The 280,728-nt window shown below is 48.2% G+C and overlaps 9 protein-coding genes, 2 long non-coding RNA genes and 1 pseudogene across 22 annotated transcripts; 6 read left to right on the top strand and 6 right to left on the bottom strand.

Moving 5' to 3' along the window:
- The first annotated feature begins 13,294 nt into the window (after nt 1-13,294).
- Nucleotides 13,295-22,427, top strand: HIGD1A (HIG1 hypoxia inducible domain family member 1A). 2 transcript variants are annotated; one of them, XM_045776125.2, is made up of 4 exons: nt 13,295-13,684; nt 19,646-19,760; nt 20,406-20,540; nt 21,427-22,427. In XM_045776125.2, exons 2-4 carry the CDS (start codon nt 19,664-19,666, stop codon nt 21,474-21,476), a joined length of 282 nt encoding a protein of 93 aa, XP_045632081.1. In that variant the 5' UTR covers nt 13,295-13,684; nt 19,646-19,663; the 3' UTR covers nt 21,477-22,427. The 2 variants fall into 2 exon arrangements, with proteins under 2 accessions (XP_045632081.1, XP_045632082.1); XM_045776126.2 differs by lacking the exon at nt 13,295-13,684 and adding an exon at nt 14,132-14,254.
- A 20,859-nt stretch (nt 22,428-43,286) lies between these two features.
- Nucleotides 43,287-86,404, top strand: CCDC13 (coiled-coil domain containing 13). Its single transcript, XM_045776135.2, has 15 exons — nt 43,287-43,507; nt 45,550-45,698; nt 49,202-49,344; nt 50,729-50,818; nt 54,801-54,917; nt 56,122-56,226; nt 58,367-58,528; nt 61,359-61,535; nt 63,037-63,243; nt 65,345-65,484; nt 65,990-66,073; nt 68,349-68,471; nt 77,126-77,280; nt 80,165-80,279; nt 80,835-86,404. Exons 1-15 carry the CDS (start codon nt 43,287-43,289, stop codon nt 81,034-81,036), a joined length of 2,190 nt encoding a protein of 729 aa, XP_045632091.2. The 3' UTR covers nt 81,037-86,404.
- LOC148108370 (uncharacterized) lies at nt 69,899-87,193 on the bottom strand. Its single transcript, XR_015727838.1, has 3 exons — nt 87,110-87,193; nt 74,000-74,167; nt 69,899-73,894 (listed from the first exon to the last, which is right to left on the bottom strand). It is a non-coding gene; the product is annotated as an uncharacterized LOC148108370 (long non-coding RNA).
- On the top strand, nt 87,137-96,596 carry HHATL (hedgehog acyltransferase like). Of its 3 annotated transcripts, none has more exons than XM_045776129.2 (13): nt 87,137-87,261; nt 88,595-88,708; nt 88,995-89,113; nt 89,518-89,585; nt 90,131-90,244; nt 90,361-90,555; nt 90,920-91,129; nt 91,476-91,647; nt 92,127-92,271; nt 92,391-92,426; nt 95,406-95,607; nt 96,021-96,162; nt 96,364-96,596. In XM_045776129.2, exons 2-13 carry the CDS (start codon nt 88,701-88,703, stop codon nt 96,483-96,485), a joined length of 1,533 nt encoding a protein of 510 aa, XP_045632085.2. In that variant the 5' UTR covers nt 87,137-87,261; nt 88,595-88,700; the 3' UTR covers nt 96,486-96,596. The 3 variants fall into 3 exon arrangements, with proteins under 3 accessions (XP_045632085.2, XP_087726252.1, XP_087726253.1); XM_087870126.1 differs by having other exon boundaries at nt 92,103-92,271; XM_087870127.1 differs by lacking the exon at nt 90,131-90,244 and having other exon boundaries at nt 92,103-92,271.
- Nucleotides 96,597-96,836: 240 nt separating this feature from the next.
- On the bottom strand, nt 96,837-103,573 carry KLHL40 (kelch like family member 40). The gene is made up of 6 exons (XM_045776127.2): nt 102,317-103,573; nt 100,839-100,999; nt 100,437-100,544; nt 100,070-100,255; nt 98,145-98,291; nt 96,837-97,358 (listed from the first exon to the last, which is right to left on the bottom strand). The coding sequence occupies exons 1-6, from the start codon at nt 103,475-103,477 to the stop codon at nt 97,247-97,249; spliced, it is 1,875 nt and encodes a 624-aa protein (XP_045632083.1). The 5' UTR covers nt 103,478-103,573; the 3' UTR covers nt 96,837-97,246.
- Nucleotides 103,574-113,590: 10,017 nt separating this feature from the next.
- Nucleotides 113,591-127,029, bottom strand: ZBTB47 (zinc finger and BTB domain containing 47). Of its 2 annotated transcripts, none has more exons than XM_045798142.2 (6): nt 126,886-127,029; nt 120,988-122,553; nt 119,258-119,405; nt 118,016-118,131; nt 117,278-117,422; nt 113,591-117,003 (listed from the first exon to the last, which is right to left on the bottom strand). In XM_045798142.2, the coding sequence occupies exons 2-6, from the start codon at nt 122,470-122,472 to the stop codon at nt 116,642-116,644; spliced, it is 2,256 nt and encodes a 751-aa protein (XP_045654098.1). In that variant the 5' UTR covers nt 122,473-122,553; nt 126,886-127,029; the 3' UTR covers nt 113,591-116,641. The 2 variants fall into 2 exon arrangements, with proteins under 2 accessions (XP_045654098.1, XP_045654097.1); XM_045798141.2 differs by lacking the exon at nt 126,886-127,029 and adding an exon at nt 126,109-126,335.
- Nucleotides 126,374-162,634, top strand: LOC148108369 (uncharacterized). 2 transcript variants are annotated; one of them, XR_015727836.1, is made up of 4 exons: nt 126,374-126,791; nt 131,319-131,420; nt 136,678-136,805; nt 162,292-162,634. It is a non-coding gene; the product is annotated as an uncharacterized LOC148108369 (long non-coding RNA). The 2 variants fall into 2 exon arrangements; XR_015727837.1 differs by lacking the exon at nt 162,292-162,634 and adding an exon at nt 147,482-147,705.
- Nucleotides 131,758-186,407, bottom strand: NKTR (natural killer cell triggering receptor). 4 transcript variants are annotated; one of them, XM_087870123.1, is made up of 17 exons: nt 186,252-186,407; nt 185,987-186,067; nt 163,695-163,769; nt 162,848-162,955; nt 162,078-162,122; nt 160,245-160,332; nt 151,464-151,493; nt 150,791-150,936; nt 149,573-149,795; nt 148,966-149,121; nt 144,086-144,173; nt 143,510-143,655; nt 139,352-142,237; nt 137,488-137,583; nt 136,703-136,759; nt 136,064-136,162; nt 131,758-134,570 (listed from the first exon to the last, which is right to left on the bottom strand). In XM_087870123.1, exons 2-17 carry the CDS (start codon nt 186,042-186,044, stop codon nt 134,483-134,485), a joined length of 4,389 nt encoding a protein of 1,462 aa, XP_087726249.1. In that variant the 5' UTR covers nt 186,045-186,067; nt 186,252-186,407; the 3' UTR covers nt 131,758-134,482. The 4 variants fall into 4 exon arrangements, with proteins under 4 accessions (XP_087726249.1, XP_045654096.2, XP_087726250.1 ...); XM_045798140.2 differs by having other exon boundaries at nt 136,064-136,159; XM_087870124.1 differs by lacking the exons at nt 163,695-163,769; nt 185,987-186,067; nt 186,252-186,407 and adding an exon at nt 161,743-161,770 and having other exon boundaries at nt 162,848-162,943.
- Nucleotides 186,408-186,507: 100 nt separating this feature from the next.
- Nucleotides 186,508-237,103, top strand: SEC22C (SEC22 homolog C, vesicle trafficking protein). 4 transcript variants are annotated; one of them, XM_087870130.1, is made up of 8 exons: nt 186,508-186,629; nt 220,496-220,704; nt 224,527-224,690; nt 226,581-226,760; nt 228,914-229,032; nt 230,192-230,257; nt 231,883-232,054; nt 232,158-237,103. In XM_087870130.1, exons 2-8 carry the CDS (start codon nt 220,523-220,525, stop codon nt 232,343-232,345), a joined length of 1,071 nt encoding a protein of 356 aa, XP_087726256.1. In that variant the 5' UTR covers nt 186,508-186,629; nt 220,496-220,522; the 3' UTR covers nt 232,346-237,103. The 4 variants fall into 4 exon arrangements, with proteins under 4 accessions (XP_087726256.1, XP_087726255.1, XP_087726254.1 ...); XM_087870129.1 differs by lacking the exon at nt 186,508-186,629 and adding an exon at nt 205,741-205,851; XM_087870128.1 differs by lacking the exon at nt 186,508-186,629 and adding an exon at nt 206,059-206,202.
- On the top strand, nt 191,053-192,791 carry LOC123792768 (Y-box-binding protein 1 pseudogene; annotated as a pseudogene).
- Nucleotides 197,549-200,532, bottom strand: SS18L2 (SS18 like 2). Its single transcript, XM_045798143.2, has 3 exons — nt 200,349-200,532; nt 200,011-200,087; nt 197,549-198,098 (listed from the first exon to the last, which is right to left on the bottom strand). The coding sequence occupies exons 1-3, from the start codon at nt 200,415-200,417 to the stop codon at nt 198,011-198,013; spliced, it is 234 nt and encodes a 77-aa protein (XP_045654099.1). The 5' UTR covers nt 200,418-200,532; the 3' UTR covers nt 197,549-198,010.
- An 11,015-nt stretch (nt 237,104-248,118) lies between the features above and the next one.
- Nucleotides 248,119-280,077, bottom strand: VIPR1 (vasoactive intestinal peptide receptor 1). Its single transcript, XM_045798148.2, has 13 exons — nt 279,881-280,077; nt 269,346-269,457; nt 264,662-264,769; nt 258,588-258,694; nt 257,305-257,411; nt 256,755-256,887; nt 254,264-254,417; nt 253,672-253,732; nt 253,405-253,471; nt 252,943-253,034; nt 250,440-250,569; nt 250,158-250,199; nt 248,119-249,487 (listed from the first exon to the last, which is right to left on the bottom strand). The coding sequence occupies exons 1-13, from the start codon at nt 279,956-279,958 to the stop codon at nt 249,296-249,298; spliced, it is 1,383 nt and encodes a 460-aa protein (XP_045654104.2). The 5' UTR covers nt 279,959-280,077; the 3' UTR covers nt 248,119-249,295.
- Between the last annotated feature and the right edge of the window lie 651 nt (nt 280,078-280,728).

Raw genomic sequence — 280,728 nt, 5'->3', positions numbered from 1 at the left:
CTGTTTATTTGTACCTAATACAAGAAAATGGTTTAAAATATAATATTAATATGATCAATAAACCTACAGAATAAAGTCCAATATTTTTTATGAAATTTCTTTTTTTCTTTTTTAATCTTTTTTGAGACAGAGAGAGAGTGTGCAAGAGCGGGGGGTGGGGACAGAGGGATTGGGAGAGAGAGAATCCTCAACACTCAGCAAGAAGCCCTACGCAGGGCTGAATCTCAAGACCTTGAGATCATGACCTGAGCTGAAATCAATAGTCCCACACTTACTTAACCAACTGAGCCACCCAGGAAATCCTTTAAAAAAAAAAAAAACAAAACTATGTCCCAAACAGTTGCTCCCATGAAGTTGCTCCCATGACCTCCCATGATGGTCAAACCATGTTCTGGAGCCACACTGTCCAAGAGTGGCCACTAGCCATATGTGGTTATTGAGTCCTTGAAATTTGACTAGTCTACACTGAGAAGTGCTGCCAGTATAAAGCACACACCAGATTTCAAAGACTTGGTACAAATAAAAGAATGTCAATATCTTATTAACAATTTAATATTAATTAATAATTTAATAATGATTAATATCTTGACAATATTTGGGTTAAATTAAATATATTATTAAAGTTAATTTCACCTGTTTCTTTTTTTTAATGTGACCATTAGACAATTTTAATTTTTTTTTTTTTTTGAGAGAGCAAGAGAGGAAACACAAGCACAGGGAGCTGGAGAGGGAGAAGCAAGCTCCCCGCTGAGCCTGATGCGGGGCCTGATGCCAGGACGCTGGGATCATGACCTAAGCCGGAGGCAGACACTTAACCGACTGAGCCCCCCAGATGCCCCGACCATTAGAAAAATTTAAATTACATTTGTGGTCCACCATCTATTTCCATTGGACAGTATTGGTCTAGAGTCACTCATACACGTTCTGCGTGTAGCAATGGAATTCCTTTATCTGACAGATGGACTGGTGAGGTTTTTTTTTCCCAATTTAACGGCACTGGGTATCTAACAGTTAATTGTCCTAAGGTCTTAAAAGATGGAGGCTTTCTGCTATTTGAATGTTCTGGGTGCGATGCTACCCAAGGAAAAGGGAGAATCTGCTCTCTTATTCCAGAAATCTTCACCTCCAAAGTTTTGGAAGAGCTTTATTTCACTACCATTAAACCACACAATGATTTAATACTAATTCTAAGTGTAATACTCATAGATATGATTTCTGGCTGAACAAAACTCGTTCTGACCCATTTTGTGTAGTTTCTAGTAATATTAAGACCTATGTATTTTCACATGTTCAGTTAATTTTGAATTAATCAAAATCTTGACCTAAGTGGGTACTGTTGTTTTACTAGTAATTATATTTTCAGCATCAACGCCCATGCAAGGACATTCAGGAGACAATAACCACAGTAACTTGAGCAGGGACCATTTAATATAAAGAATTATGAACTATTTAAAGGGGAACTAACTGCTAGGAGGGAATAAAAGAGAACTCCAAAGAACACCCTAAAGCAGAGTGAGGGTAACCAAAGGAACCAACTTGGAAGGGGAGGGAGCCCCGCCCTAAGGCTGGGACACAGACCTCATGGAGAGGGTGTGACTGGGGCCACTGGCCACCCCAAGGCAGAGAAGTTCACTGGATTGCCAGGGCCAGAGCTGGTACGCAGTCAGCAGCTGAGGCCAACGGACAGGAAACAGTGGGCCTTGCCTGGCAAGCAGACACCCACACAGCTAGGAGGCAGAAGCTAGAGGGCAAGAAACCCCCTGCTTCTGTGGATGAAATTTGCCCTCCAGCAACCCCCTACTGAAAAAGCTCATTGAGCCTCCTGGGAAAGAAATGTCCTAGTATTCAAAGCAAGGCAATGAAGGATGGCTCTAGAACGAGGGGGTATTAAGTGACAACTGGCACACCTCCTCTAAAGGTAAGAGGGCTTGATCTTTTGCTCTCACTTTGTACAGGTACCTAAAAGACTTTCCAGAAAAGAATTTTACCAATATCCTTAATGAGGTGTTGCAACTTTGGGTGGCAATTAAGGATTTAGGCTTTTACTTTTTTTTTTAAATTTTTTTTTTAATTTATATATTTGACAGAGATAGACAGCCAGCGAGAGAGGGAACACAAGCAGGGGCAGCGGGAGAGGAAGAAGCAGACTCCCAGTGGAGGAGCCTGATGTGGGGCTCGATCCCGGGACAGCCGGGATCACGCCCTGAGCCGAAGGCAGACGCCTAACGACTGCGCTACCCAGGCGCCCCTAGGCTTTTACTTTTTAAGCCTCCTTTTCTCACAGATAGATCTCTGACTCAATTTGGCCATGATGAGAATATCTTTTTTTTTTCCTTAGAAATTTCAGGAAATTATGGTCCCAGGATCAATCTTGGAAGTTTTGGGTCATCTCTGGGACACCAATCCTTAATGATACATAAGAGGAACCAAAGTGTTTAAAATTATCTGCTATGGGGGAAGTTGGAGTTCCTTTCCCGACCCAGACAAGAGCATCCATAGAACAATTATGTAGCCTCAGGAGAAATCGGTACACCTGATTTTGAGGAGTCTGAGAGCTGAAGGGTACAACAAAGGCCACACAGATAGTCAAACAGATGCATAGTCAGGTTGAGCTTATGATGCTTGCCTGAAACAACAATGCCTTTCTGAAAAGAACCCAGCCCAGAGATGGAACTTAGATGCAGTATCCCCAGGACTGCAAGGCTCCGAGAGGCCCAGAGGAGGACATGACAGTAAGACATGAAGGGGTCTCTCTAGTGGGTACTTGCTTCATCCTGCCTGACACCTCTGCTCCTTTTGGAGTTTGTGTTGCTCCATACCTTGTTGACTGTGCCAGATTGTTGGGGGAAAGGGGTAGAGAAAGGATTTAAAAGCAAGATTTTGTAGGTACCACGCTGCAAAAAGGAGGAGGAGTGCTGGTCTTACTCCGGCTGAGTGAGACCAGCACCTCCAATTCTTTACGTATGGAAATTACATGCTTCCTCTGATACTGGATTCAACCTAAGGCCCCTCCAGGGTTGCTCTGTGGTCACTGAAGGAAGAGGCCTTGGGACATTCAGGCAGGAAAGATGACATTTATCAGGGGAGAGAAATACAGACCTTGTTGTGAGATACCAAACTTCTAAAAACTTGAATACTTAGAATGGGTGGTTGCCAGAGGGGAGAGGGGTGGCAGGATGGATGAAACAGGTGAAGGGGATTAAGAGCACACTTATCATGATGAGCAGTTAGTACAGAAGCGTTGAATCACTATATTGTGCACCTGAAGCTAATATAACACTATATGTTAATTATACCTGAATAAAAAATTATTTTTTAAAAATGTTATTTAAAAAGAGGGAGTGCTGAAAACAAAAATTTGAAAAGAGATCCCAAGAGTTCAGAAAAATATTAGAGATCAATGAAAGCATCAGTTTTTAGCTCAGAGTTTACATTTTATTTTTTTATTTTTCGTTTATTTATTTTTTTTCCAGAGTTTACATTTTAGAAAATGTGACTTGCAACCAGCTTTTTTCGAGAATAGGGTCACGGAAGATGAGCCTCTGCTCCCAAACTCCTCCTGTTCCATGGGGCACTTTATGGTTGAGGGATAACCCCTTCAAGTTTCTGCCATGTCCTGTGTCCTTTTTGCCCCTCAGTTGGCACAATGGGGAAAAGCCTCAAAGAGGAAAGTCACGTGGTGGCGGACAGAGTGCAAGGGGCTGGTAGTCAGGAGGCCCTCTACTCTCAACTCTGAAATCCGTGTGCTATGGGAATTAGGGCAAATCCCTTCTTTCCCGGCCTCAGCGTCCCTATCTATAAAGTTAGAGCTGTTCCAGCTCCAGGGCCGTATCAGAAGAGTTGACAGGGTCAGGATTTGGGGAAAAGGTAAAGAGAATGAGCAGCAGAGGCAAAAGCCTTTGGCCTGATGGCTGGTATTAGCACTGGGGAAGGTGACTCACTCTGGCCCACCCAGAATTGCCCATCATTCCTGGCTCACCACACCCATTTTCTCCCCTGACCTCCTTGGGAAGAGAATTTCATAAGTCACAGACGGATTGCCTTAGTCATCAGTCCAATAGGAGCTATTGCCTGGAGCACAAGGAGTCATGCGGGTGATTTATTTGCACCTAGTGAGCTAATCTGTTTGAAAGCTGTAAAGAGTCCTGACACACCTAGGCGGACACAGAGACAGCAGTTTTCCTGTGTGTTGGCCTACCAAAGCCCAGGTTCACAGCTTTCTGGGTACTTTGCGTTGATCAAGTAGCGTATCTTTTACATCCAACCTCCATGGCCCTCTCACTGACCTCATCTCTTCTCTTCCGTCCTGTCCACATCTGTTACCCTGCTCTGTCCCTTCTCTAACTCTCCAACATCAGATGGTTCAGGGGCTGTCAATCAATGGGACCATGACTGTGATAAAAAATACCATTCATTTTGTCCACTATTATATACAACTGTAGGCCAGCCCTTGTATTATCCTTCTGCTTTATTCAACTTGCTCCACTAAAATTGCAAGTATTATACTTCATAATATACTTTTATCTCCTAATAGAATTCTATTTTCAAATATTACTAGAGAAGAGTTTTACATTCTGGCTTGAAAACCTTCTTTATCACACTGCATTCCTGACAAGAAACCTCCAGGAATATCAGCTTAGCCACAGAAATTAGCAGTCTTTATCCTGAATTAGATAGAATAAAATGTCTAACTGGTATGTGGAATGAATCCACCTCTCCAAATCTCATACCCCCAGACCTTCCCAGAACATTCACATACATACGGGCTCTAGGAGGATAACAGGCCTCAAAATAATTCATTTTGGGGCACCTGGGTGGCTCAGTCATTAAGCGTCTGCCTTCGGCTCAGGGCATGATCCCGGAGTCCTGGGATCCAGCCCCCTATCAGGCTCCCTGCTCTGCTGGGAGCCTGCTTCTTCCTCTCCCACTCCCCCTGCTTGTGTTCCTCTCGCACTGGCTGTCTCTCCCTCTGTCAAATAAATAAAATCGTTAAAAAAAAAAATTCATTTTGCTCCCCCTAGAAGTAATCCTCTCAGGATGAACTTGATCTGACTTTCCTTAGCTAAATCAGCATGTAAGTATCCTCCCACTGGGATTCAACTCTCGACTAGAGCTCTTTCCTTTCCTTGTTGACTTTACATGCATTCTTTCAGACTTGCAGTTTCTTTTATGCCAAAGATTGAAAGATGCATACACCTAGCTAAAAACCAATCTGATTTTCTCTCACTGCCCAAAGTTGGCAAATAACCGTCATCAAGCCCTGAATGGAGAGTGTAGGGGCCTCTCCCTGTGGATGAGAGTATCTAAGTGGAGGCACGTCTAAGTTGGATGACCAGCTACCAGAGGATTCCACACTGACCGACGGCTGGAAATCAGCAGTCCTGATGGTTGTTCCAATCTCAAAACTCTATGAGACTCTTTCCCATGTGTGGAGAGAGACAAAGAGCCTAGAGCCCTCGTCTCAGCATTTGGTCAGATCCTGTGTTAAAGGTTTCTCGTGTAGATGCAATCTTCTTAACTAAGCTTCAGGTTCTCCAGAGGCAGAGCACGCTGCATTTCTTCTGCTCTAATCTCTATAGTATATAGCCTAGAGCTCGGCATTTAACAGTTTAGTAGCCACCATATTGTTTAATCCTTTCAATGGCATGCTTTAAAGTTACTATTAGAAGTAAGGTTTCAGGGATAGGAAGATACAGTTAAGACATGGTCCCTACACACACACACACACACACACACACACACACACACACAATCAAAAACACCCAAACATCAGAGTTTAGCAAGATTGACTTGTAATAACAGAATATACAACACTGTTATGGGTGTTGGCCTACCCATATACCACGGTTATGGGTGACGGAAGTTCAAACAAGGAAACTGTGCATTTTTAGCTGGTTGGAGGTATTAAGGAACACTTGACAGATGAGATCCTTTGGATCTGGGACTCAAAGGATGATTTGTGTTTTAACAGGTGAAAAGCGAATAACTAAAAATTCAGGTAAGTAGAACACTCCACTCAATGACCGCGGAATGCACATTCTTCTCAAGTGCACGTGGAGCATTCTCCAGGACAGACCATGTTAGGTCATAAAACAAGTCTCAAGAGATTTAAAAGAAACCAGATATAGTCCCATCGAGAAACAACTATTAGCTGTCTATCCTGCACCACAACACAGCGAAGGACTGACTGCTGACCTGCTGGTGGTGATATGAACCTCTCTGCTGATAGGAGGAGGGATTAAGGACATGTTCAGCAAACATGAGATTGCCTGTGCCCAGGTAAGCCCCTTACAAAAATGGCACACTTACCCACAGCACAGGAGCGCTTACAATACCAGCCCACTATGTCATGAACTGCACTTATTACAAGGGCCGGTCACTTATGTCAACTCAGCCCAACTTCCAGAAGTTGCTGACATTATGCCTCCCCTCCCCCAAACAAAGGAAGCGGTAGGCTCACCTACAGAGGACACATGGTATACTGATGGCAGATGCCAAGGAAACCTGCCTATTAGGCGTTCCTCTGCCATCCAACTAGATTCTAACGTACTTTGGTTTGAAAAAGAACTAAACAAAGTAGTCAGTGGGCAGAGTTGAGAGTGTTACAGATTGCATTGACACATCAACCCATGCCCACTGTTTTGCAATTTGGCTACTGACAGCTGGGCAGTGTGGAAAGGATTGACAACGTGGATGCTGCAATGGCACAAAGGAAGCTGGGCTATATTAAATAGAGCCCTGTGGGGAGCAGACCTCAGCAAAGGTATTTGGGATGTATGCACTAAACCTGATGCAGCTGTCCAAGTATGGCACGTGTCTGCTCACTTTCCACCCACATTGCCAGGCAATCATGAAGCAGACACACTTGCCCGGGCAAGAGCCCTTCTGCTGGAGGGAAAGTTGACTCTGTCTGATGCAGTAGGATGGGTCCAATGTAAATCAGGGCATTGAGGTCCCCAAACTACTTGGGAAAGAATAAAAAGATTACATTTGCCTTTTAAATATTCCTACTTACAAGGTGTTGACAAATGGGCCGCAATGACACTTCAGGCAAGGGCTGTTGCGCCAATATCCCCGGGCATACTGGGAAGATTACGTGCCCTGTGTCTCACTGGCAAATAGATTACATAGGCCTTTTGCTGGTATGGGAAGGGCACAAATTATCAGTATCAATCTGGAGGATACTTTACGTTCCTCTCCTACCTTCTAACACATGAGAAAAACATGCAGTAAACTAGATAGACATTTCCCCCCCAAAATATCAAATGACCAATGAACACACGAAAAGAAACTCAACACTATTAGCCATCAGGGAAATGCAAATCAAAACCACAATGAGATACCACTTCATACCCACTGGGATAATTATAATCAAAAGATGGACGATAACATGTGTTGGTATAGATGTGGAGAAACTGGAACCCTCATTGCTTCTGGGAACGTAAAATGATGCACGTACTTTAGAAAACAATTTGGTAGTTCCTTAAAAAGTTAAACATAAAGTTACCATATGATCCATCTAGGCATATACCCCCCAAAATTCAAATCATATGTCCCAAGGAAAAAACATGTACATGAGTGTTCCCAATAACTTTATAATAGCCAGAAAGAAGAAACAACACAAATGTTCATCAGTTGATGAATGGATAAACAAAAATGTGGAATATCCATGCAGTGGAATATTATTTAGCCATTAAAAAGTAATGAAACACCTATTCATGCTACGACATGTATGAACCTTGAAAACACTGTGCTAAGTGAAAGAAACCAGACACAAAAGTCCACATGTCCTAGGATTCCATTTTTATAAAATGTCCAGAACAGGCAAATCTATAGAGAAAGAAAATAGACTGGTGGTTATTGGAGAGGTCTAGGGTAGAAAAGGTAACAGGGAGTGATAAAGAATGTCACCCATATTTGGCATGACGGAATGTTGTTCTGGAATCAGATAGCAGTGATGTGATGACGGTTATACAACTCTGTGACTATATGAGAAACCACTAAACTGCAAACTTTAAAGGGGTGAATTTTGGAGTGTGTGAATTATACCTCAATGTTTTAAAACTCAAATAAGTCACAGAATCAGAATCAGTGTGATATGCTTAATATAGAACAAAGTACGACTAATCACCCTTATTTGTTTGCTGTGATAATAAACGAGAAAAGCAGAGCACAAAATTCAATAGACTTCAGTAATTCATCCACAAGAGTTAATGGAGCTCTTGCCATCCTATGCAACCATGCTAGCTGCTTCAGAGTGTACAAGGTTGAACGGTCCTCGGCTCCTCTCTAAGGGTCTTAGAAGCTAACTGAGAGGCTTAGGAGAAGACACAGTGGACTGACAGCCCAAGCAGGGTTGGTTGTGCTCGTCTGCCCAAGCAGGGCTCGTCAGAGCAGGCCACCAGCTTCTAGTCCTGGGAGCCGCAGCCAGGCCCGCCTAGGAAGGGAGAGACTTGAATAAATTATAGAATGAAATCACACCCTGATTTCCCAGACAAGAGAGAGCAGTCGTGCACCCTTCTGTCTGGAGCCCCTGACTGAGAGGGAAGGATTGGGCCAGGTTACTCTGACCCCTGACCTAATCCTAGTGCGAGTTCTTATAAGCAAGGGGACAGAGGAGGGGGTACGTTAAAAAGCAGGAAAACATGAGTCGTCATGCAACAGGTTTTATCAGAGATTAGGAAAATGAGGGGAAGGGGGATAACTTAAAAAGTACAACCTGGGTGGGAAGAGACGATCCCACTTTAGCAAAGGGATGGAGAGTAAAGGCATAGCCAGGCCCATGTGAGGCATGATGGAATAATGGGGCCTAGCCTGGTACTGACGGATAGGAGAGGGGACAGCATCACACACAAACAGCAGAGTGAGCATGATGGCTGACTCATGCCATAGGAACAGCAGTGTGGAGGAGACATGGCCAAGATCGCAGGGATGGGAAGAGACCAAAGTCTGGGACATGATGGATACAGCAGGAAGATTCAAGCTTTCATGATGGGTGCAGACTAGAACAACAACTACTCTGTTAATCACCATTTTTATCATTAGCTGTGCCTCCCTGACTCTTCCCCTCTATGAGTTTGTGGGCCTTGGGAAACTGAGGTTACACAGAATAAGCAAAATGCTAGAAATGCCCCCAAGACAATTCAAATTGCTGAGGAAACGGAGTGTGTTTCAAAAGAGGAAGAAGTAGCATCAGCCTGGAGACTGGGAAAGATTTTACTCATAAAGGCAGCAAGCATATGAACTCGAAAGGATATGAAAGATTAAAAAAACTGCTTCCTGCTCACAGTAATATTTACTTTGAGAAGCACAGAAAAACATGAAGAAAAAAATGAAAATCACAATTTTACTACTCAGATAAAATGACGATTAACATTTGAGGGGTTTATCTTTCCTCATTTTGTTTATTTATATCTATATATTTGTATCTATATCTTCTATAAATACCTATATCTAATTATATAGACATATAGATATGAAAACACGTTGTGTTTGTGTACATATAAACACACACACACACATATATATAATTTAAAGATTTTATTTATTTATTTATTTATTTGAGAGAGAGCACAGAGGGAGAGTGAGAGGGAGAAGCAGACTCCCTACTGAAGAGAGAGCCCAACTCAGGGCTCCATCCCAGGACCCTAAGATCACGACCTAAGCTGAAGGCAGACGCTCAACCGACTGAGCCACCCAGGCGCGCACACACATATATTTTTCTATTCCAAAAAACTCTTGTGATTGATAATGATTCTGACAGGGAAACAGAAGGTGAGACAGAGAATAAGAACAGGCAGGGGGAAAAAAGCATTGGAAGGCAATGGAGCATTCCAGAAAGAGCATGAGCTAAACAGGACTGGGTTCAAATCCTGCCTCTTCCCCAGTGGAAACTCTAGAAAGTTACTTAATTATGCTGATCCTCAGGTTCCTCATGTGTAAAATGGGTATAACAATATTCACGTGATAGAGCCGTCTTCATGATCAGAGACATGAATGTGCCCAGTGTACACTGTGTCAAGAGTGCCTAGAGAACGGTAGGCACTGAGCATGTGTCAGGGTACAGCAGGCCCTCTGGGCAGCTGCATGTGGCTCTGCTTGCTTCTGATGTGAGATACTTGCAGGTAATGCAAAGGTCAGAGACAATTCACTCACTGTAGCCATGGATCACAAGGATTCCAGATCTCAGCTCACTATAAGAACAAATTAGCCAGAAGTGGTAATAAATCTTTTAAAACCTACTTAACAGGCCACTCAATTTCTAGAGAAATCACTGCATTGTACACATGCCAAAATCAGCTGTCTCACTGCAAGCGATTTCACTCTGATCAGCCGTATTACACTAAGCAAAAGGCCAAGGTTACTAGCTCACGTTTTTAATGGTTATTTTAATATTCTTCATGTTTGAAAAATTCTTCTGACCCTTATAAACCAAAGTAGCAAAAGGACTATGATGGCTAGCACTTGACTGCTGATTCAGAGTGAACCTGGGTCAGACAGATAATCTTTCTTTTCCTGTGTCTCCTGAAACAGGGCAGGCAGGTTCCTGTCCCTGAGCAAAAGCATCAGCATAGGGAGAGTAATTCAGGGCCAGCAATGTGGGTGAAGTGTCTGTTTGCATATCCATTTTTCTGCAAAGCTATAAAAGTAATTGTCCATCCACCTCTGATGAAGGAGACCATTAACCTGTCCTCACTGTGATTTGGATCATTTCAGGTATCAGCTACATTTATGAGCCCTTGATTCATTAAGCCATCGAGGCAAACAGATGGTGCCTTGTAATCAGGGTGAGGGTGAAATGACTTGGAGAGCCTGGAGATCAGTCAACAAAAACCTATTTGCAGTGCCACTGAGGATGGCAGTGCCTCCCAGAAGAGGCACCTCATTCTCGGAGAACTAGCAGACTGTAAAAATAGCCCTAAATCATTGTCTAGATCGAGACAGACAGAGTGAGGGGAAGCAGAGAGGCAATCAGCATCCAAGGCAGAGTGGGGAAGAAGCGAGGGGGGCTGTGACAGGATGACTGTGTAAAGGGTGGGTGACCAAGAAAATTAAGAAGCCACAGGAGCCCACAGGCCCCACCGCCTGGCTACTGCAGCCCCAGTAGCTGAAATGAAGCCCGTGTCACTGAACTCAGGTACTCACCTCTGCCAAGAGACAACCTTGAGTCATTCAGCCAGTACTTACTGGAGGCCTCCTATGTGCAGGACACCACTAGGCTAGCGCTGTGGGCGATACAAAGATCCCTGTAACAGAGGCTCTGCTGCCACGGTGCTGGCAACCCAATGTTCACATATAACCATGGTACTCAACATTGTATCAAGTGCCAGGAAGCAGCTAGGGAGGGAGCCCAGGGAGAAAATCATGTTTATCCTTTCTGATGGAAAGAGCTATTTGCTTATGATAAACAGAAAGATTTTGCTTCCTGTAATCAATTGTTTTTTTATAGCCTAGTTCCATATCTGCGCAAATACAGATCATAAAAATAAGGCAATCTTTTCAGTTATATAGATTATATAAGATTATAAATTGACAGCTGGGATGAAGGAGCACATGGGTACTGACTACCAGCCCTGCTTCCAACTACCTAAAAAGGCTTAAAACTAAGGGGTGCCTTCATGGCTCACTAGGTTAAGCATCTGCCTTTGGCTCCGGTCATGATCCCAGGGTCCTGGGATCGAGCCCCACGTCAGGCTCCCTGCTCAGCGGAGAGCCTGCTTCTCCTCTCCCTCTGTCCCTCCCCCTGCTTCTGTGTTCTCTCTGCCAAATAAATAAAATTAAAAAAAAAATTAAGAATCTTCTACATGATCTGATTGTTTCAGATATTTATCATTATCATTTGCCAAGATTTTGATTTCTATATACCGATCAGAAAGACATAATTTCTCACACAAATAGGGCGGGGCCTGCCTCTTTCCATACAATTCACAGCACCGTAATTTTTTTAAAGCAATAGCACTTTTATTTTTTTTTTTAAGTTTTTTTATTTATTTATTTGACAGAGATAGAGACAGCCAGCTAGAGAGGGAACACAAGCAGGAGGAGTGGGAGAGGAAGAAGCAGGCTCATAGCAGAGGAGCCTGATGTGGGGCTCTATCCCATAACGCTGGGATCATGCCCTGAGCCGAAGGCAGACGCTTAACCGCTGTGCCACCCAGGCGCCCCTAAAGCAATAGCACTTTTAAATCACTTTTCATGCCAGACACTGTGTTAACACTCCACGTGTATTTCCTCATTAACCAGCACCACTTTTATCTCCATTTTACAAATGAAGATATTGAAGTTTTGAGAAGTAAAGCCCTCCCTCATGACTACTAGGTGGCCACCGTGGTTTAACACTCAAGTTTCCCTGATCCCAAATCTCATTCTCTGGAAATGAGCAAATTAGCTAACGTTATTTTGATTTATATAAATCCCCTTCAGGAATGAATATGCTCCCTACTGCTGTCAGCCTTTGTATTTCCAGAATCACAGGACTTAATGACTTGCCTTCATAGTCAAGTCTCTCCAGCTCTTTTGTCGTTTTAATGATCCTAAATAAGTCCCTGATTATCCCTACTTATTTTTGCAGCCCTCCAATTACTGCATCGGTTATGTCTTCTCATTTGACCTCACTGGGTTCCTACTGAGCTCAAAGACAGTGTTCTGGGAGAAATGGGCACGAACCAGACAAAATATGGGCCTTCAAGTAGCTGAAAGCATACCATATAATCAAGGTATGGGGTTTTAAACTCATCATCCATAGCATGAATATTTCCTACGTGTGTCTTAATTATGAGACAAAAGATTTTCAAAATCCGAAGCCCATGGCACTTAGTTCCTACCTGTGTGATACAGTATCGGCAATATGCCTCGGTTCGCGGTTCTACTAAGGGATTCTAATTTGGTCGCACATATTCCCTACGGCACAGTCGTTGATGCTTTGCATCAGTTCGCCATGCTGATTATCTATCATACGAACAAGCTAGGGGCTCTGTCTCCGGAAGTTCACTGTCACCAGGGGCCGCTGACACTGCTTTCCTCAAAGAAACCTCCCCCGTTCTGGGTGAGGTCTTCTCTAGCGACTCCATGCTTGCGACCAATGGCCGCCCCTCACCACAATGTAAACTCCCAAGAAAGGCTCCGGGAGAGGCCCGACAGCACACGTTCGTGGCAGCACGTCACCACCAGGGGGGGCGGAACGGAACGAGCGCCCCGTCGCCGCACCGCCGCCGGCGCCCCTGAAGGCAGGAACGTCCTCCCCCGAGCCTCCCAAGGACTGGCTGCGGCCGAAACCCCTCACGCTCGGCCCCGCCCGCGCACGGAACACAACGTTCGCGATGCTAGCCGCCGCTGCACGGGGGGAAAAGGCGAGAGAAATTCGAGGTTCCGCCCGGCTAGGAGCCAGGAGCGCTGAAGAGCGCTAGCGCGAGGCCCGGACGGTGAACTCTTACCCATGACGAGATCCCTACGCGAGCGCCGGGTATTGCGGCAGCCACCGCCCGCGCGCGTCTTCCCAGCCAATCCAGAACCCGCCCTACCCACCGCGCGCACGCAAGCACGGATCCACCGGGACCCTCGCCTGCCGGCCGCTGGTTTCTGATTGGCTAGGGCCGGGTGTGGGCGGGACAAAGAAGAAGCCGGCTGGACGGCGAGCGTGGGCGAGAGCCAGAAACCAGTTGGAGCCTAAGTCTTGTCTTTGTAGGTAAGTGAAGCTTGAGGGAGTCGTGGGAGCGGAGGACACCTGACCGTGGGGCGGGAAGAAGTGGGGCAGCGCTTGGCTGGGCCGAGAGCGCCTTGGGAGTGGTGGGGCCACGGGGCTGGGAGGAGGGGGGCGATGCCCGGGTTGAAGGGGCGAGGTGGAATTGGCGGGCCTCGGGCCCGACCTCGTGGGTTCAGGGAAAGCTGGGGGCGTCTGATGGCCTGTCGGGTGAGGGGATGAGGTGGAAGCTTGTGGAGTAAATCGTGGCCGTGAGGGAAGACTCGCGGAGGGGGCAGTAATGAGAGAGCCATGGAGGGGTCTGGAGCCGACCTCAGGGAGCCGGCAGCGCACATAATACCTGGAGCAGGGAGCTTTCGGGAGAGCCGGCCCGCGCCGTGGGTGAGGAGGGGTTGGGAGGGCGAGCGCTCCGGCCTTGGAGCCCGGACAAGGTCACGGGAGGAGAGGGTGTGGGGGAGGTTCGAAAGGTTGAGGGCGTAAAACCACACGACCTTACTCTCCTCCACGACCTGGTGTTTCCTCCCACCCTGGGCGACACTCTCCTACCCTAAGAAGGTAAGAAGGCCTCAGGCCCTGTATAAAGCATCTGCGACGGAATTTAAATTTCTTCCTGAAAGCTAAGCCCGCCAGTTAGAGATGAGAAAATAGAGCGCGGGTTTAGAATTGGGGGAAGGTGAAATGATTCGGCAGTGTTACTCACCTTTCTCGCTTAATATCACGGGTGTGGGCCGCAGCTAGTTCCCTCTGCGGGGTAATCCCCAGCGCAGGATTTATGCTTCCAGAAGTACCCAGGCACTTTCGAGTTTGACCGGTTTGGATGGGACAGTTCAGACAGATTGAAGTGGCACCAGGCCCCAGCATGACACACATGTTCGAGTCCCGGATACCAGAGCATCTCTTCCTTGTGCCCCAGAATCAATCGAAGGGGGCTTCTTGAAATACAGATACCTTGGGCCCTGCCCCTTACCCTCTGAATCAGAATCTCCAGGGTGGGGCCTTTGCAGCCATTTTAAACAACCTGACAGGTGACTGATGGAAAATCAAAATATGAAGCCCTTGTTGTTAGTAGTCCTGTGACCAAAATGACAGGCTGTGAAGATACCTTCAGTCTGTTACATCACCTCATGCTGGGCAGCTCATCTTCCCTGACCTCTTTTCTAGGTTCCCATACATTTGGAAAGGTCTGCAGTAGTGTCTTACTAAGTTTAGAGAATAATTAGTGTTTTCAAACTGGCTTTGAATATCATCTGGTCACTGGTGCCTCTTTTTGTACATGTTCAACTTTTTGACAGAGATCTGGGTCAATTGCTATGGAAAGATGAAAAAATTAAAGGAAAATCTAGAAGTGGTCCTAGTGAAAAAGATCTATTCAAAGCATAGTTGAAATTGGTGGATGAGTTAAGTCACTGGGGAAGAAAGTTCCATTTAACTTTAGGCATGACTTGCATATTTTTTACAATTGAAAGAAATGCAGGCTTCTGTTAAGGACTGGATTTTAATATCTCTCAGATTAAACATATTAACAGCATCATAAACTTGATGCTTTGGCAGTATACTGTCAAGCAGAAGAACTCTGGACTGTGTATCAGGAGATCTGGGTTCTAATCCTCCCCTGTCAGAGATATATTCTTGATGTTGAACAATTCATATAACCCTTTTTCCATCTGTAAAATTAGGCTACTAGCATGGATTAATTGTCTGGGTTGTTATTCTCAGATTATATGATTCATAGTTATTGATCCTGATGCTTTAAAAGTTAGCCATTTTCAGTTTGTGTGGCTGTAAATCATGAATACTTGGGAAATTTTCGGATGGTAATTAGGAAGAGAATTGTCAAAAATTTTATATGCAAGGGGTGTTACAAATATATAGTATATTAGGTATAAAAATATAATTTGAAGTATAGTATAATAAATCTGTGATGTGAGTGTGGGACTTTTTATTTTCTTCTTTATTAATTTTACCTTTAAATGTGCCACAAGGTATTCTTGAACAGAGACAGGTTATCATTAGTCACTGAAAGCAAACAATGACTACATGGTTTCCCCTACACCTTTATTCTTTTTTTTTTTTTTTTTTTAAGATTTTTTTTTATTTATTTGACAGAGAGAGACAGCCAGCTAGAGAGGGAACACAAGCAGGTGGAGTGAGGGAGGAAGAAGCAGGCTCCCAGCGGAAGAGCCTGATGTGGGGCTCGATCCCGTAACGCCAGGATCACGCCCTGAGCCGAAGGCAGACGCTTAACGACTGAGCCACCCAGGCGCCCCTGCACCTTTATTCTTATCCTAAGGATTAACTTTCTGAAAACCAGATCAAATGTCCTACCCATACAAACTTCAGAGTCTGTATCCTAGGTGAGGAATGGAGATGAGTGGATTTTCTTCTTTTATATATAGTAGAGAGACTGACATCCCCTTCCTTCCTGAAGGAGGGAGAAAAAACTCTTGCTCCATTGACCTGTTGAATAATTATACTGATCCAGATGTGAGAGATTAGATGAAAGACCACTGACTTTCTTGTTTTTAAAGATAATTCCCAAATGACTTCTTAGTTTAGAATAATTAAGGCAAAGGAAGAAAACATGCATATATCTGCAAAAGAAGGTGCTAGTTTTTAAAAGTGGATTGTGTTATATAATAGTTTTGTCTCCTGTGGTTGCAGGGAACCAAGACCTCAAGTTATCATTTCTTCTTTCATAAATATAAGAATTAAATAAGCACTTAGGTACATACAGTTTGGCATTTTTCTTAGTGACCAATTAAACTCTACAAATGTGTATCCTTGTTATTGTTTTCACTAAATTTTCCTAAATTAACTGAGAATAATTTTAATTGTTGAAATATATTATTTTCAAATTTATTCAATAAATGTTTTGTGGTACGCTTACTACATGCAAAATATCATGCCAGGCAATGGAGATAGATACAAGCAGGGCATGTATAGCCTGCTAACTTCAAGGATTCTAGCAAGAGAAACAATTCAACAGGCATTTATAAGACAGAATTATTTTAGAGAAAGCATGGGGTCCTATAGGACTGCATAATCAAAGCAATGATCATAAACTGAGAAAGTCAAAGGAGACTTCTAGTGAAAGTTAATGAAGATAAGAACCTGAAAAATGAGAGGAGTTAGCTAGGAAAAAGAGTATCTGAAGGAGATGAAAAGGGAGGAAAAGTGTTAGGCAGAGAAATCAGCTAGTACAAAGGCTCTGAAGTATAGAGAACATCTTTAAGAAATTTAATGTGATAGGATTGCGGGGTTCATTGGCAAGAAAGGTGGGAGGAGGATCTGTGATAAACCCTCATGACTTTGAAAAGTTTATGTTATGGTTAGTTTTGAAAGCAGCAAATAAGCATATACTAGCCTAAAATATAATGTTTAATCTCTCCATCTAGTCCATTTTTGTGGTTTCTTGAAGGCCGGTCTCAAATATTTCTCTGTGAAAGTTCCCAAACCTACTTTAGCTAAAAGATACCACACTCTAAATTCAGTTGTCATTCTCTGTTAGGCTCTTGCAAGTAATCATACTCTATCCATCCTGTCCCTTTTTTAAAAAAGATCGAATTTTTAACCATTAATTATTTCAGTGTTTGTTTTAACTCTTCACATATATAATGAGCGTCCTAAACTTAAAGCTTGTTGAACCTTGTGTTTAATAAAAGTTACTAAACTTTTAGTTTAGTAGGGGTTTATTCAGTTAACAAGTAATGGAGTGCAAAAAAAGAAGAGAAAGACTAGTTCTAGTCTGAGTTTCCTCTTACTGAGCTGTGCGATGCTGCACAACTCCTCTGGATTAAGGTTTTCCTTGTCAGATGACAGAATTGGATTCTTCCCAATGGGGATGGGGGCTCGGAAGGATGATTTCAATTTTCAAACTAAGCACTACGCCTCCCTCTAGAGTTGAATTTACTTTGAGGGTCTTACCTACTACTAACAACCCTGGAATAGCAGAGTGTTGAATGAGAGTTGTTATTGAAGGGAGTATGACGCATGATGTGCATGAAAAACCCAGAAGTGAAGGTAAGATGTTATATGGGTGGTGGGATGGGCAGTTGACTTTTGAATTTATTGTAACTGACACTAATCAGACTCGTACACTTAACATACTATGTTTGACTCCCTTCTTTTATCTCTGGGTAACATTTACGGGCGGTTTAAATCAGCTCAGTGAAGAAAGAAGTATATACATATTTATTGTGATTAAGGTGAAACTGAATTTGTTATTTTTTCATTGTGATGAAACACCTATTAAATAGTTTCCTGTGTAAAGGGAGATGACTGAAAAAGGGAGAATGAAGCCTTTGTTCTCTATAAAAGAATGTAGAGAATTTTAAGAGGGAGGTCCAGGGAATGTAATGTATGTAAGGGAAAGTAGAGCGGAAGCTTAGGAGATATTCATTAAGAAGACCCTGAGGGTTGTTCAGATTTTTTTTTTGCTGCAGTGATGTTAAAAATGGTAACCCTAAGTAAAAGAAAAAGAAACCTAAAAGGCTATATTATGTTCAACTGAATGTAAATTATGCTTAAAAAGAGGCATTTCTAGCAATAGTATTTAAAATAAACACTTTTGGGGGCGCCTGGGTGGCACAGCAGTTAAGCGTCTGCCTTCAGCTCAGGGCGTGATCCCGGCGTTATGGGATCGAGCCCCACATCAGGCTCCTGCTATGAGCCTTCTTCTTCTTCTCCCACTCCCCCTGCCTGTGTTCCCTCTCTCGCTGGCTGTCTCTATCTCTGTCGAATAAATAAATAAAATCTTAAAAAAATAAATAAAATAAAATAAACACTTTTTCTTTTTCTTTTTTTTTTAAGATTTTATTTATTTGAGAGAAAGCGAGAGAGATCACAGAGGGAGAGGGAGAAGCAGGCTTGCTGCTGACTGAGCAGAGAGCCCAATATGGGGCTCAGTCTCAGGACCTTGAGATCATGACCTGAGCCACCTAGGTGCCCCTATAAAAGCTTTATTATCCTTATAAAGAAGTAAATAATGAGCTAAGTAGAAATTTTGGTTATTCAGGACAGCTGTAGTCTTTTCCCAAAATAGCCACCATCAATAATAGAAATTCGTGTAATATAGGTTGGAAACTGTTCAGAGGTGAGAACTGAAGCCATGAGCACGTTGGAGTCAATAAGTCAGTCTCAGTTGTAACCAGTAAAAACTACACTTAGATTCAGTGTGTTTTGAAGAGGCAGTAAGGAATATTGGTTTGGTTTGAGTGAAATTGTTAAATTAAATTGATTAAGGGTGAAAATAGCCAGAAAATCAACAGCTACTATTTTAATTGACAACAGTTATTTCAGTTAGGGGCGCCTGGGTGGCTCAGTCGTTAAGCGTCTGCCTTCGGCTCAGGGCGTGATCCCAGATCCTGGGATCGAGTCCCACATCAGGCTCCTCCGCTGGGAGCCTGCTTCTTCCTCTCCCACTTGCCCTGCCTGTGTTCCCTCTCTCGCTGGCTGTCTCTCTCTGTCAAAAAAATAAATAAAATCTTTAAAAAGCAAAAAAAACATGGTTTCGTGGGGGGGAAGTTATTTCAATCAAAAAAAAAAAAAAAAACTTTTGCTGTTATCAGCGATGTGGTGCTAAAAAGGAATTGGTTGGGGTGCCCCAGTAGATCAGTTGGTTAAGCTCAGGTCTTGATCTCAGGGTTGTGAGTTCAAGCCCCATGTTAGGGTCCATGCTGGGTGTGGAGCCTACTTAAACATAAATAAATTAAAAAAAAAGGAATTGGTTGTATGGGATAAACATCAAAATAATAGGGGGGAATAAATACAACTCTTCCTAAAGGTAGCGATGGGTTAAAAATACAGTTAATTTCTAAAAAATACTTCTTAAACTTCATGGACAACATACCAGGGTTTTATGTGGAAACCAGGAGTATTTTAAGTACATCTAACCATTCAGTGTTCTAGATGCTTTAATTGTAGAACCTCCTGGAAATTCTCTTTCAGGAGGATTCTTCAGCCACTATGTCAACCAGCACAGATGTTTCTCTTTCTTCATATGATGAAGATCAGGGATCTAAACTTATCCGAAAAGCTAAAGAGGCTCCATTTGTTCCCATTGGTAAGTTTGACTTTGATGTCCTAATAATCAGTCTGTTGTAAGCTTTAAATCAGTAGAAGTGTGGTCAACTCGTTTATTAAGCACATCCTGAAAGCATTTGTTTCATATATTTTGTTCATGTGTTGTTGAAATATGTAAGATTTGCTTGATACAACTCTATATAAAAATTCTTCTGTCTTCAGCCTTTGTTTATTGACTCTTATTTCAGTGAATGTGTTGGGGAACCCCACAACCACCCTCAGTCTCAGTGATTTGCTAGAAGGACTCAACAAGACTCAAAAAAAAAAAAAAAAAGCTCACACTCACAGTTATGGTTAATATAGTCTCTGCTATGTTAACTGATTCCCTTCAGGGAAGGAAGTAGGACTGAGGAAGAGTTCCCTTGACACTCTCAAAGCACCCTACTGGCTCCACAGCCCACGTTTTGAAGATGATCTTAACTTTCTGAATCTGCTACTGTTTGCTGTCGATTATGGATTTTGGGTTTTGAGGGGGAAAATTAAAAACTCAATTCGTATGTTAGTTAATTAATGGTCTCAATAAATCATCTTTGTAAAAATAGTAGAAGTACATTGACTGATAGTAAAGTCATCTTGGTTCCCTGACCCCATGCATATGACATACTTGTGACTATTTGTTTTACAGGAATGGCAGGGTTTGCAGCAATCGTTGCATATGGATTATATAAATTGAAGAGCAGGGGAAATACTAAAATGTCTATTCACCTGATTCACATGCGTGTGGCCGCCCAAGGCTTTGTTGTGGGAGCAATGACTCTCGGTAGGTTCTTCGAGGAAATTTTCAAGTTTGTAATTCCCATTAATAGATTTTATAAATCAAGGTAGATTCTTTTAGCTGACTTTGAAGTCGTTTGAAATGTCACTTATATTTATTTTCACGTAAAAATTGGATTAATAAAAATAAGTTCAATTAGTGACATAGTTTTACTGTCTGTGATACATCTTATTAATGTTTTAAAGAAAGAATAGGCAATTCTGTCCATCACAGAGTTTATAATTTCATTGAAGTCTAGATATGTAACAAGGTTGGTAGTAAGATCCAATATCTGGGAGAGACATATGACTGCTATTTTATTGAATTTTTGAAAGTGGAAAAATTTGTTTTTTTAGAGAGAGCTGGAAGGGGTGGGACAGGCTGAGGGAGAGGGAGAGAATCTTAAGCAGCCTCCACACTCAGTGCAGAGCCCAACATGGGGCTTGATCTCACAACCCTGAGGTCATGACCTGAGCCAAAACCAAAGAGTCGGATGCTTAACTGACTAAGCCACCCAGGTGCCCCGGAAAAGATTTTTTAAATGTAGATATTACACTCTTTTATTGGCTTTGTAATTCATTGATTTTACTTATTGTTACATAGCAAGAGTGACTTCTTTTAAAATTGTAAGATAAATATTGATCGTTCTTTAAAACAAATATTTCAATAGTCTGAACTAGTCATACTAGCCTTGAGCTACGTATATATAAAAAGAATTTCAGAAATGTAAGTAGTTTGGGAAGGCAAGAGTATAAGCAGCCTAAGGTCTAGTTCCCCTTGTAAATATTGCATGCTAGCAAGGTGCTACTTTTAGCTACTTTATGAACTGTTTTCAGTTTTCTTAATATTGTGGAAAATATCAAATGCTTAACTAATATTTTTTTTTCTTTAGGTATGGGCTATTCCATGTATAAGGAATTCTGGGCAAAGCCTAAACCTTAGAAGAAGAGAAGCTGTCTTGGTTTTGTTGGTGGTGCTTGCTTTAGTTAGGCATCTCATATTGAGTTTATATGTTTATGTTGAAAATAAATCATTTGAATGGGTCAGACAATAACATGGTAATTTAAATACTGGCTTCCTTACTTGCAGGCTTGATTTGCCTAGTGACCAGTTAACTAGCTAGGTCATTCAGGGGAGTCAAATTAGCACAAAAGAAACATGTCACTTTTAAATGTACTTCATAGTGGTAAAATATGCTCCTTCTTAAACTCTTCTGATAAAATCAGTTATAAAGAGGACAATTTGCCAATCCTGAAGTACTCCCAGTTGCTGCAGAACATCACATGCTTTTGATGTTATCCCGTTTACCTTTTTTCTGCCTGTTTTGCAGACTGATTGAGTACTTCAGTTTTTAGGGCTAGTTGGCTCTTAACCCTTTCGGAACAGTGCATGGAATATAATAATTATAAGCTTCCCCACAACTGAAAATACGTGTATTTAAACCAAACCTAAAAAGCCGATAACAGCTGCTTAGAAGTAGTATTTATTTCAAGAATCATAATTGTAAACATGAGAATAACTTAACTGTGGGTCCCAGTTTAGTTTTTTTTTTGTAATTGCAGAGTTATATTTATGCTTCTATTGTATTAGAATAATTTTTAAATGTTATCTTGAAATAGAAATGTGTATTTTAAATACTAATGCAAAGGTTAAATGAAAAACACTTTTTAAATGTATGAAGTTTGTTTATTTTCTCTGTAAGAATCATAAATGTTAACAAATTACCTATAGTTGAAGTGATTATCAGCAAGGTGGTTTGGTCAGACATTATACACAAATTTTGGTGTACTCCAGAATGCTTTATTACACTTGTGAAATTTTCTTGTCTAATCTGAATTTACATTCCATGGTGGTAACACAGTAAATGTAGTGTTAGTAAAGCAAGTGAACACATCAGTTGCCTTGTATTTATTTCAGTTTGGAAAAAATCATTCCTCAAAGTAACACAAGAATTAAGTTCCAGGAAAAGAGAGAATGTTTTGTACCTTTGGTAGGAACTAAGGTTAAAGAATATTTATCAAATAGGAATAATAGTTAATAGCAATTGAGTGTTTACTGTGTGCCACTGAGTATTCTAAGTGCTTTTCATGTATAATGTCATTTAGATTTCCTAACAACCCTAAGAGGTGGGAACTATGATCCTTATTTAACAGAGGAGGAGACTGAGGCATGAAGATGTAAATATCTAACCCAGGATCACAGAGCTAGAGAGGGTTATAGGTTTGGGACTGGAACCCGGGCAGTCAAGTTGTAGATACCAACAGGTATTAGAAATGTTGGCTTTTGTGAAATTAATGCTGGAGTGGTTACAGCATGGTCTTGACTCATCACTGACTGTATAACTTGGATCAAATCCAAGTTTTCTCAATCTTAGCTGTATGAGAGATTGAGCTAGGTAATTTCTACAGTCCTATATAGCTTATAGGTCATTATATGAGTCTGTGAAAAGTGCTTTAAAAATAAAAGCTATTACTAGAAACTATTTTCTCAGGTTCCAGTAGACCTAATAGGAGATCCTGGAAGGCAGTCCTAACAGTTGCTTCATGAAGGATAAGCCTTCTGTAGAACAAATTTGGGAACAATTTTCAGAAAATTGTTGTTCTAATAGGTGAGTACATAATTAATTTGTTAAACTAAATAAATACTCATTTGAAAAAAGCTGATCTAGACCAATGCCAGAGGATAGGGCAAACACAAGTGAAGTGTTGAAAGGGTAGTGAGCATTTTGTAATTAAGGGTGGGGTTGCTCATCCAAGGAAGAGAGTGGTAAATTAGCTGGATGAATAGCTTGGCATGAAATAATGGAAGTTCTTAAAAGTGGCTCAGGCGGATGTGCTATTACATGTTATTAAGTCAGTCCTGGGATCACAGTTCTACCACCTACTAGCTAAGTAGCCATGGTTTCCTCATCTGTAAGATGGGGACAGTGTCTGTGGCCGAGGTTCATTAGGAAGATGAAATGCAGTGGTGACTGTAAGGAGCCTAGCGTAGCACCTGATGCAGAAGTAAACTCAGCGAATGACTGCTACTGCCGTCAGTACTGTGCTAAGCTTGGGAAAGCAGCAGGGCTGATGTGTGGGCTCTGTCCTCACAACTGACAAGTCCATAAGGGAAGGCTGCCATTAAGTGATTACAAAAAGCATGTGGAGTGCTAGATATAGGTAGCAGCAGTAACATCCAGCGGGGGGACTTAACCCAGGGTTGGAGTCAGAGAAAGTATCCCTCAGGAAGCTGTGTTGTACCTTAAAGAGATGGTATGTTGATTTTCACTGAGAGTTTGATTCTTTGGCTTAATGTTACATGTTGTTGGGGCATTGATGTGTGATTTCTTCTAGTCTCTTTGAGGGCATGATGATCTTTTTCATCAGAAGCACGTGGCATTAGTGCCTGGCTCATATAGATGTAGATGAAGATGCAGATTTATTTAAACAATAAATATTTGTTTAATTAATTGGAATAAGTAGGTTTTGTTTTTTTACATTTATGATTCTGTCCCCAGAAGTCCCCTATGTCTGATGAGCAACAGTGACATCTGGTGGTAAGAGTTGGAACTGAAATTTTCAAAGTACACAGGATTTTGGAGTCAAGGATTGGTCAGGTAGGGCAAGCCTCTTGCCTCACAGATGAGGAAATGCTACTTGGAGAGTTTCAGGAACTTGAATTTAGGCTCTATCTCCATGTAAATCTACAGACCATTGTAGCATACCTACTAGGCCAGAACAAAGCTGAATGAATATAAGGTATTTTAAAGTTTTCCTGTGTCAAGTAATAGAGCTACCAATTACTATTTGTATACCTGATCCTGTTTGAAATAAAGGTAAACATTAGAAAATTTTTAGCAAGGTAAACATTAGAAAATTTTTTAGCAAGGTAAACATTAGAAAGTTTTTTCCTAAATTCAGCAGTGATAAATGGTTCTAGGTTGGAGGTCAGTGTCCACTTGGTCCCCTCAGAGGAACCCAGTAACAGGTCCCCTCTGTAGTATTCTGAGCTTTTTTATAATGGTGTTTGGTTTTTTTCCTGTCTCCAGTGTAACTGAAGTGTCACAGACTTAAAATTTTACAATGTGAGGAGGAAATGCCACCCTGCCTTTCATGCCAATTACCTAAACTCAGCCCACACATAATTGTACTCACTGTCTTCCCCAGGGGTGCCCCTTCGTTGCTCACCCATCTCTGTCACTGACACCCTCCATCTCCCTCTGCCGCGCTCTGGGCTCAAACTCTTAGGAATGTGTTTCCTTCTTCCTGTGTTGTTATCACTGGTAATCCACTCCATGAATCTGCCAGAAACAGTCTCTCTTAATTTGGCCTTTTCCACCTGTTGCTACTACTTTAAATGTAGGCCCTTTATCTCCTGTTCTGCAACCTAGTCCAGCAGTGCCAAAGCCCTGTGCTCACCACTGCCCCCAACACCTTTGCTCATGCTCCACTGGTTTCCTGAATGTTCCCTTTCCCCATTCCCGGACAATTCAAGTGCACACCATAAAGACCCACCCCAAATTCTACTTTCAGTAAAGCTTCTCTGAACTCTTGTAGGCCACAGTGAACTTTCCCTTTTCTCACATCTTCCCATAATGAGTTGTAAATGCATGCTCCACCATGACAATACTGCTTTGCTGTATAGTAAATGCTTCAGTACTCTTTTCTACTAGTTTTTCACAAAAACGCTGAAATATGTATTACCCTGTATCAACAAGGAAAGCTGTAATTTCCTCGAGGCCGTACAATTGAAAAGTGGCAGAGCACAAACCGAGAGTCTTGGTCACATGGAGAGACTGCATGACGGAAGGGAAGGCGGGTACGTAAAGTAATACCTGTTCAAGAAATACTTGTTCTTACCTTCATTTCCACCTTCCATCACACACATACACGCACTCATTCCCCATTCAGGTCCCAAGTCCAGTGTTTTTTTTCCAATGTACCATAGCTGGTTTGTCCTCGGATTTCTTCATTTATGAAAATTCTCAGTACTTGTTTTGGCCTTAATGAGAAGAAAGATGAAGGAATTCCCTCAGATAAACGGTCTTGACTGTGAAGGTGGTAAATCAAAAACTAGTAGGTACACGAGGCACTGGGGACCTAAGCAGGGAGAAGCCAATAATTCCTGAGACCAGGTGACTCATCCAAGTGGTTTTGAAAGACCATGATATGAGCCAAGAGTGAAATTGAGAAATTTGAGGTAAACTATAAAATATATGACCAGTCCATTGTGCTGAATCCTTGGAGGAGAGCCAGGGTAGATCTCATCCATCAGAGAGGTCCCTTGGAACTAAGGACTACTGAATCTTGGCAGAACATTGAGTTTTCTAATTAAGATGAACATGAGTGAGATCAGCATATCTACAAACACATTTTAGATGAAATAGCACCATGGATAAAATAAGACGACTGTAGCCAAAATGTTGTTACACTAAAACACAAAGTGTACTGGGAGGGGTCTATGAGAGGCTGATGGCCAGCAAAGAAAGCCCAAACCCATGGTGAGTTAAGAGGCAGAACTGACAGGTGTATTCAGCACTTTCCAGCAAGAAGGATCTTGCCCCTGAAGAAAATGAACAGTTTTTAATCTATGGGAGAAGGGGCTTCCTGATTGTGATGAGGAATACTTTTATAAGGCTTAACACTGGGTCAAAAATATCTCAAGGCAGTTTGCCTCTGTTTGCTCTGAATCCATGCTCAGAATATCTTTCTGATGACTCTTCTAGCTTTGGGGGTGTTTGATTCTGGGAAGGGAGGGGCTCTGGGTATGGGTCACAATTCCCTAATGTAAACTAGTGGCTTAGTGTTCTGGTTTACATGTCAGTCATGTAATACCATGACTGCTGTTAAGTCTAGCCCAGAGAGACATTTATGGTATAATGACCAAATTAGATTTTGGACCTGCAAAGCTGAAGTCCATAAGCGGAGAGGTCTGAAATATGTAGAGCCAAATGGAGCCTTAGTTTTAAGCTGCAGCAAAGCTTGCTTCTATTTTGAGGCAAAACAGCAAAATATGTAATAATACGCCTGAAGAGCATTTCACAGCTTACAAAACACTTTCATGACCTATTTGATTATCAGGGTAATAAGAGTACTACTGTTACTTTAAGAAGAAAGTTGAGGTTTGTGACTTGACTAATGTCAGAGAGTTAAAACCCAGGTATTCTTTCTTCTGATCGTTTATTCGGTTTTGTTTCTCATAGTAAGAATGGAATCACTGACCGCTTGTGTTATATTTATTTGTGGGAGACTGCATATAATTTCAGTGAGGGAAAATCTATTTGGTGACCTTACAATCATCTTTTAAAAAATAAATAAGCATGAATAAAGGTCCCACTTTAAAGCTGGAGCTACGGAAGGACCTAATTAAGGGATTCGGAAGAAGAGCAGTTAGGTCCACACAAATCCGTGCAACTGATGTTTTTATTGTATTATAAAATATACATAACAAAATATACCATTTTAACCATTCTTAAGTGTACAGTTCAGTGGCACTAAGTACACTTAACAACACTGCAACTGTTACCACCATCTGCCTCCAGAACTTTGTCATCATCCCAAAGAGAAACTTAATACCCTTCAATAAATCCCATTTCCCTCTTCCCCTGCCCCCTGGCAACCTCTCTTCTACTTTCTATGAATTTGCCTATATACATTTGTCCTTTTATGTCTGGCTCATTTCACTTTTGCATAATGTTTGCAAGTTTCATCCATATTGTAGCATGTCAGAATTCCTTTTTACGGCTGTATAATACTCCAGTGTATGGCTAGAGCACATTTTGTTTATCCGTTCATCCGTTGGTGGACATTCATCAGTTGTTTCCGCCTTTGGACTATTGTGAGTAGTGCTGCTATGAACACTGGTGTACGAATATCTGTCTGAGTTCTTGCTTTCGTATTTTGGGTCTATACTGAATCATACAGTAATTCTATGTGTAAGTTCTTGAGGAACTGCCAGACTTTTCTATAGCAGCTGCACCATTTTAAATTCCCATTAACAAAGCATAAGGGTTCCAGTTTTTCCACATCCTGATCAATACTTGTTATTTTCCATTTTTCTGATAGTCATCCTAATGGATATGGAGTGGTATCTCATTGTGGCTTTGATTTGTATTCCCCTAATGGGTAGTGATGTTGAGCATCTTTCTATGTGCCTATTGGCCATCTGTGTATCTTTTTGGGAGGAATCCATTCAAGTCCTTTCCCTATTTTCAAATTAGGCTGTTTGTTTTGTTGTTGAGTTTGCTCAACTGATTTTTGATGAAGGTTCAAAAGCAATTCAGTGGAGGAAGGATACCTTTCAACAATGCTGCTGTAGCAATTGGACATCCATAAGCCAAAGGGTTGGGGGGGGAACCTCAACCTAAACTTTACATTTCATACAAAGATTATGTCAAAGTAAATCATGACATAAAACTCTAACACTTTTAGAAAATCAGAGGGAAAATCTTTGGGACCCAGGGCGAGGCAAGGAGTTCTTATAAAAGCACAATCCATAAAAGATTGATAAAATGGACTTCATCAAAACCAAAACCTTTTGTTCTGTGAAAGCCCATGTGAAGAAAATGAAAAGACAAGCTACAGATTGGAAGGAAATATTTTACAGGCTACATATCCAACAAAAGACTGGTATCTAGAATATACAAAGAATTCTCAAAACTCAACAGATATGGGGCAAAAGACATGAATACCAAAGAGGATAGACAACAAATAAGCACATGAAAAAATGCTCTATATCATTACCCATCATGCACATTAGAACCGCAATGAGATGTCACTACATACCTATTGGAATGGCTAACACAAAATAGTAATTACATCAAATACTGGCAAGGATGTGGAGAAACTGGATCACCCAATGTACAATTGCTGGTGGAAATGTAAAGTGGTACAGCCACTCTAGAAAACAGGTTGGCTGTGTCTTACAGAACTAAACATGCAGTTGCCATACAACTGCACTCTTCAGCGTTTATCCCAGGGAAATGGGAGTTAAGTTCACACAAAAAACTGTACATAAATGTTCATATCAGTTTTATTCATAATATCCCCAAACTGGAAACAACCCAGAAGTCTTTGAATGGGTAAATGGTTGAACAAACTGGCATACCCAGCAATAAAAAGGAACAAATTATTGATACACAACAATTTGGATGAATTTTCAGAGACTTCCTCTAAGCTAAAAAAAAAAAAAAATCGATCCCCAAAAGTTAGATATTGCATATTTATATAAAATTTTTGAAATGACATCAATTTTTAGAAAAGGAAAACAGATGAGCGGTTACCAAGGTTTAGGGGCTGGGAGATGGGGGAGGAATGTGGGTGTGGTTATAAAAGCTCAAGAGAGGGATCTTCCTGGTGAATGAAGTATTCAGTGTCCTGACTGTGGTGGTAGGTACGAAAACCTACACCTTCTGTAAAATTGAACAGGACAAAATACATCACAAACATGAATATAAATAAAACACGAATAAGGTAGGTGTATCAGTGTCAATATTTTGATTGATATTGCAAAATGTGGTTTGGTGCCACATCTTCGTGAATGTCTATGGAGTGAATGCCTTATGAGGAAAAAAGAAAGAAAAGCAATTATGAGATGTCTGGACATTTTCAAATTATAAAGACCTGGATAAATATTTGGAAAGCTTCCTTGGATCTCCTTTCATAGAAATTTGCCTCCCACTTCCATATAGCCCTGAATATAGTAGTGACTTAAGTTGGGCAGTGTCTTAAAACAAAACAAAACAAAACAAAACAAAAAACAAGTGTTTTCCATGATGAAAATAAACCACATTAATTATTTTTAAAATCCCCTAAAATGCAAAAATAAAAACAGCACTGTAATTCCACCACCCAAATATAATTATTTTCTAATATTTCTATGTATTCCTCACAGTCTTGTTTGTTTTAAAAAACATAACTTTATTTAGCAATTACTATTTTGTGTCCTGCTTTTTTTCACTCACCGTCACAACACAATTTTCCCCACTTTTCTTTTCCGTATGTATTTTTAAAGATTTTATTTATTTGAGAGAGAGACAGCATGAGCAGTGGGGAGGAGACAGAGGGAGTGCGAGAAGCAGGCTCTCCGATGGATGAGCAAGGAGCATGATGTGGGACCGGATCCCAGGACCCTGAGATCATGACCTGAGCCTAAGGCAGAGGCTTAACCCACTGAGCCACCCAGGCACCCGCCCCCACATTTTTCAAAGACATTCTGAATGCGTTAAATTTCGTGGTGGGATGATTCATTTTTCAGGTCCCTTAGAGGACAACTGAATGTGCATCTCTGCGCAGAATGTTTGGCCCACGAAACTTTTAAGATATATGTTCCAGACTCGGATGACTGGACCAACTTTACAGTCTCAGGCACACGACGCCTTTTTCCACCCAGCCCACCACTCCCATTCCCACACCTCAACCTGGGCCACGATTGCTACCTCCACTTTTCCAGCTCCAGGAGCCCCCTCAGCCACCGTAGTCACATGGTGACGTCACGCATACAGCGTTGCTGGTTTCCCTGGTGACGGTTGCTGGGGCAGCGCGTGCAAGCGTCCGGAAGAGGAGACAGAGCTGCTCTGGCCTTAGAAGTGAGGAGCCGAGTGACTGCTGTAAGTGCGGGGACGGGCGGAAGGTCCCAGCTGAAGCCGGGGGAACCCGCAGCTGCTGGGGGGGCCTGGACCTGAGTCGGAGCACGCAAGCTCGCCCGGGCGCCCTGCCCTGCCGCTGGCCCGATGCTCGATGCTCGTTGCCTGCCTGGCGAGCGAGGTCTCTCCCCACTTCATTCTGTGAATCTCCGCTTACAGCCCCCTCGCCTCTCCAAACAGACACTTCATTTCCGTAGGGTACAGGAGTTAGTGAGGTGCGGAGAGTGGGTCACCTGCCCAAAGTCACACAGTAGGTGGCATGGTCAGAACTCAGACCCAGGTCCGTCGGACCAGCACCCTCTTCTGGTTCTCGGCTACAGAGCCCTGCTGCACAGTACGGAGAGGCGGAGCGGGAACTAAGCGACTTGTTGGTATCCACTTCCCGCATATTCCCGATTCAGGGCCAGCCCCCACGGGACCGAGACCCGGACGAGCGAGTCCCCTCAGAGCGGGACTCCCGTCCGGCCAACCAGACATTTGCGCCCCAGCCCCACCCCCAAACTGGTCCCTACGTTGATGCGGGCCTGACAGGCAGTCCGTGCGCAGGGCTCCCAACTAGGAATCTCTTGAGCTTCTCCTCTACACCCCTCCAGGACCCCAGACTGTTGCTGGGAATACTCTAGGAGAACATAAAGAAAAGAGAGAGGGAGAAGGAAGAGGGAGGCTTGTGGGGGCAGAGGAGGCACATGCCTGGAAGGGGCCTCAGCTCTTCCTTCCTGGTCTCTGTCTCCAGTGCTCAATTGCCTCTGAGACTTTGCTTTGCTGCAGGAAGCAGCCTGGTGGGTGGGTGCCACTCTCCCCATCCCTTGGCTCCAAGTCTTTCCTGAGTGGAGAGTTCCTTCCATGCAGACTTAGCTTTAACTTTTTTTAAAAAATTAACTAATAGGCTTTATTTCTTAGAGCAGTTTTGGATTTACAGAAACATTGAACAGAAAATACAAAGAGTTCCTATATACTCCTCCCTTTTCCTCATTATTAACCTCTTGCATTGGTGTGGACCATTGTTACTACCGATACATCTATATGTCATTAACTTAAAAAGTCCATAGTTTACATTAGGGGTTGTGTCAATGTGTGTGTTGTACAGTTCTGTGGGTTTTGCCAAATGCATAATGTCAAGTATCCACCATTAAAGTATCTTACCAAAGAGTTTCACTGCCCTAAGAACCCCCTGTGCTCCACTGTTCATCCCTCTTTCCCTCTTCCCAAACCCTGGCAACCACTGATCTTTTTACTTCTCTGTAGTTTTGCCCTTTCCCGAATGTCATATAGTTGGAATCATACAGAATGTAGCCTTTTCAGACTGGCTTCTTCACATAGCCATATGCTTTTAACTTTCCTTCACAGCTAACATTTTTTTCATGGCTTAATAACTCATTTCTTTTCATCACTGAACAATAGTCCCTTGTATAGTTGTACCAGTTTGTTTATCTTTTCACGTATTGAAGGATATCTTGGTTGCTTCTCATTTTAGGTAATTATGCATAAAGCTGCTATAAATATTCGCTTACAGGTTTTTGTGTAGACATAACTTTTCAACATATTTGGGTAAATATGATTGTTGGATCATTTGGTAAGACTATGGTAAGCTTTGCAAGAAACTGCCAAACTGTCTTCCAAAGTGGCTGTACCATTGTGCATTCCCACCAGCAATGAATAAAATTTCCTGTTGCTTCAAATCCTTGTCAGCATTTGGTGTTGTCAGTATTTTGGATTTTAGCCATTCTAGTAGGTGTGCAGTGGTATCTCATTGTTGTTTTAATTTGCTATTCCTAACGACATACGATGTTGAACATCTTTTCATATGATTTTTTGCCATCTATATATCTTCTTTGGTAAGATGTGTATTCAGATCTTTTGCTCACTTTTTAATTGGGTTGTTTTCATATTGTTAAGTTTTAAGAGTTCTTTTGTATATTTTGCATGCAGTCCTTTATCAGATATGTGTCCTGCAGTCAAAGTTTTCTTCCAGACTGCAGCTGAGCTTTTCATTCTCTTAACAATGGCTTTTGAAGAGCAGACGTTTTTAATTTTAATGAAGTCCAACTAATCCATTTTTTCTTTCATGGATCATGCTTTTGGTGTTGTATCTTAAAACTCATGGCCAAACCCAAGACCATCTAGATTTTTTCCCAGATTATCTTCGAGTAGTTTTATAGTTTTTCATTTTACATTTAGGTCTATGACCCATTTTGAGTTAAGTTTTTGAAAGATTTAAGGTCTGTGTCTAGATTCATTTCATTATATGTGATGACCAGTTGTTCCAGCACCATTTGTCAAAAAGACTATTGAATTGCCTTTGCTTCTTTTCAAAGATCAGTTGACTCTATTTGTGTGGGTCTGATTTCTGGGTTCTCTCAGTTCTGTTCCATTGATCAATTTGTTCTTTCCCCAGTACTACACTGTTTTAATTTCTTTAGCTTTATAGGGAGTCTTAAAGTTGGGTAGCATCAGTCCTTCAATTTTGTTCTTCTCCTTCAAAATTGTGTTGGCTATTCTAGGTCTTATGCCTTTTCATATAAACTTTAGTATCAGTTTGTTAGTAGCCACAAAGTAACTTGCTGGGAGTTTGACTGGGATTGTGTTGAAACTATAGATCAAGTTGGGAAGAACCGACATCTTTGTTTGTTTGTTTGGGGGAAGAACTGACATCTTAACTGTAGTGAAGCCTTCCTATCCATGAACATGGAATATTTATTTAGTTCTTCTTTGATTTCTTTCATCAGAGTTTTATAGTTTTCCCCATACAGATCTTTTACGTATCTTGTTAGATGTATCCTAAAGTATTTCCATTTTTTGTGTCGATGTAAATGGTGTTACATTTAAATTTCAATTTCTAGTTGTTCTTTGCCGGTATGTAGGAAAATAATTGACTGTTGTTTATTAACCTTGTGTCCTGCAACCTTGCTATAGTTGCTTGCTAGTTTCAGGATTTTTTTGTTGTTGTTGTTGTTCTTTTTGTTGATTCTTTGGGATTTCCTACATAAACAATCATGTCATCTGAGAATAAGACCGTTTTATTTTTTTTTCTTTCTGGCCTATAATGGTTACTTTTCCTCTCCTACTGCCAGAAGCAGGAACAGATTTTCCTCCGATTTTTACAGTGAGAATCTGGTAGGATTCCTGGGAGTAAAAATCATAAAAGTATGAGGGTCCCCAAAGAACTAGACTCCTTGGAGTTTTAAAACTGCCAGCTAGTCCACAGGAAGCCCCCAGCAATTCATCAATTACAGGTCAGCGTGTCTACTGATATTGACTCTAGCTGCAGGCTTCTGCTCCCAGTAAACTGTGATTCTCTATATTCACCTAACTCTCCAGTTTTCAGGGAGCACTTTGCCTTGTGACCTGTATTGTCTAATGATTCTGAGTTCCATTGATTTCCAGTTGTTAATTTTTAGTTTAGATTTTTTCTTATTGTGAGGATAAGAATGACAGCTTCTAAACTCTTCACATGTCAGAAGTTCTGTTCAGCTTTAACTTTTGAAACTCTCTGCACCTCCACTTCTACTACTTAAGTCCAGAGCAAGTAACAAGACCCTGGGCATGCCCCAGAGCACCACGTGTAGAAGACAGAAATGTTATTAAGATGGATTTTAAAAGATAATGCTGTCTAAGCACTCGTTACAATTAGTTATGAATAGCATGTTCACAGATACAGCTGGTTACCAAAGATGGTTGGACTAAGAAAGGCCAAATTCTGTCATTTTTCCAGAAATATTTACTGAACACCTACTGTGTGCTAAATACTGTTGCAGGTCTACAATACGGCAATGAACAAAACAGATTAAAATGTGCCCGCTCAGGTAGCTTACATACTGGTTGGAGAACATAGATGATAAGCAAGTAGAATGATCTGTATATAAGATGGTGAAAAGTGTGATAAAGAAAAATAAACATGGGCAGGGGAGAGGGAGTTCAAGGGGCGGAAGGAGGGGAAGGGAATGCAGTATTAGGTAGGGTGGGCAGGGGAGGTGTCCCTAAGAAGATACCCTTTGAATAGACATCTGTCTACCTGTCTGGTAGTGGAAGAAGAAAAATAACCATTACAGGTTGGAAAGGAAGAAAGAAAACTGTCTTATACTCAGACGACCTCATTGTCTATGTAGAAAACCCCAAAGAATCAACAATAACAACAAAAATCCTGGAACTAAATGTAAGCACCTGGAGAAGAACATTCCAGCAGAGGAACAGCCAGCAGAAAAGTCTGTGAGTTTGATGTGTCCTTGCTAATGAAAGATGGGTTGGCAGAGGAACCAGATTACACCGGGCCCTATTTTTATGCTGAGGTGGGCATGGTCTGACCTACGTTTTAGCAGGGTCACTCTGGCCAATGTGTCGAGAAGAGACCGTGCGGTTGGGGGCAAGGGCAGATGTAGGGACAGGAATTAGGAGGCTACAGTAAGGATCAGGAGGTGAGACGTGCTCAGGTTCTGGGTATATTTTGAATGTAGACCAAGAGAATTTGCTGATGGATTAGATGTGCAGGGGGAGTAGAGGGCACTGATCATTTTCATTTTGCCACAGACCCTTTGCACCTGCTATCCCTCTGCCCCAAATGCTCTTCCTCTACTTAACTCTTACTCGTACCTCAGGTCTCAGCTCACTTCCTTGACATTGCTCTCCTGGATTCCCCAGACTATGTCAAACTCCCTGATAGAGACTCTCAACCCTATGTATCTCCTTCAGAGCATCCCAATTATCATTTAATGCTTTTTTATGTGATCATTTGATCAGTGTCTGTCTCCTCCACCAGACTATAAGCTCCATAGGAAGAGATCTATCGTAGCTCTCTGTGCAATGCCAACACATACGTGCTGAGTGACTCTAACCTACATTCTACAGGACCAAATGAAATCAAGTTGAGTGTCTTTAGTGCTGTTTGCTCTAAGGCCTAAATTGCTGCTGTGGTTCCTTTATTCATTCATGGCACACATGTTAATTTAGCACCCACTGCATACCCATGCTGGCTTATATTGCAGAGACAAGATTCAGAGATGAGCATAACAGCTTCTATGTTGAGGGTAGGTAGAAGGTGACAGAAAGTCTTCCACTCTTTCATCTGGACTCCCCAAGATATAAAGAACAGGCATATTTTTGCTCCTGCTTTTAATGTACACCAACCACATTGTCATGAAGTAGTCAGGAATCAGGCAGGGCCAAGGGGTGTTTTGAAAAATTTAGCCTGAGCATTACTGTTATTTGCTTTTAAAAAGTACAGGTTTTCCTTTCTGCTTCCTGGGAATCAGCACCCCCACTGAGATCCGTGTTGTCTTTGGTCAAGGGTCTACCTTGATTTGTAATTAAGTTGTTTAGGAAGAGGAGGAAGAACGTGGTCTGGGGCCCATCTCAGGAGGTCCCTGGCATCCACCCTTCAACTGTCCCTAACTACAGCTTCCTGACCCCACAGCCTCTGCCCTGATCAGCCCACCTTGCCTCTTCTTTGCTCAGATTTACCCATCCGTCCCCATCTCTAGCTGGTGATGTCTGCTCACCTCTATCTGCTCCTGGCCATCTCTTCTTCCTCCATCGTCCCCTTCCCTCTCTCCCACCTCCTTCCCAGCCTCCTACTCACTTTTCCCCCACAGTATTTTGTCCGCACCCCAGTCTTGAACTCTTGAGGCTCCAGGTCAGGCTGCCCCTCTGAGCCACAGATCCAGCATCTCCATGTGGAAAGCCCAGGGAGTCTCAAACTCAGCAGTGCCTGGCACCAGGCTTGCCTGCAGCTTGGAAAAGTCCTCTGCCTGCACCCACATCTCCCCAGCCACTCAAACCCAAACCCGCTAGACTCTTCTCTCCTTCCAGGCTGCACCCTTGCCTCCCATCTCTTCCATTTGGCACCATCACTGTTCCCCATCCTCCATCCCCACTGCCACAGCCTTGATTCAGGACCACGTTACTTGTTCCTTCCTGGAAACGTCCTCCCAGCAAGGCTCCTTTGCCTCCAGCTTCACAAAATGCAAGTGTGATCCTGTCTGCGCCCTCTGAACATCCCCAGTGTCCTCAGGATGAAGTTCAGGCTCCTTAGTTGGGCCAGAGAAAGCCTTCTTTCCAGTCCCTCCCCAAACCTCTGCCCTGCCCTCTGGCCATCCTGAGCCTTTCTCGGTTCCCCACACTCATCCCATTCTTCTGCAAATGCTCATCTTCTGGCAGGACAGCCCTCTCCCCCCAACCCCATTCCCCAAGCTAAGCCCGTTTCTTTAGCACTCAGCTTCAGGCTGACTGGGATGCCGCCTCTCCTGCAGGTCTCCCCAGCCTCTCAGACCACTTACCTCCCTTCATTCTCAGGCCTAGCTCGTCATTAGACTCACCTGAGAAACGTTAAAAATAGATGCAATAAGTAAACAAAATTTTAAAAAAATGAAAATAGACAGATGCCCAGGCCACAGCCCAGACCAAGGACATCCAAATCTCCACTGGTTGCCGGCACAGCACAGAGCAGGTGCCAATGGCCTGGGGGCTGATGTAGACCAAAGGTGCCCTGTCAGTGCAGACATGCTGTCTGTCTCCCACAGGCTTGATTGGGTCGAGGACACCCCATTTCATAAGAGGAGAAAAATAATAAGAGCTAAACTGTCAGGAGTGCTTTGTGCCAAGCCCTGTAGCACACACTTTCCACGCGTTCTCTTGTTTGTTCCTCACGGCCACCCTGTGATGTATATAAGGACTATCATCCCATTTTACAGATGAGGAAACTGAAGCACAGAGATTAATTTGCCCAGGAAACAGTGTGCATCCAAGAAGAACCTGTTCCCAGTGACTTCAAGTGCACATCAGGAATAGAAGAAAGGCTTCACATGTTACTCTTCATTCATTTATTTACTCAGTCATTCATTTTTTAAGTTTTTTTAAAATTGAAGTATAGTTGACACAATGTTACATTAGTTTCAGGTGATGGGTATATATCAAATATAGTGATCGGACATCTCTGTGTGTTATACTGTGCTCACCACAGTAAGTGTAGCCAGCTTCGGTCACCATACAGTGCTCTTACAGTACCATTGACTCTACTCTCTGTGCTGTACCTTTCATCCCGTGACTTATTCATTCCATACCTGCAAGTCTGTACCACTCCTCTTCACCCATTTTGCCCGTCTCCCACCACCACCTCTCTGGCAACCACCAGTTTGTTCTCTATCTCATTCATTCATTTTTTCCCCCTTCATCCTTGAGCACCTGCTACATTCATTCAATGACAATTCTATACATAATTGAAGGCCCATTCTGGGCAAGATGCTGAGAATTAAAAAATAAGACATAAGACCTCTGCCCTTAAGAGTCCTCTTAGTAAAAGGAAGGAATAGAAACAAAGCCATAGATAATTATAATACATTGAGGTACGTTTAGTGATTAAGGGGTGCCCAGGGGGTTCTAGGAGTCCGCCGAGTTCCCCCAGGGGAATCCTCAAGGCTAAACAGGAGTTTATGGGAAGGAGAAAGGGACAGGGGGGGAAAGCCTGGGGAGGAACACATCCCAGGAAGGTGGAGTGGCTGAAGCAGGCTTCTGAGATGCCTCTAGGCTTGAGCATCGGGAGGAGTCACAAACCCAAACATCTGCTGGGGCTGCTGGGAAACGAAAGTGGGTGAATCCAGCAGGTGTAAGAGAAAGAACAGCATTCACGAGCAGTGATGTGCCAGCTGCAGCGTCTGGGAGTGGTAGGGATGGTGTTGAACGGAAGAAGATAGCCTGCCCAGAGGGAGCTCCTTCTGCTCAGCCGCTGCTATCCGTGCAGGGCTATGGACCCAGCATGGCCAGACCTCTAAACTTTTAAAAGAAGCTGGAAATCTGGATTTACTTAAAATCTACAGATCTTTGAGTGTTGGTAACAAATTCAAATCCTCACAGAGCGTTCTGTGAAAATTAAATAAAAATGCGGGATGGATGCCGCCCTCGGGCCAGCCAGAGTACCCTCCATGAGTCCTGGCAGGGTGTTGGAGAGATAGGAGCCACTTAGATCTGGTTTTAGAAAGGTCCCAAATGGTCATATGCAGTATAGATTAGAGGTACCAGGGAGCTAAGGTGGGAAGCAGTCAGCCAGAGAGATGGGGAGGCACTAGGAGGATACTGGGGTGAGCAGGCAGGAGATAAGGTGCAGAGGAGGTGACCTTGTGATGTGAAGGAGTGGCTGTGGAGGCTAAAAGCAGCCATGTCATGGGGGTGGGTCACTGCAGGCCCAGCAGCCAGGGAAGGCTTTCTGCTGATGGGTCACAAGCATCACTGTGAGGGACAGGAAGCATCTGGGTGTGGGACAGGAGGAAGAGGAAGGGAGTCCCCAAGAGAGACCACCAGGAAGGGAGAAAAAAATAATGTTTTGTTCCTACCAATGCATAGCTGACAAAGTATCTTCACACACACACATCCCACCCCCGCTTTGCATTTGCCTCTCACAGCATATCTGTGGCCTCCCTGTCATCATCTCCTGCTTACTGAAGAGGGATTGAGGCCCAAAGAGGTCTAGGACCACTCCAGACTCACACAGAGCCAAGTTCACCCTGAACCCTTGGCTCTGTCCCAGCTTGGGCCAGGCTACGTGTCCAGTAGCCCAGACCGGCATGTCCAACACCCAGGCTGCGCCCTGACCAGTGACATCAGGAGTCCTGGGTATGTGACCCAGGCACCCTATCTTTAAAGCCCCCCCAGGTGGTTGCAGTGTGCAGGAGGGGTGGGAACTTCTGCTTTATATCCTGGGCACAGCCTCCAAGTTGCTTCTCCAAGTTGCTGTTGACCCAGAATGATTATTAATAGCTCTTCCTTTCACTCTCCAAGGTGACCCAATTTGGAAAATGAAGTACATGAATGTCCCTTCTTGCAATCTACAGAAATAGGGAATCACAGGATACACTTATTTTTAAACTCTTAAGTTACATCTTCAAATAATAGGCTCAGTAGGGTTTTCTTCAATCTCTAGACACCTTTTCAGGTGAAATTCCCCTAAATTGGGTTGGCAAGCTAAGGCCCACAGTCCAAATCCAGCCCACTACCTGTTTTTGTAGTAAAGTTTTATTGGAACACAACCACACCCACCCATCTCCGGCTTTGCCAGTGCTACTTTCTGCTGCAACAGCAGAGTGCAATACTTGGAACTGAGACCGTATGACTCACAGAGCCCAAAATGTTTACTATCTGGCCCTTTACAGAAAAAGTCTGATTTGCCTGTTTATAACATTGAGTCCAATTGTTAAGTTACATTATATCCCTGGGTGTCCCAAAAGATGGAGTGGGAAATTGAATGACTAAAGTCAACCACACAGGCCATCAGCCACGCCTATGTGACTGACCCCCAGTAAAAACCCTTTTGTTTGTAGTCTGCTTGTTTAGTAAAGTCTGAGTGGAGACTTACCTATGGCTGTAGCACATTCGGCAGAGGTATCCAGGGCTTCCTGTAGTTTGAGGCTCCCCAAGACGATCCACAACTCGATAGAAGCACTCACAGAACTCAGAAAGGCTGTTATACAGTTAATTAAGACAAAAGGGTACAGATTAAAATCAGCAAAGGAAAAAGGCACATTGGGCAGAGGCCAGGAGACATGAGGCACGAGGTTCCGGTTGTCCTCTCCCAGTGGGGTCTCAGGGTCAGGGCTTACTTCTCCCAGCAACAGTGCATGACAACGTGCATGGAGCACTGCCAGCCAGGGAAGCTCACCCAAGCCTTGGGGTCCAGGGTTTTTACTGTGGGTCAGTCACACAGGCATGGCTGACTGCCTGAATGGCTGACCTTAGTCATTCAATTTCCTACCCCTCTAGAGGTCAAGCTGATACTGGTGTGGCCCAAGGCCCCCATCATAAAATCACATTGTTAGCACAGACCATCTGGAGTGGCCCAAGTCCCCCAGGTAAAGAAGGGCATTGTTTGTGTGTGTGTGTGTGTGTGTGTGTGTGTGTGTGTGTGTGTGTGTGTTTAAGATTTTTTATTTATTTATTTGACAGAGATAGACAGCCAGCGAGAGAGGGAACACAGCAGGGGGAGTGGGAGAGGAAGAAGCAGGCTCCCAGCGGAGGAGCCCGATGTGAGACTCGATCCCGGATCGCCGGGATCACGCCCTGAGCCGAAAGCAGACACGTAATGACTGCGCTACCCAGGTGCCCAAGAAGGGCATTGTTGCCAGGCAGGATATACAAAGACTTAGAGGTTACCTCCTGGGAACAGGTCAAGGGTCCAACCTTTCTTTGGAATGGGTGGGGTGTGGACAACCCAGATGCGATGAGTTAACTCTTTACTGTACAATTCCTCTAATGGGCTGAGCAACCTGGTAAGGAATTTCAAGGTAACACCAGCGCCTCTTTTACTGTAACAGGCTCAAGGGTCAGACTGCAGGCTCAGTCCTCAGCACATCCCAGCCACCCAGGCAGTGTTAACACAGCCCCATGCCCGGTCTCCACTCCGGACTCATTAGATTGAATCCTCCAGGGCTGGGGCCTAGACATCAGTCCTTGTAGATTGTATCCCCAGAGATTCGATATTGAGACGGGTTTAAGAAGCCCTTGGTACAGGCTCTGGGACTGCCCTGGTGGACAGGGTGGAGATAAGCACAGTGGAGAGGTGTAGACAGAGGGAGCATGTTCTTTTTGGAGGGTCAGGAAAGGATGTGCTATTTGTGCTGGGCCTGGGGGAACCAGCAAGGATTAAGCCTAGGGGAGGGGGAAATGTAAGATAGAGGAGCAAGGGGACACTAGAGGGGACAATAGGCTGGAAGGAGAAACAGAGGCTTAATCCCCCAAAGCCTTTAATGCCTTTGGACTTGGTTTTGTGGCTAGTGGGCATCTAGTGAGGCTCTTTGGTGCTGGGTGTGTCAGGCTCAGAGCTGTGCTTTAACGAAAGTAGTCTCTTGGCCAATGCAGGCTAGCCTATAAGTAAGGTGGGAAGAGGGAGAGGACAGCCAGGGAGTAGGGACCTGCTGAGCAGTCCTGGGAACAGAATCACCCATCATTAGTTCACCAAATACTCATTTCATGCCTGCTACACACCAGGCCCCATTCTAGGCACTGAGAGCCCAACAGTGCCCATCACACAGTGCCTGCCATTGTTGGGCTAGCAGACAGGGAGAGAAACAATCAACAAACATACAGTGTGTCAGGTGAAGCCAAGTGCTGGGGAGGAAGATACCATGGGGTAAGGAGTGTGGGGAGTGAGAGTAAGAAAGCTTCCTACAAGAGAAGAGTGCAGAGGCCTCTCTGATAAGATGACATTTGAGAGAAGTGAGTAAAGTGGACGTTGGCCAGGGGAGGGGTGGGAGAACCTTCCAGGGAGAGAGAACCGCAAGTGCAAAGGCCCTGAGGTGGCCATGAGCATGATCGTGAGAGTGGTGTCTGGGGGGCTGGAAATATGGGGGCAGATGTGAAGATACTTATGGAGAATGAACAAAGTTTATGACTAGTTAGACGGTGGGTGGATGATATGACTTCAGTTTGGCTTAAGGCAGGGGTGCTTAACCCTTGCTACGCTTTAAAATCATGTGGGGACTGTTTAAAAACTCCAGTTCCGTGCTCTGATTATTCTGCCTATCTGAAGTTCAAGTAACAAAACCACCCAGAATCTATAAGGAACTCTGACCACTCAATACTAAGCAGACCGCACAATTTAAAACTGGGCCAAAAAAATATAAAGAAACATGTCACAAAAGAAGATATATGGAAATGGCCAGTAAGCCCATGATAAGATAATCAATATAATTGGACATGAGGGAAATGCAAATTGAAAGCACGCTGAGATCCTACTGCATACCCACTAGAAAGACTAAAATTGAGACTGACCATATTAAATGCTGGCAAGGATGGGGAGCAACGGGAACTCTCATACCCTGCTGGTGGGGATGGAAATTGTTACAGTCACTCTAGGAAACAAGTTAGCAGTTTCTGATAAAGCTAACATAAATTTACCATACAACATGGCATTTCCACTTCTGTGTCTTTACCCAAGGGAAATTAAAAAAAAAAAAAAAAACCTACGTTCACACACAGACTTTCCTGTATATGAATGTTCATAGCAGCTTTATTCATAATAGCTGACAATGGAAACAGCTCTGGTGTCCAATAACAGGTGAGTGTGGGAACAAACTGGGATATATCTACACAGTGGGATACTACCTAACCGTAAATAGGAACGAACTAATGACGCATGCAACAGCATGGATGAGTCTCTAGAAGATAGTACTAAGCACACACGCACACAAAACAGCAAAACTAAACACAGAACAAAACAAAAACAAACCACAGACCTACCAGGGGATTCCAATTATATGAGATTCTAGAAAAAGCAAAACCATAAGTGACCAAAAGCAGACTGGAATTTGCCTGGGGTTGGGCCTGGCAGGGAGACTGACTGCAAAGCGGCACAAAGGAACTTCTTCGATGTGAAAGAAATGTTCTACAGCGATGATGGTCGTGGTTTACACAAGTATATGTATTTGTCAAGACTCGTTTGCACACATAAAATGGTCTATTTTATTGTCAATGAATTATACTTCAATAGAACTAATTAAAAAGAAAACAAAACTCATCTTTAATAGCAGAGGTCAGAATAGTGGTTACTTGGGGAAGGGGGGACACCTGCCTGGAGAGGGCACACGATGGCCTGTTTGGGGGGACAGGAAGTACTCTATATCTTGATCTAGGTAGTCACCATAGGAATGTATACTTCTATTAAGATTCATTGAGCTGTACACTCAGGACCTATGCAATTTACCATCTGTAAATTATACTTAAAATTTAAAAAGTAATGATGTCTGGACCCTAGTCGCAGAAATTGGGATTTAATTGGTGCAAGGATGCTGTGCCCAAGCTGTGCTATATTTTAGGGGCTCCTAGGAGAGTCTAATATCCAGCCAGAGTTGAGAGCCACTGTTTTTAGACACAGGAAGGAGAACAGTGTTGAGTCTGAGCGGTGGCGGGGAGTATTCTGACACCACTCGCGGTCTGGGGGCACATTCAGTGCCGGGGAGGATGCTTGGCTCAGCTTTGGCTTTCAGGGGATTTGAGGTCAGGGTGGGTCTCCTGAGCTTCTATATGGACCCACACAAGGCTAAACAGGGTCCTCCAGACTTGCAAGCTGTAGACAGAGCTGACTGTGTGCGGAGCACTCTCGGGAAATGTGTACTTGGAGGGGTTGCGTCTTTTCCTACTCCTAGGACAAGATGGCAGCAGATGAAGGTGCACAGGACACCTTACGGCTCCAGTTCAAGGCCATGCAGGAGATGCAGCACAAAAGGCTGCAGAAGCAGATGGAGAAACAGAAGGAAAAGGAACTGAGCCTCGGAATCAAAGTCGATGACCAAAAAGAGCTCTTGGAGATCTCCGACGGCCTCAGCCTTCTCCAAGCTGGGGAGCAAAACTCGAAAAACAGCTTTGAGCAGAGGTAAAGGCAAGTTTGAACTCTCTCAGGAACACTGGAGGGAGGTAGGGAGGGTGGGGGCGAACTGGTCACAGACCACCGGGCCATCAGGTTGACTAGATGTGTCTTTATAAGTTGAGCCACAGAGGATTTGACACAGGTTGTTACTGAAGACTTGGGTCTGATAGATCTGTGCTCCTGTGGTTATAACTTAATATGAACTATATTTAAAAATCTTTTAAAGTCAAATGGAAAGTTTGAAGCTCAGCAGGGTGTAGCTTATTCACTCGAATTTTCTTATTCAGTCTCTCATGAAAACCATGTTTAGGTTTCTGAGGAGCTGGTTGGCTAACTCTGATGGTTCATAAATGATCATTGCTCCAAATTCTCATCTGGGATCGTTCTCCTATGCCAGTTTCCCTTTCCTGACACATAACAACCCATAAACATACCTGTGTAAAAAAGCTCTTGTGGGTTCCTTGGTTCTTCATTTGAAAGGAGTCCAGAATCTTCTCATTTTGCTCTAAATTCAACAATATCACAGATGCATGTTGATTTTTACTTGCTATTAGAAGCAGAAGGCTATGTTGATACAAAATTTTCTGCTAGCGAAAAAAAAAAGAAAGAAAGAAAAAAGAAAAGAAAAGAAAAAAGAAAAGAAAAGAGAAGAGAAGAAAAGAAAAGAAAAGAAAAAGAAACCACAATAATTGTTGAGTTGACTCTTTGCTTCTGGTTTGGCCCAGAATCTATCTTCTCCATTTTCAGATTCTTACTTTTCATGGCTTCTCAATTTTCAAAATATTCTGCTAAAAAATGCTAATTGGGAAAAACATACAGGTTGCTCAATAATTAACAAAGTTCCTGTGGCTCCTGAATATGAGCTCTAAGTTCACCCGAGACCTATTTCCCGATGATCTTTCCCCAAATCAGAGAAACTGGAATTGGTGGAGACTTGAGCTATTGCTAGAGTAACAACACTAATGATAGTATCAGGGGTGCCTGGGTAGCTCAGTCGGTTAAACGTCCAACTTTTGATTTTGGCTCAGGTCTTGATTTCAGGGTTGTGAGTTCAAGCCCTGTGTTGGGCTCCATGCTGGGTGCGGAGCCTACTTTAAAAATAGTAATAATGATCATGATCATGATAATATCAGTTGTTACCTATTAATTACTGTTCCCTCTAACTTATCTAACTTCCTTGCTTCCCACACACCTGTTCCTAGGGAGCCCGTTCCACGCCTCACAGTAGACGTGATCCCAGACCCATCAGCCACGCATTTCTCATGTTTTAAAGTGCTGAAGAGAGCCTGGCAAGGCGACTCATGATAAACAAAACCAGCCACCTGCTCTGACTTTCTGCCCGGTTTGCCCGCAATTGCTATTTGGTCTCCTAATGTGTGTGTATATATACATACGTGCAGTCACGACCTTCAGTGTCCTTCCGGGTATCACTTATGTGCATGTCACAAGCTTTGATGCTGCTACGGTCAGTCTGTTCTAAATGCTTTATGACACACATTACAATTTCTTCTCAACCCATTTGTAATTTAGGAGTGTGTGTGTGTTTTTTAGTTCCAAACAGATGATGGGTTTTGGGGCTTGCTCTTTCTTTTAATTTTTGCCACCTTTTTTACTATTGATTTCTAATTTTAGTCAATTGCCATTAAAGAAAATGGCCTGTATGATGTCCACTATGTGGAATTTGCCAAGATTGCCTTTGTGGCCTGTTATATAATACATTTTTATCCACATTCCATGGGTGCTTGAAGGAGTATGGATTCTTGGAGAGGGGCAGTCAGTTATATAGCCCTCCCTCTAATCCATGGTGAACGATGTTATTCAAACCTTGTCTCTCCTTTCGTGTGTGTATGTGTGTGTGTGCGCGCAAGCATGTGCGTGTGTAATCACTCTGTTGTGAGAACAGTGTGTTAAAATCTGCCCATTGACGTTTTCCATTTCATACAGACCAGTCTTATCACCACCTAGTGTCCGACCAGATACAACACACCTGGGCGGTGGAGGCCTATCTCCCGCCCACCCGTCCCTATAATTCTGCCCTTGCCCTGTAGGATGCTTGAAGATGAGATCGCACACCTTCGAGAGCAGCTCAGGGAGACGGTGGATGAAAACGGGCGATTGTACAAGCTGCTGAAAGAAAGGGACTTTGAAATCAAACATCTCAAAAAGAAAATAGAAGAGGACAGATTTGCCTTCACAGGTAGCTCGGGCATGGCTGTAACAGTCCCTGCCCAGAAGTCCCAGTAGCCGGCCCAGCCACCGAGGAGCCCCCTGGGCAGGGCAACCAGCAGGTTCCAGAGGGCAGGTTCTCGAGAGAGAGTGCCAAGGGTCAGCTGTGGTCAGGCTTGTCCAGATGAGTCCCGGAAATGAAGGAGAGGGTAGAGGAAGAGAGCAGGCGCAGGGCGCCAGCGTGCCAGGAAACAGGAGCGCAGGAACAGCAGGGACAGTCGGCAGGCATTCTGGGTAGTGTCGGTGGCCCAGCTAGGACTCACGACAGGGACTCCCCATGGATGCTCGCTGCACGCGGTGGGCCAGCAGGGTCCATTTGGTCTTGCTCTCTGGCTCAGACACTGTGTTATGGGTGGGAAAAAGCCCCGGTGAAGTAGGCATTTACTCCACAGCACTTGCTCTTCCAGAAAAGCAGATGGGACAGCGAAGGTAGCTGTTCTGAGGGGATTTCCTAGGACCCAGTAGGGTCTAGAGTGGGCCCAGCCCTTCAGGTCTGGGCTGGACTTTGGCTCTGTTGGTAAGGATGTTGGCCTCTGGGCCTGGAGATGACCTTAGCTCTGTGGGTGTGGGCTGGACATTGGCTCTGTGGTTATGAGCTAAACCTTGGCCCTGCAGATCTGGTAGGGACCTTGGTCCTGACTGTTCTCTGTTCCATATATACCCATTGAGCAATTCCCACATAGCTGACTAAACCAGAAAGTTGGTGTAACCAATCACAGATAACAGCGGGCCTCCGCCGACATCTACCAGGGCATCCCTCCCTACCTTTGAGAGCCAGTCTCTTTAAGGTTAGATGCATGCAAAGCACCAGTACTGAATTAAAAAGCAAAGGGAATTTGGTATCCTGAAGGCCCTTGGTAGCCTATTGTGTCTCCCTCCATTCTTTGGCCTTTTCTGTCTAAAACAAAAACCACACTAAGGAGAAGGACTTGTGAGACACAGAAACACACCCATCCTGGCTCGGGTTCACATGCAAAGGGGCAGCTTGCCCTTCGGCAAGGCTGTAGAGAAACCAATGAGCTCCAGGGAGAAGCAGAAGATGCTTCCTTGCCCCAGGAGACTGGGGACCCAGGGACTCCTCCCTCTCGCCCAGCCTGTCCCATGCTCTCTCTTTGTTGTCTCTGCCCGGTTGCTCATAGCCTCATCCGATTGCAGCCCTAATCTTCCCCAAGACCTCTTGAATCCAGTCCTCACTGTGTAGTCCCCATTTCTGACTTCCAACGTCAAGTTTGGAAGAGAAAAGTCTGCCGGGCCCGGCACATGTTTTTAGACCAGGCCGCAAGCGACGGGCTGCTGACAGCTGGTGGACTGGTTTTCCTTTGTCTGGATTTTTAGTTATCGCTTTTATTCTGTTTTTTAAAAACTATATTTCTTTGTACGAGTTTTTAGTGATTGCTCAGGTGATCACAAAATACATACTTTTTCCCAGTCTACTTAGAATGAGTGTTTTACCACTTCAAGCAGAATGAAGAAACTACCACCCTGTGGGTCCCTTTACCCTCCCCCATGTAGCGCTGCTTGGATATGTATTCTATCTCTATATAGCGAAAATCCCAACAGACAGTGTTGTAATATTTGCTGTCAGTCATTACACATAAGGAGCCTAAGGGGAAAAAATATTATATTTACCTACATATTTAGCATTTTTGTGCTTGTCCCTTCACTGCTGCCCCCTTACCCTGTGGCTGCAGCCTCAAGAGTGGGGCTTGGGAAAGCAAACTAACAAAAAAACTCAGATTTTTCTTGTTTTCTCTGAGTCCCCCTTCCCGCCCTTTAGACTAGAGAGGGCCTCTCTTGGACCTCTTCATGGCCTCTAGTTCCAGGATTTTTGAGTCCTGGAAGGAAAACATAACCCAGAAAACTCACTGCCGGGCCATGTGCACTTCTAGGTCTGGCTTCCATCCCCAGGTTCTGAGCCCTTTCTCTTGAAGCGTCCCCAGCCTCTTCAGCAGATAGGAGGTGGCCAAGGGCAGCTGCTCCTAGTTGCCCTACTCAATGCCCGGCCCAGGCCAGCAGCAACAAGCCTGGGCTGAGTCGCTTTGAAAACCATCCAGCATGCTTGTTTACCTCCCATCAGTTGTCACTCTCAGGCTGTTCTGGGGCTCAGGATGGTTGTATTAAAAAGCAGGCCTAGGAAGGTGTCCCTGCCATTGCTGGGGGGTCAGAAGCAGTCAGAGAACCTGCAGACCATCTGAGGGGACCTGCTGTTGCACAGCTGGCCTGGGGGTTCCAAGGCTACCCAGTCAGTCAGTGGCCACGCTGGGCTAGCTCCCATTGCCTGCCATCTGCACAGCCCCACACCGTTTAACTTCCCACACTCACACCCTTCCAGCTACCTCTTCCCCAGCCTCCTGCCCTTGCCCGCTGTGTTCCAGCTACTCCGCCTTGCCTGATGGTCCTCTGATACTCCAAACATATTCCTGCCTCTGGACCTTTGCACTTGCTGTGCCCTCTTCTTAGAATACTCCTCCTAGTTGAAAACACTCTTCTTGATGGCTTGACCCCTCACTTCATTCATCCAGGTCTCTGTTCACACAGACCTCCTCAGGCAGGCCTTTCCTGACCACTCCGTCTGAAATAGCATCACCCCTCCCTCTCACCCTCTTGCCCAGCTTCGCTTTGTTTCATAGTATGTAGTCCTCCCCGACATCAGAATCCATATTTATTTGTTTTTATCATCTGTCTCCCCGGCTAGAATGTAAACTCCATAAGCCTTTTTTATTCACCATTGAATCCCTAGTACAGACAGTGCCCAGTACTTGGTGTAACCCAATCAACATCTGCAAAGGGAAGCGTGCATTTGTACCGGTCAGGTGTCACCACAAAACTCTGGGTAAGAAACCACCACATAACGTCAGCAGCATTCAGCAAGAAGCACGTATTGAGCTCAAACATCTGGGGTTAATTGGGGCTCCACAGATCTAGGCCAGGCCTGCTAGGGTGGTTCAGCCTTGTTCCACGTGTCTCTTCCTCTTCCTGGGACCTGCCAGCTGGGCTGGCTGTGTGCCCGTGGAGATGGCACGAACAAAAGAGGGGGAATTAACTGCACAAGTGCTTTTCAAGTCTCTACGTGTGCGTTATCTGCTAACAAGCCATTAGCCAAACAAGTCATTGGCTGAGCCAGAGTCAGGGGGCCGTAGAAGGGTCGAGGGGGTCCAGCGTATTGGCTGGAGGGCACGGCAGAGTCACAGAGCCTGAGGTGTGGAGGTGTAACCCTGTCACGGAGGAGGGCATGAAGAATTGGGGCAATAAACTTATATCCCATAGAAGTAAAATTTATACTTTTCTGAGTGGCTGCATTTCTTCTCATTGGAGTTGGGTTTCAGGGTTCCGAGGTATGCGGTCACTCCCCTGAGCCTCTGCCCTTTGGTGAGTGTTCTAGCTTTGAACACCCTGGGGCCGTCGGTAGCGTGGCCGGAGTTTGATGTGTGGGCCTGCGTGTTTCACTCACCTCGCTGTTCTCCTTCATGACAGGGACAGCCGGTGTGGCCGGGGATGTGATCGCCACCAAAATCGTCGAGCTGTCCAAAAAGAACCGGGTGCTGACGGCAGAGTCCGAGGGCGCGAAAACCCGAGTGAAACAGCTGAGCAATCGCGTCCAGGCGCTGGAGCGGGAAGTGAGGGGCCTTGGTCATTCCTGCCTCTAGAGGGGACTCCCAGGACCCGGGGCCACTCCTCCAGAGAGGCAGCCACACTTAGATGCTTTGGGCCTTCTGAAGGGCTTGTGGGTCAGTGTTTGCGAAGAGCTCCTCAGTCTTTGTCATGTCCTGAGGGGGGAAAGTGTGTCAGGAAGCAAGGGGGCACAGGGCACAAGAAGGCAGCTGTCAGAGTGGTGAGGACACTGACCCGGAGCCTGACCACCCGGGTGTGAATCTCAGCTCCGTCACTGACCGGCTTTGTGACTTCGAGTAGGTTATAAACTCACTGTGCCTCAGTTTCCTCCAGCTGACACACAGTAGTCCTAAGAGTCCTCACCCTGAGGTGTTTCTGACGATGAAGAGACGGAACAACAGAAGATGCTTCGGCCGGCGCCCGGCACGTAGCAAGCACCGGATAAATGTTTGTTGCCTAAACTAACAGGGATCCTCGCTAGTGCGAAGCTAGAGCCAGGAGCACTCCAGCAGCCCGTCTCACTTGTGCCCGTTTTCCTCTTTCCGCTGCCCCCTGCCCTCCCACAGCTAGGCACAGGCCCCCTCCGGCCTTGCCAGGACACAGCCCAAGCAGTTCATGGTCCTGAACCACCTCAAGCTCTGTGCCAGGCCCTGCAGGGGGGAACGAAATAGGCATGGGCCTTGCCCTCCTCAGAGGCAGACCCAGCACCGAGGGCCTCTTAGAGCAGGGGACGCGCACAGTGGGTCCCTGGAGGGTGGAAAGGGGCCACACTGGGAAAGGTGGGACCTGCCCCCCGCCCCCGCCACCGAGAACCAAGGCCCCGAGTGGGGAAGAAGGTCTGAGAAGAAACTCGGGTGGCCAAGAGTGGAGGAAGATGAGGTCACAGGGGTAGGAGGGCAGGCCACCCCCGGCCTTATCAGACATGGTCTGGTCTTTGTGTGAACAGTCGGGAAAGTTTTAAAGGGGCAGTTGGCTGGCTGTATGGAGCGCTGGGCTTGGCTGGCTCCAGGCCGTGAGCCCGTGGGGCAGGTTTCTTAGCATTTCTGACCCTGTCTTCTTGTCTACCACATGAAGTCCATAATCCCTTTACGCTGCGCCTCCCAGATTGTGGACAGAGCTCCAGGATACAGACCACGGCTGCAGCATTACGTATGAAGCTGTTAGTGAATCCCAGTGTGTGACCGGGGAGTGGGGCGGACCATCAGTTAAACCCTTTCGCATCGCAGAGCAGTTTGTAGGGGCGAGCTCTTCTGTTAATGGTCCTGAAGCGAGCTGAGAGGTGAGCCAGTGAGATCAGTGACCACACACCCGCCGCGGCACGGAGCACCGCACTCAGACATCACAGTTGCCAAGCAGAATCCAGTATTAAATGCAAGGTTTGCTTTTCAGCTGCAGGCGGCCCTGGCCAGGCTACCAGCCAAGGCAGCCACCGACGTGGGAGCCAAGGCGTCGAGGACTCAGATGGGAGACAGAGCCTTGGTATGAATTCTCTTCTGTGCTGGGGAGTCTGCGAGGCTGCCGTGGGCCTGGGCCTCCTGTCCCCTATGGGAGTGTGGGCGCCTCCGTCCGGGGTCCACCCCATGGCTGAGCCCATGCCCACCAGGGCAGCATCCTCAGCGCCATCATCAGGGAACAGCAACCTAGTCTGTGGCCTGAGGCCAGGAATGCCCCAGGGCAGGCCAGTGAAGGTCTAACTCTGATTCAGTCCCCAGAGAGGGAGAATAGGAAGGGCCTGAGGAGCATGGAACCCTTGAATTTCAGGACGAGCAGGGAAGGCCTTGTCCAACTGGCCTCCCACTCTCAGCCCAGCTGCATCCTTTACAGTATCCTCACTGGGGAGACATCCAGCCCCTTACTTACCCCCAGGGACAGGGAGCTCACTACTGCGCAATAGAGCCCTGTTGGGGGTGGGGGGCATTCATATCGTGAGAAGTCTTCCCTTTGTGGAGCTCCAAGTCTACAAAGTCAAAGTGACTATTGGGAACAGCAGCTTGTTCCCCAGATTCCATTCTACTTAGCCAGTGAGTAGGGCCCGGAACCAAGGAAATGGGAATTGCAGCTCCATGAAAGGAAGGCAGTCTGACCCTGTGGGCGACAAGGGAGGGGCAAGGAACCCACGCCAGATAATAAGTAGCCTCAGAGTCTTAAGAACAACCCAGGAGGCCTCCCCAGGGGTGTTCTTGGAGACACAGGGAGTCAAGCCTTAGGGCTCCCTGTTCAGTGCTCCTTTTCTTGCTCCACCTCCCTTTGCCTACAACTCAGGGGCAAGCCACCTCATGCCTGTCTTGGGGAGAATTCAGCCGTCAGTCTAGAGTGATAGGCCTCTAGGGTTCCAGGAGGGAGCCTAGTGGGGTGAAAGCTAGTCTTGTGTAACCCTGTCTCACCGCTGGGGAAGTGATAGAGGGGCTCTGCCCTTGGCAGGGGCTGTTCTGTAGGGCCTCTCCTGGCTCCAGGGGACACAGCTAAGCTGTTCCCACTTTATCTAGAACACTGAGCATCGCCGTGTCCCTGACTAGGCTGCCAGTGGTGGGAGACTGCTTGTTCAGTCACTTGTTGAGCGTGATAGGATTTTCTGAGCCCTGTGACACAGGGAATCCAAGACAGGGCCTTCGTCCATAGGGGAGCCCAAGAGGGGAGACGAGCAGCCACACTGAAGGAAGGAGGGGGACAGGGCCTTCAGAAAGGGCCCCAGGGCCTCAAAGTTCACAGAGGGAGCACACCCTCCATGTGAGGCGGCTAGGAGGTGGGCTGGAGGAGGGGGTCCTGAGGTGGGCCTTGCTGGAGAGGGGGAGTAGGGGAGGGCACTCCAGCAGGTGCGGTACCAGCCAAGGCTGAGAGGCCGGGGAGCCTGAGTACTCCTATTCTGTTTGCTAGCTGGGTGTCGGCTGGACAATGTTTGGCCGCAGCCTAGGGCCCACGAGGGGAAAGGGCAATGTAAGCCGAACGAGGCTAGGGTGGGGTCACCACGGAGGGTGGCCTTGACTGGCAGCTGGAGCGGGCGTGCTCAGCTTTGCTCAGTGGCCGCAGGGAGCCTGGTAGGCTTCTGACAGAGGAGTGGGTGACAGGCGGTGAGCCTCAGTTCAGCAGCACCCTGTGTTTTCCAGGGCACTTCTGATCGGAGAGAGAGCAAAAGCAACGTTGCCCCTCACTACACGGTTCAGGGTAGCACAAGCCTGAACCGCCCTTCGGAGGCCTGCGCTCACTGCATGTTCTGGCCGCCATGTGCCGGAGAGCGTTCTGGAGCGGAGCTGAATGCCCTGCCTCCACTTGGCATGGTCGGCGTGGGGCTCCCAGGGGCTGTGCTGCGAGCAGCATTGGCATTGTCTGTTCCCCTCGGACTGCCTTCCAGTTATTCCCTCAAAGAAAATAGCCCAGGGAAGGGGAGGGCTAGGCCCATGCTCAAGTCCCCCACAAAGCCTGTGGAATTTCGCTCTGGGCAGAGGCAGCTCTGAGATGGCAGCGACGGGCTGGCCCAGCCGTCCAGGAGGGGAGGACTGGGGGCTTGGCGGAGCAGTGGGGAGAGGGCTGCCACGCATGTGGGCCCAGCCCTCACTAGGACACTGGCTAGCCCTCAGCCCCCTTTGGCAGCGACCCCACGCCAAGCAAGGCCCCCCGCATTGCCCTCTGTCGGAATCTGCCCCAGACAGCAGCCTTCATACGCATCTCCTCTCAACACTCCCAGGCCCCCCGGACGCTGGTGTTAATACACCCCTATTTTACAGAAGAGGAAACCAGGCTTGGAGAGGGGCGTCATTGCCTGCATTCTAGCTCCGGTCCAAGATGCGTGCTCTCCCCGTGCTTTGAGCAGGGTCACGGCCATCATGTGGGACGCTCCTAAACACAGCTCCAGCACCACCGCCTGTCGGGGCCAGCGGGCCTCGTGGCACCGAGGACCCGACAGGCAGGGGGCGCTGCTTCCCAGCCCGGGGCACGTGCAGAGTAGCGCCTTAGCTGGGGAAGGACAGGCATCCAACAGCAGGGAGAAGGAATGGCAAGCAGCCAGGCGGGGGAAGGGGGACACACACACACACACACACACACACACACACACACACACACACTTTTTTTTAAAGATACATTTGTGTTTTATGTAAGTTCCCAGTTTATACTCTGTTCACGCTGGGTATTCTGTTTAGCCTCATGGTGGTGCTGTGAAGAAGCAGGACAGAGAAGGATTCTTCTACCCATTCCATCAGTGAGGAAACCAGATGAGGTCAGGCTTCTTGGACTGGGTGTCCGGTTCCCATTTCCTTCCCCAGTGGTTTTCACCTGGGCTGTCCACAACTTCTGGGGACCCAGGAACTTCCTAGACCCGATCTCCGTGGATCTGCCTTCCGCACTAGTGGCCCCAGGGGATTCTGTGCGCCTGCTGAGGAAAGCTCAGAAAGCCACCGCAGCACCTGCCCTGCTTCCCAGAAGTTCAGCCCACCTGGTCTGTTGGGGCAGGAGCAGATGGTTTTGGTATCATTGCCTGATGGAATGTTCAGCCCACCCACGATGCCTGGGGTCCTGAAACAGCTTCAAGTGGGAGAATCAGCCAGGTCAGGGGAAGGACCTGGCTTCTTCTAATCTGACCGTGTCACCCTCAACCGGCTGTGTGCCCTAGGGCAAGTGACTCCCCGTCTTTGGGCCTTATTTTCATCACTTATGGAAGGGGTTCCAGTGGGCTGACTGTGAAATTCCTTTAATGTCAGCCTTCTGTGAGTCGCAGAAACTTCTACTGAAGACCGTGAAATGGGCAGCACATTTGAGAAAAATTTACATCCCAGTAATTTAAATCAAACATTATTAAAAAAAAAAATTGCTCAGAGTTCCAGCAGGCAGAGTTCTCGTGGTTGCAGCAGTCCTTCAAGCCACAGAAATGGAGCATTTGGCGATGAAACTGGGTCCTGATTTCTGTTGCGTGAGCTCATTGCCAGGAAAGGGGGCCCAAGGCCCAAGCTGATGGTTTCGGAAGAAGGAGGCCCCAAGTTAGGATGGTCGTTGGGGGTTGCCTTCTGTGATGGAGTTAGCCCCCTCTTTATTCTGAGTGGAGATGGTTTAGCCACGGTGCCAGCCTCCGGAGCACAGCAGAGTGCCCACGTCTAGGAAGTTTCTGGAGCCTGCGGGCCTCCTGCAGGGGCTCCCCGTCTGTGGCCACCGCCTGCGTCCCTGGATGTGCAATGCTCTGAGCGAAGGGCTTACCCCCAGAGGTGTGCTGCCAGGATTCACGTCCTTGCTCCCCCTTTCCCAGCCAGGTCCCCCCCAGCCAAGGGCACTCCCCCTCCGCCAGCCTCAGCTTTGCCTCTGGAAGGGACTGACAACAGAACCCACGTCACAGAGGTTCGAGAGGATTCAGTGAGTTGCTCCACGTGGAGCACCGAGCGCGGGGCCTGGCACAGCCCTGGCTGAACGGAGCTATGATTATCGTTACTACTTCGGCAACAAGTGACCCGTTCTCTCCTCTGTCCTGCCCAACTAGCCAGAGACCCCAGAGGTGAAGGTCTTGCAGGACAGACTGGCAGCCACAAACCTGAAAATGAGCGACCTCCGCAACCAGATCCAGTCCGTGAAGCAGGAGCTCCGGATGGCCCAGAAGGTATTCCAGAGCCAGGGGTCAGGGGTTCTCGTCTGGCTGAGCTTGGGAAGAGCGGGGCCAGGACAATAGGTTCCATTCGGGAGCAGCAAGTGCTTGGCCCCGTGAGCAACATGCGCCGGGCAGGCTCCAGCTCCAGGAGCTTCCTTCTGTCCGCCCTTCCTACAGACCGGCGGAGAGAGGGGTTCCTGGCTGCCTGCGCGGCCCTCGTGGTGCCTTCCCCGCCCTGGACAGAGGAGGACAGTGCCCTTTACCCAGCGAGAATCCTGTAGACTTTCTTTGTGCTCCGTGCACCCTAGTAGGTCCCGAGTCTCTCCTTAATGAGCCACCTTGGACTTGGAAGCCGGCCAAGACTTGCCTCCTGCCCTTTGCTGTCTGTAATATTAGAAAATGAATAGGTTGTTTGTGTATTAAAGGCCCCTTTCAAAGGAAAATACTCAGACTTGGGATGCAGGCCCAGCTGGTTCATTATTTATTTTTATTTACATAGTGAATTCTCTGGCATTTGTCTTCCCTGCTGGAACCACTCAGACTAGCCAAGATTTCCAAAACAGTGTTTTATTGTGGAAACAAGCGCCAGAGACTCCATGCGCTAGATTGCCTCCTGTGACAGGCTTCGGAGGGGCCCGGGGCACCAGCTGGAGTGTTTTGTTTCCACCTGGAAGCCTTGAGGTAGGGCCTGCACCCCACCCTTCAACAGCCACAATTTCTGGGCCTTTCTGGAGTCAAACATCCCCACCTGACGTTTGCTGGTCCTCCTTCTTGGGGCACTCACACGCGGCCCCCAGTCAGTGGCTTTTCACAGAGGTGGAGGCCTGTGGCAGTGTACTTCCTGTAGCCATCCAGAATGATCTCGGGTCTAAGTGGCAGGTGAACAAATTGAGGAAGCAGATTTTGGTCAACTTTGTGGTTCACGCATCCCAGAATATGTCAAGAGCAGAGGGCCCCATCTGAGCCCTATTGGCAGTTCCTCGCCTGCTGGAAGCATCACCAAGAAATGCAGGGGACGAGGGGGGTCACTACTTTCCCAGGGACTGCTGCTCTGAGAGCACGGTCAGCCGGCCTTGGAGGCAGGAAGAAGGCGTGCAGGCGGGGGCCAGGCCCTCTGGGAGCCCCACGCGCCAGCACCGCTTCTGAGGGGGCAGCAGTTTGGGGGCTCTGGTGGGACTCTCTCTCCTGGCCTCGCTGAAGACCCTGCCTTTTTCAGGTTTTGACCAGCGAGGTCGGGGAAGATGTGAATGTCCAGCAGCTCCTGTCCTCCCCGGGGACCTGGAGGGGCCGGGCTCAGCAGATTCTCGTGCTGCAAAGCAAGGTGAGTGAACTTCTGGCCCTGAACAGACGGCTTGAAACGCCCCGGAAAGGTCGCCCCACCCCACATGAGAGATGCGGAACCCTAAAAAGGCCCTCAGGCCCGGCAGAGCATACTTGCAGGACTGTTGTTTGATATTCTCCCCCACCGGCCTGATTTTAATTGTTATTTGATGAACAAACATTTATATAACACCACGTGCCAGGCACTGGCACTTAGCGAATGCCAAAACCTTTGATTTATTTTACCCTAGGCATATTTTTTCCCCTAGTTCATGTAAATTTGCGTGACTGTTGTACTCGCCGGCTTTTTCCAGTTTCATCCAGATGCTTGTAGACTTTTGAAAGTTTGAATTACCCTATAAAGATGTAGCCTTGTCTCCCTCTTTATGTTCTAAATATTTTGGAGCATTCTAGAGGCTAGAAGCTGGGGCTCCGGAGTCAGGCTGCTTGGATTCAAACCTCAGCTCTTGACTCAGCAGCTGTACGACCTGGGGCAAGTTCCTTCACCTCTCTGGGCCTCAGTTTCATTCTCCTATGCCGTGGATAATGGTAGCAGCTAGCCCACAGGGCTGATGGGAAGACTCAATGAGTCAATACACGTAAAATGGCCAACACAGTGCCTGGCGTGGAGCGAACACTGTACAGAGGTTAGCTGTGGCTATTTTCCTCTTTTGCCTTCAAACCAAGAAGTGCAAGAGTAGGTGTGCAACTTCCCCTCTTGGCCAAGCACATGGCCTCATCCCCAGGGACCTCAAGTTCACAGTTCCTGGGTAGCTTTTATCCTCGGGACCTCCTGTGGGATCCTTGAAGCCAACACGAAGGGGGGATGGTGTCCAAAACACTGTGACTCGTGACCAATGTGTGGCCTTGGGGTTCAGGGGACCCCAGTTTGAGTCTGGCCTCAGTCGCTGGTCTACAGTTTCGGTGACTTTAGGCAAGTCACTTTGTCCCTCTGCACCTCAGTCTCCTCACCTGAAAAATGGAAAGTGTTGTGGGTTAAATGAAATAACATCTGTAAAACCACCAGCTCAGTGCCCGGCCATAATAAGCACTCGACGCATTAGTTGTTATTGTTGTTTAGCTGCGTACATAAGTGAGTGAAAATTTCATACTGTGTTCTCTAGAGCTTAAGTGCAATTACCGCACAGTGCCACGCGAGGGCGCTGATGTGTGCTTTCAAAACCACGCCGCTGCCCTTTACAGGGGATCCTGGTGAATTTTCCCCTGGCACAGGTTTACCCAACTGTGTTCCATCATTTATGTTGTATCAACATGGAAACCAGGGTTAGAAGGACTCTAGGAGTTACTCACTTCAATAAAGTGCAATAAAGCCATCGTTCTGTGGGATGACATCTACCTGCCACTTGCCGAGAGCCTTTGAGCGCTGGACGGTGCACTGAGGGCTTCACCTGGGCCATCTTGGGGTTTCTCAAAGTTGTCTAATCCTAAAAAGCACTCATAGGACTTGTTTAAAATGCAGATTCCCCGTCCTTTCCCTGGAGCTCTGACTTGTTGGTCTGGAGTGGGCCCCAAGATTTGTCATTCCAAGAAGCATCTTGGGGGTTCCCAGACTCAGACAAGTTCAGTATACTGAATCCTTATAACATTGTGCAGAGTGTACCCTTAGGCCCATTTCACAGATGAGGGACCCGAGATTCAGAGAGGTTCAGTAAGCTGTGCACAGTCACACAGCTAGTGAGGCTTGGAGCTGGTCTCTGAGCTTTTAAACCCCACCCTCCCTCAGCAGCGTCTCCTGCAAGCGTCCAGGAGCCCATGGTCTCCCAAGGAGCGCACCCAGACTTGCGTTAGAGAGTTTGTCCTTGTACTGACGTCCTCCATCCATTCCCTCCCAGGTTCCTGGAGTCACGCATCTGCTTCTTGGTCTCACATAGCCCCTCAGCGAGGGGGTGATTTTTCTCATTCTCAAGCTAAAACTTCCTCCTGTCCTCCCCCCGCTTGGCTCGAGAGGCCACCTCAGCTTCCGCCCCCACCTCAGTGCCCCTGACACAGGACTCCCGCGTCCATCTCCAAGAGCAGCGTCCTCTGTGTAGCGGGGCTTCCCGTCGCCCCTGGGGACAGCCCGAGTGGCTGAGTCTGGGGGAGCAGACCCCCTGCAGAATGACGAGTTTCACCACCCTCAGGTCCGCGAGCTTGAGAAGCAGTTGGCACAGACCCGCAGCCCGTCTGCAGGAACATCCAGGGACGAGCTGTCTGTCTGTCCAGACCCAAGGAAGCTGTCGGCACAGGAGAGAAACCTGCTGAGGATCCGCAGCCTGGAGAGGGAGAGACAGGATGGCTGGGAGGTAACGCACGTCCAGGGAGGAGGCCAGCTGGGCACGTGGCACCGGGAGACGGCGACCACCCTGAGGCCCATGTGGTCACGAGCTCTGAGCCACCCGTTAGAGGCAGGAGACACCTGGGGTCTGGGGTCGCCTCAGTGCCTGTTCCTCACGTCCTGTCCCTCCAGCTGGAATTGCCTGACTGTGTCGTCAGCCCATTTCATGAGCTTAGGGTGGCCCCATCCTGGCTGTTCTGGATGCTAGACCTGAAATTGCCCCTGTAGAAGGAGAGGAGATGGTCACAGCCCAGAGCGATGGCCCAGGGACAGGGTTGGGGGGCCTGATGGAGAAGAGTGGGCGCTGCGTCTCGCTGGCTGCACCTCGCAGCGCTGTGCCGGCAGTGGCAGAAGCCGAGCTCTACCAGGCTTATGGGACAAACAGAAGTGATAGGCCCATGTAGACGAATGGTCTAGAGGTGGCCTAGTGTTTGGCACAGCTGGATCCAGGGATCTGGGGACTCGGTCTTGGTGTCCCTTTTTCCGGACCGGCTTCCCTCTCTCCCGTGGGGACTCCTGGTTGTCCCAGCTTCTATCTTCCAGCCCAGCCCCGCAAACAAAGGGCTTCTCTTTCCCGTAATTCCAACAAAGTCCCAGAATGAAGCGTCACCCAGGTCTCTCAGGCCGTGAGCCCATACCTCAGCCAGTCACTGCAGCTGAGGGTCCCGACTGCTCTGACTGGCCGGGCTTCCAATCCCCACCCCTAGGTCTGGGAGATGAGTCAGCCTCTCAGAAGTTGGCGTGAGGATGGGGAGCACAGCTTTCTCAAAGGAAGTAGAGGAAGAAGCAGGATGGGGTGCTGGCAGGCCGAGCAGACCCACTTCAGTGGCCCTGGCAGTGGGCTTCCTAACAGCGAGGCCTTACTTTTTCATTAGGAGACTTCCATTTGCAAGTGCTGATTCAGGACTAGACCCCGTGCTAGAAACATTGTGACCGTCGCTATATTGCACCCCCAGCGTCCTAGATCATCGGGTGTGAGGAAGGAACAGTGGGGCTGGAGAGGCGGGCTGGGCCAGGGCCTCCTGGACCTTGTATGCCAGCCAGGGGTTTTGGGCTTTTATCTTGAAGGAAGTGGAGAACCACCAAAGGGTTTTAAGTCATGGAGGGACATGGACCGCTGTGCAGGTTGGGAAGGTCACATGGTCAGGAAGGGGGGGCTAGGTCGGAGGAGGCGTGGGAGGCAGAGGCAATAATCCACTTGAGACATGACCAAGGACCTGAGCTAAGGCAGTAGGACTATCGCCAAAGGCCAGACACCTGCAACATTTGAGGGTCGACTTTACAGGGCTCAATGACGGGATGGAAGGGAGAGAAGCGGAAGGGTTTTGAAGGACTTCCAGTGAGTGTAGCAGGTGGGTAGGGGAGACAGGGAGGGGGCTCAAGGGAGATGGGGGGAGCTGAGATTTGAAAATGTTGGCTTTGAGGTGCCCCTAGCTCAGACTTACACGCTCACACAGAACAGAATATGTCGCAGTCGTTGAACCAATTGTAAGCCACAACGCGGGTGGAAGGAAGCTGTTCCCTGTGCGGCCTTCCTCTGCCAGGCGCCTGCTAGAGCCTCGAGTGTGCAGCCAGCAGAGCAACTGGTAAACAATGGCTGCCCGCCCGCAGAGATCGGCGGTCTTCCGGATTCATCATCTCCTACTTTTCGTTTCTATAATTCACTTCCACAGGGATCTGAAAACACTTTTCCAGTGATAATTAACCCTCAAGACCAAAGCAGATTATGTCAGCCATTGCCCAAAACCCTCAGGGTCTCAGGCTTGGCTCTTGATGGTTTACCTAACCTGGACTCTGCCCCCTCCAACCTTGCTCCTGACCTGTCCCCTCTCTCACTCCGCTCTACCACACATGTCCTATCCCAGGGCCTTTGCTCCTCCTCTCGCCTCCTTTAGTCTCTTCTCAGATGTCGCCTTTCCGAGAGGCCTTCCTGACCATGCCATTGTCCCTCCCACCGCATTCCCTTCCCCAGTTTTCAATAAGCGCTTGTCACCATTTAACATCTGTCTCCCCAGCTAGGATGTTAGCTTCTTGGGGACAAACACTCTGTTTTGTTCTCTACTGTCTCCCCAGCACCTGTAACAGTTTTAAGTACAACGTAGGCCCTCAGGACATATTTGAGAAGGAAGGTGGGAAGGAGAGAAGGAGGGAAGGAAGGAAGGAAGGAAGGAAGGAAGGAAGGAAGGAAGGAAGGAAGGAAGGGCTGAGGGATGGAGGGAAGGAAGGAGGGAGCCTCCGAAGGCGTGCACAGCACTTGAGTCGCCAGTCAGTAGCTGGCCCGAGCACAAGTGGGGCGCAGTCTGGGCTGACGTGCTGGATGTGCGCGGAGGCGGGAGGCAATGCAGCGGGGTGGCACCTCCCTCTCATTCTGGCTCTTGGTGGGGTGAGCCACTTCTGTTTGAACCCTAGGGTTAGTGCTGTTCACGACAGCGTGGCTCTACTCTTTCCCCAGCTCAGGCTGGGACTGAGAGACAGCCATGTTCTCTGGAGGACACGCCCATGGTTGGCAAGTGTGACTCCTCTCATGTCTGACCCTGGCAGAGCAAAGGCGGCTGCCTGGACGCCTGTGTTCTCAGGCTGACGGAGGAGTACCATCATCTATTAGTGACGTCCATCACGTGCAAGGGCAGGGCCCCACCTGACACCTCTGAGACATGGGGGCTGGGAGCCAGGGCCCTGGCTCTGCTGCCTTGCTCTCCGGCCTTCAGAAGTCCCCTCCTGTCACTGGGCCTCACCTGTGAGCGGGACCCCGGGACCCATGCAGCCCCACTGCCCTGGACTGTACTTCCTGATTACAGAAACTTGTGGGTGAGCGGGATGCCCTCCAGAGAGAGCTTGAAGAACTGAAAAAGAAGTTGGAGGGTGTCAAGTCCCGGAATAAGGTGCTGTCAAGCGAAGTGAAGACCCTCAGGAATCAGATGGGGACCCTGGTGGAGAAAGGCCGGCATGACGACGAGCTCATCGACGCCCTTATGGTATGGCCCAGCCACTCACGTCCCACGAGAGCCAGGGCCCAGTCCCTCCAACATGGGCCTCCACCCTGCCCGGGAGCCCATGACCCAGCTCCAGTCAGAGTGAGCCCTCACTTACCCCAGAGGCCACCTGCATCATCCAGAAGCCCATGGTCTCACCTGGGCACCAGCCCCAAAGCCACACCTCAGGGACAGGAGCAGCTCAGAGGCTGCCTGAGCACGCGTACACGTCCGTTGTGTGGTGTTGGTGCTGGCTGTGACGTGTTAGAGCCACTGGTCCTGTGGACCTCAGAGGAGGAAGAAGTGGTTGCGGGGGAAGGAGATGGGTTTACACCCTTTCTCATTTTTCCATCAGGGAATGGAAGGGACAACTGAGGGGCCAGTATAAATTCTCGTCTGTGTGACAGCCTGCAGCCCCTTCCGGGAACTTGGGGTGCATGTGGTTCATAACGGTCAGTCACCAAAACAGCCCCTAGGGTCGTGTGTCATAATCCCATTTCACACATGGGGAAACGAAGACTCCAATAAGTTAGCTACATTGTCCAAGACTGTACATCTGAGTTCAAACCGGGTTGCTCTGACCATAAGGCCTGCCTTGATGATCGAGGCCACACCGCTTTCTGACCCTAGACTGGCCTTTTCTCTCTGGGACCTGTGGTGCCCCAGGGTTTTGGTCTCTAAATCCCAAATTGTGTCCCAGGCCCCTGGGGTGGCCATACCTGGCTTGGCTGGGGGACGTGGGGTGGTAGGCGGAGCTCAGAAGACCTGAGCTCTAAGCCTGCCTCTGTTGACCTCCTTGGGTGGCCCTGGGGGGTACGTAAGGCCAGTGCAGTGGCACCCCCTCTCTGAGCCTCAGCTTCCGGTTTTTAAATAAGGTGTGGAGCTGGCTATCCTCGGAGGTCGCTCTGTGCCACCATTCTGTGTTACTGCAGATGGCATGATGAAAGGGCAGAGAAGCCCCAGCCTGGCCATCCACCAGCACTGTGCCCTTGGGCTCTCTGGGCCTCAGTTCCCTCCCTGTTCCCAGTCAGTGAGTTCAGATGAAGCCTCCGGCCCGCTAGTCTCCTGGGGGCATCTGCAAGGAATGGGGCCTCTGTCAAGTGCTGAAAGATCCCTGGCGAGGGGTCCAGGTACTGCCTCCAAGGCCATCTCCCAGCAGAGGGATAGGATTTCTCTTTCTCCAAATATCTTCCCCACTGGCTGAGGGCCCACTGTCTGAGCTGCTTTCTGTCGTCCCGAGAGCCCCTTCAATGTCCTTCTTGGCCCAATCTCAGAGAAGGACTTTGAGGACAGGAAAAGGGCGTGGCCCCCACCTGCTGGCGATCCCCCCAAGGGCAGGCGAGGGAAGTGCCCCCCCCTACTCCTCAAGGGAACAGGCCGGGTCCCACTGCTAGGTTCCTGCAGCCACAGGGAGTGGGTGCGGGAAGGCAGCCGTCCCTGTCCTGCCTTGCCCAGGGCTCATGGCTGACTGGCGTGTTATCTGCCCTCCTGCTTGGCTCCGCAGGACCAGCTGAAGCAGCTACAGGAGATCCTGGGCAGCCTGAGTCTGCAGGAGGAGAAGACCCGGGCTTCGCAGCTCCGCCTGGACCAGCGGGTCCACAGTGAGGCTCAGCAGAGCAGCGGCCTCATCACCGAGCTGCGGGCCATGGTGGCTGAGCGGGAGGCCAAGGTGCAGCAGCTGGAGCTGGAGATTGGCCAACTTAGCATGCAGGTGAGTAGGGCACTGGCCTGGCCCGACGGCCAGTTCCAAGCCCCAGTAAGCCTGTCTACCGTCCAGAGAAATCTCAGCAACTTCCAGGCTTTCCACCTGCTTTCACTCAGGCCACGCCATGTCCTCCCTGGCTCCACTCTGGTCCCCTGCTTCCATCTGGCTTCCCACGCATTCTCACATACCTTTCCTCTCGTCCCTGATTGTCTCCCGTCTCTGCACAAAAACTGTCTGTGGCTCCCTGTCACCGTTGGCCTCACCCAATCCTCAAGGGTCCAGGCTCCTTCCAGCTCTTCCTCACCCACCCCCTCTGTGGCCCTCATGCTAACGATCCAAGATGGTGGCTACAGTGCCAGGCTTTATGTTCACATTCCAGGCGGCGGGATGGCGGAAAGGAAGCTGTGCTCCATCCAGCTGGCAGGGCCCCACGTAACAAGCTCCTGCTGCCACCCCTCCTGCTTCTCCTCTTCACCCCTCCCTTTCCTCCACACTCTGGCCACATGGCCACCATTTAGCTCCTCACATAGCCCTGCTTTCTCCTCACTCCAGGCTTGTGCGCACACCTGCAGCAGGTGCCTTCCCTTTCCTCCCCCACTGCCGCTACGTGGCCGGGGCCCCCAGCCTTTAGGTCTTACTAGGTCATGAGTTCCTCCAGGGAGCCCCAGGGCCCAGGCTGTGTCCCATGCCCCTCCTGGGCACTCTTCTAACTCCCTGTGCATCCCCAAGACAAGCTTGTGTCACCCTGTGTGATCATTTTCCTGCCCCCCAATTCCTCTTCTCTTCAGGGGCGCATACCTTGGTGCCTCATTGCCTGGCACAGGGCGGAGCAGCCAGGTGCTCATAAATGCTCCTCTAATGAGGGAGCCCCTGAAGACAGATGCCATACCAGCACAGCCTGGGCTGCTGGGGGTCAGGCCCCGTGGGCTCTCTGTGGCTCCCTCCTGTGGTGGTGGTGCTCAGCGGGGAGGGGACTTGGTGACCTTGACAGGCACACAAGTCTCCCAGTGACAGAGAAGCCTCATAGCCAGGTTGACTGGTATAGCCTAAGGCATGTCGCAGAGCAGCCCTGCCCTTTATTCCCAGGGATCCATGGTCCTGTCAAAAGCATGGGACCCCGGGAGCCCCTTAGCCCCAGCCGCAGGCTGGTGTTGGCTGGGGTTGGTGGTTTATCTTGGAGCCATCCATCCCCAGAGGCCAGGGCAGCATGGGACCCCTGAGGGCTGAGGGGGAGCCCAGGGTTATGACAAAGGCCTGGGGACAGGGTGTGTGTGGCAGTGAGTAGCCTTGCAGTCCTAGCCCTGCTTCCCACTGAGAAGTGAAATCTGAAGGAACACATGGGAACATTCACCTCACCATTGTCCTGGCTCCAGGCACACAAAAGGGAACCGATTCTTACCTCAGAGATCATCAGCCGACTGGGGGACAAGCGTTACCCACCAGACAGTTGACGCATGCACCTCAGGATGGGTGGGGCTGGGGGACATGCCAGGTTGTCTGGGGCTCACATCAACTGTCCACCCCCGATGGCCTGACGCCCTGCTGAGGGTCCTCCAGGGCTCCTTCTTCAATCTGGCCTCACCAGCTATCCAGAAGAAGGAGGCGGGAGGAGGGGAGGTGGTCTGGTAAGCCCAGCCTCCCCCCAAGTCTGCTGGCCCTTGCTGAGGCCCAGCCAACCTCTATGGCTCCGGGTGTCTGCAAAGTCCAAGTGTCTCCAGCTGACAAAGGCAGCTGGCCTCAAGTCACACCTGGCAGTCACCCTGTGTGGGTGGGGCTGCCCCCGAGAGGTGGGTCCACTCAAAGACATCAGCCTCTGATCTGGCCTGAATCAAAGGCCATGCACTCCCCTTTGGGACCTGACTGTAGAACAGCTTCCTGGCCCCATCAGCACCTCGAGCCCTGTAGCTCCCTTTCTGAAGAGAGGCATTATTAGCTGTCATTATCATGCAAGGAGTGCCTTCACCAAACAGGCCTCGCTTTTCACTCCTGAAAAGAAGCCTCTTTCAAATCCCCTAAAAGCCCCGAACTCAAGCCAAGGCCCCCTCCTGCCTTCTCCAGGCCTCTGAGCCAAAGCGCTGAGAATCGAACCCACATCTGTTCCCTGCAGTATCTTCAGAATAAAGGAGTGGGCAAAGGGTCCGGTGGGACTGAGGGCAACCCCGCCTACGCCAAGTTCCTGGAGGACCCGGGCCGGACCAAGCCCCCGGCCTCAGCAGGCGATCACGTTGGCAGGCTTGGATCTTCTCGGTAAGAAAAAAAAAATGGGAGACAGGGGTTGGAAAGTGAATATTAATTATTCAGAAGAAAGGTTGCCTCTGCTGGGAAGCCACGGGTGCAATTTTAAGATGACTGTGTCCTTCCAATATGTGGGCCTCTCGTATTCCATTAGCCCTGCATCTGCATGGAGGAGCCGGTCCGACCCAGATATTGTTACTGTAAGACGTCTGGTTGCAGCTCCCTGTAATATCCTCTCTGAGCTGGTCTTGAAACGCACCTGTTTCTAGGACTCTCAGACAGACCTGTGTTGGATTGCTCGAGGCTCTGATGTCTCCTGATTCTGTCTCGTTTTGAGCCAGCAAGAGTTCTAGAAAGAAGGGCAGCAAATCTACAGGACTGCCCGGCCAGGGTTGCCGCGAGGGTCAGCGCTGGCCACCTCTTCGGGCTCCCCAGATCTCTGCTGGCCTCTGCTCTCCTCCCAGGCGGGGCCCAGCCTGCCTTCCTGTGGTGATGAGCCCCTTTTGCATTCACACAGCTCCGTGACCAGCCTGGGCCACACGCTGGTGGAATCTGCTCTCACGTGGCCTTCTCTGCCCAGTCCTCACGGGGCCTCTCCCAGGTATGAACCCAGGACCTCAGGGCCCTCACAGTCCCTCCCACCCTTGATCGTTCAGCCAGTAATGCCATCCCACTAAAAGGAGGGGAAACTGGGGCCAGGCCAAGTCCAGGGACTCTTCCAAGTTTACATAAGGACATGGAGGGTCAGGGAGGGCCAGAGCCTTATCCGAGTTGGTAGAGCAAGTGGCTACTGAACCAGAGTCTTGGCCTCTGGCTTGCAGTCTAGTGTCCCTTCCTGCTTCCACAGATTTAACAGTTCCAGGAGCCCAGCTCCTTTCCTTGTCTTCTCTTCCCCACTGAGAATCAGTCTCTAGGGGGAGAATTTCATGTCATATGGGTTCCCACTTTAAGTCACTGATATCCCCTTAGCTCTCTAGCCCCTTCTTTGTTGTTAGAATCAAGCCTAGGGCTTAAATGGGCCTTTTGTTCTTCCTGCCAGCTCACAGACAAATGGTGGCTTTGTCCTGCCTCCCAGCCCTGTCCTGAGCCCTGCCCACTGTCTGTGGAGCCATGCTCCTGCTGTCGGCCCCCATCCCCACCCCTCAGGCAGGTCAGCCCAGGTTCCAGGCCAGGCCTCGGAGGGGCTCGAGTCCGAGTCCGTGTTCGACTTGCTCCGTGGCTCCAGGCATTGGTCCTCTCAGGGATGCTGTTTCCCAAGAATTCTGGCCTGACATTTGGCAGCACGTGGGACCTCCGTGGGCGAAGGCCAGCCCTGCAGCTGTCCCACCCATCAGCCTGGGGTCACAAGGGCACTTGGGGGTGAGTGGGTTGCTCCGAGCCACAAGGGCACACGCCACGCTTCTGAGAGTGGGTGGCCTCCTGGTGCCCCAGGGAGAATGTCCTGGGAGACAGGCTCTATCTCTCCGAGGTTTTAGTCACAGTAGTGGGAGCAGGAAGAAGGACAAGATGGTCCTCAAGGTCCCTTCCAGGTGTGTGTGGCTGTGGCCTTTGCACTGCACAGGGAGGCGGGAGCAGATGTGCTGCTCAGCTGTCCAGACTGCTGGTTCTCAAGCTTCTGGGCCAACAGATGCTTACTGAACCCAACCACGTGTGGGCCTTACCCCCAAGGAGTGTACAGTCCTCTTCCATCAGCGACAGGACAGGCGGGAGCGACCCCAGACAGGGTGTGTACTGGGGCTGGCGTGGTGACTGTGATGGGGTGTCTGAGTGGAGAGCCCCTTTCTCCTGCAGCTGCCCCTACTCCCCCCCACCGCAGCCCCCCCATCACCCCCCAAAATCGTGGTCAGAGCTTTTCCGAAGTGCAGGGTGCACACTGATCAGCCGGGTACCTGCCGGGTTAGACGCAGGCTCTGACTCGGCAGGTCTGGATCCGTAGCCGCCGACTCGGAGACTGTACTTTGAGCAGCAAGGCCTTCAGGTATATTCAGGAGTCAGGACACGGAGGGGTCTGCAGTCCTCACGCCCATCTCAGCCAACCCCCTCAGTGTTCAGAGGGAGGACCGGGCCCAGAGATGGAAAGAGATCTGCCCAAGACCCCAGACCCAGTTAGCCTCTGGTCTCGCCCACCCGAGCCCAGCTCTCCATGTGTCCTGTGATGCTAGAAGAGCAAACCCAGGGCCGCCAGGGTCTCAGGGGGAAAGGTGAGGGCAAAGCACAGAGTAGCTTGGGACTCACGTGCAGGCTGGTGGGGGAGGGTTGGGTGGGAGGCAGAGCTCCTGTCTGGGCTCCAGCCAGCAGGTCAGGGGCTAGTGGGCAGGCCCAGGGGTGAGGAGGGAAGCAGTGACCAGCTAGATCAGCACTGAAGAAAACTGACCAAGTCACAAAGCCAAGCGTCTAGGAAAGTGGGCTGGGCTTGGGGCCAAGCCAGGAGATGTAGGAGGGTGGGGCAGGCTGACAGGGGACAGAGGCTGGGCCCACCTAGAAATGGGCAGGGTGGCCAGGCCCCCGACCACACAGGCACCCAGGGCACCCTAGGCCCTCAAGGGCCAAATTCCATAGCAGCCAGCCTAATTCCCGGCCCCTACAGGGACTGGATGGACAGAGGGACTGACACAGCTCCAGCCCCGGTGGGGTCGGCTGTGCAGCCAGCTTAGTGAGGTCTAGAGACTTCAGCAGGCACAGGAATGGTGGGCTGAGAAGAAGCCAGAGCAGGAGGACGAGCAGGGCCAGGAAGGACTGGGTTGGCTTCCTTCTCTGTGGCTGTCTCTGAGGATCCCTGAATGTTCTTCCAATCCCTCCCACCATCACAGGTAAGTGTATGTCTTCAGATAACCCCTCAAATGACCTCTGTCCTCTGCCCCCACCCTGGTCCCCAGGTTCTCAGACTCCCCCGAACAAAAAGGCTGGCAGGCACAGGTGACAGAGCTCAAGGCCCTCTGGCAGGCCACGGAAGTGGAGCGTGACCGGCTCACCGAGTTTGTCACTGTCCTGCAGAAACGGTAACACATGGCACCCAGGGACATGTTCTCTTGGGCCTATGTGGGCTGGGGGTGTGACAGCCTGGCACAAGGGCATCCTTCTTGGACAGGGACCCGGTCTCACCTATGACTGGGTCCACCTTCCTGCGGAGTTTGGCCTCCACGGTGTTGGTCTAGGGTATTCCCAGTTACCACCTGTGTGCTCACCTAGGTGTCCCACAGCCTTGGGGCCCTATTGTCACACTTGTGGTTTACCCTGTCCTACGTGTATTCAATGGGACTGTTGCATGCACGTGGACAGGAGGTGGGAGTCTCAGGGGAGAGGCCCTCGGCAGTAGTTAAATCAGTCAAATCAGTCCACAAATAATTAAAATCTCTAATGAACAGTCCACCTTCCTCAGGGCACTGGGGCATTTGGTGGGAAGACAAAGTCTAGACGGACATCCGAGTTACAAAGAACAAGAGAGTTGCTCGGAGATGGCAGCTGAGACTTCTCTGGGGAGGGGGAGGGAAGCATGTGGCCCAAGGCAGTGGACCAGGAGGCATAGTTTTCTCCAAGGGGCTGTTGACAGACTCCCATTCAGATAAATCAGTGCTCCTCGCTCAAGTGACCCTTTTGGCAAGGATTGCAGGTACTCAGGCCAACGCATGGCCCAACCATGTGACCTCCACACTGAAAAACATAAAGGACACTACTGAGTTCCTGCCCTACCAGGGCATACGGCCAGGCTCTTTGGTGACAGGCAGCAGAAACCAATTCTGGCTAGGTTAAAGGAAAGGCAGATTTTGGAAGGTGCTGGCAGACTTCAAGGGGTGGGGCAGGAGAGGAGCCCAAGGAAGTCTGGGAATCTTGGGGGCTGGATGCAGTAGCAGGAACCCTTGGCGGTCTCTCCTGGGGCCCTGGAACAACACAGGCCCGATGGCTTCCGGTTCTTGTGCCAGCAGGTTCTGGGACAGAAGGTCTGGCTGGCCTGGGTTGCTCACAGATCCATCCCTGGACGTAGGCCAGGAACCTTGACTGGAAGCACCTGCTGGTGCTCATAGAATAGAGGAGGGGCAGCTTGCCAAAGGGAAAAACAGAGTACCATTACCAAAGAAGGAGTGAGGGGTGCTGGGAAGTGGTCAATGGATGGCCAGTACCTAAGCCGTGAGACGTGACCGGCTTTAGTGGTTTTTTTTTTCCATGTAATCCATGAAGAGGATATGAATTTCAGACATACTCAGGGATAAGAGAAAAGTAACATTAATTCTTTTTCTGTAACTGAAATGTGATAGATAGTACAAGCCTCTAGTCTATCACACGGAAGATACATACTCCCATTTCCCTCGAGTGGCACCTGAGTTTTGGGGAGTATTGTGAATCAGGGTGACTCAGTTACGTATTGCTATGTAACAAACCATTCCAAACTCCATGGCTTCGAACACGATGGTTTATTCTTTCTCGTGGTTCCGTGGGTCACCTAGGGGATTCTACTCCACACAACCCCCGCATCACCCACATGGCCTGGTTCTGCTGGAAGCTCAGCAGAGGTGCCTCACTTCTCCTTTCCTGACTTTTCTCTCCACGTGCTATTTCCTCTTCCAGGGTCTCCCCATGCAGAGCTGGGATTTGCGTGAGGCCAGCAAGGCACTCAGGGCACAAAATTTAAGGGGGCACTCACTATGAGTCATGTGTGTGTGATTTTCTCTTAGCTTGACCTTCTTGGGTTCACTCTGCTGCTCTGTGTCATTTTGGGGTGTGGGGGAGCTAGCTTTCTGAGGCTGTCCCAGGCCCACTGGCCAAGACACATGGCCTTTTCTGCTCTAGGGCATTGCTGTCTCCCAGCACTCTAACAAGGAAAGCATTCGGATGCCCCCAAACCTGTTTGGATTTCTCACCCCAAGTATAGGACCTGCCCTTCTCAGAGATCCCCAGTATCTACTCCCTTCTTTTTCTGGGGAGTCTCTTCCAGTCTTGCATCAGAGAGGCAGAGCTTCCCCCTCTCACACTCTGCCCTACCACTTCCAGCGGCCTCAGGCTCCCTGCAAGTCTCCAGCCCTGTGTCCTTATCCCAGTGAGACCGCTGTGCTCTGCTTGGGGTCCCCTTACTCCCTCACCCGGTGCAGTCAGACTAAAAACCACAATAGAGCTCGTCCTTGTTTCCCTTCTCGCAAGTCTTGTGTCCAGTGTTCTGTGCCTCTTGTCCTGTTGTCCAGTGTCTGTGAACATTGCTATTTCTTATTTCTTATATTTTACCCACTTTTCTATTTGTTAACGATAGGAGGGGCTAGTCTGCTTAGTCTGCCATGACAGAGGTCACTTAACATGTTTCTTTTTGAAAAGCGTATAATCGGCTTTGTTTTTATTTTTATTTTTTTAAGATCTCATATATTTATTTGAGAGAGAGAGAGAACATGTGGGTGAGAGAAGCAGGAGGGACAGAGGCGGAAGGAGAGAGAGAATCCCAAGCCGACTCCCTGCTAAGTGTGGAGCCCCACATGGAACTGGATGCAGGGCTTGATCCCATAACCCTGAGATCATGAGCTGAAACCAAGTGGGACACTTAACCGACCAAGCCACCCAGACACCCCTTGGCTTTGTTTTGAAATTCAGTCCGAGAATTGATGTTTGAGGAGGAGAGTTTAATCCATTTTCATTTTTGTAATATTTGGAAATATTTTGATCATCTCAGTTAGTATTTTCTATTTGCCATGATTTTTCTGCTCCTTTTTCTCTGTTCTCCTTTCTGTTGGATAGGTCAGGTTTTATTTCCCTCTCTTCCATGCAAGTTTGGAAGTTATACATCCTATCTCTATTCTTTTAGTGGTTACCTGTGACTTTTAACATAGAATTCAGCAAGTCTAAAGTCAGTAGATTTCTATGTTATCCCTTTGAGCAATAGCATAACTTTATAGGTGTTGGTTTTGTTTTAGTAATCTCTACCGCCAACGTGGGGCTTGAACTCACAACCCCGAGATCAAGAATCACATGCTTCTCTGACTGAGCCAGCCAGGCGCCCCGATAAGTTTACAGTGTTTAACTCTGATTCCCCTACTTGTGTCTTTCATGTTACTGGTTTCTAATATTTCTCTAATATTGCATTCTTCTTTGTAAACCCTCTAAAATTTACCCTCCAAATTCATCTTTAAAAAAATTAGTCAGTGTTCATTGACTTTGGCCAACACACTTAAAAATGTCTTCCCTCACTCTTTCTTCTTGCATCCCAATCTCCCTTCTGGGTTCAGCTTCTTTCTTATTGAAGTGCATCCTTCAGTTCAGTGAGACCTCATGGATGGTAGACTTCCTGCATCTTTGCTTACTTTGGAATCTTCATTCTTGAAGGAGAATTTCATTTGGTGTAGAATTCTATATGGTTGGGTACTTTCTGTCAGCACCAGAAGACTATGATAGCTCATTGTCTTTGAGCGTCCGCGATCTCCAAAAAGAAATCTGCTGTCAGTTTGGTTGCTGTTCCTTTGTAGTTATGTCCTCTCTCTCTAGATGTTTTTTCAGATATTCCTTTTGTCTTTGGTATTTTGAGGTCTCACTGTGATGGGTCTAGGTACTCTATTTCATTTTATTTCTCCCACTTAGGAGTTGGTGTGCTTTTTCATTCCGAGGACTTCAATCTATATATTGCCAAGGACATCTCTCCATATGTTGCCTCTCCCCATTGTTTCTGTTCTTTTCATCTGAAATGCCTAGTCAGCCCCTGTTAGACCTTCTTTTTTCCTCCTCAGTACTTAAAACTTCGTGATATTTTGGGCTGATAACTGCGTAGTTTCTTCAAATCTGCCTTTCAGCTCCCTAAATCTCTTCAGTTGGACTTCATCTGCCACAAAACCTATTTTAATAACTGTATTTTTTCATTTCTAGCAGTTCTTTTTTGTGTAAAAGAAGTCTTCTTCATGAAGACTTCTTGCTTTGCTCCTTCATCCCTTTAGAGTTGCTCTATCTCATCTTCATTACTTAGGATCCTGAGTAATGGCTGTTGACTTCTCCCCACAGTGAATAATTTCTCTATGTGGTTTGTACTTCTGTGTTATCTCTGTGAGCTTGTCTTCAGTGTTGTTGGTTTTTTGAGGTTTTTTCTTGTGGGAGTTCTGGGGTTATGAAAGTGCTCCTATAGAATGATTCTGCTCTTGTCTCTGTGGGACTTTGGGGGTTTCAGTGGGCTCTGATTGGTACTTCTGCTAATTTATTGGTTTAGGATTTCCTGAGCACATGAGCGCTGGCCTTGTGTTTCAATTTTCCCATCATCTCCCACACTTAAGGTCCTGGTAGACTACAAGCTTCCTTACCACTTTCCTGGCTTACAGATGTCTCAGTCTTTTATCGCAAACAAGGCACTCTTGAGGCTTCCAGAATCATGCAGAGAGCTTCCTTGCAGCTTGCTGCCTTATAGGAGCCCAGTTTTACAGCTTCTGCCCTCACATTGGCATCAAAATCCCTGCTCTATGTGATTGGAAGTTTAATTAGTTTTTCTATTACAAACATATACTTATTTATTGTAAAAAGCCTCCTTTTCCGACCTGCAATTCTCCATTCCTCATAGAAAAGAACTGTCAGTACTTCTAAAATGTTTTCTTTGCACATCCAAGAAGGTACCTGCAACTATATGTGTATAATGTGCATATACATATGTGCACGTATATGCACTGACATTTTTATTACAAGATAGACTGACACTAAACACATCTTCACATTTTTACAAGAGTATATCACTAAATTTCTGAATGTGAAATCACTGGATCAAAGAATGTGTCCATTTAAATGTTCACAAATAATGGTAAACTGCCCTTTTAACACGAATCCATTTGCATTCCCATTAATAATGTGAACTATCTACCATTTCCCCATACCCTCTCCTCTACAAAGTTTTATCAATGCATAACATTTTTGCCAAACTAGTAAAGAAACACTATTATCTCAGTCGTTTTTATCTACTTTGCTGTAACCAAAAGTGGGGGTGAGCATATTTTTCTCATGTGTGTAGCCTTTTATATGCTCTTTCCTGTTAAATATCTATTCATACTCTTGCACATTTTTTAGGGAGTCATTTATATTTTTTCTTTACGTCCATAGAGAGCTCTTTATGAATTATGTATATAGTATTATGTATGTAGTATAGTATTAGGTATGTTTGTTTTGTATCATTTACATTGAATTAATACCTGGGTAGGGGGTCCTCCTTATCTGAGTATCCTTTATCCGTATCCCCACACTTGCAGTCCTCACGAAAGCAAAATTTTTACATGAAAACATTCTCTAATGACTTGCCTTACTTAATATTGTTCACTTTAGGGGCGCCTGGGTGGTACAGCGGTTAAGCGTCTGCCTTCGGCTCAGGGCGTGATCCCGGCGTTCTGGGATTGAGCCCCACATCAGGCTCTTCCGCTATGAGCCTGCTTCTTTCTCTCCCACTCCCCCTGCTTGTGTTCCCTCTCTCGCTGGCTGTCTCTCTCTGTCAAATAAATAAATAAAATCTTTAAAAAAAAAATATTGTTCACTTTACACTGCCATTGGGTCAATGTGGTCAGACTCTTGAAATATAATAAAAATCAATTACCAAGGGGCGCCTGAGTGGCTCAGTCATTAAGCGTCTGTCTGCCTTCGGCTCAGGGCGTGATACCGGCGTTCTGGGATCGAGCCCCACATCAGGCTCCTCTGCTGGAAGCCTGCTTCTTCCTCTCCCACTCCCCCTGCTTGTGTTCCCTCTCTCGCTGGCTGTCTCTCTCTGTTGAATAAATAAATAAAAATCTTAAAAAAAAAATCAATTCCAAAGTCAAAAAAAATCTGGTCAGGAGGTTGATGCACGTGGTGTGAGAGAGCTGTGAGAGTCACCCCCAGAGCCATGACAAACACGCATGGAGCCGAATTAGCCCAGTTAATGATTGAAGAAGAAACAAATCTGTGAGAATGAAGACTGTCAAAGAAGAATCCTCAGAATCCCAATGGGCAGTGTTGAGTAGAAAGGGAAAGGGTGGGGAGGTCGGTGGAGGAGGGAGGAGCGGCCCCGGACCAGGCCTCCCAGGGGAAGGAGGGAGAAGGAGCTGGCTCTGGCGTGTGTTTAGAGGAAAACAGCAGGGCCTGCTGGTAAATTGGAAGCTGAAAGCAGCCAGGAAGAGAGAGCAGGCAAGAAGGACACCAGGCTGTGTAGGCCAGGCAACTGCATGTCTGGTGGTGACATTTCTCACGATGAGGAAGGCACGTTCTGGGAGGAGAAACCAAAAGTTTGGTTGTTCCTAAATTTTGTTGGAATTCATAAAGTGCTTTAGCGTTGATAGGGTGTTTGCTGTTAGTTTCTGATTTCCCCTAGCACACACAATACAAACCTCAACAAAATGCAAACGTTGCTGAAATACACGACGGAGAAAAGAAAGCCCCTCACCCCCCGCTGAGTAGTCGGTGACCGCCGCGCACCCCTGTTGTCAGCTCGCCGGCTGACTTTCAGTAGCACTGCTATCTGTTTGTTTTTAAATTTTTAATCTGTTATGAAATTTTTAATTAGGTCATATATTATGCATCATCTCCTGCTACTTAGCTCACTCAATAATACATCTCAGACATCCTCTTCAGGTCCGTACATAGTCTTTTTCTGGTTAAGGAGTGTGTTCATTGTGTTAATCCACTACGATTTATTTGTCCTGTGTTTACATAAATGGCGTCCTGTTGTATGCCTTTTTGTGGCGCTTGTTTTTCTTCTCCAGCCCCGTGATTCGGAGATCTGTGTTTGTACATGGAGCTCTACCTCATTCTTTCTCCTTGCCAGAGCGGTGCTGTCCCGCAGAACTTTCTGTGATGCTGCAGCTGTTCCTTCACTCTGCTGTCCAACGCAGTGGCCGTTAGCCACATGTGGCTTGGATCACTTGAAATGTGGCTGGTGTGACTGAAGAACTGAATTTTTAATTATATTTCATTTTCATTCATTTTAATTGAAATAGCTACCTGTGGACATGAGGCTGGCAGCCACTGTGTTGAAGCCTGTTGTATTCTATCACATTCCGTGGTATGACTATTTACCACTTATTCTGTATTTCCTCTGTTGAGGGACCTGTAGACTTTTTTTTTTTTTTTTTGCTTTCGCAAATGAAGTTTCAAGGAACATGCTTGAACGAGTCATGTTAGTAGCTGTATAACTGTGTCAGTATACAGCTTTGTGTTAATAGTTGTATGTTGTTCAAAATTGTCACCATTCTGCTCCTTCTTGACTCTTCACCAAAGTGGAAGACCACTTCTTCCAACACTGTAAATTTCCAGACCTCCACACTGATTTGCATGTGTGTATGCAACCCTTTGCTTAGGTTAAATTTCAGGGAGTCCTGGCCTTCCAGCTGAGCCTTTTGTATCACAGAAGTCTGGAATGCCATACCTAGCCACAGGAAAGACCTTAGCCCCAGCCCCAGTGAGATTGGACAAATCCTTTATGTGAAATGCCTGAATGGCAATTTCTTCAAGCCCCGTGAATTCATGATGGGCTTTTACAAAATAATAATAAGTAATAAAAATAAATAATAATAAACAGCAATCACTCCGAGAAAAGCAAAAAATTAAATAAGAAAGAAAATGTGATCATTACCATGCTCCATGTCTGAATAATTAATTGTTCTAATGTGACTCCCTGTGCTAGACAGGAATTTGTCCCCCATGCCCTTCACTGTCGTGCCTGTGAATATTTTATGATATACAGCAAAAGGGACTTTGCAGACGTAATTATAGTTATGGGCCCTAAAATAGGAAGATTATCCTGGATTACCAGGTGGGCCCAGTCTAGTCACTTGAGCCCTTAAAAGCAGAGAAATTTCTCCAGCTGGGGTCAGTCAGAGAGATACTGTGGAAGAAATGAGAGAGATTCAAAGCATGCTAAGGGTGTTTGGTTGGCCTTGAAGATGGAGAGGGCCAAGTGACCTCTAAAAGATGAAAATGACCCAGCCATTTGGGGACAGGGACCCTAGTCCAGCAGGGGACAGGGACCTTAGTCCTTCAGATGGGACTGAATTCTCTCAATAACCTGAGTGAGCCTGGAAGTGGATTCTCCCCCAGAACCTCCAGGTAAGCGCCCAGCTCAGCCAACACCTTGATTTTGCCTTGTGGAACCTGGAGCAGACAAACCAACAGAGCCTGCTGGATTTCTGACTTCCAGAACTTTGAGATAATAAACGTGTGTTGTTTTAAGCTGCTAAGTGTGTGGTAATTAGTTAGAGCAGCGATAGAAAACTAATATACCCCCTACTATTAATTCAGCTGACAAATGGTATGTAACTACATTGGGAGGTGGAGGGGTGATTCTGTTTGGTAAGGGGAGAGGGCTAAACTAAAACTAAATTCTCATGTTGCATGACAGGAAGTCGAAAGATTATATTTAAACCTTAAAAAATAGCAGTATGGGCATCTGTAGAAATATGGCAGTAAATATTCAAAGAAACAGCTAAAAGTGTTCTAAGTGATTGCTTCTGGAGAGCCGGAAATGAGAGTGGGGAGGAGTGTGAGCGGCTGGCAAGCTTTTCATTTTAAGCCTTGGAGAGAACTATATGATTTTTAAACACATGTTCCTATGTTCCTGCAGTAAAAATAAAGAACAAGTCACACCATCACAGTGTAAGATGTGCCTGCCTCTCTGAGAGCCAGAGCCACTGGGGTGGGGGCTGCCCCTGCCTACCCTGGGGTATGGCAGCCCCTCCTGTCTAATCACCAGGGTGGAGGAGAGCAACAGCAAGCTTCTGGAATCAGAGAAGAAGCTGCAGGAGGAGCGGCAACGCAGCGTGGTGCTGGAGCAACATCTGGAGAAGATGCGCTTGGAAACTGGGAGGACGTCAGCTGGTCAGAGAGCAGCCCCCAGGAGCAAAACAGGTAGGGGCTGGATCAGGGGCCCCAGTGGCAGGGGGGCGGCCTTGCTGCTAATGGAGGAACCGGTCAGCAGCACCACTTCAGTCCCTTCGAGAAGCATGTGGGAAGCAGAGGCCTCCATCACGGTGGAGCTCTGCCTGCCCATGCTACTGGGGGTCCTCTTTCCTTGGCCTCCTAGTCAGAACCAGGAGCCCCAAAGGGCTTGCGGGTGGCCCTGACCCAGACACCTACAAACCCTTCTATGAGGTGGCAGTGGCTCCGCTAAGTGCCCTCAGCTACCACCCCCACGGTCACCCCTACCCCAGCCCTTAACCCTCTGTCCCGAGCTGACTCTGTTTAGAGTTGGTCCTGGGGCAAAGTTGGCCTGCTGAGGAGGCCAGGATGGCAGTGCCTGACCGGGAGAAGAGTCAGCTGCTTCCCAGCAGTTGAGCAGGGATGAAGTGGCCTCTCCTTAGGCTTGGGGACCAGGCTTCTCTGTCTTGGGTTCCACCATGCTCAACATACAGCCACCGTGGCCCAAGATGGCTGCTTTAGCTTCCCCATCAGCTGTGGGAAGGGGAAGGGGGACGGGGACAACCTGTTCCTCCCCTTTTAAGGGCATGATCCTAAGGTTGCTTGTGTGACTTCCGCCTTCATCCCCTGGGCAGATCCTAGTCACGTGACCATGCCTAGCTGCAGAGGGAGATTTTGTTGTCCTAAACTAAAAGATCTATTGCTCCAACACAGTGATTCTTTTTTTTTTTTTTTTTTTTTTGAGAGAGAGAGCACAAGAGTGGGGTGAGGGGCAGAGGGAGAGGGAGAAACAGACTCCCCACTGAGTCAGAAGCCCGATGCCGGGCTCCATGTGAGGCTCGATCCCAGGAACCCGGAATCGTGACTTGAGCTGAAGGCAGACGCTTAACCGACTGAGCCACCCAGTCGCCCCTAACCCAGTGATTCTTAAGTTGTGGTCCCTGGACCAGCAGAGTCAGCATCTTGTGTGGCTGGGGCCAGCTGGGGGCATAGGGTGCCAGAGCCAGAAGCCAAGGAAGGAAGAGCCTTTAGTGTGGAGGGACTAGACCTGCCTCCCTCTGATGTCCCCAGCCCAACCCCCTACAGGCCCTGCAGTGAAGGTGCTACCCCCCTGCCCTGCCTCTCCACACCCCAGTATCTCCCCCACCCCCTGCCCTAGCAAGGACACGCAGACCTTTGTCTCCAGGCCAGATGAGATCAGAACATTTCAGAAGGATGTGCCAGGAGTGAGGCACAGAGCAGGAGTTGGGCCCTTTTCCCTTCCCCCACCAGCAGGGCCCAGCACTCAAGGGCCCTTCCAGTTGCCTCTGAGAGTCCAGGCTGAGGACAGTCCCTCTAGCTTAGCCCTGCGGGGCCCTCAAGAATAGGTCCTCTAGGAGTGTGGTGTCTCTAGGCATTGGGCTTATGTCCTGAGTGACCCACCCAGGGGGTGCTCAGCCACGGCAGGAAAAACCATTTTGGTTCTGCCTAGACAGCACAGAGCGGCTGCCTGAGAGAAAGCGTCCATGTGGCCTTTGTCCCCTGCTGACCTGCGACGTGGGCAGAGCACCACCGCTTCAGGGAGTAGAGCCCCCCCCCCATCTGTAGAATGAGGAGACCTGATTCTGGAATTTGGTCCCTGCATGGCAGTTCCAGTCCAGTGGGGAAGATGGATAATTACCCAAACACCAGTAAAAAACATGCTAACTGAGATGGAGGCAGGTGCTGGGGCTTGAAGCAGAGGAGGGAGGGGAGGGGAGAGGAGGTGCTAAGAGAGCAGCTGGTTTCCAGGAGGCCAGTGAAGGCCTCACCGAGGAGTTGACATCTGCACAGAGACAGTGGGAGGGGCAGGAGTGAGGCATATGGATGCATGAGGGAAGAGCAAGTGCAAAGGCACTGTGGTGAGAGCTTGGCTGGAGGCTTGAAGGAACAACAAGGAGGAGCAAGTGAGGCTGGCATGGGGGAAGGGAGGGGAGTGTGAGGCAAGGTCAGAGAAGTGACAGAATACTGAGGAGGTGGTCCGATCACACAAGGCCTTGAGGTATAAATGTGAATTCACCCAGACCTCACAAAGCTCTAGAGGCAAGAACTATTATCCTCATTTTACAGATGAGAAAACGAGCTCAGAGAGGTTGATGGTTTACCCGAGGCCACACAGCAGGGGGTGAAAGCCAAGTCTCCTGATGCCAGGTGATTTTCCCTGGGCCACTCCATCCCTGAGAACCACACCACCTCTGAAGGCCTTTTCAGCACAGGTTTTCTGACGCTGGATTGGGCCCAAATTCCCACCAGTTGCCTTTGATTTCTTCTTCCGAGTATTCTGTGACCTCTGGCCCTGGCCACCCTGGACACCTTGTATGTATGTAGGGAGCTGCTGGTCAGGGTAGGCTTTGGAGGCAGGGGGGACCCAGTGGTGTGAGGGCATCAGAGGCGGGGATGATCTAGACTCAGGCTCAACAGGCAGAGCAGACTTCAGGCCTGGCTGCCTTCCAGAAACTTGTGAAGTGCAAAGATGGAGATAGTAACAAGAGGAACCACCTTGGTATAAAGCAAACACAATCAGGGCTGTAGCAGAGACCAAAGTGTGAGTCCAAGGCAATGCAAAGCAGGCATCAGGGAGGGCTTCTGGAGGGAGGCAGCCCTTGTCCTGCATCTTAAAAAACAATTTTTTTTAATTGACGTAAGTAGTTGACACACAGTGTTAGTTTCAGGTGTACAGCGCAGTGATTTGACAACTTAATATGTTATGCTATGCCTTGTCCTCCAACTTGAAGGAAGTATAATGTTCCAGTGAGTGGAAAAGCAGAACATAGGCAGTGGGGTGGAGAGGCGAGAAGGAAAGCATTTACACAGGGCCACGGCCTCATCACACAAAGTGGCTGCTACTGCTCCACAGGTCTGCCCACCTTCAACACCAGACACAACCCGAACGGGAGTGAAAGGAAGGACCCATCCTTCACCCAGCTCTCCAATGTGCCCATGGAATCACAGATGGAGGAGCTGACCACCAGGTGCTCTCCTGCCCCGTCTTCCTGAGGGTGGCATTGTCTGGGTGGAGGTACTTTCATGGGCAGAAGGATCCCTCCCCATCTGACTTCTGTTTGCCCAGAGGGCTGCCTGCTGGGTCCTGGGTTCTAAGCCCGCAATTCAGCAGCTGGCCATCAGAGGGCAGAGAGACCCAGCCGTGTCTCTGATGACCTCAAAGTTCCAAGAGCTTGACTAAGCTGGGGTTGCTGAAGCCACTTTTCTCAGTTAAACTTTCAGGGTCAAAGGCAGTGATGTTCAAGGAAGGATGGGGGGACCCCTACAGATTAGTACTCATCCTTGAGGCAGCCAACATTTGGGGGAGCTACTGGGTGCCAGGCCCAGGGCTGTGGGTAGGTCCAGAGAAGAATCCCACATGGTATTCCCCCAGCGTCTGTGGGAGGAGGGGACGGGTCAGAGAGAACCCCAAGCCTTGAGAGCAGCCACGCTGGCAGCCCTGTCCCCAGCACCCTTGGACACACGCGTGCTCGTGTACATATGCCAGCGTGGGCCACACTGAGCCTTTTCTTCGTGTGGCCCAGGCTGGCCATCCAGGTGGAGGAGAATGAAATGCTGAAGGCTGCCCTGGGCAGTGCCCTGCGTGGAAAGGAGGAGGATTTCCGAATGTACCACGAGACCCTGGGCCAGGTGAAAGGGGTCTTTCTGCAGGCCCTGCGGCAACAGAAGGCGGACAGTACTAGGATGGTGGCCCAGTGTCAGCCTGGCGGGATGGGGCAGTCTTAGGCCCGGAGAGGACTCCATGTGCTCCCAGAAGCCAGCTTGGGGCAATCAGCTCAGCCCTTTCTCCCAGAAGAGGTTCCCCAAGGGTGAGCAAAGCCAACACCTCAGACCAGGAGGGCAAAGGAGAAGCCCTGGCAGAGCCCTGGAGGCGACCCCGGACAGGCTGGGCAATGGCAGCGGAGGAGGCCGGGTGATCTGCTCAGCACCAGCGAGAGCTCCAGGACAAGCCGGCCGTGGACAGAGAGATGCAGCCCCCAGGGCAGGTGCTTGTCGCCCTTGGCCTTGGGCCTAGCTGGGCCCTGTGTGCCCACAGGGCTCCATCCATCCGCACAGGACCCCTCTCAGGGCTCCAGCTGCAAGCCTCCCCCAGCCCCACCCACCCTCCTCACCAGGGCCTACACCTGCCGTCACCCAGCTCCCTCTGCACGGCTCCATCTGTGGCCACCCCCAACCTTCGCAGACTTGGGGGCACATGCTCGCAGCCACTTTGTCAGCCCACTCTTCAGGGCTCTTCCTTAGCCGCAGCCCCTCGGATTTATAATAATAATGATTATTTTCACAATCGCCACAGGTCCCAGTGAATGAGCATCTACCGTGGAAACTGACCCCGTCTAGTCCTCTAGTAACCCCGGGATTGAGGCTTATAGAAAGAAGCGGGGCTGACATTTAACCCTGGGCCTCCTGGCTGCGAAAGCAAGGTCCTCCAAGTTGAGCGATTCCCAGGATGGGGGTGCCCACCCCCGGCAGCTCTTCCCGAGTCCCCTCCATTTGCTTGCACAAGGCTGCAGGGGGAGGGGCAGGGGCTGGGCAGGAGCTCCGGGCAGGAGAGTTCTAAGTCAGAGAGTCCAGGCCAAGGCCTGGTGCTCCTCCCTCATGGCCACATAGGGTTGAGCCCCCCACATCCCTCTGTAACGGTCACAGCGTCACCCCTGCCTCACTGCACTCACAGCTCTGGCGAAGGGTGGCCCTAAGGAAAGTCACCCACAGCCACACATTCTGACCAGACCTCTTGGCCACACCAGTGTCCACACAGCACCCCCCCCCACCCCCCGCAAAGCAGCAGGTGCACAGAAATACCTAGACTCAGAAGCACACAGCTGCATGGTGCATACATGCGCCCCCAGCTAGCGCCGGCTCCGCACTCACAGGCCCTCCACATGCGCATGCGCTCACACTCCCACACAGGAAGCCCAGTCACTACCACAGTGACTCACAGGTGCGGGCGCACGTGCCGGTGCCGGGCGGAGACCCCCCGCAGGGAAGCCACCTGGGGCTCCAGGGACCCATCTGCTCAGGCCCTTGCTCAGGGGTGGGGCTGTGGAGGAACTATGTGCTGCCCCTGTCCCCAGGATGCCCCTGACCCTGCCTGGTATGACTCAGGTCTAGAGGTCCCCTGGCAATGTGCAGTGAAGGCCATGAGGATGAAGCAGCAAAGCTGACGGGGTCCTAGGGGCCCCAGGAAAGGAAGAGTTTTTCTCTGATTCCTTGTGAAAGGAGATGGCCAGGCAGAGCCGGGGGGACTGAGAGGCCCCGTGCCAGGAGGGAACGGTGTGTGACGGTGAGGAGTGGGCCCCACGCAGAGTTGGGGCACCAGACCGAGTAGCCCGTACCTTCCCCTGCAGGCATGGGGGAGCCCCCCGGGGGGGATCTGAGTGTGCGCGGGTGCGGGCTCTGGCCCTCAGTGGAGTCCCTAGGAGGGAGAAGCAGGCAGAGGACCAGCTACCCTTCCTCAGGGATGGGCAGAGTGGCAGGGGTCACCTCAGGAAAGTGCAGGGTGGCATAAGCCACACTCTAACCACTCGAGGGTGGTTTGGCCACCCTTCCTGGCTCAGGCTGCATCTGAGAGAGGCAATAGCATCAAGTCACAGGGTCTCAATAGGTGCGCCTGGGGCACATCCCTTTCTCCCCATTCAACAGCTGTGTGGCTTTGGGCGGGTTGCTTAACCTCCCTGAGCCTCCATGTCCTCATCTGTAAAATGGGCACAAGAACAGAAACCTCCTTCAGGGGCTGTTGTTGTATGTGTCAGAGAATAGCTCAAAGACATGTAGCTAATTATTAGGTTGCCTTTCACTTCTGTACAAGGGACATGTATCAATAGATTGATTTCATTCCACAAAGATAAAACACGATTTTCAAGAGAGAGAGCGGGCAGAAAAACGGCAGTCAGGCACAGTAAATCTTGTTTGCTCATTTGGGGTCCACTGATTAACTGGCATCTTGCAGAGGTCAGTCTGGGCGTCCAGTCCTTGCTTAGGCCAACTGTGGGCATAAAGACAACTGTCTCAACTTACAGGTTCTGCGGGCAGCCTTGCGAGCTTTGCTGTGGAGCTGCCAGCCAGGAGTCCCTGTCACATCTGCTGGCACCTGCCATCAGCACCCCAGCTTAGCAAGACCAAGGCTGCTCCGGCCGCCATCACATCCCTCTGCAGGAGTCGCTGCGTGAAAAAGTGTCGAGTGCTAGAGCAGCGGCTGGCACACAGAAAACACTCGATAAATGTTGGCCCTCAGCACTACCTCGGTTAGTCCAGCAGGCAGCAGTTGAGCAGCCCCCCACCCCAGGGACGGCGGTGTCCGGTGAGCTCTAGGAAGTCCCCTGCCGGCTGGGCAGACAGACTTACAGGACATCACACACTCAGCCGGCCAGCCACCAGCTTGCCAGCCTCTTCAGGCCTGTGAGGGGCCCAGAGGTGAATCTGACTTGCTGTTTTCAGGGTCAGGTCAGAGAGGCTCGGGAAATCGGGCCATGATGGAGCAGGACGGTGGGGGGTGGGGGGTTGGGATGCAGAGACAGAACACAACCCCTCAGAGCCTCTCACCGCCTGTGCTGAGGCTTCCAGGTTCATCGCCCAGATCTGGGTGGGCAGGGGGCTGTCCATATTTCCCTAAGGAGAGGGGGATGGCAGGTGAAGGGGAAGGCCCAGGAGAGCTGGGGAGCAGAACTTTTTAAGGAAGGGAGACATTATCAAAGGGGCCAAGGACTGGAGCCCTAAGGATCTAATGCAAGTGGGCCCAGTGGGGAGTGGGCAGCCTGGTCTGTCCAGCTTAGTGCCTGTGGCCCCTCCTGAGCAGCACCATCTGTCCCTGGGACCCTGAGGAGGACCTCCCCAGCCCTCAGGCAGGTGGGCGGCCGGTACGCAGCAGGTGAGCTGGACTTGCCTTTCACAGATGAGAACACTGAGGTCCCTGCCCAGAACCAAAGGTGGTAGGAGGAGGAGAGAGGGGCAAGGACAAGAGGCTGGGCTGGGGAGAGGCCTCACGTGAGGACTGTCCCTGGCTGCACCCCAGGCCTGGTGCTCAGGTTCCCACACTGACAGGTGAGACCTGGCGGAGCTGTGGGTGTGGCTTGGCCACCATCCCAATGAAGGCCTCTCGGGCACTGCAGCTGAGCTGGACAAGGTCACAGCCTGGCTCAGGCTGATGTGAGCCCCAAATATATTCCATCACCACAGGCCCCCTCCATGCTTTCGGAGCTCAGGACAGGATGGCTTACAGTGGGGGTCCTCCTCAGAGCCCCCATTTGCAGTGGCCAGAACCAGCCTCGCCTCTCCCTCTCCACCACCAGCGAGCCCACAGTCCCACTACCCCCTCTCCACAGGCACTGCCTACAGTCTCTGAGCCTTGCATAGACCCACAAACACAGTACACACATCACATACATACAGACTCAACACGTGCACACACAAAGTGCACGCAGCACACGCATATACAGCAAACCTGCCATAAACAACATGCAATGCAAAGCATACACACAGACCCCACATACAACTGACACAAAAACACAATTACAGGCACACAGGATACTCTCTGTGCATTTTGACTTTACAACAACACACCGAGAAATGAAAAGGGATGCTGAGACTTGAGAGAATTGTCCCCCTGCCCATTGCATCTTTCTCAGTGGCCCTGGCAGCACTCGGGAAGCTGACCCCAGGCCTTTGTGCTGGTCGAAGCCCGGTCAGCTTCCTGCCCTTGTTTTGTGGGCTGGTCATGCCAGGCACCCTCCCTTGACACCACCCTCATACAGCGTACAGCTGGCTTTGGACTGTCCAGCGCCAGGTCCAAGAGGCCTCCTTAGCCCTCTATCCAGCCTGCCATCCCCAAATGCCAGGCTCCCTGCAGACCCCGCTGCGTGGGGTCACCTGGTACACAGGTCCTGCTATGTGAGCCCTGCCTCTCTGGGCTTCTGGAATGCGGCATCTGTGGCTCTCTGTATGAGCAATTCAGTGAGCCACGCCCTTCGTGGAGCGAGTCATGGAATCCCCCCAAAAGCCCAACAAGGTCAGAGCAGGCCCATTTACAAATGAGGATCTGAGGCTCTGGGAAGAGGATCCCACCAGCGAGGCAGATCTCGGGCTCAGGCGCAAGTCAGCCAACTGAACCGGCACTCTGAACTGCAGAGCCGAAGCCCCCACCTGCTTCTCTGAGTCCGTCTCTTTGAGCCTCATGGGGGCACCAACTGGACGGATGGCCCACGCTGGTCTCAGCCTGCACCCAGGGTGGATGAGTGGGGTTCTTGCCCCTGTGGGGTGACAGCTCCAGGAGCTTACGGGGCTGAACTCCTTGTGTGTCAGGATCCCCTTCTATCAACTGGGGAAAATGGGAACACCTTCCCTAGGGGTTGTGACATTGAAAAGAGTCCACGTAAAGCCTTAGAACTGCGCCCAGCTACTGTGGTGAACTTACTGTCCGTCTAACAACCATTGACTCCACCTCAGGACTCTGCTCAGGTGTACCCTCACCCCCACCCCTGTCCAGGAAGCCCTCCCTAACCCCTGCAGCCTGGCTCAGGCATCCATCCCCGACGCTGGCCCACTCTAGTGCCCATGAACCCAACGGCGGCCCTCACCCAGCACCTACACTGTGCAGTAATCCTGGTGTATACTTCTTGGGGCCGGGCACGAGAGACGAAGGCCTCTGTGTCGTTCTGTGCTATGTATTCTGGGGTCTCCTTGCTTCTTCCTCTGGGCCAGTTTGTCTGCCTGGGAGGAAGCTCATTGCCTAAGGGCATCGCGGGAGGGTAGGAGACTCTCCCCTTCTCAGACTTTGGTCAGGCCCTGGAAGTTACCCTGCTAGGGGGTGGGGGAGGGACAGAGAGCACAGCCCCTTCCTCCGCTGAGCCCATGGCTGGAGTAAGGGATCAGCAGGAGCTCCAGGACCCGTCCTGTGACTTGTTACAGTTACACAGCTCCTTCAACCCCACAGACCGCAGGTCCTGCTCACTGCACTTTCATGAGCTGGCCCCCCCAGAGGTGGCACAAGTACATCCAACTCCTCTAGACTCTGAGGTCCTCCTCCTAAAGGGAGACTCTCAGATGTTCCTGTCCTCTTGGCAAGTTCTTCAGGATACCTTTCCGCATTGGGAAGGCTGGGCTGAGGCTTTGGCTGCCCCTTTCACGAGTCAGGGCCATGTCCCTCTGCTCCCAGAGGGCTCCTGGTTGGTTAGGGAGATTCAAGAGAGGCCAGCCACTCCAGGAACCTATTTAAGCCTTGCCAGGTGAACCTGCTAGCACCCCTCCACCTGGGCAACTGCGTATGGGAGAGGGCTGGGGTATGGTACCCCCTCTGCCACATGTCTCATACCAGTTCCAATCCGACTAGTCAAGCCAGTCCTCCCCCAAGCGTGCGTAATACCTGGCCAGCTAGGACTCTTGGCATAATGAAATGAACCAGGGCAGGGGACTAGATGGATCTGCCCTGGGACAGCCGTTGGGAGTTCTCATGTAAAGGTGCAGGCTAGAGTATGGAGCTGAGCATGAAGTGTGCATGCGTGTGCGTGCAATGGGGGCAGGGCTCACAAGAGGTCAGTGGGGGCTGCCCGAAGGCTTCCTGGAAGAGGGGAGTCCTGGCCAGCAGTGAGAGGGAGGCACAGGCTCTACAGACCAGGAAAGGCAGGCTGAAGTGAGGCCCAGGATGCCACTGGCCACCCCTTCCCCCCCACCCCCACGATCCTCCCTGCGGCTCCCTGTGGCCAGCAGCTCTGCAGCGCTCGGCTCTGCTCCACTCTGCTCAGCTCCGCTCCAGGAAGGCCACCTCCTCCCTGCCCTCCTCCACCCTCCTCCTGCTGTCACCACTCACCGCTCGTAGCCTTGAGGGGGTGGGGACCCCAGGGCTGGACACACCCCACTGTGGCCCCAGAGCCTAGCTGGTCGGACGGACGCACGGTCGGACGCAGGACCCCGGAGCCCTGAGGTGGGCAGCTTGCCAGGGTCTCTCACAGCCTCCTCAAGGTCAGTGCCAGCCGGGAATTCAGCCACTCTGGGGTCCTTGAGACCTGTGGAGCCCATCTCAAGCCCCTCATCTCAGACTTCAGGCCCCAAAGTAGTCTTTATCTCAGGTGTACCTGAGGCAGGCAGGACCTGGGGGCAGGGGGGACTGCTGTATCCAATGGGGGCCCAGGTCCGGGGGTCTATCGGAAGAGGTCCCAGGCCGGGGGCCAGACCTGGCCCTGCTCACGGAGGCCTCACTGGGGACACCCCACACCGGCCATGGGGAGCTAAAATTGGAAAGTGGCAAGTGGGAGGCAGCTGACAAAGCTATTTCGCGGGCTCTTCACCGTGCTCCGGTTTCAAGCTCCTGCTCCATTAACCCGATCTTCTAGGCCTCCCTCCCCCACCTGGCCGATGAGGAGGCACTCAGCCCTCAGGCCAGCAGTGCAGAAGTCAGTCTGGGAAGTCCCCCGGTATGGGCAGGGGCAGCAATGCTCTTCTCTTATCTGGGATTCCAGACGGCTCACCGAGAACACACAATCCTGTCCCAGGCTCACTGTGTGACCTTGACAGTTCCCTGCCCCTTTCTGGTCCATGATCCCTCTGTCTATGTAGTGAGGAGAATGCTGACTATGGGGGCCCTGGGAGAGCTGGTTGCAGTGCTGGTAAGGGAGATTTGGGGGAGCGTCAGGGGTGGCAGACGGGGCCACGCCAGCCACCTCTTGGCCCAGCCCAGTCCAAGAAAGTGCCTAGACATGTTCCTCCTTTAATTTGGCCCTGGGTCTGCTAACCATGGCACCCTTGGGAAAGCCCAAGGCCAGGCTGGAGCATAGGAGGGGCATAGGAGGGGGTGGCCCAGCCGGACTCCTGGGGATGAACTAGGCGCTGGAAGAAGGGAGTGGCTAGGCTCACCCTGAGCCTGATACCTGTCAGCACCTTGGACAGAGGCCAGCACTGTCCCGGGGCCTGTCTGGCCCTGCCTGGCCCCACACCCACTACCCTAGGGCACCTCTTCAAATAGCACCGCCTTTAGCCAGCATCCAGGGCCTGAATACACAAGCACTGAGAGATTGGGCTGGTGTGGCCACAGACACAAGGCAGGGACAAGGGAAGTGGCAGGCTGGGTCTCAGGGGCTGACTGGGGCAATGGGAATCAGTGAGAGGCTGGAGGCTGAATGAGAGGTAAGGAAGCTTAATGCTGGGGAGAGGACCTGGGAGGCCAGGAGATCTTAGGGAAGTAAAGGCCGCTCGGGAGGGGTGTGGGAATCAGAGAATGGGGCATTGAGGTGGGGGTGGGGGCATTTTCAGGAACTGAAGGAGGTTTACTGACGGGGGTGGGGACCCTGGGGGCCAGGAACATGATTGAGGTACCATAGATGGAGTCCCTCCACATGAAGGTTATCTGAGGCCTCGGCAGGAGCAGTTCGGGCAAAGGGTGGGGACCAGTCCACCTGAAAGGTATGAAGGGGTAAGTGAAGGTGGGGCAGGCAGGCTGAGAGAGAAGATTATGCTTTCAAGAGCCTTCAAAGGGAAGGTGAGAGCTAGAGCAGCAGCTAGGAATTGGCCCTGGATGTTATGGCATCTGGGAGGAGTGGGGAACGGGGGAGGGTAGGATAATAGCATGCGATCCCTAAAGGGCAGGGGGGGCAATCTCTCTTCAGAATGGGATCCCCATCACCTCTGTGGGGGACCATCAGGTGGGGCTAGGCAGGGCTGGGGGGCAGCAGTGCTCTCACCCCATCTGTCTCCCCCAGCGCCATCCAGGCTATGGGCATCAAGACAGCACTGCCCGCGGCGGAGCTGGGCTTATACTCCCTGGTGCTGAGTGGGGCTCTGGCCTATGCTGGTCGGGGCCTCCTTGAAGCTTCTCAAGGTAACAGCCGGGCTCTGGAGCAGGGGGTGGGACCCTCCTTCCCCTGCGGCCCTCAGGGTTCCACCCATCAAGGCCATAAACTTAAAGGCTCCAGACCCATGATATTCCCTAAGCCCAGGGGTTTGGTTTGAGCTAGGTGCAGTCACAGGGAGAGACAGATGCCGAGGCGGTGACAGGACCTACACACAGAGCCACGGAGAGACAGAGACTCAGACACTCGGGGGTACAGTCAGAGACCTGGCCCGAGACACACAATGAGACCCAGAGAGAAGCAGAGGCAGAGAGAGAGAGACCTAGACCCATTCCCATCCCCTTAGGGTGGGGGTCGGCCTGGCTGTAGGGGCAGGTGTGGGTATGGGTGTGAAGTCCCCCCAGCCCCCACTGAGGTCGCACTCTGTTCTCAGATGGGGCCCACAGGAAGGCCTTCCGGGAGTCTGTGCGACCTGGCTGGGAGTACATTGGCCGGAAGATGGTAGGTCCCCCACACCCCAGTGTCCCTGACTGAGGTCCCCGATCCCTGACATGGCTCCCGCATCCCAGACCCTTTCTGACCCCCCCCCCCCCCATTCCACATGTTCCCATGTAACAGAGGGCTCACAGTGAGGAGGGTCTCTGGCTTGAGCTTCAGAGCCTTCCACTTCTCCACCGGCCCATCCTGTGTCCTCCTGGGGCCACATCCAGCCTGCCCCCAGACGCTGCTCATTTAGGAATTAAATTGAGACATGTTTCGGCAGGGGCCTCCAGCACCATCCTTCCCAGGAACAGTGCCATTAATGAAATGTCAGGCAATATGGTGAACAGAGGGGGAGCTCTGAGAGCCAGGGCAGCTCACATGGTGCCCCTTGTTTCTCTCACATGGGCTGGTACTTCCCCCAGAGGGGAAGGCAAGAGCCTCCAGCCATGGCTGTCCTCTAATGCATAAGAATATGGGGGCTGGGGAGGTGATGGGACTCTGCTCAGCCGAAAGCCAGCCCATCCTGCCCCCTGCCCCTCCTTAATCTGCCCGGCCTGCCCCAGGACGTGGCTGACTTCGAGTGGGTGATGTGGTTCACCTCCTTCCGCAACATCATCGTCTTCGCCCTCTCTGGACATGTGCTGTTTGCTAAACTCTGCACGATGGTTGCCCCCCAGGTGAGCTGGACCTGAGCCACCCCAGCCTCCCCTGCCAGCTCTCCCTGAGCTACAAGGGTTGGGGTCCCACCTCCACTTGTATGGATAGATAAACCTTTCCTTCTCCCTGTCCGCAGTTCCGCTCCTGGATGTATGCTGTGTATGGGGCCCTGGCTGTGCTGGGCACAATGGGCCCTTGGTACCTGCTGCTGCTGCTTGGCCACTGTGTCAGCCTCTATGTGGCCTCACTCTTGGGCCAGCCCTGGCTCTGTCTTGGCCTCGGCCTGGCCAGCCTTGCCTCCTTCAAGCTGGATCCCCTAATCTCCTGGCAGGTGTGCACTGGGGAGGGGCAAGGGTGGAGGGTGCAGGAATAGGACCCCAAACTTCTCACCCTATCCAAAGCCCTTGCTTCCGAGTCTCCCCAAGCATTTCCTTCACTTTCCCACCTGTCTCCAAGCCTTTGACTATGGCACATATCTGCCCACAAAGTGGTCCCCTCCACTGCAACAGGGACGTGTCCAGTTCGTTCCCTGCTCTATCTAAGCACTCAGCATGGATTAGCCCTCAGTGGCCAGTGCTGACTGACTCCACAAGAGAGGAAGGGGCAGGACAAGGCTGGGCCCCTGTGGGAAGCTGGGTGGGCTTCCCAGAGACAGGGGCACCTGGTGAGCTGGCGGCTTGTTCTCTCCCATCCAGAGCGGGTTTGTAACAGGCACTTTTGATCTTCAAGAGGTGCTGTTTCACGGGGGAAGTGGTTTCACGGTGCTGCGTTGTACCAGCTTTGCGCTGGAGAGCTGTGCCCACCCTGACCGCCGCTACTCCCTAGCTGATCTGCTCAAGTACAACTTCTACCTGCCTTTCTTCTTCTTCGGGCCCATCATGACCTTTGATCGCTTCCACGCCCAGGTGAGCGGCCACCCTGTGGGCTTCCAGAACAGGGCTGGGTCCCTCTCTTCAGACAGGGACTCCCATCTCAGCTAAGGCTCCCAGGGCAGGCTGTGTCCTCACCCTCAGGCATGACTCCAGGATGAAGCCATAATAGGCCACCTCCTCCAACCCAGGGATGGGGCCACATTCCCTGCTCAGACAGGGAGCACAGGCTGGAGAAGTGACTCCACTCTCAGGCAGGGCCACCAGGATGAAGGTGTGTGTCCCCTTACCCTTGGATCCCCGGGCAGTTGGTGACCCCCCATTCAGACAGGATTCCTCCGGCAGGGCTTGCCTCCCCACTCAGACACTTCGCATCCCCCAGATGAGCCAGGTGGAGCCAGTGAGGCGCGAGGGCGAGCTGTGGCGCATCCGGACCCAGGCCGGCCTCAGCGTCGTGGCCATCATGGCCGTGGACATCTTCTTCCACTTCTTCTACATCCTCACCATCCCCAGTGACCTGAAGTTTGCCAACCGCCTCCCGGACAGTGCTCTCGGTGGGTGCACGTCCGGGCCAGAACAGGGACTGGGAAAGACAGAAAGACAGACCCTCTGCACCCCATGGCCTCACTGCTGGGAGCTGACACCCTGCAAGGGCACAGCACCTAGGGTGCTCCCAGGTCCTAGGGTGGGGGAGCCGGATTTACTCTTGGAAATACCTGGGAGTTGGAGTTACCTTTGTTCTGTGAGGCCAGAGTCGTATGGGCAGAGCCCACCTCACAAGGGCCTCGGGTTGATCTCCACAGCCCTGGTGGGGTCTCCCTGGGCTGGACAGGGCCCAGCTCCTCCCCCAGGAACTGGGGGGTGGGTCTCCGTGGGGCGGTGGGCCAGCTGCCAGCACCTCCCCTAAGACCTGCGGAGAGAGGTCCCGGGTAGGGAAGTGCCCGGCTCTGCGCCTCCCCACCATGATTTGGAAGATTCAGGGAGCGGAGACACGTGCGACGCCCCCCAGGCAGTGACGACAACCTGTCCCCAGCTGGCCTAGCCTACTCAAACCTGGTGTACGACTGGGTGAAGGCGGCCGTCCTCTTCGGCGTGGTCAACACCGTGGCGCGCCTTGACCACTTGGACCCGCCCCAGCCTCCCAAGTGCATCACCACGCTCTATGTCTTCGCTGAAACGTGAGTGCGAGGTTCGGGGGACACGCTGCTGGGATCCCCACTTTCCCGTAGCCTCTTTCCCCCATTCCGCCAGAGCGCTGCTCCTGGCTGATTCACACCCATCCGCTCTAATCCCTCAGGCACTTTGACCGTGGCATCAACGACTGGCTTTGCAAGTGAGTTGGGGTGGGGTGGGGCAATGGTCACAGTCATCCCACCAGGCGTCTGAGCAGGGCAGTGCAGAGATGGGTCCGCATTTTAAAAGATCAGCCCTGGGCCAGAGGAAGCACGAAGGAGGTCGTCACAGAGGTCTAGGTGAAAGAGAGAGGTTAGGACATGGGTGGGGGCGCTGGAGGTGAGAGAAATGGTAGGAGTGGAGACACACAGCAGGGAGTCTGGACAGGACTTGGCCACGGATTGAGGGGATCAAGAAGGAGAGGGAAATGACTCCCAGATTCCTATTTGCCTGGGGAGATGGAGGGGTGGTGTCCAAAGAGGGTTTCTGTGTAAGAAATGGTTGGAATCTGGGAGATATCCTTGTGGAGATTCAGGGAGGTGGTTGGGTCTGAGGGTCTGGGGTTCAGAGAAGTCTGGAGGACCTATGCAGCTCTGAGCATTAGGAGTGTGGGAGGGTGGTCTTTAGTGCTTGGGAGTGCGTAAGTCCCAAGGTGAGAGAGTAAAGAAGAGAAGAAAATGTATGCCTGAGATTGGAGCTGGGAGGACTCCCACTGGGGGAGACGGAGAGTGACAGAAGGGACTGAAAGGTGTTGTCAGAGGAGCACAACAGTCAAGACCACATGACAGTCTGGAAACAAGGAAGACCATTCAGGCATGGTGGGGGCAGTTGCGTCAGATGCTGCTGGGGAAGCTAGCTACTGAGCGGGAGACAGAGGAGTTGCTGAGGGGAGAAGTGAGGTGTCTTTTTTTTTTTTTTTAAGATTTTATTTATTTATTTGACAGAGAAAGGGAACACAAGCAGGGGGAGCGGGAGAGGGAGAAGCAGGCTTCCCGCTGAGCAGGGAGCCCCACGTGGGGCTCCATCCCAGAACCCTGGGATCATGAACCAAGCTGAAGGCAGATGCCCAACGACTGAGCCACCCAGGCGCCCCAGAAGTGAGGTTTCTTAAGACAGCAAATCGTGGGGCATGCTTAGTTGCTAAGAAGAAGCCTAAGTTTGGGAGGCAGGATAGAGGGGTAATTAATAGAGTGAGGTCCCCAAGGAGGGAGGAGGCGATGGAACCAGTGCGAGGCAGAGGCTTGGCTTCAGGCCAGGGAGGAGGAAGAGAAGCCAGCTTGGATGCAGGGTGGCAGGTTAGTGTCAAGAAGTAAGGAATCCACCTGAAGCCTTCCATTTTCTCCAGGAAGTAGGAGGCAAGGTCACCAGCTGAGAGTGGCAGGGTTGGGCATGGAGGGAGGCAGCATCTTCGTGCCTGCTTTCCTCTTGCCTAGCTCACCACACCCACTCACAGTCTGGGGAGAGTTAAGGTGGAGTAGCCATGGCAGAGCACGGCGGAAGAAGCTGACTAGAGGAACCTAGGCATTGAGAGCCCAGGTGGGGCTGGAGGTAGTGGATTTACGGGCTCTGATATGTGAAGCTGTGAGATTTTCCTTATCAGGGCTTAGCTTCTTGGGTGCAGGTGAGGAGAACACGGGTGATGGGGCTCGCCCAGATGGGTGAGAAGGAAGAAGTGAAGGATAAGGGGTTTTAGTTTATTTATAATGATGACTCATTGAATTTAAGCCAGTTAAAGAGGGTGGTAAAGATAGAGTCTCAAAGGTGAGGAAGAGGGGGAGGGGTCAATGAGATTGAAGAACTGGAGCTGGGGGGCCACGTCAGGAGGGTCTGGGTGGAGAATGGTAACTAGGAAAGAATGAAATTTCAAGTGGTGACAAAGTTGGAGTATGACCATGAGAGTGGGTGGCTGAGATGGTGTGGAGAAGAAACCATCGGAAACAAAGAGGTCAAGGCATGAAGAGACCAGTAACTCAATGGGTCTTCTACTGAATTTATTTAACAAATATTTATTGAGTACCTACTATGTGCCAGGCACTGTTCTAGGCACTGGGGATACAGCAGCAAATATGGCAAAGACCCTGAACTCATGGAGCTTACAGTCTAGTGGGGAGAAACAGACCATGAACAGGTAAACAAACACATAAATAAGATAATTTCAGAGAGTGGTAAGCATTATGAAAAAAATAAAGCAAGTGTAATGGGATAGAAACTGGCCACAGGACAGAAGCTTCTACAGTTGTGGTCTGGGCAGGCCTCTGTGCGATGATATTTGAATTTAGACTTGAGTGATAAGGAAATCTAGGGAAGAGAATTCCAGGGAGAAGGAACAAGGGCATAGGCTTGAGGCAGGAACCAGCTGTGTTTGTCTGAGGGACAAGAAGGCCAGTAAAGCAAGAATGAGGGAGAAATGGTGGGTGATGTGGTCAGAGAGGGAGGCAGAAACCAGACATCGTGGGATCTCCTAGTCTTAGTAGGGAAGTGGTTTATTCTCATTGTAATGGGGAGCCATTGGGGAAGGTTTGATTGTGGAAGTCATGTGATCTGACTCTGGCTGCTGTGTGGAGTCCAAAGACAGAGGCAGGGAAATGACTAAAGAGACTCTTGTAATAATCTATGAGAAGAGAAGACCTGCTGGCCAAGGGTGGTGATAGTGGGGGTGGCAAGCAGCAGTCAGGACTGTGTGGAGCCCATTGAATTTGCTGGCGTGGATGTGGAGAGGGGAGCCGATAGTCCAAGATGGCACCAAGGCTTCTGGATGCTACTGAATGGATGGAAGTGTCATTATCTGAGATGAGGATGCAGAGGGTTTGGACCGGGATGGGGGACTCAGTCATTCAAGTGAGACGTCTGGTGACAGTTGGACTTGTGAGTCCAGAGAGCGGGCTAGAGACACAATGTTCGAAGTCTTGGGTCTGGATGAGATCGCTTGGGGCATGGAGGAGGCGATACCGAAGTTCAAAGCTGAGCCTTCCACATTCTGAAGTCGGTTAGGGGAGGAGCAGCCATCTGAGGTCAGGAATGTTGGACGTGCCTGGGATGACGGTGTTGAGGAGGGCTGCCCCTGTCGTATATCCTTTGCCCGTCTCCCAGCTGCCCTCTCCCACACCCCCGCTGGTCCTTTCTCCTGCCTTTCTTGCAGGTATGTGTATGACCACATTGGTGGGGAGCACTCTGAGGTGATCCCAGAGCTGGGGGCCACTGTAGCCACATTTGCCATCACTACCCTGTGGCTTGGACCTTGTGATATTGTTTACCTATGGTCATTCCTTAACTGCTTTGGCCTCAACTTTGAGCTCTGGGTGCAGAAGCTGGCAGAGTGGGGGCCTCTAGCACAAATTGAGGTGAGTGGGGAAGGTCTGGGACAGGGGTTGGCTGGGTCACTGGAGGGGGTGGCACTGCTGCTCTCTGGAATCTTCCAGCCACACCTGGAGTTGCTGAAGAACCCCCAGTCCAGAACTTTCTCACCACAACTTTCTGGCTGTGAGGACAATGGCTCCCCCTGTGGGTATCTAGCACTCCTTTCTGCGGGGTGTGGACACCTGGGCCAGGCTGTGTTGGTCGTCAGGCCCTCCCTTCTCTCTGGTCCTCAGTATTTCCATCTTTAACAATGAGGGAGGGCTGCCCTGGGGACTCTCAGAGACCCACGCACATCCCCAGGACCTGGGGTAGCCATGTAGGCAGGGCCTCTAACCAACCGTGTCCTCTTTCCCCTGGCCCTCTTGCCCCACTGCCAATGCTTTCCTGGACTGGGCAGGCCTCTCTGTCGGAGCAGATGTCTCGCAGGGTCCGGGCCCTCTTTGGAGCCATGAACTTCTGGGCCATCATCATGTACAACCTTGTAAGCCTGAACAGCCTTGAGTTCACAGAGCTGGTTGCCAGGCGCCTGCTACTCACAGGTGAGGGACAGGGGGGTGTGGATACAGAAAATGCCAGGCATCAACCTTGAGGACTGTGACCTCCTGAAATGCCCCCACCCCGGCCCAACACCCTGGGGACTCAGCGGGGCAGGCCAGTCAAGTAGGGAGAGGCATGAGAAGAAAAGAGGCACTGAGGCTGGGGTCCTGCGCCCAGGCATCGATGACCTTGTCCCCACACAGGGTTCCCCCGGAACACTCTGGCCGTCCTGTTTGTCACCTACTGTGGTGTCCAGCTGGTGAAGGAGCGAGAGCGGACCCTGGCAATGGAGGAGGGGCAGCAGGACAAAGAGAAGCTGGAGTAGATGGAGGAGGGAGAGGAGAGAGGGATGGGCTCTGCTCAGCTCTTCCCAGGCCCGGGCCAAGGCCAGCCCGGATGGGGCCTGACCACTAGAATAAAAGACTTTTCTACCACAGTTCGGCTGTTCCCTGTCCCTTCCGCCAGCATTCTCCTGGCTCCCTGTCCATGCTGTATGAGGAGGTGGGGGTTCTGGGCCCCGGGAGGGGGGTCAGGCTCTCCATGCGCACAGAACACGGAGGAGATACCCACATGGAGTGCGGAGGCCACTGACCTGGGCAACCCGGCAGCTGAACACCGAAGCCTGGAATCTTCCACCTGGTCACTGACTCTTGGAGGACCTGACCAGACCCTGAGCCACTTGCTCAGAAGGCACTTTATTCCTCTCAAGGAAGGAAGGTGACTTATCCAGGCTGCAGAGTGTGCTTGAGAGGGACACTCTCCATCTGACAGGCGAGGAGATGGAGTCCTGTGGGTACAATCACCTGTGCACAGGCAGGCTGGGACTGGCCCAGAATGCAGCTTGGAACACCTCCCTGGGGTTCGGGCTCATGCAACAAGAAGACTGGGGATATGGGGACACCGGAGAGCCCTAAAGTTTCTGGTCCCTGCCGGCAAGGCTAGGACAGGGCAGCGATTTCCCTCCCCTGCTGAAGAGCACCCCAGGGGGCTCTGGCCTCTCCCAGCCTCCTCTCGGGAGCCCCCGGAAGTCCAGGCCTGTGTAGCCGCGGGACAGGCGGGGTGCTTAGTTCAGGCCCTTGGGGCTGGTCACATCTTGGTCAGGCGTAGCACGTTGAGCCGCACAGGTAGGAAGGTGGCTCCGGCTGCGTAGGCTATCTCCCGCAGGACGCCCTCCCACTTCTTCTCCTCCTCATTATATCTGGGGGTGGGAGGGAAGAGTGGGACAGGGACACAGAGCAGGGTCAGCCGAGTACAGAGTGGGCCCCAGTAGGCCTACCCCTGGGGAGTTTTCCCCAAAGCCCCAGGCCCATCTCCAGAAAGGTCTGGTTCTAGAGAATTCTCATGCCCTGGGAGAGGGGGGCCCCCTACAAGACCCACCCTCACAGAACAGCCACCCCACATTCCAGGGAGGGTCACCTCTCAAGGAGTGCCATACTCCTCCAGGAAGCCCCACATCTCCGCAGCCCCTCCTCTGGAGACTTCTGTATTCAGCACTCCAGAAGTCCCCCCAAGACCCACCCGCCCCCACGCCTGCAGCAGCGGGAATAACTGAAGGTTCAGCGGGTGCCCCAGGCTCTGCAACCTCTTCCCTCCACTCCCAGAAAGGGCCAGCATGGAAAGTGATTGCTCTGAGAAGTTGGGGTCCAACTTCTTCTCAATCCTGGCCTCCAGCCAGAGTCCCCAGGACGGAGCGGGGAGGAAAGGCCTGGCTGCTTCTTTAGGGCCCCCTCTACTCTCCGGGGCCTGTTTCCATGGGTCTGGGCCCTAAGCTTGGGCAGCTCCTGAGAGGGGCAGGCTTGAGACTCCACAGTGGGGTGTGGAGCCCTGTGAGCAAACCGGGACCTTGCCAGGCAAACCAGAAAGAACTGAGCTGTGCAGGGCCAGTCTACTGTCCCTTCCCCACAGGACTCCCTAGAAGAGGGATCACCCCAGCCCCAGATGAGTTTGCTTGGGTTTTCCCTCACCTCCCTGGGCCCGGGCTCACCTCCAGATGTCGTTGAGCTCTGTGGGGACCAACTCTCCAGACTCGGTCTCCAGTGTGGCAAAGCCACCGATGGCATACAGGGTGCCCGCCAGGCTGACCAGGCTGAGCGAGCTGCGTTCCTGTGGGAAGGCCTCAAAGGGTGCCCACCTGGCGGGGAGGAGGGGGTGTGAAGAAGTGTGTCACCCAGGGGCCTCAGCAGCCCCAGGGCCCATAGCTTCAGCTACACTCCTTGGAAACCTGAATCCCGGGCACCCATGCTCCCAGCTCCCAGCACAGCTTCCTGTGTCCTGAGCCTCCCAGCACCACCCTCCCATCTTCCGTGTTCTCCTGCCCCTCCCATTTCCCTTCGTGGTCCCCTGGTCATTGCATCCAGCCTGCTCCGTGCAATCCACCATGGATCTCCCCAGTGGCCCTCCTTTGCTCCCGAACTAATTCTCCCTTGCTGGCTACCTCAGTGGCCACTGAGCTGCCCTCCCCTGGCACCCCTGCCCCATCCTTCTTCCCCCTTTCACTGCCCAATTATTCTCAGGGTATCTTCACTCCCCTCCTCTGGCCCTGAAGTTGGGCCTTCATCCCTACCCTCCAAAACAGCTCTCGGGTCCCCAGCCACCACAGAGCATAAAATCCAGGCATAGCACACGTCTCTGCTGATGCGATGTTCTCACCTCCCACCTGCCCAGCCTCTCATGTCCTCAGCCTCCTTCCTGGATAATGCATCTGCCCCCACAATCCCTCAGGGCTTGGGCCTCAGTTTCCCTCCCTCCTGAGGGAGCACGTCCCCTCCATTTACTGTTGGCCCCAGATCTCTCCAGCTCAGCATTCTCTCTGCCCTGGTAGGCTCCTCCTGGACACTCCCTGGTCCCTCAAATCCACATGTCCTAACTGGACCTTCACATTTCCGATTTAACCCCAGTGGTTTTCCAGTAAATGACCTCCCACCCTCTCTCAAAAGCATCCACTTCTCCCTCTTATCCCCATCACCCAATCAATCTCTAAATCTTATTTCTTCTATCTCCTAAACTCTTGCTACTCTATGTGTGGCCCGTGGACCAGCAGCATCAGCATCGCCTTGGGGGTGGCTAGAAATACACACTCAGGCCCTTCCCCAGGCCCGAGAGTGAGAATCCGCATTTTAACATGACCCCCAGGAGATTCCTGTGCACATCACAGTGTGAGAAGCCCTGGCCTACGTCTTTATCCCCTGCGTCCCCTCTGCCCCATCTCTGCTGTGCCCCCATTTGCAGGCCACCACCCCCTCTTGCTATTGGGCTGCACCCCTGCCTCCTGGGAAATCTCTAATCTGTCCTCTACATCAGCTGTCCCCTAATAAAACACAGATGTGAGCCTAAAACCCATCATAGGCATTGCACCACCCTCGGGATTAAGTCCCTCAGCGCTGCTTGCCACCTCTCCAGCTGCAGTGCTCCCTCCCCACCCCTCCACCCCACATCCAACCTTTCCTCCAACAGGCCTGCCTTTTTTCTCCTTACTGCCTTGGTACCAACTTTCCTTGGCCCGGGGCATCCTTCTCCCACCATCCCTTTTGCTGGCAAAGCGCAAGTGGACTGCCAGCTCAGTTGTCTCCTGACCTCCCAGGGCAGAGCAGCTTCTGTCTCCATCACCACTGTATCCGGAACACCAGACCACTGCCCGGTATGACTCTCTGAATGAGGAGCCTGGCCTCTCCCGCCCCACTCCTGGGAGCTCTCTCCTGCCAACCAGGCAGGCCCTAACCCTGGCCCCACATTGTGGGGGAAGCTGTGCGGATGTCCAAGCTGGGCAGCAGACACCCAGGGGCAGCGACTGTGGCTCCTGGCAGGGCCGTCACTGAGAGAACCAGCAGGTCCAAAGCCTCACAGCCAGGCAGTCACAGTGGGGCCCTTGGTCCCCGGCTGGCCAGCGGAAGGAGCGGGAAACGGGCATACTTGTTGTCTGCGATGCTATACACTTCAGCTGAACTGGTCAGCCCGGTGTCTGTGACCCCAGCGGCTACGAAAATGCGGCCATCGTGGATGGTGGCCCCGAAGAGGGACCGGGCAGTCTGCATGGGCGCCAGCTCCTTCCACTCGAACTTCTTAGGGTCGTAGACACACATCTTCTTCAGGCACTTCCTGAGGAGTGGGGGACAGTGAGTGCGAGGGCGGAAGTCTGAGCACCGCGCCCCTCGTCTGCTTCAGGGGCGGCGGACGCCTTGCCAGGCAGCCCGCACGAATCCCCGACAGCCTGGGGAGCCTGTGCTCCCGCTCGACCCTACAACCCTGTTGCCGCATTCGCTCCAGGCCCGAGCCTCACCTGTCACTGCCTTTGCCGCCAATGACGTAGACCAGGTCCATATGGGAGAGCACCGCGTGGCCATACACGGCGTAAGGCAGCGGATCCGATTCGCCCCATTTGAACGACCTGGAGGAGACCGGAGTAGGGCGAGCGCCCGGTTCAGGAGTGCGCTGGGTCCCTGTCCCTGCATTCACCCACCCCTCCCAACACATGCTCGGGGTGCACCCGATGTATGACCCGCACCTCTCGGGTCCCGGCTCCCACCCCGCTGCCCACCGCTCCGCCCCTACCCGAGCCCGCCTCCGCCCACCCGCGGCCCAGGGCTCTGGCCCTGGCTCCCGCCGCGCCCCTCAACCCCGCCCCCTGGCCCCGCCCCGCCCCGCCCCCGGCCCCGCAACCCCGCCCCCGGCCCCCACTCACTGCCGGTCGTAGCACATGACCGAGTCTAGGCTGCGCTCGCCGTCCTTGAGCTCTCGGCCGCCGACCACGTAGATGGAGTTGAGAGCCTCTCCCAGGCCGAAGAGGCAGCGCGGCGAGGGCAGCGGCGGCATCCCCAGCCACTCGGAGTCCAGGTGGTCAAACTGCCAGCGGGGAGCCCAGTCAGCCACCGGCCCCCACGTCCCCACTCCCCCAGCCCAGCCCGGCCACCCCCAGGTCACAGAAGAGGCCAGGTCTCCAGGTAGGGCCAGCACAGCCTGGAGGCCATCTCCGGAGACAGTGCCCTCTCCTCCTACCAGGCTGAGAACAACCGAGGCCCTCCAGAGGTAGGCACCCCGAGACCACATAACAACAGCACCACAATGGGGCACCCCACGCAGAGCCCTGTCCCTTCCCCAGTACAACTCCGAATCTGAGGCCTGCCTGCCCTCCCTTTTCCACCCCATCCCACTGCACAGAAAACCTCCAAATATAGTTCTGCCACTCGTCCCTTAAAATCTAGTGTAAGTCTGCGGCCCTGTCCCACCTCCACAGTCTTACAACGATATTTGTGGCTCATCTTTCTGGAAAGTTTTCTGAAGGCTGAGCAATGTGCGGATGAACACTTTATAACCGCCTGTAACCTTCAAACAACCTTAACAAGCAGGAAGAATAATATCCCCAGTTACAAACGGAGACCCAGAGAAAATAAAGAATGCCCATGATATGACTTGGCTGGTAACTGGTGGAGCTGCCCCCTCCCTCCCTGCCGGGATTTAACCCTGGTACCTCCTTGCCCCTCACCCTTCTCCACACCTGGTCAGGCCTCACTGAGCACACCACTCACTAGGCTCATTCTAGTCTCTGCCCCTTGCTCACCATTCCTCAGGCAGAGACACCCTAACTTCCCCTTCATGTGTCCAAATTCCACCCAAATGGCAAGACTCAAACCTACATGGCCAGTCACCAGGAAACCATCTCTGCCTCTGAGATCCCACAGTAAACTACAGATTGGACTGGTCGCCCCACTCTACTGGTCCTTTCTGGGCCTCAGTTTTCTCATCTGTACAGTGAGAACACTAGGCAGGATGGTCTCTGTATTTGGGACACTCTGTTCTATACTCCAGTCCTGGCCTCATGCAAAGGTCCTGCCCCAGACCCCTACACTGACTTGCTCCTCCTTCTCACTGTGCCTGGCCCCAATCCCTGTGCAGAAATAGGGCCTCCAACGTATCAGACCTTCCTGGGGCTCACATCCCTCTGAGACATCAGAGTTAGGCAGCTAATTGTCAATTGCCTATAACTGTCTTCAACCTTCAGGCAAGTGGCTGTCAGTCAACCTCCCTGGTCTACATCTCATCCTAAACCCAATGGCACCCCCAACAAGTAGAGACAAGCCCCTCGTGGGCCCCAAAGCTAACTCCCCCACCCCCGTTAGCAGAACCCAGCACTGGCTGCCCCTCCCAGGGCTGGGCAGGCACCTGCAAGAAGTAAGCACTCATGGGGTCCTCTTTGTTGTCCTCGTTGTAGAAGAGGCCCCCAGCCACAAAGACCTGGTTCTCCTTGGTCACGAGGCTGACATGGTTCTTAGGGATCTGGGTGGACAGGGAGGCACAGTAGCACTCGTTGGCCGCTGGATCATAGGCCACGGCCCCCTCCTCACTGATCATGAAGATGAGGTCCTGCAGAAACATGCCAAAGCGCAGAGTGTCATTGAGGATCCCTGGTAGGATACGTTCAGCCTCTTCCTCGTCGTCCTCCGCCTTGGCTTCGCCCGCGCCCTTGTCAGCAGCCTTGGCCCCGGCCGCCTCCTTCCCCTTGTCCTTCTTCTTCTTGCGCAGCACGGTGAGGCGGCCCTCGTGGGCGTCCTTCACCATCTGCACCTTGCGCAGCAGCTCGGGCTGGGCACGCACGAGAGGGTGTTTCTCCACGCGGCTCTCCAGGAAGGCCCGCGGCAGCAGGCGGCAGCGCACGCTCTCGAAGACGGTGGGCAGCGCGCGCTGGCGCTCCTCCTGCGCCTTGGCGTCGCCGCTTGCCGCCCAGCGCATCACCGCCTCGAACACCGCCTCCTCCTTCTCCACATTGAGGCCGTCACTGGAGATGATGGCGATGAGCTCGTCGGCCGAGAGCCCAAGGAAGTCGGTGTCGCGTGCCACGAGCGAGAAGCGTGCGCAGATGAAGTCGCGGGCGGCCACGGCCAGGCGCGCGCAGTCGAGCAGGAGGCCGAGGCGGAAGACGGCCAGGCAGTTGGCGAGACACAGGCGCTTCTGGAGGAAGGACACGCAGATGGTGAAGATGGACGGGATCTGGAAGCGGTGCGCCGCGGCGAACAAGTCCTGCACGCTCGCCTCGTCCAGCGCGATCTCCGACGTGTACAGGTAGTGCAGCACCTGGGCCACCACGTCCGGGGACACGTCCTCCAGGCGCAGCTCGCCCGCGCGCTCGGGCTCGGCTAGGAAGCGCGCCCGGAAGTAGGGGCTGCAGGCGGCCAGCACCAGCCGGTGGCATGGGAACTCGCGCTCCCCCACCCGCACCACGCAGTCCAGGAACTTGCCGTGGTCCAGCATGTCCTTGAGCCCGTCCTGCAGGAGCGTCTGCTGGTACAGGCGCTGCTCCTCCGCCTGCTCCAAGCCTAGCGTCATAGTGGGAGGCTTGGGGTGCCGCTGCCTGGCCAGGGGCCTCCTCTTTCTAGTCCCCTGCTTTCCTTCTGGGTCACTCTCGGTCTACGCAGCTGTCTTTTCGGGGCTATATATAGAGGTGGACAGGGCTCTGTAAGGCGAGCTGCCTGGCTTCCTGCACATGACGCAGAGGGGACAGCTGGGCAGAGGCCCCCTCCCAGAGCAGCCTTGACTCAGCCCCAGGGGCTCATGGGACAGGGGTGGGGTATTTGGGACTCTGAGGGCCTTGATGCCTCATTTCTAAATGGAGCACAGCAAGGCCTTGACTACATTCCTTGGTCAGGCAATGCCCCTGAGGGGAGGGGATGACCCAAGCTCTGCCCCTCAGTCCAGGAAGGGAGAAGCATTGGTGTCCCTCCTCCAGGAACTCCCGTCGTTCATGCCTTCTGGGCCTTTCTGGGTGCTTCTCTCTTCCTCCCTGGAGTATGTCTCACCGCAGCCATCCCTGGATACAGTGTGCTTGGGTTTCCTGTTCAATGAACTTGGAAAGGCACTCACTCATTGGGGACCTTGTTGCCCTACCTTTAAAATGGGAAGACTTTTACTGCTTTCTACTCCAGATCAGAGAACCTTCTTAGACTGTGCAAGAAAGCAAGAAGGTACCTTAGGGTAAACACTGTCCCCACTTTTCTGAAGGGCCTGCACAGGTCACATGGCTCTGTTGAGCCTCCGTTTCCCTTTCCCCCTTTCTACAACGGGGAATTGGATGAGTTAGATTCTAAGGGCCTCAGTTACAGTTCTGCTGAGGTTCAGAAGCACTGAGGTTCAGTGCTCCTGGGAGTACACCGTCACGGAGTTTTAACATTGTAAGGTGTCAGACGTGCTAGAAAAGTAATTTCCTAGGATTCAATTATTCTAGGTATTTAAATTCCCAGGGTTTTAACATTCTAGAGGAGTGACAGTCTGAAGTCTAGTGTTCAGAAAGTAACACTCTAAGAGTTTAATATTCCAGGATAGCTGTCTGTGCTCACTGTTCTTGGTCCATACGAAGATTGACCAGAGCCTATCTTGGCCTTGGGGCCCTTGCACCCTGTCTACCATCTAACGGGTGTCAGGATAGAGGCCCAGGATAGCCAGTCCTGATGCCCAGACTTCTCTGGACTCCTTACCATCCTCCCCCCCCCGCCCCCACACACACCAGCCTCAGCCACCAAGATTAACTTGTTCCCAAAGTGCCAGAAGCTGCAGCTGTGGGTTAAATTTAGCCCCCAGGACGCTAGTGTGAACTGTTATGGGGCATTCTCCCATCATTCCTCTGAGTCACTTGTTTATAACCTCAGGCTTGAGGGGCAGAGGGATTGGAGAGGGGACCTCAGGATGGGTCAGGGCTGAGTTATCCCCCTTTTTTATGATCTCAGAGATGTCACTCCCTCTGCCTCCTGAGTAGTGCCTTCAACCATCATTTGCTCACCCCACCAGCAGGTCTCAGAGAGGCACAGCAGTGGGCAGGTTCTGGAGGTGGTCCTGTCCCTCTTGCGGAAAGAGTTAAGTCTCACCCCAGGGCTTCCAGCCCATTCCTGGACTGCAGGGCATTTCCAACAGGCGCCATCAGTGAGGACATCAGGCTCTGAGAGGCTGAGCAACTGGTCTAGGTCACAGAGCTGGCAAGTGGCCGAGGCAGGATTCAAAGCAGATCTGCTCACCTCCGAAGACTGTGGGAATCCCTCCCTACCATACTGCTTCCCACAAATTAACAACAAAAAAATTAGTGGTAGCTTCATTTTCCAAAGACCGGGACAGAAAGTACATACGGAACAATTAACTTATGCTTATCAAATGACTCAATGACGTATTTTTAGGTTATGATGAATCCCATAGAGCTTACTCCCTCCCAGGCATTCTGCTAGCATATTTATATGTGGCTCATTCATTCATCGAGAACCCACTGTGCACTCTTCTCATGTTGAGGATTCGACAGTGAACACATCAGGCAGGAATTCCTGTCTTTATGGAGCTTATGTTCAGCCAAAGTGGTGGGGGGGGAGTCAGCAACAAGTAGTTATACAGGATGTCAGATGATAATAACTGCTAAGTGACAAGTAGCAGAGAAGAGAGCATGGAAAGGGACAGGTGGTAGTAGTCATAATTTCAGTGGAACAGTCAGGATGGAGTCACTGAGAGGACTCCATTTGAGCAGGTTCAAGCCATGGGATAGGAGGATTCCAGGTGGGGGGTGGGGTGTACAGCTTGAGAAAAAGCCCTGAGGCAGGAGCGCACCTGGCCGGTTCCAGAAACAGCAAGGAAGCTAGAAGACGGTGGGGCTGGAACAATGAATGAGGAGATGAGTAGGGGGAGATAAGGGCAGAGGCCTAAGAGTGAGGGAATCAATCACGTAGGGCCCTGCAGACCAGTTTTTCCCTTCAGTGAAATGGGGAACCACTATTTATTGTTTGATTAGAATTATGGAAATGCAAATATATCCACAAGTAGAGAGAATAATATGCCAATTTCCCATATACCCATCTCCCCATTTCAGCAACTATCTAGTCACCAGCTCATGGCCGATCCTGTTTCACTTCTGCTCTCAGCCACTCTGATAGTCACCCAGGGAAAGTGCTCTCCTTCCATACCTGGCCTGAGACCCACCTCCCCTGCCGAGGGACCCTGGGCAACCTGGCCTGGGGAAGCTCCTTCTGCTCTCTCTGGCAGCAGCAGCAGCAGGAACAGGTGGGAGCCCCAGCAGCACCAGATAAACCAAGCAGGTGAAAATAACACCGCAAAGGCTCTGAAAATTAAATTGTCGTTGGAACCTCAGCCCACAAAAGTAGGCCAGCACCTACATGCCAAACTTAAACAGGACAACTGCCTGTTATTAAAAAAGAACCAAATAGAACCTAAAGTCTTCTAAACATAAAGCCAAAGTCCAGGGTACAGTAAAAAAAAAAAATTTTTTTTAAATCACCCGTCATAATAATAACCAGGAAAATCACTACTTAAATGCAAAAAGAATCAGCTGATGCCAACAGTGACATTAATCAGATATTGAAATTATCTGGCAAGGATTTTAAAGCAGCTATCATAAAAATGCTTCAACAATCAATACAGTGCCCTTGAAATAAATTTGGAAAAGAGAAAATGTCAGTAAAGAAATAGAAGTTATACAGAAGAGCCAAATGGAAATAATAGAACTGAAAAATACAATAACAGAAATAAAGACTTGCTGGATGACCTCAAGTCTAAGGAGGAGATGACAGAGATTAAAAATCAGGGCACGTGAGGACAGGTGAATAGCATTTATCCCATCTGAAGAACAGAGCGAGAGTGAGGTGAAGGGAAAAAAACCCAAAAACAACAGTTGGCATCTTGGGCCCATGAGACAGTAACCAAAGATCCACCATTTGTTTCATGACAGTCTCAGAAGGAGAAGAGAAAGAGAGGGACTGGAAGAGTAACTGGCTGAAGAAAACTGGCTGAAAACTTCCAAAATTTGATGAAAGACACAAACCTGCAAATTCAAAAAGCTGAGCAAACCCTAAACAGGGATAAACCCAATGAAATCCATGCTGAAACACATCATAATTAAACTTCCAAACACTAAAGACAAAGAAAAAAATTGTGGAAGCAGCCAGAAAGAAAAAAACACATGACCTAGAGGGAAACACGAATTCAAATGATGGTGAATTTCTTATCAGATACCACGGAGGCCAAAAGTGGCACAACAGTCTTCAAGAACTGAAAGATTGTCAATGGTGAATTCTATATCCAGTGATAGTTTCACTCCAAAGAAATTGAAATATTTATGACTATTCCTAACAAAACACGTACAGGATCCATGCTGAAAAAACAGATTGGACTATATCAAAATTAAAACTTCTGTATATGGGAGAACACAGTTGACAGAAAAGGCAACCCATGGGATAGTAGAAGATATTTGCAAATCATATGAAGGGTTAATATCAAAAAAATATAAAGAATGCCTAAGGGTCAACAATAACAATGAAACAGACAACCTGATTTAAAAATGGGCAAATAGGGGCACCTGGCTTGCTCAGTTGGTAGAGTGTGAGACTCTTGATCTCAGGGTTCTGAGTTCAAGCCCCATGTTCAGTGCAGAGATTACTTAAAAATAAAATCTTTTTTAAAAAGTGGGCAAAGGACTTGACTCAACATTTTTCCAAAAAGGTGTACAAATGGCCCATAAGCACATGAACAGATATTCAACATCACTAATCACTAGGGAAATGTAAACCCAAACAACAAGATGCCACCTCACCCATTAGAATGGCTACTATTTATTTTTATTTTTTATTTTATTTTTTTGAGATTTTATTTATTTGAAAGAGGGCACGAGCAGGGGGGAGGGGCAGAGGGAGAGGGAGAAGCGGACTCCCCGCTGAACAGGAGCCTGCCATGGGACTTGATCCCAGGACCCTGGGATCATGACCTGTGTCGAAGGCAGATGCTTAATTGAGCCACCCAGGCGCCCCTGGAATGGCTACTATTTAAAAACAAACAAATAAACAAATAGGCGTTGATGAGGATGTGCAGAAATTGGAACTCTGTGTACTGCTGGTGGGAATGTAAAATGGTACAGACACCGACACTATGAAAAACAGTATGGTCGTTCATCAAAAAATTAAAAATACAATTACCATGTGATCTAGTAATCCACTTCTGGTTATACACCCAAAGGTATTAAAAACAGGTATACCTGTGTTCGTTGTGGCATGAGTCACAATAACCAAAAGATGGAAGCAACCCACATGTCCATCAACGGATGAGCGGATAAATAAAATGTGGTTTATACACACAATGGAACATTATTCAGCCTTACAAACGAAGGACATTCTGACACATGCCACAACACAGGTGAACCTCGAGGACATTATAGTAAGTGAAATAAACCAGTCACAAAAAGACAAATACTGTCTGATTCCACTCATACGAGGTACCCACAATAGTCAAATTCAAAGAGGCAGAAAATAGAATGGTGGTTGTCAGGGCTTGGGGGTGGCCAGGGCGGGCATAGGGAGCTAGTGTTTAATGGGTACAGAGTTTCAGTTTTGCGAGATGAAAAGAGTTCTATGGATGGTTGGTGGTGATGGTCATACAACAGTGTGAATGTACTCAGTGCCGGTGACTGTACACTTAAAAATGGTTAAGACAGTGACCTTTATGTTATGTGTATTTTACCATAAGTAAAAAAAAACAACATAGCGAGCGCTGTTGGTCCCACGACTGGAGTTGGAGTTCCTAAAGAATAAGGTAAGTGAGCATCTTTTTTCAAAAAAATGTGAAACAAAACTAAGTAACTTTTAGGGAAAACAACAACAATAGAACAGCTTTGGCATTTGGCTAGGCAAAGAGTTCTTAGACCCAACACTGAAAGCATGATCCTTTTATGAAAGGAGAATTTGATAAGTTAGACCTCATCAAAATACAGAACTTTCAATCTGCAAAAGCCCATGTGAAGAGGCTGGAAGGACACGCTGAAGACTGGGAGAAAATATTTGCAATATGTAGACATGCAAGGAAATCCCAAAACTCAACAGTAAAAAACCCAACAATCCAACCAGAAAATAGGCAGAAGACCCAAACTGATATTTCATCAAAGATGATGTACAGATGGCAAATCATCTCCTGAAAAGATGTCCGATATCATCACTCATCGGGGAAATCCAAATTAAAACCACAATATCACTGCACATCTGTCAGAGCGGCTAAAATAAGAAATCGTGACAACACCCAAATGCTGGTGAAGATGAACGGAAACTGTATCCCTCACACGTTGCTAGTGGGGATGCAAAGTGGTACAGCCTCGTAGAAAACACGTTGGCAGTTTCTGATAAAACTAAACACGCAACTATTTACAGAACCCAGCAATTGTCCTCTTGGGCATTTATCCCGGAGAAAGTAAAACTTACTTTCAATACTCGTCAATACAAAAGAATGAACTATTGACATACACAGTCACTTGGGTCAACCTCCAGGCAATTAGGCTGAGGGAAAAAAGTCAATCTCAAGAGATTACATACCAGATACATTAATATAACATTTTGAAATGTCAAAAATTTTTAAATGGAGAACAGATTGGTGGTTGCCAGTGCTTAGGGACAGAGTGGGTGGTCACAGGAGGGGATTGTGTAAGGTTATAAAAGGGCAAAAAGGGCAAGAGATGGAAGCCTGTGGTTCTGCAATGTTCTGTCTCTGTTGTGGTGGTGGATATGTGAACATACAGTGTGATAAAATTCTATAGAAGTAAAAACACACACGAGTGAGGACAAGTAAAACGGGAAATCTGGGTAAGATCGGTGGAGTGTCACTGTCAATGTCTTTGTTGTAGTATTGTACTAGTTTTTCAAAATGTTTTTGGGGAAACTAGGTAACGTACAGGAGGTCTCTCTGTATTATTTCTTACAGCTGCGTATGAATCTAATTACTGCAATAAAAACTTCTTAAAAGATTTTATTTATTTTTTTGAAATAGCGCGCGCGAGAGAGCATGAATAGGGGAAAGGGCAGAGGGAGAAGTAGGCTCCCCACTGAGCAGGGAGCCTGACATGGGGCTCGATCCCAGGACTCTGGGATCATGACCTGAGCCGAAAGCAGATACTTAACTGACTAAGTCACCCAGGTGCCCCTATTGCAATAAAAATTTCAATGAGGAAAATGATCAAAGACCACCCAACATTTAAGGAAAGCCTCATAAAAAAAAAGTCTCATAAAAAATAAGCAAAAGGAGAGGAAATCAGAGGAAACAAAGATAAAAAAAAATAGCTGGAAGCAGAAAAAATTCACCCACTGCTAGTAATAGTATCAGAAAGATGCTTACATAATAAAGGGATACACGCTATAAAAAAAGAACTCCCAGAGAAACAAAGAAGAACTTTTGGAAATTGAAAAGTATAATGGCAGAAATGTAATATTCAATAGAACGGTTGGAAAACAAATTTGATAACATCTCCCAGAAAGTAGAACAAAAAAGGTGAAGACCATGAGACTGGGTAAGAGAATGAGAGAAGTCGTCCAGAGGTTCCAATGTCCACATAACAGGAGCTGAAGACCAGAGAAAAACTTGGAGAAGGGACAGTTGAAAGCCATCATTCAGAATAGTTTCCCGAACTGACAGGGCTCACTGAGTCCCCTGGGCACTGGGTGAGAAAAAACCCACACCAAGGACTTCGCTGTGAAGACTCACGACGCTGGAAGCGGAGCAGAGGCCGTGAAGGCTTCAGAGAGCAAGACTCAGGCCACCCACACAGCATTGGGGTCAAGACGGGGATCGGGCGTCTCAGCGGATCACTGGCATCTAAAACCCTGAGGGAAGGGCACCTGGGTGGCTCAGTCGTTAAAGGGTCTGCCTTCGGCTCAGGTCATGATCCCAGGGTCCTGGGATCAAGCCCCACATCCGGGCTCCCTGCTCAGGGGGGGAGTCTACTTCTCCCTCTGCCCCTCCCCCCTCTCATGTCTCTCTCTCTCTCTCTCTCTCTCTGAAATAAATAAAATCTTAAAAATAAAAAATACCAAGGGGAAAGTGATTTCCAACCTAGGGTTCTGTACCCAGGCGAACTCATCCCTGTGTGAGGGTAGAATAAAAATAGTCGAGATCTTCAGAATTTCATTCCCTGAAGTGGTCCCAAAGAGAAGCTACATTTCAGGGTTAGAAAAAAAGTAGTCCACTAAGACATAAGCCTTCTAGAAGTTAGTTTTCTGCAGTCAATCTGAAGGGATACAGTCTCAGCAGCGTGGCAGGGGATGTAGGTCCAGGGATGTTCTTAAGCCGAAGTGTCCTTAGGGGAGATTGGCGTCACTTTTGTGCACACCAGGGTCATCTTGCCACCCTGCTCACAAGCGGTGATGGTCACTAGCTCTGCTGCCTCCTGCGTGACTAGGGGAGGACCGATCACGTCGGGCCTGGCCACGGCTTTCCACGTGCCCATCAGCCCCTCCTCAGGAAGCCCCTGGAGGGTGTGCTTCACCAAATTGTGGGAGCAAACCCAGAGAGAGGAAAATAGAGGATTGGGGGAAAGGGGAGATCCGTCTAGGAATTGGCAAAGGGAATCCTCAGAAGGGTGGGAGATCCCACCCTGACAGCTGGGGGAAATCAACCAGTCCAGATGTGAGGAGGGTTCTGGAGAGACAGTGCCAAGAGAGAGCCGATGGGACACCTGCTGTGTGTGCACTTACGAGGAGAGTTATACTTATGGCAGGGTTTGGGGACACGAAGCAATGAGCACCTAGGAACCGAAGTGCCCACATTTTAAAGAGAGACAAAAGTAAAAAGTTATACAGGAAAGGAAATAGAATCATATTCTATGACATGGCTTGGTTGAGACCAGTGTTTACATAGTCATAATAATATATCCATTGAATGTTAATCAACTCCAAATAATACTATAACTATGCTTGGAAAAAGGGAAAGAGGAGCTGTGTGTGTGTGTGTTGGGAAATAGTCCAGAAATATTTGGCTTTTTCAACCATGTCTAAGAAAAATTTTAGTTGCAGAAAAATCGGTATTTCCCCAAGGATTCTACACAACACGATGCCGTGTGGCATTGGGCTGGCATTCCCCACATGTACTGGTCTTGCCCTTGGCCCAGGAGCCGCGGGCTGCTATGGAAGGGGGCATTGCCTAGGGAAGAATCCCTTATGGAACCAGCCCAGAGGCTTCACTTTGCCAGGCTGGGAGCTTCCTACACGATGCAGTAGACACTCCAGTCCTGTGCCCAGGAGGCAGGCATGAGCCATGGTTTCTCTCAGGACGCCTGGGTCCCAGAACCAGGACTCGGGGTGGGAGAGGGACCCTTTGTGGCCACTCAGTGCCTTTGGACAGCCTTCGTCTGATCGTGAGTGCTACCTGCCCGAAGTAGAAGACACGCTCACCTTCCCAGCCTCCCTGGCGACTAGGGTGTAAGTAGAGGACCTGTGCTCCGGGACATGAGGCGTTAACGAGCTGTTTGGTCCCAAAGAGCAAAACTGGGGGAGAATGAGGGTTCCAGAGATGCCAGCCATGGTGCCCACCACCACCCCACGGCCTCTTCCTCCCAGCCCAGCGAGACTCATGCCTAAGCAGCACTGGGGCAGGAAGTTGGAAAGGTTAGAATGAGGGGGGTGACGGGGGACCGAAGGAAGAGGCTGTGCAGAGAGGCGCCATGCAAGCAGACAGGTGGCGGGACGGGTGGTGAGCAGAAACACAGAAGCAGAATACCAAGAGTCTGGGGGAGCAGCCAGGCCCTCGAGCTCATTGGCGAGCCTCGTTTTCAGGGTGACCTGAGCGGATCTGTTCATTTTGGTCAAAGAAGTAGGGCTGTGTGGAAGAGTGCAGGCTCCCAAATTCTGGGACCTGCTGTTTGGACCCCTGCCCTCCGCCACACCCATCTCCAGCCTCTGCTTGTCAGCGTGGCCTCACAGAACTGGGGCAGTGGCACCTGCTCTCTGGCCCAGGAATCCACCCAGCCCCTCCTGGTCAGACCCCTCCTCATGTATCTGGGGCCAAGGGTTGCATCACAGGGGCCTCGTTCACCGTGTAGACCCGGGGCCTAGAGTTCCACCTGGCACAGAGCCAAGGCTCCATGTGTTACCTGCGCAACGAATTAATTCTCAGAGGTCCCCACGGAGAGCCGTCTGCTCCCTCCTTGGAGGCCACTAGCTGCCTTCCATCTGAGCTTTTGTCTTCCTGGTGCCCACGTCAGCATCTCTGATAGCTGGCTGCTTCGAACCGCCATTGCCTGCCAAGTGCTGAGCACGTGAGTGGGAGCGGCCCCGGCTGTCCTGGGGCTCCTGTGGCGGCAGGCCCCCTGCTCGTGGAAAACCATCCTGCAGGGGCCCTGGCTTCCTGTGGGCGCTGCCTGTAGGGATCTCAGCGTCAGCAGCCCCAGGACCTCTCCTCTTTTGATCCCCTTCTGTATCCAGCTCAGGACCAAACACCGGTTTGGGGGCACGTCTCCGCTCTTGCCTCAGCTCCTGACTCTGGGTGTTCCTAAAGCCCAGGCCCCCTTAAGGGAGAGATGTGGAGTCTGCAGGTGCTCTAGGGCAGTGACCCATGCGGCCTGCCGCTTAGCTGCTCCCTTGCTCTGGTCTGGGTCTTTCCAGCCAGTGGTCAGGGCAGGCAACATGTAAAGAAGAGGCTGGGCCAAGGGACAGTTGTACTGACTTTATTCCCCTTCACTCTTGTCCTCACCCTCCTGCTATCCCCCCATGCACTTGGGGCCCAGACATCAAGGGTCCACACACCTGGCACAGCCATTCTGCCACTGGTGACCACCCCTGGTGAGGGTTACGGTGGCCACACATGCCAAGGTCAGAGGCTGAAGCTCTAGCCCCAGCTTGAGGCCCCACCTCATCTCTCTGCTCACCCCCAGCTGGCCCAAGACCAGGGAGCCCAGGGGGAGCTGGTGAGTGGGCAGGCCCAGGTCTCAGACCCAAGTTCTGGCCAAATGGGCTGAAAAGTCCATTTGGACTGAGGGGTTCCCCACACCCAGCACATCTCCAGTGGGAGGTGATGATCCCGACCCCTCTTTCCTGTCACCAGCCCTGGGAAGTGGGTATGATGCCCCAGTCCCCTTACTCCAATATCTAGGTGCTTGTTCATTTGTTTTAAAAATAAAAAGGAAATGTAAAAGCTGGTAAAAGAACCCCTACCCATACTGGTACTGCTGAGGTTCCATTATTGCTTCAGACCCTTGTGATCTGGCTGGAAAGGAGCTCCCACCCACACTGGCCCAAGGGGAAGAGAGCATTTAGCACCAGGGACCAGGGCTCCTGTCCCCACTGGGACAGGTGCCTCCCAGGAGAGGGTTTGGCTGTGCCCACGCACAGCTACAATGACCATTTTGATCAGAGCCCAGCCTGCTGCCTGGACCCCTGCCCTCAGAGGAGAGGTGTATTAGAACAGGGAACCCAAGTCTTAGGACAGAGTTTCGACACCACCTCCCCCTCATACCCATCTCCAGCCTCTGCTTATCAAAGGGTGGCCTCATAGGGACCAGGCCTAGCCAGGACCCTCCAGGCTCACTCACTAAGGCTGTAGTGGGGCTAGCTGGTGACAAGGCCAGCAGTCCCTATGGGAAACCATGGTGTCAGCGACAGGGGTTGGGAAATCCATGGGGGTCCCAACCTACAGCACATCGGAGGAGATCAACTTTTTTGGGGAAAATGTGAGCCAGCTCTGAAGAGCTGCCAGGCACTGGGACCAGAGGTTAGAAATAGCAAGGAAGAGGAAGAAACAGGGGGGAGGGGGACCCTGAGGACGTCATGGAAGCCCAGAGATCAAGGGGTGCAGGAGAGGGAGCTAGAGTAAAGCTGGAGTCCAGAACCCCCAGCCTTGGGGTGAGGGAGCTGCAGAACTGGGAGCCAGACAGGGAGGCTTCCTCTCTCAGGGGCCCACCTTCTCTCTGCAGAGGACAGCAGGGCCGTTCTGAGGGTTTGTCTGGAGGCTCTGACTTGCACTACTCCTGCCGCAGCCCCAAATGCAACTAGGCCAGGGCACTGCCCCCCTCTGCACCCAGAGAACAATCAGGGCTGTGTAGCTTGGATTATTAAATCCTCAAATCACTCGGGCTTCTTGGACCTGCCCACATCTGTACAGAATAAAGTGCTTCGTTTATTGATGATTAAAATGTCCCCAGCCCCCACCCAGCGCCATGGGCCTCACAAGGAGGTCAGAGGGGTTCTGACCCCCTCAGCCCTTGGGCTGATGAGGCCCAGTTGCCCCCGCCTCCTGCCACTGTCCCCCTTGGGCTCAGGCCTCTTCCCATTCCAGCCATGCTTGGGAAGGTGGTGGTGTGGGGGTAGTCATGGGGTTTTAAGGTGCAGAGTATAACAAACAAAACTGTATAAACACAAAGGAAAGAGCTTAACTAGGAAACACGTAGCTTATGGAAATCTTCCTCCCCATTTTCAAGGCAGGAATAAAGACGTTAAATGACAACAAAAAAGGGTGTCCTATTAGTGCCGGGCCTCATGGGGGCAAGCATCAGGCACAGGCTGGGGCTCCCCCAGAACCCCCACCCCCCACCCTGGGGCTTGAATGTGTAGGCTCCTCCCACCAACAGTGCTACAGACTCCCTGCCCGCGGTGCAGAGACCCAGGAAGGACAGGGATGCTGGACACAAGCCTCGGGTGGGTTATGGGAGGCCCGGGAAGAGGATGAGGCCTCTGCCTTCAGAGCAGGGATGGAGACAGACACACACACAACTTGTCTGGTGTGGGAGACACGACCAGGGCAGCTGGTGAGGACCCAGGTGTTCTGTGAACAGCGGCCCCGCCCCCTGCCCCACTGATAGCACCTTGAAACCTTAAAACATCGCCTCCTTCTCAGGGCCTGCCCTTGGGGTTCACCCATTTGCAGGGACTCTTTAACTGTAGCCCCTGGGATCTGGTGCTGCGGGAGCCAGCCCGTCTGCCCACCCAGGGCCTAGCCCCCAGCCCCCTGAGGCCCAGTAGCTTCTGGGGATGTCCTCAATGCCGCCTGGTACAGATCAGGGATCCCTGTGCCTGCTGGCAGAGTGGTGGGTGGGAGAGCAAATGCCTGGGGTCCAGCCCCTGCCTTCCCCACTGCACACGGTGCAAAGCTGGGTCTGCAGCCTTCACACTTCGCCACTCCCCCCACAACACGCTCATGGGCATCCACCCTCAAGCCCCTGCCTCAGTGTCCACAGCCCACAGACAGGATCCACGACTCCTTCCAGGGAGGCTGACACCCCAACTTTTCCCCAAAGCCTCCAGGATGAGGGGGCAAGTTAGGGGGCACAGGGGAGGCAGAGGTGAGCCACCGAAGCGGACCCAGGCTTGCCTGGCCAACCTCCTATGGCTCAGGCCTCAGCAGCGTGACCGGTCACACCTGCTCCCTAGCCCCTCCCTCTCTGCTGTACCTGCCACCTCCAGCACCCCCTCACCTGGAGGGGGTGCTGCAAATAGTTTCCTCTCTTTTCTTTTTCTTTCACTTCCAAAAAAAAAAAAAAAAGCAAAGGCTTCAAGGAGTCACTGAAAAGGGGGGCACTTGGGAGTGAAGTGTACTCCACCCGCACACCCCCATGGTCAGGGGCCTCAAGCAGCACAGGTCCAGCCACGTCTGGAGGCGGGGGCGGCAGTGCCAGGCCGGCGTTGCTGGCCTCCCCCAGGCAGGAGGGAGGGCCGGGGTCCCTCCTGGAGGCCGCCCGGTCCAGGCCCCGCGTGGGCACCTCGGCAGTCAGTTGTTGGCGCTCATCCTCCCGCCCGAAGTGGCCGTGGTAGAGAAGAGGGGCGGCGGGGGCGGCAGGTGGGGTGGGGGCGGCAGGGTCTGGGGCAGCCCCGGCAGCAGGGGCAGCGTGTGAGCCGGAGGCTGGGCGGGGGCCAGGCCTGGGCCGGGAGGGGGGCCGTCGCCGGCCAGGGGGTGACTGACGCGGAAGCACTTCTCCTTGTGGGCCTTGAGCATGTTGGAGAAGCGGAAGCGCTGGCCGCAGACGTCGCAGGGGTAAGGCTTCTCGCCCGTGTGCGTGCGCCGGTGCCGCTTCATGTTGGGGCGGCTGGTGAAGCTCTTGCCACAGATCTCACAGATGTACGGCTTCTCCCCTGGGCGCCGGCACGGGCAGACGGGCGTCACCGCGAAGTCAGCGCACCCCAGCCCGCGGAACCCCAGCAGGGCCCAGCTGGTGTCTGTGGTCCCCGCCTCCCACAGCATCCTGACCCCGCTGCCCACCTGCCTGCCCCCCACTCTCACCCTCTGCCTACCCCGGGGAGAGGCGGGGAGGATGGCACTGAGCCCCAGAGCGGAGGAGGCGCGTGGCTGGGGCCCTCGCAGGCAGGCATCCCCATCCTGCATCCCCCAACCCCCAGGCGGCCGTACCTGTGTGGGTCTTCATGTGCTCATCGAAGTACTGCTTCATGTTGAAGTCCTTGCCGCACCACTGGCACATGAACTGCTTGTGGCCGATGTGGATGCTCATGTGGGAACGCAGCTGGTACTTGTACTGGAAGCGCTCATTGCAGTTCTGAGTGGGGGGTGGACGGTGAGGCCCCGGGGGCAGGGTGGGGAGCACCTGCCTGGGACTGCAAGGCCCAGGGAGGACACACATGGGGAGGGACTCCTGGGGCAGGCAGCACACAGGCAGAGAAGGGACCAAAGGCGGTCAGGGCCCAGGCGGGGACAGAAGGCAGGAAGTGGGAAAAGGCCACAGAATGGAGGGAGTCCTCATGTGTAAAGCCAAGGCCCTCCCATCCTTCCTCCTTGTTGGAATGCCCCCCCCCCCATTGCAGCCTGCAGCTCTATCACTGCTGTGCCTGAGATATGCCTCTCTCCACCTCTCCAGAAAGCCTGCCCCATGCCTGGTTGCAGCCCAAGAAGATGCCCACCCTGAATGTAAGGGGGTGGGGTGGGGTGGCGGAGGGTGGGGGTGGGGGGCAGGCAGGTGGGCAGCGGGGTCAGGATGCTGTGGGAGGCGGGGACCACAGACACCAGGGGGGCCACCTCTCTTTCTGAATCCTGAACTCCACTGCTCCCAAACCCCTGGTTGTGAAGCAGCTGCTGCTCCTGACCCCTGCCCATCCAGGGTGGCCCCTGGGGCAGGTGGAGAAAGGGGCTCACCTCACATCGGAAGGGTTTCTCCCCAGAGTGCTGCAGCGAGTGCACTTTGAGAGACATGCTTCGTTTGAAGGACTTCCCGCAAGTCTCGCAGGTGAAGGGCATGTCCTTGGTGTGGGCTGCGGGGCAGGCCATTATGTCTCAAGGGGACCCCCATGGCTGCTCCTGGGGGATCCCTGCCTGACCACCTCCCATATTGAGCCTCCTGGGAGGCCCCCCTGCTTCAGGGTCTGCCTCAGAGCCTCCGTCTAGGACCTGCGGCTGACTTCCGGGCAAGGACCCCGAGCAGGACTGGCTTTGGCCCAAACCCTGGCCCACCACTGGCTCTCTGCACAGCATCTGTGCTACAGAGAGAGGCCAGGAGTGGTACTGAGCCTCAAAGGTGGGCTTTACAGGGGATGACACTGGGCAGTCCAGAGGGAGCTGGCTTTGCTCCCAAAACCATGGACAGGTGAGGACTAACAAACTCTTCAAGGAAGATCTGTGAGGAAGCAACTGGAGCCAGAGAGTCCCCCTTACAGCTCAGACCTAGGGAAGCTGAGCCCAGGAAGACCACCAGTCCTGGGCTACCCAGCATGCTCCTGGCCTGGACCTCCACCCCAGGGTCCCAGCTCCCATGTGGCTGGAGAAAGGGGTGAGGCCTGGCCAGGGACCACACCTCCCTTGAGCCCCGGGCCCCAAGCAGGCAAAGAAGGGAGGGCCCCCTAAACACCAGACTCCCAGTCAGGCCCTCCTAGAGGGGAGGGACAGCCATGGCCAAGGCAGAGGAGGAGCCCAGCACACATCTGTGGGGGCCTCCTCAATTAGAGGAGCTTGAAGCCCTATAAGGGCCAGAAGGTGAGAAAGAATTAGAGGCACAGCTGTCCTCAAGGTGAGACAGGGCCTGTGTCAGCCCATATGGCATTTTGTGTAATTTAGGAAAAGATACTTCTTTCCCTGGTGGCCACAACCCCATGCTGAGATGCATAGTCTGGTTAGCAGTGTGCCAGCTGGATTCTGGCCTCCACCTGCCATCTTGTCCAGGAACCCTTGTGCAATGTTCAACCTGCCCAACGGTACATGGTAGCCCCGACCTCTGAGCCTCTCCAGGTCACACCTGCCACTGCAACCAGCCTCCCCAGGCTTCCCAGTTGAGGGGCCTTCTCACGCCTTCATACGGCCCTGGGATGGGAAGTCCTTCCCAGCACAACCAGCAGCTGGCCCAGCTCTGACCTCAGGCCTCATCCCCTCCTGGCCCAGACTCACCAACCATGTGCTTGCGCACATGGGCCATGGTGTAGAACTTCTTCTCGCAGATCTCACATGAGAACTTCTTCTCTGCATAGCCATGCACGATCTTGTTGTGCTCGTGGAGGGACCAGAGCTTCTTAAAAGCCTTGCCACATGTCACACACTGCAGGGTAAGAGGACATTAGGCCCTGGGTCTTGAGTCAGGACCATGTGACCTGGGACAATCTGCCCCTCTCTGGACTCAGTTTCTCTACCTGGCCTGTGCTGGAGGCCTGTGCTCCAGTGACCTGCCAAATCTGATGTTCTGGGAGTTGGGGATGGTAACTCCCTAGAAACAGGCCCACCTACCCAGGGCTGTGGCCTGGGGCCCTCCCTCATCCTTGAACTCAACTCATCATGGGCCACCTATACCAGGAAGCCCCTACTCTGTGCTCATTTCAACAAGGCACCTGTCTACAGAGGGGAGACACATAACTGGCTGAAGGGCCATGGCCTGTGAGCAGGCTACACACAATACATGGAGAAGCCCCTCTCCATCACATGTCCACCCTCCCCCCTGCTGGGACCCATGCCCTGGCACCCTGGAGACCCCCAAGGAGGGAGGTACCAAAGTGCTGGCTGGGGGAGGGGGACTGCAGGAGCTCCCGGGTCCCCTGAGGAAAGAGAGAGTGGTGGGAACCCCAGGGGCCATGCTCCCCTCCTCCTCTTGTCCTCCCCATCCCTTCAGGAGACACTTCCAGAGGGCTGGAGTAGGTCAGGCCTTGGGCAGAAAATGGGTCAGGGTGCCCAGGTCAGAAGAGGCAAATGCACCTTTCCCCTTCAGGAGGAAGGTTCAGGTGTGTTCAGGTGGAGAGGCAACGGGCAGCCCAGTGGGCAGGCAAGTGGGAACAGGTACAGGGGGGTGGGGCAGGAGCCCAGGTAACCCCCCAGGTAACACTTTCTCCACAGGACACTGCAATTAGCAATTAGCTCAGGCAATTAGCACCCGCCTACCTGCTGCCCCCACAACCCCTCCCGGCCAGCAAAGATAAAAAGCAGCCTGGCGGGCCCTGTGCTGCCTGCACCCTGAGAGGCCGGGTTGGCACTCTCACAGGCCGACCCGAGGCCTGGCAGCCAGCCCAGCTCCCCTGCTTGGCCCCGGCAGCCCCTGCTCTTCCCAAACTTCTCATCCAATCCCTTTTCCCAGGCCCAGGCCAGCTGGCATCTCCAAAGAGCTGACAGCAGGGGCTTCCTCCTCGGGGCCACCTCTTGCTCTATTCAGCCTTTGTGGCAAGTAGAAATGGCGCCCCCTCCGGGCAAACCCTGCCCCATCTCATCTGTGCTTCTGCGCGGTGCACAGTCTGTGAAACTCTGCAGGATGACCCTGTTGACCTTCCAGCAGCCCTAGGATTTACCAAAACACGGGCTCACCCCTCCTGGGAGCTGGCTATCCACCAGCCTCAAGTACTCAGACAACTCCCTCCTCCTCTCATTCTCCCCTTCGCCCCTCTGGCCAAGAGTACTGTATGTTCCTGTCCCGTCTGCACATGTCTCCATGTGCCAAAGCCCAGTTCTACCTGCCTCCTCTGGGAAGCCCTCCTTAATGTTATCCCCTGAGCTCTCACCACCCTGGGCTCGGGCTGGCCCCACGGGCCAGGGGTAAGTCTGTCTGGGCAGTGCAGGCAGCAGGACACTGGGCGCGTGGCCTGGGTGGCCTTTCTGCGGCCCTCCTGCCCCGCCCCGCCCGAGGAGCGGCTGAGGCCCACCTGGATGTTGCGCTCGCAGTCTGTCTGCCGGTGCAGTAGCAGCTCGCTCTCCAGCAGGAAGCGCTTGCCACACTGGTCACAGATCTGCATGCGGCTGTGGGTCACGTTCATGTGCTTCTCCAGGTACCAGCGGTTGTTGAAGACGCGAGGGCACTTCTGGCACGGGTGGTGCTGCTTCTCTTCCAGCTTCACCTTGGCCCCCAGCCCGTCGGCGGCCTGCGGCCCTCGGGAGGCTGCAGAGGCTCCCCCTGGAGCGGGCTTGGGCCTCTTCCCGCCCCGTGGCCTGGCCTCCTCAGCCTCAGGGGGGCCTCGGCGCCGGGCGTTCTCTCGAGACCGCGTGGCCATGCGACTGTGGGGAGGGGGCTCGGCCCTGCTGCCCCGCCTCCCCGCCGGCCCCTGCCTGCTCCCCGCCTCCCCGCCCTCCTCCTCTTCCTCCTCCTCCTCTGAGCTCTCTTGATCCTGCTCGCTGTGCCCTTCCTCTTCCTCCTCCTCTTCCTCCTCCTGCTCGCTGTGCCCTTCCTCCTCCTCGTCTTCCTCCTCTCCCTGACTGCCACCTTCCTCCTCTTCCTCCTCCTCCTCCTCCTCCCCTCCACTGCCGCCACCCTCCTCTTCCTCTTCCTCCTCCTCCTCGTCCTCCTCTTCCTCCTCCTCGTCCTCCGAGTGTCTCTGCAGCCCGTCCTCCCGGCCCAGCACCATGGTGGCTGGGCCCGTGGTGGTGCCCGGCTTGCCCTCGGGCCCCGTGGACACGTGCAGAGTCTGGTTGTTGAGGTTCACCTCCACGATGATCTGGGACTGCTCCCGGCGGCTGTACGTGCCAGAAGCCCCTAGCTCTTCCTCCAGCCCCTCCCCACCCTCCAGCTTGCAGAGGCTGCCAGGGGGCCCGCCGGCCTCCTCGACACCACCCTCCTTCTCCTCCTTGAAGAAGGGCTGAGCTGGCCCGATGGCGGCAGGCACTGTGCCCCCCGCTGTCCCTGCCCCGTCCTCGACACGAACGGAGTAGGGGTCGGGGCCCTCGCGGGCATAGATCTTCGGCAGGCCCGGGGCGTCCGCCTCCTGCTTGATGTCACAGTAGTAGGGAGGCGCGGCCGGGGTGCAGCCGGCTGCCGGCGGGGCCAGGGCCACTGCGCTGGGGCCCGGGGGGCCGAGGGAGCGGGCGTCCAGCAGCTCCTGGCAGGACGCGGCGATGTCGGCCATCTGCAGCAACGAGGCGGCACTGAGCACCTCGTGCACGTTGGCCGCGTTGACCAGCAGCTTGGAGGTGTAGATGAAGTTGAGGATCTGCTGCAGGCCGCCGGGGGCAAGCGCCTCCAGGGACAGCTCCACGCGCTGCAGCTGCTTGTTCTGGGTGAAGAGCGAGTGGAAGAACTGGCTGTAGGCGGCCAGCACGCCCTTGTGTGCCGGGAAGACGCTGCGCTGGGGCACCAGCACCAGGTCCACGTCGCAGAGGTCAGGCTGGAAGAGGCGCTGCTCGTTCAGGCGGCCCATCAAGCAGGCGAAGTGTAGTGCCACGTCCTCCACCAGCGAGAACTCGGCCGCCGGTGAGTCTGTCGTCTTCTCAACCAGCAACTGTGGGGCACAGGGCACAGGTCAGGTCAAGGCCAGCAACCTGGGCAGCGCCCACCATCCGGGAGGCAGCCTGCCCGTCACTCCTGGTTCCGCGTTCTAGAAAAGGAGCCGAAGCTCGAGCCAGGATGCAGGGGAATCAGGACTCAGGCCCGAGCCAGCTGCCCCTTAGAGCTCAGACTCCAATCATGACCAGCAGCTCCTGGGTGAGTCGGTTAACTTTTCTGGGCCTCCAGCTCTTCCCTGTGAAACAAGAAGTCACCCTGGGCAGGGAAGGGGAAGAGAAGGAAAGAGGAAGGAACAGGGACTAGGGTCACCAACATCCAGGGGTGCCTGGCACTTAGGGGTTTCCTGGGATGTGGGACTTTCTGTGTTAACACTGGGGCCGATCCAGGCAAACGGGAGAGGTGGCCACCCCAGACGTGAGCATTCCTTCACATTTCCTGAGCTCCACGGATTCTCTCCCTCACACTCACTCACACATACAAATAAAACCACGCCTGCCCAGCCCCAGGCCCCTCAAGAATGGAAGTCAGGCTCACTAGCTCACTGCTCAGCCTCCGACTGCTACTGCACCCCTAGGGATAGTACCTAGGAAACCCCTCACCTCACCAGCAGTGGGCCTCAAGGCCTGGGCCTCAGGCTTTGCAGGAGTAGAAATTCTTGGGAAGAAATCCAGCCCAGGCCTTGGTCCTCCTGCCCTGCTGGAGGAGGCTGGTGGGATCTAGCCAGCCACTTCTTACTGGGCCAGGCTGCTGCCCATGGCCTCAGGCCTAGCTGCCGGCAGCGCCCCCTCACACAGGGGTTCTGTGGGGATAGAACTGTGTTGCCTGTCCACCATGTTTAGAGACAGGAGGCCCCCAAGGCCTGCCCCGGACCCTCTTCCCTCTAGGCCCCCAGACCCCAGGTCAGGTATGGTCCAGGCCCAGAGGCTCTGAGATGGCCCCATCTTGGAAGCCACACTTCCTCGGGCCTTTGGAGTCCCAGAGAGGCCCTCAAAGTCTTAGGGGTCAGATTAGCAGGCCCTTGAGCCACATCCAGCACCTGTGAAGTGTCCAGAATCAGGGCTGGCTTAATCATTCCTGGCTGCTGCACAGCAGCTTTCCCAAAAGGTGGACAGCACCGAGAGGCAGGCTGCCCACTCCCTTGCCTGGCTCCAGTGCACAGACGTTCAGTTAATATCTATCGACCACCTGCCTGGCTGGACCAACCCCGCAGGTTCCAGTTTCTGGCCATCCTCAAGCCCTGTCGAACTGAGTCAGAGCCTCCTATATTTGAGGGGTGCCTTGTCCCACTGCCACAAAGCCATCAGCTCTTCTCCTCCAAGCACCTCCCTGCAAGCCCTGATGAAACCCCAGTTCTGTCCATTCACAGCCCACCGCAATCCTCCATGCTAGTCCTTCCATTGGTGGGGCAGTAGTGGGTGGGCCCAGACTGGGCTTGGGGGTTCGACTTCTCAGTCACCTGAATGAGAATCAGCCTGGGGCCTCAGGAGCCACAGGGGCAGCCTGCTTCCAGATCTGCCCTGGGCCCCCCCACTGCATGCCCAGCTACCCAGGGCAGCACCTACCCGATGCTCTCTCCGATCCCAGTCTGGCCAGACTCTTGACCATGGACGCCATCTTCCTTGAGTTCTCCCACGCCTCCTTCCCCTCGGCCAAGAAGCCACCCATCTGCCCCCTCTGTCTCAGGGTTGCTGGCCTGTCCAGGCCTGGCCAATCTGACAGGGATATGGTGCCAAGTCCCTCCCATCTCCCTCCTCTGACTCATTCTGATTCATCTTCTGGGATCAAACTACTGCACAGATGGGGAAACCGAGGCTCAGAAAGGGAGGGTCGCACAGTGGGCAGTAACAGAGCTCCTGGACTCCCAACTCTGCTAAGGCCACCCCTTCCCTGCTGGACTGGACACCAGTCCCCATGGATGGATTTCTTGGCTTTCAATGCCTTAAAAAGTAGGAAGAGGCATCTGGGGAACCTCTGACTCAGGGGATCAGCGGTGCTTCCCCGGACCCCACCGCTACGCCCTGCAACCTGCAGCCTCCTCCCCCGAGCTACTGACCTGCAGGCCAGTGAGGGGGCCGGATGCAACTTAGGTTGTGACAGGGCCCCTAAGGGCCACCAGGGGCCAGATAGTGGCAGAAGTGGCTTGGACAAGGGCTGGTTAAAGCCAGGCCTGTTGAGGGGAGCTCATCCTAGGCCACAGGGCCCCAGTCCACTCTGCTCTCCCTTCACAGAATGCCCTCCAGTGCCTACCTGGCATTGGAAAAAAAGGGCAGTGCCTGACCTTCCCGTGTGCAGATCTGGTCTCAGGGTCCTCTGGCCTCAGCAGGGAAGGAGGGGTTAGCCTGGAGGACATTGGTGCCCCAAAGACTCCGTTCCCACGGCAGTAAGCCCCAAGCCAGCGCCACCCTGCACCCTGGAGGGACCCAAGAGTCTCAACCAGGCACCCTGACTGGACTTCCTTGACAGGGCACACCCATGCTGCCGGAGTCCTAACCCATCAACTACCTCAGCAGGGCTCAGCCACCCCCCTGGCTGGCACCTCCCATGCAAGGCCCGCCAGCTGCGCCAGACCCCTTCCCCAGCCAGATGTGCCAGTTCCCTGAAACTGCACACATCCCTCCCTATGGGCTGGGCCAGCTGCAGCCATACACCCCACCCTGAAGTCCAGGCCAGGTCAGCCTATCTAAGATGCAAGACCAGGGGAGTGGTCAACGACATTGGGGGCGGGGGGTGGGGGGTGGGGAGAGGCCAGGTGCCAGGGACACCTGCCCAGACTGCTGGCCAGTGCCAGAGCCTTCTGCATCGGAGGGGTACCCTGTCTCCGTGCCATGAAGCCACCGGCTCCCTAGCCTGCCCCAGTGCCTCCCTGGAGGCCCTGGGATGAAACCTGGGCACGCATCTGCACAACCCCCCAAACGCCCACGCCAAGCCTTACTGCGGGGCAGCCGGGGGTGGGGCCCACACTGAGCAAGGGGGCACAGGTTCATGACTTCCAGGCGCCTCCTTTTGGAGATGGGGTGTCTGTGCCAGCCTCTTCTGCACTCATGGCCCCACTCCCTTCCCAGGACACAGGCCCAGAGAGGGCAGAGGACTGGCCCAAGGTCACACAGTAGTTTGGACCAGAGCTGCGGACGTCCCGCCCCAACACACCCCGCTTGGCCCAGTCTCCCCAAATCCCCAGGCAGGGCGGCTCCAGCGCCCACGTGGCCCAAGGCCCAGGCGGGAATCCGACCTCCCCCCTCCCCCCCATCACCCAGTCCGAGGGCGGCGCCGTCCCAGGCTCGGAGAAGCGCCCCCCTCTGCCGGTGCCTAGCAAGACCTCAGCCTTTCGCGCCCGCGCCCCCACCCCAGGAATTTAACCCCCTCCCCGCCGAGGGCCGCGCCACAGCGCCGCATTCCTGGCCCGCGGGGACCCGGGAGAAGGGGCCGGGGAGACCCGGCGAGGGAGAAGATCCCTCCAACTCTTCCACCCGGAGCCGGCGGGCCGTGCGCTCTGGAGGGCAGAGCGGGCAGGTGGGCGGATAAGCGGGGGGACAGGCAGGGCCTTGCGTACCATGGTGCCGTGGCGCTGGGGGCTCACAGGGCCCCGCGGGATCGCGCTGCCCCCGGCGGCCGGGCCGGGGCCGCTCCATGAAGCGCCGCGCTGGGGGCCGCCCCCGCGCAGGGCCCCGCGACCATGGCCCCCGGGGGCGCGGCCGGGCGGGTGGAGGCGCAGGGCCGCGGCGAGTCCAGCCGCTGAGCAGCTGCGGCCCCAGAGCCTCGGGCGCGGCGGGCGGGGGGCGCGGGGCGCCGATTGGAGCCCGCGCGTCAGCTGGGGCCGCCGTCTGGACGCTTAAAGGGCCAGGCCGCCCTGCGTGCCGGCGGGGGGCGCGGACACGCGTGGTGTGCGCGGTCCCAGCGCAGTCTGCTCTGCCTCGGGCCGCCGGGGCCCCCAGCCAGGCCCCACTGCTCCCATCCCAGCGGATGGGCCCCGGCCTCTCTCTCCCGCGCTGAGCCCCCTTTCTGCCGGGAAGTTCGTCCCAGAGTCTAATCTCGGTGCCTTCCAGCTGCGCCACAGAGGCGGGGTCGGAGTAGGAGGCGGCCCTGAAATCGGGAAGCTGGGCGCGCCCACTCCCCAGCCAGCTGCAGAAAGCCTTCCACCTGCTCCCCTGAGCGACCCCACGCTGAGACCGAGCCCCCGTACCCTAGCCTCGCTCACCACCCCCACCCTCTGGCCTGGGCTGCTTTGACCTGAGGGTGAGTCTGGGATCTCCAGCCAGCCCGGCCCCCCGCCCCTACCCCAGGACAGCCCAAGGCTAATTTTGCTCTGTGCTGGTGCACCCATACCTACCTGGTGGCCTCCTCTGGCTGCTCACGCCCGCACAGGGCAGGAGATACAAGAACCCAGACCACAGCTGCAGCGACCAAGCCTTTAAGGTGGCCGGCCCAGGCGCAGAACAGGCAAGATGAGAGGAGTGGGGGCCAGAGGCCCAGGCCCCACTGTGCCCCTCAGCCGTGTGACCTGACCACTGCTGAGTAGCCTCCCGCTCAGCCTCTGCTGGGGAGACGCAGCCAGGCCTGCGGAATGCTGCTCTGGCACGGACATCAGTGGGGGCAGGGGGCTAGCTGTGCTGGCAGGAGGCTGCAAAGGAACGCTGCCAGGCTGAGCAGACAGCAGGGTGGGGACCACAGGGCGCTGGCCTGGCAGGGCCCAGGTGGTAGCCGGGCCACCAGGGTGGAGAGGGGGCCTCTGCGGGCCTCTCATGTGGCCCATGTCATCACTCAGATGCCCTCCTGTGCCCCCACCCCACCCCAGGCTGGCTGCTGCCCCATCTTTGGTCACTCTGATAGTACCCTTATCCCGGCGGTACGCCCACCCCTTCCCGTACATGGGCACTTGTGCTTACACGGCAGTCAGCCCTGCTGGAGCAGTCGCCCCTGGGAATGCCATCTTCCTCATGAGTGGGCAGGGACTCTGGGGCCTGCTCAGGGTGACTCGGTTCTGGGTGCCAAGGGAGGAAATGGAGCAGAGGTGAAGATCCCAGGCAGGTGCCATCAGAAAGTCTGATGGTCTGTCCTGTAAGATGGCAGGGACCCCCGGGGCCAGGGAGAAGACATCTCAGGGGCAAAGATGGGGGTGACCAAAAGAGTGCCAAGACGAAGGGGAAGAAAGCATAGAGCTAGATGGAGGGTGGGGAGAGCCCCTGGTGGATAAAGGCATGGGAGAGGTGGGGGCACAGGTGGGGACATGCCCCCGGAGGCAGCCACTGCAGACATCCTGCCATCCTGCACTTCCGTAGCGATGGTAAGTGCAGACAGCTGGTTCAGCTCCCAGAGGCCTCAGGTTGAGGCCAGGCCAGAGTGGCCAGCATGCCTGACCAGCTGGTCACCTCAGTGCTGCTTTCAGCCTCTTCCTCTGTTCCAACCCACTTCACCTGACTCAGGGGATCCTTGCAGTGAGCTGGGAGATGGCATGGGAAGGCTGTGTACCCATTAGTTGGATAAGAACAGTGAGGCCCAGAGCAGGACAAATCATGCAGCCAGGCACCAGTGTCAGGAGCCGGGGAAAGAAGAGGTTGGGAGAGTGTGGCCTCCCCCTCAGGCTAGGAGGAGCCTGGCAGAGAGGACTGCACGGGACACTCCTGGGCCCACTTCCAGCCAATGCTTGGCAAGGGGGTATGGCCAGCATTAAGTAACCAAGGTAGGGCTGCCGGCCTCTTTGGGATTGGCCTTGGCTGCAGCAGTCAAGCCAAGGAGGGGCCGGAGGTTGGGGTGAGAAGAGAGGGAATAGGGGTCTTCCTGAAGACCACAGCTGTTCCCCTCTTGTGTCTCTGGTCTCTAGCCCATCTACTAGGGGAGCCCCAGGGCAGAGGCTATGGGCACTTGGGTCCCATGAGACCAGGCAGAAAGGGCACTTGGGTCCCATGAGACCAGGCAGAAAGGGACTGTTTGAAGAACCCAATATGGTTGGCTCAAATGGGGCTGCTCAGAGCTGAGGCCTGAAAGTTAACATTAACTAGAGCAGAGGGAGAAGAGGGGTACTCCAGGCAGAGAACGGCACCTGCAAAGGCCAGGAGAGTGGAGACAGGATAGCATCTGCAGAGAACTAGAGGCGATTTGATGTGGTAGAGTCAAGGTTCTTGTCGGGTGGGAGTGGCTGGACAGGGAGGGCAAAATTGCTCTTGGCTTTGGACAGGGGCCTGCCCTGGGAGCTTCACTTCAAGGTTGGTCAAGGCAGGCTTTGTGAAGGGGGTAGGGTAGGAATGGATTACTGGGGAGGAGGATCCCAGGCCAGACTCACAGGCCCCAGGGGTAATCCAGGAGTTTGTGGAGACAGGTGCAGAGCTGGACAGTCCTTCAGACACTTGGGGCTGGGTGCTGGCAAGGTCAGCAAAGCCATGCCCCTGTCTTGAGAGGCCAGCTCATAGGTGTTCTCATGACTTCCTTAAGCATCTAGCCCCGTTTCTTTCCCATGTCGAGGAGGAGAAACAGACCTAAACTGTGGTAGGGCAGCTCCCAGGCTTGCTTGGGGACCCCGGACTCTCCCCTACTGAGCCTGGAAAGAACACACAGCTAGGGGTGTGCGTGTGCGTGTACGTGCGAGGGCAGGCCTCAGCCTCCCTAGGTGGGCAGGAGGTTTTGTAGCTGCTGTAGCTGAGACAGGAGGACAGCAGAGGGCACAGTGCCACAGAACAGAAGGGGACAACAGCATGAAGTCAGTGGGATGGTAGGGTTCAAGCTACCCACTAGGAGCTGACCCAAGGCCCCGCAGGATCGGGGAGCATAGAGCTCTGGGTGTGGAGCTGGGGTGTTGCTCTTGTGTTCTGCCACCACTGAGCACCACACTAATAGGCTACAGCTGCTGGGGGGTGGGGGCCTAATTCAAACCAGCAGGTTGCCCAGTTCCCTCCTGCTGCGTAAACGTCATGGCCCTGGCATTCAAGGCCTCACCAGAAGCTTCCAGGATCCTCTCGCACCCTTTTGATTCAAGGGACCCTGGGCTTCTCATTAGTGATTGAGCCTGGCCATCCACATGAAACTCATCGGTTCCTACCCTCCTCCCAGAGGCAATCCCAGGGGCCGACGTCCCTGGACCTTTGATGTATGCTAAGCATTTAATTCTCACTACTTCTAAGAGGGAGGCCTTGGTATCCCAGATTTTCCAATGAGGAGCTGAATTATAAAGCTCAAGCAGTTTATCTAGTTACCCAACTAGGAATTAACAGAGTATAACTGGAACCCAGGCAGTGTGGCTCTGGCTCAAATCCCTTCAGGACTGGTACCAGAGAAGAGTTGCTCATAGAGGTCCTTCATTCAAAATAAAATCAAATTAGACCAGAGGCATTGAGATCAGTGGGGTCCTTCTCAGCCTGTCTCTGGGAACCTGGCCTGCTGGTAGAGATGCTGGTTGCAGGAGGACCCGGGTAACCTGGGGCTGGAAAGTGCCAGCCCATGCCTCCATCCCCTATAGGGCCTCTGGGTGGCCGACTCCTCTCCAGGCAGGCCTGGGAAGGGATGGGCACCACCGATTTCCATGTCCAGTTACGCCAGCTGTGCACACCCTCTTTCAGGGCTTGTGAGCCAAGCAACGGGCAGTCCAAGTCCTCTCAGTACACATGAGCAGTCAGAGGCTCAGGGCCAGGTCTCCAGATGCAGAACGCAGGTGTCTCTCCTGCAGCTCCGGGTCACTCCTTTTTGACCGATTTCTTGGGGCTCTAAACCGGTTGAGGAGACCCAACAGTCCTCAGGCTAGCCTGTGGAGCTGTGAATGGTGGGCCGAGGGTCTCCAAGAGGCAGAAGTACCTGGCCTCAAACTTGGCACAGCCCCACCGTGGCCTTCTGATTCACAGGGAGGAGAGGGGCAAGGGGCAAGGAAGCACTGCCTCTACCCTCGACCAAAACCTTTACATGGACCATTAAAGCCTCCTGCCCCTTTGTGTCGTGGCAGTGCGCTCCCCCTGCCTCCCACACACATTGGTCACTGACTGGAGCTGCCCAGGGTCTGCCCCGAGACAAGCAGGTACCCTGTTCTTCCAGGGTACCCCATGCCTACCCCCTGATCTCTCCAACTCCTGAGGCTGCCTGCCACCTCTACAGCATCCAAGGACTTCTTCCCGCCCAGCAGGATTCCTCTCAGCTTGCGTCCCAGCTCATTCTATCCCAAGTCCCTCATGGGACTCTAGAAACCAGCCCTCTTGAGACCAGGCTCCAGCATGAGGCGCGGCTTCCAGGCCTCACCTGGCCAGCTAATTTGCATCACTAGCATGGCAAGTTTCTTTCTACGCTGACTACAGCTTCCTCTCCCTTCCCAACAGTGATGCCAAGCCAGTGTTCATGGTCACTGGTGATAGGGGCATTTTTCTTGAATTCTCTTACCTCTTTTATTTAATGCCCAGCTAATTCAGAACAGCCAAGACCAAAATCCTTGACACATTTCCCTCCAGTACTGGCCAGCTGATCAGAGTGGTCACTATCAGAACATGAACAAAATGCTGGAGCTCACTAAAAAGGAACCTCACTTGGGAATTTCCCTACAGCAAAAAGACTGATATTTTCTTTGTATTTTAGTGCGTCTAGATTTGACTATCGTCAGGGATTCTGACTTGGGGGGCTACTGTTAACTCGATTCTGAAAACTGAATCTCTGGAAGTCTGTGAGAGGTTGTGTTGTATTCACTAAGAAAATACAAATTCCTCTGAGTTCTGAGGAGAAAAAAGTTAATTGTACTTGCCCTGCAAATTCTCACGTGGACACTAAAAATATCACCATGAATGTTTTCTCTAGGAGCAAGTGCTCAGTGCCCAGTGAACCGCTGTCAGGGAGCAAGTGTGGAGGCTGTCGGTGGTGCAGCAGGCACGTGCGCCGTCCCGAGGCAGCAGCTCCCAGGTAAGATGGGACCTGTTCCTTCCTCAGCAAAGACATGCGCATGCCGGTCACCTCAGCTGAATGACCACAATGCCTGGAGGAAATGTGGAGTTTGCAGGGGAAGAGAGACCAAGTACCATCAATGCTTCTGTGGGCAGGCGAACATCTCCATCTCTGCCTGAGGTTCTCTCCAGCTCCACCTCATGCCCCACCACTAACACTCAGCGACAGGATGAAAGTGAGCTGCAGAGATGAAGTCTCCCTACTGGCTGGGTCAGCAAAGAGACTCAACATTTCCTTTTCCACTTCAGAAAGATCTGAAGTCTGGACGAGTAAAGAAAGATGGAACAGGCACAGATTTAGACTAAGTATATATTTTAATTTCTACAAGGTCCCCCTTTCAAGTTTTAGGAACATTTAAATGAAGTGTATACAAATTAGACATTGCCAATATGTACAAAAGTATTTTCTACAGTTTTTGAACAATACCAGCTATATCATGTTTCATTTGCAGTAAACAAGATGTTACAAAAACAGTCCAATAATACATTTTCTATTAAGAAGCACAATACACAACATAATTAAATTTTATTAAAAAATAACTTAAAATACAGAACAATCCCCTCTAGGCAAAGCTATTTCTGTAATTCATTCAGTAAACACACAATTGAATGCTGCGGCTGAGGGCTGTTCTTTTCCATGGAGGAAACAATCGAGGCTTCCAGGGCCCACCTTTTTGGGATGAACTCCCCCGCAGTGGGCAGTTATTGTCTGGAGTAGGCAGGGTTCTAGAACATCCTGCCCCACCTGCAGCCCCCACTTCGTGCCCCCACCCCAGGACCCTGCACCTATGTAGTCACTCCTGCGATTACGCTATGATCTATGGCAGAGCCGACCTGAAAAGAGGGAGACTTGATCAGTGGGCTTCATCTAATCATACGAACCTTAAAAATGGAGGAGGAAGGCAGGGGGATGGGAAGCATAATGGGCCACTGAGGGTCTGAAGATGGAGAGGAACGTGTAAGAAGGAATGCGAGCAGCCTTCAGGAGCTGAGGGAGAAGCCACCAGCTGACAACCAGCAAGGAACCAAATGAACTTGGAAATAGATTCTTCCCCAGAGCCTCCATAAAGGAATGCTGCCCTGCTGACTCCTGATTTCAGCCTGTGAGACCCTGAGCAGAGAATCCAGCCATACTACGCCAGACTCACAAGCTACAGAACTGAGCTCAGAAATGGGTGTTGTTTTAAGCTGCTAAGTGTGGGGTAATTTGTTACATAGCAATAGAAAACGAATACATTGTCCAAGGGTAACTTTTCTTAACCTAATTAGACCCGGCAGTTTCTGTGAGTTCTGAATGCAGTTTTTTTTTTTTCACGGAGTATTACAGGCAACTTTTGAAAACCCTTCACACGAATCACGCATTATTCTATATTCACTATGAAGTATGTCTGTTTGACTTGAGTCCTGTTTTTCTAATGTACTCTCATCTATCAACCTGGCAAACAGCTGACCATTTTAACCCTATTTATGAACATTTTATGGGTGATGGTTTTAATATATCCAAGGTCACCCCTCCACCCATCAAGGTTTGTCAGATCCCTCCAATTGAGGGCTCTTTCCCACTTCCCAAGTACCCCAAGCAAGGCCTGGGTAGGGTGGTGCGGAGTTCCACATCAAACATCCAATATGAATTTCTTCTGCATAACTGGCTTAAACTGGCACTAAGGTGATTAAGTACACTTGGGGGAAAAAACTCAAAGATTTAAAAAAAAAAAAAACACCCACCAATTTTTACAGGTCAAATCATTTTTGGAGGAACCACCCAAAACTGAAAAGGTGTCATCTGTGCAGTCCTGTAGACCCCTCTTCCCCTGTGTCCTGGACTTACTCATGGCGTGCAAGCTTCACTGAGTCAGAAGGGGTCACAGCAGAAAGAGGAAAAACATGCTGGTGCTTAGAACAGTTCAGCTGCTGTTGTGGTAGATCTCTCCTACTTGAAAGACTTAAAAGCCCTCCACAATGTCTCCAGGATGGTGGCAGTGAGGTTCTGGTGGTACTTTGAAGTCTGCTCTTCAATCTGCTCTTCCAGAGGCCCGTGTGCCCATTACTGGCAGCAGCCCCAAGGGGCCACACGACCCTCTGTGCCAATCCTGCCTGCTCCAGGGGACCCCAGGCCACAGCTGAGCTTGAGAGAAACCCTCCAAATATTTAATGTGAATATAGCTCAGAAGGAAACATGCCTGGTGCCAGCAAATTAAAAAAAAAAAATCACTTCTGAGATTCTAATGTAAAGTATAGTTGAAGAGGCACCAAAGGTACCGAGCACCAAAACATGAACGGGAATAGAATTGTCTTTTACGATCTAAACTTCTGGTAGTATTTATTAAAAAGCACATAAAACATCAGGGCCTTAGAGACAGTGCAGGTATTGATAGTTAAGGCTGATTTATTCTTCTTAACCTCACCCGCCAGCCTGGACTAATACAGATGGTGGGTTGTACGATGACCACTTTCCTGATCCTCTGAGACAACCAAGAAGGAAGGAATGAATTAAGAACCGCAGAGCCACTGCCTTACACTGCTGGCTACCATCAGTATCAATTCTGGGTGGTTTGTTTTTAAGAGCACATATGTATTAAGATGGTGTAACTGGTATATAAATATTTGGCCACCTTTTAACAGTTCTTCACAGTTCTGTGCTTGGCAACATATATGCTAAAACCTGAAAAACGGGCAAAAAGAATCTGTATTCTAAGGAATACATGAGATGGAAAGAAACAATCTGTCTAAAATAATATTGCAAATTATACTTAAATTTCATGATTTCTTGATTCAAGAAAATGAAATTCATTTCCATAGTTGGCTACTGTAAAATGTGGCATAAAAATATTTTTAGGAGACATATCTGTATTTTAAATTCTGGGCACATGTAAATGGACAATAACAATTAAGAAGTGCCTCTTTTTGAAACTTATCTCTAATACTGAAATAGAACAACAGACTGCCATTAATTTTCTTAAACTTTTAAGTTACCAGATATTTACAAATGAGATATAATTTGTATCAAAAAAGGGGACATTTTCAACTATATGTGCTGCTTTCACTGGGGCTCCGGTGATGAGAATAACTTCGGTCACTTTCACTGTCAGAGCCATAAGATCTACAACTCCTGTATGACAAAAGAAATACACAGACACCTTTTAACTTCGACCCTTTGAATTCCTCCCGAAGCTTCTTTTTTGGTAAGAGCGGCTTGAAAGCAATACTGATATGGCATAGCACAGTGGGTGGGTGAGTCGGGTCCTGACGGTGGCAACAGTGTAGACTTTTCAAAGATGTTTTAAATGACAGATGGCAGTAATATCAAGGTTAAGATAAAGAAACATCGCATCTTGGGAAATTACTTGAAATCCACTCATGCAAATGAGCAGAATAATTTTCCATGTTACCCAAAATGAACATCAATATTTAATTAGACCAAAGAAGCAAGGGATAAAAAAAGGTACATGAAGAGTTTCATTAAAAATATGGAAACCAAAATGGGGACCCCGTGAGGGGTGAAGGTGGGGCAGGCATGGACAGGACCACTGGGATACTGTGTCAAGAGGACCTGGCAATGGTCACCATTCACTTATTTTGAAAAATATTCAGGGAGCCAGTCACTTTGCTAGTTGATAGGGACATACACAGTAGACCAGATATAGTTTCCTGGGGCTCAAGGACTGCACAGAATAGTGGACAAGACAAAGAGGGCATACCGCGGGGAGGCGGGGGTGGCATAACTCAGGGTTATCAGTCAGGATGGCCCCCTGGGGCGGTGGGCTGCAGCTGAGACCTATAGGGTAGGTAGGTGGGAACTGGCCATCTCAAGAGGCGTGTGTATCTCCAGGCAGAAGGACAGGTTCTAGCACATTAAAGGAGGCAAGACAGAAAAGCCCCAGCTGGAGCTGGTAGGCGGAGAGGCCTTACATGCGATGCTAAAGAACCTGGACCTGCCCTTTTGGGCAGTACGGAGCTCTTCAAGTTTCAAACAAGGGGGGTGTCTAGATCACACTGATTTTAGACAAGGATCACTGACTGTAGTTGCAATGGATGGGGGAAGGGTAAGACCAAAAGCAACCAGGAAAGGGACATTACAAAAAGTTGCCATAAAGACTGGCAGTACCAGCCCAAACAGGTTATATAAAATATAGTATCTATAAATATCTGTAATACATAAAAATATATTTTTACTAAATATTGATGATATAAACCTCAACCCTGCTACTGAAGCAAATGATGACATTTTAGTATACTTTTTTTTTTAATTTAAAAAATAAATTGGTTTTGCTATTTTTAGCAACTAGCCCTATTTAAAGGAGTGGGACATGGTCTCGATGGCCTTCTCTCTTTACTTCTTCCAAAAAAACTGTTTGTCCGAGGGTATGTAAATATTACAAAATCCATTTTAGATTCAAACATTAACAATAACCAACACACTTGACCCAGCAACCCTTAATACAAAAGCCACTTTTGGTAGATGCCTGTAGGTTGCTGAAATTCAAGAGAAAGGAGTTATCTCTCACCTCAGAGGATTATGCTTTCTCTTCCTGGAGCCCGTCTGTCACCTCCCCCACCCAAGTGCCCCCAATACCTTGCAGTCAGCGAGAGGAGGAGACCCACCTGGATCGCCTGTTGTAGCTTCTGCCTCGGTGGTAACTGTCACTCCTCTGGCTCCGGCTCCGGCTCCGGCTGGAGTAGCTATCGTAAGTGTAGGACCTGCTTCAACGGCAACAACAGACACTTAATTTCCCCACTCAAATACTCACATGCTTCCATTTCTTTTTCTGATCTACCTCATCAGTGTTCTCTGAGAACACAGGCACAATACAACCGTGTGAGGACACATCTGTACGGCAGGTACTGGAGACACTGAACGAGTGCCCCAGTGAGACTGACCACATGGAACAGAAAAATGTTCTTTTCTGCACTGAAAAATATCACAAAGTTAACACTGACTTAGTTTGACTGAATCTGGTGGATCTTCTTAGGTAATTATATTCAATAAATACCTGCCATTACAACTGGACATCAACTGTCACTTTGACACTAGAATACAATGGGCCAACATTGTATTGATAAAATGACAGATAAAAGCTGTCAAAAAAACCTCACGTAGACAGGAGATGATTTCATGAGACAAATACATGTATTTAAATTTTTCAATAGACTACAACACTTTTTAAAAGGGAATGAAGGGTTTTATAAAACAAGGCCTTTTAATTCTGCCCCCACAGGTGGTTCCCCACCTGCTGTCCATACCTGGACCGACTGTGGGGGTCGTACGAGCTGCTCCTGGATCTGCTCCTGCTGGATGTCCTAATAGGAATCACATGAGGAACCATCATTTTGTGGGTCAGGACAGGTAATATCAAAAATCTAGACATTTATTTGCCCATCAAGGAAAAAACACAATGAAATCCAGTAGCTGTATTTATTTCATTTCTTTAACAAAAGTACGTTGGATTTTTAAAATCCTTTTTTTTAAAGGATTTCATTCTGATTTTTTGTTCTTCTATGAGGTGCACATCACCAAAGTCACCGAGGAGGTTCTAACTGGGTGGGGAGGGGGAAGTCTGAACAGGTCAGACACTGTGGGTAAAGTGAAGCTGCAGCAGTGGAAAATACCTGAGAGGCAAAAGAGGGTTTCATGAAGCTGGGAGAAATACAACCCTGGGATCACCCCCCACATGCTCCACCCTGTGGCCCATTACCAAATCCTAGCCCAATCCCTAACCCAAGCCAAGAGGTGACTGCAGATGTGAACTGAGGTCAAGGTAGATATACTGGAGGTGGGGGGTGGGGAGATAGTGGGCAGGGCCTTCTTAAAAGATTTCTATTGCTTCTCTTTCCTCAGTCTGATAAGATTGAGGATAGCCAGTGAGAATGTGACAGTTCCTAGAAAGAAACGACTAGACGAGACAACAGGCCTGTCTGGTACTGAGCAATGACAGTATTCTTATCAACAGCTCCCCCGCTCTGCCTGTGCAGGCCTTGGAAAGCAGACGGATGCAGACCACATGGCAGGGTGGGGTTCCCACACTCACCTATGACTTTTGTAACTGCGGTAGGAACTGCTCCGGCTTCTGGTGCGGCCTCTGCTGTACCATCCTCTGCTCCGACTTCTAGAATAGCTTCTTGATCTACAATTAAGGTGAAAAAATATAATTATGTTAACTCACCATGCTGTTCAATTATTAGTAGGACAGGAAGGGGAGAACACAACAAAAGGGAAGGTCGTCCACAAACTCTTCACAGTGGGTTTGACAGTGACAGCAAATGAGGGTTTAAACTGAACAGACTGAAATAAACCAGAAAAGGTGGTAAAGGTATATTCATTGGAGCCCTATTTGTAAGACTGGAAGAAGAAATAATCCAAAGCTCCATTAATGACAGAATGGCGTGTGTGTGTGTGGGGGGGAAGCACAGATATACAGTAAAATATTCTCGAGTAGGAAAACTGAATGAAGTACAGCTACACACATCAACAGAGAACATAATGTTGAGTGAAAAATGCATAGAACTTTTATGTATGTATATCTGTATGGATTTTGTTTGAAGACACGCAAAAATACTGTATACAAATAGAAATATCTGTAGCAAAACTAAAGAAAAACAAAACTACAACAAAAGTTTACAATAATGTTTAATTCTAGGAGAGAAGAGAGAAAGTAGGGTGGCACTGGGTAGGGATGTATCAGGTATGTCAAAGCTCTATTTTTTTGAACCTATATGACATTTTAAATTATTTATCTATATCTAATCATTTAGATTATTTAGTATTAAGACAAGGAACTAAAGCAGTACAGTTCACCAGCTCTTCGGGCCTGCTGGGAGTCAGGGCAGGAGGAGGAAGAAGAGCCCGCAACACAAGCATGGAATGGTCTGAGAGGGACAGGGAGAGCTAGCAGCAGGTTCCAGAAGGACCAAAAGGACTGAAAACATGCTCTGGCACTCATGCAAAGTACCCGAAAATAGCCCTTTTAGGAAGAAGCAGGGGAGGGAAGGCGCAGAAGACACACTGCAAGCAACTAAAAAGTAAATGGGAGACAGTTATTACAGATGGCAAGTGTTGGTTCCTATTTTTAAAGAAATCCGGGTGAGAAAGGGAAGATAAATAGCTAGAAAGGGGGGGGAAAAATCCCATCAATTTTTTATTTTAGAACTCAAGTGATGAAAAGCAAGCACAATATACTAAGGAAATATGAGCAATTAAGAGGGATAGTGAAGTAAAACCATGAAATATTTACAAGGGGAAAAAAAAGGAACACAAATTACTTATTAACTTCGTATCACCATCACTAATTTTTTTAGTTTGTAAAAATCCTCATTTTCTGCACAATCCAGTCTATGCTGACGACAAAAGTTAGATGCAACTTGAACCAAAATAAATAAATTTAAAGATGATGGTTTTTACCATTCCCCTCCCTGCTAACCCTTGAATAAAGATCAACTAGATGCAGGTCTTGGGAAGGTTAGCGTTGGCTCTCTGGCTCCCCCTTCCACTTGTGTAAAATGGAGCGTTAGATTAATGATCTCTAAAGCCTACCTAATTCTGTAAACTCAGGATTCCTTCTATAGCATCACTAAGAGATGCAAGAGCAGCGTCACACCATTAGAGAGACTTGCCACCTATCATGACAATTCATTTCTACTGCCAGAGAGCTTTAATTGACAAGCAATAGTTTTTGACACTGAATCCAAATTTCTTCGCCTAAAATCCCCACTTCCTATGTCCTCAATCGGCTCTCTTAGTCACACAGCACAAGACTTCCCCTTATTCCTTTCCAGATATGTGGAAATAGTGATCTTGTCTGTAATTCTGATGTTCTTCCAAGTTAAACAGTAACAGACGCTCCTTGGCGGCGGCGGGGGGGGGGGGGGGGGGGGCGGGCTAACTACATTGCTCACCGATAAGATGATGTGGAACTTCGAGATCGACTTCTTGAGTGACTGTAGGAGACAGACCTTGTTCTGTGTCTTGATTTGGTTTCCGATTTACTTCGAGATCTGCTTGGACTCCTGGACTGGCTATCCCCATCTCGACTAGGTGTCTGCTCATCACTTGAACTCTCCTGATTCCTTGGCCTCCGGTTTAAGCGTGCTGTCTTTCTTACTTCATCAAAGAGAGACCCAGGCCGAACTTTATTTTTGCTTTTAATTTCTATCCTCAAGCCTTGTGGCTTCATCTCAGGGACAGCAGTCAACGCCTTCACCTCCATGGCGCTGGATGTGGGAGCCATCGGTGCCGCCAGGTTCCCCACCCCTTGCAGGGGCTTCCATTTGTTATCCCGGAGACCAATCTGGCTCTTCTCAGCCCCCTCTCTCTTCACAGTGCTTTCTACAGCACTGGCCAGGCTAGCAGGGCTGGTGTCCCATTTCCCCACGTCCCCCATCATTTTGCTTTCAGACACGCTGCTTTCCTGTTTTACCTCCTCGGTCTCAGGATGCTCTGTGTGCATATCCTGTTTCAGAACGCTGCTTATGTCTGGGGTGGCAAGCTTTGAATTTCCTAGAGGGGATGCCTCCTTGGCCGGGGAACTCCTATCAGGGGTGCAAATCTCCATGTTGTCATCTGTCTGCAGCACATCCTCCACGCCGCTTGGGACACCTTCCGCAACACGCTGAATGCTGGAGGGAGAAGCGGCTCCGTGTCCCTCAGGATTGAAAGCCGTGGGAGAAGCGCTGAGTTTACTATCCTCTTTAGTAGGCTGATCAGCATCTGATGAAGTCATGACTGGATTACATTTACCTGAAAGGCTGCCCTCTTCGCAGGACTTCTCAGTGTGTGGAGTATTTTCTTTCATGGTTTCACTATTTTCAGAAACTGGTTTTTTCTCTTTTGCCTCCTGAGTAACTTGTTTTTCACTAATCTCCTCCTCCTCCTCCTCACCAAATTCTAGCGGAGGCTGCCAGTGAAATGCCTGTTTTCGTTTTGGAGCTTTGTGCTTTTTGTCTTTTTTCCCTTTCAATTTCTCCTTCGCTTTTTTGGTCTGTTCCCTTTTAAGATTTTCCTTTGACCCATGTTTGTGCTTCCGTGCCTTTCTTCTAGTGTTTTCTGAATTGGAATAGGACCCCTCAGAGTCAGAGGTTGAAGACCGCCGCTTACTTGATTTCCAAGCACCATTACCATCAGGCAGCGAACTACCTGCCGAAGACTTTGTTGGGGGTTTGGCTTTGCTGTGAATTTCACCAAACTCTGACTCAGAATCTGATGTAGCCTCACCTTCCTCCTTATCAGAAGATGGCCGGGAAATATTTTTACTGTTTTTAGTTACATCTCGTTCAGAGTTTGACTCCGAGTCCCATCTACTCCCAGCATAATTCTTCCTTTTGGGCTTACTGCCATTTCTAAGGTGATCAGAAAGCTTCTCTTTCAAGGCCCTTTTCTTTGAACGAGGGCATTCCTGTCCAGGCTTGGATTTCTCTTCATCTCTGTTTTTCTCTTGCTTGTTGTTCATTTCCACTTGGACTTGCTTCTCTTTTTCCTGTGCTGACTGTGTAACCTGAACACTTGACTGTTCACTGTCTGAAGAATCATCTAAAGATGACCTGCTTTCACTATACTTTCTCTGACTCGAAGACTTCTCTCTGCTTTTCACATATTTATTGCGAAATCTCTTCTCAGAGCTGCTGCTATGCCTCCTATTTGAAGTGCTGTTTTTTTTCCCACTGGATCTAAATTTTCTCTTGGCTCGTCTTCCATCATCACTGCTAACAGAAGAGTATGACGATGATCTACTACATTGTGAATGATCACTGTATTTATTTCGTGAATGAGATCTGGATGAGGCAGACCTAGACCTTGAATGTGAACTAGCTATACTTCGTGACCTTGTGTATGATCTGGAGTAAGATCTACTCCTAGAAGATCTGCTCCTTGACCTTGGTGAGCTTTCTGAACTTCTATCACTGTATTTTGAATAAGCACTCCGATCACTTTCTGAATTTTTTTCTCTTTTATGGTAGGATGATGAACTTCCAGTCTCTTTGATATTTGCTAAGCTGTAAGTGCTTTGGAGGGGCAGCAAATGGGTTGTTTTAGCTTTCATTTCCTGAATTCGCTCATAGGAGGGCTTCCAGGGCTTCTGTCCGGGCTTCCACCTTGAAGGAGGGGGACTGTCACTCAATGGTATTACAGGAATATTTTCCGCCACCACTGGTTGTACTACGACATTTTCATTTTGTGGCACTGTTGCTCTTAAAGGTTCCGTCTTAACTGGTTTATTTTCGCTTAACTGAGACGTTGTTCGTCTTGGTGATTTTGATGCTGTCCTTTGGTGCCCTGACTTGGAAGTAGATCTGGACTTTGATCTACTCCGAGAATGTGATGAGGATTTTGATGGAGTCCTTGATCTTGAGCTTCCTCTAGAGTAAGACTGCGAGTGAGATTTAGATCTATAGGAGTCTCTACTGGAATGGGTTGAAGAGCTCTGGTCATCCTTATCAGATTTAGACCAGTCCCTCTTTGATGAGTGATGAGATGATAACGAGGAAGAACGAGATCTCCTTTCTCTGTCACAAGAGGATTTCATTCGTCGGGTGGAAGATTTTGAGGATTCTCTGTCTGATGGTACAATAATCCTTCTCTTCTTAGTCTGCTTGTGTCTTCTGCAATGTTTCTGCTTTTTAGCTTTCTTTTTATGTTTAACCTTTTTCTCTTTCCTGCGTTTTTTATGGTGACCATCGGAGTGTCTTGCTGCACTAAGGTCTGAATAATATCCATTATAGGACCACGATCTGGATCTCTGGGACAGGCTTCTCTCATCCCATCGGCTTGAACAGGGGTCACTTAATCTATTAAAAAGGACACAATACGCATGCCGTTATTTACAAGCATGTTTTCTATGCTCTAAGTTTAAAACACATTTGTTGTCAATACAAATGTATTGACAAAAGCCTAGTTAAGAACAAAGTACTGACTCCATCAACACTTGAAGCACACATAGGAAGGATATATCAAAGGCTGATAGGCCCCATCTTGACCTCATAACTTCAGAGATACACACTGACAACTACTAACAGATTCACTTATAAAAGGATTTTTTAACTAAGCAAAAGATTTCAAATTTGACAGAAAAACGGTTTTGAACCAAACCAAAACAATTCATCACGAGACCACTGCTGACATACTGAGTTCCCTGGCTAGGATGTTCATGACCCTCTGCCTCCGGGAACAATTTCTGAGGGAGATCAAATCAAGTTTCCAAACAATTCTGTTGATTCCTAGATACAGGACAGCGGCCTGAACTTTAAAGAGGAAGCCTCTTAAGAAGCTTGCATGGCTATTTTTTATTTCAGCTTCACAGAGGTAATCAAGACTTTCTCTTAAGATTTTAAATTACTTACTACAGAAACTGAGGAAAAAGCATATGAAAATAGATGCAGGCTTTACAATCTTAGTGGTAATGCGTAATGTCAGGGCTCAAAATTGAGAGTTATCTATACCACTGTGTCTAAATCACTCTTACACAGCAGACGCATTCCCTCTTCCCACTTCTAACCATTCTACTGGACACCCACAGAGGAGAAGAGACTGCTACCATGAACAACTATAGAGGGTCCACTGGTGTATTTTTCACTAGCTGTTCCAGAGCCAGCCCCATTTCTACAATAGCTATTCCACTATGGGGTGTTACTGAGGGTAAGCGATGGGTGCACTTCTGAAGAAGCAACAGTCCATGGGGTCAGAAGTTAATGCACATGCCAGGCACAGATTTTCCTACCTACCAATTCATTCATCAGTGACTAAGAGACCTGGCTAGGAAAGAATCTGCTATATGATTTTTAAATCCTGATTATTTCTAAAATTGTACACGATATCTTTGAAAGATTCAGTAGTTTTATGGTTTTGTGAGGGAAGACAGAATTCTGATTTAAAAGCACCCTGAAGCCCATCAGCCCTTCTACTTAATAGCTCTCTTTCTGCCACGTATTCCCAAATGTATTCTCTTTGGTTACGGTCTAACTTTAAATGTTAAGTCTTTAATGAAAAGTCCAGAAGTCTCTAGCCTCTTAACACTTAAAATATAGTCAACACAGGATTGTGCTCAAACTCAAAGCTCTTACTTGTCTCCTTTACTCCATTTTTCTCCACTAGGTGGTCTGTATGCTCTTAATCTCTGCATTTCCTCTTTCCAGTGAGGAGGAGTTTCACTACTATCATCATCGTCTGATTCAGAACATGATCTTGATCTTGGAGGAGTGTGATAGCGCTTCAAAAACAAAGATAGGAGTAACCGTTTTTAAAACACTGCTCAATTACAGTCTGCAGTAGGACACAGGTAGAAGACTCAATCTCAGATGCCATTCAAAAGCAAGAACGATTAAAGTGCAAAAGGATGGTATGAAGTTATCTCAAACATAAGAAACTAAACAGGATTTTTTTTTCTTGGAAGTCCTAATGGTTACATTCAAAGCCTAGATTAGTCAACATACTAAGATTTTTCAACATACTCACTCACTGTTTCACATATCACTTCATACTTAAAATGCAGCAAGAAATTTTTATCTAATAGCAGTACCTATGGAAAATACAACTAGCTCCTTAACAGATCTTAGACTGTACCTAAAATTAAAGCTAGGATTTCGCCTATACTGCTTAGATAAGTAATTTGAAAATAAGAAAAGTCTTAACACACATACAATTGTGCCCCTTCCTTTAATCCTCCGTCCAGATTTTGATACAGATGGTTTCTGATCACTTACAATGGGTGTAACATCAGGAATCTTCCTGGAAAAGAAGATTGGAAATTAAAAATAAGCAAATGCTAGGCAGTGTTCTCAATATTTAAATGCAGAATTTATGCTCCTATAATACAAAAAAATCATTTCATTTAGACCTAACACTTTTGTAGAATGAGGCACTCCATGTAACCTCATTTTCTAGGCAAACTCTTTAAATGCCAAACCTTAAAAAAAAAAAAAACACCCAAAAACCCAATTGAGTAGAAATGTATGTATGATACTATGCATCTTTATAAATATAGTACTACTTTTAAACAAAACCCGTTTTTACCTGTCTCTTGTCAAAACAGTGATGTTTTAAGAGAATCCTAAGATATTTCTGACTCTGATGCTTAAATTTTGTTTTTAAAACTATATTTTATTTTATCTTACATTTTTTAATAACTCATTTGTCTCCCCCACTCTACAATAAGCTGCCCCTTCTTCAATGCTCTGAATCTGCTGCCTTATGGTAATTCTAAGAGCATAGACTTTGTGGCAGCTGTCGTCCTCCATGCATGAGAAGTCTTGATACCTCAAATTTATCTATTACTAACATGATGGCTAGCTCTTATTGAGTACTTACGATGTGTCAGACATTATGTTAATAAGCATTAACATAATTGAGTCAAATGTATGTAACGTAAAATTGGCCATTAAAAGTGTACAGTTCAGTGTATTAATTATTTGCTGTTGTATAACCATCACTACTATCTTTCTAAAACTTGTTTCATTATACTCTCCCCCCCATCCCCCTGAACTCCCTCAGCCTCTGGTAACCTCTAATTTATGGCCAAATAACATCCATTGCATGTACACATCACATTTTGTTTATCCAACCATCTGTTGGTAACTTGGGATCTGTCTCTTCCTTTTTGCTACTGTGAATATGTTGCAATGAGCACTGACATACAAGTATCTGTTTGATTTTCTATTTTCAATTCTTTTGAATATATACCTAGCCATGGAATTGCTTGGTTATATGGTAAATCTATATTTGACTTTTTGAGGAAAAACCAAACTATTTTCCACAACGTCTGAATCATCTTAGACTCCTGCCACCAATGTATAAGGATTGGAATTTCTCCATATCCTTGCTGACACTAGTTTTTTGGGGTTTTGTTTTAAACTATAGCCATCCTGGCAGGTGAGTATTATCTCACTGTGGGTTTGATTTGTATTTCCCTAATGACTAATTATGTTAAGCATCTTTTCCTGTGCTTACTGGCCATTTGTATGAAACATCTATTCAAATGTTATGCCTATTTTTAAATTGAGCTTTTTATTATTGTTATCCATGCTTTTGGTGTCAAATGTAAGAATTCACTGCCAAACCCAAGGTCATAAAAATTTACTCCTATGTTTTCTAAGAGTTTTACAGTTTTAGTTCTTGTATTTAGGTCATGGACCCATTTTAATTTCTATATATCATGTGAGGTAGGGGTCCAACATTACTCTGTCGCATGTGGAAATCCAGTTCTCCCAGCACCATTTGTTGAAGAGACAGACTTCTTTCTCTATTGAATGGATTTTGCATCCTTTTCTAAAATCAACTGGCCATACATACCGGTACAGGTTTATTTCTGGACTCTCAATTCTACCCCATTGGTCTATATATCTATCTTAATGCCAGTACCACACTATTTTGATGACTGTAGCTTTGTGTTAAGTTTTGAAATCAGAAGGTATGAGTGCTCCAACTTTGTCCTTCTTTTTCAAAGACTGTTTTGGCTATTCAGGGGCCCCCTAAAATTCCACATGATTTGATATTGACTTTTCCATTCCTGCAAAAAGGCTGCTGAAATTTGATAGGGACTGCACTGAACCCAAAGCTTGCTTTGAAGAGTACTGACATCTTAACAACATTAAGTCTCCCAATCCATGAACATGCAACGTCTTTCCATTTATTTAGGTCTAAATATTTTATAATTTTCATTGTACAAGTCTTTCACCCCTTTAAATTTATTCCTAAGTATTTTATTAGATGTTGTTTTAAATAGAATTGCTTTCTTAATTTCCTTTTCAGATTGTTCATTGCTGGTTGTTAGTAAGCACTTTAAAGTTTAGCTCACTGAATTCTCGTAACAACACTATGAGGTAGGTACTATTAGCATTTTTAAAGACAGAGAATTTTAAGATTAAGAGGTTACAAATCCTGCCCTAAGTCACAGAAAGAAATGTAACTTGACTCTTAAAGCCAACAAAAAGGGTTTTCTAAGGCTCCAGGAATCGGGCTCCAGATAAACATACAATGTTACTATAAAAAAATCTTAACAAAGTATATGTGTAGTTTTTTCAGTCATTTCATGACATTACTTAATTCTCACAGTAAGATAAGTAGGTACTCTGGGTAGGCTACTGTTAACCCCATTTTCCTCATGAAGAAAAAGCACTGAACTTGCCTAAACGTGTTCAGCAAAAATTAAAGTTTACCTGGGAACCTTTTAGGTACTGGTCCAATGCTACCACCCTCCACCTCTCCCCAGAACACTCTGATTTGATTTGCTGTATGGCTCAGAAGTTGGTATTTTTAAAAGCCTGCAAATTATTCTAAAGCTGTTACAGCTAAGGTTGAGAACAAATAAACTAGAGCCAAGTGTGGAATCCAAATTCCGCTAAGCAAATTACAAATGATAAAAGCTTAACTGCTGGTAAATCAGTAAGGTGGCAAGTTCACTATGGCTGATAGCCCCTGCTTCTTTCCCTTGCATATGTTGAGTTCTTGAAGCACACTTAATTACAGCTCCCAAACAACTGGTCAAAATCTCAAAGATCCTAATAAAATAGACCAACTGTGCTATCTTAAATGACACAACTACCAGCCAATTATAATTTAAAATACTTCTGCACAAAATAACTTCCAAAAATGTTATGTGACCAAAGAGTGATGACCAAAAAAATTATCAGCACTTTTCAATCACAAACGCAGTCACTGCTTAGTAACACCAGATTTAAAAAAGTCAGCAAACTTTTTCTGACAAACATCTGGGAGTAAGTATTTTAGGATTTGTAGGCCAAGAAGAAAATTAAGATTTTATATAGGTACTCAGATAACAAGTGAGAAAACAGATTTTCACTAATGTTTAATCAGTAAAATTTGCAACATGACAACTGATATCATTTCTTTGTAATAAAGATCTACTAAGGAGAGGAATGGAGTTCTTCTGGGCTGGGGGGGGGGGTGGCAAATAACATTTCACCTAATTAGGATTCATCGTGTTCCCTATCAAAACAGATAATGCTGTTCTTCCAGTAATGCTGATCTGTAATGAGATTGTTCATATTTTATCTTTAAAAATCTCTTTTCACATACAGGGGTTATAGGTGCAGGACCTGAAATCCTGGCGAGCTGTACACAGCATCACTGTGATTCGCAGCGCACCAAGCTGCAGTGTAAAGCAACAGGGCACCACATACAAACTCTGCTACAACTACTCGAGTCCGCTGCTGTCACATGGAAACAGCCCTTTCATATTTTCTTACAGTGAACAAATGGGTATGGCTGTGTTCCAGTAAAACTTTATTTACGCACACTGAAATTGGAGTTTCATTTAATTTCCAAACGTCACAAAATACTACTCTATTTTTTCTACAAACATTTAATCATGTAAAAACTTTTTTTTTTTTTTAACCTCATAGGCTGTACAAAAATAGCCCATGGACAACGCCAGCCATATGAGAGAGAAACTGATCTTTCAAGTTTCCTGCCTTTTGAAAGCCAAACAGATTTGATCAATGAACTTGGTGTCTTGTATTTTAAGAAAGAAGAGTCCCACTAAAATTTACTAACAAGCCGGAATTTGAAATGAAATATCAGCATGTGAAAAGCTTTTGAAAAGATACATCCTATTTTATAACAGCTTTTTATTTATTTATTTTTTTAAGATTTTATTTATGTGACAGAGAGACAAACAGCCAGCAAGAGAGGGAACACAAGCAGGGGGAGTGGGAGAGGGAGAAGCAGGCTCCCAGTGGGAGGAGCCCGATGCGGCACTCGATCCCAGCACTCTGGGATCACGCCCTGGGCTGAAGGCAGACGCTTAATGACTGAGCCACCCAGGCACCCCCAATAACAGCTTTTTAAAATGAGACAATATTTGGCTTTAAAAATGTTTAATGAACTGAATGATAAGCTTATGTAGAAACCTGACTGAAAAGAGGGACATTTGCATCACTTCTCAGCCTTCAACATAACTCTTCATAGGGAACTTATCAATGATATGCCACATTATGGTATTTTTGTTCAAACATTTCTTTTAATAATTCTCAACCTGAGATAACACACAAAATATACTACATAGTATTTTTTGAGACCACATCTAAAGCTACACATTATCTTTCCCAATGCAGAGAAGTTATCACTGAGCAAGTTAGCAAGAGTCACATACTTATGATACTAAGTTGTATCCCCAATCACTATGCAATTAATTTTACACTATTCAGACTGGAACACGTTTTATCATTCAATTGAATCCAAACAGTTCAACTGACCCTTTGTTCTGACAACCAAATCTCACCGCTAATGAAAAGCAAAGGAAAAAAAATTAGTAAAGAAACCTTTCCAGAGCTCCAGTAAGAACTTCTCCCCTGGCCAACTTGCCCAACCCTCTTACCCTACAAGTAGAATGTGAATTCTGAAAGGCAGGGTACATGTCATTCATTAACCTGGCATCTCCCACAGTATAGTTCCAAGTGCTTTGACTATAGGTCATGCTCAATAAATGAGTGTGGAACCGCAATGAGCTGATGGAATTATCATTCACAGAAATGAAAACACAGCGGTTTATAACCCTACTTACGGTTCGGGTTCCACTGTGACAAGAGGCATATCTCTTCTCAGTAAAAATCGGTTCTCAGGAACTGGAGGAATCTCCTCCGGGCGGACCACAGGCTTTTCCCTTTTAGCATTTGAATCAACTGACCTTTTTTCATTGGTATCACTCCTCTCCGAGTGACTTAGAAAGAACAAAGAATGTCACCAATTAAAATGTGCAATGTTTGCATTTCACGATAATCTTAAATAATATTATTATGTAGTAATTAATAATAGCAATAAAATAGATTTGATAACTTACAAATCTCACTCAAAAGGTTTGTACAGTTTTCACAAAGAGAACATATAAACACAGTGCTAAATGCCATAGTACTAAAATTCTGGTACGAAAATTGTCAAGTGATCCTTTTTTAAGTTTCAAGGATTTTTTTTTTATGTGCAAACACATAAATCTTTGATATGAAATGTCTGTGCTACCCCTAGAATAGTCAAATTTCAAATTAAAGTCCAAAAAATCTTATCCTTTTTCAATAACAGGTTATGAAGCTAAGTTTACACAATTGCACAAGCTTTCCCCATCAGGATACGTGTGTGTTTTTTAGCTTAAGATTCACCTGGTGTTTCGCACTCACCCTTTTGGGCTCATTATATGTTTACTCCTTGGCTCTTCTGAACTGCTTGCTTCCTTTCGTCTCTTTTTAGAATGTTTAACTTTTGGCCGCCTCTTACGTTTCCTCCTCCTGCTTCTCTCATGTTCAATTTCACTTTCTGAAGAAGATTCTGAAGAGGAAGAGGAATCGGAAGAGGAATCCGAGTCTTCTGAATGAGTTGGTTTCTTCCTTTTTTTCTCAAAAACTTTTAAGAAATATTAACAAGAATATTAGTACTGGATTTCAGTGCCTACCTTTCAGAGTAAAACATGTGACTACCTAGTATCGTAAAACATGCTTTATCAACAGAAAACTAAAGACAAAATTTAAATAAACTTTTCTTCATGTTGATAATACAATTTGCTGCTGAGATTGTACAGTAACAAAGCCCTTGCCCTCATGAGGCCTATATTCTAGTTGGATCGGATAAGAAAATAAGTAACTGCATAATATGACAAATGGAAAGTGCTAGGAGAGAAACACACACAAAAACTGCATAATATGACAAATGGAAAGTGCTAGGAGAGAAACACACACAAAAAAACAGGGTAAAGGGAATAGGGAGAGTGGGGGGTAACTGAAAATTACACTGTAACAGAGACCGAAGAAAGTGAGGTAAGGGGTCATACAGATATCCGGATGGAATGTGCGGCAGACAGAGGGGACAGCCAGCACGAAGGTCCCTGCAAGCTTGGCGTGTCTGAGTAAAGGTCAACATGGCCAGGATGACAATGAATGAGGGGGAAGAGGGGAGAGAAACAGCAGACAGCAGATGCCTTACAGACCAAGTAAAGACTTTAGCTTTGGCTGACTGAGAAGGGAGCCCTTGGAGAAGGTTACTCTGGTTGCTGTTAAGGACAGATTACAGAGGCTCATGAGTACAAGCAAGGAGACCAGTCTGAAATTTACTGCTGCTGAGAAAAGATATAGAGAAGGACAGAGGTAAATGGAACAGGTATGAAGCTACTGCAATCATCCAGGTCTGGACAAGGCTGATAGCAGGCGGAAGTAAAAAGAAGGGAGATTTGATAAGATTTGTGCGTGGCTTGGATAGAAGGTATGATACAGAAGCATCGGGGATATCGCTATACTACTTGTATGGTTTCCTCCACTACTAAAATCCTGGAGGTATATTTAAGTTATAGTCGTCAACATGTTTTACCTATATCCTAGCTCCCTCCACTTCCCAAAAACTCTTACCATCTTTTGTTGATTTTGTGGCAAGCACCCCACAGTCAATAACACGCACATCCGCATAAGGTCTGCTTGCAGCATCTGTTTTCAGATTTTCAATCTGTTCGATTACTTCAAAACCAGAAATAACTAATCCAAAGACAACATGAACCCTGTCACAATACAAATTCAGGAAAGAATTGGTTTGATGACGATTAAGCCATAAGTAGTAATCAAAACTGCTATAAATGACGTGTCTATAGACCTTTAAATAAAAGCAAAGTGTTTGATGAATGAAACAACTAGAAGGGAATTAGAACTTGAAATCTGCTTTATAAAAGGAAAAAACAACAATTATTCAAACTGGGCCTCAGTTTTCTGCCTAAAACAATATTTCTTAACTATTTTATGGTAAAGAGTCTGAGAACAGTCAGATTGCTCTTGATACTCAGAAACTATTGCTACAGGTTCACTCGAGCGCATGACTGGGAGTCTACCCATGTGCCCAGATAAAGACCCCATTCAGTGACATGACAGCTATGAGTTCTCAGGACTGACCAACCTGTGATCCTTAAGAAGGGGCTTGGCTATGAGATTAACCCAGAGATCAAGAGCACCCCCTTGAGGTTCACCCATGATCCAACCTGTATTGGACTGACCACCCAAACAACTCCCCAAGGTAATAAAATATCACTCTTACCCATCCAGGTGTGGAGCAGGTTTTGTGGTACTGTGTAATAAACATCAACACAAAGAAGATGGCGAAAACCAGGTGTTCAGGTGAACAGAGCAGAAGGGTTTAAAGCACAACATGTAGAGAACAAAGAGGTAAAGATAAAAAGATAAGGAAAAAGTTAAATGTCGTATACATCTAAACTTAAAAACCTTACAAACATCAATAGTAGCCATTTTACTGGTTAAAAAAAATCACTCAAGATTATAACAAATTACAAAGTTGTATTTATTTGTCCAATATGAAGACTACTCTTATACATATGTATGAAACAGCTTTGAAATAGCATAAAAATACATTAAAGTTACTCTCGAATCCAAAACAAAAGCAAACACAAACTCAAAATTTATCAAGATAATTAAAGAGAATAAAAAGCACTATCATTAGCCCTAAGGAAAGAAAAGTGTGATCAATACCCGGCCCCCACACCTAAATGAGTTCTTCTATTTGTTATTTCTCATACTGAGTCAGTCTGCATCTTTTAAGTAGGCAGATGGAGGTAAGCCTCAGGAGTCCTGTTTCCAGAACTTCCTGCCCCTCCCACCTAAGGTGAAGCTCTGCCACTCAAAGCAACTCTGAAAACACAATAGGGAGCAAACTTTCCCTCTGTTAACACTTCTGACAGCAAGTGAGTAATGATGGGTGGTAACATTATAGACACTTTACATTTCTATGGCCCACAAAATGCCCAACCTGCTTCTTCAACAGTCACAAACTGGCAGACAGTCATTCTTGGGAAGCCTATGGGGTACATTTATTTTGTTAAGACATTTTGAACCCAAACTGGTTGTTTCCCACAGCATTTTCACAAATCTTCACACTATGTGAATTGCAGTGAAAAAATTCAAAAGCAGATAACTAGACTCAGAAGTATGTACTACAAAAATCTGAGTTTATAAGAATGAGAAATAGAAGAATTTGAGAAAGGACACTGCATATCAGGCCATGGTTAAAGCAGTCAATTGTGCTAGGATCTCCCATATTACATGTAACTCAACAAAACACAATTTTAACCTTCACAACAATGTTAAAAATCATTATTCTATGAGGAATGGTAGCATTTATACTTACATTAAGAATATTCAGTTCTGTAAAAGCACTACAGAATTTAATTTTAAAAATTGTCAATTTAAGAAGTTCCAGAATTTTAAAAGCAATCTTGAGTTTTAAAACCACAAAGTCTCAAATTCTCCTTAGAAGACTGAGAAGTTGTAATTCAAGCTGATATAATAGTAAAAAATGAGTAAAAACAGAAGAAAGAAAAAAAGACAGAAAATCTGGAAAGCAGGTGAGGAACTAATGCTCAAATAATTAAACTAGCATCCAGAAACTACTTTGGATAATAACCTTAAAATGGAAATGTGCTTCCCATATATGTAAAACGTTACCAAAGCACGCTTATGACAGGAAGAAATTAGTACATATGCTAGACAGTGATCCCATTGTATGAAAGATGTAAGAGGTAAAATTTGTAAAGGAAAAAATGTCCTACAATGTTATGGGATCGATTTCAAATACGTAGCAGTGAAAACAAGGAGTGGTTTATTGATTAGTTATATTCCTCCTCCTTCCTTGATCCTGTCTCTCAAACTCTCAGGTCTTTTTGGGAAAAGCCTACAAATTTTTTTAAAATGCACAGTACCCCATTCAGTTTGCCACACTGGCTAACAGAGTCTGGTAAAAACCACCTTATGGCAAATCTTTGGAGCAAATGGTGAAATGAAAACACTCTAGCTAACCCCAGTGAAATAGCAACATACTACTTGAGACTCAATTTGAGGACGGAATTGCTAGCTTTATGACAGATTCCAGTTTTGTTTTGAATTCAAATGACAACTGAAGACAAAAAAAACTTGGTCCTCTACTGCAATAGTGAAGAAAACAAATGAAGACAAGAACAATTATTTCAGGGACAAACTTCAGCTGGACTGCTGTGCCTAAACTTGTGTGAATAATTAAGTCCATCGCTTGCACCCACAATTCAGGAGGCAGAAATACAAATGTATACTTAAATCAGGTTAGACTACATATTAAGAATACTGAAAGTATCTTAACAAAGAAGCCCCTCAGGATTCTCAGCCTACATTGCAGGAGTAGAAATAACAGTGTAAAGCAGGCAGACTGGCACTAGGCTAACACCAGACATGGATAAACAGAGAACACTGCCAAATGGTCAGGGAGAGATGATATACTTGGTCCAAGCTACTCAATCCCACTCAACCAGACAAAGAGATCTCATCCCTCCAACTCTTAATTGTACTGATCTTTCAAAACTATACAGTGGTAAAGACCCATGCAGTGGTGACACTCAGTAAGTTCAGACCTTAAGGCCAGAGGCTACCGTAAATATGTAAGTTTATACATACTTATGAAAACATACCTAAAGGAGAAAGAACCACAAAGAACATTTCAAATTATAAAAGCTTTCAATATTTTCACAATTCCATTTTCTCCTGTCACTTAGACACTGATTTTCCAGTTTCCTCCACCCCCTGAACACACTTTAAAAATATATGCATGAGGATTCATTTAAACTTTGTAAATTCCAAAAATTGAAAAGTGTCACTATTACTCCAAAAAACAATCTGCATTATTATACCATTATCAAAGAAGATTTTGGCCTTATACAGAAATTAACAGTTCTGTACTGAAATGCAATCTAAACCATTATATATAATACACCCTCTTTCCCGCCCTCCCCCAGAAGAGGTGTGGAAACAAGCCACCGAAATTAAAATATACTTCCCAGGATTAACCACCAACAATAAAACACACTTGTTTTACATGTATTGCTGCCATAAATCAAGCAGAAAGTTTTTCTTAAAATGGTTCAATGCACATAACAATAGGATTAAAGAGATAAAGGCAAAGAAAGAAAAAGAGAGCCTTAGAGTAATGAGACATTACCTTTGGAGCGCACGGTGTAACACTCTTTCTGTAAATTTTACACAAAAATGGCAAGAAATAAATTGTAATACACTTTTAAGACAAGACTGAATCTATGTTTTAATATCAATATAACTTTGAAATTAAATATTTTCAAGTTTTATGCAAAGCAAGAAAGCTTTTTTAAAATGGAGGGCTCTAAATTTTCTTTCACATAGGATATGTATGTAGAGACGAACTATGCTTAAGAAAAACACTGTGGTGAAAGTGGGAATCTGCTCAGAGCCTTAATACTGTAACACTGGAGTGTGAGTAACCAAACATTATATTTCGCTTTGCAAATCCTACAAACTACCTAAGTCAACCAACATCTTTCTCAAAAAGAGAGTAATGTATCCTGAGTACATACATGAATGTAAAAATCTGAATGCCCAGGAGCAGTTACTACCAGTGGAAAGCAAAAATTTCAATGAAAAGAACTGAGTTAAGAGAAATCAAAACAAAATTTCAGGGAACTTTCTCTCTTTTTAGTAATTCACTGCAAGTAGTTAAAAATCTTTCATGTTTCTACATTTGAAATCTTTTTTTCATCACACACAACAGACCACAATCAGGAATAAGTGAGCAAAGTTTGTACTATAATTTCTGTTTACTGCCTTCCATATACTTCTGTAGTTAAGTCCCTGAAAATAATAATAATAATAATAATGAAACAATAAAGCAGCATAACTAGAATTTTAAGGATCTTCTCAAAGTATAAAAAGGCAAGAGAGATGAAAGTATAAAGTATGCTGTCAAATTTTGGCCACGATACTTGCTTTTTCCTGCCTAATCTCTGATTTTCCCCATTGTAAAAAAATTTTTTTCAAAAAATACAGTCTAAACAACTTTAACTCTATTAAAATTTAAACATATCAAATATACTCAGACCAAAATCCATATTATATATAGTGGACAAAATTCTTTATAAAGGTTTCAGACTATTAAATCTTAAAATATTTAAAAACAAGCTTTAATTTCTTATAAAGGCATTGATACATGAATTACTGTCAAAAAGAATATAATGTTTCAAATAATGTGGTATTTTCAATGAATGTTGTAAAAAAAAAAAAAAAGAGACTCCAGGTGTCAAGTAGTATGAACATAAAGATAACCTATTTCTGTCCATGTAGCCTTGAACAAGCAATTTTTTCCTTCAACTCCTGAAACTACCACACCATATGGAAGAGGCACCAAATTATATAAAGAGACACAGTTTGTGTAAAGACCATGGAAACTAATCAAGCCATGTTACAGAGCTCTCCCTGTGTGTTCTAAAAGTCACCAAATAGAGAGCTTTCAAAAATTCAGCACAAATGTTAACATAATACACATCAAACACTACTAGATACAAAATTCCTTCCAGATTGCTAATACATATGTCATATAAACACTAAGTGATACTGAGACTGGATGTCAAAGGTGACACCCTGATAGAGAACTTGGTTTATGGTTAAGTTTCATCAATATCTTTGTTGATGAAAAATCTTGCAATTGTATACATAAAGATACTACCCCTAAAAAAGGAAGGAAATACTAGAACCTCCCAGGTTATTGACACTTCCTAGCATTTCTTCTCATACAGATTCATGAATATGTGGAGGGAAAATGCATTTCTGCCCAAATTTATTTTTGCTAGCCCAAATGGCAACACAGCTTTAAAAACCCTTAACACCAAACCACTCTTCACCTCCCCTTGCTTTGCTCTGAAACGATAAACAGTTCTCTCCCACTCAGATGAGCAGCCATTTCCAAGTCTGGTTAGAACATATCCTGGAACTACTTTGTATTTTCCTCCCATAGTCCTATTTATACCTGTTAACGCTTTTTGTTTGAAGTTTTACTTTTCTACGTTATCTTGTTTTCTTAAATTTTTATCATTATCATGACCAGTGACAGTGGCCAACGACACAGACTGTTCTCCAAAGCTCTGCAGGTCTTTCTAATCCATGGCTGTACATACTGTTCGCACAGATCAAGCAAAGGGAGACAAATGTCACCACTACGTCAATGTTCTGTTTGCAGCTGATGAAGACTGCTGCCTAATTTAGGCAAATGAGCCTGAAGCTTCTTTGCAGCACCTTTCAGACTGATGGAAATTAGGCAATTACAACTACTTCCCTTTAGGCAAGATGATGTTTGCACACAAATCATTCCACATATTCAGAAACTGAGGATCAACCTACAAAACACTTTCTTCCCTTTATGTCCAAATTTTCATGCCAAAATGTTTACTTTATCTTTGAGAATGGGATAGATACTTAGTTTTGCAAAACTAACTGAGGGTAAACAGCAAATAAAACCAGAACCAACGTCTCCTGATAGCTATAACAGTAGCTCTAACCCAAGAAATCATTGTTTAATACAAAACTATAAACCACCTAATCCTTCTAATGACTACTTCACCAAATATCTTCTTTATCTTTTCGATGAATGTATAGTACAACAATGAAAATTAGAGAATTAACAGACTGTTACAGCCAAAGGAAAAGAAACCCGTTTCCCTGTGTGTCCAAGGAAAAGGTTGGACGAGATGATCTTGAAATCCTTTTCCACCTTAAGACTTTATAATTCTATAGCTTTTATTATGGTTTCTTCCTAGTGTTTGGCCTCTAAAAATAAATAATAAAAAGAACAAAATGACTAAATACTGAGTTAACTTGGTTACTAATTGGTTACTACTTTGGTTCCAGGTCTTCGAATTCCTTCAAAAATACCTCAACATGAACAAACCATTATTTCCTTAGTGATTCATGGGGACAATGCCATCTATCACTTCTGCCATGTTTCTTGAGCAGTACTATTTAAAAAAAAAAAAATAGCAGGCCCCCCAAAACAAAATCATTTTGACTAATACAGTAGTAGATATAAGCAGTTACTGCAAAATCACGAATAGCTTTATAGTAGAAAATCTGATTTTTATTATATACAGAATTGTTCCATCCAAAGAAAGCAATATATGCACAATTAACGTCTAATAAAAATGATGTATGCCTTAGGAAGGGGAAGTTTTAAATGCGTCAGCAATGAAGACAATAGTTATTGCACACGAAGCACAAAAATCTTTGAGGAATATTTTGCAAATACACTAATAGCACCAAATTTACTCCTTAGGAATTACAAAGTAGTAAATTTAGAATATGAACTACAAATACAATTTTGCAAGGATGTATTAAAAGTCCTTATTAAGCCTGTAAAACCGGAACTATAAAGGCACTTCTTGGTGTTTTACCACCCATTATCACACTACCCTTTCCTGCCTGGAATGCAAAGAGTTGTTTGAGGCGCCCCAGGCAGAGCTGTGGTGAGAGGGAGAAGCGCAGCACCACCCTCGGGCGGCCGACAGCTCTGCCACCGCCAGCCCTGGCAGCCCCAGCTTTTAGAGTGCTTAGCTGGGATCACAGACACAGCTTGAAGATAGTACATTATACTTTTTCACTACTTCCAACTCCAAAAGGATTTGGGCTTGCAAGACAGAAATTTTCAAAGATTTTTCTTTTTATGGGCCGTCATCTCCATTTTCCCTTTCTACAAAAGCAAGGCAGTGTTTTGTTCAGAAAGGTGAATGTTAGTTTTATTTTATCCTTCAACCTGTGGGAAACCGGTACTTTCAGCCAGCATAAAAAAAGCACATGCCACAAAAATATCTTCCAAAGAAAAAAAAAAAAAAAGAGGTAAGGATTTTTTTTTATGTACAAAAACACTAAATTACTTCCAAGATTGCTTTTAACTGCAAACTGATTTCCAGAAGTAAATTTCAAACTAAAAGCAGAAAATTTTCTTTCAACACAAGTTCACAATGATTTTAGTGCCATCTACAGTTAATCATGAAAACAAAGCTTAAAATTTTTAATCCTAATTCATGGATGTTAAAATTTTCATTTGGCATTAATTGCCAAAAATAGCAGTCCAATGTAAAATTAAACTATGGAGAAACAGCAATGGCCATAGTTCTGTTTGATACTAAGCATTCCTACAAAAGACTTAAGCAAATACTAAATAACATAGAAACAAAATAAAATTTTTGAAAGGAGAACCTCCTCATATACTGGATGGTAATTAATGTATGTACCTGCACCAGTTTTTACTCTTAACATTTGATTAAACAAGCTAATTCGTATGTAACAATGGGAAGAAGCTGCTGCTACCTGATAAATTTTAATGTACTGACATAAAAAAAGTAAATCTAAAAGAAACTTTAGAGCCCTCAGATGGTAGCTTCTTGACCAATGAATTTCATTAGTTTATCATGTTCACAGTTCAGATAAGCTTAAAAATGGAAATGGGAAACCTCAATCAAAGAGTAAATAGTTTTATATTAAATTACTATAAAAGAAGTTTTTCAAAATATTTCCCACTACTTTTTTTTTTTGGCCCTTAAGAAGTTTAAAGAAAGAAAAATACTCTAGTATAGAAGTATTAATAACTACTGCTCTATGGGATCAAAACATGATCTAGGAACAAATGTTTTCCATCTTCCTTTTTTCCTGCACAGCTCCAAACACTGTCATCTTCCATTAGCTTTCCATTTTTTAGGACATTCTTAGGAACAGAATGCCCCTTATCTGAACTTTATCAGATCATGTTGGAAATCTATTTTGCAGACAAATTTAAAATGTGAGATTTATTTTACATGAATAATTTACTTCTTTAAAGACAGGGAAGCGCCATTCATACTCGTCCATTCGGAAAGATGACAAGAACTTTCTCTGACAAACCATGAATAAAATATTTCTGCGACATATATAGTACAACTATAGAGATTTACTTCCAATCAAAAGCATTAAACTTCATGCTAGCCAATTACCTTTCCTATTTTAAATCCTGGGATTATAATAAAAATAGGCTTTAGAGTAGCTTTAGATAAGAATATAACTAAAAGTATGCCAAAGGTCTTTCAGATGAGAAATAAGTACGGTTTTGGTTGTGCCTGTATGTACATGAAAAGGTGCTTGTTTTTTTAAAAAGCAAATTTAGGGGCACCTGAGTGGCTCAGTTGGTTGAGTGACTGCCTTTGGCTCAGGTCAAGATCCCAAGACCCTGGGATCGAACCCCACATCAGGCTCCCTGCTCTGCAGGGGAGCCTGCTTCTCCCTCTCCCTCTGCCTAACGCTCCCCCTGCTTGTGCCCTCTCTGTCAAATAAAGAAAATCTTAAAAATAAAATAAAAAAAAATAAAAAAAGTAAAAAGCAAATTTAGCATTCTAAAGTTTCCTCCTGAGTGCTAATCTCATAAATTTTGGTGGTAATGACAGCAATACTGGGTTAATTCAATTACCCACAGAGCTCTCAAAAGATTTAAGTTCTTTACAATGCTGATGCAACAGCAAAGTCACTCATCTCTGTGCGGTATCAGAAAATAGTATCTCTCAAATTAGCTCAAAGAGCAACAATAAGAGAAAAAGCAACCACACAATGGTTTACTCAAAACAACTTGTTCTCCAGGCCAAGGGCACATCTAGTCCTAGTCTCTGAACAATTTTTAAATGCTGATCAACAGTTTATGTTCCAATCTAGTTTTGGTAAACTGAGCCCCCAAATTTGTTAAGTCAAAGCCAATTTCTTTTCTTAAGATGACAACATACTTCGAAAATAATGTACATCTTCAAGTTACACCTTTTAAGTACCATTCTTCAAATGGAGGATATATGCTGAACGCTGAGGCGGTTGTTAGAGCTTACCAGTTTCTGTAACGTTAGAAATTAATAACAAAGTCCAATTTGACAGAATTCTAGCATTTAAACTTGGTTTAACTATACCATCTTTCTCATGAACAGCGCTTCTCTGTTTAAGAATAGCTCATCTCTGAATTATGCCTACTCACATGAAAAACTGGGAACCATTGGTATGTTTCCCTCGATTTGCCATTGACAAAAGGAACGCTCTGTCATGTTTGAGAATAAAGTTTTCATCTGTTTGAAGAAAACACAAATTCGTCAGTCTCCAATTATAAGCCACTTTTAAAAGTGTAATGTTCACAGTAATAAATAGAAAGCAAGGATGAAATTCCTCTTCTGGTCAGTAAAGATACTTGTCTGAATATTTAGAAAAAAATTTTTTTAACTAATTAAATAACAAAAGCATTTTAGACCAAAAATACTACTTAAAGCCTTGAGGAAAAGAACATATATTTAATGCTTTATACAAACAGCCTTAGAACAGTCACTTTTAGTAATAACATACTTTGGCTAAATAATATGTAAACTATTAACTTTCAGGGAAAACCAGTAAAGAGATTTTAGAAAAATCTCTACGGTAAAGCTCATTTTCTTCAACTTTCCAATTATCTTGCTTAACACACTCTTATTGGGAGAAGTTTAATAATCTTATGTGCTTAATTTCTACATGGTAAACTTATTCAACTATATTGAAGCTAGACTATGAGAGCAAAAACCAATAAGTTACATAGATTAACCTGTAAGGATGTACATAAATTAAATCAAGTATACAGACTCCTAACAGATAGGATAACAAATTATCTAAGGAGGAAAGTCCCATAAAAACAAGAACTTAAAAGGCAAAATATAATTTTAAGATACACAAGTATCTGCCACAGGGAACAACCACAATAAAGTGGCCTATGACATTAGTTTCAAATTGCTACAAGCGGATAGAACCAGCTAACGAGCTGCTTCCTACTGGTTCAAAGGAAAAACTGTTATAAAGATCACTCAGAGATGATTTTAATTCCAGCAGAAATATCCTCAAAACTAATTTAAATTTCCTTGTAACATTCATACAAACAAGTCTTTCTTTAGAACAAACAGAAACATAGAAAACTTTAAAAAATGATTACCTTGGGAACAGGCTTCTGAAAAAGAGTAGTAATCCATTTTTCCCCAAAAGAAATATAAAAGACTATTATAACACTGAAGCTATCATGGCATTAAATCTAGTAAGATTGGATCCCATTATAAATCTCTGCAACTGACTTTTCTAAGGCTTTTTGGGGCAAGTGCAATAGTTAGATTTATGCAAATACTACTACTGTAGGAATAAAACACAATCATATAGTTCTAGTATACAAAAGAAAACATACAAACCTTTGAGAAAGTAGGAAATACCAACTTTTATTCAAAGAAACTGCTTGGTTTAGGGGGAAAAAACACGACTAGATTTTTTTTCTCTGATGTAGAACTAATAACCCATTGGGAAAAGAAAAAAGATACAGATGCATGTATGAAATAGTATACAGAATTTTCCAAGTCTTCAAGCAATATAAGAAATCCAGCCACAACCTAACCCAGGCTGTCCATAAATTTATTAGGAAGGGTGCAAGGGAACAGAATTGGAGTTTGTGTTACTGAGCTTCGTTCTCTTACCTTTTCATTTTGCAAAAGACCACATTCTCTATAAACAAAAGAATATGTTGACAGTTTTAGGCAGGAAGATAGGAGTTTTCATGTATATAGTTGCCTAACCTCCATGCTGAAAGTCATGTTTAACCATAAAGTTAGCCTTAATTAATCTTGTCAATTAAAAGTTACATATTATAATATAATTTATCCCCAAGTTCATGCAAATAAAGTATTTTCATGCAGCATTAGTTTCATGCAAAAAGTGAACTATAAGTAAACCTCTCCTCATTAAAAGTACATGATCAAATTTGCTTTAATATCAGAACTGAAACAAAGGACCATAAAATATTAAGCCTTACCTTTAAAATAGCCACCATAAATTGATTCTCCACCTTTTCCATTACCTGCGAATAATGAGCTACATTAAATTATAATGAAAATTAAAAATATATTAATACATATAAATTACTTTTTATGCTTTCAATTTGCTAAAGCTAACACCTTGTAATTGCTATAATCAAAATTCCACAAATCCTCAATTAACTTCATCTTTTTCTTTTTTTTTTTTTAAAGATTTTATTTACTTATTTGACAGAGAGAGAAGCAGCCAGCGAGAGAAGGAACACAAGCAGGGGGAGTGGGAGAGGAAGAAGCAGGCTCCCAGCGGAGGAACCCGATGTGAGACTCAAACCCAGGACTCTGGGATCACACCGTGGGCCGAAGGCAGATGCCCAACAACTGAGCCACCAGGCGCCCCTCATCTTGAAAATAAAAGTCCAAAAAAAGCCCACTCCTATTATAATAAATACTATTAAAAATTATCTCCATAACCCATTTATTTCAAAAAGTAATCACACCAACAAAATTCAGGAAGAATAAAAATAATCCAAATCTACTTGGCATTCATTGTAAGGGAATTCACCAACTATTTTTAATATTATTATTAAAAGTACATAAAAACAAAATAAAATGTCTTAGTATTTTGCTTTTCATACATTCTTGCTCTACACATCTACTGACCACTTAATATTTACATCATACTGTGACACAGTATTTATAATTAATATATAATGAGATAACTTAAGAAACTGATTGATGGAGTTATTAAAAGCTTAACTTTTAGCTCTACCTTCGCTGAAGTCCCCACCCTGAATCATGAAGTTTTTAACCACACGATGGAATGTAGAACCTTTGTAACATAACTTCTTCCCAGTTGTTTTCCCAAGGCCTTTCTCTCCTGGAAAAAAAAGAAGTGAAATTTAGCTACAAACATCTGTCCAGGAAAGAATCATCCAATTAGTCCTTTGTGAAGTCCCTCCTGTGTGCTCGCACTGTAAGATACAAAACATAGGGCAACGAGGTGACAACACACAAACTAAATATCAAGCAGCATATAAATGTTAAATTGTGAGGCACAGACTCTACATGCAATAGGAGAAAAGAAGGATTAGAAATGGTTATCACTCCAGTACAACAGGGCAATCAAGGAGTTGGTGCAAAGATCGTGTATGTATTTAAGTGTATCCAAGCATGGACTTAAAAAATTTAATTTGGTATTTTAAAATAACATTACAGACGTTTTTCCTATTTTTTTCTACTTTTAAAAAATATAAATCCAATTAAAGATAACAAAGAACAACCACATTATGTTTTGTCTATCTTCTAATCCTAAATTTCTTGTGAATATGGAATGCTAAATTTGTTCAAAACACCGGAATTTAGAATTTATGAACTACAATATTTAGAGATGACTTCATTACACACAGTAGTACTTTTTTACTTTTAAGACTATTTCTTTGTCTTCTCTACCCTTTAAGAAATGCTTTCCTGATTTCGTATCAGTGAAAACAGTATTTTTTAGTGTGCTAAACTCATTTTACAGCCAGTCACTTTTTACGGAACACACCTACTCTGTAAAGCAAGAAAAAACTATAAGCCATGACTTCTCATTGGAAATAATTTAATAATTCACTTACCTGAGCATAGGCAAAGGAAGTTTTTGCATGTTTTTGGACAAATGTCTGAGAAGAGCTGAAACATAATGCGACCAACTGTAATAAAACACATAAAAAAAGGTAAGCAAGATGATTAAATATGCCACATTCTATATAGGAGAAATAAAATAAATAGAATTAACAAACTGAAAGGTCCATTTTTGTAATTTAACTTTTCAGAAGACTTAACAGGAAAAAATTTAACCGAGCAATACCAGCTAACGAGAATTCCACTCTATTTGTTACACAGGCAGCCTAAGTGGTTTCAGCCCTAAAACTAGGATTTTAAGCATCTTGTGAAGGGGCTTTACATTATTAGATCCCCTTTTAGTGTAGTTGCCTACCTGAACACTACTGATTTGCTTTAAAATATTCTCAATATTGCATGGTGCACTGGGTGTTATACACAACTAATGAATCATCGAGCCTTACATCGGAAACCGGGGATGTACTGTATGGTGACTAACATAATATAATAAAAAATCATTAAAAAAAAAAAATAAAATATTCTCAATAGTTGTCTAATGTCTATGCTTGAGTCCCTCCAGTGATGAGAGCACATCATATCACAAGACAGTGACTGTGGCCCGTACTGTCAGAAGAAAGTTCTTCTGTCTTCTATATCTAGCTTTCTACCTTTATGCAAGAACTATTTAGAGCCGACCTCTCGAACTGCCACTCACAACTAAAACTAACATCCTACTCCCTGAGAGAGCATAAACAGAATAGGTTATGGCTCCTAAAAAATATCAAAGACTCACAAAACAGACAAAAAACATACAATACACAGGAAATGATAAGGAGCAAGCCTACAAATTTGATTTAACTATGCCACAGAAAAATGCTTCACAAACTTTTTGGCCTCAGGACTCCTTCCAACTCTTAAAAATTATTGAGCTTTTACAATGTGGGTTATATCTATTGCTATTTACTGTATTATAAATTAAAACTCAGAAATTTTTAAAACACAAGGATATAAAGCACACGTTCTATCAGATGTCAGAGTGGTGACATCATTACATATTGTGTAATCTCTGGAAAACTCGACTTGTGAATGAGAGTACAACAGCAAATTTTATTATTACAAAAGTAGTCTTGACTTTGCAGACCTCACGAAAGACTCTCAATAAAGTAAAAGATGATATTCTGATTTACAATCACTTTCCTGAGTCCCCTTTCCCTTTATTCTATAGAATCTTTTCCATTATGAATGAACATTTTTATTTACTCAAAGGGACTTATAAATAAATCAAAATTAACTGTGGACCCAATATAAGTCATTTTCAGCACAGACACAAACTGATTTGATTTACTCTTTATCACTAAGAACTGAATTTATTCTTGGCCATGTCAGTCAGTTCCTCTGAGGACAAAACAAAGCTACAAAGCTACTACATAACAGACATCCTTAAGGGATAAAAAGTGGAAGAATGGCATCATATAAGACTTTCCTGTGTCATTCTGTCTATAGCTTCAATGGAGCCAAATTTTAAAGCAATTTCAAAATGTTCTAGCTGTCCTTTATGTCTAAAGGAATGAAGAAAAAGATAGGAAATTAGAATTTTAAAGATTTTATTTGAGAGAGAGAAAGAGAGAGAGAGAGAGCGACCGAGCACGTACGGGGGGGGGGGGGCGGGGGAGAGGAGGGGGAGAGGCAGTTAATCTCAAGCAGACTCCCCTGTTGAGTGCAGAGCCCAACTCTGGCTGGTCCCACAACCCACGAGATCATGACCTGAGTCAAAATCAAGAGTCAGACACCCAACCAACTGAGCCACTGAGGTGCCCCCAAGAAATCAGAATTTTTAAAAATTCATATAATAACAGTAACGTAACCACTATGTATTTACATGGAAATATTTTACCAGTGTGACAAAAGTATTTTCATCAATCTTCATAAATCCCTGGGAAATGGCTGGCTAGGTTGGTGTCAAGTTCAAAATCATCTAGCTTTGCAGACGAGAACATATTTAGATATTTAGGATCCTTGTAAGATTGTTACTTTTTAAGATAAAAGATATAATTAAAACAATCAAAAACTCAGCCTTCTTCTAAGACTATAGTAACTTCAACATCAAGTTTCTTTTTATCAAAACCTTTAGTGCCTCCAAAAGAAAGCTGATGAAAGTTTCAAATGTTTTTAGTTTCTCCTTTACAGATGATTAGGAGTTATGAAACCTCTAGTGGCATAATACATTTGAAAACAATTAAATGTGATTATATTTCCAGGTTTAATATTCAGAGAGGGATACCAAACGACAATGATGTTTAAAAAAAACCAAAAACCCACTCACCTCTAATATCTTACCTTCTAACTAGGTGAAGAAAAAAAATTTGTACTGACTGACTTCTCAGTCTCATGGGGCAAAGCTTAGAGCAGAGGTTTTGCGTCCTTCATGGCATTATGTTGTTCAGAGTAAAGAAAAAATAGAACAAAACCAAATTGTTTTGGCTTCCATACCATGGTGCAAGGTTTAAAACACTGCCAAAACCAGAAAAATAACTTAAAAATTCATGGAAAGAACAGATTAACCCAATCAGGCTTGCAAGACAAGAGAAAGGCTATAGACATTCAGACATTGGTTGAGAGTGTCTTAATTTAAAACGCCTGTAAATGTTCAATTTGAAGAGTCTAGAAACAAAAGGCAAGGTCAACGTTTTCTATCAGAAAAAAGGAAAACACAAAAAGATGATGATCCCTACCTACAAAGAGGTATACCAGTATTAACTCCCTCCAAATTGAATAAAAAACGTTTATACTGAACACTATAGGATACAGTCCAGCAAATGTATCCAGCAAAAGACCTTGAACTATTAGGATCATTAGCAAGATAAACAAGTTTTCAACAAGTGTCTTTCAATTAAATTGCAATATCATTTTGAAAATCAAAATAGAAAATATTCTGATGTATATAGTCTTTAAAGAAAAAATAAGTCAGCATGGTTCAGAAGATTACTTATCTTTCAAGTGACAGCAGGCATTAACTGTGATTATAAAACATTGAAAAGAAAAGTGTAAACTACAGTTACTTAAGGAAAAGACAGAATAAATTTGCAGAAGAGAAGATTCTCTGGCTCCCAAACTGATGAAAAAATGATTGCGATGGCAATCCCATTTCCCAATAGTAAATGCCTGAGATTTACTATCTCCTGTAATAAGTTAACATGCTCTGCTGATGCCTCTTGAGAAACTGACCCTGCTTTTGAATGAGTACGATCTCAGAAATACTGTTAACACTACTTATACTTTAGTGAGATTTAGTAATCTGTTAATCAGTCATTATTGTCAACAATATTATCTTAAAATACACTGCTCTATAAAACTAAAATCAGAAATTGGTTTACAGGGGCGCCTGGGTGGCACAGCGGTTAAGCGTCTGCCTTCGGCTCAGGGCGTGATCCCGGCGTTATGGGATCAAGCCCCACATCAGGCTCCTCGGCTATGAGCCTGCTTCTTCCTCTCCCACTCCCCCTGCTTGTGTTCCCTCTCTCTCTGGCTGTCTCTATCTCTGTCGAATAAATAAAATCTTTAAAAAAAAAAAAAAAGAAACTGGTTTACATAAGCATTAGATTGTATAAGCATCAGTATGGTGTTTTTAGTGCAAAAAATATACGATTAAGGACAAAAATGACAGAGCAACAATGGCATCTGACTTTAATCCCAACATACCGAAATGCAGATCCTTCAAGATAGCCAAGACAGGGGAACGATACTGAGATTACTCACTGGCTACAGAAAGAAAAAGCCAAGACACACCTAAGTCATGGTGTAATTCTGATTTGGCCACTAGGTGGCAGGAATAAAATTGGCAAGTACCCAGAATCTGGATAAAACCGAACATCACCTTTCAATAAATTGTTTCTTGTTCTTAGAAACAGTTGCACTGGAATTACAGGTACAGTAGTGAAAAACGAGACATATATCATGGACATAAAAGATATGGTAGTTGGAAAAGTGAGCACTGGTTGGAAAAAAAATTTAGGAAATGGTATACTACAAAGGGCAAAGAGTTATCACATATACAATTACAAGTAAGGGATGAGGATTAAGAACAAAGGTATGAACAGATCATAGTGAGTAGGAAGAGAGCAAAATCTAAGAGGAAATTAAGGAATGGGTGCACCATTTCAACAAAATCAGGCAATTTACCCATGTAACTGAGATTTTCCCCATGTGTCAGGTTGTCCAACAGTATATAAGACACAACGTTTATTTTGGGGAGCTCACAGCTTTGCTGGGAATGACAAATACAAATTCTTAAACAATGTGATGAGCCATCAGTGGTATGAACAAAATGGACTTATATCCACCCTAGGGCCTGACTGATGTGTGTGAGGGCAGAGGGATAGGGACTGTATCTGTTTTATTCACCATTCTAGCCCCACTGATTAGTACAGTGTCTGGTACAGACAAGTACGCAATAAATACTTGAATAAAAATAGGAACACTGAAACCAAATTATTCAAAGACAGAGATTAACAAAATATAAATGAAGGAATACCTAGATATACAGATAAAAAGTATTCATTATATACTAGGAAAAGTTATTACAAGTGGCAGGACATCAAGACATAGCTTAATAAAAGCTATCTTCAGAAGTATTAAAGAAAAGAATCCTTCTAGCATCCAGGCAATAAAATGTCACCTACAGGGAAAAAGAAATTAGGCTGACTTTCTGACGCTTTACATTAGAAACTGGAGACAACAGAACAGTGTCTACCATCTTAAAGGGACTAATAGGCTGTGAACAAAGAATTCCATATATAGCAAAGGAAATACAATAATTAGATTTTATCCTGAAAAATCTATTTGAGGGGCGCCTGAGTGGCTCAGCCGGCTAAACGTCTGCCTTGGACTCAGGTCATGATCCCAGTGTCCTGGGGAGCCCCGCATCAGGCTCCTACTTAGCAAGTTCTCCCTCCCTCCCTTTGCCCCTCCCCCCCAGCCCCCACTCGTGCTCGCTCGCTCTCTCTTGTTCTGCACTCTCTCAAATAAATAAAATCTTTAAAAAAAATCGATTTGAAATATGAACCTGAGATATGACTCAAAGAACTAATGAGAGAAGGCTACTGGGAAAAGAATGGCACTGAGCACTAAATCCATTACAACACAATTAAACCTAAATAACTATAGTAATTATGGTTACAAAATATAAATGTTACAGCTATTGGGAAACAAAGTATGTATTGGCAATTTTTTTTTGTTATTTTTAAGAACTTTCTAAAAATGTTTTCTTTTGAATAGGCAATGTTCTCATGATCAAAAAATCCAACAGTAGAAAAAAGTGAAGAGTGAGAAAAAGTCTTATTCCCACTTCTGTCAACAGGTAATCACTTTCATTAATTTCATGTGTATGCTTCCAGTCTTTTCACATACACAGGCAAATACTGATATACTCTTATTTTTCTTGTTTTAAAAAGATAGCATAAGTCTGCTTAGACAGATCTTAAAAGTTCTTATTACAAGAAAAAAATGTAACTGAAGTTATCACAAGGAAAAAAATTTAACTGTGTGGTGATGGATATTAACAAGACTTACTGTGATCATTTTGCAATAAAAATACATACCAAATCATTACGCTGTATACCTGAAACTAAGATGTTATAAGTAAATTTTATCTCAATTTTAAAAGAAATAAAAATAAGCACACTTGATATATGTAGTTCTCATATCGTTCTCTTGTCTAGAATTTTGCCTAGAATTTCTAGAACAGCAGTAAACAGTAGTAAACAAGAAATAAAAATAACCACTTCTTGGTTTAAAAAATAGGTAGCATGTTATGCACACTATACTGTACTCTGCTTTACACACTTAAAGAATATATCATGAAGATATATATCACAGTACATTAAAACCAACAAGAGGCGGTGGAACTGGTTAGAAAAAGTCCACTTCCTCATATTTCATAGTGGAAGTCAACAGGTAGAGGAAATGCGGTTTAGGAATACTTAAACATGTAACTCACCCGTAGAACTAAAAATACATTAAACATCTTTCAAATTACTGTGGCAGAGCAACCCACAGTAAAAAAGATATAAAACAAAGAAAAGCAAACAGCAAGAAAACACAAATAAAATTTAAGATATGTAATTTTTTTTTGGCACATAGAGCTTTTCTCATGACAGGTCAATCAACACTCAACTAAGGTATCCTTCAGACAGTACCAGCAACAACGCAAGAGAATTTATTGGCTCATGTAGTTAGTTGACAAGGACATGGGCTGAGATGAGAGAATCAAAGAACGGGATGTCAGAGAATGAGGCCAGATCTTAGAGAGCTGCCAGGTCTCAAAAGGCAAAAGGTTCTGAGTATCATTTCTTTGTCCCAATCAATGCATACAACATTTTCATTAATGATTAGATAAATTAATCACTCAAAAGAAAATAAAAAAGCAGTAAACAAACCTAGGAAAATATATAAAAAGCTTTTAATGAAAGTACAAGCAGAAATTAATAAATTAGAAAACAAAAGTATCAGACTTGATAAATAAATTCCAAAACTGGCTCTTTTGGAGGGAAAAAGAAAAAAGAAAACCAAAATGTAGGAAAAAGAATTATAGTAAAGTATGGATTACAACTCCATGCTGACAGAGACTAAAAAACAGAGCCAAGAAAGAAACTAAAATGTTATTAAGTATCCATCCAAAAGAGCGTTGTTAAATAACTCTTCATATTAAAGTGTAATATTATCTCAACTGTTTCACAGCACAGCAAAAGATGAAAACCTTAACAAACTTTATGAAGCGAATTAAATTGATAACAAAGCCTAAGAAAGATGATATAAAACAACTTTAAAACCCTATATATTGGGGCGCCTGGGTGGCTCAGTCAGTTCAGCGTCTGCCTTCAGCTCAGGTCACGATCCCAGGGTCCTGGGATCGAGCCCTACGCTCTCCCTCTCCCTCTCTGCCCAGTTGTGCTCTCTCTCTCTAAGTAAATAAAATCTTTGAAAAAGCAAACAAACAAAAACCCTATCAATCTTTTTTTAAAAGATACTATTAAATGTTAGGAAATCTGGGGTGCCTGGGTGGCTCAGTTGGTTAAGCATCCAACTCTTGGGCCCCTTCCCCTGTAAGTGTGTGCGTGCGTGCATACTCTATTAAAATAAATAAATAAAATCTTAAAAAAATAAATACTAGGAAATCTAGTAATTTATTGGAGTTAAGGAAGAACTCTATAAATATCCTAAGACCGAAACCAAAAGACCATTTGATGAAATTAACATTCATCTCTTAACATAAACATAAAAATTCTCAGACACCCTTCAAATCAATAGCCCGCATTATGTTTAATGGTGGAACATTAGCACAGCACTGTCATTAAAGTAAGGAACAAGTTAAAAGTGCTTGTTAGCATCACTACTGTTTACTGCTGTTCTAGAGTAAATTTATCATTATTTGAAAGACATAACTGAAAACCTAAATAACCTAAAAAACAAACTGAAGTATTAACGGAGACATTAAAATTGTTAATATTTATCTTACGATCAATAAGAACTAGTAAAAAAAAGTAACAGTTAAAATCACATTCACAACACCAATAAAAAACATTCTAACTACTTAGCCATAACAGTGCACGACTTATAAAAATTACAAACCTCTGACAGGCATAAAGGCAACCTGAATAAAAAGAGAGACATACCTTGTTCTTAGACAGGAAAACTCAAAATTGTAAATGTGTCCAATTTTCCCTAACGTAACCTATATGCAATTAAAGTCATTTAATTGCAACCTCCCAAAAGTACTGAGATTTCTAGAGAATTTTAACAGAATGATCCCGAAGGTTATCTGAATGAACATGCAATGCCCCTTGCCCCTGGTTCAAACTGAAAATTAAAGACGTTGCTACACTTCACCCTAATTACTTCTGTATATACTCCTAAAGAACAAAGATACTCCCCTACCTAACCCCAATACCATTACCACACCACCTTAATAGTGATTAACACCACAGTCTAATACACAGTCCAAATTCAAATTTACCCAACTGGCTCCACATGCCCTTTACACCTTTTTTTTTTTTTTTAAGACTTATTTATTTTAGAGAGAGAGAGAGACAAGAGAGAGCACACATGGGGAGACAGCCAAAGGGAGAGGGACAGAGAGAATCCCAAGCAGACTCCCCGCTGCGCGCAGAGCCTAACACAGGGCTCGATCTCACCACCCGGAGATCATGACCTGAGCTGAAATCAAGAGCCAGAGGCTTAACTGCCTATGCCACCAAGGCTCCCCTATACCTCTTTTTTAAATCCAAGAATTTAACCACAGATTATGCACTGATTTGGTTGTCATGCCTTAGTCTCTTTTAATCTAAAACAGTCCCCATCTCTATCCCCCCCCCCTTTTTTTTGCATCCCATTAGGAATCACAGGTCAGTCTGACACATACTGGTAATGCTGAAATATTTGCCAGATCTCTCAGTTATAAAAGTACTTCCCCCCAACTTTTACATTAATAACTGGAATGACATTTTGAAACTTAAAAGCATACCATGTTCTATACAACAATTCACCCAACGGTTTGGCCACTGATGATCCTTTCCCAAACCAATCATAATGAGGGTTACAAAATGTTTCTTCTAATTTCATCTGTATTTATCCAACATGAATTCTTCTGTTAAGAGCTTCACCCACCCATCCACCCTATGACAGAGTTATTAACAAGACAAAGCCTGGGTCCCTGACATCATCAGCTGGGATCTGCAGACTCGCTGGGAGCCATGTAAGAGAAAACTTCTGTCTTAAATTTAGGTCCCCAGTGTTTAGCCTTTATGTTTAGCAACCATCACTTTTATATATTCTAACAAATACAGATGTTTTCATATGATGGTAAACAATATAACCACTAAGAGTGATTATATAACTCATTTATTAAAACAGAAAAAAGTTGAGAACATCCTGTTTAACAGAAAAAGGCAGGACCAGAATAGTATGTAGCATATACTATTTTTAAAAATTGTGTAAGAAGCAGTATACAGAATTAAGATAAAATGTTCAGAAAAAGTTAGTTGTGATTATCTCTGCATGGCAGGATTTTAAAGCAGGTTTAACGTTTTAAATATTGCTGGAATTTTTATAATGAGCATGTACTATTTTTACTAACGATGAAGCCCTTTTCAGCTTAAAATATGCCAAACAGATGCAGCAAGAGTTCAGGTCACACAGTTTAGAACTTGCAAATTAGCTTTACTGATTGTAATATTCCTTTTTTTCCCTAATGTGTCATTCATAAACACTGGCAATCTCCCTCTTAAATCTTACATATTTAAAAAGCCATCTTCAAATTGGTGGTTTGGAATACGGAAAACATTTCTAACAAAAACAATGTTATAAGCGGTGATTAAGTTCTGAGGACAGCCAAGAAAGCCTACCTGATCTTATAATACTGATGTAATTAAGCAAATAACTAAGAGTATTAACTAAAATTCTAGGAAGGGAGAAAGAAGTAAAAGGAGTTTTTCATCCCTTCCTGTATACAATAATGGAAGATACATTTCAAAAATACTTTAAGAATTCCCTACTGCCATATCCAACCTCTTTCCTTTAATAGATGCTCCACTCCCCAGCCAACAAATATCCTAATGCTATCCTACTCAGCACTCCCCTCAAATCTGACCTGCTCTGCAAGGAACTTCACAATACTAAACCGTAGGTTTTGCACAGCAGCCATAGGTATAAAGGATAAGAAAGAAAACCTAGATGCAAGCCCGGGCTTTCACAATTATTAGCTAGATGATCTTGGATCAATTAGTCCCTCTGAGAGTCTCCTCATCTGTAAAATGGGTATAAATCTTACATGATAGTATTTTGTGGACTAAGACACCCTAAAACTGTGTGGTATTCGGACACCTGGGTGGCCCAGTTGGTTAAGTGTCCAACTCTCAATCCCAGCTCTCTGGTCTTCACCTCAGGGTTGTTAAGTTCAAGCCCGAAGTTGGGCTCCACACCGGGCCAGAAGCCTACTTAAAAATAAAACAAAACAAAACAAACATACACACACATATACATATACCAATATTATCATAGCCAAGATTATTACCTGGTTTCAAACACAGTTGGCTATTAATATGACTTATCAAAGGTCACCTATGTAGAAATGAGCAGAGCCAGAACCAGAGCCTGGTCTTCTGAGTCCTCATCCAGTGCTCTTTCCAATATACTCAGCTGTCTTCCCAGGTTCTAACATCACTGACTTCCCCTTGCCCCAAACACAACTCCCAGAGTGGCTCTCCCATCGAGCAATTAAAGAAAGCAGTCTCGCTGCATAAATTCAGGTCATGTATAAAAACAAACCTTCCCAGAAATGACAGCATTCTTTAAAAGGAGATGCTTATTTGCCCAAATTGATCTTATTTACTTCAGTGTAACAGAACTGCAATTGGTATATTAACAGTTAAGTGGAAACTTCCAGGCTCTCTGGGAAAGATGATTGTCTTGTGGCAGAAGCTAGGTACCCTCGGTTTATTCTGCTTTTCACAGTCTCCTTCTTCTACTCCCAGAATCAGACTTCTAAAAAAAACACCAAGTTTTTCAGGTGGTGACAACAGCTAGGTAAGAGCAGGGAGAAAGACACAGAGCTGCAGTTCTGGTCGTTCGCACTGTCTGGATTGTCTGTTTGGATCACTTCCGAACTACTGGCGTCACTGCAGTTTTGCGATGAAAAGATCAGGGTCTTCATATTAATTAAACTACCTATGAGGATCCCTTCTTGGGACATAACTTAGGGACATAACTCCTTCCTTTTCCCCATCATATTAGGTACCCAACCCGAATACAGAGATCTATCCTTTTTAGCCCCTCCACTCACACAAATTACCTAATTAAGAATAAGACATCACTGATTTGTGCAAGTCTGTAAGGACTAGAAACAGGAATCTGATATTTCACTATATAGCAATCTACTTAAGACACAGTCTCTTGGAACACAATGAAACTAAAATAAGGGCCTACCTGTAGCAAGGCTTACAGTCAGGCATGCACAGCTATGGGTTCTGAACACAATTTCTGAGATAATTTTGAAAGCATTACCTCAGTTTTAGATAACTTTGTGAGTCACCCAAGTCTTGCCCTTTTTAGCCTGAGCTTTTTTCTGCCTATTTAAAGAAATCTTTTTAGTTTCCATCTGCTTTTATTCCCAGTAAGAGAAGTGTTTACTGAACACCTGACCATCTGTTTAAGTGCTAAGTTCTACCAAGGATTCAGGCTGAAAGATATATTCTGGGGAGCTTTAAGACCATGTACATGATGTCCAAAACAGAACTGTAAGGAATGGTACTGGACGACTAGTTCATACCACTAACGTCAGTCAGAATTCCCCTGGCAACAACACTGACAGGTAAATACCAACAATGTAGAAAAATAACAGAAAAACAGAGGGATTCAATGGGGGGGGGGGGGTAGGAGGTAGGAGTTAGACAAGGAACAGCCATCTTATGTTAAAGGTAGAAAAAGGAAAAAAAGTTTGTATATTTCACTTGGGGTTTTGAGGAAGAGAAAGGGGAGGGAAAGGAAGGTGCTATGAAGTCAACTTTCTCTTCTCAAAGTCCTCATAAAAATCCATATGTGTCTGCCTTCAAAACCATCCAATCAGGCCTGGTGTTATTATTGGATTCTTTTGGCCCAATATCTAAATGAATGAATGAATGAAAGAAAAAAAGGGAAAGAAACCACACCAAACCCTCTTAAAAACCTGAAACCTTTTTCCTAAATTGTGAACAAAAAGGCTTAATCTACAAAGGTCTAAATAATACCTTAGTATGAAAGCCCTGTGCTCACGTTCATGCACATACAATAATTAAAGCAACTTAAAAAAAATTATGTCAGATACAATGCTAGGTTCTTTACAAATAACAGTCTGCTCTGCAAATAACATGATACCATTTAAAGAAACATTGCATTATCAAAAATCAGATAGAAAAACAACCGTTTCTATGGGAAAACGAGAGTTGGGGGACAAGGGAATTTAAAGGTTGCAGTAAGAATGATCTTTTCGTTAGGGCTCTCACTAACAGAGGCATGTTTTTAGCTATAAGGGTATACTGTAAAACTTCAACATCACTGTGGAAATCCTACAACTGATCATGCCTCACTTTGTCCCCTTTTCCCAGCACTATCACTGATATAATCCTTCTTGTGGTCTTTCAGATTAGTTAGGACAGACAAGAATAACTTAGAAGACCAGTGCCACTCCATTGCCTTTACTTCCTACACGACTAGCTCCCTACCTTGTTATCTGATTGTTGTAACACAAATGGCAGTCTAATTAAAACCATACTCCTTAATTAATCCATGCCATCACAATAAATTCATGTTACAAAAACACACTCTGTAAGATAGCTGGTTGTATTATTTTATTATTCTTCCCAACAATCTTACTACACAAGTACTACTACGCTGGAGTCCTATTTAATTTCTGAGTACATAAAAAGGGAAGAAATCATCTAAATAGTGCAGACCATTCCATCCAGTCACTCTTCACAAGCTCGGGACCAGGGTGAGGTTGAGATGGCAGATGCATTTCTCCTGTTCCCTCAGTACGCATCAGATCCCCACACGCCTCACTCCCAAAGTAGAAACTATCTTAAGTATGATGAGTCTAATGCTTAAAGGGAAATTTTGAACATAAGCAAATTTTGCTGTGCTATCTTTAGAGCCACATTAAGACAAAACTAACAGTATTTCCATTCTACAAAGAGGTCAGGTGGCTTGCCCAAAGTCACAAGTAGTACTCCATTTTCAATTCAGTTTCTTGGATCCACGTGAATTTTAAGCAATGAAGTAAAAACACCAATTTCATCTATATACCCATTTTTATCTATTTTGATGAATTGGTAGGGTTTTATGATATTGCTCTGAGGCCCACATAAAAAAAATTCCAAAGTCAAGCATTCCTCTAAAAAAATACCCTGGTTATTACTTTTGAAAATAAACTTCAGGGCACCTGGGTGGCTCAGTCAGCTAAACGGCTGCCTTCGGCTCAGGTTATGATCCCAGGGTCCTGGGATCGAGCCCTGCATCAGGCTCCCTGCTCACTGGGAAGTCTACTTCTCCCTCTTCCCCTGCTCCCTCTGCTTGCACTGTCAAATAAATAAATAAAATCTTTAAAAGAAAAAAAAGGTAGGAAGGGCACTGTATTCCTCTAAAGTGTCAATGTCATAAAAGACAAAAAAAAAAAAAAAGCTATAAAAATGGAGGATAAAGTGACATGGCAGCTGAATGCAATATCTAATGCTAGACTAGATTTTGTATTGGAAGAGAAAGAATGTTGTAATTGATTTTTTAGGCCCAATCACAAAAACAGAAGGAATACAGAGATGATAGATTAAAGTATCACATCAATGCAAATTTATTTGATAACTACATTGCGGTTACGTAAGAAATATCTTTACTCTTTTTTTTTTAAGATTTTATTTATTTATTTGACACAGAGACAGCCAGTGAGAGACACAGCCAGTGAGAGAGAGGCAAGCAGGGGGAGTGGGAGAGGAAGCAGCAGGCTCCCAGCAGAGGAGCCTGATGTGGGTGGGGCTTGATCCCAGACTGCTGGGATCACGCCCCGAGCAGAAGGCAGACGCTTAACGACTGAGCCACCCAGGCACCCCAGAAATATCTCTACTCTTAACAAATATGCTAATACACTGAAGTATTTAAGAGCAAAGAGCCATGATATAGGTAACTTACCCTCAGATGGTTCAGAAAAAATTGCGCATGCAGAATGAGCAAAAGTGAGAGCAAATGGTACAAATGTAAATGGGTGATTCTGTATAAAGGACAAATGGGTGATTTTTACTAATTTTATTTTTCAACTTCTTATAAATGTGAAATAGTCACACAAAAAGTTCAAAACATCTGTAGATAAAACCTAATGCTTGCATTCTGTGAAAGCATGTGTCTAGAACAGCAGTTCTCAAACTTTTTGGTCTCAGAACCCCTCTACATTCTTTTTTTTTTTTTTTTTAAGATTTTATTTATTTGAGAGAGAGAGAGAGTGCAAGAGCACAAGCAGAGGGAGCAGAGGGAGAGGGAGAAGCAGACTTCCCATTGCGCAGGGAGCCTGATCTGGGGCTCAATCCCCGGACCCTGAGATCCTGACCTAAGCCAAAGGCAGCCACTTAACCACTGAGCAACCCAGGCGCCCCACCCCTCTATATTCTTAACAATTATTGAGGACCTTAAAGACTTTTTATATGGATTGTATCTATTGATATTTGCCATATTTGGAACTAAAAATGGAGAAACTTTAAGAAATATTAATCAATTTTCAATAAAATAAACTCCTTATATGTTAACACAAATATTTTAAAAATTTGTATTTTCAAAAATGAACAAGAAGTTTTAATGTGTCATCATTTTACATTTTTGCAAATCTCACTAATGGGTGGTGTAGCAGAAGACAGGTTTTCCTGAATGATCCTGCATTGTATCTGTTGTGTCATCACACATCTTATAACCTGTGGGAAACCACTGCATACTGACAGAATGTGAGTGAACAAATGGGTGTTTGACACCCTAGGGCCTCATGAAAGCCATCTTGCAATCTGAGAACAAAAGGTCTACACCATTTTACCACTATGATGTATATATTATAACTGTAATTTACTTTGAAATACCTTACATAAACATGGATATAAAGGAATCATGAGTTTTCAAATTACACCTTAACCAGGAAGAAATACCCTCCAAAAGTGAGAATCAAAGGCCACACCTCAGAGATAGCTACTAGAAATATTTTTGCTACCTTTATCTCTCATCAACCAGGGGCTTTATAATCAGCAACATAAATGTTACAAATGGGTTTTTACTGGCAAATTAGTGATGTTAAGAATTAGTGATATACAGACAGAATAAAAATATTTGGAGATATTCCATACCCTTGCATTAACAGGACAAATGAATCTGGAGTGTCACCCATGGGAGTAGAACCTGAGGCTCCATCCACCACAAAGTCCTGAGTCTAGCCACGTGTTTATTCTGGTGCCCCACAAACATTTTACATGACAATTTTCAAGAGCAGGAATCTTTCACATAAAAAGTGCTTTAAGCACTGAAAAAAAAAGAACTGGGAGTTCACTAAACTTCCAGAACTGGTTGTTTCTTATGTGTGGACATACTTGCTTGCTAATGTCAATGTATGGCAAAATGTGACTTTTATGTGTACCCTGGTAGCAGGGCTGTGATAAAGGCAATCTACAGCCCTCACCTAACTCACTGGTGACTCCCCAATATGTACTTTAAAAAACCCTAATGGCCATTCTTGACTAACCTGGCTTAAATCAATTTACTGGTAGGTATCTAAAACCTGGTTCCTTGGGCTCCAATTTCATAGTACAAGGATCTGAATGATAAGGTAAGGAAAAGGCAAGCTTCTGAGGCTCCAAAAGAGAGAAAAACAAGATTACTATTTCATGCCCACCCTGGGAGGTTCTCACTAACAACCCTAGAGAACATTTAACCAGAGAAGGGTGAGTCTGTCAGAAAAATGAAGTTGTCAATGAGGATTTCATATATATGTGTGTGTGTGTATATATATATATATATATATATATACACACACACACACACACACACACACACACACACACACACTTCTAAACTGGGTATTACATTTCATATAAAAAGCTAATGCCTTCAGAAAACACAAACTTATTTGTAAAGACAATGAAAAATAACTGGCTAATTTCTGCCAGTTAACAACTTTAGAAATTTATAAGGAATTCTAGGTTCATTCAAAATGGAATAAATAGGGGGCCCTAGTGGGGCGCCTGGGTGGCACAGCGGTTAGGCATCTGCCTTCGTCTCAGGGCATGATCCCGGCATTGTGGGATCGAGCCCCACATCAGGCTCCTCCGCTATGAGCCTGCTTCTTCCTCTCCCACTCCCCCTACTTGTGTTCCCTCTCTAGCTGGCTCTCTCTCTGTCAGATAAAAAATTAAAATCTTTAAAAAAAAAAGTAATAAATATACTCCACCCTATCTTTCTCACTGAATGCAACTAAGAAACCTTGGACAGAATGCATGGAACAATTACCTAAGGACTGAAAAATAAATGGAAGCAGGCTGACTGGGGAAGTACACAAAAAAAGCCCACTGAATTGGCAATGAATTTTGTTTTCCTACCTTATCTCGTGGCTCGGAATCAAAGCAATCTGAAACCCAGAACACTCTCTGGGCACAGAAAGAGCTCTGAGGAAAGGGACCCCTACAGATGACAGTGAATGAGGGAAGTCTCATTTTCCTTCTGTTCTTCCCATTCTCTCTGGTTCTAGCTCCTAGGCAATTCCATAGGGATGGTGGCCAGAACAGTGGTGACCAGGCAAGCATGTAAAACTTAAAGGGAGGCAAAGAATCTTTCTGACTAGAGGAACTGTGCTCCCAAGAGCATAGGAAGAATCCTTGCTGCTCTTTTACTCTCAATTCTCCTGCCACTTAGCCTCAGAAACAGACATAGTTGTAAGAAGCACATGGCAAAGTAAGGAAACTAAAACCATGGCTTTCTGGCCGGATGACCAAAAAAGGGAATCAATCCCTAAGGGCCAGAATATATTGGGGGAAATCTCAAAGAAGAGGGAGCTCCCTCAAGAAAACAATCCCATGGAGTATGAGCTCCAGGGCTCATCCATGCATTATGCATGTGTGGATCTGACTCTAAACAGCAGAAGGTGGTTGTCAGCTGAACCTAACAGGCTGACTGCCTGCTACAATATCATCATCACCATCATCAACAACAGTGAACTTAAACTAGACCCAGGGTCATGTAACACAATACACAAAATGTCCAGGATACAATTCAACATTTATTGACACTTAAAGAACCACGGATATCTCATATTCCATTAAGGGAAAGACAAAAACAGCAACTCTATGATAATACAGATGCTGGAAACATGTTAGACAAAGACTTTAAAGATTTTATTTATTTATTTGAGAGAAAGAGTGTGAGAGAGAGCACAAGAGCAGGGTGAGGGGGAGAGGGAGAAGCAGACTCCCTGCTGAGCAGGGAGCCCAATGTAGGGCTTGATCTTGGGACTCCAGGATCATGACCTGAGCAGAAGGCAGGTGCTGAACCGACTGAGCCACCCAGGCGTCCCCAGACAAAGACTTTAAAGCAGCTACTACAACCAAACTACGTTAAGTACAAATACTCTTAAAATGAATGGAAAAACAAAATCTCAGGCAAAACCACGAGGAAATTTTAAAACAAAAAATACAATGGTCAAAATCAAAAATTCACTAGGTGAGCTCAACAATACAATGAAGATGACACAGGAAAAAGTTAGTGAACTTGAAGACCAATTAACAGAAATTATCCAATCTGAAAAACAGAGAAAAAAAAGACTGAAAAAAAAAAATGACAAAGCCTCAGACTTGTGAGGTACCATCAAAAGATCTGATATTTGTGTCATCAAAATTCTGGAAAGAGAGGAAAAAGAGCGTTGGACAGAAAACATATTTGGAGAAACAGTAGCTAAGTGTCCTAAATCTGGCAAAAGACAAAGATTTAAGAGGATCAGTAAACTCCAAAGAGAATAAACCAAAGAAATTCACACCGAGACACATCACAATAAAACCGCTAAAATCTAAAGACAAAAATCTCAAAAGCAGTCAGAGGAGAACAACACAGGACATAGGAGGCAACAACAATTTGAATGACTACAGACTTCTTATCAGAAACCAAATTGATCAGAACCAGTGGAACACTTTTCAAGGGCTAAAAGGAAATAACTGTCAACCCAGAATTCTGTAACTAATGAAAATATCTTTCAAGAATAAAGGCAAAGTTGGGGCTCAGTTGGTTAAGTATCTGACTCTTGACCTAAGCTCAGGTCTTGATCTCAGGGTGGTGAGTTCAAGCCCCTCTTTGGGCTCCATGCTGGGTGGGGAGCCTACTTAAAAAAAAAGGAAGAAAGGCAAGGTAAAATTCTCAGGTAAAAAACCAAAAAAACAAAAAAGAGAATCTGTTGCCAGAAGATCTGCTCTAAAAGAAATTCTTTAAGCAAATTCTTCAGGAGTAAGGGAAATGATACCAGAGAGAACCTGAGACTTCAGGAATGAACAAACAGCAACAGACATGTAAACGTGAATAAATAAGAGTATTTTTTTCTCCTCTTAAGCTAGTATGTGTGATGTTTGAAAGAAAAGGCTTTCAATGTTTGTAGATGTAATACATACGACCAATACAACATAAGGTTGTAAAGGGATATTTATGGTGGATGGTTTCAAAATTTCACCTGAAATGGTAAAATATTAATTCTAAGTACACCATGAAAAGCCAAGTATATATTGTAATCTCTAATCAGTAAAAAAACTATAGAGCGATCATCAAAAAAATCAATAGAAAAGCTTAAAAGAAATACTAAAAAATATTCAAATAATCCAAAATGCAAGAAAACAGAGGAAGCAAAAACAAGTATTAGATAAATCCAAACAAACAATAATTGCATTAAGTATAAATAACCTAAATATACTGATTAAAAGACAGACTATGAGAATGGGTTAAAAAACAAGATCCATCTATTTACCATCTATAAGAAACCCACTTTATTTATTTAAGGTTTTTTTTGGGTTGGGGCAGGGGAGAGGGAGAGGGAGAGAGAGAATCCCAAGCAGGCTCCATGCTCGGTGCAGAGCCTCACAAGGAGCTTGATCTCACAACCCCGAGATCATGACCTGAGCTGAAATCAAGAGTTGGACACTCAACGAACTGAGCCACCCATGCGCCCCATATTTTATTTTCAAGTGATCTCTACACCCAACGTGGGGCTTGAACTCACAACCCTGAGATCAAGAGCCTCCTGCTCCACCGACTGAGCCAGCCAGGTACACCAAGAAACCCACTTTAAATGTAAGTTAAAAGGATAGAAAATGACATACCACATAAACACTAACAAGAAAATGGAGTAGCAGTATTCATATCAGACCAAGTAGGCTCTGAAGCAAGGAAAATTACAAGGAATAACAAGAGTCATTACATAATGATAAAAGGGTCAATTCATCAGGAAGACATAAGAAGAGCCTCAAAGTAAATGAAGCAAAAACTAATAGTACTGAAAAAAGAAATAAACAAATTCACAATTATCGATGGAGACTTCAATACTTCCCTCTTGCTAAACAGTAGAACAAGGAGACAAAAAATCAGCCCCGATATAGAAGAACTGAACAACACTATTAGCCAACTGACTCAAATCGACTTCTTTAGAACACTACACAAAAACAGCTGAATATAAATTCCTTTAAAGTGCACATGGGAAATTCACTAAAATGGAACATATCAAAACTTAATAAATTTAGAAGAACTGAGATCATACAAAGTATATTCTCTGACCATAAAAGAATTAGAGTAGAAATCATCAACAGAAAAACAACTGCAAAATATCCAAGTGCTTAGAAATTAAAACACTTCTCAATAATTCATGAGCCAAAGACTAAGCCTCAAGGGAAATTAGAAAATATTTTGAACTGAAACAAAATGAGCAATATATCAAAATTTGTGGTGTCCTGCACATAGAAGGAAATTTATAGCATTAAATCCTTATACTGCAAAAGGGTCTCAAGTCAACAATCCAAACTTGAAAGAAACAAGAAACAAGAAAAAGACCAAAGTAAGCCAAAGCAATAATGAGAAAAGATATAAAGAGCAGAAATCATTGAAACTGGAAGAAAATGGGAAAAAATCAACAAACCAAAATTTAGTTTTTTTGAAATGATAGTAAATATGATAGTGATAAACCTCTAGCCAAACAGACCAAGGAAAAAAGACAAAGGGCACCGATTATCGGTATCAGGAATGAAAGAGGAGCTATCATTACAAATCCCACAGATAAACTCACTCAAGAAGAAATAACATGAACAGTTCTGGAACTATTAAAAAAATGAAAATCTTAGTTAAAAACCTTCTGAAAAAAATTCCTAAGGTACAGTCCCGGAATTATTTCAAATAGGAACCATCTTATTGGATTCAGAAAAACTCTCTATATAGAGACTCTTCCTCTTCTAATATATACTTACACTCATTTTGTAATTCAAAAGACTAGATAACTTATTATAAAACATAAAAATTTCCATTGATAGCAATGGAAAAGAATACACAAGGTGTTGTATTCAACTCAATTTTTACCCGTACTTTTCGATCTCTCAATAATGTGGCCACTCCTGAAGGATCTTTGATACTACTTTGTATTTACATTAAGTAAATTATTAACAATACAAGAAGTCAAGAATACCACTTGGCTAAGTACTCAATGACATACTTACTAATGGTTAAATCCTACAAAGTGGGGTAGCTCACTTCAAACAACTGAAGCGATCCTTAGAAGCTGTGTAAAAATCAAGTACCTACTATTTAGATAATACACTGAAAAGTGACAGAAGTATTATTTTTTTTTAAAAGATTTTATTTATTTGGCAGAGAGAGAGACAGCCAGAGAGAAAGGGAACACAAGCAGGGGGGAGTGGGAGAGAAAGAAGCAGGCTCCCAGTGGAGAAGCCCGATGTGGGGCTCCATACGGGGACTCTGGGATCACGCCCTAAGCCGAAGGCAGAAGCTTAACAACTGAGCCACCCAGGCACCCCTGATAGAAGTATTATATACAAGACTGAACCATATGAAATTGCCAATTATCAACTGGTTTAACCCAGAGCAGTATAAGGATTCCTTGTATGATTCAGTGTTTTAAGAGTGTTAGTCACTTCTATCAGAATGGCATTATAATGAATTACCTTGAATGCTGGGGACTTAAGTTCGTTTAATATTTAACAAACATATTCTGGAGATTTTTCATAACAAAGGTTATTTGCACATCTAGGATATGAACATGTACTAGGAAAGGAGTACTTTACATGGCTACAGAACCTTTGTTTATTTTACTTATACTTTTCATGAGTCTGCTGTTAATTTTTTTTTGACAGTGGGAAATAGCTTTATTTTTTATTTTTTTATTATGTTCAATTTCCTATTTTGAATTCTTAAAAAAACATAAGCCCTCTTATCTGAAGCATGGACTCACTATAGAGTAAGGATTAGGATCCATTAGGGCTCAAAATACTAAAAACAGAGAATGCACAATAGTTCTAAGATCGCAACAGTCCTTTGCTCAAAACACTTCAATATCTTATCTCGCAAGGTCAAAAGTCCTTACTATGGTCTATAGCTATTTCCGGCCACTCTCATCCCTCCTCTACTCCACCCTGGGCTTCTGGCAGTTCTTCAAACACCAAAGCACACTCCCTCCTCAGCCCCTTTGTACTAACTTCCTTCTCCAGGAGTGCTCCTCAAAGATTTCTACGATGGCTTACCTCCCCATCTCCTTCAGATGTCTGCGTAACCGTCATCTCAAAACAGCCTTTTCTGACCAACATATTAAAGCAGTACCCCTACTATAAGCCACTGTATTTTTCCCCCTTGTTTATGGTCTGCCTTCCCCCAATAGAATACAAACTACAAGGAAGAGAGTCCTTTGTTTTATTCATTGCTATATCCCTAGAGTCTTGAACAGTAACAGGCTCTCAATAAGAATCTGCTGAACAAGATGCTACACAAAGACTGCATATACGTTTCCAACTAAAACTTCTGCCACAGATTAAAAAAAAAAAAAAAGGCTAAGAAAACAGTTCGGAACCCGGCAGACTCTGCTACTTAGAATGAAAGAACTACCCTTTAGAAGAAAATATTTTATTTTCAATAATATATACTAACGAACGGCTGGATTCCCTAAAGACGAAGCATTAATGCTAAATGCATGCGTGCTGCAAGTCTCTGTTGGTACAGTATACTCCCCTTTACCAACGCAAGACTTTCACTAAGTCATTTTTCCACGAACCAAGAAATTCCCTCTAAAGATACTTAAGGAAAAATAGAAGTGGGAGTTAACCTACTGATATACAAGAATCAGGAAATATAGAATATACGAATCCAAAACTCACAGCAGAGAAAAATACCAGAAATAGGAATTGGAGTGTTTGCCCCCTTAGAGACACAGAGAGAGAAAAAGTCCGAGACAGACTGCACCCCTTTCCTTGGCGCCAGGGATGGTACGAACACTCAGTACAGGACTGCAAGGCCTGAGTGTCCCCGCAAGGGGCTTCGGAGGGCGAGGCCCGGACTCTGAGTGGGGTGGGAGTGGTGGATCCGGGCCACTCTGCACCGATTTTCGCTCAGGAGTAAAGGTAGCGCTGACTGCGCCTACCCGCTCCCAAAAAGGCTTGGGGGAGGGTTGACGAGGGGAGACCCCTCCCCTTCCCCAAGGATTGTCCAGGCCCCCGCAGGAGCCCAGTATCCGGCTCACCCGGCTCCCGGTTGATCTCGATGTCGAAGTGGCACTGCGGCCGGTCCTGCGCCCCCATTGCGACCGAGGCGGCGGCAAGAGCTAGGAGAAAGGGGGAGGAAAGCGGTCAGGGCGGGAGCTAGGGCTGGGGCTGGGGCGGAGCCCGCGCCACGGTCGCCTCGCGCCGGCCTGTCGCGACACCACGGGAGGCCGAGCCCGGGTTCCCTCCAGCCCTGGCCTCCCGACTCCCAAGCAAGGCGCACACACGTAAGGACGAGCTCTTCACCTGGTTGGCCTCCAGCCTGAGCAGCTCTCCGTGAGCGGAGGAGAAGGCGCTGCCACCGCGGCGGCCAGAGCCCAACGCCACTAACGACCACCACCCCCTCCCCCGGGCCGGCCTCCCCGTGCCACGCTAAACCCCGCGAGAGTCGGGACAAATACCGCGAGAGCACAGGCTCGAAGGGGGTGTTTAACCGAAGGGTGCGCGCGCAGGTAGGCGTGTCTGGGAGCTCCCGAGGAGCTTCTATCCCGACGCTCCTATACCTGAGCTAGTCATTTTTTGCCCCGCCCCTTCCCCCCTCCCTTCCCGCCGTTAGAGTCAGTCGCCCAATCTGGGAGCCCTGATCACGCCTGCGTTATTTCCGCTCGTCCTCCCTCAAGATCCGTGAGTGTCTGCGCGTTTTCCTGGGTCGCGTTGCTTCCGTGTTGTCTGCACCTGCGAGCAAGCTGTGAGAAATGAAGTCGAGGTTTAGTGAATGGACGGATCTTTTGGCCTGTTTTCCTTGTCGCAAGGCGTAGTTATGACACTCTCCTCCTGTTATGTTTCACTTCAGAGGCCTTAGTTGTGCGTCGGTTCCTTCTTCGGTGCCAGCGTCGCAGGGATAGTCTTTGTTCATGGCCATTCATCTTTTGTGAAGAGCCAGTTCAAGACCTTTGCACATGTTTTATTTGTGTTCGTCTTATTGAATGCGGGAGTTCCGAGTGCAACTGTTTTGTTAAAAAGGTGATACGTGAATGTTCTAAATACAAATCTTTTGTTATATGTAATTCCGAGTGTTTTCTCCTGAGCTGGGTCGTTTCGTTGTTTTGATGGTGGTTTGTACAAAGCAGTTTTTAATTTTAGTGAAGTTACTTGATCACTTTTCTCATATGGTTTGTGCTTTTTCTGTGCTAAGAAATCTCTGCTTACCTCAAACTCCTGAAGATTTTCTCCTGTGTTTTCTTCTAGAACTTTTACCTGTAAGTCTAAGATCTATTGGAATTTTTCATTGTGTCAGGTAGAGGTTGCGGCTCGTTGTTTTTGTTTTTGTTTTTTTGTTTTTTCCCTATGGAAACAGAGTATTTCCATTACCGTTTGTTAAAAAAAAAACAACCCTGCCTTTTGTCAGTTGAATTACCTTGGCTTTGTGTAGTTCTGTTTCTGGACTCTATTTTGTTAACTGTTACGTGTATCTTTATGCTAGGGCCAAACTGTCTTTGTTTTTAAGTTATTTTCTTAAAGCCGTAAAATACACTGACAAAACTATCATTTAACTCTTTTTAAGTGTACAGTTCAGAGGCAGTAAGTATATTCACATTGTTATGCAATCATCACCACCATCTAGCCACAGAACATTTTTCATCTTGGAAAACTGGAATTCTGTATCCATTAAGCAGTAATTCTGCATTCTCTCTACCCAGCCTCAGGCAACCACTCTACCTTTTTTTTTTTTAAAGTTTGTTGTGGTAAGAACACTTTACATGAGATCTACCCTCTTAACAGATTGTAAGATTTTATTTATTTATTTATTTATTTATTTATTTGAGAGCGAGCTTGTAAGTCGGGGGAGGAGCAGAGGGAGAAAGACAAGCAGACTCCTAGCTGAGTGGGGAGCCTGGCACAGGGCTGGGGGCTGGATCCCACAACCCCAAGATCATGACCTGAGCCAAAATCAAGAGTTGGACGCTCAACCCAATGAGCCACCCAGCCCCCCACCCCCAGCCTTAACAGAGTTTCAAGTGTACAATATGGTATTGTTATCAATAGGCACATGTTGTACAGCAGATTTCTAGAATTTATTCATCTTGCATAAGTGAAATTTTATAACCATTTATAGCAACTACTGTCCCCCTCTTCCCATCCCCTGGCAACCACTCTTTTATTCTTTGCTTCTGTAAGTTTGACCGTTTTAGTTACCACATATTAAATGGAATCATGGAATTATGTGTCCTTCGGTGACTGACTTGTTTCACTTACCATAATGTTCTCAAGTTTCATCAATGTTCTCACATATTGGAGGATTTCCTTCTTTCTTCTAAGGCTAAATAATACTCCATTGTATAAATATAACATAATTTCTTTATCCATTCATCAGCAGATGGGCACTTGGGTTGTATCCATCATTTGGCTATTGTGAATAATGCTGCTTTGAAGACGAGTGTACAAATACCTCTTTGAGATCCTGCTTTCAGTTCCTTTGGGCATATACCTAGAAGTGGAAAAAATCTCCTGAAATTCATTTTTATCTTAACACTCCACTAAAGTTTCTTTCCTGCCACTGATCATATGTTGTAGGACAAATCACTTTGATCCTGGAGTTCAGTTTCTTCATCTGTAAAATAAGCAGGAGGAAATACCTTCTAGGTTCCCTCCTTGCTCAGAATTCTTTTATTCTGTCCTGTGAGTTGAATATTTCAGATGACTTGAGGATAAGGTATGCTATTTGGTCTGTGGTTAAGGTGAAGAAACTACTGGGACAAGGCAGGCCTAGGCCTAGCATCCACCAAAAGTACTGATACTTCCTCATCACAAGAGTAGTAGAAAATTAATATCCAAGCAGTTTACAAACTCAGGCTTAATTTTGAGAGCCCTTAGTAGTAGGAATTTTCAGGTAATGATTCTGGGTGTTAAGCCTTTTAGAGTGGGATTACACCAGTAGTTGGCACTTCAATGGATAGGGCTCTGGCAAAACTAATCAGGAGTACTAATGGGGAAATTTAGATGAAACATAATTTTCTAGAAAATAGAAATTACCAAAATTGACTCAAAGAAATAGAAGGCCTGAATAAACTAGCAACCATTCAAGAAATTGAATTAATAATCCCTAATCTCCTTCCAAACAACTGTGAAGGACATTTTGACATAACCAAATAGGAAATTTGATAATGCAGATATTAGGTGAAATCAAGGAAATATACTGAATTTTGTTAGATATCTATAATGAAGATAAAGCTAATGAAATTTTGGTTATGCAAGAAAATGTTCTTAGTTTTTTAGATATAATAAGTGAAACAAATGTGGCAAAATCTTGATAATTATTGCATCTAGATGAGAGGTATATGGGGATTTTTGAGCTCTGTTCTCTACTTTTATATTTTTTTGAAATTACTCATAATAAAACCAGTAAGAACAAACATAGTCTTCCTTTCCAAAAACACAAGTTCCACATTGTTTCATAGGCACATTTTACCAGACCCTTAAGGATCAATAATCTTTTCTCAATCAAAATATTTTAGAAAATGGATAAAGACAGCTACCTAACTTATCTTGTAATACCAATACCAAACAAAAATAGGGCAAGAAAGTTATAGACCAATCTCATTATAAACATGGATTTAAAAATCCAAATAAAATATTAGGAAATGGAGTTTAGCAGCTTTTAAGCCCCAAAATGTTCATGACCTAGTTGCCTTTAATTCAGGAATGCAAAGATGGTTCAGCATCAGAGAATCTATTCCTATAATTCACCATATTAACAGATTAAAGAAAAGGCATATGATTATCCCAATATATGGTGTATTGGTTATCTATGTATTGCATCTCAGCTCTTTCAGTATATCCTCTGTAATAGCAGTTTAGCCTCAAGCAGGGATCTCTACCAAATTAACTTTTACATTTGTGTAACTTAGGGAAAGGACAAAAAAAGTAAAAAAGGAGAGAAGAGGAATCTAATGAGAAGATACATGTGCGATTCTACCTTATTTGCTTACACCATTTTTTAAATAAAAGGATATCCTATATCTTAAATGGGAAATTGTGCAGAAAAGAATAGGTCTAAGACCTATCTTTCTAAAGATAGACCTGCTTGAAATGTTGGCCTGTGGGTGGAATCTGGGAACCTGTATGGTAATCAATTTCCTATACTTACAGAAAATTTCAGTTAAATGATTAGAGTGCTTCACTCTGCCTAAACTATTTGAGCAAACAATATGGTTTATGCTGAACACCTGCTTTCCTTCTGGGAATCTGGAAATTTGGTATGTATTAGGCAGAGGATGCATACGTATGTGACCATCCCCCAGTAAAAGCTTTGGGCACTGAGTCTCTAATGAACCTCCCTGGTAGACATTTCTCACATGTTAGGATTCATCCCTGGAGGAATTAAGCTCATACTGTGTGACTCCATTGGGAGGGGGAGGTTTGAACCTGGTTTCCTCTGGGCTTTACCACATATGCCTTTTCCCTTTGCTGATTTGCGTTGTATTCTTTTGCTGTAATAAATCATAGCTGTGAGGAGTACAATTATATGCTGAGTCCTGTGAGTCCTAGCCAATCATCAAACCTGGAGGTAATCTTACAACCTACAACACAGCAACAAATATTATCAGAATTTGATAACAGAATCTATACTGAAAGTCTGAAAACACATTTTTTTAAATCCTAGATTTCTTTTTTTGTGGAAAATAAGGAGTAGACTATTTCATTTTACAGAAAAAATGTGTATTTTGATAGAATAACATTCTCATGATATTAGTCAAGAGCAGATGGGCTTTCTCCATGAGGGTCAGGGGACATGGCCATAGCAGCTCCAAGCATACATCCTTATACCCTGGAAGTCTGAGGGGAAAGCACTTTTCCTGCCAGCACCAGTGAGAAAAAGTCCAGAGAGAGATCTGATTGACATGATGAGGTTCATACGCCCATAAGTCTTGATGGCCACAGTAGTGGGCAGGTACCGTGACTGATCAGCTTGGGGTGGGGCTAGTAACCCAGAGAAGGATGGGGGTATGGCAGCACAGAGATGGCCCCTGAGGCAATGGCTGCCAACTAAGAAGCCTAAGAAGTCGCACTCCATTGGGAGTGAAGAATGAACCCCAGAGAGCCCTGAACCCCCACCACTGGCCTAGTTGCCATCACACCCCTGGAGGAGCTGCAGCTGCCGTATCCGGCCCCAATCACCGTCACTGCAACGGTGAGCAGCGAGGCCGAGACCCAGCAGCTGCCCGCCGCCCCCGCCGTCAGGGCTGCCTACACCATGCCAGGCACCACGGGCGGTGGCCCGGGGGTCTCACATCCACGGCACCTGCCATCGGGGACAAGAATGTCTTCGCAATGAAGGTTTTGGGACCAGTAAAATGGTTCAATGTAAGAAAGGAATATGGTTTCATCAACAGGAATGACCCCAAGGAAGATGTGTTTGTACACCAGACTTCCATAAGGAATAACCCCAGGAAGTACCTACCCCAGGAAGATGGAGAGACTGTGGAGTTTGATGTTGTTGAAGGAGAAAAGGGTGTGGAGGCAGCAAATGCGACAGGCCCTGGTGGAGTTCCAGTGTAAGGCACTAAATATGCAGCCCACCGTAACCATTATCGACGCTATCCACATCGCGGGGGTCCACCACGCAATTCCCCGCAGAATTAGCAGAATAGTGAGAGCAGGGAGAAAAACGAGGGATCGGAAAGTGCTCCCGAAGGCCAGGCCCAACAGCACTAGCCCTACCGAGGGCGACGCCACCTTACTACATGGGGAGACCCTATGGGCGACAACCACAGTATTCCAATTCTCCTGTGCAGGGAGAAGTGAAGTGAATAGAAGGTGCTGACAACCAGGGTGCAGGAGAACAAGGCAGACCAGTGAGACAATATGTATCGGGGTTATAGACCATGATTCTGCAGGGGGCCTCCTGGCCAACGACAGCCTAGAGAGGATGGCAATGGGGAAAATAAGGAAAATCAAGGCGATGAGACCCAAGGTCAGCAGCCACCTCAATGTCGGTACCGCCGCAACTTCAATTACAGACGCAGACCCCCAGAAAACCCTAAACCACAAGATGGCAAAGAGACAAAAGCAGCCAATCTACCAGCTGAGAATTCGTGGGCTCCCAAGGCTGAGCAGGGCTGGGCTGAGTAAACGCTGGCTTACTATCTCTACCATCATCTGGTTTAGTCATCCAACACGAAGAAAAGATGAAATTCCAGCAACAAGAAATGAGCAGAAGATTGGAGCTGAAGATCTTAAGTGCTTGCTTTTTGCCCATTGACCAGATAAATAGAACTATCCACATTATCTATGCAGCATGGGATTTTTATTATTGTTACCTAAAGACATCTCTTTTTGGTAATGACAAACATGTTGTTTTTTTTTTTTTAAAGCCTGTTTTTTCTCAATACACCTTTAAAGGTTTTTTAATTGTTTCATATCTGGTCAAGTTGAGATTTTTAAGAACCTCATTTTTAACTTGTAATACAAATTTGGTTACAACTTGATTTTTTCAAAAAAGTCAATAAACAGCAAGCACCTGTTAATAAAGATCTTAAATTTTAAAAAAAGTCTAAGAAGTCACCTTAATTCTTAAAAAAAAAAAAGTCTAAGAAGTCACATTAATTGTGGATACTGTACCCATATTTTGGCCTTTTAGGCAAGTAGCTTTTTTCCCCACTAACTTTTTTTAAAGAATGATTGTGTTTTCACAAATATCTAATGCTTCATCCTTTTTAGCGGGGAGCTTGGATGCCATCAAATTCATATGAAAAACTCACTTCAACAAGCACTTCTTGTCAGGTTCCTTACTCTGTGTTGATCAGCTTGTTCTCTGATTTCAAGCTCTAAATTCTGACTCCTTGGCTCTGATGCTTTTTCTAGACCCTAGTTTTTACAAGTAGATTGGGTTTTGGTAAACATTTTTCATCTGCTGTGGTGCTAATGGAAGCTACATTTGCCTAGCCAGTCCATCTGGGTCTACCCATCAAGGGTATGGCATTAAACAACTGGTGCCTTGGTTGTTTCTCTCAGAAGAAGACTCTCAGACAATGGTTTGAGCCCCAAGTTGCTTATTTGAGAAGTGGCCCTAGGAAACTCCATCTAGATGGTAGAGAAGTGAACAAGGAAGATAGGCAGTAAAGTGTGTGCTATTAAGCCAGCTACCATATTGGTGATTAGAGCTTAACTCTGATGGGGAACTGGCAACCAGTACAGAAGAAGAAACATCTTGGAATTGTCCCTTTGGAGGGGTGAGGGAGCTGGGATGTCAATACTCCATCTACCAGTAGTCATTAGTTGAGAACTGTTCCAGCTTGGTAATCCCTAGGTTCTTCTGGTCTGCTATGCCTGGGCAAGGCAGACTTCAGTTTTAGAAAAAAGTCTCAGGATAGAGATATGGCTATGGACTGTTGGGAGTCCGTTGCAGCACAATTAAAGGAGTGAAGTTCGAGGAATGAGTAGGATGCTGAAAGCTGCTGCTGCAACTGGCAGTTTTTTGTTTGCAGACAAAAGAGTGCTCAGGAATTGAAAAGCATAGGCTTTTTCTATGATATATAAGCACTTGATAATTTCCACTTGGAATACCTGCAGCTTCAATATCTGGACAATTTCTCAGCATCCTTGGTCCTGCTTAGTACCCTGGTCCATGCCTGGGTGTGGGTCTCTTTTGTCTTGCCAGGCTTATGAGGAACTACCTGAAAGCAGGGCCCAGGGCCCCTTCTCCTCTATTTTCCTTACTGTAGAGCCCAGCACAAGGCCTGGTCAAATGAGAGCTCATGGTATAATTGAGTTGATGACCACATAGGCGAATACTGCTCTATAAGTGGACGAGAGAGAGAGAGAGAGAGGGAGAGAGAAAACAGTTGGAATGAAAGGTCTTTGCATAGCTCTTGCTTCTGCCTGCACGGCTAGGTTCCGTGTTGGTCACGTGTCAGTTTCCTTGTTATTCGTATCTCAGCTGCAGTGTTACCTCCCCGGGTCATTCCTGATTCCATAATTGAAAGTAGCCACCCAGACACTCTCCAGCACATGACCCTGTTGTAATTCTCTGCACAGCACTTATTACCATGTAAAGCTTTCCTTGATTGTTTATATTGTATTGCCTGTCTCCCCCATAAATACAGGTTATTTATACTCTGTTATCTTCTTTATATAAGAATAAAGTTTCCATGAGAGCAGTGTCATTATCTGGCTTCCCCACTGCAGTACTGTCAGCACATACTAGCGGATCAATAAATATTTTTTGAATCACAAACAAATGAAAACAACCTCCGTTTGGACCCTAGACTCTTATTAAAAAGATTTAGGAAAGAAAGAAAGGCCCCAGGGACTGAACAGAACATCTAGATTCCAGAAGAATCTGTAGGATTTTCACTGGGAAAAGAGGTAACATTAATTAATTAAAATTGCTTTTATTAAAATGGAATCAAAACCATATTATGTGTGAGGTAGAGTAACAACAAAATGAAGATACTATGTATCCAGCTTAAGAAATATACTCAGGATCACCTTAGTAACAGAAGTTTATTACAGAGGTTCAATAGCATGAGATAGCACTGAACGTCCTTTCCTCCCTAGCCATATTGTTACTTGGGGTCCCCCAAAGTCAGACTGGGATGTCAAAAACCCTCATGAGGAAGTGGAAAAATAGCTTCACATTTTGTGGAATAAACCTAACCTCAAATTATCTGCTTTCTTTGTTCCATATCCTCATCTCAGGAGAATGTGATAATGACAGAAGTGTCACCACAGTTGCAAATCCTGGGAAGCAGGCTTGGAAACCCCAGAGAAAGGCCCAGGCCCTGTGTAGGCTGGTGGGAGATCAGCCTGACCCTGAGAGTTGGAAAAGGGCAGACAGGCTGAGTAGAGGCTTAATCTTGAAGCAGGAAGTCGTCTGAGAAGAGACAGCGGTTAATACATTCTGGTCAGGTTTGGTCTTTATCTTTTTAAATCACCTTTCACTACTATATTGATTTCTGGGTCCTTTAAGAGGGATGGCAGATATTTGTGCCTCAGGCTGTCTCTGAAAGCAGACAGGTAGAGGTAAGCTGGGGCACATAAGACAGCTAACTGGCCTGCCCCGGCTTCTCTGGTGTATCTCCCCAGAAAAGGGCCCTCTGGAGAATAGGATAAACTGTGGCTTAAATAGCCTTGGCCATTTCCAGAGGCTTGTGATTTGCCCTGCTTCAGTCTTCTAAACGTGGACTGAAATACCTTCCAAGAGACAAAGGGGGGGGGGAACCCAGCAGGTCACAAACTCCTTCCCTCTGAGGGAGAACTGGACTTTGTCTTCAAGGCTATTGCCCCTGCTACACTTGACTGCTATAGGCTCTACTGGCTTGCTCAGAGCCCACACATTGAAACCTCTGATGCTCTGTCACAGACCCTCGCCTACCTTGCCAGTAGGAGACAGTTCCTACAAGGTCAGACTCACCTTGTTCTGGCAGAAGCCCATCTCAGGGGCTGCCATGCAGCTTTTTACTTTCTTCCTCCTCTGACATCTAGGGCCGACTTGGCTACAAAGGCTGCTTATTAGTCCAGGAGAGCTAACTCCCCTGTAGGCAACCCCAACTCTGGCGGACACTTCTGGGAGATTTGTATGCTTTGGAGATGGTCCCCCCACCCTGGATTGGGCCCTTATTGTCTATAGCAGTGACCTTGGTAACGCACCCATTTAGTGGCTTTTTCTCTGTCTCACTCTCCTCATGGCCTTATTCCTACTTCCTGAGATCATCTCCCAAATAAACAGCACCCAAGGCCTTGTCTCGGGCTTGTTTTAGGTGATACCCAAACTGAAACATCAGCTGGTGCTCTCATTCCAGCTCTCATATGTAAACAAGTCAAGCTGCCTAGTAAAGGGAGACAGCTGCCATCCAACTCCAGCTGATGGTTGCCATGTGGACCTGCAGGCCCAGCATTGCTAGAAATCCAGGTTTAATGGGAAATCCTCTCTAAATGTTAGCAACTAATTCAAAACTAAAAACATTGCATAGTGCCCATCATATCTGCAGACCAGGTCAGGCCCATGAGCAGCCCACTTGGCATACAGTATGGGCACCAACCCCATGAATGGGGGGGTCTATTAAAAGGCTAGAACCCTAAGGATGGAAGAAAGGGTGAGGGAACAAAGAACAGGCTTCTTCCCAAACTTGAGAAGGGCCCGAAAGGGCCAGAGCCCTCAGATAACAACACATCAGAGCACACATTAACACACACATTGAGTGTTTACTTCGTGGCCAGCTCTCAGCCACAGTATCTCAGTCTCACAGCCTCAGGAGGCAGATACTACTTTCATTATCCTCATTTTATAGGGAAACAAGAGCTCTCAGAAGTTGCAATTGAGCTGGGATTCAAAATGAGGTCTCGCTTCACTATTTACACATTATAGTCTCTCTGGGTTGCAACCCTTGATTCCTACAAAAGGATCCAGGCACTGGATGTTCTAATTTTAGGTTCACTTAGGAAAATCTCCTTGCCTTATTTTACAGATAAGCCTCAAAGAGGGAAAGTTCTTTATTGAGCAAAGCTAATAAAGGCAGAAGGGATGATAAAATAGGAACTCACCAGTATGCAATCCCTAATGAAACAATGGATCAAAACTAGGTAGATCATAATTTAAGCAGAAGGCTATTGGGTACCTGATTAATAAATCAAATCAGGTCATTTCTGATGTGATGCGAAAAGCAAGTACCTCTTACCTCCTGATGTATACTTGCAAAAATATTAGAATCTGAGTCTGGATGAGCCTCTAGATCTACCAGTTTATAGTAAAAGTGGGCAACAGTAGGACATATTTAATGACACCATAGGGATACACTAGGCGAATCCAGAATATGAGAAATTTTAGGGCAAATGACCTAGTTTTTCCAACAAAGGGCAAAGAACAAGGGGAACTGCTAAATACTTTTTACAGAGACTTAGGGGACATCAGCACAATGCAGCGTATGAATCTTGTTTGGATCCTGAGTTAGACAAATAACAAAAAGACATTCTATAATTGACAGGGCTGCTGCTCCAAAATAGGGTACTTTGCCTTACTGAATATTTCAAGCCGAAGAATCTGAGAAATGGCAGATGCTGGAAGGACTCTCTGACCTCCCATGAAGCAGGTCATGAGACCCTCATGTGAGAGGTGCCCTCCCGATACCCAGAAGAAAGGAGCATCCTTATCTCTTACAATGGAGGGACACTGAGAATTTGAATGACAAGGCCATGCTAAGTTTCCCCAATTTACTACACTTAGCTGATACCCTTCTGTCTTCTCAGTTTTCCACAGCTTTCCACTTTTCATCAAATCCCATATAAAAATACTCAGGTTTAATTGTTTCTTTGGGTCTTTATTTTTTTATGAAGGGCTCCCATGTCACATAAAACTTTCTTTTGTTAATCTGTCTTTTGGGATAGAGCCCCAGCCAAGAACCTTAAAAAGATAGGAGGAAGAAGGTATTTTTAAAAAGTATTTGAAAAGATATTATTAGGTGATATTAAGTAATAACTAAGAATTACTATTGACTTTGTTAACAATGATAATGGTGTTGTTACTTATATTTTTAAGTCCTTAGTTTTTCCGGAAGGCCAAATGGAACACTTACCATATGAAACTCTCTATACCTCAATATGAGTGTTTTGTGGAAAGGCAAGCTTTATTTCAAAGCAACCTGAAAAGAATAATGAGGTCCACAACTACAAACTGGTAGGAGGGAGCACAGAGTTACACATCCATTCCGCAGGGCCGCAGTTAGGAGTCTCGCCAATTTCTGTTGGTTGCCCACCACCTGCTCAGTTTCCTCTTTATGTTGAAACTGAAAAGGTAGAATTGAAGATGCCCATGATATCTCTGTTACCCAAATATGCCTATTTCAGGAAAGAGGACATCTGGAGTCAACTTAATCTGCTTAATTATTAAAATAGATATTTACACTGAGAATACAGTTCATTTAGTAGCTTTCTTCACATTTTTACATTTTAAAAAGAGCCACGGAAGGTTCAGTCATGTTTTAAGCAGTTGGGTTGGTAGAGATCCTGTCTTTACTTCTTGGACATGGATTACACTCAATTACTCCTCATGACAGCCAACTGAAAGATTATTCCATTGCCTTTGAAGCATTGGTTGGGTTGGCATCTGCGATGGTAGCCAAATAAATGAGATTTCTGTGTAACACATGCTGGTACCTATGCGTGAAAAAGAGGCAAAAATTAGAGGCTTTGTTTTGCTGAACATGAACAAAAGACTGGAAAGGAATTTACCCACTCCTGGAATGGCACATCTATTGATTGGATGGTTCAGCATCACCAACCTCCTTGTTTAACACCAATGAAAATCTATCTAGAATCCATCTGTTCTCACTTATCACTTTCATCACTACCTCTCTGGGTCAGGCCACTATCCTTGCTTAGACTATTGTATTGGACCATTGTCCTAACTGGTCTCCCTGCTTTACCTTTGCACTCCTACTCTAGTCCTCACATAGTAACTTAAGTGATTATTGTGCAGTTTAAGGCAAGGCTTGCCATACCTATGATTAAAACCCCCCAAAGGCTCCCATCTCATTCTGAGTAAAGCTGAGCCCTTCTAGCCCTTCTGGTGGCTTACAAGGCTCTATACGACTGGGGCCTCTAGTTATCTCTCTGACCTCAGCTCCTACCACCTTCCCTTTGCTCACTGAGTTCTGGCTGCAGTGTAAAAGAGCACCCCTTCCCAACAATTAGCCTGTTTTACTCTTACTCAAAGCACGTACTATTACATGCCTAACTGTATGATTTCCTCCCTCTAGATTCTAGACTCTAGAATGTAAAGTCCATAAGAACAGAGCTGGTACCTGATTTGATAAAAAGCAGAGCTGGTTTTGGTACTGATTCCCCAGTCGCTGAAACAGTGCCTGGTACTCAGTAGTAATTAAAAAATATTTGTGGAACAAAGTTAAAGAAGGGACAAGGCACTTCTGTGGTATCAATATGAGCTTACTATAGTAGTGATTCTCAATCAAGGGGTAAAATTCTCGACCCAGGAAGACACAGCAGACTGGGGGGGTGGGCAGGAAGCATGACCCATGCAATGTGGAAAAGCCCACCAAGAAATTTTGATAACTTTCTTACCCATAGGCTGAGAATCACTACACCAAAAGGAATGTTTTGCAACTATTTTCCATATAGAAAAATGAGAGTTTACTATAAACTGCAAAAAAGCAAATTACCAGATGGCAGAACCAAATGTAAAGACTTACCCAAAGATGGGTATCTCTACTATTTCATTGAGCTATTCAGTGAGGAACCATAGGTGATTTTTTTAGGGGATGGGAAAAGCATGGTTTTCTTAGAGATGTCTTCAGTAAGAATGAAATAATGTATTTTTCTATAAGAAATGGAGCATAATTCCTGGAGTACATTTAGAAAAGAGACTATTTTCTCTAATTTTGGTATATAGCTTGAGAGCACATTCAATTACTGTGCAGAATTTGCCTTTGGCCTAACTTGGAAGTCTTTTATTGGTCCCTGTGTGCATTACAGAACTGACTGCAAGTTAGAAAATGAAGGTGGCGGGGCGCCTGGGCGGCTCAGTGTCTTCAGCTCAGCTCAGGTCTTGATCTTGATCTCAGGGTGGTGAGTTCAAGACACCCTGTTGGGCTCCATGCTGGGCATGGAGAGAGAGAAGAAAGAAAGAGAGGAAGAAAGGAAAAGAGAAAGAGAGAGAGAGAGGAAAGAAATCAAGAAAGAAAGGAACTTAGCAGTCTGATGGTCTGACCCACTCAGAAAAAGGATAAGCTGGGGATCCATGAGGGGAAAGGGGCCAGAGCTCGCACCTCCTGAGACTAGTTTTCCATGTGCTCCCTTCCGCATCCCTGTTGTCAGCAGACCTGTCTATGTGAAGGAGGTTTACAATGAGCATAATTCAAATTTTGAAGAGGGTGCCACGTCTGACGCCAGGCTTCACAATGTGCTGTCTGCGTAGTCTTGGGCAGGTAAGTAACCTCTCTGAGCCTCACCAGGGATCAAGCACCCAAGACTCCTAGTTCAGGACAGCTGCTGTCTCACCACACTGGTTTCACCCTACACTCAAAAGTCGGGGGGTGGGGCGGGTACTTACTGGACGCACTCATTCGCCCGGCCTTTGTTCTGATACTCCACGATACAGCGGATGAGCTGGTCATTCTCCTCCAAGAGCTGAAACACCAGAGAAGGGGTCAGTGCAGCGCGTCATCGGGACAGCCGGGAACACTGCCCCCAAACTCTCTCCAGTGCGGGGCTGTCCTGCCCCGGTGCCTTTGCCAACTTCGTTCCCATCTCACTTCATACCCCTGCAAGTCATCCACCGCGCACACTACAAGCCTGAGCTGGGGTGCCGCTCATTCCAGGAAGCTTGCCGCACCCTCACCCCTTGGGATCTCAACTAAGGAACGTCTCTCTGCCCGAGTTAGCGCTCACCCGCTGGATCGTCTCCTGATTGACTTCCGCCTTTCCTTTCAGCCAGTCCGGTACGAAGGCCACCGACATCCCGGGAAGCCAGGTTGGACCCCGGCCTCGGGCCCTGCGGACCCCGGCGCATCCAGACCGGAGCCAACCTGCTCAGCTCCAGACGCACTACGGCCGCAACAGGGAACTACGATAGGCGGGACCCACGCTCTCGACGTTGATTGGGTCCTCCCGTTGACTGAGCCGGCGGAACGTCATTTCTGATTGGGCGCGCGAAAGCGATGCTCAGAGCGTCGGCCTCGGCCCCGCCCCTGGGGCTCGGAGTTGTTTGCCCCTCCTTTGCATTTGCGCAGTCTGGAGGGCTAGCCTCGGGGGCGGGGCCCGGCGTCAGCTCCTCGCCTCTTAGGCACTGTGTCCCCTCTGTCTGCGGGAGTACCTTGCCCAGGGTCACAAGGGAATCGTGGCCGGAAACCAGATTTCTGGCTCCAAGTCCACTCCTCCCTCTTTCGACATCACTCTGGTGCCTCCAGATATGCGTCTGGAGCGTGAACCCTAGCCTTCGCCTCTGCCAAGCCAAGCCCTGCAGGGCCTCGGAAAACACTGGTGTTAGCTTTACTCTTTGCTGAGGGAGAAACTCGCACATGTGCCTATTTTTACTTTGGGTGGTAATGATGCTTATTAGGCTTACAGCCCTAAAAAGCACTATTATTTTCTCCATTTTGCAGACGAGAAAACAGGTGAAGTAACCTGCCTAAGATCTCACAGCTACTACGGGCAAAGCCGGTCGGTATCTGTCCACAGGCAGTATGGCTTTAGAACCCTTGTTCTTAACTACTGCCCACGCACCATACTGCAGAAGTGGGTCGCTGCAAGATGAAAGAAGGAAGTGGGGCCCACCCACCTGAGCCAAAGAGTTACAGCTGGCAACCCCTGAAACTCAGAAGTGGTTGACTTCTCTCTTGTTCAGCCCACCCATTATGGACATGGGAACAAGGTTGGTTTTCCCTGCAGCACAGAGTGAGCAGTAGTCACATCATTTGGGAGAAAGATCTTGGAAGACTTTACTCAAAAGGGGTCTGGGGCAATTCTGCCTCATAGAGCTTCATTTCCCTGCGTGGTGCCCCGATCCAGAGCAGTCTCATCTGCTTTTGCTGGGCTCTCCCTCCATAGTCCCCTTATTCAATCCTGGGAGGAGTCAGCTTTCATCCCATTTCACAGAGGGGTAAACCCAGTGAGAAAAGTGGGGCAACACACCTGCAGGGCTTCCTGCTTCCCGAGCCTGTACTAGTAACCACAAACCAGGCTCCCTCCCCAGGGAAAGTCCCCAGAGGTTCTGCAGAAAACAGAGTGGGCAGAGAAGGAACCATCAGCAGAGTGCAGGCCTTGCTTAGTCCTATGCAGCTCTGTTGTTGTTTAGACAAATGAGGAATGACAATAACAGAGATGGTGTTAAGCTGGGGCAGGCGCAGGGGACCAACCTGGTCCAGCATACAGAGAAAGCCCTCCAGGAGTCCAGATGTTTCTGTATGAAGAGGAAGTAGAAGTTACCCAAGTGACAGATATCCAGAGCCTGGACTCTCCCCTAGGAATAGTCAGAGCCATAGATGGTTTTAGGCAAAAGAGAAATGAGGTCAGAGATGCATTTTAGAGTTTTCCTGGCTATAATGTGGTGAAAGGTAGGGCAGCCAGACAAGAAAAAACAAAACATGGAGAGGGCTATTTGCTGCAGGTGTGCAGGCCAAAAATGGTGGGAGCAGTGAAAAAAGAAATCTGCGTTTGAAAGGAGTTGAGTTGGCGGGCCTTAGGGAATTAATGGTGGAGGGAGAGAGGGGTAATTAAGGATGACTTCTGGTGTCCGGGCTTAGGCAACTGAGAGACTGGTGATGTCATTTATAGAGACAGGGAATAGTGAAGGAGAAACTGACTGGAAGTAAGAATGATAAAGTCAGCCGTGGACATGTGCGTGCGAGGTGATGTCATGTGGAGATGTAGAAGTTTGTGGCTGGCTATTTGGGTCTGGAACTCAGGGTCAAGGGCTGGGTTGGTGATCTAAGCTTTGAGAAGCATCACTTGTAGAAACTGACTGGAACCATGGAAAGGATAAAGCTGCCCAAGAAGAGTGACTATACAAGGATGTGAATACCAGTTCTCATGGCCAAGGAAAAGAAAGTACAAAGGAGAATGGGGGTTGGGGAGACTAGAGATATAAGAGGAAATCCAGGAGTTGGGGGGGGAGTCATATAAGAAATAAGAGTGACTGAGAAAGCAAGATAAGACAGCAATTACAAAGGCTGTTGAAAGGTCAATCGAGGTAGAGACTAGATCTTTGATGTCCTTAATGAAGGAAATTTCAGTGATGTGTCGAGGCAGCAGTGAGAATTGCCAGGGACAGTGAAATACAGGAAAGGTGAAGCAAATGGAATCTTTAGAGCAGGCCACTTTCCCCAAGAAGTTTGGCTGTAAAGGGGAAAAGGGAACGAAGGTGGTAGTTGGAGGGACAGAAGTTGGTGGGAGCTGAGGGCTATCACTTTAATGGTTGCTCTTTTCTCAGTGAAGGAGGCACCTGGGAGAGTGAGGGGGATGTTGAAGAGTGGAGGATCTGGGGATCATGCAGGTGATTTTGAGGTTGGTGTTGGGGAGAATTAGAGAGAGGCAAACATAGGAGTGCTGGACAGTGCTGAGGACCTGGTAGAGGTGGGCTATGTAAACACATAGCACTGATCTGTGTGGTTGTAAGATTTTTTTCCCAGCAGCACTTCTAGCTCAGGAACAGATTTAGAGAAGCCAGAAAATTGGATTTTTTTCCCCAGAGTTGAAGTGCTGCCAGACAGGTGTCAGAAGAAGAACCACACAGTGGAGGTAAGCATATTGGGAAGAAGGTGTTGGAAGTGATAGACCTTGGACTTTCAGCTGCTGGGGAAGGAAATCAAGATTGGAGAGAGGTGATACGCAGAACAAAGTAGAAGGCCAAGTGGACTGGAGGCTTCTGCAGGCCAGAGAACTGTGGGCAGACTTCTGGGAACAGCCCAGGGACAGTCAGAGATCAGGTGTCTGCATTTACAACTTCGGACGTGGAGCTCTTCTGCGCAGTGATACAGCAGTCCAGGGTGTGACCCTGGAAGTGCAGGGATGAAGAAGCTTGGAAGAGACACCCTCTGGGGTCAGAATGACCAGTGATTGGACAGGAGGGCTAGTACTTCAGGTGCCACGTCTCACTTCTGTAGCTCAACCCACCGTGGTGCCTGAGCCACACTGAGCCACACTAGCTGTACCAGTCAGAAAGTACAAAGCCCTATTATAAAGCATTCGCATTGCAGGTTCTAAGAGCCTAAGGCTATACATTCAAAAGCTCTGGGTTTTTGTGGGTCTGGCGCCAATTTTTCCTTCCCCATCCAAGCCAGAGCCTTGTTTTCATGACTTGTGGTGAGAAGAACCTGTTTTCATTCACTTGTGAATGCACTTTGAGAGGGAATCCTGGCCTCTTTCCTGGCACATACAGTGAAGGGGTTCCAATCTTCTTTACCAATCAAATCTCATTGATTTTATCCATTGTGCCTTTTATGACCTAGACTCATGATCATTCGTCACACAGGCCAACCCTGACTCAGTGCAGGAGGGGACTATACAAGGGTGTGAATACCAGGAGGCGGGGCTCCCTGGAGGTCGTCTTGGACTCCGTCATAATTCTCTTCTGTTTTCATGTTGTAATTTTTCTCTGGCTATGTAAGGCCTACTTCAATTTCCACCCATGTGGTGATGACTTTCAAAAGTCTGTGTCCAGCCCAGACTGGTACATGGAATGTATATTCATGTATACATTGTATATTCGACTGCCTACATTGACATCCCAACCAGAAATCTCAAAAGGTGCCTCAAATTCAGTTCATCTAAGATGGAACTAGTGATCATTCTTCGTTCCAAAATCAGATCCTCTTCCAGTGTTCTCTATATCTATGAATCCCTCTACTATCTACCATTCACTCCAGGCTAAACCGTGGCATTATCCTTGAAGCTACTTTGTCACCGTTTCACATCCAGATCATCACCAAGTCTTGTTGCTTCTGCTCCTATGTGTCTCTTCAGACTTCCCGGTTCTCTTTCTCCTCACCATCGCTCCAGTCCAAGCCCAAGCTTCAGCTCCATCCTTTCATGCCCAGATGGCTGCATTGGCTTCGCAGATAGTCCTATCAGAGCTTCCATGAGCCTTCTTAATTTTGATCTTAACTACAGCAGCCAGTGATTTTACAAAATGCAAATGTGATCAGTTTTCCACCATCCTAAACTTTCTACCATAGCCTACAAGATCCTACATGGTCTTAGTTCTTTCTAGTGGCTCTCACCCTATTCCTTACTCTCTAAACTCTGAGTTATTTGGGGGGGGTGGCAAAATATACATAACATAAAATTTACCATTTCAACCATTTTTATTTTTATTTATTTATTAAAGATTTTATTTTTATTCTTTTAAAGACTTTATTTATTTATTTGAGAGTGAGTGAGAGAGAGCACGAACAGGAGGGAGGGGCAGAGGGAGAGGCAGACTTCCCGCTGGGGCAGGGAGCCCTACCCTGGGCTTGATCCCAAGACGCCAGGATCATGACCTAAGCTGAAGGCAGATGCTTAACCAACTGAGCCACACAGGTGCCCCCATTTTAAACATTTTTAAATGTGCAGTTTTGTGACATTTAAAATTTTACATTGTTGTGCAGCCATCACCACTATTCATTTTTCAGAACTTTTTCATCTTCTGCAACTGAAATTATGTGCCGCTTAAACACTAGCTTCTCATGTACTACCCCATTTCTTTTCATCCCTCCAAGGAGACCTGCTGCCTTCCTGTTCTTTATACATACTCCACCCTCTGTCTGAATCACTCTCCTCTCCCTCTTTGCCTAGTTAGCTACTAGTCAGCTGGTGTCACATTCTCAAGGAAGCCTCCTCGGACCCCCAAGTTCAGACCAGAAGCTCCTGTAACTTCTCTGAAAAACCTTGTTCCTCTCTGAAGGGCACATAGTTTGTATTTGAGCACCTGTGAGTAATTGTTTAATTGTTTGATGGGTGCTCTCACTCTGCCCTCTCTTAACATAGTTTTTAGTGTCAGGAGTTCCTCGTTGTGTCCCCAGTGCCTGGCATAGTGTCCAGCACACAGCAGGTGCTCAAAATTTGGTGGACGAAAAATAAAGACGAATTCTGTTTCCCTGCATTGGGCCATCCATCTGTGATATCTCTGAGTGCTTCCATCCCCAGACTGGAGTGTGTCCCTCCGGGGTCGGACTTTAGCACCTCATCCAGGGTGGCAGGAGGCGTGCTCTTTGGTTTGTCTATCTCGGGCTTCCCGCCCAGGGGCGCAGACAGCGGAACCCACGGCTGGGGCGTGTCGCGCAGTTACGAGGAACCTCCCTGCCTCCGCACGTCAGTTGTGTTCTCAACCCGGGCAGGAATCGAGCTTAGACCGAGAAGTCTCCTGGCACCTCCGGACGTGGGAATCACAGGCTTGGACATCAAACCCACGCGGGTGAGAGCCAGGAGACGGGAATTAAATTGGGAGGCGCGAGCGCCCCTGCCACACCCCCCTCTACATTTGGGTCGCAGCCCTTTAAGAACCCGTTCATTCAGTACTCCTCCGGGACCGGGCGGGGAAATCGCTCCAGGATTGGTCGGTTCGGGTGCGGGTGTCGCTTAGCAGCAGCGAATGGGGAATTCAAGACTTGCGCATGCGTACCATCGCCTACCTGCGCCTGGGCCGCCAGTGACCTGGGCCGGGTCCGCCCGGTGGGCCGAGGTTGCCGAGGAGGCGGCGGGTGGTACGGCGGCGAGGCGGCGCGACGGGCGGGCGCTGACTCCCGGAGGCCGCCGTCGGGGCGAGGTGAGGGCTCGCGGGCGGAGGCGGGCGCCGCGGCCCGTTAGCCGAAAGCAGGCGGGGTCGGGTGTGGCGCAGGGCGGGCCTGGAGATGGAGGCGGCCCCGGGCCCGCCCCGCCCTCAGGCCCGGCTTAGCCCCACCCGGCTTCGTGGGGTTTCCCGGAGTCATCTGTCCCCCTTTCTTCCCCCGGCTGCTCTGCGGACTCGGGGACAACCGAGGCGCGCGCCTGCAGGAACCCTAATCTGACAGATGCGCGTCGAGCGCTGCTCCCAGTGGGAGGAGAAGGGGTGTGTCCAAATGAGAGAGGGGGCGATCGTTTCCTTGATTATCCACGAAGACCCTGTCAGAGTGCTGTTTAACTTTAATAGCAAACTTTCCTTAGCATGCCGAAATTATACGACTTGGGTTACCAAATACTGGGTGCATTGGACCAGCTTTTCCGAACATCAGGTTTGGAAGGTGATGTACATTTGTGTCCACTATACGCTTACATCTGAACTTCCAGAGCCAGAGGAATAAAGCACTTGGGGGAAAATTAGGTTTTTAGAAATCGGAGCCACAGAAGAATATTCCCAGTGGCGAAAAGTAATTGGTGAAATTTGTTACATGGTCAGAACAAAAAAAATAAGGCTCAGACTGTTGGATAAAGTAATCTTAATTAAAATTTACAAAGGAATTCATCCTGATAAAGGTAATTTTAGGAAAATTAAAATGTAAATAATTGAAAGTGGTTTGATTTGGTAAATAGAAATAAGTTGATATAATAGAGTTTGCTCTGGAAAATACATTTTAGACGATAGTTGTTATAGGTCCAAGTATTTGTGTTGACAACACAGAGGACATCTTGGAGTCGGAAAGTTTTATTCTTAGAAGGAGCCTCAAACCAGCTGCATCCAAAAGGTGATTGATGGTCAGAGAGGAAAACTGACTTATTCAAAGTAACACAATGAGTAAGGAGTAATTGTAACAAGTGGAACCCTAGCCCTCTGTTCCTTCTATTAACAGGTCTCTGATTAGTTAAGTAGTAAGGCTCTAGGAGAAATAGAGTAGCTGTAATCCCAAAGATTGGATTTAGAGAGGCAGAATAAAGTGAAAAGGTTACATAGGCTTGTGAATATTTTGAGTAAGGGAAGTTTGGATTTGAATCCTGGCTCTATCACTTATGCCTTTGGGGCTACGGTTTTCCCACGTGTCCCTTGTAGATTATGTCTACCTCATAGATAGTTATGAGCATTAAACAACATTGTAAGTTTATAAGTTCCTAGCACAGTGCCTCGCATTTAATATTAGCTGCTATCAAGTTCAGTCCTCTACTCTTCTTAGCTATCAAAGAGTTGACCTCAACCCCCTCTCCCACCAACACTATCCTCAAGCAACAGGGAACAAAGGATCCTGAGTGATCTACAAATTGGGTAACCAGTTCTCAAGTCTTGTGGCTGAAGATGAATTCAGTAAGGGTGACATAACTCAATATTGTTTTCTGTATTGTATATTCGAGGAGTAGGTAATATGCCTTATGGTGAAGACTTGTTTGTGTATTTGAGTGCCAAATGAAACTTGTTTTGCTTGTTTATGTTACTCTTTTGCAAGGCTTGGTCATGGCCTGGTCATTTAATGCTGTTTTTCTCTCACGTTTTCTTTCTCTCTCTCTTTTGGAGGGAGGAGGGGGAGGAGTATATGTGGTAGGGATTTGGCAGAGGTCTAAGTGTAAGGGGGGAGGAAAAAACCAGTGGGAACAAGGGTGGCCTCCAGCTAGGCACAAAGTCTTTGCTGGTAGAATAGGGATAATCTATGACATGAGCAGTTTATAAATAGATGCTGAGAAGAGGATTTAGGAAATGGGGGAGGCAGATTAAGATACAATTTTTATAAAGCCTAATAGTAACTTGGGTGCTGTATATTTGATGACTAAGTCAGTTTCTACTTAAAAAAAAATCTATTTATATAAATGTTTTTTTCTCTCCAAGTAGAAATTTATTGTGGAACGGTGCTCAAAATATAGATCAGAATCTGGCAAGATCTGCAGACCCGCATTTCTTGTCTCAGTGGGCAAAAATAAGGCAGCTCTTAGGTCATTCATTCATTGTCTTAGCAGTTTTTACTGAGGCCTTCTTCATGTGTGCCAGACATGGTGTCAGGTTATGGGGCCTACTGGCCTGTAGAAGGAGCTGGGAAGACCTGGAAGACAGACTAGGGTCTCTGTGGAAGAACTCTGAGGGTGCTTTTGTCCTTGTATAATTGATAATATATTTTTTTCTATAATTGTGGCATGATTTTCCAGATTTATACCACTACTTCTTGTTTTTTAAACCGAATACTAGTTATCTGCAAACAGCTTTTATTTTAATTAATTCTGAGATTAGAGCACCTTCCAGTTTGGAAATGTCATGTGGTTGCGGAGCTGCTAGCTATAAAACATGTTTTTCAACGTTCAAGCATAAATCATTGAAACTACAGTTAATTAGCAGAAAAGATTATCAGTCTACTTATAGAGATAGTCAAAAGTGACACTTAAACATAAAAAGCAGATAGGAGCATTATTTAAGTAAGTGGTATAAAGACCTTCAGTTAATACTTTTTTCTTCAAATTTTATTTAAAAATAATTACAGGAAGTTGCAAAGATAGTACAGAGAGGTCCCATATACCCTTTACCTAGTTTCCCCCGTTGGTTACATCTTACCTAATAAGGATAGTATAATATCAAATCCAGGAAATTAACATATTGATATAAAGTGTATATAGTTCTGTGCCATTTTACCATCTTCCTTTTGTTCTCCTTTCTAATCACACCCATTCCCCTCCTCCCCACCATCCCTAACCCTTGGCAGCCACGAATCATTTCTCCTTCTTTGTAACTTTGTCATTTTGAGAATGTTACATAAAAGGATTCCTATGGTACATGACCTTTTGAGATTGGAGTTTTTTTTTTCAACACAGTGCTTTTGAGATCCATCCAAGTTGTTTTGAGGTTCAGTAGTTCCTTTCTTTTTACTGCTGCATAGTATTCCATGATACGAAAGTACTGTTTTATTTAACCATTCACTATTTGTAGGATATTGGTTGTTTCCAGTTCTTAGCTGTTATAATTGTACATAGGTTTTTGTGTGGACATAAATTTTCATTTCTCTGAGATAAATGCCCAGGAGTGTGATTGATAGATCATATGTTAATTGCATGTTTATTTTTATATATTTTTATTTTTTAAAAGATTTTATTTATTTGTGAGGGGGGGGAGAGGGAGAGATAGTGAGAGAGCACGAGCAGGGAGGAGAGGGAGCAGCAGGCTCCCCGCTAAGCAAGGAGCCCAGTGCAAGGCTCAGTCCCAGGACACTGAGATCATGACCTGACTGAGCCACCCAGGCACCCACATGTTTAGTTTTTAAAAAAACACTGCCAAACTACTTCCCTGAGTGACTCTACCATTTTATAGCCTTACCAGCAAAATTGAGAGATCCAGTTCCTATGCATGCCTTGCCAGCATTTGATATTTTCACTTAAAAAAATTTTAGCTGTTCTCATAGGTATGTAGTGTTATCTCATTGTGATCTTAAGTCACTTTTCCCTTAGTTGCTAGTGATACTGAACATCTTTTCATGTGCTTATTTGCCATCCATGTATTTTTTTTGGTGAAATGTCTGTTCATGTACTTCGCCCATTTTCTAACTGGATTTTTTTTTTTTTTACTGTTGAGTTTTGAGAGTTCTTTATAAATTCTAGTTGTATCTATATATCAGATATGTGGTTTACAAAATATTTTCTCCCAGTCTCTGGATTGTCCTTTCATCCTTTTCACATGAGCTTTTGCAGATTGATTATTTTTAATTTTGATGAAATCCAGTTTACTGATTTTTCTTTTGTGGATTATGCTTTTGGTATCATGTCTAAGAACCCTTCCCCAAGTCCTGAAGATATCCTCTTGTATTTTCTTCCATTTTTATAGTTTTACTTTTTAGATTTACATTTGATACATTTTGAATTGATTTTTATGTAAGGTGTGAGGTTTAGGTCAAGACATTTCCCCCCCTATAGATATCCGTTGGTTCAGCACCAACTATTGAAAAAACTATCCTCCTTCCATTGAATTGCTTTTGCACCGTTGTCAAAAATCATTTGGCTGTACTTCTGTAGGTCTATTTCTGCGTTCTCTATTCTGTTCTATTGATCTTTGTGTCTGTTCCTCTGCCAATACCACACAGTCTTGACTAGTATAGCTATATAATAAGTGTTGAGATAGGATAGCATGGTTTCTTCCACTTTATTTTTTTCAAAATTGTTTTAGCTATTTTAGTTTCTTTTCCTTCCCACATAAATTCTAACATAGTCTTATCTTTGCTCATTTATTTAAGACTTCTTTGATTTCTTTCAGCAATGTTTTGTAGTTTTCAGCATAGAAGCCCTGTAGATGTTTTGTTACATTTATACCTAAGTATTTTATTTTAAAAATTATATCTTCATTGAGATTTTTTTGGTGTGATTTTAAATGGTATTTTGTTTTTAATTTTGGTTTCTATGTGTTCTGGTAGTTTATAGAAATACAGTTGACTTTTGTATGCTGATCTTATGTCTTGCAACCTTTTCGAATTCATTAGTTCTCGGAGGTGTTTTGGGAGGCTCCTCAGGATTTTTCCTGTAGATTGTTATGTCATCTGCAAATAGGAGTAGGTTTGTTTCTTCCTTTTGTATCTGTGTGCCTTTTATTTCTGTTTCTTGCCTTATTGCACTGGGTAGAACTTCCAGTAATGTGTTTAATAGTAGCTGTGAGTGCAGACATCATCATTCCTGAATTTAGAGGGAAAGCATTCAGCCTTTAACCATTAAATATGATGTTAGCTATAGGCTTTTTGTAGATGTTCTTCACGTAGTTGAGGAAGTTCACCTCTATTCCTATTTTGCTGAAGGTTTTATCATGAAGGGGTGTTGAATTTTGTCAGATGCCCTTTCTATATTAATTGATATTATTGTGTGATTTTTTTTAGCCTGTAAATATAATGGATTATAGTGATTGATTTTACTATGTTAAGCCAGCCTTGCATCCTCACTTCGTTATAGGTCTAATTCTTTTTATTATATTGCTGAATTCTGGCAATATAGCAATTGCAAAATTGCTAATATTTTGTTAAGGATTTTCACATGCAAGTTCATGAGGATTATTGGTCTATAGTTTTCTGGGTTTAACATCAGGGTAATATTAGCTTCATAAAAAGAATTTGGAATTGTTTCCTCTTCTTTTATTTTTTGGAAGAGATTGTGCAGAATTGGTGTTAATTGTTTTTTTACATTTTTTACATTTTTAGTAGAATCCTCCAGTGAAACCATCTGGGCTTGGAGATTTCAGAAGTTTTAAAATTACAAATAAAAATTTCTTACTAGGAAATTTGGTTATAAGATTATTTAAATTATCTATTTCATATTGGGTGAATTATGGTAGTTAGTGCTTATTGAGGAATTGACTGTTTCATCTACATTGTCAGATTTATGGGTATAGAGTTGTTTATAGTATTCCCTTATTATTTTTCTAATATTAGCCTTTGGTGCTATAAATTTCCCTCTTAGCACTACTTTAGTTGTGTCCCAAAATTTTTGATATGTTTTCCTTTTTATTCAGTGTATTTTTAAATTTCCTTCGAGACTTCCTTTTTGACTCATGGGTTATTTAAAAATGTGTTGTTTAATTTTTAAGTGTTTGGAGGTTTTTAGTACCTTTCTATTATTACTTTCTAGATTGATTACATTGTAGTCCCAGAACATATTCTCTATGCATTTTTAAAAAATCTGCTGAGGTTTGTTTTATGGCCCACATCTATCTTGTTATGTGTTCTGTGGGTGCTTGAAAGGAACTCTGTTGTTGGAGTGTTCTATAAATGTTGATTACATACTTCGGTTGATAGTGTTGTTGAGATCTTCCATATCTTTGCTGGTTTTCTATCGATTGTTGAGAGAGTAATGTTGAAGTTTTCAACTGTAATTGTGGATTTGTCTATTTCTTCTTTCTCTTTATCAATTTTGCTTTACCTATTTTACAGTTCTGTTGTTTGGTGCATGTATGTTTAGTTTTATGTCTCCTTGGTAGATTTATTCTTTTCTCATTATGTAATGTTCTCCATCTTTGGAATTTTCATTGCTTTGAAGTCTGCTTTATCTGATATTAATATAATTCATCCTTTTTTATTATTTGAGAGAGAGAGGGAGAGAACATGGGCAGGGGCAGAGGGAGAAGGAGAGAGAATCCTCAGGCAGACTCCCTGCTGCGCATGGAGCCCAATGCAGGCCTCTGGCCCAGAACACTGAGATTAAGACCTGAGCCTGACTCTTGATTCAGACACTTAACTGGCTGAGCCACCCAGGTGCCCCACTCTTTCTTTTGATTAATGTTTGTGTGGTATATTTTTTCCATTCACTTACTTTCAATCTGCCTATATTGTTATATTTGGAGTGAATTTCTTATAGATAGTAAATAATTGGGTCATGCCTTTTATCCAGTCTGTCCATCTCTGTCTTTAATTGCATATTTAGGCCATTTACATTTGATGTAATTACTGATTTATTAGGACTTAAATATGCTCTTTTATTTTTTGTTTTCTGTTTATTATTTTTTATTCTGTTTTTTTCCTGCATCCCTGTGAATAATTCAGACATCTTTTAGAATTCCATTTTTATTTATGTATAGTGTTTTTGCGTGTACCTCTTTGTATAGCTTTTTTAGTGGTTGCTCTAGTATATAGCTGTGTACATGTGTATACTTATATATGCATGCACATCTATGTTTGTGCATATTTATGACTTATCACAGTCTCCTGGAGTCAGCATTTTGCCATTTCAAGTGAAGCATAGAAATTTAACCTCCCTTTATATCTCTGTGACCTCCCCCATTTGCAATTGTCTTACATATTTCCTCTAAATACATTGAGAGCATCAGAAATGTTATAGTTATTGCTTCAATCATCAAACATAATACACAGAACTTATGAGGAGAAGGACAATCTCTTTTTTTTTTCTTTTACTTTATTTTATTATTTTTTTAATGATTTTTTATTATATTATGTTAGTCACCATACAGTATAACCCCGGTTTCCGATGTAAAGTTCGATGATTCATTAGTTGCGTGTAACACCCAGTGCACCATGCAATACGTGCCCTCCTTACTACCCATCACCAGTCTATCCCATTCCCCCACCCCCCTCCCCTCTGAGGCCCTCAGTTTGTTTCTCATAGTCCATAGTCTCTCATGTTTCATTCGCCCTTCTGATTACCCCCCCTTTCTTTATCCCTTTCTTCCCCTACCGATCTTCCTAGTTCTTATGTTCCATAGATGAGAGAAATCATATGATAGTTGTCTTTCTCTGCTTGACTAATTTCACTTAGCATTATCTCCTCCAGTGCCGTCCATGTTGCAGCAAATGTTGAGAACTCGTTCTTTCTGATAGCTCAGTAATATTCCATTGTATATATGGACCACAACTTCTTAATCCAGTCTTCTGTTGAAGGGCATCTCGGCTCCTTCCACGATGTAGCTCTTGTGGACAATGCTGCTATGAACATTGGGGTGCATATGGCCCTTCTCTTCACTACGTCTGTATCTTTGGGGTAAACACCCAGTAGTGCAATTGCTGGATCATAGGGTAGCTCAATTTTTAACTTTTTAAGGGACCTCCACACTGTTTTCCAGAGTGGCTGTACCAACTTGCGTTCCTACCAACAATGTAGGAGGGATCCCCTTTCTCCACATCCTCTCCAACAATTGTTGTTTCTTGCCTTGTCTATTTTTGCCATTCTAACTGGCGTAAGGTGGTATCTCAGTGTGGTTTTGATTTGAATTTCCCTGATGGCTAATGATTTTGAACATTTTTTCATGTGTCTGTTAGCCATTTGTATGTCTTCATTGGAAAAGTGTCTGTTCATATCTTCTGCCCATTTTTTTATTTGTTTATTTGTTTCTCATGAGTTTGAGAAGTTCTTTGTAGATCTTGGATACCAGTCTTTTATCTGTAGTGTCATTTGCAAATATATTCTCCAATTCCGTGGGCTGCCTCTTAGTTTTTTTGACTGTTTCCTTGGCTGTGCAGAAGCTTTTTATCTTGATGAAGTCCCACAAGTTCATTTTTTCTTTTGTTTCTCTTGCCTTTGGAGATGTGTCATGAAAAAGGTTGCTTTGGCCGATGTCGTAGAGGTTGCTGCCAATGTTCTCCTCTAGGGTTTTGATGGATTCCTGTCTCACATCGAGGTCTTTCATCCATTTGGAGTTTATCTTTGTGTATGGTGTGAGAGTGTGGTCAAGTTTCATTCTTTTGCATGTAGCTGTCCAATTTTCCCAGCACCATTTATTGAAGAGACTGTCTTTTTTCCACCGGATGTTTTTTCCTGCTTTATCAAAGATTAGTTGCCCAAAGAGCCGAGGGTCCTTTTCTGGGTTCTCTATTCTGTTCCATTGGTCTATGTGTCTGTTTTTGTGCCAGTACCATGCTGTCTTTGTGATCACAGCTTTGTAGTACAGCTCGAAATCCGGCATTGTGATGCCCCCAGCTTTGTTTTTCCTTTTCAACAGTTCCTTGGAGATTCGGGGCCTTTTCTGGTTCCGTACAAATTTAAGGACTATTTGTTCCAGTTCTTTGAAAAATGTCCTCGGTATTTTGATCGGGATAGCATTGAAAGTGTAGATTGCTCTGGGTAGCATGGACATTTTAACTATGTTAATTCTTCCGATCCATAAGCATGGAATATTTTTCGATCTTTTTATGTCTTCCTCAATGTCTTTCAAGAGTGATTTATAGTTTCTAGAATATAGGTCCTTTACGTCTCTGGTTAAGTTAATTCCAAGGTAACGTATGGTTTTTGGTGCTATTGTAAATGGGATGGATTCCCTAATTTCTCTTTCTTCAGTCTCATTATTCGTGTATAGAAATGCAACTGATTTCTGAGCATTGATTTTGTATCCCGCCACATTACTGAATTGCTCTATAACTTCTAATAGTTTGGGAGTGGATTCTTTTGGGTTTTCCATATAGAGTATCATGTCATCTGCGAAGAGAGACATTTTGACTTCTTCTTTGCCGATTTGGATACATTTTATCCCTTTTTGTCCTCTGATTGCTGTTGCCAGGACTTCTAGTACTATGTTGAATAATAGTGGCGAGAGTGGGCATCCTTGTTGTGTTCCTGATCTTAAGGGAAAGGCTTCCAGTTTTTCCCCATTGAGAATGATATTTGCTGTAGGCTTTTCATAGATGGCCTTTATGAGATTGAGAAATGTACCGTCTATTCCTACACTCTGAAGGGTTTTAATCAGGAAAGGATGCTGTATTTTGTCAAATGCTTTTTCTGCATCAATTGAGAGGATCATATGGTTCCTGAGACTTTTCTTGTTGATATGATGTATCACGCTGATCGATTTGCGAATGTTGAACCACGTTTGCATCCCAGGTATGAATCCCACTTGGTCATGATGGATAATCCTTTTAATGTACTGTTGGATTCTTTTAGCCAGAATCTTGTTGAGGATTTTGTCGTCCATATTCATTAGGGAAATCGGTCTGTCATTCTCCATTTTGATGGGGTCTTTGCCTGGTTTGGGGATCAATGTAATATTGGCCTCATAGAATGAGTTTGGTAGCTTTGAGAAGGACAATCTCTTGTATTTTCCCATGTTTTTATTCTTTCTGTAGTGTTTTCTTTTTCCCAAGATTCCTTCTTTTATTATTTCCTTTCTGTCGAGAGAACTTCCTTTAGCCATTCTCTTAGAGCAGGTGTGCTGGCAACAAATTCTTTTAGTGTTTTTCATCTAAATATGTTTTTAATTTTCCTTTTAATTCTCAAAGAATATTTTTGTTGAAAATACAGAATTCTGGGTTGGCAGTTCTTTCAGCACTTGAGAAATATGCTTGCTTTGGGCCTCCATGGTTTCTATGAGAAATTTGCTGTCATTTGAATTATTCACCACCCCCCCCCCCGTATTATTTCTTGCTGCTTTCAAGATTTTTTCTGTCTCTAGTTTTATTAAGTTTGACTGTTGTATTTGTTGGCATGGATTTCTTTGGGTTTATCCTTTCTGGGGTTTATTCTGCTTTTTGAATCTGTTGGCTTATGTCTTTTGTCAAATTTGGGAAGTTTTCAGACATTTCTTTGAATACTTTTTCAGTCCTGCCCTCTTTCTCCTTGCTCCAGTGATATGTATGTTAGATAATTTGTTATGTCCCACGGTCCCTGAGGCTCTGTATAATATTTTTCATCTAATTTTTCTCAGATTGTTCAAATTAAGTAATTTTTATGTTCTGTCTTCATGTTTCCTGATTTCATTCATTCTTCTGTCCCCTCTATTTTGCTGTTGAGCTCATCTATTGAATTTTTTACTTCAGTTATTGTATTTTTTAAATTCTAAAACTTCCATTTGGTTCTTTGTATCTTCTATTTCTTTGCTGTGACTTTTAATTTTTCATTTGTTTCAAGTGTGTTTATAATTGCTTATTGAAGCATTTCTATGATAGTTACTTTAAAGTCTACCATCTTGGTGTTAGCATCAGTTGATGGTCTCTTCTTATTCAAGGTGAGATTTTCTTGGTTCTTAGTATGGCCAGTGAATTTTGATTGAAACCTGGACATTTTGGGCATTATGTTGCGAGACACTGGATCTTACTTAGATCTGTTTTAGTTCGCCTTTGTGTTAGCAGGGGAGGTGGGAGTACAATCTCGTTAGTGCCAAGTGGGAGGAAAAATTCAGGTTTCCCCACGGGGCCTCTTTCTGGCTCCCTGAAGGGAAGAGAGTGCTCTTTGTTGCTGGACAGAAGCAGGAATTCTGTCTCCTTAATGATACAGCGGGAGAGGTTGGCTCTTTGCTGCCTGTAGCTCCCTACCCGGTCTTCTCTGACACCCCCGCTGCATGGAGAGTTGGGGGGGATACCTCACTACTGTCAAGCAAGAGTAGAAGTCTGGGCTCTTAATTCAGCCTTTGTTGTGGATATATGATGGCTACAGGTTTTTCTGTGGTGTTTGACTGCAGTGGAATGTTTTTGTCTAAAACTTTTCTGTTTTGCTAGGCTGCACATACCTTTGCTGCTTCTTTGGCTAGAGAGAGAAGGCTTTTTTTCATTGCTGGGGCTTTTTTTTTTCTTCTTTTTGGTCTACATTCATTGCCATTTTGGGGTTGCCAGCTTCTCCAGCACCAAGACCGGGATATATGAGGCAAAGAGAAAACTGAGCAAGCTGACATTCTGACATTCCTCAGTTCCCAAATTCCCTAGCCAGTCTCCCTTCTTCGCTCCACCTTTCAGATGTTTATTTATGTTTATCTTATATGTAATCTCCATGGTTTTTAGTACTATTGGGGGAGTAGGAAAAAGTACTTAAACTACACCTTTTCAGAAGCAGAAGACCCAGTTCATTCTTTTTTGAGCAGCGGTCAGGTCTCTTATTCAAGTAGAGACCATCTCATCATAGCTCATAACCTGAATTTGCAAACACCAGACCCCGTCTGTATGCAAAGCTCATACCAGGGCCTGCAAAGACACAAAGATGAGCCTCTCCCTGTTTGTATTGACATTTTTTTCATCTTCTGCAATACAAAGTACATTTCACAGAGGAAAAAGTGCTATTGTCTCTGTTCTTAGACACTTGTACAGCAGTGTGTAAAATCCCGCCACTCCTCGGGCAGCTGCCATCCTGTACACTCACTCATATATGTGCATAAACACAGGTAACACTTAATATCACAGTGTCCCCTTCATTTAAGCATCATAAAAATTTTAAAATATCTTAAATGGATGTGTTTTTCACTAGTTTGCAATACTAGTAACTTGATAGAACTGACAAACGGTTTTATTTATCTTGAATGCTCTTGTTTGAGGAGAAGCAGGTTTCATCACCGAAGGGATCAGGTGGGTGAAGTAGAGAGCCTGGAGGGGATGTGTGGCTCCTTTAGAGAGTAGTAGAACTGGTTCTTAGATTACTCTCCCTTGGAAAGGTCACTCTTTTTCCTGGTTCAAATCAATACCGGGCACACAGTAGATGTTCTATAAAAATAGCACTAGAGAGGATATTTGGGGTTGACAGTTGGAATATGTGCATACAGCTTTCCCTTAAAGAGCATACATAGACTTTACTCAGCCCCCTGGACAGTACCTTTCTTATTTTGCCTTGGGGTGTTTCTGTCCTGTCTCTGACTCTCTTGGTATCTCATTGATTCATTGTCTCTCTCTCTCTCTCTCTCTCTCTCTCTCTCTCTCCTTTTTTAGGTGTTGGGGGGTTGGGGGGCGGGGGGCAGGTAAGGAGGAGTACTCAGTGTCTTTAAATCTTGGACTAGCATTCTTGTTGAAGTTGTTGTTGTTCTTTCTTATCAAGTAGTGTTCTCAGAACATCTTCATTACAGGTACTCTTCAGCACTTCTCTATATGCATTGCAGAATGGCCATACCTTGCATTCACTGAGATAACACTGTTCTCAAGATAGCAAGCAAGTTGTAGTTCTTGTTTCGTCCCTAAGCCCTAGTCTCACATTGATCTTGTAGTCTTCCTTTGTCTCTATCAGGGCTTTGTGCCCATAAATCTTTAAAAAAATTATTTCTAAATTAAATATTTCAAATATTCGCGAAAGCATAAGAAGGTAATGAGATTAGCCTCCATATACCCAAGCACTGGTGACCTCTTCGGTGCTGGAGGTCTCAGCATTGGCCAAGCAGCTGGTGTATAGCCCACAGGGCCTTGTGGCGGTTGGCCAGGCCCTGCCAGTGGTGCTGGGAACTTAGCAATTTTGTGTGTGGAGGTATTTTTTCTGGGGCTTTTCACATTTTTACTCCTCAGTGGAAAGTGTAGGGAGATGGGACAAATGGACTTTGTAGGCTCTGTGGGCTAATAGCCCAAGTTTTCTTTTTGCCTTCTCGTGTTCTTATACTGCTGCAGCCTCTTTGTGGATAAAATGGGAATAATTATTCATTTATCCATTCTAGATATGGTCTTTATTCTTAGAACTTACACTTAGGTAAAGGAAATGATATATTAGTAAAATAGGAAACAGAGAGATAGGCTCTCTGAGAACTTAGAGGAGGTAGAAGTACTTCTGGCTGGACAAGTCTGGGAAGGTTTCATGGAAAGGGTGAATTGGAGACAGTCCTTGATGTGGATTTGCATATGGGGAGATCAGAGGAGTAGCAGACACAGGCAGAGAATACATGGAGGCACAGAGGTGAAGAGAAAAGTGTACATCATAGGGGTTCCGCTTTCCTCCTGCTCATAGGAAGTGAGAGGTCAAATGAGGTTACATCTTTGGAGTTCTTTGAAAGAAAAGGCCACCAGCTTATGTACCTGGTAATATCCTATCAATAGAGGACCTCACAAACCCAGTCTGTGCAACAGGATGTGTGGGTGCGTGGAAAGACCCATGAAGGCTGCAGTGGCCGCCTCACTACTCCCTGGTTGCGGGGCTACAGGGGCCTACATGTGTAGGTTATGCCTGTGCTGGCACCTGCAGAGTTAACGGATGGGGCTAAAACCTAGCCAGGCTCTGCTAGCAGAACTAGTCCAGGCTGTTTCTGCCCTGAGAAGCACCTTGTTCTGATTTGCCAAGGGCATCATGAGGGCTCAGAATCTGCTTCCTTTTGTTTCTTAGTAGTGCCCACATATCATGGCCAAATATTTATGATCTCACTGCAATATAATTTGTTAAATGACTTCTTTTAGCCATCTGTAGGGACTCAGTCATCATTTTGAAGACTGGCTTGATATCAAACATTTGCAGAAATTCAGAAGGACACATTCTACTCTCTCAGTTCCATTTTTGCCTTCTGTTCTCCCTGCCACCAACTCAGGTTGAATGCTCAGAATCCCTCCACCACAGGTGAGGATGAGACAACTAAACTGCTCAACACCTACCTCCCTGGGTGACCTGAAGTGCTCAGGGCACTGGACCCCACCCCTGCCCCTTCAGTATCAGGGTCTTCCTGTCCCTTTGAGGCCATCTTGCTACCTGTGTCCTCGTGACCCCCCTGTTGTTGCTGTTGCTCCTGAACCTTTCTGGCACTGTTTCCTTGCTTCTCTATTCCTTTCTCCCTTATCCTAGTTGGTTTAATTCTGGAAGGTCAGAGATTTGTTAGAGAGAAGGAAAAGGAGGATTACAGGTGAGGGAGAGCCAGGAAGGAAAACGAAGGAGGAAGATAGGGAGCAACATAGCAGTAGAGGCCAGGAAAGTAGTAATACAGGCCACATTTGCAGTTCCACTGGGGGTGAGGGGGAAACAACCAGAACGACGTTTCAGGGACAGAAGCGTCTCTGTCACCACCATCTGCCCCAGTAACAAGCTGACCTTGCTTTCCTCAGGTGTCCTCATGACTTCCCCTGCAGACCATGTCTATGATCCTCTTTGCCTGTGTGGTGAGGGTGAGGGATGGACTGCCCCTCTCTGCCTCCACTGACTTTTACCACACCCAGGATTTTCTGGAATGCAGGCGACGGCTCAAGACTTTAGCCTTGCGACTGGCCCAGTACCCAGGTCGAGGTTCTGCGGAAGGACGTGACTTCAACATACAGTAAGCAAGCGTGTTCACTTTTCCAGAACATCTGCAAACTTTGGGTTACTTTTAACCATATGTCGGGGTAACATTAGGCTGATCACACTGTGTGTTTAGAGTGGGTCTGCTGTCAGACAGTGGTCTGAGGTGGTGGGTATTTACAGCCATAGAATTGAGGGAGCAGGATTGCCCCACCCTTGCTCGGAGCATGCTGCTTGCCCTTCTGTTAGTGGAGTGCTCACGAGCATCAGGAGACTTGGGTTCAATCACTTTTCATGCCTTTAGTTTGGTAGTTTATTCTGCCTTAGATGGGGGCGGGGGGAGTCTAGATTATAACATCAGGGAAGGAAAAGGACGAGAGTGGGAAAGCCAAGAAAATAAAAGACTCATGGTTCTTTTTTTTTTTTTTTTTTAAGATTTTATTTATTTATTTGACAGAGATAGAGACAGCCAGCAAGAAAGGGAACACAAGCGGGGGGAGTGGGAGAGGAAGAAGCAGGCTCATAGCAGAGGAGCCTGATGCGGGGCTCGATCCCAGAACGCCAAGATCACGCCCTGAGCCGAAGGCAGAAGCTTAACGACTGAGCCACCCAGGCGCCGCAAGACTCATGGTTCTTGCCTTTAGTTTTTCCTTTTTAAATTTTTCACCTTTTTAAAAATTTTTTAAATTTTAAAACTTTTCTTATGTAACAGCAGCAGGGGAGTGAATAATGAACACAAGTAGGTCCCTTTTCTTTTTTTTTTTTTTTTAAGATTTTATTTATTTATTTGACAGAGAGAGAGACAGCCAGCGAGAGAGGGAACACAGCAGGGGAGTGGGAGAGGAAGAAGCAGGCTCCTGGTGGAGAAGCCTGATGTGGGGCTCGATCCCAGAACGCAGGGATCACGCCCTGAGCCGAAGGCAGATGCTTAACGACCGCACCACCCAGGCGCCCCATGCAGGTCCCTTTTCTGAAGGAACTTAAAGTCTCATGAGGAAACAAGAGCGATATCTAACTGAATATAATAGAGTGGGGAAAACGCTCCAGCGGAAGTAGGAATCAGGTGGTTCCAATAATCCTAGTAATGATGGCTAGTGTTATTCAGTGTTTTCTATATGGCAGGCACTATCCTAAGCGCTTTCTTGGCTTGTGAGGTGGGTGATAGTATTGTACGTGTTTACAGAGGAGGAAAGTGAGGTAAGGGAGCTAGCTGAGGTTGTCCTGTTAGTATTTGGTAAGGCCAGGATTGGAATGCAGGCAGCTGGGCTGCAAGGGCTGCTCCTCATGTGTTATATCGTTTCTTATTCTAGGGCTTAGAGCAAGAAGCCATTCTACAGAAGGGATCGGGGGCTACAGAGGGTTTGAAATCTCAAAATGGCTTGTCATAGATTTTACATCATTGTTTTCCATTATTTAGGCCCTCACTTACCAAGTCCTTTCTGCTCCCCTTGAACAGTACATTTTTAGTTGACCTGATAAGATGGGGTCATTTTAGGGGATTTCAGCTTCGGAATCAGAAAAACGAGAGAAGTCCCGGCTTGATTCCAGACCTGGTGGTGTGGTCAGGCGAGAAGGGACCGGCCTGAAGGGGGCGCCAGGTGGCAAGCACGTGCTGCTGTCACCCTGTGGTGTGGGTTCCAGGTGCTCAGGAGCAGAAACTGAGCTGCATCTGCCTGCATTTGTGGCTCCTTTCTCCGGGTGCCTGAACCCACCTTCCTCCCTGTGCCTTCCTCATTATTCTGAGTATCTAACATCCTATGGGAACTTGGTGCTGAACTGCAAATAGGAAAACTTTCCTCGGATAAGAAAAAGAAAAGAGGTCTGTGACTTCAAATGACATTCTGGGTGCTTCAGTAGTTTTTTGAAAACTGGCATGTAAAATGTTCTGTTCATTCGTATTTTGGATTAAATAGTCCCCATTGTTTTCACAGCTGAAACAGGCTCCCTCTTCCCCCCGCCCCCGCACAGGTGAGGGGTACTGTAGCTCATTTTACAGTTAAGGAGTTGAAATATTTTCCCACACTTACCATTAGCAAATGACAACAACAGGAATGTATTCTCTCAGAGTTCTGGAGGCCAGAAGTCTGAAATCAAGGTGTCATGCTCTCTTGGAGGCGCTAAGGAAGACCCTTCCCGTGCCTCTCTACTACCTTCTAGTGGTTGCTGGCAGTCCTTGTCATTCCATGTCTTGTAGAAGAGTTACTCCAGTCTCTGCCTTCTTGGTCACATGGCCTTCTTCCCTCTGTCTCTGTAATGAAATTTCACACCAGTATTGGATGGAGGCTTCCCTAATCCATTATAACCTTATTTTATCTTGATTGTATCTGCAAAGACTATTTCCAAATAAGTTCATATTCATAGGTACTGGGAGTTAGGACTTCAACATATTTTTTGGGGAGACACAAGTTAGCCCACAAATAGAAATACTCCCATCCCAGAGAGACTTAAGTTCTTCTGGAAAGTTCCTTGTATAAGGAGGAAGTTATCTTTTTTTTTAATTGACAAAGTTTTTATATAGAGACTTCCAATTGTGAAAAGATAGAACAGTATAACCTAAAAACTCTTTGCCAGAAACATCCTGAAATGTGGGTAAATGTATATGAAAAATTGTTTTAAATGTGTAGCTGAGCTTGAAAGAAAGAATTCCTGAGGTGCCAGAAGTGAAGGGGAACAAAATGTTAGGGTGCTAAGTGTGTGAGCTGACACTGAGGCTCCTGGGTAACCAATCATGATAAACTCAGGACTTGAGTCTCAGCACACATAAAGCGCTCTGGGTTTATGTCGGCTGAGGTGTTGGAACAAGACCCACACTTGAAGAAGGCATTCTTGTCAGGCGACAGCCCTTGTGGAATGGTGATAAGTGAGAAATAGCTGCCCACCAGTACAGGAGCTGCTCATTTCTACTTGGCTTTGAATGGGAAGGAAAAACAAAATCTCTTCTAAGACATTGAAGCCCTGCTTCTGTGCCTCATGTAGGATTGGGGTTTAAGTTTATTCCCCCCATGGTCTAGAAATTCCTAAGCCAAGGTTCAATGATCAGTCTTGGTTCCAGACTGATGACACTCCTGGAGTAGCTGGCCAAAGCAAATGGAAAACCACTCTGGAAGGAGTGTGCCCCAACTCAGTCGTTGAGAGAGTCTTACAGAAAAAAAAAAAGAAGTTCCACACTGGTGCCCTCTCACCAAAAATTACAGAGCACCAAAGGAGCTCTTCCACAACATGTGGGAGTCAGTAGACCACAGAGAGAAGAAGTCGAGTCCCCGAACCTGAAATGATAGCACGACAGTCTGAAAAGTAGTAGAAGGAGGAAACTCTGCATCAGTTTTATGAGACCAGAATAACCCCAATACCACAACCAGATGGAGACAGTGCAAGAGAGGAAAATTATAGGCCAGTCTTAACTTCGCATAGACACAAAAGTCCTAAATAAAACATTAGCAAAGTAAATCTGGCAGTTGTGTGTATGTGAATATGTACAAACTACACCTTTATTTCAGGATGCCGGGATGCTTGAACATGAGAAAGCTATTGATGTGGATTAAAAAAGAAAAATATTTTGCTCTATAGATGCAGAGAAGTCCGAGGCTACCTCTCCCTTGTGGAACACGCATCCCTCATGCAGGAATCAAAAAGAGTGATCACACGCTGTCAGTGGCAAATAACTGCTCTCTAGTTTAGAGGAAGGACAAGAAGGGCACAGCTGGTAGGCCCAGCTGAAGAGACAATACACACGCAGCAAACGGCTACAGGGCTGTTCGAGGCCAGGCAAGGGCAGGGCACAGGCACGGCTGTGTCTGAGTATGGGGCCGGAATACAGGGTCTGCTCCCTGCTAATGCAGATGTTGCTCTTTTGTTTCAGTTTTTCTTCTTTGCGGGATGTGGCTTGCATGGCTATCTGCTCCCGCCAGTGTCCAGCAGCCATGGCCTTCTGCTTCCTGGAGACCGTGTGGTGGGAATTCACGGCTTCCTATGACACCACCTGTATTGGTCTAGCCTCCAGGCCATACGCCTTTCTCGAGTTTGGTTTGTAACCTTCTTTCTTACATATTGCTTTCTCTTACGGCATTGTATGTGTCGAACTAGATGGTTTAGATTTGGCTTTGATGATCAAGGAAAACCCCTGGATGTGCTATGACATGTCCCTGGAGGTCAGCCTGGTACCCTGAGATTTCACAGTGATTGAAGTGGCCCGGAAAGCTTCAAGGCTTAGCACTAGCTTCCCATCTCCTCAGAGCCTGAGGCAGGGTTGGGGAATGGTGAAACCTGTTTCGTTTATTCCCCATAGTCCTCTGAAGCAGGGGTCCGCAAACTGTGGTCCGAGGGCCAGCTGCCTGTTTTTGTAAATAAAATGGAACACAGCTGCGCTCATTCTTTTACGAGTCGCCTGTGGCTGCTTTGCCCCTCACCAGCAGAGTTGAGTAGTTGTGACAGAGACCATATGGGGCCTAGAAGCCAAAAACATTGACTACCTGGCCCTTTAAGAAGGTTTGCCAACCCCTGCTCTAGAAAAAGTACTACTCAGCGGGTGGTATGTGAACCTATTTGCCTACTCTGAGGTAGGTACAGAGCGAGAGAAAAAGTGTTCAGGAATCCATACAGTAATTTGACATTCCTGCAGTCTTTTTATTGCATTTAATCAGTCTGCATCCATTTGAAAATAAGAAAACTGGCCCTTCGCTCAGAGGGCTGAGAAATACTGCTCTGGAAGAGGGTAGTTTTTTCCTAGGCGTTGCCAGAGAGGCCTTGTAGAGGCTTGATAATTATAGTGTATGCTCTGTTTCTCTCAGGTGAGTCAAGTCGTCCTGCGCTCTTGGGAGAACAGGAGCTGAGGTGGGCGTTGGGGGGCCTTCTGTGGCCTCTGTGTAGACAGCTGCTGTCTCTGCGATGCTCTCGAACGAGGGGCTGGCCGCAGTTGGTGGGTGCAGAGAAGCGTTGCCACATGTGCTTTCTGGAACTACTGCCAGAGCCCTCAGACTCCCTCATGTGGCCCACCAGCTGGTGCATTTCTTTGTCACCCAAGAGGTGCTGGGGAAGTCCCTGGGATGCAGGCCTCTGCCTGGTAGACCTGTGACACAGACAGAAGGTTCTCCCCAAGCCTCACTATGAGGCCTCGTTCACTGCTGCTCTGAGCCCCGCTTCTTCCGCAAAGAGGGCACGCTAGCCCTGGACAGACCACAGCTGTGGTGTCCCTAGGCTGTCAGTCCATTAGCAGCCATGGGCTGTGTTCTTCACCCCCCTCGGCTCTGCATGTGCCTAAAGGATCTGATCTGTGCCTGATCTGACAGCAGACCCTTCCCCGGCATCATGTTTGCTCCCTACTGAGTGAGAGGAGAATGTAATAGTAGGTATTCTAGGTATGCATTACGCATCATTTTGCTTTGCCAATATGTATGAAACTGTACTTCAAATACTAACTAAAACTTGGTAATGGGTTAATACTAAGAAATATAAAATAATTAAAACCAATACCTTTCAAATATATAATCTCAGTTTGTATAATATATTCACATTTATTTGTGATTTTTTTTCTCACATGACTTTTTTTTAGGGTAATTAATTCAAGAATAACTGTCTCCCTTTTTTAAGCTTTAAAACATTCTGTGAATTGCCCTGGATTGTACTGTCAGCAGTGGCTGAGCTAAGACTCAAGCCCCTATCCCTTGACTCCCTTATCGCTGAGGTTCTGGAAAGCATTGTTCCCTTCTCCGTAGACACTCCTGTTTTAAGTATTATGTGCTGAAGAGATCGGTGAGACCAGTAATGACGCATAGTAATCATTTGACCTTTGGGTATACCTTGACACTCTGGCTGACTTACTCGCTGGCTTAGAAGTGTAAACTTCATTTCGCACTTATTGTTCTATGATACCCATTCTGATGCAGCTGCTTAACTTGGGTTGCTCTCTTTTTGCAGACAGCATCATTCAGAAAGTGAAGTGGCATTTTAACCATGTAAGTTCCATTCAGATGGAGAGCAGCTTAGAAAAAATTCAGGAGGAACTGGATTTCCAGCCTCCAGTGGTTCTCACTCTGGAGGACACAGATGTGGCAAATGGGATAATGAATGGTCACACACAGATACACTTGGAGCCGGGTAAGTGGTTCGCTGCGCTCTGGTGTTGACGGTGAGGTGACATTAGGTATTTCAAATGGACATTGACTTTTTTTTTTTTTTAATCAGGGAGGTGTTTTTGGGGGTGGGTGCATAAAATATGTGGGGAAATATATGGACTGATCCTGTTTCCTGGTGACTGTCACAAAACACTTGACTGTTACGATAGTGAATTGATGGGGGAAGGGGGCAACTCATGATGACATTCGGGAGAGTGACTTGGCGGGTCGTTCTCTTAGCCTGGGTGAAGTCTGCAAGTTTAAACATAAAGGAAGTCACTTACTAAATTGTATAGATTTGTACATGCTCTTTCTCTCTCTCTCTCTCGTTTCTCTCTATTTTTCCCTTTGACAGTGAATCCTTATCTCATCTCATCACTTAGTGCAACATTGCAAATCTCCACTGAGAAACTCCTGTCCCCCTTGACAGAGGGAGGGAAGGGTGGTGGGGATGAGAGCAGGCTGGGCCAGAGCTGTGGCTTCTGTTGCTCTCACTGTCTGGTTCCCTGTGAGCCCTGGGGACATCCCTCTGTCCCCGTGGTTTACTGAACTGAGTGCCCCCCATGACACAGTCTGGCATTAACACCATTAGCCACTCAATACCTAGCATGTAATAAAGCATAATTTTTTTTGCATTCCTTGTTACAATTACACACAATTATAGCAATTTTTAAATAAAGTGGATATTTACATCTGAAGCATTCTGTAATGGTGTAAGAACTGAATCCTTCTTTGAAAGCTAGAGCTGTCTACACTATAACAGTCTAATTATTTTAACAATTTTTATACTAAACTCATTGCTTGAACTTTAAAAGTGGTGTATTAAAAATGTTCACATTTTTGGCTTAACTTTGTGTTTTGATTTAAACTATTTTGACCAATCATTCCTGTATTGGCTCTCATGCCAACCAATAAGTTGTCATTTATACTGGGAATGGACTTAACTTCCGTAGAAGGAAGACTGGGTATTTAAACCCCAAGCTGCTTCTTTTGCCTTATGTAAAGATGGGGTAACTTTGTAATATGTATTTTGTTTTTTAACCTCTTAGACAAGAGAAGCAAAATCCAGAAAATGTCAACTTGCTTATCTTTTTAGGACATTTTACTGTGGTTTGACTCACTCTATTGTCCCGAGGCTAGAATCTTACAGGTAGCATGTTCTGTTCTAACAGGAACTTTGATAAAAGCTCAGTGGAAACTCTAACATACTAACAAAAGGCATCAGTTGGGTTGTGGGTAGATACTTGTGTGTGTGTGTGTGTGTGTGTGTGTGTGTGTGTGTGTGTGTGTGTGTGAAATGTAAGGACAAGAAGGGATGGTTTTAAAAGATCACAGTAAGAGAATGGGGGGGGGGAGTCACCATTTAATTGTGTGACCCAGAATCAGCCTTAGCAGGTATCTTTGAAGAGAGAATGATCATTTGTTCTGGAGTTCCAGAAACAGCTTATAGCTCAAATAATCGATGTTGCCCTCCTCTTCTCAATTATTTTAGAGTTTAAGAAACTGCATTTGCTGCAAATTGCTTTAGAAGCACAGAAGACACTGAATACTGTCCTTGTTCAGACATTGAGAGTTGAAGTATATGATAGAAATGCTATCAGAATTTGACAACCAATTTACAGATAAAGCCATAAATTGCTTCAAATTGGGATTTCTCAATTTAAGTCATATTGACATTTTGTACTGGGTAATCCCTCGTTGTGAGGGGCTGTCTTGGGCATTGTAGGATATTTAGAAGCCTTCATGGCCTCTACCCACTAGATGCCAGTGACACCCTGTTCACAGAGTTGACAACCCAAAATGTCTCTAGGCGTTGCCTGATGGCCCCTGAGGGGCTAATTGCCCCGACTGAAAACCATTGCTTTAAATAGAAAGAAAATCAGACCTTGAAAACCTGTGCTTACTCAGAGAAGGACCTCTTTCTGGAAGAACTCACTTCGGATTCCAGATCCATTCTGTCCTTCATTTCTTGCCTTTTTTGCTCTCTAACAGCAACTGCTTTTAATTAATACGTTTGTAATTCTGTGTTTAACATACTGAGCCTATCATTAGTGGAGGTCTAGTTAATGTCTTTGTTTATTTTTCTTTCATATAGAAATTATTTTCACTAGACACTTATTTTTTTTAATTGTGAAGCTCCTAATTTCCGAATGGAACCAGTGACGGCCCTGGGTGTCCTCTCGCTTATTCTCAACATCATGTGTGCTGCTCTGAATCTCATCCGTGGGATTCACCTCGCAGAACATTCTTTACAGGTAACCTTTTTTATTATAGTTTAAATTAAAGGACCTATGTGGGGATACAGTTTACTCATAGAGTTATTATGCACAAAGATTTCAAGTTTTTAAAATTAAAATATGATGTTTATGTTCAGGTTTATTCTTTATAGTTGGTTGAACAAATATGAGACTTGCTCTTTTGTATCTGTTGTCCTCAGAAGCCAAAGGGGCTGCCGGGGTAGCTGGTGAGAAATAGCGTGCTACGGGGACATCCGTTGGGCCCCAGGAGTCACTCCAGGGGCCCGATTGCTCAAGAGCAAATTTGATTCTGAGACTTTGAGGTTCAGGCTGTTTCTCCCTTGGAAATGCAGCCTCCTACTCTGATTTATATCGTGCAGGTGCCACCTTCCCCGTGGTTTTGTCAGGGAACCGTAGTCCCAGGCAGCCGATTCACCAGCCTGCTCCAATCAAAGCAACTTTCTATTTCAGTGCTTTCCAAATATTTTTTCCTAAGTTTTCAAGTATTTAAAACACTTATAAAAAGTACAGAATCATTGTGGGCATAAACAGAGAGATACTACTTTTAAAAATAGAGCCATAAAGCTCACAGCCATGACTGTGGTAGCCCAAGTCCGAAGCACAGCTGAGGCTGAGTCTCAGGGGACTAATGTAGGCTGACCTGTGTGGAGAGTGGCAGCAGTAACCGCCTGTCACCACATCCTGTCTTTAGCCAGCGTGTCCTGTGGCTCCCACTCTTATGTTTTTATGATTATTCACACCCAGATACTGGCCACGCATATGCATGCACTAGAAAAGGTGCCTGGCCAACAAGATGGTAAAGTATGGTGTGGTGATATCACTAAGGAGGTAGGCGGTACCTGGGGGTGGGCAGAGTTAGGGAAAGCTGAGTACTGACAGATGAGTAGGATTTTGAGCGGGAGTGGTGTTCGGGGGCAATCCAGCTTGGGGGCTTAGCACAGATGCACAGGGACATGATGGCACGTGGGGTGTCCAGGCTGTTGAAAACAGCTGCATGCCGACCCTTGTTCTGGTAAATAAACAGGGACTTACGTCTCCCCCAGCCAGGGATTTTGTATTATCAACCGCACCAGAGCGAATGAGGTGTGAGGAGCTTCATGTCCTAGTGTTTCCATTCATCTGAATATTCCTTTTGTGTTTCTTACATTTGTTTTAGGTTGCCCATGAGGAAATTGGAAATATTCTGGCTTTTCTTATTCCTTTTATAGCCTGTATTTTCCAGGTGGGTGAAACATTGATATTTTGGTGAGGGGGTTGAACCCCATGGCCTTATTTTGTTCTTCTGTTGGAGCCATCAGCAAGTTTCTAGATGTGATTTTGTTCCACCAAGACATGTCATGGACAATACCGATCCTTCCAGGAAGGACCCTAGGCCCATCCTGCCCAGTCGTCTCATTTTACAGAGGAAGAACTTTGGGCTCAGAAAGGGAAAGCCACTTGCCCTAGGCCACAGAGCCTTTGACAATGGCGGAACAGAAGCCAGGAATTTGGACTCGACTCCCAAGAAGGGAGGGATGAGATTGCCGTGGGGATTGGGTTGGGTCTGACTAACGGGAGGCAGGGTCTTACTTATTGTCAGGGAAGCCCAGGTATAGAATAGTCTTTCTGCAGAAGTAACAACTACTTATACATGTTTTTGTTTTTGTTTTTGTTTTAAACCCAGGACTAGGGGTGCCTGGGTGGTGCAGTCGTTAAGCGTCTGCCTTCGGCTCAGGGCGTGATCCCGGTGTTCTGGGATCAAGCCCCACATCAGGCTCCTCCGCTGGGAGCCTGCTTCTTCCTCTCCCACTCCCCCTGCTTGTGTTCCCTCTCTCGCTGGCTCTCTCTCTCTGTCAAATAAATAAAATCTTAAAAAAAATAAAATAAAATTAACCCAGGACTAAGTTAAAAAGAACTGTTTTTAATAGTAATGCCATCTGACTCAAGTCTATTCTTAGGAAATGAGATAAACATTACAACATTAATAGTGGGCTTTGATTATTATTTAGTTATTTTCAAGTAAACTTCATACTTCAGGGGTAGAATAAATGGAGCTTTTGAATCTCCTATAGGCAGAGTTACTTCTAGTAAAAAAGCCTAAATGTAATTTTCTTTCCTCATCCTCCACAAAGGCTAGGACTTTAGTACTTTCTCTACATTCTTAAGCTTTTTTTTTTTTTTCTCCTTTCAGTTAAAATTTCTGTTCTCAGGTCACTTCTTCTCTCTTCCACATCCATCCTAGAATGGTCTGTTTTTTAAAGAATGACATGATTGTGTCAAAAGAAATTTTCAAACCAGGACTGAAAGTGCCCTCATTTTTGAGAAATCAGAGCCTTGGGTGTTGCCATTTGAAGTGCCCAAAGCCTGCATTTCAGGGCGGTGGGGGTCTTACCCTCGGCCTTCGCCTTCGTTCCCTCCACTGCATGCATGCACTTGAATGGCCCTTTCAATGGGGACCTCTCTCCCACCGCTGGAGCTGGAGCTTAAGCCTTTGTTGAGTTGCTCTGTGTTTTGAGAACGTGCTTCTTGTTTTTTTTCAACGTGGAACCAAAAAATTACTTTTTACCTTTTGCAGGACAAGAATGGCCTCTTTTCTGTGGGAGAGCCCTGTACAAAATATTGGTCACTCTCCTGGCTGTGAGACTTTCCCTGTGTCAGAGACGTTTTTGAAGACATGATAAGGGGGATGTCTAGGGAACGTTGGTCCCTGATAGAGTTGTAACTCAGGAAAAACAAATGGTAAAAGCATGGCTCCTTTCCTGCCTGTCATGACTCCCCTGAAGGAAGAATCCAGTTGGAGGCCCGTCGGCTTTGTTGGGGTGTTTTGGCCTGGCTTTCTGCCCCTTACCTACATCTCTTCCTCCACAGCCCACAGCCGGGGCAGTTCTGTCTGTATTTCTTACGCGTGTTAGAGTGTCGTGTTCTCATCCCTCCTGTGACATCTGTTTCACTTCTCTTCTCCCTTCTGAATCTCCACTTTCACCCAGTGATTGGCAGCAACCTCCCCCAGCGCTTCCAGGCCCCACTGTAGTGAATTCGGGTTAGTAAGCTAACGTGCGTGTGGGTGCAAGGCGTGAACCTCGCAGCCGGCCCCTGGTCCTCTCCCCCCTCTGATCGGACTGCCCGTTCCGGTGTCGTTTCAGTGTTACTTGTACCTGTTCTACAGTCCGGCCAGGCCTCAGAAGGTGCTGCTGCTGCTGCTCTTGATCTGCCTGGGCAACGTGTACCTGCACGGGCTGCGGAACGTCTGGCAAATCCTCTTCCACGTAGCAGTGGCTTTTCTGTCTTCGTATCAGATACTGACCAGGCAGCTTCAGGAGAAGCAGTCTGACTGTGGAGTTTGAAGGTGACCCGGTGTGATGAATGGATCCTTCGGCTTTCTTAGGAGGCTCATCTGTTTCCCTTCTGGCTTCTCGACCTCACCTCAAGTTTCCACCCTTGAAGTTCCCTTCGACCAAACTAGGCTGAGACCGCAAGTGGGGGATTTTTAACAGGTGCAGTGGAAGGCGCGAGGTGGCTTGAGACCCAGGCCCGGTTTTGTGCGGAGCCTTACGGCAGAATCTCCGGGTCAGCACCTCTCCTTAGGACAGCAGAATCGGAGGGCTCACTCACAAGGAGCATTATGGGAAGATCAGAACGGCGTTGTTTTGGTCTTTTAAATGGAATGATGCAATAAACCACTAGATTCAATAACACTAGTTTTAAGTAACTGGCAGTTGTCTCTGAGGAACCACTTTAAAACCCGCATCAGCTTTTCAGTCTAAATGTGACTTGGTTAGTTTTTTGTAGAGGGTCAATACAGGGTGAATTAAAAATTTTAAAATATGGTTCAGAAATATAAGCTAGATAAATTTTGTTTACATTTTTTGATAACGTAGGTCCGATATGATACCTTTAGAATATTTAGATATATTTTGGATATAAATTGAACTTTTCTTCATTTAGGGAAAGGACAAACTTAAGCTGAGAAAATGGTTAAGAAAGCTGAATTTATTTAATTTATATGTAACTTTTTATGGTGGTGGGGCTGCGCGGGTACAGAAATGTTTCGTATTTATTTGCAGGGTATATCTGAACATTTTAAAAATTGAGTAACCAGTGCTACTGGATCATAGCTTGTGAGCGTGAGCATGAGCTTATGAGCCTGAGAATTTCAGGATTCTTTGCAGTGGGCCACAGACTGGAGTAGGTGAATCACATGGATTTGCATTAGTGGCACTTTACAGATGCAGGTGGTATTAAAAAAAAAAAAGCTGTTGTCATCAGCCTTGTACACGGCAGCTGAATGCCTGTCATTTGAATGATAATCAGTGCCTGACCCTGTGTACCTGTTCCCAGAAGCCCTCCCAAATTAATTCTCCTCTACACCTTTCCCAGTCATCTTAATTAGATCGAGGGCCTCATTCTTTATGAACAGGAGTTAAGTAGGTGTTAACTTTTTTAAAGCTTCATCAAGATATAACTAACCGTGTGCTCTGCAAAGTTATTTCTCTTCTCTCGTTGTCAAAACAGTTGTTCGATTACAGCTTTCCAAAATGGGGCTCTGAATAAGATCCCTTAGGTCGCCAGAAATTTCAGCCTGGGTTGTCCGGTACCATTCAGGAGGCCATCTGGGGAGCTTGCCCTTTGGATTCTTCTTGGTAGAAGTCTGGAATCTGAGTAGCTCAACTGCAATTGCATGGGATTTGGGGTTGAATTATGTGGTCTTGATAAATTGGAAAATCCTACTTTGATAGTTTTTGAAAGTTGAAAACCATTGCAAGAGATACTGAGTCCGCGGGGAAAGCAAGAATATTATTTTAGGGAGTTGAGTCGCACTTGATTGTTACTGTTAGTGCATTGCTACTGGGCTGCCTTGATGTCACTTTAAGGAGAACAAGTTTATGTGACTGGAAACTGTTGGGAAAAATGTCGCCGCAGTCATTTTATTTTCTTATAATACAATTTTCTGTTTTTAATCAAAGTATCTGGATGTGGAAGGTATATTGGCACCATCTTCAGAGGTCAAGGTCACAGTTGTCTCTCCTTCGATTCTGCATCCGCATAATTTTCTGCATACCCAGCAGGTGAATCTAAAGGCTTTTTAGGACATAATTTTGAAGAGACGGTAAAATAGAATGGGAAGCCAAGGAGGGGAGACAAATCCTTGTACATTAGAAGCACCAAAAAAAAAAAAAAAGGCTTTAAAAGTTGGTAAGAACAGTTTACAAGTGAATTGTGTGTTTATTTGGGTTTTTTTGAGACCTTGTGTTATTGGTGTTGCGTGTAGCCCTGTACCCCAGATGCTCTTGCTCTTGGGGTCTGAGCCTGTGATTCACATTCAGCAGGAGGTAGAGAACCATCCCTGAGGAGGAGTCTCCCTAGTGAATGCCTCCTGCACGAGCCGGGATGTTATCTACCCTTGGGTGGATGTAGTTGTCATCAATTAGCATCTACATGGGGTTTGAGATTGATTTTTCCAAACAAAAAGGAAAAGATCACTAGACAAACAGCACAAAACAATGACCACATAAACATTGTTTAACTAGAATCCAGCTGAAAGAAGCCTCAGCTCACTGGAGAAACAGACAAGCGATAGGAAAGAAGTTCTGGGGATATTGTCCAAGGGAAATCCCAGGCTGAGGACTGACCTGGTTCAGGCCTGGAGTTTTATGCCCCCCCCCCCGTGTCATCCTTGTTGGCCCCCCATCGCAGGAGGTGTCCTCACGACCCCACAGACTCACTGCTGTTCCAGCACTTTGTTTTCCCAGGGTTAAATGCTACCTGCCCAACTGACCTCGCAGGGGTAGATCTGGGACTAGATGAAACAATGTCGAAAACAAACCTTCAAAGTGCCTTCTGGGATCAGATGCTGCAAGATCTTGAACACCAGGGTACATTATTCCCATCTACTGTATCCGGCTGGGAATGTGGCTCAGCACTCTTGACCAGGGTTTCCCAACCACGGGGCCAAGGCGCAAAGGGCCTTCCCTGCCCCAAGTATGCTGGTCAAAGAAACATGCAGACCCTGGTTTTCATTTCCCTGGGCTAGCCTTACTGGGTGAGGATTGCTCCTGAGTTTCTTTTTCCTGGGCGGAAACAAGTGGGGGCATATTTGGGGTGGCACTTCCTCTCAGGAGACGAGGCCCCACTGCCAGCAGCAGGAGGAATGTGACCAGAGGCTCCTGGTTTTGCTTCTCAGGCTTGCACCCCTGTCACCTGTGAACTCTGATGCAGACATGGTGAGGCAAGGCCCATCATTTTAAAGTTCCTGAGGAGTGGGCAAAAGGGTGTCAAGAAGAGAGCTGAAATTCAAACATTCACCTCGCCTGGAGCTCCCTGCTCTTTTCCTAGGTGCCCCCATTCTCCAGGACTCCTCTGCCTCTTTCCGTGCCTGTCCCGCACATGCCAGCCCTGGACACAGAGGCTGAAACTGGCATCTCTGGAGGGATGAAAGCCATCTTTCATTGTAGTCGATGGGGTGGGTGCAGGAGCTTGAGAGTGGGGGCGGCCTGCACTGAGGCCCGGCCCTCTTCTCTGTGCCCCGCCGGCTTCAGGACACACTTAGGAGTCCATGCTCAGAGGGGGGTAGCATTTTGGGGGTCAGCACTGCCCAGAGTCAAAGATGACACCCAGCAGGGCTGGCTGCCAGGGGCGTGGGAAGCAGGAGACAGGTGAGGAGCAGAGCTGGGGGCCTCAAGCAGCTGCCTCTGGGCATGTCAGGGTCGCATGGGGCACCTTTGTCCAGGACTGCTGTTCGCTGTTCCTCGCAGGAGTCAGCCACTCATTGTAACATGCGGGACAGGTGGCCCTGAGAGCCTGCTGCTGCGTGGGCCCAGAGCAGCACAGGGGAGGACCGGTAAGCAGAGACACATGTGCACCCCTGCTCTGGTATTGCTGACATTCCAGATGTTCCTATGCAGAGTCCCACCCGGGTACGGGGACACCCCACTGTGCACTGTGTTAATAATGGTGGCAGAAGAGAGAGGAGATGTGCCCATGAGAGATGGGGGAGGCCTGGGGATCGGCTTGACTCTTCTCCTCAGTCCTGCACTGCTGGGGGCAAGTCAGGCCCACGGGCCTCAGTGTCCTCGGCTGGGAAGTGACGGTAACAACCCCCGCCCCCCCACATGCTCTCATGAGGATAAAGCCTAGTGGAGGAGACTCCTGGGTGAATCCCTTGGTCGTGGGCAGGAGGAGAAAGGCTTTCACCCGATACAAGTGGGTCCGTGCCCCAGGCAGCACGATGTGGCCACGTCTTCCAGGTTTTACAAGAACGGGCATTTTCTGAGACTGCAATGTAAATGGACTCATTCTTACCCTCTAGAAAGGTAGTAGCCTCTCTTTCTCCTCCTCGAACCTGCGTTCTGCCCTCCAGTCACAGAGCTCTTGGTACCATTGGCGTTGGGCCCCCCAGAGTCCAGGGAGGCCGGTTCTGCTGGTTGGACCCAACCTCAAGGTCCGTCCCTGACCCAAATGAGGAGAGCGCTGATTCTCCTGCCTGGGAGCAGTGATGTCAGACTTCTGTTTCTGGGGAAACGTCTTGGCAGGGAACCTGTGGAAAAGGGCTCGTCATCTGGGAACGGCCGGATATGGGCACATCTGCCCATGTGTACTGACGGCAGAGCTGCTGCCCACAAGCGCCTTTTATTTAGGGCGAGATTGTCAGGTCCGTTGTTCTCACCTGTGCTTGGTACACATGACCTTCTTTAACCTTCATGTGATTCTGGGGTTACTTCAGAAGTATTATTTCATGAGTTATTCGTAGGACTTGACCCCCCCAGAATTCTGTTTTATTTAACAGACTTTTCTACTAAGAGCGTAAAAGATTGAGGCTGATTTAGCCAGGGCAAAACCATTGACTTCATATATTGGTTTTGAATGCTTGCTGTCCATATTGTACAAGCTTCTTACTGTTTTCATGTAATAACAAAGATCTATTTTGAATAAATGATGGGTATGTTTTAACAAACTCTCACACAGTAGTAAAGCCTAAACTCGTGTTAACGTATGTAAAGAATATTGTATAGCCATTTATATACTATGTATATATAAGTTAAATAAGGTGGCTTCAGAAGTGAGAGGAGAATAAATCTAAGGTGCTTAGTAACTTGTGTGTGTTCGCGTAAAAACTTCTTTTTTTTTTTAATTTTATTTACTTATTTGACAGAGAGAGGCGGCGAGAGAGGGAACACAAGCAGGGGGAGCGGGAGAGGGAGAAGCAGGCTTCTCGCTGAGCAGGGAGCCCTATGCGGGGCTCGATCCCAGAACGCTGAGATCATGACCTGAGCCGAAGGCAGACGCTTAACGACTGAGCCACCCAGGCGCCCCTGTATAAAAACTTCTGAGTGACAGGTCTGTTTTCCTAGAGGGTGTGATGTGCACCTGGCATAATGGAGGGGGGACGTTGAGAGATGTGGAATTCAGATCCTCCTGTTCAATGTCTAGACGGGTGCACGGCCTCAGTCCTTAGCATTAACCCCTAGACTCTGGAATGCAATCATGGGTCCAGGAGAGACCTTGGAAAAGCCAACGCAGCAGTCACAGAGCAGCCCTGGGAGGGGAGGGCAGGGAGGCCGCCTTCTCTGCAGGCTCTGCTCCTGCTCACCGCTTACCCTGCTCTACATTGTGAACGCCTGTCTTCGCAGAGGCCCATTTAGTTTTCTTCTCCCAGGACCAGCCCCGCCACAAAGTGGCCAGCAGGAGGCGCAGCTGCCAGCCTGGTTGTCAGGCTCCCAGCCCAGGGGACTTCACGCTTTTGCAGAGGTCCTTCAGGCAGCTGCTGACAGAATTCCCAGAAAGGAAACAAATACACCAGCCTCTCCTGCCCATACCCCAAACACATTGGGGGAATGCATGCTCCAAGTTTCTCTCCACCATATATCCTGAGTACCAAAAACTTTGGGGGGAGGGCAAAAGCTTCCAAAATAAACACTAAGTTATTGGGCTCTAGGATTTGGGAGTTGGCAGAGCCTTGGGACACCACCGGGTTCAACCCCCTTGTTGCTCAGGTGGGGAAGCTGAGGCCTGTCGGAGGGAGCCAGTGCCAGTGCAGCCGAGAGCTCCATCCCCTGGGCTGTGAAGAAGGTACTCTATGCCATCGGCAGCACCGCAGAGAGTAAAAGGGGATCTTGGCCCCTGAAAGATGCCCTTTCTGCGCCAGAAGGGCTGGGTGGCAGTTCAGGCTGATGAATTGCCTTCCTTTTTCTTGGGCTCTACCCGCTAATGGGGCCCGGGAATGGAAGTGCTGCGTGACAACTGCCAAACATCCTTGAGCAGTGCCAGTGGGGGAGTGAGGCTCAGAGAGGAAGGGGTCTCCCTGGGCTCCCCTGGCAGGGAAGCGCTGCCTGGTTCTGCAGTCAGCGTTCCGATGTTGCTGGGTCAGATGTGCAAGACAAATACTAGAAAGTTCATTGAAGAACAGGAAGGAGAGTACCTTCGTGACCTAGGATGGAAAAGTGCTCTTAAAGAACAGTGTTACAGGCACGACCCTTGAGGCAAAATGATTGATTAATCTGATGACATGCAAATAAGGATGTCATGGGCGAAGTTAAATGAATGGGAGATCTTTAGAATGTCTGAAGCCAATAGGGGTCACTATACAAGCAATTCCTCTAGGTCAGCAAGAAAGACAGCAACCTCAGTAGAAAAATGAACAATTTGCAGAAGAGAAAAACCCAAAAAGCTAAGAAGCATAGGAAGATGTTTAAAATCGATGGGTAGTAAGGAGGGCACGTATTGCATGGTGCACTGGGTGTTACATGCAACTAATGAATCATCGAACTTTACATCAAAAACCAGGGATGTACTGTATGGTGACTAACATAGTAAAAAAACATTAAAAAAAATAAGTAGTAAAAAAAAATCCCCTTAATAAAAGTGACTAATAATAACTAAAAAATAATAATAAAATAAAAAATAAAAAAAATAAAATCATAAGAAATACAAAGAAACACATATTAAAACAATAGGAAAACATCACCTTATGCCTGTTTGGCAAAACTTAGCTGGATGGCATTAAGTGTTGGAGGGTGTGGGGGGATGTAGGCCTCCATGCACAGGCAACGTGAAGGGCGACACCACTGTCATGGGCTGAGCTGTGCTCTCCCCGAATGCTTATGTTGAAGTCCTGACCCCCACCCCAGTACCTCAGAACGTCTGTATTTGGAGGTGGGGAGAAGGCGGCCATCTGCAAGCCAAGGAAAGAAGTCTCAGAAGAAACCAACCCTGCGGATACCCTGATCTCAGACTTCCGGCCTCCAGACTGTGAGAAAATAAATTTCCGCTGTTTAGGGGCGCCTGGGTGGTGCAGTCGGTTCAGCATCGGACTCTCGGTTTTGGCTCAGGTCATGATCTCAGGGTCGTGAGTTCGAACCCTGTGTGGGGGTTGACGCTCAGCATGGAATCTGCTTGAGATTTTCTTTCTTTCTCTGCCCCTCTGGCTGTGCTCTCTCTCTCTCTCTCTCAAAATAAATAAATAAATCTTTTAAAAATTTTTATGTTGTTTAAACCACGCAGCTTGTGGTACTCGGCGATGGCGGCTGTAGCACACGAGTCCGGCCACTTACCCAAATTTCATGTGCGCACAGCTCATGGTGCGGATCCTGCATCCTGGTTCTACGTGCCTGGGAGATTCTTCGACAGGTCCTTCAGGGTACAGGTACGAAGTTAAATGTTACAGAAGCATTGTTTGTGCTGGTAGGAAGCAGTGTGTATACCACGGACAGATGAAGCGTGCGGGCTCGCCGTGGAGCGCCACACGGCAGCCAGAAGTAACCAGGTTTCCACGTAACGCAGCAGCGCGGCTGGATCTCTAAAACGTAGAACCGAGCAGAAAAATCGCATGTATATGATTAGAAATGCATGCACACGAAGTGGTAAAATATTTTGTAAGAATATATTTTAAAAGATACGTGTTAAATACATTTGAATGGTTGCCTGCAAGGGGCCAGGAGCATGTGAGCTAGGGATATTAGGAAATTAAAGAAAAGAGCGCTTGCTGGAGTCAGCAGTCAGGTCTGAGGGCCCTGGGTGAGCTGTGGGGGCCTGCGCTGCCCCTGGCGATCTTGCCCTGGGTGTGCCCGGCCCGCACTGGACTTGAGGCCAAGAAGGCCCACCTCTGCGGGGCCTCCAGCCCCAAATGCTGCCAGAGCATTTGAGCCTCCGGGCCCTTCCAGTGGGTGAGGTGGGGGAACTGAAGCTGAGGCCAGGGGCTATAGTGGTCAGGGAGGGCTTCTGGAACCCTCGAGGGAAGGGGAAGGGCGGAAAGCAAAGAGGAGGGGACTCAAGAGGGGAAAGTAGATGGGTGAGCCAGCTTGGCCACCGGGGACTCCCTCCTTCCCAGATTCTCGCTGTCTGACCAGTAGTTTCCTGGCGGAGACTCTTTCCCACATGAGGCCCTCAGCTGAAGGACTCTCACAGGGGATTCTCAGGGAAAAAGGAACACAGCTGCAGGAGGGACAGAGGTGCCCCCAAGGCAAGGCCTTCCTCCCTCCCACCCCAGAAACAGTCTGCTCTGGCCACAGAGCCCACGGCAAGAGCCTGGGGCAGTGAAGCCGGAGGCCACTGGCTCTGGGAGGGTGAAGCTAACCCGGACCACCGTTGCCCTGAGGGCTTATTCTCGGCACATTTTCTGAGGCCCCAGGGGTCAGAGCAGGGGCCAGAAGCAAGGAACACAGGGCTAACAGTGGGATGAACTTTCTCACAGGGCTGGCCAACGGGGCTCAGGGAGATAGTGAGCGCTCCCCTGCGAAGGTGTGCAAACCGGCATGAGACGTGTCGGCTGGGACCCTGGAGCACGCTGTCCCCCTCGCGGAGACCTTGTCCTGGGCGCCGGTGTCCGCGGGGACATCTGCCTGTCTCCCGCAGTGCCTCCTGTTGCGTCCGACCCGTGGGGCGAGCCAGACGCCAGTCGCAGGAAACAGCCTGTGCCAGCTCCCATTCGAAAGAGTAAATATTAGTCTTTTCAAGAGCTGCCTGTTCTCCGTCACTGGGCACCACGAGGACACTGAACCGCGCTTTGCAAGGGCGGGGGGACGGGTGGGTGCTCTTGGTCCCCGCACCCAGAAGGAGTCTGAGGGCCTAACTGGTCACTGTTGCAATGGAGGGTGACAAGAAACAAGCCTCCCCGTGTCCAGGCAGGCACCCCTCCTGGTCCCTCAGGAAGCAGTGAGCCCCCGAGCCCTCAGTACATGCTCTCCTCGCCTGCTGCTCAGGCCACCGCTGCAGAGGCAGGGGGCTGCATGTTTGGACCTGGACCTGAAGGTCTTGGGCCCTGGCTCTGGTGTACCTGGTTTAAAATCCTCTGATTTGGGGGCAACTGGGTGGCTCAGTCTGTTAAGCGTCTGCCTTCGGCTCAGGTCATGATCCCAGGGTCCGGGGATCGAGCCCCACAGCAGGCTCCCTGCTCAGTGGAGAGCCTGCTTCTCCCTTCCCTCTGCCCCTACTTGTGCTCTCTCTCTCTCTCGAATAAATGAATAAAATCTTTAAATAAAATAAAATAAAATCCTCTGATTTTGCAGCATTATCGGGAAGGGGGAATGACTTGCTTCTACTCCACTGTTGCCCCTTTGGGACACCTCCTCTGACCACCCCAACTAACAGAGCAACCCCCTCACTCTAGCCCCTCGTCTTGCCTTCTTCCTTCTATAATTTTCTTCCTTTACTTTTTTGTAAGCATCAATAGTTTACTTTTATTTGTTTTATTGTTGGAGTATCATTGACATACAGTGTTAGTTGCAGGTGTACAACATAGTGATTCCACAATTCTGTACATTACTTGGTGCTCGGTGCTCACCGCAGTGTCACCATCTGTCACCATATGTCATTACAATATTGTTGACTACGTTTCCTGTGCTGTACTGTTCATCCTCGTGTAATTTTCCTCATTTATGATCTGACTCCTCCATCGGGGCTCAGCTCCGTGAGGGCACACGAGGCGCACACCGTACGTGCTCGGTAACTATTTGCTGAATGAATATTATGGCACCCATACCTAGCGAATATTAAACCAATATAATTCTCATCTCCGCACACCTGAGTGTATTCCCCTGGAGCCACTCCACCATTATGGCCCAGGGGATGGGCGGGGGGTGGGGGGATAAATGCCATCTCAGGGAGCAGGAAGGGAGGATGGGGGGTGGCAAGGAAGGAAAACCCACCTTCAGCTGGCGAGTTGCAAGACGGAGAAGGGGAGGAATCTCTTAGACATGTCCTGTTCTATCCTCTGGGATGAAAACCGGGGGGGACCCTAAACTGTGAAAATAGAGGGGCGTGTGCCCCACTCTGCACTTGGAATCTGCCTCCCACGCAGCCTGTGCCCCTTACGTGGCGCCACTGGGTAAAAAAGGTAGAGCTGTGGATTTGATGGCCAGAAAGTCGGAGTGAGCACCACCCAGCCTCTCAGCTCCCAGGGGCCTGGAAGGGATCCAGAAACTCCTGCGTGCTCCTCGGGGCATGAGGAAGATGGCCGAGTTAGAGCTGGTGGGCCTGGCATCGTGGTATTGCCACGGCCAGTGGTGAGGTGAGGGGGGCCTGCACCCCGGGCTGGACAGCAGCTTGGCTGAGGGGCCAGCGTGAGCCAAGGTGGGGCTGGATCTGCCAGGGCAGGCCCTGAGGCCCCAGCCAAGAGAGCAGGCTTTGAGCACGTCGGCCACGGTGAGACCCGAGTGCAGAGGGTAGCCCCAGGACCTTTGTGCCAGCCTCCTTTTCTCCGCCGGCAGGAGGCCACCCGTACGGGACTTGCTGCCTCATATCCTATTGACCTACTTTTTCCAGCTCCTGCAGGAATAACCTGTCCCCCACCTCAGCTATCACTTTCCGCCCAGAGTTCCTCTGAAGCCATGGTGGGAACCCACTTGACAACTCACACATGGAACTATCGGGGCGCTGACATGGGCAGACCTTGAGCCCTAGATGGTGGGAGCTGGTAGTTAATGCTGTCCCGACCCTCGGGAGGATGCTTCTGAGGGGCTCTGCCTGCTCCTCATAGACGATCAGAGCAGTGACCGGCACCATAACCCACCTTCACTTTGGCTTTTCCCATTTCCCTGTTTCCCACTTCTCCGTCCTCCGTTCCTATTTCCTGGTCACAGACTTTTGTCCCAGGCTCTCTTTCTGGGGACTCAGGCTACAAGGCCACCTGAGCTTCCATGCTAGAAACCATCTATGGACACTTGGCATCCCTCTCTGCCCTTTCCATATTCCCATGTGTTGCAGGGGCTGAAAGGCTGCAGGCTACCTTTCCCAACACCCCTCCCCCCCTTGCTGCTGGGGATCTGGGTGCAGCCTAGGCCCTGCCAGAGGGAAGCACCGCAGGAGAGAGTTAGAAGGCAGAAAGGAGGCGGAGGCCATTCTCCTTGCAGCGTGGTGGCCGCTGGGTGGGATCTGACAGACATGAGTTTTTGCAGCAGCCGGACATGGTGTTCCTTCCTCTTTCTTGTCATCAGCTTCGTGGATGTGCAACTAGGAGGCTGGCAACGCTTTCCTGCAAGGTGGCAGCTGGGGTGGTGTGACCTACCACGGGGCAGAAGCGTGTCCTCCAAACCTTTCCACATGTAGTTCCCTACAGTAAATATCTTTCTGCACAAAATACCTACAGTGTTTTCTGTTTTCCCTGCACGTAACCTTGACTGATTGGGCTTCCTCACCTCTACCATATGTTGTGCCACCAGACTCAGGGGGGAGGGAAGCTGAAAGGCCACTTATTTACCCAAAGAGACATCCCAAAAAAGACTGAGATCAGCAGCCACCCCGCGCCCTTCCTTATTAGATCAATTTTCCTTTTGGACGTTGTAGCCAGGGCTTGAGTATGTGAGCTGGTCCTGGCCCGGGACCCTGAGGAAAGTGTGCAGAAGATGGGTTTGGGGATAGCTTATCTTTCTGATAAAAGGAGTCACACAGGAGACATTCTCTCTGCCACTGGATGGGGATCTGTGAGAGCATGATGCTTGGGGCACTGACTGCCATCTTGTAATCATGAGGGGATACGTCTATCGATGAAAGTCAAAATACTGAGGATGACAGAGGAGAGAGACGAACTACCAGGTTGAGCTGCTGCATTAAGCCCGGAGCTGCCCACTTGTAGGAGGCATCGCCCAGGCGGGACCCGTGCCCTCTGAGCCATGTAGAGGCTGGTTCAGAACACCAGGTTTTTTCCACGCTGACACGCTGGGACCCAGGGATGCTGGGACCTCTGGGAGCTGGGCTGGGACCAGGCTGAAGCAAAGTGCGGCATTTGCCTTAGATGCAACATTTAAGGAGGGGGCAAAAAAACTCAGTACTCAGGATAAATAAAATTCTAATGCAATATTTTTCATAAAAAAGCTAATGTAAAAAATACACAATGAACAAGATACCAAGATTTTTATAAAGAGACTAAAGAATTGGTGTCTCCTGCTAGGTCTGCTCTGCTTGTGTTTCCACACAAGGCACTCTGGATGAATCTCACTTATGACGATCCATATGACGGAGCAGGGCTCCTTGATTTTGAGACTTGGATTCAAGGACGGGCTCTGCCGATGACTTGGTGAGTCCAAGCAAGTCCCTTCCCTTCTCTGGACTCTGGTTACCCCAGCTGTCCCGTGTGGAGGCTAGGGCATTGCCAGGATGGCCTCCTGACCCGTCCTCCTCATCCCCATGGCCTGCCGAGGTTACTGTCCCTCTGCCTGGGAGGCTGTGTCTCGTGGGCCATTGACTCCTGGCTATTAATATCTCCGCCATCCCTGGCCCGATCAGGGTGTTTAATGACTGCCAGCTGTGGCTCCGGCCTCCTCCCTCGGGAGAGATAAGAGCAGTTCCTGTTCCCACATGGGGGGAGCTGGGGGGAGGCAGGGTCATTGCTCAGGAAACAGGCCCTGGGCGAGCGGTGGGAATGGAGGGGCTGACGCTGGCTCCTCACCCCACCGGGCCCAGCGCTGCCAGATGGGGGTGCCTGCAGATAGAGACTCCCTGTGCCCCCTCCCCCGTGGGAGCTGGCCTGGTCTCCACACCCCTGCTGTGCCTTGTCGCATCCGATCTTGATCTCAGTAGCCTTAGGGCTCTCCCCAGACATCCCACAGACATTACATGAAGCATGTCCCAAACCCCCTCCTCCTTCTGCCTCACCTGGATGGTGGATGGGCACCTGTTCCTCAGCTTACCCCTGGGGCGCTTCTCAGCAGCCAGAGCGGCCTGCCCCAAGTCCGCCCTTATCCCCTCGGCCTCACTTGAGAAGCCTTCACTGGGCTCCTGCTGCTAAGGGTCCACCCAGGCACATGCTCACTTGGATTTTGGTGTCTCTGGTGTCCACCATGCCCCCTTGGGCCCTAGAGATCCCTACTTACAGAGAAAGCCCGATGTCTCTTCCCCCGGGAAGCTGCTCTCTAGCCATTCATCTAGCACACTAGCCCACCCTCCGTGCTCAGCCCGTGCCCTAGCGTGGCAGGTACTGTCCACATGGTGGCCTCTGCCATCGAACTGCTGGTGGCCCTCTGCAGCGGGATGGTGCGGGGTTCCTTGTTCCTCTTTCCAGGAGGTATCCACCTGAGTTAACTGGGCTTTGCCCTCAGGAAACTGGGGTCAGGGCTCAGTCAAGCTCTGCAGCTGGGACTGGGACAGGGATCACATTGTACCACAAAAGTCAGGGGCCTGGGTCTGAGGGCCAGTCCCTGGGTCTCCCTAATCCCAGACTGTCCCCGTGGCGTCACTACCCCTTCCCTCTTGTATTTCACTCTGAAACAGAGCTGAGGAGAGACGCCTGCCCTCTGTGTCACCTGGCCTCCTGGGGAGGGGCCTGAACCCTGGTATTTGGGGCCCAAAGGCCAACCTTGGTGAAGTCCTTGAGGTACCCACCAGGTGGCGACAGAGCTGAGCTGGACTGGCCTGACAAGTGCCCCAAGAGGCTGGAGAGAGACCCGGGAGCTGGAGGGAAGGGGGAGCCCAGAAGAAATTCTGTTTGGGGTCACCCACACTCCATAGGTAGCTTGGGATGTCTGCCCATGGTCTTTGCTGGCCCGAGACATAGTTTCAGCTTCTCTGTTCCTGAATGCCCAAACACTGGGCTTTTCATCTACTGCCACTTCTCAGGGCAGGACCCTACCGATTGTCCTCCCTTTTGCTGCCCATGTCTTGGATCTCACCATATTTGCTTCATTTGCCACCCTCCTGGCTGATACATCTGGTCTCCCTGGGGCTCTCTCCTTACCCTGAAGCCACAACTCACTAATGACCGTTTTCAGACGCTGTGGTGGACAGGCTGGGTCCAGCTTGGTTTGGTGGCCCCTCCTGGCCTTCCCATAGCCCAGGCAGCCTGTGGGGTCCCTGATTTGGAAGGTAAGGGGCTGCCTTTTCCTCTGCAAATGCCCTGCTTCTAGGATATGTTAACTTTTTCCATTTTTTCCCCTCCTCCCCTCCCTTCCCCCTCTTCCACCAGCCTGAGCTCATCCCTCAGTTCCAGAGAACTGTTCCTTGTTCTCTCACAGCCTCTGTCCTCTGTGCATCCCTTGTTCCCAGTCTGCTTGGGGATCTTCCTCCAGTTGCTGTCCTCCCCGAGCCCAGAGGACAGAGCTGGTGGCAGAGGGCTCTCAGCAGCCCCTTCCTTGTTATCTGCTCATGCCTTAGCCAGGAGCTAAGTCTGACCTTCCATCAGGTGGAATAACTGAGGCCCAGAGAGAGACGGGGAACTGCTCAAGATCTATGAGAACATCTGAATCAGAATTGGGACTAAACGATTAGGGCTGGGTCTTCTGGACCTTACTGGTAGACAACGTCCCTGGAACCAGTTCAGAGAGGCACTGAGTTGAGAAGGGGAGGAGGGAAATCAGAGTCAGTGACGTGGCCCAGCTGGGTGAGAAGAGCATGGCCATCCTGCCTGTCCCTATCTCTCATCACCCATGCCTTGGAGTAGTAGGGATGGGAGACTCTCAGGGAAGAATGGAGCAAGTTCCAGAAGCCCCAAACAGCCCCCCCCCCCCAGCTCTCCACCATCAGCACCCCATCAGTGGTTACAACTGTTAGTCTGGGCAGGGGAGAGATAGTGAGTGCTGAGAATGCTCTCTCCAGCAGGCCGGAGAGTGCCTGAAACCAAAGCTAGGAACATTCCCTCCTCTGTCCTACGGCTGACCATGAACAGGGCATGTGACTCTAGATGGAGTTTGCTACTGCCAGACCTCCTGGGCCAAGGGTATGTGCCTGGGGCTGCCAGACCTCCTGATCCAAGGGTATGTGCCTGGGGCTGTCCCTGCTCTGGGTCCATCATTCTGAACCTGGCCTAACTGCCCCTGAGTTGGGCCTCTGCAGGGTCCTGGGGCGGGGCTGTCATTGGTAGTGGGTCCTGGGATGGTACTGAGTAGGACAAGGCTTTGAAGGAGGCTTGCAAGCAGATCTGAGCCTTTGCCAGTCTATTCTAGCTGCTTTTTTAAAATTTATTTTTTATGTATTTATTTATTTTTTTACCAGCGTGGTGTCCCTGTCCTGTTCCTGAACCAAGACAACCTCCTTGCAAGTTTGCAGGAAGTGGAAGCCAAGGGGTCAGGTCAGGCAATGGCTTTGGAGACCTCTTGTTAACTGACATCGACTTCACCTTACTGCCTCTGCGTCTAACCTTTTCCATTAATCGTATTGGCTCTGCCACTCATTTTGGTGACATTTGTTCTGTCCTCTATCTATCGCCTCTTAGCTGAACTCTGGGCAATGTCAACATGGTCAGCTCATACCCCATGCACCCCTCCCTTTCTGCAGGAATCACTGTGGCCTGGAAAATGCTCCCACTTAACCATTTTGGGGACCACAGGCAGCTCTTTCAGCTGTTTGGCAGTGATCCAAGAATAGAATTGTCTCCTCTTAGCTGGATTTAGACGGTCAGGGGACACAATGAGGGCCTTACACCAGGTCCTCCCATCCCAGGGTCCTCATCAGAGAGTGAGGACCTTCATCACTCTCAGAAGGCAGAGGATACCACTCAATGAAACAAGAGTTGAAGGCCTTTAGAATTGCCTGCCCATCACCTGGAAGTGTAGGATTCCCATCCAAATGGTGGCAGCTGGCTACGGTGACCTCCCCTCCTTTTCGACATCCCCTTCTCTGAATGGGGGGAAATGGCTGTACATTGGAAGCCAGATGGGAACATCATTCACCAGAGAAACCAAGGCAATGCAACCCACCATTTATTGTTGTACAAGCCTGTTTGCAGAACTGAGGGGGTCTTCTGGCTGGGGCGTGGGCAGGAAGCCATGTGGCCGCAGGGTGCAGGGTAGACATAGGCTGCCACAACCAGCAGGCTCTGGTCTGGATGACATACGGGCCAGAGTACTCCTCGGCCCCACTCCAGGCTGGGTCGGGTGGGAATAGCGTTGCCGGCAGGGTGGTAATAATATTAGTGGTGATACAAATAACCAAGAGGATTCAGCTTGTTACAATATATAAAATGCAGCAGTTAAGAGCCTGTGCTTTCACTTGCCAGTCAGTCAGAGCTGGGATCAAACCCTAGCTGGGTGACAGGCGAGGTACTGCGCTCTGTGAGACTGTGTCCTGTCTGAGAAATAGGGACCGAAGCTCCCACCTTACTGAGCACGTGAGGAGTAAGGGGCTCAGGAGTGCCCGTCTCTGAACCTGGTTGTAACAGTCGGCACACAGGTGGACAGCCAAGGGAAGCTTCCACAGTCCGTAGGGCAGTCTCAACTGTCCCACTCCACTTCAGCGGGGACTCTGGACACACCTGTGCACCCCAAACGAAACTCCCTATCAGACCCGCACCTGCCTGAGGCAGACGAACTCCTCCACGGGGAGGAGCCGGCAGCCCCGAGGACGGCGCTGGGGGAGGGGACTGCATCTTGGAAGAGATGCCTGAAATGGCAATGCTTCACCCAAAGGAACTTGACAGCCACGGCGGAGCATCAGGCCCTGTGAAGGTGGTGGCGGCGGGTGGCCTTTAGGAGCAAGATCTCTGCGTCCTCGGCGCACTCCACGTTCCCACCGGCACCGTGAGGGGACCGGCGGTGGCCTTCCTGGGTGACTCCTGAGAGCGACGGGCGCGGAGTCAGGTGAGCGTGTGGATTTCTGGCCCTCGATCGGTGGAGGGGACTTTGCGGGGAGCAGTCTGCCGACGGAGCTCCAGCCCGCACCTTCCCGGGTCCGAGCACCCGGCGCACCTGCTCGCTGAGAAACGGCTCCCGCATCTGTGCGCCCTCCTCTCCTCGGGAAAACGCCAGGGCAGAGATCTCTAGGGGCGTCTAGACAGTGGCCTGGGGGTCGGGACAGTCTCCAAGCCCAGGGCCGGGGCCCGCCTCCGTCCACGGTGCCGTCCCCGGGGGTGGCCGCCCGGCGGTCAGACCAGGGAGACTTCGGCCTGGAAGCTGGAGGAACGGCGCGCGCCGGGGCTGACGCGGGTCAGCATGGACACCTGCGTGCTGCATGTGGCCCCGTTGCTGCCTCCCGAGGGGTGATGGTATTTGAGCTTCGAGCCCAAGATGCCCTTCAGGTGCCAGCGCCGCCACTTCCGCCGCAGCTCCGCCTGCACCTGGGGAAAGGGAGGGTGGTCAAGCCCGCCCCTAGGAAGCCTCCCCGACTGCTGATTGGGCTGCTCCGGATTTAGGGTGGAGTCTACACGGAGAGACCCGGATGCTACCTTGGCCATTGCCCAGTTGGGACCACATAGGAATGGGAGTCACATCAAGGCCTTGGAGTGGGAGGAGGTAGGAGGCAGACAGGATCAGAGAGTGCAGTCCAGGGAGGGAGAGGGGTGCTGCCTGGGGGTGGCTGTATCCCCGTTCTCCTGATCCCTGCCCCCCAGCTCGCTTGGGCTCATCTGAGTGGTTGGATTTCCATGCTTTGTAACCACAGTAACTGCCACCACTGGCTGCCCACCCCCTTCCCCCACCCCCACTCGCTGCACACAGCTGCTTAACTGATGTGCACATGAATCCCAGGGGTGTGTGTGTGTGTGTGTGTGTGTGTGTCTTAAAATGCACATGAGAAGTCAGGAGGTCTGGGGGGCAGGGTGGGGGCAGAAATCAGCATTTTTAACAAGGTCCTAGGCGTGCACCCCCACCTATTTTCTGGTCTGAGAACCACACTCGGAGTAGCAAGATTTAAGCCATCCTTGCTCTGCACATATCCCATCAGTGTTTCCAGACCCTGGGCCAACCAGAGTGCTATCTCCTGGTCCCCAAGGCCTGGGAGGGGCTTACCTCGCCATTGAGGAAGCAGTAGAGGATGGCCACCACAAAACCCTGGGGAAGAAGGGAGCAGGAGAGGTGAGGTAGACAGACTCTGGAGCCCGCAGCCCTGTACCACCCCTGGCCCTGGCCCCTGAGTTCCCCTGGTTAACCAAAGAGCTAAGCAGCCAGTAGGTGCTTAATCAGTACTTATTACAGTGAAAAAATTGGAAGCCACTGGCAAGGGGCCAAGGCCCAAGGTTGAATTCCCTTAAAGCCCAGAGAAGAATGCAGGCTTCGGTCGATGGTTCATACCTGGAAAGATCCCACGACGAGCTCGAAGACCATTTTCACTTCAGCTTTAAAGTTGTGGGGAAAGAAGGCGAACATGAAGTAGTGTGCTCCAAACAGGGGAATCAGCAGAAGGGTGGACTTGGCCAGCCTCCTGGGGATAGGAGAGGGGCAGACAGTGGGGACGACGACCGGGGTGTGGGGGGATGGGCTGCGGACTCCTGGGAATACCATGTGCACCCCTGTTTCTGCTCCAGATCTGCAGTACCTATGCCCTCGGGGCCCCCAGCTCTCCTAGCCTGGAGGGCAGCATGGGGGAGAAGGAAACTCTGCTCTCACCCTTCTGGAGAAGGGTCTACAATGGCGGCCAGTAGTGAACCCTGAGGATGAGACATAGTCTTTCAAGCTCTGTGGCAGCAAAGGGAGAGATGTTCTCAGCCCATGGGAGGTCCTGGTTCCCCCTCTCCTGGTCTCAGTTTCCCTAATCTTTACAGTAGGGTAAATGTCTGCTCAAGAGGATCAAATGACAGACATGGGTCCCACTGTAAATTCAGAAGAGCTTTGGGTGCTATAAAATGCAACGGATCCAGGAGAAACCAATTCTCTAACTGGGGATGAAGACATTTGGGAAGGAAGTCTCTTTAACTGGGGTGCTGACCACATATGCCCAAGGCCACTTGGGAGGATGCTGGGCACTCAAGTGTGTGCCTGGTGTAGTACAGCTCTCTGTCTCTGGCTTCTCTGCCGTCCACTCCTTTAGGAGTTGCCACCTTTGCTGGAATTGCTTCCCTCTCTCCCAGCCTCCCCACACCCATAGACACACTCCCAGCATGCTCCCAGGGGTCAGTGCCTCCTTCACCAGCCTTGTGCGCTGGGCAGGGTTGATACTCATTCTAAGTGACTCCTCCCTCTCCGACGGAGCAGGGCTCATCCTGGTTGAGGCCTCCCAGCCACCTGACCTCATAGTCGGTCCAGGCAGCTCAGTGAGCCCATGGTTCCCTGGCTGGGAGAGGTCTGAGGGGCAGGGGGTCTCCGCCTTTATCTGTTCTGCCTTGGCAGTCAGTACAGGGAACCCTAGTCCCGGGTTTGAGGTCCCACAGCCGACTGGGGGCAGAGAAGCTGGCCTTGCCCTTCCTGCTCCTTCCTGGGCCCAGTTCCCAGCCGTGCCAAGATCCTGAGCACTGCCCACCCCTCTTTGGCCACAAACCTATCCCACATGCCTGAGGCTGACAGATGGAGGCTTTCTTTAAATTGAAGGCTTATGGGGAGGTGGAGAGTGGGAGCTGACAGCCCCTCAGCGGGGAGCTCCATCTCCCATTCCCCCCCACCCCTTCTGCCTGCCGACAGCTGTTCAGTTTGTCTCACCCATGGGAACCTGGTGATGACCAGCTCTCTTTGCTTCCGATTCGAGCCCTTTGGAGCAGATGTACAGGGCCCCACAGGCAAAGCAGAGGATGGGGAGGCACAGGCCTGATGTGCTGCCCCCTGGCAGATGACAGACCCGTGCAGGGCCTTCCGTTCTCAGACTGGAAGGGAAGCGCTTCCTACGCACCCAGCGGGGGAGAATGCCGTCACACTGGGAACGTGAGCCTTAGACTCATCAGAGAGAAGCACAGGATTCCAGAATAGAATCCTAAATCCAGCAGCTCGTGACATTCTAGCCAAGAATCTTAGAACCACAGCACAAGATTCCCCAAAGAGAATCCAGGCCAGGAACAGTCCAGAATCGCAGGACTGGAAGGCCCTTAGGGGATGCCCCAGGGTTGCCCAGTCTCTGCAACACTGATAAGCCATTTCCTATTCCCACCTGTAGGCAGGCAGACCCCTACTCACCTCCCCACAGCCACCCTGTCCATGTTTCTTTCGTTCTATCTTTGAGCCCTGCTGTTCTCATGAACCCATTGTGTCTCCAGTCCTCCCAGAAGTGGAGGACAGCCCTCACACCTTTCTACGCAAGGAGCAAGACTACTGTCCCATGGACACCGGGCCCTCCCCTGCCACGGCAATGCGCTCCCAGACCCCTGAAGAGGAAGGAGCATGTGTCCGTTTCCTCACCTGTAAAATGGGAACAGTTTATCAGGGACTATGTGGGTGATGTAAGATGGTGTGCAGAAACCCCTTAGCGCAAGCCAGGCATGGAAGCCGCAGATGTTATTATTACTGAGGACTGCTGCACCCTGAATGTGGCTGCCTCATTGTTCACCTGGGGGTTCCCCGGGGCCAGCATCTACTGGGCATTTCCTGTATCCCTTTTCTGTGCCAGGCACATGCCAGGGACGGGGCGCACAGTGTGAATAGCGCACAGGGTATCCGTTGTCTTCTCAGGCCCCCTGGACGGGTGGCAGATGCATACCTGGGTCAGATCACTTGCTAGGGAAGTGACCAGGTCACGGGGATGGAGGTGGGCAAGAGGAAGGTGGCTATTTGGCGACTCTGGAGTTGCCAAAGCTCCTGGAGAACTTCAAGGAAATGTGGGCAGATTTGAAGACCGGGGATGGGGACCCTGGGGGACCCAGGGCATACTCACGAGTATGGGCTGCTGTCACTCTTCCCCACATCTGGGGACCGAAGTTTCTGAACCAGGATTCGGATGATGCGAATAAATAGGATAAAGTTCACCTGGTGGATGAGGTCAAGGTCAGTGGTCAGAGAGGGGAGGCCGGGATGTCCAGCTCCCTGGGCTGATGGCCTGTTTTTTTCCCCAGGAGCCTGCTGCCTGTCCATCTTATCTCTTCCCTAGCTTTTCCCCCTTGGGGCAGGCCATCTGGGAACTCTACTTCACATCTCCAAGGACTGGGCCTCCCAATCCATTTTCTTTACCCTAGAGGAGGAACTGATGGGGAAAGGGATGGGGAAAGTCCTGCAGGCACTGGGAAGCCTATGTTCCGGTTCTGACCCTGACGTGAATCTCCTGTGTGGCCTAAAGTAAGCTGACTACCCAAGCTGGGCCTCAGTTTCCCCATCTCTGTGTGGTGGGAGGAGGCCTTACCAAGATGGAGGTGAGGATGGGGGCCTGTATGATCCACCACAATGAGGAGTTGATGGTGTCCCAGCATCTGGACAGGGCATGGTGGGGTAGAATGAGAGCAGTTGTCTGCAGCCAGAGTGAGAGGCCCTCCCGGGTGTTCCAGTTCTGTCCCCAAACCCTTTAGAAACCCAGGCCCAGAGTCTGTTGCTCCCAGGTCCCCCTCATCCCACCCAGGGGATCTGCCCCCAGAGATGGCAGCCAGGGGGAGGGGATGGGGGGGCAGCTCACCCATAATCTTCAAAATGGATCATGATGATGGTCCACACAATGGTGAATGTGCTGGGCACCCCTGTCAGGGCCAAAAGCAAGAGAAAGAGAAGAGAGGGCACAAGGGAGAGGTTTAGGAGAAAGAACCAGAGAGAAAGAGAGAGAAGGAGGGAGGGAGAAAAGGGTGGGTTGCCAGGGCTGCCCCCTGTAGTTACATAGGTTGTTCACTGTGCAAGGATGCTCGCTCCACTGAGGGGGTGGAGCTCTATGCCTGAGGGGCTGTGTCCGCCCAAAGGGAGAATCTTCCTCTAACTTTGACGGAGGCACTTTACAGACTAGCAGTGCCCCTGTGGTTCAAGGGCTGAAGGGGAAATGGATGCTCACAGAACCTGTCCCACAGATCAGTCCTAGGTGCAGCTGCAGCCTGAGGGCACGGGCCCTGGGCTCAGACATTTGGGGGACTTTTGTCAACCCTTGGCTGAGAGCCTGGCAGGCAGGACCCGCAGCCCAGGAAGACCTAAGAAGGTAGGCCGGGTTGGCACCCACCCTCTAGTGAGCTCCCCAGGCCTTGCCCCCTCTGTCCCCAGCCTGGAAGCCCTCCCTGGTACCATACCCCAGCCGATGAGTATGTACCCCCAGAAGTACTTCCGCTCAGAGAAGAAGGAGACGGCAAGCAGGGTGTGCAGGTAGAGGCCCTCCACCAGCAGCCAGAAGAAGTTCGCCATGACACAGTACTGGAATAAGACCATGGCTGCCTTACAGCTCACCTGCAGGGGGAGGACAGAGGAGGGGCTCACTGGGGCTCGCAGGGGTCCCCTGCCTGCCCACAGTCTGTTTGGGGCAACAAACACAGGTGCAGCACGGCCAACTTTTTCTCTCTGTTGTTTTTGCAGTGTCGCCTTAGAAATGTTCCCGGTGGTTTTCCCATTATCCTTGATATTCGATCATCTGATATTCTGGGATAAGCTTGCAATTTTAATTATCCATCCATCAGTTTAGCAACTATTCATTTTCCTTCTATATATCTACCCACCCACCCACCCACCAATTCCATTTCTTTACCCACTAGATACCCACTACCAGCTCATCCATCTGTCCGTCCACCACCCATGCATCCACTGATCATTTATTCATCTTCCCATCTATCAACCCATCCATGCACTCACCCATCTATCTCTCCATTCTTCTACCTTTCCACCTACTAGACACCCACTAGCATCCATCTACCTCATCATCCAGTCATCCATGCATCCACCCGCCTATCTACTCACCCACCCCTCTACCCATCATCTATCCAATTTTTCTTGCTTTACCCATCTATCCGTCTACCCACACAGCCATCAATGCACCGACTTAATCAGCCATCCATCTACCTACCCATTCACGTAACCCCTCCCCCACCTACTCATTCGCCTTATTTCAATTAGGATTGAAGGTAGCTGGAAGAGGTCTGAGGGAGAATTCTTCTTGAGTTTGCAAGAGTTGCATGAATGTGTGGGGCTATGCACTGTGCGCTGTGGAGTGGGGGACCCTGATGGAAATGTTGAGGACAGATGGGGGCAGAGAAGAGGCAAGAGGAGGAGGAAGTAGAAATGAAGAGGAGAGGAAAGGGATGGTCATTCCTTCTGGGGGCAGAGGAGCTGGAGGGAGAATGGGTTCCCCAGGCAGGTGAGGACAACGGGACAGTCAGGGGGATCCCTGAGTAGGGCAATCAGGGACTCTGGGTGGCCCACATGGCATAACTGGAAGGTCCTCTGGGCCCTCTGTCCTCTCCCAGAAAGTCTTCCATTTCAGATCAAGCCCAAATAGCTGTGGGCCAGAGCTTAAAGCCATCCTCCTCCAGGAAGCCCTCTAGATTCCACTCCTCCCTGGAACACAGGCTCCCACCCTTCCTGTGCCCTTGGCTTTAAGACATCCTCAGAGAGCAGCTTGCTCTCCTGTCCCCCTGGCTGCAAGCTCCTTCCTCAGGTGGCACTCCAGTCCTGCCAGCTACAGGTGGGCGGTGTCCCCCATTCTCACCCACTCGCTTTACAACTAGAATAGCTCATCTCTTTAACATGACAATTATCTGTGCTTCTTGCCCTAGAAAAGCTTCAGATAGTTGCTAATGAACTGGGAAGCCAGTCTCCACAATTATCCTTAACAAATGTGCTGGAGGCCTCCTGGCCTCCCAAACTCTGCGGCTCAGAGGTCCCAGCTCCTGGTGGGATCCTCTGAGGAGCTCTGGGGTTGGCCAGGGTGGCCACCCGGGGTTTTCCCTCCCTCTTGTCAAGATGCCTGAGATTCCACCATCATGGGTTCATTCTCTGGGGAGAAGGTATTGCTGACCCCCGAAATAATGCACTGCCTCTGAGGTCCCTCATGAAGCATTGAGTCACTGGCCATAGGAATGGGTGGGAGCCAGGGCTGGTCTTCAGCTCTCTGTCTTAGATCTGGGGCACTCAGAGAGGGGGCCCAGTGCTCACGATCATTTGGAGATGGACCCCTTAGTGATGGTCAAGGAATTCCTTAGACACTCTCTTAACTTCCCTTCCTGAGGAAGGCCCAGAACAGGGCAGATCACAGGGGAAGAAGGGAAGAGAAGGGCTGTGTGTTTGAACTGACTCCAGGTGGTAGTGGGGGGGCATAAGAAGGAAACTAGGAAGTCCTTGCAAGATGGGGAAACCGAGGCAGGGAGTTCCCGAAGTTCACTTGGGAAGTCAGCAACAGTGGTGGGACGGGGGGCTGTGGACTCTGGCCATAAAATGTCACATTTCCAACCAAGGAGAGGCATTTGTCACAGGCGCGGGCAGGTCTGTGAGCTTCCAGGCAGCTGAGTACCATCTCCTGTTTCTGGGAGGGGAGTGGGATTCAAGGAGCTGCAGATGGGGGCAGATGGGGAGTTGGCCATCCTTGGAGAGAGAGAGAGGAGGGAGGAGGAGATAGGGGTTTGGCCATCCTTGGAGAGAGAGAGAAGAGGAAGGAGGAGATGGGGGTTTGGCCATCCTTGGAGAGAGAGAGAAGAGGAAGGAGAGAGGAAAGGGGGAGAAAGCAGGAGAAGAGGGCTTCAGGTGTGAGGTGAAGGTTAAGAGGGAGAGCGAGGTGGGCCTGGGCAGGGTTCTCACCGAGCCCTTGGTGCAATGGTCCGACTCCTCGCTGTCGAAGAGGGTCAAGTCTTTGATGAAGACAGAGGCGGCCCTCAGGATGAAGGAGATGAAGAGGTGCATATGGATGTAGTTCCGGGTGCAGTGGAGCTTCCTGTGCAAGGTGGGCAGAGCTGGGAGGCGGCAGGGGCCTCGGAGCCCCACCCCCACCACACTGTCCAGTGTTCCCTGAGAGAGGAAGGCAGGGGCAGCACGTGGCCTCCAAGTGCAGGCCCCGCCCCCAGGGACCCCAGCCCCGGTGCAGCCTGGCCTCCCAGTGTCTCCGCCTCTGGGGCCAGCCCCACCCTCTGGTGCCCTATCCCCAGGGTCAGCACCATCCTGTGGGGACTAGGCTCTGAGCAGCTGGCTGTCTCCCGGGGAGGTCGGCCTGGCAGGGGGACAAAGACAGGGACTGCGTGTGCTGCCTGGGTGGTGGGAGGGGGCCGGAGCATGACTGCGCCAGGCTGGGCTCGAGCAGAGGAGTGACCTGGCTGGGTCTGCTTTGAGGCTTGTTGCTGGGGCTAGACCTCACCTGAACAGGCTCAAGATGGCCGTGGCAACCAGAAGGGCAGCAAGGGACAGGCTGTGGCCAATGGTGTAGCCAGTCTTCACGGAACTGTAGAACATTGACCGCTGTTGCTACAGAGGGGAGGGGGAGGGGGGATCTTAGGTGGAGGTGGGGTGGGCTCACCTAGGGGGTGCCAGCAGGGGCACGTGCCCTATGCGCCCTGCCTCCCATCCCTGCCTTGGCAGATGAAGGGGCCCAGGGCTCGGCCTCCCAGCGGCCCAATGCTCTCGCCCTTGAGACTCCGTATGAGGCCCTCGCACTGTGCAGCAAGAGAGGCACGCAGGGAATCGGGGTACCAGAGACACTGAGGGTAACTGGCCACTGTGGGCTCTCAGAGGCAGCGGGCAGCAGGATGAGGGCAATCTGGCCTTTCGGGGGTGGCAGGATGAAGCTGGAATCCAAGAGCTTCTTGCTGGATGCCTCCCAGTGCCCTCCCCATGGATACACATGCAGAGCCTCGGTCACTGAGCCAGTCCCTTCTTGCTCTCCGCGACCCACCCCTGCTGGAGTCCAGGCAAGTGGTCAAGTGGGATTTAGGGGATTTAGATCCCGCCTGAGGACCTGGTGGGCTTTGAAGGCCTCTGAGGAAGTTGCCCTCGTGCGCGGAGTGAAAGCTCTGAGAAGAGTGTCTGGGGGTGGGACAGATGTCACAGCAGACAGACCCCTGTACACACCTGGGTTCCCACACTAAAGCAGTGAGGGGCTCCTAGCTGAGGACTCCCTATCAGAACCCCTACCTGGCTCCAGGCCCACATCCAAATAGCGAGTACTTCTTCACACGCTCCGGGGCCTCTGAGAGTCCCGGGCCTCAGGACCACAGTCCTGTCCCTGTTCCTGTCCCTGGCTGGCTGCTGGGTATCTGAGGGTGGTTCCTTCCAGGACCTGCCGCCCAGTTTCCCCTCTGCGTGAGATGGGAAGATGAGGCCTGCCTGCCCTGCCCCCTCTAGAGCTGGAGAAAGGCTCCCACGAGGTGGTGGGGTAGCCCCACTGGGCGAGGCTGCTTCAGCTTTTGCTGCTGTGTGTCATCCTCGTGAAAGTCCCCTTCCTGTTCCTGGTCAGGGAGAGACAGGCGGATGAGCCCCTGGAGGTGCAGGTCTGCTGAGGGAGGAGGCTTGGGGAGCGCAGACCCCGTGAGTCCTGGCTTCCACACAGACAGCAACCTTACGCCTTGCTGGGAGAGAGTGGAAGGAGCCTTGCAGGCCGAGGCACTCGGGGGGGGGGGGGGGCAGGGGTGCACTGAGGCCCACCTGGTCCAAATCTGACGCCTTGTCATCCCAGCCACAGGCAACGGGGTAGGGGCCAGGCTCCAGGTCCGTCCAGCCCTCGCTGGCGCAGCTACGGCTCACGTTGCGGCCTGGGTGGAGGGCGGGGCGGAGAGGAGAGAGATTGAGGCCGGGGGCAGGGTGAGTCCATGCAGGAGGCATGGGTCCTGGCTGCCTCTGAGCTCACCTTATCCCTGCCACCCCCGGTTGTGGCCCTGCCCTAGACCCCGGGGCATCACGGGGCACTTGGGGTGGGGAAATTCTCCCCCAGGGCTGCCAGGGGGACCCTCCAACACGAGTGACAGTCAGAGCAGACCTTCCTGGGCTCAGCCCTGCCCCTTGTCATGTCTGAAACTGACCCCCGATGCAAGATAAATAAAGCGACCCTTGTCACAGCCTGGGCTCTTGATACAGAATGACCCGTGACCCTCGTCGTGAGCTGAGTGTTCACCCTTGTCACAGGGCCACAGGTGCTGGTGTGGCAGAGGGTTGCTCTGCCCTGTGGGTACAGACAGCAGCCCTCTGGCTGGGCCGAGGGGCTCCTCCTGGGTCAGCCTGCCTGGGCCAATGGGCCTGCTTTCCTCCCACACCCGGTGTGGCTCAGACGTGCCCCTGGAGAGGGACCAAAGGTGAGGCAGGATGGAGGACGCCTGATAAGGGCGCAGGTCTGAAATCCTCATAAATGCAGAAGCAGGGAGTCCTGGCTGGGGAGCCTGCCCAGGGAAAGGGGTGTGTGAGGGGGGAGCAAGCAGCACAGCCCTGCAGGATCTCGGGGCTACCCTTTGCTGCGGCTGGGGCTCCAGGGCAGTGGCCTCCCCCACTGGCCTCAGAGGCCTGAAGCTGAAGCAAAGGGGCAGAGCCCACGAAGGGAGCCTGTGGCAGGAGGGCTACCCTTGTGACTGCCTGCTCTCTAGCCCTGGGGAGGGGTCGAAGAGAAAATGGGGGAGCCAGAGAAGATCCCAGGACTCAGGAAAGAGGCACCCGGGTCTGAATCCAAGAGAAAGCTAGCTTGTTGGGGTGGGAGGGAGGGGGAAGAGGAGGAGAACGAGGGGGAGGAAAAGAGCAGGAGAAGGAGGACAGGAGGGAGGAAAAGGGGCAGGAGGGGGTATGGCAGGAGGTAAAGGCATGGAGGAGGAGGGAGAGTATGATGAGGTGAGGAGATGAGGAAGAGCAGAGAAAGAAGTTGGGTCCTAATGTCCTTGCCCTGTAGCTCCTTCCTCACTAGCACCCCGGCCACTATCATCACTGGGGTCACCATCGTCACCACCACTGGTACCATCGCTGTCACTGGCACCACCACCACCAGTGCCATAACCGCTATCGTCACCATCACTGGTACCATCGCTGTGACCAGCGCCGTCACCAGCAGCTCCAGCACAATGACAAGTTTGGAGAACCTTCGTCTGCCACTACTGGACAGAGCACTTGAGCCCCAGCACCTTACTGGATCCCCTCAACCCTCCCAGGGGTGAGGAAAAGAATTCCATTTCACACTTGAGAAGCCAGGCTCCCAGAGGTTGGTCCCTTGCCCCAGGCCACATGGAGAGGAGAGGTGACAGACAGCACGTGTGATCCCCAGAGTCGTCCCAGGTAGCCTTGCCCCCGCCTGCACTGAGGGGACCTGCGGACTTGTTTCAGGTGTCTGGGCACAGAGCTGTAGGAGGAGTCGAGCTGTCCTGAGAGCTCGGGGAGGGTCACCATGCATGTGCATTTAATATTTCTGAACACCGCTTGGAATACACTGGACCGGGAGATGCCCTGTCCGCTATTTCCGTAAATCCTCCTGGCCGCCCTTTGAAAGACGTTCTTCCCACCCTACTTAATGGCTGAGGAACTGAGGGACAGCCAGGGAGGAGTAGCCGGGCCTGGCTCTCTTGCCACTGTGAGGTCCTGGAGCCAGCAGGAGGGACTTGGCTGAGGCAGAGGCGTCGGGCTGGGCCAGTTCCTGACTTGGCAGCCCTTTTCTGTGCCAGCCTTCCAACCGCTTGCTGCAAGAGGCTCCCAGTGCAAGAGAGAAGTCCTCACTCAGCCCTTAGCAACTCCTATCCCCCGCCTTCAACCAGGCCCTCAGTAAACCGCAGGCCTGCCTCAGCCCCAGAGCTCAGGAGCTCACCGCGGGCCCCTCCCAGGATCCAATTCTTGGGCAGACTTCCCTCACCAGCCTGGGGCCTGGGGCAAGTCAAAAAAGGCGACAAGGCCAAATCAGCCAGCCTTGAGGTTGGGACATCAATGCCTCAAGTTTTGAGCTCCTCACTGGCCAGAAGGACCAGGGCTCGGTGAGGCCAGGCCTGTGACATAGCAGGCACCTGGTACCATCATGAATTAGGTGACCCATCAGCATCCACACCGCAGGGGTGGGGGGGCAGCAAATGGGACTGTGTTAAGGCTGGCCATTGGGAGTTACTATGAGTTCCACCCAAGGAGGGGGATGTAAAGGCCGAGAGAGGTCGGGTGACCTGCCTATTGTCACACAGCAAGGAGGCAGCAGGCTTGGGATACAGACATGGGTTAGCCTGACTCCACATCTTTCTGGGCTCCCGGACTGGCTGAAGGGGCACCCTGTCTCCTGGAAGCCTAGCTGCCCCAGATATCGAGGGTGGGGTGTAGGGAGTGGATAATGGGTCAACTTCAGGGCTGGGTGGCCTCTTTGTAGAGCCTTGGGATGGTGACCCAGGTCTCAAAGGGAACCGTTCTTGAAGAGAGATCACAAAGGTGGCCACCATGAGACCCCAAGAAGCAGTCCAAAGTCTTTCTCCAGCCTGGGCCTGGGAACCAGGAGAACTTGTGTGTGTAGAGGGGAATACTGACGGCGAGAGGGAGGGGCTAGGGACTTTAACCCCACAATCTCCCAGTCTCTGGCAGCTCATCGTGTCACACAAAGAAGTCATCGCCTCCCCTCCACTCCTCCCCAGCCTCTCCATGAGAAAAGCACAGCTCAGTGACTGGAGGTAGAAATGGCAGAATTGCTTCTTCCTCCTGCCCCCCCTCCGCCCTCTCTCCCCTCCCCCATCAGTCGCCAATCCCATCCCAGCCTCCCTTCCTCATGGCCACCACCATCCTGATGGCCCTCCCCACTTTCCTGTCCCCTCCAACCCGCTCCCACCCTGAGATAGCCGAGGAGAGTGTTCTCAAAGCGCGATCTGCCCATGGCGCTCTCGGGCTGAAATCCTGTCAGTGGTGTCCCGTCCCAGGGAGCCAGGGCAAACGTCTCAGGCGTCTCAGGTCTCAGGCCCGTGTCAGGACTTTCTTCTCTAAGGTCTCCTGATGCAGGGGGTAGGGTGGGGCGGGGAGGCGTCCCACAGACCCCGCAGACCCCACAGTCACGTAGCCCGTGTGGAGTCTTCTCAACCAAAGCAGCGATCCTAGTTGTCGCTCTTAAAAAATGTCTTTACAAATATTTCAGGGTAAAAACACCACAGATGAGAGACATGCAGACCGGGAATGGAAGGCCCCCAGGAACGTTTTGGTGCCTTGGTGAGCAGTCTCTTGCCTGGCCAACACTCCTCCCCCGGGGTTTTTACCCAGGGAGATGACTTCTTTCCCACTCTACAGTCTTTATCCTCTTTAGGTGTCTTCAGCTTTCCCTGTAGAACTACGTCCCTTCTAATGCTTCCAGGGAGGACACTCCTTCCCCAGTCCTATTACCCAAAGGGGCGAGAGTTGGGGTTGGCATTGTCCCTGCTCTACTCTTGCCTTCTCGCAAACCTCCCTCTTTGGAGTTTAAGGTCACCGCCTCACCCCTTCCTCCCAGGAAAACGAGCCCTCTTTCCCTTCCATTTTCAGCCCCTAACCTGGTCTCCTACTTCTCTCCATTTTCAGAGGCTAAGGCCACCAGGTGTAGCTGTGCAGGTTGTTCACTGCACAAGGGCAACTGGCTGATAAATGATGGGGCTACAGTCTACCTCCTATTCAATTTGTCATTAGGTGGGTTCTGGTGAGAGGCTGCCTCTGCCTGAGGGAGGCTGCCTTCTTCTCATCTGCACGAAGGCACCATGTGGGCCCCGGTGAGGCTGGCAGCCTCGGGGTTAGCCAGATGGTGGGCTGCGGTCCAGGTTCTTAAGTGAAGGAGCTGCCTTGACAATTCCAGCAGGGACAGAAGGAAAAGCCATCAGGAGGAATGCAATTAGCGGAGTGTCAGGGAGGAACACAAGTAGCAGGCACTTCCAGGGATCTGAGAGAAGGCTGGTTGCCAGGCTCTGCGGACTGGACGCACGAGAGCTGCCAGAGGAGTTCATCGCCCACCTGCCGAGGTGCCGGGTTCCCCTGGAGAGCTGGGCTGGGTGGGAGCTGGCCTGGAATTCGGCATGTTTCTCATGGCTCCCAGATTCCTCAGGGAGGGCACCGACATCTCTCCCTCACTGCTGAGGTCACAGCACTGAGCACTGGGGGGGGGGGGGCAAGGCCAGCCTGCTCCAGAGAGTCCCTGTGGCCCACCTCCTGTCCCCATTTTACAGAGAAACAGGTCCAGGGATGGAAAGGCCACCTGGAATACGACATGCCCAAGAGTCTTTCTGCTCAGCCTCTGAATTCTTATCTAGGTCCTGCTCCTCTTAATCCTTCCCCCCCCACACCTGCTTCTCCCTCGGGTCCTCCCCCCTCTAGACCTGCTTCTCCCTCAGGACCTCCCCCCTCCACACCTGCTTCTCCCTTGGGTCCTCCCCCCTCCATACCTGCTTCTCCCTTGGGTCCTCTCCACTCTAGACCTGCTGCTCTCTCAGCTCCTCCCCCCTCCAGACCTGCTCCCCTCTTGGATCCTCCCCCCCCAGACCTGCTCCCCTCTTGGGTCGTCCCCCCTCCACACCTGCTCCTCCCTAGGGTCCTCTCCACTCTAGACCTGCGCCTCTCTTAGTCTTTAAGGAGTCTCCCAGCTCATCAAACCTAGCCCCGAGGGGGGCATGCTGGATCCCTCCTTCCCTGCCGTGAGTCCCACACACCCTTCATAGGTAAGCTCCCCACTTCTCTCCTCCACCATGCTCTAAGTCCAAACCATTACCACTTCTCACCTGCCTTGTGACTGTGTCTTCCCATTGCACTCCCCAGAATCCTTTCTTTTCATGGAAATCCGCATTGTCGGTTAAAATCCTAAACCTAAGTTGGACTATGTCAGTTCCTGGCTTAACACCCCCAGTAGCTTCTCAGTGAGCTTAGGAAAAAGTCCCAGTCCTCAGTCAGTCCTCAGGGCCAGGATGGCCTCTGCTGCCCGTCTTTTCCTGTCCTCCCTCCCCTGAGCTCTGTCTGCTCACCCCGGGACCTCCACTGCATTTCCTTAGTGTCCACCCTGTGGGTTGCTCATTCTCCCTCTCCGTGCCCACCCCCAGGATCTTTCCCACCTCCAGGTCTTCAGACAGCAGCTGAAGTGTCATCCCCCCCCACGAACACCTGCCCTAACGTTGTGCCTCACCCCCTTCCCTCTCCCAGCACTCCTTACCGTTTACGACATGTGTTTGTTTCCGTGCTCAATGTCCCTTTAACTAGAGCGTTAGGTCCCTGCAGGCCGACAGCATGGCCGTTCTAACGCTCCCCACACTGTATTTGTCTGGCCCATGCCTGTCATACTAGTAGATGTTTAATAAACATTCCCTGAATGAAAGAATGGCTGAACATATGCTGGAAGCTTCTTTAGCTAGTCACTAGCAAGAAAGCCCAGGTCCTAAAGAGGCTCCTTTTCTTTCGTCAAAGCAGAACATGACAAGGTGTGTAAGCAAAGCCCAAAAGGTCATCGGCTCCGGGCAGTGAAAGACGATCACGACCAGGCAACGGGAACATGGGAGCCATAATTTAGTCATGCATCTGTCAGTCAATCGGTTATCAATTGCTGAACAAATATTTAGTGAGCCCTTCCCACGTGCTTATCTTTTATGTGAAGAGCTAATCAAATCCTGTGAATCTTTCAAAGGCCTAGTACCAGCACACCCTCTTCCCAGAAAGCTACCCACCGATTGCTTGAGCCCCTTTGACCGCCGTCCTTTGCCTTCTCACTTCCAAGACAGGTGAGCACCCACCCCGGCTGGCACCTCTTGTGCTGCCCCAGCTCCCTGGCTTCAACCCAGGGCTCTTACCTTGAGTTGGGGAAAGGAGGTTAAAGATGAGGGGGCAGGCCAAGACGACCACCTCGCCCGGAGGGGTGGCTGGCCAGCAGGTGAGGTTGTCCCACATCTTGCCGCAGCCTGAGGGGTGAAGGCAGAGGACACACAGGTCAGCACAGTCACCGGGTTCCTCCAGCCTTGGGGCCTGAGCCCACAGGTCCCCATTCTTCTTCCTCCTCCAGGGTCTCACCTGGAGGAACCTCCAGTGTGAGAGGGCTGGCATCACCCTGCCCAGGCAACAAAGGGCCCGTCTGGATGGGCAGCAGGGAGGAGGTGGCAGGGCTACAGCTCCATTGTCCTCAGTGAGGGATGGAGCGCCCCCTGGGGGTGTTTTGAAGAGTGGTGGGGGTTTTGTTTGTTGCAGAGATTGGGGATCGCACCCAGCATTTGATGGGCAGGTGCCAGGGATGCCAGGCAGACATCCTGCAAGGGGTTGCACAATAATGAATTGTGCAGTATTCTGCAAGACTTTCAGATGAGCCCCTGGGCATTTGTGTAGCTGAAAACCTCTTGTAATGACTAGAGCCTAGACTCTTACTTCATTTCACATATTAACACAAGGTACTTACTGTACAGTTTTAACATACATGGAGTTTTCCAGAAATGCAACTGAGTAAAGGGAGGGAAGACTGTGCTTTGTTGTGTGTTGAACATTATTTTCTTTTTAAGATTTTATTTATTTGACAGAGAGAGAGCGAGCACAAGCACGGAGAGCAGCAGGCAGAGGGAGAGGGAGAAGCAGGCTCCCCGCCAAGCAGGGAGCCCAATACGGGGCTCGATCTCAGGGTCCTGGGATCTTGACCTGAGCCGAAGGCAGACGCTTAACCGACTGAGCCACCCAGGCATCCCGTATGTTGAATATTGTTAAGAGTTGTTCAAGGTTTTGGAAAATCACATTACCTCCAGTAACGCTGCCCGTGAACCTGAGTCAGGGAAGCAACCACTGTATGAATTAACCTACCTGTCACATTTCCAGAATGTTCAAGTATGGATACAACCTTCAGACTATGTCTTCTTATCTGTCAGTGTGATTGTGCCTGAATATGTCCATAGTATTTCATTATAAATCACTTTCCTTTTTATTTTTCTTTTACAAACAGAACTTCGTTTTTTTTAAAAATGAATACCCATGTCCTAAATCTCATTTTATAGTAAAGGAGACATTAGCAAATATTTGTCATAAAAGGAGGTGTTGGGTACGATGGGGTGGTGGGTATATTGGAATTCAGCTAGGTCTTGAGGAGTCTTCAGAAAATTAAAATAGCAACATGTATGCCCCCAACTCAAACTGTGACTTGCGCTGTGGGGTGGTGGCATTCAGGGGGTGAGTTGAGAGAAAAGCCCACCCTGCAGGCTGTGTTTTCCGCTGCGAACCGATGAGCCCCGAGGGCTGGCTGGTGCAGGGTGCACAGCGGGATCCCTCGGAGTCTGCTTCAATAGGCAGATGCATGATTCTGCCCGTTCAGGGTCTGGGTGCCCGTGAGGCACTAGGACTCCTCTGGATCCCCCTCCCTGGGGGGAGAGTTCATTGTTTCTTTGCAACCCTGACAGGTTTTCTCAGGAAACCCAACCCCCAAGCCAAAGTCAATGCCGGCTGGGCCCAGCCCAGCCCAGCCCAAGTCCGAAGGTTCACAAGTTCTCAAGAAGGGGGCCTGGGAAGAGGAGGTGAAAGGCTGTCCCCATGTGGGGAGGAGCCCTGGGACCCTGAGTGCTGGAGTGGGCTGGCTGTGGGCAGGGGGCGTCTTCTGGGGCTGCAGCGGCCAGGTGGCAGGGGCGGCTGAAGGCTGAGAGCACCTGGATCTGTGGGGCTGGGCCAGAGAACACAGCCTCCCTTCCTTGGGGGCCCCAACCACTTCTGTCCACTCTGTCTTGAGGCTTCTGTAGCCTCCCTCTGGCTCCCAGTCCCTCCTCCACTCCTGTGCCAGCCTCTCTGGAGGGGCCCCTCAGGCCAGGCACCTCCTGCCAGCCCTTCGAGACCCTGTTAACAATACCAACAAATACTTTTGTAGCCTTTGTACGTGGGAGGCACGGTTCTACCCTCTTTAAATAAACAGCTTACTTAACTCTCCCATTTTACAGATGAGTAACTGAGGCATGGAGCAATTAGGTAACTAGCCCAAGCTCACGTCGCTGGTGAATGGTGCAGCCTGTTCACGCGTTCCTACACTCCCTCTCCAGTAAATCTCTTGTGCTCCTCCTGTTCTGAAGGGCTCCGGGCCCATTTCTTGCAGGAATTTTGCTCCATTGGACTCTGTTTAGCCCTCTGACAATGCTGGGCACACCTTGTTTTGTAGGCCAGTTATTGTGTCTGGGTCCCCGCCAGACTTCCAGCTCTCTGGCTCTCCAGCTGCAGCACGGATGAGAGAGCAGATTCGGAGCTGGGTCCCCGGCCCTGAGCTCAGCTTCACCAGAAGCGGCACAGGGAGAGGGAGACTGGGCACTGCCCTTCGGGAGGCTGCACGTGACCTCAAGGACTCTCAACACCACCAGAACATGGCAGGGGAGCCAGGGAAGAAAGGCCATTGGGGGCATGCGGTCAGGGAAGCTTCCTGGAGGAGGCAGCAGGCTCAGGAAGTTGAGAAGGGAGTGACAGGCAAGAAAATGCTAGCGATCTGGAGAGCCTGCTGTCTCTGTGTGCGTACCCCAGAGAGGTCACACAGGCCCCACCACTCATGTCCCCAGGCCTGCAGAGATGCAGGGCCCTGGCTGGCTATGTGTGACCACCGGGGACTGCCACCTCAGCAAGCAAGAAAGCTTGCAGCCTGGGGTGGGAGGTGGTGGGGCAGGGCGGGGGGCTTCTGCTGTGCCATTTTATGGCCACGTGTACACTGACAGAGATACACAGACACGCGCTCCCAGACACAAAGAACGACAGACATACATGCAAATACACACACATGTGTGCTTACTTGGACGTAGAAAGACCAGACACAAGCAAACAAAGGCACAGAGAGACACATGCAAGTCACAGACACACATGCGTAGACAGGAGCGGGCATACCGCAGATATTCACACACACGCACACATGCTTCCACTAACCAGCACACAGAGAGACACGGCGCACCAGGCAGACGTATCCAGGCCTACAGAGACACATGCCCCTGACACACAGACACACTCAGAGTCTGACACGGTGCTTTACGGACCCCAGAGGCACAGGCAGCTCCAGACAACGTGGGCCAAGAGCACACGTCTGGATATGCATGAATGTGCGCAGAGCCCCACACAAGGTCACAGGCAGACTCACTACCCACAGCCCCATACTTGCCCTCCTCTGGATCCCAGGCCGTCTTCCTGGTGACAGGATGTTGGCACCCGACAGGTGCCCTGTGCCAGCAATGACCTCATTGGGATCACGAGGGTGGTTTGCCCTCGGGGCCTAGGAGGCACTGCAGTGGGGCCTAGATTCTGGGGTCTGGGCCTCTCTGGGCTGCCTGCAGTCCCAGATCCTACGGTGGGGGCCTGCCGAGGCCGGTCTGCCGAGTCTCCTGCCTCCCTGCCCTGGACGGTGGGGGGCGGTGCATAGGCAGTGGATGGTCTGGCCACCCCTCACCCAGGTCTTAGTCTGAAGGCCCCAGGAGACAGGGATCTGTTCTCCCTTGAGAGTTGGGGGAGGCAAAGGCCCTCTATGAGGCTACATACCCTCACTTACAGTGCAGGAGGCAGAGACTGTGGGCACCAGGGCCAAAAAAGAGGGGTTGCATAACTGTCAGCCTCAGAGAGGTGACAGGAGACTGGGGAGCCTGGGAGATGTAAAGATGCTCCCTACTCCTGAGCAAGGCTGTTACATAACTGCAAGTTTGGCCTCAGGGAGGTGACCTGGTGGGGAGGCCCAGAGCAGACACAGGCACCCAACTGCTCCAGCCCTTCTCCACCCTCGGGGGCCTCGAGCTCCATACCCACCCCCACTCCTCATGAGCAGTCTGCCTAGGCAGCCTCTCTGCTTCTCCACGTCCTGCCCACCCTTCAGAACCTGGCGCAAGGGTACCTTTCAAAGGAAGCTCTCTGTAATTCCTCCCATTCCCCCCATTCCTCCCTGGGGCTGCTGTGCCAAGTGCGGGGCACGGGGGGGGGGGAGTGGGGAGTAGAGGGTGCTGTCTGTCGTTGGATGGGATGGTCCTGCCGGCTCTGGGAGGCGGGGCAGCCTTGGCCCGAGGCACCACCGTTCACACCACGAGGCTGGAGCTCTCCCACGGCCCCCCAGGAGGATTTGCCGGGCCCCCATGTGCTAAGCCTCTAAGTTCGACTGTGACTCGTCTCATCAGCCGGACCATGAGCGAGCTGATGGTTCATCTGGCCTGCTGAAGGTGGGCGGGGATGGGGAGGGACTCGTGTGTGCACAGGGGCCGGTGAGCATGTGGCGCCTCTGGAGTAGAGCCTGGGCTTGGGAGGAAGGAGCCGGGCCTCAGAACCCCCAACCTACTGTGTTCTCCTTAACAGCAGGGAACTCCCCGACCTGGGGCAGGTGATGGGATCAGAGAGGGCTATTAGGGCTTCCTGCTGCCTTCTGGTCCCCCAGCTTCTCCCAGCATCCTCTCCATGGTGCCATCCCTACCCGACACGTGTGGGAGGGATGTGCCTGGATCTGGGTGCACACTGTGATGAGAAGCAGGGCTCCCCGGGGGTCCGGGGCCCTCTCTTCCTGCTGGGCCTCACCTGCTGTGTCGTTCTCCAGCTGGGCTTCCTCCAGGCACCTCTTGCGTTGCACCTCGATCATCCGCAGATGGTAACATTCCTCCTCCCACTGCAGGTTGGTTGCCTGGCCACCCTGGGGGACAAAGACAGGGAGGGGACGCGTCATCCTCATCAGCGGCCTACCACTCATCCACAGACTCCAGGAACATGAGGCCCAACAAGGCCTGTCACTTGACTGACTCAAGTTCCAGACGGAACCCCAATCCCAACCCCAGACTAAAACCCGACCCGGACCTGGATCGGACCCAGAACACTTGTCCGCTGTCCCCAAAGCCGGGTCTGCCTTGAGGGCCCTGTCATGGCTTCCTGGTGGCTTCCAATAGTGCTGCAGCGATAACTTGGTCTTTTTGGGGGGTGGGGGTGCACTATGGCACTACTCTGGACGAAGGCTGGACGGCCTCTCCATGGGGCCCAGAGCTGGCCCTCGGGACTGGGCCACCCTCCAGTCTGGGTTGGGAGTCCTGGGGCCTTGCCTCAGTCTCTCTGGATAAGTGGGGCCCAGCTAGTGCTACCTGGTTATGAGGACTTGGTCCCTGGAGCCAGGCCTGGGAGGAATCGAGGAGTCTGGCTGCAGCTTCCAGGCTCTGTTCCCATTCTGGGAGCCTGTGCTCAGTCTCCTGGGTCACGAGGCTGGGAAGGGGACACTGGCCCTCCTCGCCCAGACCTCACCTGCTTTCTTCTTAGCTTCTAAACAATTCAAGCTGTATCAGATCTAATGAAGGAGGGGAGGTTTCAGGAAATAAGAGAGGCCCCTCTAGGATGGCTTGCCATCCCACCACAGCTCCTCTGCTCGGCCCCTGACCCTGGGAAGTGGGGAGAAGGGACAGGAAGGCCCACGCCTCCCACCTCCCGTTTCCTGCACCCTAGCTAGGGATCAGGGATGGAACCAGACCTGCGTGCTGGCGTGGGGGGTGGGCGGGCACTGGCATTGGGGCCAACATGTGAGTACGGGTGATGGCTGCCCAGCGACGGCCAGGAAAAAAACAGGTCTTGGGAACCACTGGGTGGGCAAGGGCAGGTGAAGGCCTCCATGGAGGAATCACTGAGCTGGTAGAAACTTCTGTGGGTCTCATTGGCTTTAGGGAAGTGGCTGCCACCTCTGGGCAACCACATACCAGTTTCCTACTCCCTGCTCAGGGATGAGAATGCCACACAGTTCCCCAGCAGGGCCGTTGGAGAAAGTTCGGCAATGCAGCTCCAGAATCAAATACTCTCAGTGTCTCTTCCAATTTGTCCCTCCTGCCCTGGGACAAGGTCCTCATTCCCTCAAACAGGCCTCAAGCCCCTCCCCTGCTGACTCAAAGGTGTGTTGCAGTGGGGCTATGGGGGAGAGCATGTCCTTCCCTCTGGCCTGCAACCAAAGGCGCAACTTTGACCACCGTTCTAAGTCAGGTGACCCCACAGGGGGAGAAGTATCCCAGGTGCCAGAGAGCTCTCCACTGCTACAGAGGAAGGGGGTCCAAGCAGAAGCTGGAGAGCTCCGGCTCACGATGCCTCACAGCTGAGTCCCTTCCACTCAACACTCCTGTCCCTTGTGGAGGCCTTGGTGGAGCCTCATTGTCACGGAGGGCCTCAGTGTCCAACTTTCCCATACGCGCCACAGATGGCCTGGCCCAGGTGCAAGGGAAGGCCTCAGGGTCCAGGGTGCCTCTCAGACTTCCCAGCACCCAGACCTCACCCGCCCATGTGCCATGGGCCTGGAAGCCCCACAGGGAACCCGGGGTCCCTCTTGGACTGTTAACTTTATCAGCCAATGGAGGTAACAACATGAGCTGGGAAATCACTTAAAACGTGGCACATGGAAAGTAACACAGGTCTATTGTGGAGCAGGATATGGTTATTCGTATAACTGGTTCAAAGAAAATACGTGGGATTGGAAGGAAATGTGCTCTGCTCCCTCTTTGGGGTCACATGCTTCCCTTCTTGCCCAAAAGCATTACTCAGACTGAAACACTAGAGACGCTCTGTCTTCAGGGATCTGTGGCCGGCTCATGCTGCTCAAGCATGGGAAGAGGGTGGCCAAAGGACCCCAGAGGTGACTTCTGGAAGAAGAACCCGGGGACTGGCTCATGTTCCACCGTCGGTCTGTCTTGCTTGTCCGGAACACACTTCTCCCCCTACTGCCCTCCGGCAACACAGTTTGTTCTGCCTTCCGGCCCCCTCCCAGCCTTGCCTGTGTCTCCTGCCCATTCTCCCCCCTCTCCCCGCTCCCCACAACACGAACATGGAATAGATGGTAGTGGACATCTGTTGGTGCTGCCCTCTACAATCCTTTACCCTCCTCTGATGCCATGTCCTCATCTCTATCTGGGAAACCACCTCCTTCTCTGCTCCTAGTTCTTGGGGTTCTGATGAACCGTCTTCTACAAGATGAACGCATGACCAGACTTGAGCCCAACCGAGCATTCCTGGCCTTAGTGCCTGGCGCACGGTCCAAGTCAGGCTGTTCAGAGCCAGCATGCTCATTCCTGGGACTTTGGATTAAGTGACTAGACAAGTAGATTTGGTCTTTCCAACTAGACTGGAAACCTCCAAGGGTACCGGGGTTGGAACTACCGCTATCATCTTGTTACTTTCTGTGTTACTGTGGAACACAGTGCTGAAGGCCACACAGGTAAGGCCTGAATAAAGAGATGGAGAAAAACTGGGTCCTCCTGACATTAACCGATGCAGCCATGCCTGAAAGTAGCCGTGTTTCCAGCAACATGAGTCAGTATCTTTCTTATGGCTTGAGTCAGTTGAGTTTTCTATCCCTGTAACCAAAAAAGTCCAGACTTGTGCTCTGAGGACAGGACAGTGGATGCCCTCATTTGCTGGGTCCTTTTTTTCTTTTTCTTTCTTTCTTTCTTTCTTTCTTTCTTTCTTTCTTTCTTTCTTTCTTTCTTTCTTCTTTCTTTCTTTCTTTCTTTCTTTCTTTCTTTCTTTCTTCTTCTTTTTTTTTTTTTTTTTTGAGAGAGTACACAAGTCAGGGAGAGGGGCAGAGAGAGAGGGAGAGAGAGAATCTCAAGCAGCCTCCATGCCCAAGGTGGAGCCAACGCAGGGCTCGATCTCACAACCCTGAGATCACAGACCTGAAACCAACTGATCCACCTAGGCACCCCTTTGCTGGGTCCTCTTAAGCCAGAGCTGTGGCCATGCTGTTTGCCAAGAGATAATCCTTTTTCAATCACCAAGGGCATCATAGGGTTCCTGGCAGCTTCTGCTTACCACTCTCTGACAGTGGAAGGCTACTGGGTCAACTTCTCTAGCCAACTCTGCCCACCGCATCCAGCAGCATAGCCACAAAGCCTTTCCTGAGGGGCAGTTTGTGTGTGGGTGGGCAGGAGGCCCCGGGGTAATCTGGCAGTGTGGGCTATCTCTGAATAAAGTGAGGGTAGTTTGGAAGATGAGCTCTGTCTTCACCCAAGTTTAGCTGAGTGTTAGACCCCACCTGCCAAAGGGTAGAGGAAAGAGAGACCCAAAGAGGGACCTGAGATCCCCTAGCAAGTGCACATTCCTTGATGGGACCTGCATCTCTGACCACTAGTCTGGACTGCATCAATCCCTCTCCATGACCTTGCCTTGGGCCATCTGGTCTGCCATTGCTCTTTGGGGGCCAGGGCCAGGGCAGCTCCCTGTAGCCCTTATCACTGAGGAATTCAGGCAGACTTTGAACTTCCTCTTCCACTTATTTCCCTATGCTAAACATCCTCATTATCCCTCTGGACTCCAGACACACTAAGCTGGAAAATTCCCAGCCAGATACAGCCAAGTCTACTGATTCTAGGAAAGGGTTCCAGGGTGGGATATAGCTGGGGTTTGGGCTTCATAGAGAATGGGTAGTAGAGGTGTGTCTTTGAAGAGGTGTAAATTTGACCATTAGAGGTGGAGTAAGAACATTCCAGAAAGTAGGAGCAGTGTGTACAGAAGCATGGAGGTATGAAAACACCTAATACACACAAGGTTGCAAATACAAGGTGTGGCTACAGCAAGGGGTCCTGAGGCATCAGGAGACAAGTTGTGGGACATAGGCAGGGACCAGGCCTCATCAGTTCCTGCCTGGAACAGTGTACTAGCTTTCAGCCCCACCACCTGCCACCCAAGCTCCCCAGGGCCTAGGAGTCGAAGCCCATACTTCAAAACTGGCATTCAAGGCCCTCCCTATTTCCACTACTGCTTACATTTCCTGACTTGTGTCCTGATGGCCCACGTGGAGAGGAGAAAGGAGGGCTTTCTCTCAAGCCCTCACCAATTCCCCTGCTGGGCTGAGCTCCAATGAGCTTCAAGTCACCTGATCTTGTGGGTGGGTTGAGGTGGGAGTTCCAGGCCAGATGAAGCCCCCAGCACCTTCTCTATCACAGGAGTTCCTAAGCCCAGAAGAGGAGACCCGGGCAAGAGTGAGGAAGTCGGTAGCCTCCCTTGCACCTGGGTCCTCTTCCGTCCCCGCCACGGTACTGGCTGGATGTGGGAGGTGATGGACTGGATGTTGGCAGGAGAATCCTGAGTCTTTGGTTGGGGGCAGGGATTAACTGAGTCTCGTTAATTCTGCCTGCTTACTTGGGTCCCTCCTCTCTATCCTCACCATGAGGGGCTTGGGAGAAAGCCCTGCTATCTCCTCCAAGTGGGGTTCCCTGAGGTCTGGGATAGGGTGCAGAGGCTGGGAGTTGTGGCTGTTAGACTACGGGCTCCCCCATCACCAGCTCATATCCCATGATTTATTAGAGCCTCCCTCCCATTGAAATAATGGGGCAACACAGTGACAAGGGGAAACTGAGGACCCTGAGAGAAAGCAGTGTGGCCAAAGGTGTGCAGGACCCCAGCCCAGCTTCCCAAGCTGTGCCCTTCATTCTGGCTTTTGTGTTTGAGCTGGTAAGGAGATGGAGAGGGTGCAGTGGGGAGAGGAGGAGGAGACAGAGGCAGCAGGGAGGGGGGGGGCGCAGGAAGATGAAGTAAATCGTGGGATCCAGAGGTCACAGAAAAGAGGAGAAACACACTCCCAGCTTCGCAGAGAGCACTCCAAGAAGTTGAAATAAGGCCTCATCCTGTTGGGAAGGGGCACAAGGGAGATAGCCGGGGTGACGGGAACATGGGCTAGCTTGATCTCGGTGGTGGCTGCCCAGGTGTGCACATGTGTGACAACTCCCCAAGCGGTCACTGCAGATTTGTTCATTTTACGAATTAAAAAATGTCTCTACAGTCCTGGGGCAGCCCGCAGCAGGCTCTGGCTGCCTTGCGAGAAGCGAGCCCTCTTGGTGAACTGGCAGGGCCTAGTTAAGTCCACAGGTTCCAGAATCAGACTGCCCGCCACTTCCTGGCTGGCTGACCTTGGGCAAGTCTCCCCACCTCATCTGTAAAATGGGGACAATGACAGCACCGTCTACTTCCAGGGCTGTGTCCAGGGGCACATGTCAAGAACACCAGGGGACTGCCAAGAAAGGTTAGCGGTCATGGCCGTCTGCATCTGGACCCAGGCCTCGCCACAGCCTGGACGTGCTGCAGAATGCCAGGCAGTCTGAAGATCCCACCGGCTGCCACGCGGCTGCTGTGCCCACCAGAGGGGAAGTCTCGAGTCGGGCATTCCCTCATCCCCTACTGCCATCCGATTTCTTCCCCCTTCCTGTATTTTTACATCCTTTTGCCAATAGTCTGAAGCCTCCCCTTTCTTAATATCCAAATTTTGCCAATCACACTTCTTCCTGGGAGAGGCTGAACTCCGGGTGGTAACTGGGGGGAGAGGGCGGTGGGCAGGAGTACGACAAAGAGACACAGGGATGCAGCTTTCGGCTTGGGGCTAGAAAGAACTTTCCACAGCTCAGGGTGGTCCCAGGACAAGGGCTCTCATTATTAGAATCCAAGCTTAAAGATGTTCCGTCTGGGGTTAAGCCTGGCTCCATCTAAGGGCCCCCCCTGCGGGGTGTCCTTAAGGCCATGAAGCCTCTCGGGCATTCTTTGTAGAGGATCACGGGGGCAATGGTCAGCGAAGCAGGAGAGCAGGGACTCAGGTTGAAATCCTTTGCCTCTTGAAAGCCATCCTGGGCACTCCAGGGGAAAGAGGACTCAGTTTCCACACACGGTGCCCGGGGCGATGGGCCACCTGCAGACAGCCGAGAGCTAGTGCTGGCAGAGGCTTCCATACAGAGTCGGTTGGTGACCTCTTCCCCTCTTCTGAGGACCGGCTGTGCAGGAAGAACTTGTTTTTCAGATATCAGGAGGCACTTCCTGAGAGATAGGGACCCTCACATCATGAGCCACATGAAACTGGGGTACAGATAAAGACTGGGCCCTGTCCAGGGAAGGGCTGGATGCTAACCCACCCACCCGCTCGCTGTACAGGCTTATCGCAACCCAGGCCAGAAGGATCCTTGCAGGCAGACCCAAATCCCCAATATCACCACTCAGCTTGCGGTGCTGGATCAGATGCTGCTGGGGGATATTTGAACGTAAGATGTCGAGGAATGCCCGTTCATCTCGTTAGGTGTGGTGGTGGTGTCGTGGTGATATAGGAAAATGTCCTTTGGTTTTAGAGCTGCATCTTAAAAGAATGTGTGCTGCGAGGTCATAATGTCTGTAACTGATGTTAAAATACATCGGCCAAAAAAAGGGAAATGATGCAAATATTAATTGTTACAGATTATCGGTAGTCAAACGTAGGGACTGGGAGGGGACGAGCACTGGATGTTCCTACACCGCCGTTTTGCTGACATCACCCCAAGGATTGGGTATTTGCAAGCTTGTTATATTATTCTCTCTCGCGTTTATATGTTTGAAAAATTTTCTCACATTAAAAAGTTAATTTAAAAAACCCATAATGTGGTGGAGAGATGAAGTGGTGTTTCTGTTACTTCTGAAGTAAGTAAGTTTCTGTTACTTCTGAAGTAAGTAAGTTTCTGTTACTTCTAAGGTGTGTGAGCAACTTTGCACATATTACACATTTGTGTTGGGAAGTCCAACTGGGGAGGGCAGAGTGTGGGAGGTTGAGCGGTAAAGTCCGAGAGAGAAGGACAGGGCTTCATCTAATCCCCTGGCCCCATACCCACATTCCTGGCCAGATGGGCCACAGCGAGGGGTCCCTGTAAGTGGCAGGCTCGGCATAAGCTGGGTTGCCACTGAGGCTGCCCACCGTGTGAGGAGGCCTGTTGCCTACCTTCCAGCCTTCCCTGAGATGACCCATCACCTACCTCGGCCTGGAGCCTCACCCCCACATTGCCCGGCTATCTCATGAAGACACCCCTGTCCCCAGGGCTCCCGAGCTGAGGAACAAATGAAGAGATGGCTTATCCTAGGTCACATAGCACTCGGTCCTCCCTGAAGTCTCGCGGAAGTCCTGACTGGAGGACCAAGCCCCTTTCACAGAGTCCTGAGGCTCAGGGGGAGACTGTGCCCCAGTCCCATGGTGGAGATGGCCTCCAGCCCAGCCCTCTCTTCCCATTTCTCCTGCACCGGGGGTGGGGTGGGGGGGGACGCAAGAGTCCCACCGTCCCTTTTGTGATGAGGAAACTGAGGCCCTTCCACAGAGATCAAACATGTTCTCAAGGGTAACTGGCCATTGCCATAGAGGAAGGTGAGGACCAGGTCTCATGGGCTCCAGAAATGTCAGGGAGGGCTGAGACTCAGGGCACCAGGATGGGAGGCTGGAAACTTTCGAGGGGAGGTCACTCTTCTAGTACGGTCCCCTAGGATCCCTGCGTGGGCCTGAGGTTGTCACTCAGCTCGAGGAGGAGGCCTGACCCCCATGGCTACATGTTTCCTAAACCCCACAAGGTTGTCTGCTGGGGTCCAAGAGGGCCTGGCCAGCGGTGGACAGCCTCTGGAGAGGCTAAAAGCAGATGGCCAGGGCAGGATGCCTATGGCAGACTGAGCCCTTTGGGAGCAGGTGGCCAGCAGCCAGCCACAGAGAGGAGTTAGGAGGAGCCAAACCTTTCACAACCCCTGGGCCATCCCAGCTTCTGGCAGGGGGAGGGGGTGTGTGGTGGAGCTGGGGGCTTCTTCCTCCTTCTGGGATCAGGCCCACTGGTCCTGCCAACAGAGGCTCTTTTATAGTTTCTGGTGGAAGGTTGGCCCATTAAGCCAAAGTCTTTACGGCACTATCCTGCCTCCCCCAGGGAGCATTCCCTGACTGCTCCTTTCAGCAACCCTTGCCTCAGTGCTGGGTTCTTCCTCCTGGGCCACTGGCTTTGCTCTCCCCGATCAGCCTAAGAATCTTTCCAGGGCAGGACCTGGGTCTGCTCATTCTCTGACACCCCTCCCCCTGTCCCTGGCCTGGGCATTGCCCTGAGCAGTTCTGCTACCAGTGAGGAGCCCCTGTGCCGGCTGTCCAGGGGGTAGGGGCAGTGGAAGGCCTGACAGGTGGCCTTGGGGCAGACTTCCTCTTCTGAGACACTAGAGGTTTTCTTTCCTTTTTTTGCTTCCCTGTTCAGAGATTTCCCCTTTCCTGACTGAGGTCAGGGCACCATAAACAGGAATGATAAGGCCTTGGGCCTTTACACTGAACTTTGCAGCTGCCATTTTACAGCTCTGATAACGTCAGCCCCCCTCAACCCTGAGTCTGGCTGGAGCGGGATTGCCTGGTGTCCATTCAGTGTGGGAGCTGGTGGGGAGGAGGGAGAAGTGGAGAAGGATGTGGGGACTCCTTCATTCCAGGCTGCCCTCACCCAGTCCTGGGTGAGTCCTTTCTCCTCCCACTGCAGGCCCAGCCCTGCACGGGGCTGTGGGGGACAGCGAGGATGACAGACCTCAGCCCTTGATCCCGTGGGACGGTCAGATAAGCCCAGGCTGGGAGGTGGGTAGGGCTGAAAGGTGAGGTCAGAGTGGGAAGGGCTGAGTGGGCTGGAGCAATCAGGGAAGGCTGTCTGGAGGAGGTGATGGAGTAGAGTGTTAAATGAATATCATGTGGAAAGACAGGGGAGGGCAAGCATTGGAGGAGACAGGCTTGGACTGCCTCAGGAGGTGGGGGCAGATGTGGTGGAGAAGGAAAGAGACCCTGCTGAAAGCACCCTGCCAATGGGCTGAGAAGCCTCCAAGGCTGGGGAATGGGGTACCAGTCGTGGTCCCAAGAACTGTGGCTGATCCGAGGAGAATCGGGGTGGTCAGAGCCCAGTGGGGTGAGCCAGAAGGCTGTGGGTAAGGCCTGGAAGCTCCATGACACTGAGGGGCCCTGAGTGGTGCCAGAGCTGTGGAGCTGTGGCCTCAGGGCCAGAAGCGGGTGAGGCTTTGAGTGCTCAGGAGGTGGGTCTCATGCCTCTCAGCGGCAGGAGGGGAGGCTCCCACCAACTTTATGAAGTTCTGCTCCCAGGACAGGCAATGAGCTTCTTGTCCCCAGGATGTCAAGACATTAGCTAGACAGAAACACAGAGATTCCTGCTTTGGTGGAGGTGATGGTAAGGGAGGTAATCATGGGATAGAAGAGACTAGGTGATCAACATACTCTACCCACCCACCAGCCAACCTGGAGCTGGGGTCAGCCCTGGGACCCGCTTGGGTTTTAGGCTCTGATTAAGCAACAACCCCAGATTCCTCAAGCCCTGGGGTAGGGAGAGACAGAAAATCAACCTCAGTCCAGTCCAGGGCTGATTAGTGGGGGACAGGTGTCTTTGGGACTTATTTTGCCCATCTGGAAAATAGGGTTGGGTGGATTCCATGAATCCTGAGGTCTTCCCTTATCTTGGAGGGAGATGATCCATGCGTCTCCTGCCTGAATCAGCATCTGCCCTGCAGGCGAGCCACCCACAGCCACACACGAGGGCACAGCCACACAGGGGGCTCGCGGGCACACATGCATCAAAGGCATACACACACCTATGTGGGGATGAAGTAGAAGAGGGAGGAAGAGGACGCCAAGGTTTCTTGGCTGTGTGCACCTTGCTCAGCTTTCTCCAAGCACATGTCTGGCCCTTCCTCATAAGCACCACCCTCAACCTCTCACTGCCCACCACCTTCCACTTCAGGCTCTTGCCTTTCAGCTCTGCTCAGTTGGGAGGGCACAGGAAGGGCCTGCCTGTCAGCCACCTTATCCCAAAAGCCCCTTCCCAGCGCTGGGTCTGCTGCTGAAACGTCACTCCTACACGTAGCGCACAAAGCCCCACCGCTACCTCCAGACGGGCACAGCACACAACGACGACCCCCATAGACTCCCTCTCTGCCACCCACCGTTTACCAGGACTTCCATTTCAACCGACCACAGTCTCCGACCCTGCACCCACTGACTTCCCCGCCCCACGCACAACGCAGCCACTACACCTAAGGCAAGTTTATGGAGCACGCCTCTCTCCTGGCGCCCCTCCACCGGTGTCCCAGATCGCCGCTCTGAGCGGGCTCTCAGCAGCGCTGGGAGGGACCGGGAGCGATCAGGACCCCACCCCTCGGGTCTAGATCCGGTCAGAGGCTGAGCTGGGAGGCTAGACCCAGCGCTCCGTGCCCCTCATTCCCCTTACACAGACGTGCGCACAGACGGCCCGGCTCCCGCCGCCCCCACCCCACCCGCGGCGGCCGGGACTCTGGGCTGCCCGGCGGGCACTCACCGCGGGGGCGAGGGCGCAGGCGAGGGCGCTGGCCAGCACGCAGAGCCAGTGGGCGGGCGGCGGGCTGGTCCGGCGCATGGTCCGCCCTGAACCCGCGGCGGGCGGCCCGGAGCTGGGAGTAGGCGGGCAGGCGGCGCACCTCGCGGTGGACCGCAGGGAGCCCGGCAGAGTGGCGCGGTCGAGGTGGCCCCAGCGCGAAAACGCGTAGCTGGGTGCCGGAGGCGGGCCCCGGGGGCTCGTCTGACGGGCGGCGGGTCTAGCCAATGGATCGGCAGAGGCGGGGCCGCCGCTCAGGTGTGGGGCGGGGCTGGGGGCTCTCCCGCCAGTGGGGAGTCCCTGCTCTCCCTCCGCGGATCCCCCCACGTCAGTCCTCAGTCACTAGGCATTCACAAGTCTTCACCCCTTCGGACCGCATCCTCGGGAGTCTCGAGACCCCAACACGCCGCATCCCTCTCTGCTTAGCCCGCAACGTTTCCAAGCGCCAGGATGCCATCTCCCACTCCCGCACGCCCCCTCAGCCCCACCCCAGTACGCTCTCCACGTCCACCTTCACAGCCACCTCCTCCAGGAAGCCTCCCTGCCAGCCTCCCCATTTCCATTTCTGCGCCTCGGAGGACTGGTGAGGGCGGGCCTGACTTCGAAACAGGACATGTCACTTTTTATCCCCCAGGCTGCGTCCTGCGTCCTGCGTAGGGTCCTAGGTTGTAAGCGACCCGGAGGTAGCGCACGTGGTTTAATCCATTTTCAATCGCCCCAGCTCATCCCTTGTCCCGACAGGCCGAGCGAGGGGAAACAAGAGCGCGAGTGAGGCCCGACTCTAGGTTCCTCGGTACCACCCCTGAGCCCAC

The sequence above is a fragment of the Ursus americanus genome, chromosome 20, assembly GCF_024610735.1.
Source record: "Ursus americanus isolate L20-20 chromosome 20, mUrsAme1.1.p, whole genome shotgun sequence".
Taxonomy (NCBI): Eukaryota; Metazoa; Chordata; class Mammalia; order Carnivora; family Ursidae; genus Ursus; species Ursus americanus.
Note: the sequence above shows the minus strand (reverse complement) of the source record. Positions and strands in the feature narration are given on the sequence as shown.

Bases quoted from the DNA above. Each gene is read 5' to 3' on its own strand.
- HIGD1A (XM_045776125.2), top strand. From the start codon at position 19,664: ATGTCAACCAGCACAGATGTTTCTCTTTCTTCATATGATGAAGATCAG. The intron at 19,761-20,405 runs GTAAGTTTGACT...TTTGTTTTACAG, and splicing joins GGCTCCATTTGTTCCCATTG to GAATGGCAGGGTTTGCAGCA. The intron at 20,541-21,426 runs GTAGGTTCTTCG...TTTTTTCTTTAG, and splicing joins TGTGGGAGCAATGACTCTCG to GTATGGGCTATTCCATGTAT.
- CCDC13 (XM_045776135.2), top strand. From the start codon at position 43,287: ATGGCAGCAGATGAAGGTGCACAGGACACCTTACGGCTCCAGTTCAAG. The intron at 50,819-54,800 runs GTATGAATTCTC...CTGCCCAACTAG, and splicing joins AGATGGGAGACAGAGCCTTG to CCAGAGACCCCAGAGGTGAA. The intron at 68,472-77,125 runs GTAACACATGGC...TCTAATCACCAG, and splicing joins GTCACTGTCCTGCAGAAACG to GGTGGAGGAGAGCAACAGCA.
- HHATL (XM_087870126.1), top strand. The intron at 92,427-95,405 runs GTGAGTTGGGGT...CCTTTCTTGCAG, and splicing joins ATCAACGACTGGCTTTGCAA to GTATGTGTATGACCACATTG. The intron at 96,163-96,363 runs GTGAGGGACAGG...GTCCCCACACAG, and splicing joins CAGGCGCCTGCTACTCACAG to GGTTCCCCCGGAACACTCTG.
- KLHL40 (XM_045776127.2), bottom strand. From the start codon at position 103,477: ATGACGCTAGGCTTGGAGCAGGCGGAGGAGCAGCGCCTGTACCAGCAG. The intron at 100,256-100,436 runs GTGAGGCTCGGG...CCCACTCCTCAG, and splicing joins GGCGGCAAAGGCAGTGACAG to GAAGTGCCTGAAGAAGATGT. The intron at 98,292-100,069 runs GTATGCCCGTTT...CCTCCCCGCCAG, and splicing joins TATAGCATCGCAGACAACAA to GTGGGCACCCTTTGAGGCCT.
- ZBTB47 (XM_045798141.2), bottom strand. The intron at 119,406-120,987 runs GTGGGCCTCAGC...CTTACCCTGCAG, and splicing joins ACTGCGAGCGCAACATCCAG to TGTGTGACATGTGGCAAGGC. The intron at 117,423-118,015 runs GTGAGCCCCTTT...CCCCCCACTCAG, and splicing joins AGAAACCCTTCCGATGTGAG to AACTGCAATGAGCGCTTCCA.
- NKTR (XM_087870123.1), bottom strand. From the start codon at position 186,044: ATGGGGGCGCAGGACCGGCCGCAGTGCCACTTCGACATCGAGATCAAC. The intron at 163,770-185,986 runs GTGAGCCGGATA...GTTTTATTACAG, and splicing joins CGAGATCAACCGGGAGCCGG to TTGGTCGCATTATGTTTCAG. The intron at 134,571-136,063 runs GTGGGTCTCCTC...TTTGTCATACAG, and splicing joins AGCTACAACAGGCGATCCAG to GAGTTGTAGATCTTATGGCT.
- SS18L2 (XM_045798143.2), bottom strand. From the start codon at position 200,417: ATGTCGGTGGCCTTCGTACCGGACTGGCTGAAAGGAAAGGCGGAAGTC. The intron at 200,088-200,348 runs GTGAGCGCTAAC...CTGGTGTTTCAG, and splicing joins ATCAGGAGACGATCCAGCGG to CTCTTGGAGGAGAATGACCA. The intron at 198,099-200,010 runs GTAAGTACCCGC...TTTCACGCATAG, and splicing joins CGGGCGAATGAGTGCGTCCA to GTACCAGCATGTGTTACACA.
- SEC22C (XM_087870130.1), top strand. From the start codon at position 220,523: ATGTCTATGATCCTCTTTGCCTGTGTGGTGAGGGTGAGGGATGGACTG. The intron at 220,705-224,526 runs GTAAGCAAGCGT...CTTTTGTTTCAG, and splicing joins GGACGTGACTTCAACATACA to TTTTTCTTCTTTGCGGGATG. The intron at 226,761-228,913 runs GTAAGTGGTTCG...TTAATTGTGAAG, and splicing joins ACAGATACACTTGGAGCCGG to CTCCTAATTTCCGAATGGAA.
- VIPR1 (XM_045798148.2), bottom strand. From the start codon at position 279,958: ATGCGCCGGACCAGCCCGCCGCCCGCCCACTGGCTCTGCGTGCTGGCC. The intron at 264,770-269,345 runs GTGAGGCCCAGC...TTCACCCCTCAG, and splicing joins GCTGGAGAACGACACAGCAG to GCTGCGGCAAGATGTGGGAC. The intron at 249,488-250,157 runs GTAAGCCCCTCC...CCCTTTCCCCAG, and splicing joins ACTGCTTCCTCAATGGCGAG to GTGCAGGCGGAGCTGCGGCG.